General features: G+C 46.2%; 1 protein-coding gene across 2 annotated transcripts; it reads right to left on the reverse strand.

Annotated features, from left to right (window-relative positions):
* Nucleotides 1-314: 314 nt before the first annotated feature.
* Nucleotides 315-193,859, reverse strand: LOC110506519 (zinc finger homeobox protein 3-like). Of its 2 annotated transcripts, XM_021586186.3 has the most exons (12): nucleotides 190,840-193,859; nucleotides 121,754-124,243; nucleotides 120,893-121,481; nucleotides 120,574-120,600; nucleotides 116,545-117,047; nucleotides 83,231-83,462; nucleotides 40,586-40,693; nucleotides 28,503-28,642; nucleotides 27,691-27,891; nucleotides 14,121-14,247; nucleotides 8,189-13,744; nucleotides 315-7,016 (listed from the first exon to the last, which is right to left on the reverse strand). In XM_021586186.3, the coding sequence occupies exons 2-12, from the start codon at nucleotides 124,205-124,207 to the stop codon at nucleotides 5,287-5,289; spliced, it is 11,667 nt and encodes a 3,888-aa protein (XP_021441861.3). In that variant the 5' UTR covers nucleotides 124,208-124,243; nucleotides 190,840-193,859; the 3' UTR covers nucleotides 315-5,286. The 2 variants fall into 2 exon arrangements, with proteins under 2 accessions (XP_021441861.3, XP_090078440.1); XM_090222314.1 differs by lacking the exon at nucleotides 120,574-120,600.
* Nucleotides 193,860-266,663: the final 72,804 nt, after the last annotated feature.

Genomic DNA, 266,663 nt, shown 5'->3' on the forward strand with positions numbered 1-266,663 from the left:
TTATGGAGAATACTGCTACGCTATGGCTGTGTAAAGTTGCTGTATTTCAACTCTACACTGTAAATACAGAAGAAAGCATAAAGAATCAAATGTTCATGGTTGGTACAGAGAGTGCAGCTATAGTAGTATTAACGTATACAAATCACTCATGGTAGGAAAGGCATTCTGATTTGAGCTAAATGTACAAACCGCTATTTAGTGTTCAACATTCTCTCTCTGTATGTAACACTCGACTTTTGCACTCATCTGCACTTTTCATTCATACAATACAAGCGAATTCAAACAAAACACACAAGGATGAGGCACACAAGTAATGCATTTTATGCTCATCCTTTTTTAATGTATCACAATGAGCAAGAAACATACTTGATGAAATATTTTCAAAGGAGTATATTCAATTACCATCTACAATCAACTTAACTAGGACAACAAGGTTTCTGTGACAAAAGTTTCTTTAAAAGTCTGAAGTTCCATGTGGTTTTATGTATGTTAGTTTCCATGTAATTTGGTACAGTTTGGAAATCTTCATCATATAATTACAGTAACAAAAAAGCTAACAAGACTACAGTATAGAAAAGACATCAAGAACAACATTTTTGGTTTAACTTGCTCTTTTTTGTACATTGCAAGGCTGTTTTTTCTACCCTCAGTGGGCTGCCTGGAGCCACGGAGCCATGCTTGTGAGGCTCGGAGGAGGAATAATTCAAGGAAACAGAAAGAAAAAGCATTAAAAAAACATTGTGGCACCAGGAGTCACAAAAGGAACAGAGAGAGCTCCAAGTAACAGTTCATCTTTGAAGTTGGAGCAAACGGTTTTGTTTGGTTGTTTGTAAGTTTGGTTGTTAATTTTGGTTGATTCGCTTTTTTTGTGTGTATCTGCCTCTTTAGGAATGACAGCCTAGAAAACCCTTCCCCTTTCTCTCTGGCTCATTTCTCTTTTTGGTTGGTGTGATGAACAGAGAGAGGGGCGAGCCGCCATCTGACTGGAGAACTTGTCCATCAGCGAGACAAGCAGGAGGAAATGAAACAGGTAGCAACAACATGAACCGGGAGAAATGAAGCGAGCATCTCTGTCCATCCCGTCCAGAAGTGCGGAAACATGTCCTTAAAAGAGCAGAAGCCGAGGCAGAGCTGGAGAAGAGAGAGAGACAGACAGAGCAAGGAAGCAGCCGGAGCCACTATAGTTCAGCTTCTTTATCTAATATCTTTCCTCTCTGTGTCACATGTCCACTGGTTCCAGAGTCCATTCCCATCTCAGAGATGTAAGCAAATATGGTTGTGATATTAAAGCCGCCTTGAGCCTGCCTTTGGCTCCCATGCCCAGTTTTGGTGTGCCCACAGCCTCCCCTGTCCTCTCAGCAAGATCTCCAAAGTTTCCCAGAGTTCATTTCTTCTTTTCATTCCTTCTTTATCATTTCAAACAAAAAAGTTGATGTCTTGTTTTAAATATATCTATATCTGTATACATGTTCATTTTCACAGTGGGCAAAAGATGACCTCTACAGCAAAACCTTGTCTTTTTATTTCTTTGTAATTGTCCATGAAAATCAAGTATTCCAATGTGAGTGAAAGGATCTCAGTTATCTATTGTTTTGTGCCACAATAAAATATACACTTATCTGGGGCACAAATTGTAATTTTTATTTTTGTTTTTAACTGCATAAAGCTTTGGCCACATTCATATATTCAATCAAAATAAAAACTGCTCAGTGCTTCGGTATCATCGTTCTCCTCTTTTTGATTATTGTTACCTTTAAAATTCAAATTTTCTAAAACTTCACCACTTTATTCATAATCCAGCTTTCGGTTCAGTACGTTTTGGTGCGTAAATAAAGGTACAGTATAAAATAAAATGTATAAAAACTCAAAACTGATGCTGGCTCTTATGAAACACACTCACACGCACACATACAAACTCACACACACAGTCCATGCTGGCTGAATCTGTTGTGAAGAAGACCATGACCGTCTTCCACGAAAGAGCCCAAAACAAAGATTACACTTTGGAAATAAGAGATCAAACAGTGTCAAAAAAGACAAACAAATATAAGAACATTATTACACCATAAAGTGGCCAGGTCATAGAATAAAGTTGTTTTTTAAAATTCAGCAATTGAAATTAAAGCTAGTGTTAATTTATATGAGGAAAAGTAATATACAGAAACTAAAATAACATAAAATAGTTATAAGAAAATAATAGTACATGTCTGACATCTGAAAACCAAAATAAAGCAAACGCATTCAAGAATAAACTGTACAACATTAGAATTCTCAAAAAGAATCATATGAACAATATTCTAGAGAACATGATTAGAGGAGTGGCAAGCTTGCAGACCAAATCAACCCAATCTCAACAGCATGCGTAAGGAAGTATTAACACCAAATCACATTGCTCTGCAAGACGTAACACTTTTAACACACTTCCTAGATTGCAGCTTTGTATGAATTATGGCAAATACACTTGCTATACACTAGTGGCCGAAAACCAGTTATTCACAAATTTAAATATGCCTTGGTTTTGTTGTAAAGGAATTAAATAAAAGTTGTTCATCTATGAGAGAGTGTGGATAATTAAGCACATCCATTTCCACTGCAATAAGATGGAGCGAGTGAGCTCTTTGGACATGAAGGCATGACATACCTCTTAACTGCAGTATCTGAACACAAGGGACATCTTCAAAAAAACTCCTGCTTTTTCCAGACTTATAACGCTTTGGAATGAAGACGTCCCTTAGAAACCTGTAATCAACATCGTGCGTGAAAATGGTTTATTTAAAGCCCTGCAGACACCTGGGCCAAGTCACAATTGGATGTGCCAGAAAGTTGGGCCAGCACTCCAGACTTATCAAAACAGCCATTATTTCCTTCTGAGACTTGTAAGTTGAGAGGCATGATGATGTAACCTAGGAGACGCATCAGTACCAGATGTATCATATACATGTATTGGTAACCACTATTACTTGCTGATCAAGTGAGTAACAAACTTAACTGGAAGGAGGGGTTCTTATCAACTTTCCATGCCAGACACAAAATGACAGATCTAGGTAATTTTGTTTAGCAAACAGAATGTAACTTTACACAACAGCTTACAGTCACCTTAGAAATGAGAAAAATATATTATAATAATTCAAATGATTAAAATTAAATCCGTCCTTGCTTAAGAAAAAAACTACAAAAACGTTGATGTGATATTTGGAATGCACTGTTCTTTACTAATGTTATATATCATTGGCTTTAAACATTGGTCTGTTCAAAAAGAAAATCGGCAGAAATGTCCTTTGGAACATATATTCACAGTCTTCAAAGTTCCGTTTTTGCAAGAAGAAAAAAAAAAGATGTCGCAGAGGCAGGAAAATGGTTTATTGTTGTTTTTAGTTAAAGCTTAGCCAAAAAGCAAAATGAGCATGCATCTAGCTAGGTATTCTTTTTTCAAAATTCTACATTAGCAGCAAAACGTATGTCCTTGAAGACCAGACCTTATACATTTTCTTAAAAAAAAAAAAAACTTTTTGTGAGTAACAGAAAAGTTCAAACGAAGACTTATAACCTCTATCTTACAACTGCAATGGCTCTGTAACACTGCTACTCCACAAGGTTCCTTTTTTGGTTTTTGGTATTCTTGGTATTTTACGTAAAAAAGCCACCTGTCTGCTTGCAAAGAAGCAAAAACGGCAACTCTGATGCGTACTCATTTATTTTAAAACGTTGTTTTCTTTCCTCTAAAAACAGCAACAAATTCTCAAGTATAAAGAAGCCTCTTTTCTCATCTTTATGCACCAATGGTGAAAGTGTTTAGTCTTTGGATTTTCTTTTTGTTTTAAAGCGTGGAAATTATTATTATTATTATTTTTTCATTTTCTTCATCTATGACAACAACAACGTAAAGTCTAAATGAAAATAAAGCCGAAAAAAGACTGTAGCCACACTACATGAAGAACAAAAGGCCTGCTTCGTAGTGCACGAGGAGGAGTAACTATCTTCATATCTACAGATGCAGGGGAGGAGAAAAACAAAGTGAGGAGAGAGAGGAACAAGTCAAGTGAGAATTATGAGTCAGACAGTGTTAAGTGCACAAAGGTAACAGAAATAGAAGTAAATATTGTTTAACATTTCACCCCAGGTCTTTTTTTCTTTTTTGGTTGGAACCATACCAACCAAAACAGAGAGAAAAAACATTTTGAAAGAGAGGATCCTGCCTAGTGGGAGAGTGGCAGTTGGGTGAACGTTAGCCAAGAAGCCGAGAATAAGACAGAAATAAAGTTCAGGTAAATTACTGCTCCATAATCTAGTCTATCGGAATGACCAAGACAACATCAAATGAAGCGCCTTAAAGTTGGACGATACAAAAGCTAAATGTACAAAGTTTTTTTTCAATCTACCATACTGTTTAAATTCATTTCCAATGCAACAATCTACTTAACACCAAAAATGTTCATATCTATCATAAATACAGAAAGTTTTTTTTTATCAAAAAAATCTTTTTTTTTATCCCCCATCAACATGTCTCCAATGCTCTCCAGATTGCAAATTTCCCCCTTTAAGAGTATTTCAAATGTTTAAAATCAGCAGATCAGCTACCCTTTTAAATGCCCAGAAAGCTATGCCTTTATGATATTTTCACTCATTTTAAAACTTTCTGTCATTAAAATCAATTTCTGGAAAAAAAAATAATAATAATGTTTCTCCTGTTTGGAACGAAAGGTGTAAAACAATGAATTTCTGTAACAGAAAAACGTCTGTGAGCTGTTGACCTGAGAATAAAATAGACATTACATTATTCTTTTTACTTTTGCAAGCCATTGGTATTTGAATGCTTTGATAGCAGAAAATTGTTAGACTATTCTCCCATACAGTACATACTGGCTTTTTGTGACTGTGCTATTAAGTGGAAATAATTACACAAACAAGGGACAGCTTGTTGACTTTGTCAAAAGGGTTCTTGGGCCATTTAACAACTTTGAGGCAGTCCATTGCTATACAGCATTCCTCTATCATTACCCAAAACTTAATTGCAGTGATCTTTCTATTCTTATACATATAAATGTATATATTTCAGTTGAAAGAAATGAAAACCAGCATGTTGATATGGGAAAACAATCCACTAACATTTAAATTTTTGGTTACAAGCTTTGGAATTGCAGTTAGTCTTTACACATCTTTTTCTGAAATTGTTTTGTATACTTTTAAACGTATTTTAACATCGCTGCTTTTTTGTTTGTTTTTCCCATTTGTGTTTTTTTTGTGTCTTTTGCGTTTTTTAAATATTGTCCATCACCGAAAGCTCTTTTACAATCTGATGGAGTCCGTTCCTACACTAGCAAGATTACTACTACAACTACTACTGTCTTTGAGACAGCCGGGCTGTTGCGGCACCTCTGCCGTCCTGCTCAGCCTGTCTGCTGACTTCTGACTGCTGTCAGAGTCAGACTCGTCGGTAAAGACGTCTGTTGGTATCGAGGTCTGAACTCCTGAGGTGCTCAATGAACTTGAGGTAACCGTTGAAGGTGAGGATACTGGAGGAAAAGAAGAAGAAGAAGGAGGAGTGGCATTGGGCTTCCCAGCTAAAGCTCTGGAGAAAGGGGCCTGGGGCCAGGGTTTGCCGGCAGCTGTGGTGTTGAGTGGGGTGGCAGAGGAGGAGCACAAGGATGAAGAGACAGAGGAGGACGGAATGGTGGCTGATGTCGTTGGCGGGGGAGGGGGGGTGCTGATGAGATGAGTGGCAGACTGCGAGGTAGATGCGGTGTTAGGATCGGGGAAGCAGGCTGAAGAGTGAGGTAATAAACTAGTAGCGTGCTCTTTGGCATTTCTGGCTGATCGCTTGATTGTTCTGTGTTTGTGCAAAGCCGAAACCAGGTGTTGACTAAGCGCTTTGTCCCCATCCAACGTGGTGTCGCAGGCCAGGCAGTCGTAGAGGCTGCCCACCCTTGCACCTGCGCCAATGGGGACACGCAGCAACACCTCTTGCAAGTTTGCCACAGACTGACCGAAAAAGCAGATAGACTTCAGGTGATTGACGGCCGCTTCTTCCTTGCTGAAGACTGCTTGACATTTGCGACACGCCAGCCTGTACTGCGCCTTGGGGACGATGTATTGGTCTAGAAGGGGGTCTGCGACTTTGCCATCCATCTCGTTCTGCTTGGAGGGTAGGTTATTGTGAGAGGAGAAGGAGGAAGAGATCTCTCTGTGGGGGTTGCCTTTCTGCTCCTCTGTTTTCGCTGGATCTTTGGCAGATTCTTTGCGGTCCCCCGAAGGTTGAGGAGGTACTGGAGTTTGGCTCGCTTTGGGTTGCTGGATCTGCTGAAGCTGCTGCTGCTGCTGCTGTAGCGCCTCCTGCAGGCTCTGCTGATATTGCTGGTAGTGCTGAAGCAGGGACCCTGGGGACAGGCCCATCAGCGCTTGGGACAATGTTGGGTTGTAGGGGAACATGCTTTCCATGCCGTACATTGGCTGCAGATAGCCGCCTTGGAGAGTCCCAGGTATTTGCGGGGCGTAATACGGGGAAAATCCAGGCATGAAGTAGGGCAGGAACTGACTAGTCAGGAGAGCTGTAGGGTCCGATGCCAAGGCAGCCTGCAGGGCCTGGAGCTGGGCTGGGTCCACCACATACTCCATACCCGGCGTGGGCATGGAGGTGGCGGGCACAGCTGCATCTTGTTTTTCTTTCTTGGCGCTGGCAGCAGAGGTGGATGGGGCTGGGGTGCCTCCAGTGGAGGATGGCGTTGAGGGCTTCTCTGTCTTCTCCTTGTGGTGGGGCTTCTCCTTCTCTCTTGACCTCTCAGCATTACGCTCTTTGGGGTGTTCAGGGCGGGAGCCTGACTGGGTTGTTGTGGTGGTGGAGGTGGAGGTGGAAGTAGGGCTGGAGTGGGCGACAGATGTGTTGGCCTGTGCTGGGCTGGGTGATGCCAAGGAGGAGGAGGAGGGAGGCTTGTTGGGTAATCCAGATGTAGGGAGGCTGGGTGAAGGAACACTGGCGCCAGGCATGTTCAGGAGGTTTGGAGGTTTGGGAGGAGTTAAAGCTAGAGGATTTGAAACAGAGAAATGGGAGAATTCAGAGTTAGAGGGGGATTCAAGACATTAGTTATTCATAGATGCATGTATGTGTTTTTCTAAGTAAGGTGTTCTAGAGAGCTACTGTACGCACTAATTATTGGAGCTCAGTGCATTAATAACTGAGCCCTTCTTGAAGAGAAATGTTTTTCACCAGAGGTAATTCCTTAGATTGCTTTTGATGACTCAACGTTAGCCAATCAGAAACTCAGCCTTTCCAGGAAGGCCCATAGAAGAGGTCTCAATCACAATATTTACTAGAGTTAATCAATCAATAAGCAGCTGGGCAATAATAAAGAAAACAACAGACAAACTGAGGATTTAGTTACATCTTAAGATAATACAGACTCTAGTGTCTACTACTTCAAACATGTGCAAATGGTTTCTTTACATAAAGTATGACACTGACCTTTAAACAAACTTAGGAAATCTTCATCAAAACATGTAATTTAAATGATAATAAGGTCAAGTACTACTAATGTTCCCAAGGTCAAAGAGGTTTGAGAAGGAAGTGAGCTATTATTATTCATTTGAGGACTTGTTTAATGTTCTCTAACTGAATGGTAACAGTTCAAGTAGCTCATGAAGTTGACAGCAGATGTCTGGAGATGTTCATTCTGATTTTATATTGTATTTGTTTGTTGTAGTAGCGTCTCTCCAATAACGCAGGCCAACACTGTCAAATGAACGGAATGAAGGACTTTTACTAGAATGACTCATTATGAAATACAAAGTGATGTAAAACATAACCTGCTTACAGGTGCCTGGCAAATCCAGATTAAAACGGAAGGTGCCCTCACACTGTTACATTGTATTACATGTAGAGTATGTAGTCCAATGTGAATATTTCCAGATGACAGATTGATTGATGACAAGGGTATTTAATCTGAAGAAGGTCAAAACGTTGCCTACTGGAAAACGTAGGAGAAATTCAGAGCCCTATTTAATCCAGAAGTGCTTACTAGTTTTCCCAGTTAATACCTAGTTAATTGTTTTACTTGAATGAGACCCTCAGACTAGTACAGCACTTATTTTCAATTGTGGATATTACAAAATATTCAATTTGATCCAAGAGGGCTTCATTGGTTTAAGACAATTCTGATGAAACAGTGATCTATGTGACGTCTAAGCGATGACATACCTGAGTTTGATGAGTTAAAGCCAGGTAGGGAGGTGCTTCCGACACCGGGCAGAAGTCCAGGGGGCATCCCTTGCAGATTTGAATAGGCAGACTGAAGGTTCAGGGCCTGCAGGGCGGGGCTATCAAAGATCCCCTGCTGCTGCATGGCTTGCTGCTGTGCCAGTCCCAGGACCTCATTGGCTTTCTTGATGCGATCCATCTCCTGCTGGGCCATCAGCTGGCGAACAGTGGCTGGGTCAAAGTACTCCTTCTCCTTGTCCAGTTGGCTCCCAATGGTGTCCTTTACCTTGGTGATGTGTTGCGCAGAGAAGATGTGATCTCGCACAGAGAGACGGGCACTGTACTTGACACTGCACAAAGTGCACTCCGTCTTTGGCCCCTCGTAGGATGTGTGGTTGATCCCGAAGTGCTTAGCCATGCTGAGCTTAGCCTTTTTCTCCTTGGCGCGAGCATTCTGGAACCACACCTGAACCACCCTTTTTGGAAGTCCGATGTCATTGCCAAGTACTTCACACTCCAGCATGGTAGGTGTCCTGTAGTCATTGAAGCAGGACTTGAGTAGCTTCAGCTGGAGGTTAGTCATCTGAGTTCGGAAGCGCTTTTGGCCAGGACGGTCTCCACTGTCGATGCTCCTGCTGCCGGAAGCTCCGGGGCTTGGTGAACAGGGATCAGCCAGACTGGAGGTCTCACTGTAGTCGATTATATTCTCATTTTCATAGTCTCTAGCATAATAGCTTGTCGCAGGGCTCACCAGCCCTGATGACATCTGGTCGTCATTTTCAAGAGAGGGGGCTGTACCCACAGACTTAGACAGGTAATCACCACTATTTTGACCATGCTTTTGATCAGCACTGTCATTGTCAGCATTGGCCTCATCACCAGTGGTGGTATCTGTGATGGCCGTATTTACTGAAGAACAGTCATCATTATCAAGTTTGTTCTGGTCAAAGCTAAGGTTGACAGAGGACATAGATGGACTCTCAAAGTCCTCCATTCCTCCTTCAACTTTAATGGATGAAGGGCTCAAAAGGGCCCTGGGAGACAAGTCCATGTTTTTGCTCACTGGTGACAGAGAGGAGCATTGTCCATCATTGTTAGAAGGTGCAAGCTGGGAATAGCTGGAGATATCCAGAGGATCCATCTTCATTTGCATCCCTTCCTCAGTGAACATGCCAGAGAGAGCTAAGTTGTAACCGGCACGTTTGGCTTCATGCCAATGGCGGGAACGGATATGTGCCTCTAGTGCAGTTTTCGCCTTGAAGAGAGCACGACAAAAAGGGCATCGCCGGTGAGCTTGAGCAGGCCCTACAGCCCGAAACTGACCCTTCCTTTCCCTGGCTCTGGTATTTTGGAACCAAACTTGCACTACCCTCTTCTTCAGTCCCACCTCATGAGCAATGTGGTCAAGCATTTTTCGAGTAGGGTTTGAGTCCAATAGGTATTTCTGATAGAGGATCTCCAGCTGCTCAGGTGTGATGGTAGTCCTGAGGCGCTTGTCTCTTTGTGGCTCCTCCCCACTGTTGGTGCTGTCATTCTCTCCTGGGCTAGTGCCTGCTTTCTCCTCCAACTTCCTCTTCAGGGAGTTCATGGTGGAGGTGGGTGTTGATGGAGAGGTGGCAGAGCTGCTTGGGATCTGTGGCATGGCCCCAGAGAGGAGTTGACTGGCCAACAGGGGATTGCTTGGATCGAACAACATGAAGGGCATATCCATTGGGCGGTCCAAGAACTGAGGGTGGATGAATTGGTTTTGCACAGAGAGGAAGTGGAGTTGCTGGTGCTCCTGCCAGTGCTCAAATGATGGGAAGCCAAGCTTGCACTGCTCACACTGGTATTGGATCATTTGCTGTGCCAGCTGTTGCTGTGATGCAGAGCTCATGTGAGGGTTGGGGCCCATGTGGGAGCTCTGAGAAGCTCTCTCAGCCTGGGTTGTCTGAGAGACTGAGGGACCACAGTCACGTTGCTGCTGAGAGAGGGAAGGAGAAGAATGCTTGTTTGTCTTTGGGGCTGTTTGTGGCTTCTCATCTCGTGCTTCTCTTCTCTGATGTTGAGTCTCAGATTGGGGCTGATGCACAGTCTCCTGTTTGATGGTGGTCTGGTGCTCACGTGGATCTGAGGACATTTCAGCCAAATGTTTGGGCTTCTCATCATAAGAGTTTGATGTGTTAGCTGGTGAGGCTTCCTCCTTCTCAGAGGATGAGAGGTGGGAGAAAGCTGAGGTGGAGGGAGGGAGAGGGCAGAGGCTTGAGGAGGAAGGCATAGGGGTGTGACAGGAGGACCCAGAGGGGGTGTAGTATTCATGAGAAAGATCCATAGAGTCCTCGTTTTGGCTGTCGTATTGCCCGTCATCGTCTTCATCTTTGTAACACAGCTTCTTTTGGTGCTTTATGAGGTCAAATATACGCTGGAAAACCAGACTGCATTTCTTGCACTGGTAGTTCAGATTGGTGGTGCGAATGTAACGGTCATTGGACAGCTCTCTTCGTTCACCATCTTTGCTTCCATCCCCCTGGTTTTCATAATTCTTGCGTGCCTTCTGGCGAGCATTTTGGAACCACACCACAATGACACGTGTGGGGAGGCTCAGAAGGTTGGAGAGCTGTTCAAATTCATCATCTTTGGGGTAGGCGTTAGCATCAAAAAAGTCCTGAAGCACCCTCAATTGGTAGTCTGTAAACCTTGTTCTTGAGGATCTTTTACTCCCATAACACTCCTGTCTTTGAGGCTCAGGGGAAGGGGGTTTAGAGTCAATTTTGGTATCCTCCAGAGTGGTAATGGGTGGGTTGTTGAAGTTGTAGGGTGAGTCTTTGTTGCGCTGGCGCTCTTTGAAGAGGGTGTTGCGGAACCAGTGTTTGATGACTTTCTGGGGCAGCCCTGACTTATCTGCCATCTCTTTAATCTGCTCCTCATTGGGGGAGTTGTTGATGTCAAAGTACTGCCGGAGGACCCTAAGCTGGTCATCAGTGATACGTGTCCGGGGCCTCTTATTCTGCTGCTGCTGTAGCATGGCTGGTGTAAGCTGCTGTTGGTAAAGCTGGGCCAGATCGTTAGCCAGTGACTGTGACTCCACAGATGACATCTGGGATTGCATTTGAGATGGCATAGACTGTAGAGACATTGACTGCATCATGAGTGGTGAGAAGAGGGGCATATCCATTGGCATGGAAATTTGAGCCATTTGAACAGGAGGCTGTGGGGTCGACACAGTTGGGGGTGTGATGGATGGAGCAGAGACAGGAATATTTGGTGTTGGGGCTCTCTGCGGAGGGGGTGGAGGTGGAGGAGGAGGAGGAGGAGGTGGTGGAGGAGCAGGAGGAGCAGCCTCTGGTGTCTGGGGTCTGAGTGGATACAGTTTGTCATACTGCTCTCTGTATTCCTTGGCAAATCTCTCCAGGGAGCGGAATGGGAAGAAGGCCTGATGGATGTGCTCTTGATGACTCTTCAGAATCAGTATGTTTGAAAATAGTTTTCCACAGGCCTCACATTCCAGCTTCTCCAATCCCTCGATGGGGTCCACCACTCTCGTGATCCCACCAGGCGTGCTTGTTCCAGCTGGTCCAGGCCCTGCTGGCTTCTTCTGAGCTTTCTGCTTGTTTTCATTGTATTGAATCACTAGCTCAAACCCAAAGTTCTCCAGAAGAGCTTTAGTGGCATTTCCACGAGCATCTGATGCAATCCTTGGTGGAGGAAAGCCAGGATCGTGGTTGGAGTTCATTGCAGTCTGTTGCATCTCCTTTTTTTCGTTTGACTTGTTGTCAGAGCTGTCTTTTGTGACATGTTCCTCATTTTTCTCTCTTAGGTCTTTTTCTCTTTGTATTTCCCTTTCTCTCTCTTGCTTCTCATTGTGGGCGGCAGCGGCCTTCTGCTTTTTCTCAGCCTGGTGAAGGAGATTGGCACTCTGCTGAAGCAAAGCCATCTGGCCCTGGGCCTGAGAATGGGCTTGGGCCTGCTGTTGTTGGTGCTGCTGCTGAAGGTGGTGGTGCATCAGCTGCTGTTGCAGGCAGCTCTGAGCCTGAGCCTGCTGGGCAGAGTTCTTCAGGTCCTCCAACAGAGAGTTGGCAGTGGAGCTTGACAGGCCAAGTGCAGAACTGTTGAGGTTCATCTCTGGGTTCAGTTGGAATTCTGCTCCAGGGATGTAGAAAGGGAAGAGCAGCTGCTGTTGCTGCAGTGAGTGAAGAGCATCAGTTGTCATGGGAAAGTGCTGCAGAAGTGCTGGGTTGAAGAGCTGGGACTGGATGAGGGCAGCTTGCTGCTGGAGCTCTTGTTGGAGCTGGGCCTGGGCTTGGGCTTGGGCCTGAGCCAACTGCTGTTGTTGTTGCTGTTGAAGCTGCTGCTGCTGCTGCTGTCCCCTTGCAGAGAGCATGTCTGCAAATTTCTTCTTTTTCGATTCATGGTTTTCAGACGGTGACGGATGACAAGTCATCGAGGAGTTCCCAAGGCTTTCAATGCTGTGAGACTGGCTCATGTGGTTGCCTCCAAGAATACTCTGTGTAGTCTGAGCCCCAGAAGAGCTGTGGTTGCTGGAGCTGGTTGTTGAGTTAGTAGCTGGGCTTGGGCTTGGAGTTGAAGTGCTGATGGAGGATCCACCGCCACTTAATCCAGAGCCACTGCTGGAGCTGGTGTTTCCTCCTGCTGCTTCAAGCTTGGCTGCTCGGGCCTTGGTCTGGTGGAGGACAGAGCGCATGTGGATCTCTAGAGTAGAGCTCTGGCTGTAAGCAACGTTGCAAGTGTTGCACTTGAATGGTTTGTTGTCAGGGCTGCTGGTAGGCTCTGGTTGACCAGTGGTGGACTCCTGTAGGGCCCGCTTGACCTTGTGCAGGTGTGAGACAGAGTTGTAGTGAACCAGAAGGATGTTCTTCTGTGTGAATGACTCTTTGCACACCGTGCACTTGAAAGGACGAGATGGGTCCAGGAACTTCTCCATAGTAAAGTTAGGACCTTTCCTGAATGGCAGGGCACGCTTGGGCTCTGATCCAAAATCTTCTAGCAATGAGCCAGAGTCGCTGCCTGTTGGGCTTTGCTTCTCCTCTTGGTCACTGTCATCTCCCTCTTTGTCATCTTCTCCCAGTCCTCCGTGGTCCTCTCCAAGTGATGGATCTCCCATGACCAAAAGGTCTCCGTTCATCAGTAATCCTCCGTAGAGCTGTTGGATGTCAGCCTCACTCAACTCTAGGTGGCTGGTCTCCAAATGTTTCTTCAAGGCCTGCAGGGTCCTGAAGCTGCGTTGACAGAGGCAGCACATGGTGGCTGCTCTGATGACGTGGTACTGCGAGTGCAGCTGCAGTTTCTCCACCGTCTTGAAGGCCAGGCTGCACTGGTTGCAGCGGTACTTGTAGACATGCCGGTCCGAGACAGGCAGCTGAGGCCTTTTGTTGTGAACCTCGTTGAAGTGCACCTGGAGGGAATTGGAGGACTTGAAGACCTGGTTACAGCCTTTCTTCCAACACAGGAATCCTGTGTCTTCCCTTCCAGACTGCTGATCCTCCAGAGGTGACTTGCGAGCTTCAGCTATTTCTGTAGGCAGTGAGACCCCTTTCTCAGGCTCAGCATCTGATGGTTCTGTCAATAAATAAAGAGAAAGAAAAAATGGATTAAAGAGGCTCCCACCTAAGTAGAGTCTTTGTGCAAGAAAATGTCATTTCAACAGAGGACATCTTATCTCTACTTAGGAGTCCTTGACGCATGTATCATTTCAGAATCCCCAGGGAGGGGGTAGTTGCAAAACACAGAAGTAATAACTAATTCAGACTCCTGCAGATGCAGGAATCATTATTTTTCCTTGGTTGTCAATGATGGCCTTGGCATGATCCCCTGCATTTTCATTACATTTTCCAAAAGGAGACTGGGTAATGAGAACATTGCCATCGCTATCCTTCACATTTAAATGAAAGGAGGGACAATTAAAGCATAGGTAAAAACCTAGTGCTATACTGACCGGCTTGTTTCTTGATATCTTCAGAGCTGGAGTTAGCCGGGGCCTGTGGGGTGCTGCTTTGTGCCTCTCTATCTGGGCCTGGTACTGGTATGAACATGCTTTCTGGCAGAACCTCTGATGCCGTCACCTGGAAAATCAAACACAAGACACGTCCCATGTTAGTTACTGTGTGGTCCTATTATGCAACTGAGTTTCTGTAAGCTCACAAAAATATTGTGTTGTTATATATTCTTTCCATTTAAAACTGCACACATATTTTCCTAATGGAATTGATAGACATCTTAAAAAATTGTGGAAACCCTTGTACAAGGTTTCTCTCTCACATGCACTTACACACACATGCACAAATAATCATATTACTTTTGACTTTATTTGCCATTCCTGGAATTTGTACTTTGATCACTGCTGGTGTTTTGTCATTCGAATGGAAAGTTCTGCTGCAGCCAATTAGTGAGACGGCCTGAAAAGCCTACCTTGGCCAACTGAAAAGCTTATTAGGCCACCTAATTAAATAATTATTCCATGAAAAAAGCGCATCCCATTCCAATGATAAGGACCAGAACAGAAAAGATGCATTCTGGGTAATATAAGCACTATCAGTTTGGGGAAATATTCTACGCCTTCCAACCCTTGGTAATATAAGCACTATCAGTTGGGGGAAATATTCTACGCCTTCCAACCCTTGGTCGAATCCCACCGTACCTTCTCCGCTGTGCAATCTGGTTTCCGAGCCGGTCACGGGTGCACCTCAGCCACGCTCAAGGTACTAAACGATATCATAACCACCATCGATAAAAGACAGTACTGTGCAGCCGTCTTCATCGACCTTGCCAAGGCTTTCGACTCTGTCAATCACCATATTCTTATCGGCAGACTCAGTAGCCTCGGTTTTTCTGATGACTGCCTTGCCTGGTTCACCAACTACTTTGCAGACAGAGTTCAGTGTGTCAAATCGGAGGGCATGCTGTCCGGTCCTCTGGCAGTCTCTATGGGGGTGCCACAGGGTTCAATTCTCGGGCCGACTCTTTTCTCTGTATATATCAATGATATCAATGATGTTGCTCTTGCTCTAACTTCCGCGACGCATATAAGGCCCTGCCCCGCCCCCCTTTCGGAAAAGCTGACCACGACTCCATTTTGTTGATCCCTGCCTACAGACAGAAACTAAAACAAGAGGCTCCCACGCTGAGGTCTGTCCAACGCTGGTCCGACCAAGCTGACTCCACACTCCAAGACTGCTTCCATCACGTGGACTGGGAGATGTTTCGTATTGCGTCAGATAACAACATTGACGAATACGCTGATTCGGTGTGCGAGTTCATTAGAACGTGCGTTGAAGATGTCGTTCCCATAGCAACGATTAAAACATTCCCTAACCAGAAACCGTGGATTGATGGCAGCATTCGTGTGAAACTGAAAGCGCGAACCACTGCTTTTAATCAGGGCAAGGTGTCTGGTAACATGACCGAATACAAACAGTGCAGCTATTCCCTCCGCAAGGCTATCAAACAAGCTAAGCGCCAGTACAGAGACAAAGTAGAATCTCAATTCAACGGCTCAGACACAAGAGGCATGTGGCAGGGTCTACAGTCAATCACGGACTACAGGAAGAAATCCAGCCCAGTCACGGACCAGGATGTCTTGCTCCCAGGCAGACTGAATAACTTTTTTGCCCGCTTTGAGGACAATACAGTGCCACTGACACGGCCTGCAACGAAAACATGCGGTCTCTCCTTCACTGCAGCCGAGGTGAGTAAGACATTTAAACGTGTTAACCCTCGCAAGGCTGCAGGCCCAGACGGCATCCCCAGCCGCGCCCTCAGAGCATGCGCAGACCAGCTGGCCGGTGTGTTTACGGACATATTCAATCAATCCCTATACCAGTCTGCTGTTCCCACATGTTTCAAGAGGGCCACCATTGTTCCTGTTCCCAAGAAAGCTAAGGTAACTGAGCTAAACGACTACCGCCCCGTAGCACTCACATCCGTCATCATGAAGTGCTTTAGGAGACTAGTCAAGGACCATATCACCTCCACCCTACCTGACACCCTAGACCCACTCCAATTTGCTTAACGCCCAAATAGGTCCACAGACGATGCAATCTCAACCACACTGCACACTGCCCTAACCCATCTGGACAAGAGGAATACCTATGTGAGAATGCTGTTCATCGACTACAGCTCGGCATTCAACACCATAGTACCCTCCAAGCTCGTCATCAAGCTCGAGACCCTGGGTCTCGACCCCGCCCTGTGCAACTGGGTACTGGACTTCCTGACGGGCCGCCCCCAGGTGGTGAGGGTAGGCAACAACATCTCCTCCCCGCTGATCCTCAACACTGGGGCCCCACAAGGGTGCGTTCTGAGCCCTCTCCTGTACTCCCTGTTCACCCACGACTGCGTGGCCACGCACGCCTCCAACTCAATCATCAAGTTTGCGGACGACACAACAGTGGTAGGCTTGATTACCAACAACGACGAGACGGCCTACAGGGAGGAGGTGAGGGCCCTCGGAGTGTGGTGTCAGGAAAATAACCTCACACTCAACGTCAACAAAACTAAGGAGATGATTGTGGACTTCAGGAAACAGCAGAGGGAACACCCCCCTATCCACATCGATGGAACAGTAGTGGAGAGGGTAGCAAGTTTTAAGTTCCTCGGCATACACATCACAGACAAACTGAATTGGTCCACTCACACAGACAGCATCGTGAAGAAGGCGCAGCAGCGCCTCTTCAACCTTAGGAGGCTGAAGAAATTCGGCTTGTCACCAAAAGCACTCACAAACTTCTACAGATGCACAATCGAGAGCATCCTGGCGGGCTGTATCACCGCCTGGTACGGCAACTGCACCGCCCTCAACCGTAAGGCTCTCCAGAGGGTAGTGAGGTCTGCACAACGCATCACCGGGGGCAAACTACCTGCCCTCCAGGACACCTACACCACCCGATGTCACAGGAAGGCCATAAAGATCATCAAGGACATCAACCACCCGAGCCACTGCCTGTTCACCCCATTATCATCCAGAAGGCGAGGTCAGTACAGGTGCATCAAAGCTGGGACCGAGAGACTGAAAAACAGCTTCTATCTCAAGGCCATCAGACTGTTAAACAGCCACCACTAACACTGAGTGGCTGCTGCCAACACACTGACACTGACTCAACTCCAGCCACTTTAATAATGGGAATTGATGGGAAATTATGTAAATATATCACTAGCCACTTTAAACAATGCTACCTTATATAATGTTACTTACACTACATTATTCATCTCATATGCATACGTATATACTGTACTCTATATCATCGACTGTATACTTATGTAATACATGTACCACTAGCCACTTTAAACTATGCCACTTTGTTTACATACTCATCTCATTTGTACATACTGTACTCGATACCATCTACTGTATCTTGCCTATGCTGCTCTGTACCATCACTCATTCATATATCCTTATGTACATATTCTTTATCCCCTTACACTGTGTACAAGACAGTAGTTTTGGAATTGTTAGTTAGATTACTTGTTATTACTGCATTGTCGGAACTAGAAGCACAAGCATTTCGCTACACTCGCATTAACATCTGCTAACCATGTGTATGTGACAAATAAAATTTGATTTGATTTGATTTGATTTGATGATTTGATTTGCTGCGGGCGATTCCCTGTTCCACCTCTACGCAGACGACACCATTCTGTACACTTCCGGCCCGTCCTTGGACACTGTGCTATCTAACCTCCAAACGAGCTTCAATGACATACAACACTCCTTCCGTGGCCTCCAACTGCTCTTAAACGCTAGTAAAACCAAATGCATGCTTTTCAACCATTCGCTGCCTGCACCCGCACGCCCGACTAGCATCACCACCCTGGATGGTTCCGACCTAGAATATGTGGACATCTATAAGTACCTAGGTGTCTGGCTAGACTGTAAACTCTCCTTCCAGACTCATATCAAACATCTTCAATCTAAAATAAAATCTAGAGTCGGCTTTCTATTCCGCAACAAAGCCTCCTTCACTCACGCCGCCAAACTTACCCTAGTAAAACGGACTATCCTACCGATCCTCGACTTCGGCGATGTCATCTACAAAATAGCTTCCAACACTCTACTCAGCAAACTGGATGCAGTTTATAACAGTGCCATCCGTTTTGTTACTAAAGCACCTTATACCACCCACCACTGCGATCTGTATGCTCTAGTCGGCTGGCCCTCGCTACATATTCATCGCCAGACCCACTGGCTCCAGGTCATCTACAAGTCCATGCTAGGTAAAGCTCCGCCTTATCTCAGTTCACTGGTCACGATGGCAACACCCACCCGTAGCACGCGCTCCAGCAGGTGTATCTCACTGATCATCCCTAAAGCCATCACCTCATTTGGCCGCCTTTCGTTCCAGTTCTCTGCTGCCTGTGACTGGAACGAATTGCAAAAATCGCTGAAGTTGGAGACTTTTATCTCCCTCACCAATTTCAAACATCTGCTATCTGAGCAGCTAACCGTTCGCTGCAGCTGTACATAGTCTATCGGTAAATAGCCCAGCCAATTTTACCTACTTCATCCCCATACTGTTTTTATTTATTTACTTTTCTGCTCTTTTGCACACCAATATCTCTACCTGTACATGACCATCTGATCATTTATCACTCCAGTGTTAATCTGCAAAATTGTAATTATTTTCCTACCTCCTCATGCCTTTTGCACACAATGTATATAGACTATTTTTTTCTACTGTGTTATTGACTTGTTTATTGTTTACTTCATGTGTAACTCTGTGTTGTAGTCTGTTCACACTGCTATGCTTTATCTTGGCCAGGTCGCAGTTGCAAATGAGAACTTGTTCTCAACTAGCCTACCTGGTTAAATAAAGGTGAAATAAAAAAATGTAAAAAATAAAAAACGCATACGTCACAATATAGTGGTTTAATGTCAGTTACGTTAGAGTTATTTCAGGTGCATTAAGAATACAAAATTAGAGCTACTATGGATAAATCCAAACATGAACAGGTTCAATAAAGATGTATGAACAAATATGCAACAAAATGACATTTCAGGAGGAATGCTATGCATTTTTCCACTATACAATGGTTTAATTTGTTTCTACCATTTTAATTAGAACATTTCAAGGAGCAATGAATATTGATTAAAAAACTGTAGAGAAGCGGCCAGGTTTTCTTTGCTCTCAAAAGGTTGAAGTCAATCATGGGTGAATGACAGCCACCTCCCTCCGTATTATCTCCCACCACCACTCTTCCTCTCCCATATCTCCCACTCATAGCCCCTCTTTCCCCTTAAAGAAATTCAACAATTCATCAAATGCACTCATTAAGCGGGTCCTATTTAACAATAATCGGTAATTGAGATTGGAAGAGGTCGGGAGTTGAGGCACTGTCTGCGTCACCTTCCTTCAATTAACTCCCCAAATAGAATAATCATCCTCACTCCCCACGCCGCATTTCAATTCACAGTACCCCAACCTAACCCAACCCACCCCACCCCTCTCCCTACTCCCACAGTCTCTCCCCAACCCTCTCCCTACTCCCCACAGTCTCTCCCCACCCTTCTCCCTACTCCCCACCCTTCTCCCTACTCCCCACAGTCTCTCCCCACCCTTCTCCCTACTCCCCACAGTCTCTCCCCACCCTTCTCCCTACTCCCCACAGTCTCTCCCCACCCTTCTCCCTACTCCCCACAGTCTCTCCCCACCCTTCTCCCTAGTCCCCACAGTCTCTCCCCACCCTTCTCCCTACTCCCCACAGTCTCTCCCCACCCTTCTCCCTACTCCCCAGTCTCTCCCCACCCTTCTCCCTAGTCCCCACAGTCTCTCCCCACCCCTCTCCCTACTCCCCACAGTCTCTCCCCACCCTTCTCCCTAGTCCCCACAGTCTCTCCCCACCCCTCTCCCTACTCCCCACAGTCTCTCCCCACCCTTCTCCCTACTCCCCACAGTCTCTCCCCACCCTTCTCCCTACTCCCCACAGTCTCTCCCCACCCTTCTCCCTGCTCCCCACAGTCTCTCCCCACCCCTCTCCCTATTCCCCACAGTCTCTCCCCACCCTTCTCCCTACTCCCCACAGTCTCTCCCCACCCTTCTCCCTACTCCCCACAGTCTCTCCCCACCCCTCTCCCTACTCCCCACAGTCTCTCCCCACCCTTCTCCCTACTCCCCACAGTCTCTCCCCACCCTTCTCCCTACTCCCCACAGTCTCTCCCCACCCTTCTCCCTACTCCCCACAGTCTCTCCCCACCCCTCTCCCTACTCCCCACAGTCTCTCCCCACCCCTCTCCCTACTCCCCACAGTCTCTCCCCACCCTTCTCCCTACTCCCCACAGTCTCTCCCCACCCTTCTCCCTACTCCCCACAGTCTCTCCCCACCCTTCTCCCTACTCCCCACAGTCTCTCCCCACCCTTCTCCCTACTCCCCACACTCTCCCCACCCTTCTCCCTACTCCCCACCCTTCTCCCTAGTCCCCACAGTCTCTCCCCACCCCTCTCCCTACTCCCCACAGTCTCTCCCCACCCCTCTCCCTACTCCCCACAGTCTCCCCCCACCCTTCTCCCTGCTCCCCACAGTCTCTCCCCACCCCTCTCCCTACTCCCCACAGTCTCTCCCCACCCCTCTCCCTACTCCCCACAGTCTCCCCCCACCCTTCTTCCTACTCCCCACAGTCTCTCCCCACCCTTCTCCCTAGTCCCCACAGTCTCTCCCCACCCTTCTCCCTACTCCCCACAGTCTCTCCCCACCCTTCTCCCTACTCCCCACAGTCTCTCCCCACCCTTCTCCCTAGTCCCCACAGTCTCTCCCCACCCCTCTCCCTACTCCCCACAGTCTCTCCCCACCCCTCTCCCTACTCCCCACAGTCTCTCCCCACCCTTCTCCCTACTCCCCACAGTCTCTCCCCACCCCTCTCCGTGCCTCTATTAATGCTCTACCATTTCAGGTTCTCCTTACTGCAATGAACCACCCTTCTTCTCTCCTATCACCCCACAATGGTCATCCTGGCTTTGCCTCTTTACTTAAATGTGTATGTGCGGGTGATAACATCAAACGAGGCTATACAAAATGAAAAGGAATAATTTAATTCAAATAGCTGTTTTGACCTTTACTATCTAACATGATATTCATATTCTTCAAAAAGAATCAGTCAAATCTTATCAACATATATTTAACCTTAAGTCACCAGGAGTGATATATAAAGGCATAATGGATTCACCTAGTCATCTGAAACATAAAATAATCAAATGCCCCTGTCTATATTTGTGTATTTTAGCCTTTGGTCTGGCCTGTGCTTCTAAAAGGAACACACTCTCTGTCAGTCTGCAACTGGCAGTGTGTCCAGCAAATAGTGACAATGAGGACATGTCTGTGAACAAAGCATGGCACACAGCTCCAAACAGGCCCACTCTAGTCCTACACAAGGCTGAGTCCTCCTCAAGCAACAGCGGGTTTGCATAGGGCCCCGGGGTTAAGTGGAACAGTAAACATTCTCTAGTCCATCACTGTGCGATTAGTCTCATCAGAAATTCACTGGAAAATGTTCAGACATTTTCCTTCCTTTCTGTTTTCTTCTCCCTTCTCTCTCTCCTCCAAACAGAGAGTGGCAAATTAATGCAACCAGCATGGAGAATACCACAAATACAAAACACAGCAGCGATTTACATTACAAAGTGGACTGTTTCTAGACAACCTCTTCATTAGACGACGAGAGGCAAGAGCAGAGAGTATCCCAAGGTCACTTTTAATTTGGACCGCCTAATTGGCAAACATAGTTCAAAATGGCTATCATCTAGCCAGACTCAGAATTAATGAAGCACAATTATTTTCATTACCCCTATCTTAGACAGACAGAAAATGAGACATAGAATGAGAGAGGAAAGTGAGGAGAGAGAGGAAGAGAGAGGGAGCGAGAGACGGAGGGAGGGGTAATGGAAGGATAGGGCTGCAGGAGAGAGAGAGAGAGAGAGAGAGAGAGAGAGAGAGAGAGAGAGAGAGACAGAGAGAGAGAGAGAGAGAGAGAGAGAGAGAGAGCACATGGTGGATAAAAATGAAGGTTGAGAGAGTGTGTGCATCTTTATGCACGGTCGTCATGAAATAAAAGTATTCTATTTCAGAATTCATTAGGCTCGTCTGCTACACGTGAACAAAATAGAGTACCGTTCCATCTATATCCCCCAGTAGAGTACCGTTCCATCTATATCCCCCAGTAGAGTACCGTTCCATCTATATCCACCAGTAGAGTACCGTTACATCTATATCCACCAGTAGAGTACCGTTCCATCTATATCCACCAGTAGAGTACCGTTCCATCTATATCCACCAGTAGAGTACCGTTCCATCTATATCCACCAGTAGAGTACCGTTCCATCTATTCCCCCAGTAGAGTACCGTTCCATCTATATCCCCCAGTAGAGTACCGTTACATCTATCCACCAGTAGAGTACCGTTCCATCTATATCCACCAGTAGAGTACCGTTCCATCTATATCCACCAGTAGAGTACCGTTCCATCTATATCCACCAGTAGAGTACCGTTACATCTATATCCACCAGTAGAGTACCGTTCCATCTATATCCACCAGTAGAGTACCGTTACATCTATTCCCCCAGTAGAGTACCGTTCCATGTATATCCACCAGTAGAGTACCGTTACATCTATATCCCCCAGTAGAGTACCGTTCCATCTATTCCCCCAGTAGAGTACCGTTCCATCTATATCCACCAGTAGAGTACCGTTCCATGTATATCCACCAGTAGAGTACCGTTACATCTATATCCACCAGTAGAGTACCGTTCCATCTATATCCACCAGTAGAGTACCGTTACATCTATTCCCCCAGTAGAGTACCGTTCCATGTATATCCACCAGTAGAGTACCGTTACATCTATATCCCCCAGTAGAGTACCGTTCCATCTATTCCCCCAGTAGAGTACCGTTACATCTATATCCACCAGTAGAGTACCGTTACATCTATTCCCCCAGTAGAGTACCGTTACATCTATTCCCCCAGTAGAGTACCGTTCCATGTATATCCACCAGTAGAGTACCGTTACATGTATATCCACCAGTAGAGTACCGTTCCATGTATATCCACCAGTAGAGTACCGTTACATCTATTCCCCCAGTAGAGTACCGTTCCATCTATTCCCCCAGTAGAGTACCGTTCCATCTATATCCACCAGTAGAGTACCGTTCCATGTATATCCACCAGTAGAGTACCGTTCCATCTATATCCACCAGTAGAGTACCGTTACATCTATTCCCCCAGTAGAGTACCGTTACATCTATTCCCCCAGTAGAGTACCGTTCCATCTATATCCACCAGTAGAGTACCGTTACATCTATATCCCCCAGTAGAGTACCGTTCCATCTATATCCCCCAGTAGAGTACCGTTACATCTATTCCCCCAGTAGAGTACCGTTACATCTATATCCACCAGTAGAGTACCGTTACATCTATTCCCCCAGTAGAGTACCGTTACATCTATATCCCCCAGTAGAGTACCGTTACATCTATATCCCCCAGTAGAGTACCGTTCCATCTATATCCCCAGTAGAGTACCGTTCCATCTATATCCCCCAGTAGAGTACCGTTACATCTATCCACCAGTAGAGTACCGTTCCATCTATTCCCCCAGTAGAGTACCGTTCCATCTATATCCCCCAGTAGAGTACCGTTACATCTATCCACCAGTAGAGTACCGTTCCATCTATTCCCCCAGTAGAGTACCGTTCCATCTATTCCCCCAGTAGAGTACCGTTACATCTATATCCCCCAGTAGAGTACCGTTCCATCTATATCCCCCAGTAGAGTACCGTTACATCTATATCCACCAGTAGAAATAAAAAAGGTGCTGGTTTTAATGTGCATTATATTACCTATGGTTCTCTCCTTAGTCTTTTTAGGGGCTCGGTGCATTATTATCTCTATAAAAGATAAATACTGCTGCCTTCCATACTAAAGTGTTCGCCATTTGCTTTCTAGCTGGGCCAGAAAGATGGCTAGGCAGCTAGGCAAAGCACCGTTCTCCTGAATGATTGTCCAGCGAGCAATTCTGTTCCACAGGCGAGAACAAACGTCAACATTTGCACAGTAATTTACAGGAATTCAAAGGAGAGCAAATAAAACCATATTTCCTTTTGATGATGATTAAAACAAAATGAGCTCTTTTGCTGGGGTAATGTAGCAGAGGTAGACAGAGTCCATGTTGTAAATACTGATATTACATTTGTGTGAGTCTATATCTAACTATATATCTATATATCTAACTCTACAGTGCCTTGCGAAAGTATTTGGCCCCCTTGAACTTTGCGACCTTTTGCCACATTTCAGGCTTCAAACATAAAGATATAAAACTGTATTTTTTTCTGAAGAATCAACAACAAGTGGGACACAATCATGAAGTAGAACGACATTTATTGGATATTTCAAACTTTTTTAACAAATCAAAAACTGAAAAATTGGGCGTGCAAAATTATTCAGCCCCCTTAAGTTAATACTTTGTAGTGCCACCTTTTGCTGCGATTACAGCTGTAAGTCGCTTGGGGTTTGTCTCTATCAGTTTTGCACATCGAGAGACTGACATTTTTTCCCATTCCTCCTTGCAAAACAGCTCGAGCTCAGTGAGGTTGGATGGAGAGCATTTGTGAACAGCAGTTTTCAGTTCTTTCCACAGATTCTCGATTGGATTCAGGTCTGGACTTTGACTTGGCCATTCTAACGCCTGGATATGTTTATTTTTGAACCATTCCATTGTAGATTTTGCTTTATGTTTTGGATCATTGTCTTGTTGGAAGACAAATCTCCGTCCCAGTCTCAGGTCTTTTGCAGACTCCATCAGGTTTTCTTCCAGAATGGTCCTGTATTTGGCTCCATCCATCTTCCCATCAATTTTAACCATCTTCCCTGTCCCTGCTGAAGAAAAGCAGGCCCAGACCATGATGCTGCCACCACCATGTTTGACAGTGGTGATGGTGTGTTCAGGGTGATGAGCTGTGTTGCTTTTACGCCAAACATAACGTTTTGCATTGTTGCCAAAAAGTTACATTTTGGTTTCATCTGACCAGAGCACCTTCTTCCACATGTTTGGTGTGTCTCCCAGGTGGCCTGTGGCAAACTTTAAACAACACTTTTTATGGATATCTTTAAGAAATGGCTTTCTTCTTGCCACTCTTCCATAAAGGCCAGATTTGTGCAATATACAACTGATTGTTGTCCTATGGACAGAGTCTCCCACCTCAGCTGTAGATCTCTGCAGTTCATCCAGAGTGATCATGGGCCTCTTGGCTGCATCTCTGATCAGTCTTCTCCTTGTATGAGCTGAATGTTTAGAGGGACGGCCAGGTCTTGGTAGATTTGCAGTGGTCTGATACTCCTTCCATTTCAATATTATCGCTTGCACAGTGCTCCTTGGGATGTTTAAAGCTTGGGAAATCTTTTTGTATCCAAATCCGGCTTTAAACTTCTTCACAACAGTATATCGGACCTGCCTGGTGTGTTCCTTGTTCTTCATGATGCTCTCTGCGCTTTTAACGGACCTCTGAGACTATCACAGTGAAGGTGCATTTATACGGAGACTTGATTACACACAGGTGGATTGTATTTATTATCATTAGTCATTTAGGTCAACATTGGATCATTCAGAGATCCTCACTGAACTTCTAGAGAGAGTTTGCTGCACTGAAAGTAAAGGGGCTGAATAATTTTGCACGCCCAGTTTTTCAGTTTTTGATTTGTTAAAAAAGTTTGAAATATCCAATAAATGTCGTTCCACTTCATGATTGTGTCCCACTAGTTGTTGATTCTTCACAAAAAAATACAGTTTTATATCTTTATGTTTGAAGCCTGAAATGTGGCAAAAGGTCGCAAAGTTCAAGGGGGCCGAATACTTTCGCAAGGCACTGCATATATCTAACTATATCTAACAGAATGTATATTCATGCTTTAGTCTTTACGTTTTTTGTACTGGTATGTGTGGATATGTATGGGAAACGCTAGGAGTGATTGTACAGACACACAGTCTCTATTGTCTCTTTGTGAAATTGGTGCATTCATTATTCACGTGAGATTAAAGAAATAGTGAATAATAATATTTCCACTGCCTGAACTTGCATTTCATTAAAGGAAAAAAGTATTAATTACATTTAAATGAATCTTTGTCACAATAACTTGAATATATTGTTTATAAAAGCCTTTGTTTAGAACAGCACTGAGGTGATCACAGACACTGAGAGAATATCAATGTGCTGGGAGGTAAGATCTAGCAAACAACAGACTTATCTGTCTCTCTCTCCCCACCGCACTCAACTGACTACGATAACAATGAGACCAAAAAAAGGGCTCATTGACCATAGGCACATTAGACAACGGCACCTTAGAATATGGCTAAAGCATCTGATCCCCATAATACCTGACTGGCAGTGAGTCAATGGGATGCCTTGGAGCCATTTCACAATTAACAGTTTCCTTTGTATTTTTTATTTTCAAATGTCATCAATTTGGAAGAGAGAAGACTGGAGAGATATGCTCCATTACAAACAGCCAGCCAGGCAGGCAGGCAGGGGGAGTAACAGTCATCTCTGGGCTGCAGAGAAGAGGCACAGCTAAGGCTCCGTTGGTCCTTGACCTGATGGGGCCCAGCCAGCCTGCCTGCATGGCCCTTTGTGTACAGACATACGCTACATGCGCTAAGCTCACACACACAGAGAAACAAAAAGGCTGTGCGTATTCCCATGGCCTCTTCATCACTTCCCACAGAGAAAATAAATGGCTAAACAGACACAATGGTAAATATAAATGTGGTAAAGGATGTATACTGTACAGGATGGGCTGGGTACTAAGGCTAGGTGGCAGAGCAATGACATCCTGTGTTGTGCCTTCCTCTCAACGTATTCAGTGTGTTTAAAAAGGCCATTGAAAAAAAGATGTCATGAAGTCCCCATTGCAATCCAGTCGCCATGGATTAGGAGGATAACAGTAATCAATGTACACATCTCAGAGGCAGGTGCCTACCTGCAACTTCACAAACAGAAAGACCACAATGCAACAGAAGAAAGGGCAGGAAAACCCAGCGAGAGGATTACGGACTGAACTACCTTGAACATCTCAGAACCATTTACAGCTGTTTAGCTTATAAAACACCATATTTGTATTTGTACAATAGCTGATGTGAGGTGAGCCTTCTGGTATTAAATGGTTGCAGTACATCACCCAAGTGGGTGGAAGAGGTGACTTTCCCCCCTACTATGTAAAGCTCTTTGAGCACCTACTGTAGGTGGAAAGGCGCTATATAAATGCAATCAATTATTATCATTATTATTACAACAGTTGTGTTCACCCTATTTTACAGAGATGGATGTGTGCAGGAGGCTTGGCATTGATATTTTAGGATGGTTTCGTTTAGCTTGAGGGAATGTGCATTCCCTGTTTATAATTGAGCTGACTATTGGTATGTAACAGCATTGCAGGGGCCATGGTTAAATATTTCTAAAGAATACAGTGCCTACACATACTGTATCCACAGTCCACACAGACACACACACAAACACACACGAACACACAAACGTACCGTGGCGATGAGCTTTTCAACGCAGTCGGGCGCCACGCTGTGGAGGTGTGTGAGGTGGAACTGCAGATGGATCTTGTTGTTCAGCATGTCCTGGCAGAGCGGGCAGCGGAACATGGGCTGGACAGAGTGCTGCGTCATCACGTGCATTCTCAGGCGGTTCAGGTCCGTGTTGCTGAACTTGCAGTAGGGACATTGGTACATCTGGAGGAGAGGAGGAAAGGGGGGAGAGAGGAGGAGAGAGGGGAGAGAGGAGCACAGGGAGGTTAATGAGGTGAGATGGAGAGCTGTAGGTCTGCTTTGTGAGAGAGAGGAACTGGAATGGGAGGATGAATGGAGGAGTGTTGCCCCCTGTGTCTCTACCAGGCAGGTCCCTCTGATCATGGACCACTAGGCAATACGGAGAGCAGCAGTCCTGGCACACACTTCAAAGCTCTCTCATCTGTCAAATACTATATTGGTTTTCCACCTTTTGCACAATTAGCAATGCAACTGCAGCAGGAAAGCAAAACTCATTTTAAGGAGATTTGAAAAAAATCATGCATAATGCAAAAAGGCCCGGCTTTATTCAAATGTCTTTAAGAAAAATGCTTAGAAGTAGCTACGTCTTTACATTCCTTTTCTCAATTAATGTGTAAGTTTTACTGCTTATAATGAGGGCATGGTAATTGGGGATAACCTTGAGTTGATTGGCAAGTTCAAATAGTTAGAATAGTGAGTCTTAATATGACCATCCTCTATAATTTAAGAAACCAACTTCTGGAAGTGGCAGCAGGCTGTGTGTTAAAGATAGAGCAGAAGGAGTGGGCTGTTACCTGCTCCGCAGCAGCACTCTTCTCAGCCGTCCTGGGACGCTTGGAGGAGAGGGGGCTCCCTGTGGCCCCTGACCGTGAGGAGGGCCTCTTAGAGGGGTTCGGGGAGTCTGTCTGGTCCCTCTCTGACTGGCTGGATCCTGCTGCACGCACACACACGCACGCACGCACGCACACACACACACACACACACACACAGGGCAGAGAAGAGAAGAGAAGCAGACTCATCAAAGCAAGGTGAAGACTTGGCAACCAGAGAACAAGTCAATCAATAAGTGTGCATAAAGGGCTTTGAAATGTCTTTCTTCAATGTGATATAACCACGTTTAATGGGACTTGGGCAGGGAAGCAGTTGATCAGCCAACCCACAGCTCCCCATCCAAACCACCAGTCTGTATACTTCTCCTCCCATGCCAATGCAGCAACACACAGCCAAGGTACTTTGACGGCCTCTCTCTCCCCATGTTGGATCGTTAGGACACCAGACAGCGCCACATATGGCTAATCAAAACATTAGTTTGTCACATTGGGCAGCTTTAGGTTTCTCTCTACCTCAGATTTTCCATTTGAAGTGGCGCTGGAGATGAGGGATTCGCCAAACTTGAGACGAGGCAAACATCTCCTCGCACTCCAGCATTAAGGTAACGAGGTCAGTCCTCAGTTCAACTTCAAATGTGACCGTTTTCTTTACTTAGTATCTCTCAGGTACTCTTTTACATCTGCTCTTATACAGGTACCCAGCTCTGACTAACAGAGAGGTGTGTATTCATTCACACCTCTTTTTCTATGGTTCCATTTACACAGCTACGATAGAAATAACCCCATCTATAAATAGTTGCATAACATTAGCACAGATTGTTATCGTCTACAATGGTAGAATGGTCCCCATTGAGACAGTACATCCAATTAGCTAGCAAGAGGGCCTACTATAAGTGAGTGAATCTACTGCCAGACTTTCATCAAGAGATGTAAACCTCATCAATTCCCAACTGTAATTTCAATTTCACCAATTCACACAATTACCAAAACAGACTGTCATGCTAGGCAATGCCATATATACTGCTGAGGTGGCTGTGGACTGGTTGAGAAGGGAGCAAGAAATTGGATTTTCGCTTTCAAAGCACTCATGACCAATGACCACATAAGCTTGCTCCTCATCAAAATACATTTCTGTTGAAATTGCTACCAAAGAGGGGTGAGGTCCTTGGATTCCTCTGCCAGGAATGAAATAGGAACGATGTCAGAGGAAGGAGAGATGAGGTCCTTCGATTCCTCTGCCAGGAATGAAATAGGAACGATGTCAGAGGAAGAAGAGGTGAGGTCCTTGGATTCCTCTGCCAGGAATGAAATAGGAACGAAGTCAGAGGAAGGAGAGGTGCAATTTGGCTTGGCAGTTAGAGCTTTAGAAGTTGTGGACCCAATATCCTCTGAAATCCTGCTGGAAACACTGACCTATAGCTTGACCCCGCTTGGGTAAATCCTCCTGCTCTTTGTGCCTACACAGCAAGTGAGTGCCAGTGCAACTCTCGACTTAATTGGAATTTCTGTAACCAGCTAAGCCTCCTCCAGTGGTTTGTGGGTCGGGCCAAGTGGACTGTGACAAAGAGAGAGTGGATAGAGAGACTCATTCACACCCCAGGGCCTCACAGCCCAACCATGGGTTCCCCCCTTCACAAACCAACACGGGCACCAGGCTTCACAACCACAACACGCTATTCAGCTCTTAGAAAGAGCAGGAATTTTGAGTAGAAACAAAACCTTTTTCCAAAGACCCTTAGGGGGATTCAATAGGGAATTAGCCTACTGATTAGCATCCATATGCACCACAGGATGTACAAGACAGCCATGCTTTGGTACACACAGTGGGCTGAAATGTAAATAGCGGCTAATTGTCAGGTACCTGCCCATCTCAGGCAGGAATAACCCCTCTCTACTGTCACTGCAGGCTCCAGTGTGCTCAGCTCTACTAGCCAGCTGGACGTATCACACAGCTAATCCTTTTAATTCAACCTGCAGCAGCATTAACACTGCAGCCAGCTTCTCCCTCCATCCCACTCCCTGTCTCTCTCCGTCTCCACTGAGCCAGGCCCCACAACAAGAAGCTTCTGCTCAGCTAACCAGAGAGGAGAGCACTCCCTGTAAGAAACTCAAAAGAGAGAGAGAGAGGGAGAGAAAGAGAGGGAGTGGGGTAGACAAGAGAGAGAGAGAGAGAAATAAAGCCAAACAAAATGGGAGCGGCAAACAGAAAAGAATCACAGCTGAGTAAAAATACTCAGCTAAGCCGGCGCTCGTAAAGGAGCTAAATCCACACGGAGCCGGCATGGGGGAGCTAGAGCACCACAGTGCCCCGCCGCCAGCGGAAAGAATTCACTGTGAAACTTAAGGAGGTGTCTTGCCGGCCCTTAACAAGGCCATAAAGAGTTAAATTTGGCCTGATTTGTACAGTCCTGGAAGGGCAAATTGAGAACAGGGGGCATTGGGAAGGGGGCGAGGGGGGGTTAGGGGGGGTCAGGTTAAGCAGGGCTGACCACGCTCCTGCTCCAGACATTAAAATGTCAGCTCCAATCAGGCCGGGGGCAGCTGAGCTGATTACCCAGTGGGGCCCTGCCTTGGCTTTGGTCAGAGCAGCCTGCTAGATCTCCCAGAGACACTGGGATTGGCCAGGGAGGCCCTATTAGGTCCAGTCAGACACAATCCCATTAAACACATCAACCAATAAACAAAGGAAATGTTAAACAAAGGCACCTCCCCATTCCCTGATATTAACCTCTCAGTCATGAACTGTCCTCACCACTTCCTCCTCCACTTCACTACACTTCACTGCCTCTTCACTCACTGCCCCCTGTCCTCACTCCTCCTCTCACCCTATTTCTCTTTCCTGGCCCACTCACTCTCTGGTGGTAGTCCCCCCCCTCGTGTTAAAAGACTGTGAGGTAAACCCTCCTACCAGACCAGGTCCTTGCTGCCTTGCTAAGCAGCTATCAGACTCTAACTGGTCAGTATCAGGTGGAAATCCTCACACATAAAGACCATAAATGCTCATATGTGGCCAGGCCTTCAGTACAGGGCAAACAGCTGGAGAAGGGAAAGCAGCTGAAGCCTGCAGCGTTACTGGACAACAGTCTTCAATGAGGCTGATATGATCAATCAGGCCAGAGTAATGGACAACATAATGCATGGGCTATGGAGTCCCGAGGCCAACACACTTAATACATATATTAAATAATACACAAGAAACCCTGTAACAATAACCAGCAGCTGCCTGGGTCTACCAGTGTATAATGCATGTGGGTGTACATGTACAGTGTGTGTGTGTGTGTGTGTGTGTGTGTGTGTGTGTGTGTGTGTGTGTGTGTGTGTGTGTGTGTGTGTGTGTGTGCGCGTGTGTGTGTGTGTGCGCGCGCGTGTGTGTGTGTGTGTGTGTGTGTGTGTGTGTGTGTGTGTGTGTGTGTGTGTGTGTGAGAGAGAGAGACAGTCTGAGAGCGGGGTGGGAAGGCTTGTTCAGGCCACAGCCTTGCCCCGTCACGGCCTGTTAGGAGTCCATAAATCTGATCAATCGCTCTCTCCTAAGAATCCAAACCGCCCACTCCTGCCACCAGCCCTGTGACTAAAGTCCAGCTACCGTATCCTGTTTTCGTTGTCGAGTGAAGAGAAAAAAAGAGAGACCAACACAGTGCGAGCCTGGGAACATACCGGAACGAAAAGGAGGCTGATAAAAACAGAAGGTGAGGGGATTTTAGCGGTGTGTGCGGTCTGAGCGTGGCATGGTTGGGCTGGTAAGAACGTGGCCAAGCATCGGGACCGACCAGATCCATTAACAGGGGCTAGGAGCAGAACATGGGCTCTGCCTCCTCCAGGATCCACACTGTAATTCATGTGCACTGGGCTCAGCACACAGCCACATTCTGGCTATGAAAGGCATTGGGTTCAGTTGGAGGGAAAGCGTACAGTAAGGTGAACTCTATTGCTCTCTAAAGTCCCACTTCTTTTGGCCTGCCCTTGGGAGGCAATTTGAAGTTTAATATGCCGCATAAAATGGCAATCAAGGATGTCAAGTTCTTTAATATTCAAATCTCGCTGTCTCTCTTTGTCAAATTACCATTGGAGGACATTCTGTGCTTTCATATATGGAGTCCCTGTGTGACCTTGTCCTGGAACTGTCTGTGTAGCTCACCTGTGATAGGGTGTGAATCAGTTTGTCATCAGAGGGGCTGGGTTCATCTTTATGGCCTCATCCATACATGTGGATCACTGTGGGGCCTCCCCAGTGACCTCTCTGACTGAGAGGACCCTGTGTGTGACCCTGACCTCTCCTCTCCGCTCATTACACACCCGCCTCACATCCAGCCCAAACCAACTCTGACAGATACACAGAGTGGACTTTCATCTGAGAGCTCAAAAGGTATAGCAGGAGGGAAAGAACCCTTAAGAGTCAATTAGGTGATTATTAATTCATGGGCCTTTTCCGTAAACCAGGGGCTTTTGTGCTGTCGAGTCCCGTAAGTGAATTGGACTTTGGCACCTTGTCTCACCTCCCTGGGCTGGGCTGCATTACTCAGGCTGCAGCGAGGGGGCTGTCAGCACACAGCCTGGTCTCTGGAGCAATCACAGCCTTGTTGTGCTTTCAAGGGGGGAAAAAGATGGCAGCTGAAGTGAGTGACCGACACAAGCCAGGCTGAATTAACACAACAGGTCTTCTGCCATTGAAATCTTCAAGGAATGCAATCATAGCTGCTATTGTGTCATTGATCTGTCTCTACATCCTTGGGAAGGGATATTACACGAGTTGGAGCTAACAGGATGGAGCTAACAGGATGTAGCTAACAGGATGGAGCTAACAGGATGGAGAGGAGAGGAAGAAGAAAGGGGGAGAGAATGATTTCCTGTGGCGGGTGTCTGGGTCTGGGATGTTAGGCCTGGTGGTGCCCTCTTCTCTCACAACTGGCTGGAGAAGCTTGACCATCAGTATGGCCTGGGAAAAGGATGCATGTGGTCAACAGCTCCTCCCCTTCTACCGACTGGCCCTATCCTGTCTGCAGACCCAGCCCTGCCTTGGAACCCAGAAGCCTCCGGTCGTAAAAACATAAGCCACAGTTTCGGCTGCAATGGAGCCAGGCCATATGGCCCTACAGCCTGATACCCACCACTCTGCCCTAGGCCCAGGCCCAGCCGCTTCCTACCCACAACCACCCCTCTCACAATCCCTTCCCACAATGGCCTGATCATTCAGGGACACTCACAGCCATCTACTGTACTGGAACTCCCTCCATTCAGTCTCCTCCTCACCCCCTCCCCACTAACCCTCCTCCAACTACACACTTCACAGGGCCAAATTACTGAAGCTCTCTCTCTCCCCATGTCCCTCTGCTCTTCACTCGCCTCTAGTCCCTCAGCAATTTAACCATTAATATGGAGAAGCAGGTTCAACTCCCCAGTGCTACAAGTCATTCACTTTTAATGCATATGCTAACAATAACTGAATATGATCTCTCTTTTCCCCTCCCCTTTCTGCCTGTCTTTTTTAATCTACAGGCCATGTTAGAGCCCTGAGCGACAAAGGGCTATATTCCACTTCACCTCATATTTCTCAGGTAATTACTCTGTATCAATTAATTTCAAATAAAGAAAATTACAACCAAAGCCTCACGCCAAAGCGACTCTATATCGAGGCTCATCATTCTTCAGTATCCTTGGTGGATAACCCTGACTTTTATTAAATGAAAAACCAACTCCACACTGCATGGGAAAAGAAGAGTGGTTTATATAGGCCTACAGGCATGACTGCAACAAAGACACATTTAAAATGAAGAAATTAAAAGGAGACAGTAATTAGTGTCCGCGTTATTAATCTTCAGGCCACTGAGCAGGCGGCTGACATGGCGTTCACCTTTAAAGGACACTCCTCCCCGCTCACCCGGCCGGCCCAGAGGCAGTAGCAGCCTCAACACGGCTGGCCCATTACACTATAGCAGTACAACTCATAAACACTGATTTTTCAGGGAGTTGGCTCACAAACAAGGACAATTTATGGTCTATAATCTTCAAAGACAAAGGGAATTCTAATTTGAGGGATGACAAGCATTCAAAAGACATGATATGAATATGTAAACATTGTTTTGCTCTTCTCTGACTTCATGGGATAACAGTTGCACATTGTTAGAACTCAATGGGGGTAAAGCAATAGACCATTGGTATAATACATTCCTTAGGCTGAGCTGTTAAAACATATGAAAATATGAGATTTAAAAAACAATGAGCACTGTCCATTGCTAACCTTACCCTACTGGCCAGCACAGCATTTCTGACAACTACTAAAACTAGAGTTGAGAGCTACCACATCCCCATATGTGTGCGTTCCAGTGTGTGCCACACACCACTCCCAAGACCAGAGAGCACAGGCCATTATATGTTCAGCCTGCAGTATCACTCCTCTGCATCCAGGGGTTGCTAATGTTCACTTCACTGACAGATGCATCCATCGTCTAATTTCCCTTCACTCACTCACACACATACACACACACACAAATCTACACATACAAACCAACCCACACATGTGCACACACACTCACAACCATACACACACTCACAGCACCGGGCTCCTCCACACTCATCCAATCACAGAGATTCATAGGTAAAAGTAAATATTTAAGGGAAAAGAGATGGGACCAATTTGGTTGGGTGCTCTGCCGGTGACAGAATGCGGATGACCCCGCGCTGTAATATCATTTCCCCCTCCCTCGCTCCAGCTCCCATCATTTGAAAGTCAGGAAGGGGGTATGAGAGGAATTATTCATAAACCTCAATTGCAGAAGATTGCAACCCCCACTCCCTCCCCACACACACACACTGCACCCCTCCCTCCCATTTCTCCATATAGGCCACCACAATACAAACCCTTCCCATACATTTATGTTAAGCATGTCAAATCATATTGTGGCCATTCCTCCTAGCCCTTAAGTGTATTAACAATCCCTCTTTCCTCTTTCTGCCCCCCCGTCCTCTCCCCTCCTCCTCAACCTTTCTCCTACCTCCATCCCTGTGTATTCAGCTCCTGCATTAATACTGTCCTGCTCTAATCTAGGTACAGCTCCCCTTGCCTTCCGGAGCAGAACCCCTCCATTTCACTAATGCTGCCTCAACTAGGTGAACAAGGCGTGAGTAGAAGAGGAGCAAGGCTCAGAGCTGGTAATTTATAAATATTTCATTGGCCGCATTAGAAACGACCCCTGGATAGCATATTGGGGAAGTTGGCTAAATCGCAGCTTCTGCCAACATTCACTTTATTGTTTAAATAAGTAATGAATTCAATGTACAAACTAAACTTGTGGTTGTATGTCATCCCTCCCTCATGGAAAATCATTACAAAGTCTGGTGTGTGTGTTCACCTGTGTGAGCGGCATATTGAAGAAATCTTTCAGCAGGAGAAGACATGCAGAATACACATGCATTTCTAAATGGCTTTAATGAATTTTGAAGCGCTGTGGCACTAAAAAGGGAAATAAGATTGACAGTAGCTTTAAAAGGGAAGATTCCTTTCTTCTGCCTCCGCTAATGCCGCCTGCCTGATAGTGACTGTCACTTGTAAAGGGAACAACGTCTCCACACCAAGTTCCAATGGTTGTATGACAAGGATGAGACGAAACACTTCAATAGTTCTAACGACGGTCCTTGGGAGAGCGGCACGCCATCAGACAGCGGCACGCCATCAGACAGCGGGACGCCATCAGACAGCGGGACGCCATCAGACAGCGGCACGCCATCAGACAGCGGCACGCCCTCAGACAGTCCTTTAAAACACAGGTTAGCTCAGTCCCTCACAGTCTAGTCCAACAAACAGCATCGGTGTGTTGTCTGCCTTCTCAGACACCCTGAGACAATCATCAGCCACAACAAGCATGCCTCTGTTTACCAAATGCATTCTGTGTTCCTCTGTGCCGTTGTTCATACAGGGTTACAGAGGGTCTCTGTATAGGCGCTGTGTCCATCAATCATACAAAAATAGAGGAGAAAGAGCGACCTTCCATTAAACTAGCGCACCCGTCTCCTTTCTCAGCTGACAACACAGCCGTCCCCCCATCCCTCCACCCCTCCACCTTATCCACCCACCCACCTCTTCACTGACAACACAGCCGTCCCCCCATCCCTCCACCCCTCCACCTTATCCACCCACTCACCTCTTCACTGACAACACAGCCGTCCCCCCATCCCTCCACCCCTCCACCTTATCCACCCACCCACCTCTTCACTGACATCAAACAGAAACCCAGACCTGGTTTCCTAATGCACACGCTATTTTTAACTAAGCGGTTCTAATAAGCTGCTGGGAAGCTGTACATTTTTCATATGCAAGCACATCTTTCCTTTGTGAAAACACAGAAACACACTTATTTGGTGATTAGTGACTGACAGAGGGGAGGAAAGGAATTGAATATGCTTGTATCAAATGGCATGCCTTTCAAAAAGCAGGAATGCTAATGCGAGGACTCTTCCTGAGCACCACAGGTATGAGTGAATTATTAATCGCTTGGCTGATTTTAATGCTTTTTAAAGTGCTATATTTTGATGTGTTAAAATGTACTTTTAGCCATTTTTCAGGCAGGCATGCATATTATTATTTCTCCCATCAAAGAGGAGCGTCACCCTTTCAAAGAGCACAAACAACTCAGGCTCATTTAAAATAAAAGTTAGAATATCAAAGACCTTTTTACAAAGATGGGGCTTCAAGTGGTGTGATGAACTTTTTTGCAGAACTTTCTTTAAAAAAAATGTAGGTACGCAAATGGTCTGGATTGTTTTCCAGCTTTTAACCTCACTAATGTAAATAAAGACATCAGAACTCTAACCATCCCCCCGTTCCAGGGATGGAGCTGGTCTAGTTAAAATGCCATCTCTCACTCTGCCTGCTAGTCTGTGATGTTGGCTTTCATTACCACAACTCTGTCTATTGGATGGGAGGAGATTACAAGAAATCCCCCTACTCGCTTCCATCCTTGTCTGACAACATGAAACAAATAGCTAGATCAAAGCTAATTACTGATAATACTTATTCCCTTTTCTACTTCATAACAGTAAAAACTCAAAGTATAAAAAGGACCTTCCATTAACCCAGTGCTGACAAGCAGGATTCAACCCTGAACATAAGACTAGACCCCATTGTCCAGAGAACCATGCTGTATTATACTGTTCCACAGTACACCTGTATACTGTGTGCTAAATAGACAAGCATGCTTCATACATGTGGAGCAGTAGGCCACAAGCCAACAGTGTTTGGATAGATATTTACACAGTATCTGTCTCAAAAAGGTGTGTCAACGCTCCACACACCCCACCAAGAACCAATGGGAAAGCACCTCAGGCCTCAACGCTCTATACACCCCACCAAGAACCAACGGGAAAGCCCCTCAGGCCTCAACGCTCTATACACCCCACCAAGAACCAACGGGAAAGCACCTCAGGCCTCAACGCTCTATACACCCCACCAAGAACCAACGGGAAAGCACCTCAGGCCTCAACGCTCTATACACCCCACCAAGAACCAACGGGAAAGCACCTCAGGCCTCAACGCTCTATACACCCCACCAAGAACCAACGGGAAAGCACCTCAGGCCTCAACGCTCTATACACCCCACCAAGAACCAACGGGAAAGCACCTCAGGCCACAACGCTCTATACACCCCACCAAGAACCAATGGGAAAGCACCTCAGGCCACAACGCCCTATGGGCTCTCTTTTATTAACAAACCTAACACAATGGTAAACCTAAGCACAGGCGGTAGCGCTATAGGTTCAGGGCTGTATCAGAAATATCTTTGCTATTTTCACTGTCACAATTATAGGCGCACTTGCTGGCGTTGGTGCGAAAGGGCTGGGTTTTGATGAATAAACAAGTTGTGGGTGTGTCGAAGGCTTGGCCCCTCACTGGCCAATCAGAACGTGCTCCCTGGTGAAATATGTGGTTGCTTCAAGTTTTGGATTTACAGTCTTTTATGTATTGCCTTGGAATCAACTCCAATTCCAATGTTAGTCCATTATAGTTTATTAAATGGCTTACAGAAATGAAATAACAAAATGTAAGCCCTTTGCTAAGTAAAAATGTAGAACTTTGCTAAATACGTTAACTTGAACCCATTTGCAGTCCACATTGTTCTAAGTAATGGCATGGCTTCAATAGCATTCACACTGATATAGGGGCTAGGCCTACTGTACATTACATTATGACTGAGCATGGACATGCCAAACATTGTCAATAAGCAAGATTCAATTCATTATTGATTAGGCCTAAAAGAGAACAAATAATTCTAATCAAATGCTAAACAAAACTACAAACTTGTTTTAAATAGGCTATGTCACACTTACAGGCACCATCATTTCTCCCCGTGGGCATATAATATTAAAACAACACAGAATATGAAGGGTTTTATGCACTTCCAAAACAGGACCTGCATGGCTAAAATAATGTGGGCCTGTCTACAATGCTTAGATAAAAAAGTGAATGTCAGCTCACTGTTTTCCTCCTCTCCAACTTTATATTTGAATAAAGCATCGGTGATTAAGATTTATTTCCAAGCCGTCTCAGGAGGCACAAACCCTTTATCGGCAGTCTTGACTACTTCGCAATTGCATAGAGCAGACAAAAAAAGCCTAATTGAGAGGAGGGTAAGGCTATGCTTGTTTTTTAACCAAATACAACGAAATAGGAAAAAACTAAACGTTTTTTATGTTTCTAAAGGCACCAAAAGCACATTAGGCTACTCTTGTTCCATGTACATATGGGCAGTATGTGTCACGGCTGGATAGGCTGTTTCCGCTGTCAAAATTCATGCCATAAGCAACTGTGTGGTTGGTCTTAAATATCCCTATCAGCGCTGAAATTACCACTTTGGATCATGTTTTTAAGGACATGCCTCAAATACTTCCACGCTGCCCATCTGAACGCAAGCGAACTGATATAAGACAGATAAATTGCCGAACCTGGTGTTAGGGATGAAAAACAAAAACATCAGCCGAAAATAGAGCCCTATATAGTATACTGCTATTACTAATGACTATTACTGTAACTATTACTAGATTGTTACCTAACTATTATTACTATAACTTCTAACTAATTCTACCGAGTAAGTTTAGAATATTCCTGGTCTCGGACTGCTGTGATTGGATATCCAGACCAAACCCCCAACAGGGATTGACACAAACCCTAGCTATGCTCTGACGTGAACATATGGCCAGGGGGACCACGCAGTGGGGGGCAGTCACAAACACTTCCTGTCTGTGAATCTCCTCCTCACACTCATACACCCACACACGTTCAGCCTGGACCTGCTGACCTCGACTAGCAGCAGAAATCAGCTAAACCATTTCTAATGGAAATCAGCTAAACCATTTCTAATGCACTTCCTGTCTGTGATGTAAACTAATCACATTAAAAGTTGATAGGATTCACCCTAAAAACCTACAACAAACAATCATGGACTCTCACCAAAACACAGGCCTTTAATCTGCAGGTAACAGTAGGCCTCAGGTTAGAATAGCCCTAACACTAATGTCTCCCCTCAGCTCAAGCCCCACCTCTCCATGGAACTCAACACCTGCACCTGGCATCAGAAAGCCCATGGAGAGAAATATCCCTATCTGATAACATTTAACACAGGTGTGTGTTTGTGTCACACACAATCAGTGCAGTGCAGGCGGGCAGGCAGGCCTGTCACATGGGTACCCACACGTGGCTGAGCTTGAATTATGCGCCCAGGCCCCTCTCCATAAAATCCACTGACAACTGACAAAACATGAGTCACCTGACCAGATTAGCTCAATTGACAATTTGGCCTAATTCATCAGATAGGATTTGATGAGAGGAGACCTGTCTCCCTCCTACAGTAAGAAACAGAAAGGCCTCCTTTAAAAAAACACTACAAACTGATTAGTGGATTTGTAACAGAGCAATATTAAAGGGACTCTGACATTTGTGTAGAATCTGTATAATTATTTTGAGACAAAAGGCCTTCTGTTGAGAACAAATCAGGTGCAATAGCACATGATCCCTGAGGGCAGTGTTGCCTAAATGTGTGTAGTGTAAATATAGGCCTTACCTGTCCCTTTGGTGAGCTCCTTCTCCCCCCCACCTTCTCTGTCTTTGGTTTGGTCCTCCTGCTCTGTGGTGGTCTCACTGGCAGCCTCCACATCCTCGCTCAGCTCTCCTGAAGGGGGAGGAGAGGATGGGATATGTAAATCAACACGCCATCAGAATTGGTGGAAGCACTTAAAGGGACAGCAGCGTTTTTTTTCTATAGGCGCTTACAACAATTACATTCGCTGACACGCAGTTAAAAGGTTACCAGACAAAGAGGGCGGGATCTGCGTTCCGCCCTGTGCTGCTTGATCACCATGAGTGCATTTTGCCATTTATTTTCATTAAAACAATACATTTAGAGAAATAATTTTTGTTAATCAAAACAGAGATAGAGGAAATGTATTATATTTTCTCTCATATATTTTCTCTGCAGTATCCACACTAATATGAACACATTTAGAATATAATTACAGTTCATTTGAAAATATTATAATAATAATAATAATAATAATAATAATAACCATCATGATTTTTTACACAAGCCCCAAAGTTATAATTCTTAATTTATTCAAGACCATGACACACATATCTTTATGGCTTCCTCTCTTTAATGTGGACATAAAACTGCAGAAAACCACACACATGTGGTAGAGACATACACACGTGGTAGAGACATACACACATGTGGTAGAGACATACACACATGTGGTAAAGACATACACACATGTGGTAGAGACATACACACATGTGGTAGAGACATACACACATGTGGTAGAGACATACACACATGTGGTAGAGACATACACACGTGGTAGAGACATACACACATGTGGTAGAGACATACACACATTTTCCAAAGCAGTTTGAAGTATGCAGACAGGAAAAATAATTGTGTGAGGAGCGTGTTTCTAGAGAAAGACCTCTCTCTCGCTTACTCTCTCTCTCTCTCTCTCTCTCTCTCTCTCTCTCTCTCTCTCTCTCTTTCCCTTTTTCTCTCTCGCTTTCTCTCTCTCCACATGCATTACTGTCCCCAGCTGCAGTCTGCTAGGCTACTTACCAATACAGGGCTCATTTCACCTCTACTTCCTCGCTACTGCGAAATAAAACATTATAAATATTTTAAACTTTCAGACCGGCAATTCATTTGATTTTTCTGCCAAGTCAAATACAGAAATCCCTTGTAATGACCTTAAAAGCCTCAGCTCAATATATCAGCCCATTTAAAAGCATTGAACTCCAAACAATATCCGATAATGCCATCTGTAAGTAATGCAGAGAGGGAAATATGGCAAAATACTGATAATAAAAAGCGCATCAATCTTCTTTATTTCTCTCCAGTGCCCCCCGAGCAGCCCCTCGGCCTATTAAGTTTGTTTAAAAGTAGTGCGACTAGCACGCAACAGCATTGATTTGACAACAGTAAACTGGGCCGCAGTCAATAAGGCCTATCAGTTACTACACAAGTCAGCTAATTCTCAGCAAATGTACTTAAATGTTCTTTTGAAAATGCTTCCCCTCTCAGGTCTCTACTCGACAGTCTATTGATATATTGACAATACTACAACAACAGCCACTGAAATATCCTGTTCACATATTCAGCCCTGCAGTCAACACACATCTGATCTGAGCTCACCACTAGACAAGCCACTACGTACACGACTTTTATGGCCTCATATGATCTACTACAGCACTTACACTCCTATACTGTAGTTACCAACTATGTAACCTGGACCGAAACACAGACCCAAAGCCCCATCAAACTTCGCTAGCACAAATAGCCTCTAAAAAGGGTTTCTGAGTAGAACATTTTGAATCAAATGAAAGATGTACATTTCACTACCAGCACGGAATGGTTAAATGTTTTGTTTTATATTATCTCTATTCATTCATGACTGGCAATCCGTGAAGTACTTCACACATTTCAATCTCCTTCAGTTCTCATGGTAAATAGATATTTCCTGTGCTTCCATATTCACATGTAAATCCAAGAGAAATGAAAGCTATACGACGAGAGACACATGATAGCGTGTGTAAAGTGATTACACATTTAGATCAGGCTGAAATTGCGCTGATAATGTGCTATTGGAGTTCTGCTCTCCTAATCACCGATGCACCAAGAGAAACACACTCACTAAAGACAGCAATAATATATAGCTCAATACTACAATATGCAATTCCATCCTACAAAAGAACCTATGAGTTTGTCAATGTGATTTTCTCACTGACTTAACAAAAGGTTGGATTTAGAGGCCTGAAAAGTGCTTCTTACTGTGAACTGAAGATACCATACAAGCTTGCATCATAATTGCAATAACTATTATTATTCCAGTTATGATATAACTACAGCATTGAGGAGATTGTCATTGACAAAGCTTTAACTCAACAGAAAACACCTCTGTGTCATGAGGCAAGAGCAATATCCAGGCGTTCCTGACTGTTTCCCAAAGTAAGAAGCCCCTCTCCTCACAACAGAATGATTGGTGTATGGATTATGTTGTTAGACATTACTGCTAGCAGCAGACGGGGATCCTGTGTATAAATGAAGGTATTTAACAGGGATAACTGGCTCCCAGTAAAAAGCACATTTAAGTGATCCCCAGATCCCACTCGCATAAATACATTTTTTCATTATTTTATTATTGACCATGTCTCTATTATGTTTCCAAGGCAACCTGCAAGTTCCGTCCAGCGTAGCCCATCCTGTGCTGGCGAGGCGGTCCTAAACCGTTGCCTGGTAAACCAGAGGAGAGCCGCAGCCTAGCCCCAAAATCCCATCGAGCTCCAGCCTGCACAAATCCACACAACTCCGCGTGAATTAGAATACCATACAGCCGCACAGGTGCTCAGATTACAAAATAATCCCCAGGTAAATTGTACACCTTTAAAAGGGTCTGCATGTCATTCTGAGCTGCCCTACTCTTACAGCGTGTCTAATTCCACACCTCCACACTTTAACGTGCTTTTTCAGGAACATTGCAGTGATCCACAGTCCAGATTTGAACTCTATTCAACGTCACTGAATACAACAGCTGTCACCTCAGCATCCTCCAGACGGATCTCTAGTGGGATGTAGCAGAGAGAGCTCCCCCCAGCCCCCTCTCGCTCACAGCACTTCTTCATTTGAGTTTTTAATCAAGATGTATGACACTTCCGCCACACACCGCACAGTAACCCCCCATAATGAATATAGAAATGCAGACATTTAATTCCACAAGCGGCAGTACATCTTTAAGTGGCAAATGACTGTGTCTATTCCTCATCTCATCTCCAACGATATTGCACAATGATTAAAGCCGGGTCCAGCCATAATTAATGAAAGGTCACAAGTGGCCTAAGAGTAGGATGCAAATGGAAGAGCCAGTAAAATGGACTCACAGATTAGGACTGGAAATAGACGGGGAGAAACACTCAGAGCTATGGCAATAGGCCATTTCTAACCTCAATCATTCAAATGTAAAGGACAATAGCCTGGAGGTTGTCGTCTAATGAATTGTCTTCATTAACCCTCCTCATACAGTGATATTAAACTGTTCTGTTAATCTAATCAGGCAAGCTGAATAAGCCTCCGCTGCAGACACACAGATTACACCCATAAAAATATCAGCCCTCCACTGCAGACACACAGGTTACACCCATAAAAATATCAGCCCTCCGCTGCAGACACACAGATTACACCCATAAAAATATCAGCCCTCCGCTACAGACACACAGATTACACCCATTAAAATATCAGCCCTCCGCTGCAGACACACAGATTACACCCATAAAAATATCAGCCCTCCGCTACAGACACAGAGGTTACACCCATAAAAATATCAGCCCTCCGCTACAGACACAGAGGTTACACCCATAAAAATATCAGCCCTCCGCTGCAGACACACAGATTACACCCATTAAAATATCAGCCCTCCGCTGCAGACACACAGATTACACCCATAAAAATATCAGCCCTCCGCTGCAGACACACAGATTACACCCATAAAAATATCAGCCCTCCGCTGCAGACACACAGATTACACCCATAAAAATATCAGCCCTCCACTGCAGACACACAGATTACACCCATAAAAATATCAGCCCTCCACTGCAGACACACAGGTTACACCCATAAAAATATCAGCCCTCCACTGCAGACACACAGATTACACCCATAAAACTATCAGCCCTCCGCTGCAGACACACAGGTTACACCCATAAAAATATCAGCCCTCCACTGCAGACACACAGGTTACACCCATAAAAATATCAGCCCTCCACTGCAGACACACAGATTACACCCAGAAAAATATCAGCCCTCCGCTGCAGACACACAGATTACACCCAGAAAAATATCAGCCCTCCACTGCAGGTCAACAGAGACAGTCCACAGTCACTCCATCCTTCCAGCTCTCTGTCTGCAGAAGGCATCACAGACACAGCAGCCAGGTGAAATGGTGTGACATGGAGATGAAAAAGACAAACTGAAGCTATACTATTTCCCCCAGGTGCGTGCATGCACACACCACACACACACACACACACACACACACACACACACACACACACACACACACACACACACACACACACACACACACACACACACACATACACACACACACACACACACACACACACACACACACACACACACACACACACACACACACACACACACACACACACACACACACACACACAAGCGGCTGCTGCTCTCCTTCCCTCGCTCTCCCTCTGCCTGCCTGTAAGTGCAGGGGCTTAAGCAGACCCATAGGTGTCACCCTATACAAGCAAGGAGAGAGCGAGGTACTCACACACATTAATGGGGGGTGGGTGGATGAGGAGAGAGAGAGCAACAGAGACACAGGGAAGGAAAAAGGAGAAGAAATATGTGGAGATGTACAAAGCAGATGCTCTGCAGGAAGCGGCCAGTGAAGATGAGATGGTGAAGACAGTGCGATAACCTTCAGATGAGGCCGAACAGCCTTCCTTCCCCCAGAAGAACAGTGATTACACTAATACTAATCCCACTGACAGGCACAAACAGACTAATAAATAATGGATGGTAACCACTGCACTTTCCAGTACTCCTTCTGAGACTGAAATAATGATATATATAGACAGTGTACATCAGCCAGTCAAACTCCATCCTCTGTTGCAGCTGAACACATGCTAAACAAACAGCCATTCTATTAACACATAATCCAATCCTACCTGCTGCAAATGGCTCCAGTGCTCCTCACACACAAGTGAATCCCTGCTCATTTTTGCATGTCTGTCAGTCTCCCTTTCATGCTCAGCAGCAGACTCCTCTGCCTGTCCCTGTCTGTCCCGTTCTCCTCTCCCTAGTCTTAGAGTACCAGGAGCAGGGGTTGAGCTGTGCCTCTCCCTAGTCTTAGAGTACCAGGAGCAGGGGTTGAGCTGTGCCTCTCCCTAGTCTTAGAGCACCAGGAGCAGGGGTTGAGCTGTGCCTCTCCCTCTCCTCTCCCTAGTCTTAGAGTACCAGGAGCAGGGGTTGAGCTGTGCCTCTCCCTCTCCTTTCCCTAGTATTAGAGTACCAGGAGCAGGGGTTGAGCTGTGCCTCTCCCTAGTCTTAGAGTACCAGGAGCAGGGGTTGAGCTGTGCCTCTCCCTCTCCTCTCCCCAGTCTTAGAGTACCAGGAGCAGGGGTTGAGCTGTGCCTCTCCCTCTCCCCTCCCCAGTCTTAGAGTACCAGGAGCAGGGGTTGAGATGTGCCTCTCCCTCTCCTCTCCCCAGTCTTAGAGTACCAGGAGCAGGGGTTGAGATGTGCCTCTCCCTCTCCTCTCCCCAGTCTTAGAGTACCAGGAGCAGGGGTTGAGATGTGCCTCTCCCTCTCCTCTCCCCAGTCTTAGAGTACCAGGAGCAGGGGTTGAGATGTGCCTCTCCCTTTCCTCTCCCCAGTCTTAGAGTACCAGGAGCAGGGGTTGAGATATGCCTCTCCCTCTCCTCTCCCCAGTCTTAGAGTACCAGGAGCAGTGGTTGAGATGTGCCTCTCCCCAGTCTTAGAGTACCCGGAGCAGGGGTTGAGATATGCCTCTCCCTCTCCTCTCCCCAGTCTTAGAGTACCAGGAGCAGGGGTTGAGATGTGCCTCTCCCTTTCCTCTCCCCAGTCTTAGAGTACCAGGAGCAGGGGTTGAGATATGCCTCTCCCTCTCCTCTCCCCAGTCTTAGAGTACCAGGAGCAGTGGTTGAGATGTGCCTCTCCCCAGTCTTAGAGTACCCGGAGCAGGGGTTGAGATGTGCCTCTCCCCAGTCTTAGAGTACCAGGATCGGGGGTTGAGATGTGCTAGTCACTGGTGATCCTCTGTGGTGTGGAGCTGGCTGTGTGTCGGAGCTCTCATTACTCTCATTATGATTATTGAGGCTGTTGTTATCATTTTAACCAGGTGTCACAGCACTTCAACTGGAAATCAGGGGTGCACTTCCCCCACTTTATCCAGCTCTGGACAGCTTCCTTTTCTTTAATGCCGCACTGTCGGATAAAAAGCAATCTTATTTCACACCTCACGGACCATCTACTTTTTTCTTTTAAAATCCCCCCTGCTCCCCATCGTCTCTTGCACCCCATCCCCATATCAAAGCTGGCCTGACTCCGGACTGGGGGGTGTCAAATGAAAGTGACAGGAGGGTACCATGGGACAATGGGACACAGGCCCCATGCTGGGGGCTTTCATGCATTGTCCGTTCCTCATATCAGCACCTCTATGCCCCATACACAAGCCCCCCTCCTTGCTCCCTTAAACCACAACACACAGAAAAACACTCCCACCCCTCCCAAAAAGTATCCTTGCCCCGGCCCAGACCCCTCCTCATGCCCTCCCTGATGAGCTAGCTGTCAGAAAACCACGACTGAGTAAAACACGGCCCACTCCCTAACCAGAGAGGCGAGAGGTTAGAGAGGTATGGGCCATCACTTAGTAATAATAGTCAACCACAACATATGATACAACCACAGTACCACACAGCAACTACACCGCCATTCAAACAGTCCAACAAACTGCTGATATCAACATCTAATTTAAGATAGAAACAAGAAAATATATAAAAGTGATATACAAAATATAAGTGATAAAGTATAATTCATATTTTATAATATTTCATACTTAGTGGATGTTGACAGGAAACTTCCAAAGTGATTGTAAATACAAGCATAAGATACAATTAGAAATAAAGCAAGTCAAACATGTGGTGAGGATTGGGTGATTGCCCTGCTACCATAAACACATTGTCTGACTCATGCGCTCTGCGACAGAGCGTCACACCATCACACTGCACAAGCTGACCAACAGACTGCCCAACACTCTTACACACCACAACACACCCCACACATTAAAGAGGAGTGTCATGTATCTCTAATGCTCTTTCAGTCTCACACACACACACACACACACACACACACACACACACACACACACACACACACACATTTAGGAAGGAAAGAAGAGTACCTGGGTTTAAAGGGCTGTGGTGTCTCTCTGGCGGTGTGGGACTGAGTTACGTGCTAGATTCCTGACCTGTCTAAGGGAGGACATGACACTCTCTCCCCACTGGCCCTGCCGTGACCTCACCATCTAAATGTGAATGAATACTTTGTGTCTCCATGGGGCTGGGGGCAGGAGGGGGAGGTGCAGGAGGAGCAGGCGGAGGAGGAGGGGTGGGGGTCCGGGGTTAGGGCAGCTAATAGCCCCAAAAAATTTAAACAGCAAGTTAATCACAAACAGCAGGGATAGCTCACACTGCCTTAGAACAATACCAGTGGGCCCCATCCCCTCTCTCTCACTCTCTCACTCTCTCACTCCCTTTCTCTCTCTTCCAGCACTCCCCTCCTAACCCCCCCGACATGCCCGGCCAACCCCCCTAAGCCTTCCAAGCAACACTTAATTTGATCCCCCTAGCCTTTCAAAGTCACTGGCCATTTCAGTGGACATTCAGCCCTTATTCAGGTCACCAAGGGTCATGCAAACGGAATGATTTTATCTGTCCGCAACGGCAGCAGCGTCTAATAGGGGGAAATCTAATTTACACATGCCACCGGAATATCCTGTTATTCTAAATAGACATCACTTTGTTTCAATACCTGATGTGACACCGCATCGCAAACATGACATGTCTAATGCAATGGATGCTCTACATGTCCCATAAGTAGGCAGCTGTAAACATGACATGTCTAATGCAATGGATGCTCTGCATCTCCCATAAGTAGGGAGCTGTAAACATGACATGTCTAATGCAATGGATGCTCTACATGTCCCATAAGTAGGGAGCTGTAAACATGACATGTCTAATGCAATGGATGCTCTACATGTCCCATAAGTAGGGAGCTGTAAACATGACATGTCTAATGCAATGGATGCTCTACATCTCCCATAAGTAGGGAGCTGTAAACATGACATGTCTAATGCAATGGATGCTCTACATGTCCCATAAGTAGGGAACTGTAAACATGACATGTCTAATGCAATGGATGCTCTACATCTCCCATAAGTAGGGAGCTGTAAACATGACATGTCTAATGCAATGGATGCTCTGCATGTCCCATAAGTAGGGAGCTGTAAACAGGACGTCAATCGTGATGAAACAGCTCCTCTCCCTTCAAAATACAGCTCACAAAAAAAACATGACTATCTAATTGGGCAGTATAGTACACACAGCATATGCCAATTTAAAGTATTTTGTCCTGAAGTAATTATATCATAGGAAGTAATACTAATTAGTAGAATTATTGCTTGTGTTATTGATATTTAGACACATTCTAAATACATCTGTGAAGAGTGGTGTTCTATTTCTCTTCTCTTTTGTGTTTTAGTGGAGGAGAGGAGGAGAGGAGCGGGGGATGTAGGTTAATGTGCCTGCACAGGGACTGAACATTCAGGGATCACTCTCTCCAGCTAACCTCTACACACACACACACACAAACACACATACAGACAGAATACACACAGGCAAACAGCTCTGACTGGCCATAAAGCTGTGTCCTGTATGACGGTAGCCTTGCCTATACACACATTATGGACAAAGGAGGATGCAGACTGTGCTTTTCCCTGGCAGGCGATGGGCTAAAAGCCTGGGCAGGAGGCAAAGACATCACCGGACAAACTACTGCTCTCACCTCTCTCATGCCTGGGGGAGATCTGGCCTGCACAAAGACATCACCGGACACCCTACTACTCTCACCTCTCTCATGCCTGGGGGAGATCTGGCCTGCACAAAGACATCACCGGACAAACTACTGCTCTCACCACTCTCATGCCTGGGGGAGATCTGGCCTGCACAAAGACATCCCCCGACACCCTACTACTCTCACCTCTCTCATGCCTGGGGGAGATCTGGCCTGCACAAAGACATCACCGGACACCCTACTACTCTCACCACTCTCATGCCTGGGGGAGATCTGGCCTGCACAAAGACATCACCGGACACCCTACTACTCTCACCTCTCTCATGCCTGTTGGAGATCTGGCCTGCACAAAGACATCACCGGACACCCTACTGCTCTCACCTCTCTCATGCCTGGGGGAGATCTGGCCTGCACAAAGACATCACCGGACACCCTACTACTCTCACCTCTCTCATGCCTGTTGGAGATCTGGCCTGCACAAAGACATCACCGGACACCCTACTGCTCTCACCTCTCTCATGCCTGGGGGAGATCTGGCCTGCACAAAGACATCACCGGACACCCTACTACTCTCACCACTCTCATGCCTGGGGGAGATCTGGCCTGCACAAAGACATCACCGGACACCCTACTACTCTCACCACTCTCATGCCTGGGGGAGATCTGGCCTGCACAAAGACATCACCGGACACCCTACTACTCTCACCACTCTCATGCCTGGGGGAGATCTGGCCTGCACAAAGACATCACCGGACACCCTACTACTCTCACCTCTCTCATGCCTGGGGGAGATCTGGCCTGCACAAAGACATCACCGGACAAACTACTGCTCTCACCTCTCTCATGCCTGTTGGAGATCTGGCCTGCACAAAGACATCACCGGACACCCTACTGCTCTCACCTCTCTCATGCCTGTTGGAGATCTGGCCTGCACAAAGACATCACCGGACACCCTACTGCTCTCACCTCTCTCATGCCTGGGGGAGATCTGGCCTGCACAAAGACATCACCGGACAAACTACTGCTCTCACCTCTCTCATGCCTGGGGGAGATCTGGCCTGCACAAAGACACAGACACCCTCTCTCCCTCTACCCCCCCCCCCCCCCCCCCCCCCTTACACACACACACACGCTCATAAATGTATGTTAATGTTCCCCCCTTCTTGTCTTTCTTTTCAAATCAACCCTTTTCTTAATGCATCCCTCTTTTCCATCATCTCACACCACAATAGCTTCAACTATTCCTAGACTATTGAAGGGGGCTAGCTAAGCAGGATCCAGAGGGAGGGGGGTTAAGAAAAATGCATCACCGCTGTCATGAAGGGCAATCACATCAACTCTGAAGTATTCACCAGTGGGTCGGAAAATGCGATGGTACAGTTGTGACAGGCGAGTAGCCCCCCCTCATCCCCCCCTCCCTCTCCCCACTCCCCACTCCCCATCAGGGAGGAAGCATGGCGGGCACTCTGAATATGTATAACCCGGAAAAAATGTATTGATTTTTCATTTGGCAAAAAAGGGACATAAAAATCACATAACCCAAAACTGTCACAGCTCTTTTGTTCATAGCTCATCTCTCCCGATGTCTGGCTTATGCCACAAACTCCCTTTAATTACCAGGTACAGCACAGTACAGCTTAGCTTCAGAGCCTCACTCTCTGCACAGACATACACACAGCCACACAACACACTGAACAAGACAGCACCATTCTTACATTCACACATGTATTAAATATGACCTTCACCAAGTTGTTGAATATCTGACAAATAAAGCAGACTGAATGTGAATATACACACTGCATTGTTATATATACACAAATGATGTCTGCTGTAGAAATTGAATGCTAACAATATCCTTGAAGAAGCCTTTGGAAAACATATTATTTAATATACTGTGTGTGAGTATTTTTATATTTAAGTTGATGCTACTTTACATTCACATTCCGTAGCCTAGTTTACTAAGGGGCTTCGTTTCAATGTGGAATTATTGAAACAGGCTTCTTCAGTCCCACCGCACAGCAAGCTGCCAGGTATGTGTGCATACACACGTCTGTGTGTCCATTACCAGGTACTTATCTGTTTACGCCTCTTTTTAGAACTACCGACCCACCAGTACAGCGGGCCGTCTGAAAAAGATCTCTGCCTGTCGGTTTATCGAATGCTCCATTTGCATATCTTTGTAGTGCATCCATCCAGCCTGTGGATTGCTCTGTGGAGGCATCAGCTGAGAAAATCAATGTGGCCATGGTTGGATGTATGTAACACCCACCTCGATGTGTTAGGAGTCCAGCTCACAGCACACAGCCCCCACATGGCTCAGTCTACACCAGTCCTCCCGGGCCTGCCACGTACATAAACATACACAAACACACTACCCACAAGCCCTCTCTCTCCAGACTGGGCCGCTCCAGCCCTCCCGCCTGCCTGCCTCTCCGGCTCGGGGCACGCGGTCAGCAGCGGGCTTGACGGGCTGCTTGTTTATAAAAGCGTACGCCTAGCTAGATAAAACAGAATTGACTAGGCTTCTGAATACCAATATGGCTAATCAATTTGATAAAAACATATAAGATATGGGGCTATCATTGATGTGTTTTCTTTCTAATACTATCTGTCTGCAATGCCTGCTAAATCAAAATGTGTTGGAGGGAAATCTTACTGGGGAGAGGATGAAGAGGTGGTTCAGCACTGAACTGAACTGGACATGAAAGTGTTTCAGTTGGGTCAATGTGACAGGGTGTCAGCCAGGCACTGCCAGGCCAGCCCACAGTGTGACAGGAGTGTGTACTGTATGTGTGACTCACTGAGCACAGTGACAGGTCCACCTAAATGTACCATCCCTCAGGATAACACGCACACTAAAGCTCAGTCCAAACAGTAGCACTGTGGCCAGGTACTGAGGATATGATGCATTACTGTAGAGGAGAATATAGTGGATACACTGGGTACCTTCCTTTCCATTACTGGGTCTGTGTCATCAGGATTCAACCCCAGTTGGCTGCTAATAGCAATCCGCTAAAGGAATTCAATGAATACATTGTGGAGGCACTTTAAAACATCCACAAGACTGCCACCACTTATTGAGAAAAACATTCCGCTCCTTCCTCCCTCTATCAGGTCGGTTTCTAATACAAATCAAACGCGGGAGCTTACTTTCTCCATTTGTCTTTCTTTCTGGTCCTCTTTACATATCCCATCCATTACATTCACATGAAATATGAAAAGGCAATATCCTCTCTGTGTTTCTACTGAAGCGTAATGCGATTGTGTTGTCATTTATAGGAAATAATCGCAAACCTCTCTTTCATTTTCCAGTTCAAATAACCATGAAAAATTAGCCTGCAATGTCAGGGGGGACAACAAAGGGACGCGCACAGACTATCGCTTCGCCACCGCGCTTGACATTTCTCCTTAATAGGAAAACGGGCGGTTGTTTCTAGCTTTCTTTTTTAACCTCTCCTTTTCTTAATTAAAAAGTTCTGCACTTTGATCAGAATAAATCTCTCCTTGTTCGTTACTTGTTGTGAAGGAGGGGTAGGTTGGGTTTGTATGACGGGGTGCGGGTGGAGTGCGGGGATCATACTCTGGTCTCCCTCTGCCCCTCATCAGCACCTCCACCCCTATCTGCTAATTGCTGTCCATCCGTCCATCAGGTGGAGAGATGTCGCCAGACAGCCACGGTGGGGCCTTGGTCTCCGTGGCTACGGGGCTGCAGCCTGGATAAATTATTTAGCAGCTATCAGACTCCCTGGCAGCAGAGCAGAGCCAGTCCCAAAAACACACACAGACTTAGGACGTCATGTGTCACAAGGCTTTCTCCACCCATCAGCATTTAGCCCTACAAGTGATAACAATCCACCAGATCTCTAACTGCACAAACACTCACACAATTATCCCCTATCAGCAGTTAGTGGATCCTTTCTATTTAGAGAAATCTTTATTTCCAGTGTGAGAAACTATTGGTAATTGGATTGCTTTCTGTATTACTGCCATTCGAGAGCAGCTTAATAGGCATACTGTTTTTTCCACAGTAATTATGCACAACATAATCAGCCAATCTCAGTTTAACAGTGCAATTATTACAGATAGGTCTTATCAACTCCACTTATCTTGTGTTCACAGCACCTGATACAAATAATACAAAATGATATGCAACATATTGTCGCTCGTGGATAGTACTGGATAGTACTGGATAGTACTGGATAGTACTGGATAGTACTGGATAGTACTGTCAAAACAAAACTGCTGTCAGTTAAGTGAAATATCATCTACCATCTACCATATCTTCTAATGAGCCATGCACTTCTTCATCTCTGAAATCATCTGCCAAAACAAATAAATGACTCCATAAAAAGCAATTTAACAATCCTAAACCCAAATCTCAAACACAAATTTACCCACAGAATCTCAAGGTTAAGTGATTATTCTTACTCTCCACCACTGGTGGTCTGAAACACAGAGGGGTACAGGGTACAGTAGAGGACTGAACACAGGTGGACACGTTTTACTGAGTAAACAGGCATGTCTCTGCACAGCCCAAGGGACCTGGGCAGTACTCTGTGTGTACAGTGCACTACTAACTGCACAGTGTAAACAAAGAGTGTTTATGGCTGTCTCTTTGGAAACTGGGGTCGTCACTCCACTCTGGTTGGTAGTTTTGCTACCCCCTCGTGATTTCCTTCACTCAACAGAACGTTTGCTAATTTACATATTTCTAAAGCAGGATTTCATCTGGCATTATAGTTTGTGATGCATATAATGAGATTTCCCCTGAAAAAGCTCATGAAAACGACTCATCTCATGCAATTAGCTGCTGCTTGCTTTCTTCACTTCTTGTCATGTATTAATTCATTATCACATAATTCTTACACTATTTATTTATTTGATTATGCACACACCTTAAAACCTTAATTACAAAAGGGACTAGGAGCCAGAGGAAGGGATGCAATGCACCAACTCATCTATCAGTCAATCTATTTATCTGTTTAATCTCAACAGTATATCCATCCAATCTCTTATCAGCCTGTAGTAATCTGAAGCTAATCAGTTTACCAATTTGCTGTATGGGTGCAAGCTCATCTGAGAAAGAAGAGAGACTCAAAAATGCCCTGAAAAGATAATCTTGTCAAAGTAGGCAGAATTTGGCCTCCACAATTCCCTTGCCCTCCCATCCGAACCCTCTCTCTCTCTCTTTTCATCCTCCATCTCGATGCATTTCCTCTGGAAGTCCTCATAATGTAAACTGACTGCAGTTCCACAGCCGGTTCAGCTGCATTCAGCTACACCAGCTTGGGTCACATGTGTCAAGTGAAAACACTTAATTTATTTTCAATTTTACCCTTGCTCACCGTTTGGTTTTTAACAGCAGCCAGACTGCAATGGAGACTTCATTCTTAGCTAAGACCCCCAAACCCTACACATTTACAGTAGTTTAATGTTGTAATTTACTCCGGCTAAGCTACTGTCATGGCCTGCTGTCAACTAAGACAACTACTTCATGTAGTCCAAGACCAGGGTTTCCCAGACGGTCTGTGTTCATGCTAAGTGGAATTGTGTCATTGTGTATTCAGGACCCCTATGCTTCCTCATGCACATGTGTCATAACAGAGTGAAAAGGGGCTGAGATCTGGTGGTGGTACAGAGCTGGGTTGCTGACTGAGGCGATGCTCTCCTGAGGAGGGGAATTGAAGTGATTACAGTCACACACAGCTACTCAGTGAGTTATCTTTGGCTCCTCGGCTCGGCGAGGGGAGAGGAGAGGAGAGGAAGGAGCAGAGCCGTGAGTGATCACACCGACACGGCCAGAACATGGAACAGCTGCTTTAAAATAACCAAAAGCAAAAATACCTCTGACCCTGTTCATGTAGTATTTACTCCTCCACGTTACAGCCCCTCACCTCCTGACTCTGTCATGTCCATCACTGAGCCCAGGACAGCATTCCCTCAGTACAGACCAGAACAATGACTCACTATCACTGGGGATAGCTACAGGTTTAAAACTGTTACGGGAAAGGAGACATTATTAAAGAGCCATTCCCAACGCCCTTGGATACTGAAATGGAGGCCAATTAAATGGCTTGGCGGCATCCATTTTGTGCCAAGTGAACAGGTATGAGCAGCGGAGGGCAGGGGATGGAGGGGAAGGGGGAGGAGGGGACAGCGGAGTAGTACAGACAGTGTTGTGCGCTCGGCCCATCAGCGGGCTCTGCTAAATAGGCTTATTAATTTATGCAGTGTGGAGAACATTATGAGGGATGCACTGCCACATAATTGAATATTACTTTCTAACTTTCAGAGGAAACTGTTAGCCTAATGGTCTCAGGATCACATCAGCAGCATTTGTGAAATGAAAGGTTAGCCAGCGTGTTCCCTCCTCCTCGCTCCTCCATTTAGTGCTGACTGTGCACACATGCATGGAAATGAGAGGGTGGGCCAGAGCCTTCATTAGTCCCTGGTCTCTCCCAGGCATGGCCAGGGATTAACAACCCCCTGCCCTGGCCCTCTGAGACCACGGCCTGCACCGCTAAATTGGTCCTGTGGTACACTGCTTGCTTCCGCTAGGCTAGGTGCCCCCACATCTAGCCTATTTCCCTGTGCATTGGTATGCATATAGCTGTAGCTGTTAGCGCTGTTGTTGTTTGTTGTTGTTATTGTCCCCGCTGCAGAACACCCTTCTCTTTAATTAGCGAGAGGGCTCGTTGAGGAGAGTTGGGCAGGTAGGGCATAAATTATTCATCCCAGAGGCATCGTTTGGGCGATAGCTGATGAGGAGACCAGTGAAGGAACTCTTAACTAGAAGAGGCGTCTCTCCTGAGGACCGCTGAATAAACTACTGAAAAATCTTCTGAACCGTGTGTCAGTTATCAAGAGAAATTAAACACAAATCACTAAGACGAAGCAACACACCGGCAACACTAAATAAGGACCTCTGTGGGATTTGGGGTGCTTTCCCTCTTTTCCATTCCAAAATATTGTGGACTTCAGTTCAAATCTAGGCCCTGGCTTCATAAGGTCTGGGCCTCCCTCCTACTCCCTCCCTCCATCCATCGTCCAAGCCTCTCCTCTCATGGCTCCAGCCAGGACCAGCAGCCTCCTGAGAAGGCTGTGATAAGAATTCATTTCTCCCAATTATGTGCCCTTGTCTACTGCCTCAGTTCATCAGTTCAGTGCAGCCAAGTCAATGAAAAGGCCTGTAATGAAGCAATCAGATGCAGGCTGGTTCCCTGGGCCAGGCGCTCTGTTCTCCGCTCCCAGACCCCAGCTCCCACTGCAGGGGGCAGAGGGGGAAGGGGGGGGGGGGGGTGCATAAGGAGACAGGCTGCACACTGGCATTAATTCATGGCCCTGTCTTCATAGACTGAAGGATAAGCGGCTCTCATATGTGCCTCAACCTCAGGTCTCCTGTCTCCTGTGGGTTTAGAGAGTCGGCCAGTTCCACAGGCTTCCATTATTGTGGCTGAACTGGCCACTAAACCGGCCAATCGTGTTTGAGCAGGAGGATGTGTTGCTGTCACCTGTGGAGGTGGGTTGATGGAATGGCAGCAGAAGGCTGGGTTCCCTCTCGCTCTCTCTCTTGCTCTCTCCCCGTCTCACTCTCTTTCTCTCGCTCTACCCGTTTGCCTCTCTCTCTCTCCCGCCTCCCACCTCTCACGTCTTTCCTTCTCCAACATGTGGAACCCATTATGGGAAGTTTGGGAGAGGAATGCATGTGTTGAATCTTAATCGGTGCCTTAAAGTGGAGGATTCTGGTTCTCCTTTGTCTCCTAATGCTGTGAAAGTTTCATCTCAAATTAAAGAGGACCCGTTTGAACTACCTAATATTGTCCAAGTTATCTCTGATCCCACAATGTCCTGCCCCCCTCCGTCTTTCTTTCCCTGGCTCACAGGGGGGCACATGGCTGTGCTATTTTATGAGCTATTGCTGAGTTTTGAAATGCTCAGAGTTCAATGTTAGGACACAAAAAGCCTACGGTGGTATTTTCTTTTATTAACTCCACAAACAAACATAAAATACAATGATTATTTTCAAATTAGGCAGCTTAGTTCCAAACTAAGAGCACTTAAAACCGCTATGGCAACAAAAAATCCTGAATCGTTAGGGTATCGTTCGTTAGGGAGTAATGATAATAATGATAATATTTCCTTTTCAACACAATCATCTCTGGAGGAGGTAACTATGAGCAATCTTGGCGGAAGAATTTGGCGGAATAATTTATTACCAAAAAAAAGATCACAAAAGAATATTCCATAATGCCTGCTGTTTGTCAGTCATAGGGTAGAGCATGTATGTTATTCAACTCTAAACAGGAAGCACATATCAACATGATAAACAACAATACCAACACGAGAGATGACAACTTTTAAGATTTACCCAAGAGTCTATTCTTTTGGAAAAAACACATCTACCCTTCTCAGTGGGTGATGCAGCAGTGATGCTTTTACCATCCTGCAAGTAGCCTCAGTCTATTCAGGCTTCAATACAAGAGCAGAATGTAGCTCCATCTCACCTCCAAACACTGCAGAGAAGGTGCCCATACCCCCCTCACTCCTCCTCCTCTACCCTCCACCCCCGCCTGCTGCCAGGGTTGGGTTTGGCAGGGAGACCCCTGCGGCTGGATTCCACCTGACAGGAGCTCCTTAACAAGCGCCGGTCATTAACCTCCGGAGCAGGCAGCTGCCATGTGATGTAGTACGCCTGGCCCGCTGCAGAAGGCCCTATTGATCCCACACATTCTTGGTGCCTTCCTGGATGCTTATAATCAATATGCAAATGGCCCGCGGCATTGATTCAATATTAATTTTCAATTAGGGAGTTCTCGGGGGTCCTGAGTGGTCAATACAGAACCATTCAGAGCAAAGGCATGAGCAAGTTGCAGTTGCATTGACGTTCTTCTACCCAAGACAACATACTTACTGTTTATTTAGCCTGCCTTGCTGTAAGCACCGATTACGGCTCTGACTAACAGGCAGAGAGACAGATGGGTCTTTCTCCACTTCCACAACACACACTAAATAAACTGGATTCTGGTGAAAATATATTGTACAAACGAATCATCTTACACTTAGTTCAATATTTTTGTCTTTTAAAGGTGGGGTAGTTTCAGGAACAGTCTGAGTAGATTTCCTCAGTATGTTATCAGTTTCACCTGTTCATATCAGCTTTCAGTTAGGAGCTGTTTGATGAGTGAGAAAGGAGAAATGACTCACTGTCCCCTGACATTACTTAACCATGCAAGACATCACACATTTAACGTGTATCATTCAATTCCTGATAGGCCTTGCGACAGCAAACAAATGCATATTCAAGACCAGCCTCTATAATTTATGAAAAACAATTACAGAGGGCCAAGTCACCATGTTAGCACTCTCACTGAGAGAAAACCCACATTTACTCAGCTACTTACTCAGACACCAGGGCTTAGGAGCAACGGCTGACCAAGTACCATCAGTCTTCTTCCTCGCTTTCTTTTGTTTCCAAATTCAGAGTCCAAGTCTTCAATTAGATTTACCAGGTGTCACCCTATCTTCAATATCAGCTCCTGTAGTAATAACCCTGCTCTGGAATGAGGAAATAAGTACTTTCTTCACATCAATCAAGAATGTGGAGGGAGAGAGGGAGGCAGAGCGAGCGAGAGAAAACATTTTCTCTGTTGAAACGTCGTTCTCTGATAAGTGAGGTAATGGATTCCAGGCAGGACTAGTCCTGCTCTTCAACGTGAAAACAATAGTATTGATTTATAAGCGTGTTGTATTTCCTGTACAGACTGCGTGTCTATCAGAGGCCATTTTATTGAGTGCTTGGGCTTGTCGCTGCGCAGCCTTTCACTTGCTTCCAGCTGTTCAACGAGGCAGGCGCTCACAGCTGGGCTCTGTTCACTGGGGGAGACATTCTGTAAAGATAGGTACCACACTGTGACTGCACCAACCCTCCTAGCCTAGCACCCACTGCCAGCTAGGTAAGACGGTGTCATTATCAGAAAACAATGTCTGTAAAGCAACACTTCCTGCACAAAGGGATTAGTCTGGGTCGAGGACAGGAAGTAGCACTATATAAATGACAGAATGAAACACAGGAAATGGAAATGAGGCCCCTTACAATACATATAAACTGTCAGGTAGGGGAAGAAACCTAAAAATCCAATCAGTCAACAGAATAGACCAGAATGCAGTCACATCTAATCCAACAGTAACAGAGACGAAGAGAGGATTGCAGGGAGAGAAGTACAGAAAAAGAGGTAAACCGGTAGGGCCACTGGCTGTGCTCACCAGTTGCTGCACTGCCTGCTCTAATTGGTTTAGGGATAACATCAATTACCACATTGCTCATTAATGGATGAAGCCTTTATTGGTTCCATTGATCAGCAGGACTTGTTAGCCATCATCCTACGCAATGGTGGATGTAACAAGCTTACATATTGGCATATCAATTAATGCAATCAATTCCTGCCTAGCAGCTGACATTCCCCTCGCCCCTCCCCCATTCTCCTCGGCCTCTGGATGACCAAGACAAAAGGCCATGTCAAAGTAGACTTTCTAAAGAGATTATTAAATTATTGCTTAAGTTGAGAGGCACACGTTCAATCGACTGGGTGGAGGTGTGGCGAAGCAGCAAGGGAGGCAGAGCGCGGTGTAGACGTCTGGTTGAGTTCAGTAACACACCAGTGTTGGGGGTGTAGACGTCTGGTTTGAGTTCAGTAACACACCAGTGTTGGGAGTGTAGACGTCTGGTTTGAGTTCAGTAACACACTAGTGTGGGGGGTGTAGACGTCTGGTTTGAGTTCAGTAACACACCAGTGTTGGGGGTGTAGACGTCTGGTTTGAGTTCAGTAACACACCAGTGTTGGGGGTGTAGACGTCTGGTTTGAGTTCAGTAACACACCAGTGTTGGGGGTGTAGACGTCTGGTTTGAGTTCAGTAACACACCAGTGTTGGGGGCGCAGACGTCAAAAGTCTCCCTTTAACAACAGGAAGCTAGAAGATTCCAGTGGGTGAAAACAGACCGATTCAAAATGGTTAACGCTACAGGAGAGTCCACTACTCACTGACTCTCCACACTCCTCGCAGACAGCCGAGGAAGTTCAATCGGATTATCTGCCAAACACACCATGGCAAGTGGCACATCTCAAACACCCATCCCTTGATACTCCCAAGCAGATCACAGCTAACTGCACTCAGCCCCTGTTCTTTAACTGTATAAGTCTGCTCTGACTGGCTAAAACGAAGGTTTTGTTTCAAACTTCCTTTTTCAAATTGAGATCAATGTAGCTTTTTAAGACTCATTGATTAGCACTTAGAATCCTCTTCTCTGTCACGGCTGTTCCACAGGGATGGCCGACTTTAAATACTACTATGCCAGTGTAGTGTCGCCCCAGTAAAACGTGGGCAGAGTCGGGGAGAACATGAGCGATGAATGAGGGAGCAGGGTGTGATAACTGAAAGCACACCATGACAAAGTGGAGGGATTTAACGTTGGGCCCGCAGCACTTCATTTGCTTAATAACAGATCATTCTGTAAGAAAGGGGCTGCTCTGAGGGGGATATCGCCCAACGAGGATGTCTCACTCGCAGAAATCCTATTTGAAGACAACACCTTGTGAGGGCTCATCCTCCTCCACGCCTAAGACGATCAGTGCGCATGACAGGCCGTATTACTATGATGCTCCAGCCAACTTAAAAACAGGAACCAAGATGACAGCCAGAGAGGAGGAGGGGCCGTGGGTACTGACTGTGCATGTAGCAGGGTGATGGAGTGTGTGTGTGTGGGGGGGGGGGGGGGGTAATGCTCTTTTTGAAAAGATGTCTAATATTTCCTTCTCAGAGCACTGGTGGTGGTGGTAGGGGGGGGGGGGGGGGGTGTAGGACCACTGCAATCTATGATGACCACACATGGAGCGGAGGAGCGCAATCACCCCCCTTGAGTCTTGTTAAAAAACAAAGGCCTCCCTTTGTTATGGGTACAGCCAGGGCTCATTCTCTTCTGTCTGCCACACTCCTCACATCCATGACTGCCTGATCAAAACACCTCACCCCGAAATGCACACCCTGGCCTGCTTCCACATATACTCATCCAAGACACATGCATGACTGCACCCACGCACAGGCTAAACAGGCTTGACTGTTTTTTCCTGTTTAAAGTTTACTTTTTGCCTTTCCACACTAAAGGCAGAGGTTATAGTGTTTTAGGGCTTTTTCAGGGTAGAAGAAACCTTATGACCAGTTTTCACATCACTGCCTAAAACCTTGTCTTTCAAACAACCTTATAGCAACGTTAGTGAGATAACTCAACATCACTGAGGAGTATACTACTGCATATAAATGCGACAGGAACATACATTTGTACTAAACTGTTGGCTAAAACATATCTCTAGACTGTAGTACAGATATTAAAAGGTGCCTCTGGTAACTGTATTTCCACTTTATGAATGCTGTGAAGGTCAGGGAGAGAGGGGGGGGGGGGGTGGCTGTTTGTTTGACAGTGTTATTACTGTGTCCTATACTGAGGCTAGGCGTGCAGGCAGTTAGTCGGGCACCCCACACTCGCTGGATCCGAGTCCTCCTGAAGGCTCTTTCAGTCCCTGTCCCCAGAGCAACACAGAAGTGGGCTGAGCAATTAACAATTTCATGCTGATTGCCTGAAGCATGTTTTGCTATGCTATAAAGATAATAGCATGAAGGGCGCAGTAGGCCCCCTCCTCCTCCTCCCCGGTGTTCCTCCATTGCCTCCATCTCTCAATTCTCTCCTGCATGATTCACATCCCAGATAATAGTGTAATGGCTGCTCTGCCTGCCTGTCTGCTTTATTAAGGACTCTGGACGTTTCGAGGAGGGCATTTAAGGATGACTCCCTGAAGAGTAAACAGGTATGATTATTAAAGGCAGAGGCTTTCACCACTGGCTTCTTGATTTGAAAGTCTAATTTTGCAACAGCACAACAGGTGGGCAGGTAGACACAACAAACAGAATCCCTCTTCCCGAACACACTGAGCATGCTCTGTAGTGGGCGCTGGTGACAGCCCTCAACCCTCCCCCTCCCCACGTGGCGCTGGTTGGAGGACGCTGGCGTGACAGCTTTCCACACACACCACTGTGCTCACGGCTGCACAACAGGGAAAACAGGAGTGTTGGTAAACCTTTAAGCAATATTCTACATGAGCAGTTGCACATCAAAGAGTGATAAAGACTAGAGGCATGTAGCTAACATTCTTCCCAAGGTAGCATCACATGCCAAACTGACAATGAAAAGCACACATCAAAATGCTAGCTAGTGTATGTACATATATAGTTATAAATACTAGCTTGTGTATGTACATATATAGTTATAAACCACATGGGGTTCAAACAATACCTTCCACATCAGTTTATTAGGTTCTGGAAAACAAGCAGGGAAGTAGCCATCTAATTTCATTCATTTCTGATCCACTAGCTAGCCTTTTGCAGAGCTGTCCTGCGTTTTCACAGTCTCATATTTCCCATTTTCTAATGCCTCCACCTGCACAGTATGCACACTGCATACATGAACATGGGTTAACACCAGACACATGAATACACTGAGAGACAAGCAGACACCCACTCACACACACCAGGGAAGCAACCGGCCACTGCGGCGTTGCTAATGAGTGGACAACACCTTCAGTAGCACATTGTCCTCAACCCAGACAGTTCACGTGACCCACATTGCACATAGAGGGCATTGAGCTGCCTCATTTTTAAACTAAAGTGCTGCCTTCATATCACTAATGATATTTCTGTGTTAATGAATGCATGTTTTTAATGCAGCGCCTCGTCGGGCTGCATTGGCAATCTGAAGATTTATTTATTTAATGTTATGACCAGGACAGGGAAATTTATGAACTTGGGAGGTGGTTTAAAATCAGAACACAGCTCCGATGTGCATTAAACAAGGAAAGGCTTCCAAAAGCCCGTGATTGATTTCTCATGTTATTTCAGATTGTACTGACAAATCTCCCTCTGGGTGCAGACTGTGTGTGTCCCTATATTTTTCTGAATCTGCCAGCGAAAGGTAATGAGGTAAATAAATTCACATTTTGATTAAAAATATAATAATAAATGCTTGATTGCATTTCCCCCTGATGGAGTGTGAGTCCCTGATCCTCTTCAGTATTCAAATGACTACATTTTTAACAATCCCAGCTCTCGCATGATCATCATTATACCAGGAAAAACCCCCAGAGCAGATCAAGAGACAAAATAAATGTGGACTTGAGAGAGAAGTGGACAAAGCGTTGCAGCTCCAGCCCCCTCTGCCTTGCCCCCCCCCCCCCCCCCCCCCCCCGGCCCTCCCACCCCCCGGCTGTGTGTGAATGTCCAGCTGGCGTGGTGACCTCGGCTCCTCACACAGGCATTAGAGGCCACATATTGTTTATGATACGGGGCCACCATCAATTTGCACAGTGCAGTGATCATGACGGTTGGACACACACACACACCAAGATACACACACACCAAGAAAAATGAAGAAACCTGCACAACCTGAAACTACATTCCCCCCACCACTATCACACACACATACATACTTAATGCCCCCCCACCACCACCACTACCTCACACACACACACACACACACACACACACACACACACACACACACACGCACCTACTGCCCCCCCCCCCCCCCCACCAACTAAATTGCAGTCACATCCCCCCGTTCGTAGGCGATAATAATTGCGGACGGCCAATAAATGACTACTGCCTCCATATCAATTATAAGCATCAAGTCTGGCAATGAGGAAAATGAGATCTTGTGACAAATTTCATGAGGCTTCGCTGCCCAGCAGCCTTTCTTAACATGCTACAGATAGCAATCCCTTATCTAGCCTCTGTAATGGGGAGCTACGGATAGAGAGATGGAGCTGCAGCCATTTAATTAAAAAGCTAGGGGGGGGCGGTGTAATTCATTGAAGAGGCCCAGGAAGGAGACAAAGCCTTTGTCTCCAATACATATTTTGCTCTACATTGTCACTCATCAGGGACTGAGCTTTCTGTATTTCGTTTGATAGCCATTCGAAGCATTTCCCCCCTTCTTCTCTCCCTGACATTTTTCCCTCCATTTTCTCCTCCTCCTTCTCTCTCTTCTTCCTTTGCTTTTTTATTTCCCAGGAGGCCACTGGACTGTTTTCTCCACAGGGACTGCTCCAGCGTTTTTTACGAATGACTGTGGTGGACGGACAGTGACCCTGAATGAAATGGCCCCTGCACCGAATCGTATTCCCAACTGGGGAGTGAGGGCGAGGGCGCTAGCTTCAAGAGCTCGGCGATGAGGATTTATGGCGGACAGGGAGTCGGCAAAATAAAACACCAAAAGGGATGGCCCTTAAATCTCATTCCCAGCCCAATATTCATTGCAGTTGCAATCGGGTGCCCTGATAGAGCGTTGACAAAACGACTGCTGCGTTCAAATTATGGGTTTACTCTCTACTAATATTTAACATCATTAGAAAATCATTAGAAAACCATCATAAAACCTGGGATTATGACTAGAGCATTAAACACAATGATTATTCAGTGTGTTCCTTCCCCGCTTTGCCTTGGCTCTGTAGGTGAAAGCAAGACTATTTCTCATAATTACTATAACATTTGAAAAACATTGCCTTGCATGAAATATACCATTTATTTACCATTTATGCGATTGTGTTTTCTTCCCCAAAAGCAACTTTTTTCAAGATGCTTGTGATACGACAGAAGGGCAGTAATGCAATTCTACAGAAGAATTAGCAGACTAATTCAAATATCTCTCCATACCTCCACCTACAAGGCGATGGCCGATCATATATTGCTTTTCTGCATTACCAGACAGACCTAGACAACATCCCTGAATACAAAACCAGATGCTAAATAGCTCAAATGTATACACACACTGCATATCTTATTGGTTAAAAATGAATCATCATTCAAACACCATCCGTTGTCAGCAATATGGAGAAGGGAGGGGGGCATCACAGTTGTTCAGGGGGAGGGGCTGTAGAGTGTTAAGGCAGCTGACACCAGTGCTCTCGCTGTAGCCATGGCTGCCACTGCGGTCAGGCCACAAACCATTAGCAACACAGCAAGCCACAGCAAATAACATTCACAATGCTGCGTAGTGTTTTCTCCTAAAAAAAATACACCAACATATTCTCATAACCATATGGCTTGTTCAGCATGGACTAATCTGTACACGGAGGATGGATGGATGTGCTATTCCACTTATAGGAGGAGGAGGGCTGTGTGTTACTTTTTGGGGCTTTTCTCGGCAGCCCCATTATCAGCAGCAGCCATCAGCACAAAGATAAAAGATCCTAATGGAGCAGACCCCGGTGGAGATGAAAGGTGCAGAGGATGGCACACTCTGTTTTGAATCCCTAATGCAGCCCATGTTTCTAGGGGAACGGCCGTCTCTCAGGCCCCTTTCATAGGGCTCCCCGCCGGGGGCCTCGGGGATAAAGGGCTCCTCTTCCTTGTCACGGAGCGCTAAGGTACTGACCCCTTGACCCTGCCCTCAAAGGCTCTTCAAAACCTCCTTAGGAGGCACGCAGATTTCGGAGGGGAGCATATCCATGTCCTCCAAGAATCAATCTAGGCACGGACAATGGAGACACAGCGTGGTAGGGTTAAACCCAGCAAAATACACCCTGTGACATCACCAATATTAACCACACATGACCAATGACTGGTACACTGCATATGAATGGAAGGCTCAATGATCACAATGAGGATCGGCAGAGAGAGAGAACGTGACTGTGCCAGGCTATCCACCATCTAACTAAATGAGTTAACATTGCAGAAAAGTTCAGAGTAAAAAGATAATATAACTTTTCTGTACTTGGAGATAAAACATTATCTTCTTGTGTTCTTGGAGATGGGGTGGACTGCTAGCTAACTCTCCTTGCAGCTACACATTCTTTTGGGGGCAGGAGAAGTGACAGGCTAATATAAGAGCAACTCCTTGTCAAGCCTTTGAGAGTAATTCAACTGACACTGATGAGAATCAATGTTCCTTTGAATGCATTACTTGGCAGAATCCGGGGCTTTTGTCCCTTAAACTTAGCCAGCGAAAAATTATGCCCTTCGAACAATGGGGGGAGAGGTGAAAATATAGAGAGTGAGTGAGAGAGGAGGGGAGAGAGAGAGAGAGAGAGAGAGGGAGAGAGAGAGGGGGAGAGAGAGAGAGGGGGAGAGAGAGAGAGGGAGAGAGAGAGGGGGGGAGAGAGAGCAAGTCTTCTCTCCCATTCCCTTTCACAGAGCCAAATGGATTCCGAGCACTTTATGCATTAATCAATCAATATCTCTCACTGTACATCAACGGCGCGACCAAGTTATGAATGACCTTTGCAACAAAAAAAGGACACTTTAATGCACACAAGAGAGCTCGTAGCTTAGTAACTTCAGCCCGGTTTTTATCACGCATGATTACACCTTCACAAGGCACAGGGCCATTAATAGTGCACTAAATATGACGAGGTTAGTCGTTATTCAATTTGCACATGGACAGGGTTGGGGATGGTGCCACTCACCAAGCTCACATGTCTGCCTGCCCCCAGCTATGCTTTTGTATAAAGAAATATTATATTAACACAGGTTTGTATTATTATTATTTTTGCTATTAAATTTTGTTTAGTGCATTAGAATATGATAATGTCATAAAATGAAAAAGGTAGACATTCACCAATCACAGGGGATTTGTATTGGGACTCACATAAGCGTTAAGTGCACTTCTTTGTAGTGAGGCTCAAGGGCTAATTTAAAGACGGTTCCTATCTTTAGATGAAAGAAGACTAACCACCATCACACTTGAGAGAAATCACAGTAAGTGCAGGGGTGCACTCCAAACCTGCCTGTTGACAATCAGGTACAATGTCACCCAACAGTTTGGGTCAATTACACACAACAACAACTACAAATGTTTCTGCCCTCTCTTCACTACAATAGAGAAACATTCCAATTAACTATGGTCACTAATATGTTGTATTGGCAGGTAAGCTGAAGTAACAACTTCTTCTAAGTAGTAATGTATCACAAGCAACCTCTCAATCAAATGAGTCACTGCCCAGTATTCTCATGATGTTAGGAAGTGAAAGTATTTACTTATTTTTGATGAAGACACAAATCTTTCATCGTGAATTTGGTCACCCCTCATGGCAAGTACTGACTCTTAACTTACTGAGCAATCAATTCCAATCATTTCTCATTAAATGACAGAATTCTTGAAATCAGATAACATGTACCAGGAAATGTAAAGATACTTTTCCGGAGGCGGGAAACGGAAGGCAGACAAAGAAGGGAAAGAATGAGTCTTTTCTCAATTTCTTTATTTTTAATGGTCTGGAATAAGAAAACGGGGCAGGCAGGCAGGGTAAAGGCTGTGGTGGGGGTGGGGGGTATATGGGATTGGGAAAAGGGTAGTAGTGGTGGAGGGGTCTCTGTGCCCCGTCCTCAGCGCTGTTGGAGCGTGGAGGTGAAGCGTGGAGACAGAGTGGAACGGACAGGAGCTGACTGCACAGAGAGCAACAGAAAGGAAGAGCTCAGGCCAGGAGCACACATTAATACTATTGTGGGCCACTCACAATGGGGCCTGGAAAGTGACTGCGGAAGGCCCTTAAACAAAGGAGACATCGTTCTCTCTCCCCCACCCAATTAGATTTTCTCGCCCCGTTTTACATGACAAAAACACGGTCCATTTTTCCCAATTCCCCCTGCCATATCGGGCCCCGTTGACACAGGACCAGAGGAAACCAAACAAACGGCAGATTAGCGCTCCGTCTGGCTGATTGACAGTGACCTGCACCGTTCATTCAGACACCGCCACTGTAACGCCATACTGCTTCTCGCCCCCAAATATGTGCCCCGTCTCAACCTTCCCACGTGCCCGCGATATTCAACATATACACGAGAGAGACACTCATTTCCAAAACACACCCCATAATCATGCCTTTTTTCTCACCAGGTCCTCTGAAATGATATTTCACACAGCCCAACAGGAACTAAGTACATTATCTAGCTCCCAAACTGTAGCAGATGTGTACATATTATCTCCAAACAAACGGGCTGCTCTTGCTTGGGGTTAGCCCCTTCCATCTCTCTACAGCAGGGTTTCTCTAGTCTAGTTATTTTAACTGTGTGTGCTGGCTGTTTAATAGCCATTGACTTGCCTGTCATTTCCAACACAGTTCCCTATCCGTGGTTCATTAAGGGAACAGGGAAGAGTGACAAGGACCTGGATGTTAATACTACTCCCTGAGTGCCACGCCACCCTTCTCAGACACCATTAGTCCCTGTTTTAAAATTCAGATGACCACAGACCTTAGACGCTACAGTGTAATCCCCCTCCATTTCTAATAGGAGTCACACAGGGGAGCAGCACCAGCTCCGTCCCCTACAGAGGGCTGTGGGGCCTGGGGAGAGGAGAGGCCTTTAGCCTGTCTGGTGCACTGGGCTATGCTTCCTGCTGCACACTGACCTCTCTGCTGTCTCTCTCTCTCTGCATCTACATCATCATCAGCGTGTTACAGCACTGTCTAACCTGCTCCTGAATAGACAGAGGTTGCTCTCACCTGCATTGACACCGGCTGTGGGAACACTGGCTAGAGGCCCAGACTCTCTCTGGATGCTGTGGGTTTATCCTGTACCTTATGCCTCTGAATAAGGCTGTTGTTGTGCATTCTGAATCTCAGACCAAGGACTTATATAAAGGCAAATATTGTCTTTTTTGGGGCCAAGTTAATAAACTAGTTCCAAACTGGCCATCCAAGTCTACATTTATCACGGTAGGGAGAGCATTAAAACTTCAGAAACAAGTGCATGAGACCATCAGCCTGAGTGAGCGAGGCAAAAATCTTTTTATAGCAGCACTTGGTCTAACATAGCGGCACAACTCTAAAGTGGGCCTGAATTGCGTGTCCTTTCGTCTTGACTGTGCAGCGTGGCTGAATCGACTCGATACGCCGGGCTCTCCTGTATGCTTACTGAGCAGGTAGCGTGAAAATTGACCTTTGCTTGCTTTCTCAACAGTGGATTATTCATCTTAATGGTTCAAATTGGTCAGGGTGGTTTTTCTGCTGCCTTCCAACATATTTTCCTCTCTCTCTCCCGTCTTTGTGTCTTCCAAATTCATTTTTAAATGAAAGAATATGCTTTACAGAACTCTGAGGGCTCAACAAATAACCATGGCAAAAATCCCAGAACAATAAAAAAGGAAAAAGCCCGTATAAACTGCTGCAGGGATTGGAAATCAACAGGCAATGATTGCATATGCAGTAACCAACCAGGCAATGATTGCATATTGCAGTAACCATTTTATAGGCAATGTGTGAAACAAAGACAATAGGAAATTCAGAAAACAGATCTGCCCATGCTTTTATCTGAGTTATTTCTACTCATGAGCATAAATGAGGCACTATTTCACGAGGAAATGCAGAGCTTTAATCTGAAACCCATGGGTGACACAACAGAGAGAAACACACGTGTCTTCTTGGCCATATTCATTCTGGGTAGTGTTTGAGAGGCAGGCCTTTGACTCAGTGGCTGTGCCCTGCATACTGTAATGTAAACAGACACCAGGTCGAGGGGATGGCCAAGACACATAATACAACACGTTTAAGAAGCAGATATAATCCTTCAGATGGGAGTTATGTCTTTGATGCAGTGCTTCTGCTCTAATGACTGGTGAATCTCCTCTCCACCGCCCCGCCCTGTCTGAGGGGCCCGCGCCCAGACTGCACTAAAATAATACGCAATAGTCATTTTTCTGGGAGTTTCTGCACTTTAAATACCATCCATCAGTGGGCCCGGGCGGCCTCCTCTGGCCCATCTAAACAGGCTTGTGGGTGAATCTGTCTAGTAGCAGCTAATAAAATAGCAGTGACAAGGCAGCGGGCCCAACCAGACAAAGAGACAGTGTGAGGGCTATGTCTTCCACCGGATCAGGAGGGATGCCATAAATCTAGCCCAGTCAAACAGCAGGAATGTCCCAGTTTGTCAAAAACAAATACCATCTTGTCTTGGATCGTCACTGGGCAGAAAAAGGGCCTCACATCTGGTTAAATAGAGTCAGCCAGACTTCCACCAAGCCCAGGCCATGGGTACGACTGACTTCAAAATCCAGACTTCCACCCAGCCCAGGCCATGGGCACAACTGACTTCAAAATCCAGACTCCGGCCCTTCTTTAACAAACAGGCCATCACACGGAAACTGCTGTCCAATCAGCAGCCACAGAGCACCACCACATTACCCCACAACACTCTGCATCTAAACATGAATCCTCTATTAGGGCCAATGTTAACACTTTGTTTGAGGTGGGGAGGGAGATTCCCCTGCAGTATGCAGACACTGGGCCAGGAGCTGAAGATGTGCTGTGATCAATAGCCTGCCCAGTGCGGGTAGTGTATAGGTGAGGCCAGAGTGGTCCTTTGAGGCCGGGGGGACAGTGTGAGAATCCCTGTCTCTGTACTGTTGATACCCAGCCTATCCTTGTGGGGAGAAATGTGATGATGGTTGCCGGGGGTAACAGGAGACATCCCGAGCTGAGCCAAACACCTGCTCCCCCCTACGGACTGCTGATAGATCGTACTAATGTCACAACCATCACAAACCTGGACTCTCTCTCTCTCTCACCAACTCATATTTCCCCATGTATTTTTCTCCTCACTCATCCATACCCTCCCTCCCTCCTAAGAGAATAATCAGACGCAGGCTGAATCAGTGGCAGGCGTGCAGGCCCACAGGTAAAGGTTGCAGGGTTCACTATTGAATTATTCCTGCTCCTCTCTCATCACTGCCATCTGCCTGGCTGCTATTAATTGATGAAGTGGAGGGACAGACAGCACAAGGCTATGACGCCAACACACATACACGACGCTGTATGTGTGTGTTGGAGAGAGAGAGTGGGTATGGTGTGTAAATCACAAACACACAATCAGACACCACAGTGGTTCTCTCCGCCAGTCATTCGTATCTATCACGGGACATATAATGAATCATCTCTTGCTTTCAGCCAGTGTTTGTTTCATCTGCCTTTATTGTAATGGAGCCTTCAGAGTGTGAGGGCAGATTGGCTGCCGGAGAGGGCATTCTTTACTCCCTGGTTTTGTTCTGCTGTCAGGCTGGGAGAAGCTGGGAGAGTCAGGGCGGCTGAGCTGAGACTGAACTCATCCAGAGCAAAGATCATGGCCTTTGATCTACCAGTGCTCTCTGGGGGGACAAACAGGCCTTATTAAAAAATACTAAATAAAGCTTTCCCTGCCTCCATTCTAAACTTCCCAAACTTCTCCACTCTCTCATGTTGCCTATGGTCAAATTGAGCTGCCTTGATTCTGACAGTGAGTGAACTGCTTGGTCTCGCAACACCAAAACATAGCAACAAATAAAGCGATCTAACGGCGTTTAAGAATTTATTGGCTCTTGTTCCCAGAATACCTGACATAAACAAACAGCGCAATCAATAGCAAATGTATCCGAACAAGGGCCTACTGGGCGTGAGATCAAAATGTGTGTCTTGGGGGAAGTCCAAGTAAGCTACAAAGAAAACTTATCTGCTGATGTCAAATGAAAAGTTACAAGTGATCGGCAGGAGAGGTAGCCACATTACAGACGTATCGTATAGCGATCAAATGTTAGGCTGTGATAGATTTGTGCCTATGTGTTCTGTCCAGGATGGCCTAATACAGAGCTTTGATTGGATGGGATTTATATGGAACACTTGGCGTTATTGGTGTAGTGTGATTACAGAGCCAGTGAAATGAGTCACACTGGGGAACTGACTGTGATACACTTACATTACAGCATTTCCTCTAAATAAACCAAGATGGCTGCCAAGCCGCTGTCTGCACTAGTGGAACAACAGCCAGCCATGTTGCACATCTGCAAAGACGCTGCAGTAGAATCCTATAAACATTCACCTCGACTAAACTCATAATAACCTAGTCACTAAAAACTCATATATTCTTTTCACACTATCAGAAATGATACAATGAACATGAACTCACTTCTCTCACAAAGCACTTATGGCTTTTCCTCTTCTCCTCTTCTGCTTCCTGTCTGACACTGTTGCTGCTGCTGGTTTAATCAAACCCATCAGAGCCATTCTCTGTACGTCAGCGCATCTATTCTCAGTTCCCCTTTCTGCAACCACAGAGCCTGCAACCCTCTATGCCCTCAAGCCAGACTGACAGGCCCACAGGAGTGTCTGTGGTCACTCTCTCGCTGAGTGACAGGAAGGCAAGCAGGGCTACCCCCCCGCAGACCCCTCCGGAGTGTGCAACCCAGCACCCTAAACCGCTGCTCCCCACCTCTGCTCAGACATGCAGCAGCAAAGCCTCAGGGCCTGGAAATAGAACTCATTAACACGGTTAGTAAGTAAAAATGAGAAGACTGTCTCCTGATGGACTGTCTATCTTTTGGATCAGCTTTCAAGGAGAGCGTCTGGTAATGACGGGAGCGAGGGAAACCAATATTATAATGCGCCGCCTGTCTCCTCTCTGCTGACGGCGACGCACCTCGTCGGCGGCTGAAATAAAGGCCTGAAAACGGGCTCGATGACAGGGAGCGAGGGCCTCTCTCACCCACACACCCGCTAACTCTGTGTGTGTGGACACCTATGTGTGCACTCATTTATGAGTGTGTGCAACATAAAATCCAGTTCAGGTTTACACCCATGTGCCATCCCTGATGCTGAAAAGCCCACACAGAGCACAGCACACATAGTGAACAAACTCAATAGTGTATCTATGTAGAAATCTGATTATGCTAAACTTTTCATGTTAAAAGTTCAGGCTGAAAAGTAGACATTTTGTCTAAACTTTGTTTTTGAATAAAATATCTTTGTAGTTTCTGAGTTCACCCTTCACTTGGCCTCCTCTCACTATCCCTCTCTGTTCCTCTCTTCCCCCTAAAGCCTGGTGCTCTACTGCATAGGCCATCTATTGGGTTGACTGACAGACACACAGTGGGCCAGTCTGTTCACCTGCCAGGCAGAGAGAGGCTGAGGCAGTGCAGCCCGTGGTCAGTGCCATCCAGCCCAGTGCTTAGTGCTCTGGGGTACAGTCATGAAATGCAGGAAGAATGAATATGGACACAGGACGTTTTGATTCATAGTCTATCCCAAAATAGGATCGTGGCTTTCTGGTCAATTTGCTATTGCAGGATGAGCCAGCAGTAGAATATATACAGAGAACATCTATAAACCAGGGGAAAAGAAAATACTTCCTTGTGTGAGTTTGGACAGCAGGGCCATATGAGAGCGACTGTGTAATGTGCACAACTGGAAAGTCTATAAAGTCATTATTTCAGTTTTTTTTATAATAAAAGGCTAGTTTTGTTTTAAAAAAATGAAAGCTAATGTATTTATGAAATTCCTGCCACGTTCTGCGGACAGCAAACAATTTCCTCTGCTCCCTGTGCCCCCGGGTCCTGGATTAGAGGCCAGCCGTCTGACAGGAGCCAGACTGGGCACTGGGCCCCGGGCTCTACTGGGGCCCCTCCTCACCCTACTAACCCTCCTCACCCGCCCTCGCCCAGACCTCATCTCCACTCTGCATCACCGCAATAATAGCCTTTATTAAAACAGCATACAGCAAAGTCCATTTCAGATTGGACATAATATGGCGTGGAAGAAGGGGCTGGTGGTTAGGGGCTACAATATCCTGTTTCTGGGAAGGTTTACGTAGCATTTTTACAAGCATGAAAAAAGGATGACATTCCAGGGATGGCTGCTGTCCGTCTCCTGTGCTCCTCCTGTCTGTGGGAGGGAGCTGTGCTGCATGCCACACCCGCAACGCCATCGGAGCGTGGCCAGGCTCACCCCTGCTTTCCCCTGCCTTCTTCTCTCACAGCCCCGCCACAGGACCTGCTCCTTCAGGAACACTGTGGGAGCTGGAGAAGGTAAAGCTCCAAGCCCAGCTAATGTGCAGCTCTCAGGGGCAGGCAGGGGGCGAGAGGAAGGGAGAGGACCTGGCTTCTATACTGCATGAGCGTGAGATATTCCAACCCAGTTTAGGTGAGGATGGTTTTAAAGCCCACCATTCCCCCCCACTGTTGACATATCCTGTCAGCTGTCCAAGAGCCTCCGTAAGGGCTGCCAGAGAGCTAGGGGCCCCAGAAGATGAGTGAGGATCTGGTATTTGCCTTATTAGCACATTTTTTTAGGCACAAAGCTCTTTGCCAGCTTTTTTGGGACCATGGAATTATGTATGAGACGGAAAGAGAGAGAGGTGCGTGGGGATAAGAGGGATGCCTCTGTTGTCAGGACAGGGTTTGCTATTAAGTGTGTGACCCTGGAAGCGCACCCCTTTTAGTGAAACAAGCAGCGGGTTTCAAATTGGATTCCGCCAGTATGCAGTAATTCCACGCATCTTTATGCCTCATTTCCATTTGCCCATGCAAACAGCCTGCATGCTCCTCTGCCCACTTGCTAGGCCACACCCACTGGGATGTGCCAGCCAGGCTCTTGTTACTGCGCTTCCTGGTTAGAGACCTGAGTAGCAAGCTCTGCTGGTAGGGTTTTTACCATGGCTACTGCAGTGTCACTATCCAGCCCACCCGTCACCGCTCTATACCCCCCCCCTGACTAATGCTACACCCCTGACTGACCAGGCAGGCCCCTGTGTCCTGAGAGACTGGAGACAATGAGTGGAGGATGCTCTGACGGGCCCCGGCCCCAGCCTCCCTCCCAGCCACCTCACAGACAGGGATTTCCTCCTGCGATGAGAGCCAAGCCGTCACAGACCAGTGATCAAGGGCCTGCCATCTGTGACTGAGGCAGATTTACAGCAGGGGCTAATCCACACCGTCAGCCCTGTTTGTTCTCCTTCTCAGCCTCCTCCGCACACACACACACACACACACACACACACACACACACACACACACACACACACACACACACACACACACACACACAAGTGCAGGCACACACCATAGACTCCCTCTGTGAAACACACACACCCACTCACACACACACACACACACACACACACACAAGTGCAGGCACACACCACAGACTCCCTCTGTGAAACACACACTCACACCGCTTCCCTCCATATCTGTGGCCTGCTCCACTCCACCACACCTTCACTAGGACCCTAGTCATGGGCAGAAGGGCACCCACCATGCAATAACTATTTAACTTTTCCATTTTTAAAAGGCATGATCTCATTCTGTTCAGTGCTCAAAAAATAACTTTAGTCCATTAACTGTTATGAAATGAGAAACCCCAATGTGTCAGTGAGTTATATGCCCTGGTGAACATCACTCATAAGAAATAGTGTCATCCAATGCCCGAGTATCACACTAGCTATCAGTCCCCATACACACAATAAAAACCCACACACACATACCTGGAACAAGAGTTTCTCCTCTCGTCTCTTCTCCCCTCCCTCTCTCTGCTAGTGTATCCAGTGAGGTGTCGGTGTCTGGGCTGTGTGCAGTGTGTTAGTACAGGGCAACAGCAGGCTGTGCTCTGTGGCCTCTCCACCCAGGGACAGGACAGCTGTGTGGCTGGGTGTGGGTGTGGCTGGGGTCCCTCTGAGGCCTCCTTTGTCCCCCCCCGGCCAGCCAGAGAAAGGGTTAAAGAAGACAAATGGAGGCAGATCCACAGAGGAACGTGCTTAAGCAGCAAATTTTCAGAGAAGGGGCAGGAATTAAAAACAATGGCTGCTTTTTATCCCAGCGTTGGTCTAATTGGTCTAATTAATTCATCTCTGCCGCCTTAGCAGCACTCTCCATTGACAGAGGGGAGACATGGCACCAAAAACCTCTGGCCTTCAGATTCCACCCACCCAGCCGCACGCACCCCACAGCTTCCTAAAAACACAGACCTTTCCCCCAGCAAGGCTTCCTGTGTGAGTGCATGTGTGATTACACACCTTGCAAACACTGTCCTAGTCTCTGTGCTGCCTGCATCTGTTTGCAGAGACAAGCCTTCTTGTGTTGTCATCTGTGCGTTTTCCTTTATGACGTCACTCTGGTCTTTGATACAGTGGTCAGGGCTCCTAGGGCTGCTGATTGGAGGCTGCTGATTGGGGGAAGCCTAGTTCCTAGCTAGCTCCTGTGGAGACTAGTAGCCCAGCACCTAACACCAACAGAGCAGCGCTCCAAGCCCAGCAGCAGTCAGGGGAATTACTGCCTAGCTGACCCAGAAATCCAGGGTCAGCTTTGTTTTAACAAGCAGGGGAACCTTCCACCACTTTAGCAACTGTGCCTCGACCACAAGAAAGGGTCCTGCGCCTCCGAAGAGCTAGCGGGGAGGAAATTAAATATTACACCAGGAGGGAATGGTTCAGCTCTAACGGGGGTGGGGGGACTGGGTCATTCACTGGTGCTGGGACAAGGCATTAGGAGGTGAAGCGGTAGTTTGGCAGAAGGGGGGAGGAGTCTAGGAATTCACAACAGTTCATTCTCGCTGATGAAAAGGTATGTTCATTATCAGCGTAATTCGATCAAGGTGCCCGAAGGGGGAGGGGGGGGCGAGAAAAGGCTGACATTCTTTATTACACACTTCATTTCATTTAACGGACCTTTAAAAACTATATATAAAGGAAAATAAAGGGCGAAGGAGAGAGGGAAACTTTGCCCTGGCTCTTAAAGGGGAGGTGGCGTCCGTTCCAGACGCTCTTGGTCTGCGCCCAGCCTTTTCCTGGCAGAGAGTGTCCGCTGGCCTGTAAGACGGGAGCGAGCAGAGCCTGACTTTGTAACACAATCAAACAGGTCTTCAGCGCTGAGCCTCGCAGAGCTCCGTTTGGCCTCGCAGAGCTCCGTTTGGTAAACATCAAGTCACAGGCTATTAAAGGATCCTCTGGCTTTCTAAAGTCCCAGGATGCCAGACTGTTCAGGACCATGACAACAACGGCCCTTAGCATGGTGCATAGCCGCTAACAGAGTCACTAACACAGGATAGGGACTGGGAGAGACATTAGGAGATCTCTATGCTTACGGTTAAAGTACCGGATCATAATGATCTCTGGATGTCTTGATAAAACAACGTCTTGTACACATGAGCAATTCCACCCTTTGACCTTGTGATACGTTTCCAATGAACTCCCCTTGCCTTTCATCAGTGTGTTACAATCAGCCAAACCTAGTGATCTAATTCCTAACAACCCTCCCGTTCTATTTCTCAACCTCTCAGGTCAAAAGTAGCTGAATTACTTTCGGGAAAAAATGAGGTGATTAAATTAATCAACTGAAGGACCTGACAGCAAGGCAATCAAGTCATCTTAAAAGTACACACTTCATGCAGGCATTAACCTTGAACTAAACCCCACTAGCGGCCTGAACAATTATCACAGAGTAGAACGTTTTTTATCCACCATCTTGTAGTGTTTGTCGTGTGTTTACTGTGGGATAATGTGGTCTGGAAGACTGTAGTTTGATGTATCTCCGAAGGGGGGCTGGAGGGAGCACCCCCAGCGTATGTGTACAGTGTGTGTGTGTGTGTGTGTTGCTCTGCCCACACCACCCCCGTGCAGGAGCCCATTACCTAACCTATAGCTAGCCTCATTCAGTTTCTTACAAACGGGGTTATCCATTAACGCACATCGAAGGTTAGGAAAGAAGATATATAAATAAACAGAACCTCAACCAAAAAAAGAGAAAATGAGACTTGTTTGTGAACCACACCACAGCCCCCCTCCTTCCTCTAACACAAAATCCCCAACCCCCCACCCTTTTAACCTAAATGGGCTTCCTCTTGCTTTTACATGTTCACTTGTCCACTGTACTGTAGTCATTAACATATTTGGAGTGCAGTAAGCAGAAAGCTTAATTGTCCTTAATTGCTCGTCTAAATGTGTTCTCTAATGATTTGCCTCAGATCTGTGACTGCCTTTTGCGCAATTTCCCGACCGCTGGCTTCATTATCCCTGCCTCCTTGGAACAAAGCATCTTCAGAGGCCCGGTCTTTTTTTTTTACATAACAACACACAGAGTGAGTGTGAGGGAGGGAGGGCAGTGACGGCACTCTGCGGGGGTACACACAATGGAGGCCCTTTGTCAGGGTGCAGAAGTTAAAGTGATTAGAAAACCAAATCTGTGCTAAGACACAGTGTTAATTGACCACTACTCACTCCTTTTTAAATCGGCCCCTAACAAACAACCAATCCTGGCTTTTGTTTGTGCCTTCTACTGCTGCTGCTGTGGGTGTATCTGTTATTGCTGCTTTTCTCCTCCTACCTCTGGCCTGATGGCATCTCTGAATGTGTCTTTATTGGCTGAACAGCAAGGCCCTGTAGCTCCATTCACTGCAGGCAAGGCCTGATCTCAGAATTATTGGTATTATTTCTCAGAAAGCATCCAACTGAATTGTGCATATATAGGAAAAGGCTGCATTCAGAAATAATTAGTTACAGTTAATTTAGTTTTGACTAGGAAAAAAGATTTGAATATACATTTTCTGAATACATGCACTATTCTGAACTAAAAATATATAAATAAACGTAGAGTGTAGGGTTTGTGCCTGACAGAACGGGGGCACAGTAGCTACTTCCTGCCTTCTACCTGTGTGGGAGGAGTTACAGAGGGCAGGTGGCTTTCCTGTTAGATATGCACAGTGTCCCAGCAAAAGTAAAACAATCTAGAGCACGCTGTATTTTGAATCTGAGGTGAAACAGAAAATATATTGTCCACCATTTTATAATCGTTTTACCTGCTTATATCAATATCATAGCACAGACTCAGTGGCATTGGGAGCTGTTTGTCTTGTTTGAATACGATACGGCAAAGACACTTACTCACATTTCAACCACTTACTTTTTAAAATCAGTTTATCAGTATGTTTTTCATTACATTTCCCTTGAAGGGAAAATAACAACAGCAACAGCAGCACAGTCACTGTCTAAAGGTGGCTGGTTCCATGAAAGTAATCAAATTATCTTTGATAATTAACATAAGCACTGCTGCTCATATCGATACCGCAGAGGACATAAAATAAAGCCCACTTTAGTCCCTGTGTGAAGTATTATGAAGCAGTTACAGGTACAGCCAGTAGCTGGTGAGTGTGTCTGTATCCCCTTGTAAAATATAGTAGAGAGTAAGTCCTCCCATTATAGAATATAGTAGAGAGTAAGTCCTTCCATTATAGAATATAGTAGAGAGTAAGTCCTCCCATTGTAGAATATAGTAGAGAGTAAGTCCTCCCATTATAGAATATAGTAGAGTAAGTCCTCCCATTGTAAAATATAGTAGAGAGTAAGTCCTCCCATTGTAGAATATAGTAGAGAGTAAGTCCTCCCATTGTAGAATATAGTAGAGAGTAAGTCCTCCCATTATAGAATATAGTAGAGAGTAAGTCCTCCCATTGTAGAATATAGTAGAGAGTAAGTCCTCCCATTATAGAATATAGTAGAGAGTAAGTCCTCCCATTGTAGAATATAGTAGAGAGTAAGTCATCCCATTATAGAATATAGTAGAGAGTAAGTCCTCCCATTATAGAATATAGTAAAGAGTAGGTCCTCGAATTGTAAAATATAGTAGAGAGTAAGTCCTCCCATTGTAGAATATAGTAGAGTAAGTCCTCCCATTGTAAAATATAGTAGAGAGTAAGTACTCCCATTGTAGAATATAGTAGAGAGTAAGTCCTCCCATTGTAGAATATAGAAGAGAGTAAGTCCTCCCATTATAGAATATAGTAGAGAGTAAGTCCTCCCATTATAGAATTTAGTAGAGAGTAAGTCCTGCCATTGTAAAATATAGTAGAGAGTAAGTCCTCCCATTATAGAATATAGTAGAGAGTAAGACCTCCCATTATAGAATATAGTAGAGAGTAAGTCCTGTCATTGTAAAATATAGTAGAGAGTAAGTCCTCCCATTATAGAATATAGTAGAGAGTAAGTCCTCCCATTGCAGAATATAGTAGAGAGTAAGTCTTCCCATTATAGAATATAGTAGAGAGTAAGTCCTCCCATTGTAAAATATAGTAGAGAGTAAGTCCTCCCATTATAGAATATAGTAGAGAGTAAGTCCTCCCATTGTAAAATATAGTGGAGAGTAAGTCCTCCCATTGTAAAATATAGTAGAGAGTAAGTCCTCCCATTATAGAATATAGTAGAGAGTAAGTCCTCCCATTGTAGAATATAGTAGAGAGTAAGTCCTCCCATTATAGAATATAGTAGAGAGTAAGTCCTCCCATTGTAAAATATAGTAGAGAGTAAGTCCTCCCATTATATAATATAGTAGAGAGTAAGTCCTCCCATTGTAAAATATAGTGGAGAGTAAGTCCTCCCATTGTAAAATATAGTAGAGAGTAAGTCCTCCCATTATAGAATATAGTAGAGAGTAAGTCCTCCCATTGTAAAATATAGTAGAGAGTAAGTCCTCCCATTATAGAATATAGTAGAGAGTAAGTCCTCCCATTATAGAATATAGTAGAGAGTAAGTCCTGCCATTGTAAAATATAGTAGAGAGTAAGTCCTCCCATTATAGAATATAGTAGAAAGTAAGTCCTCCCATTGTAGAATATAGTAGAGAGTAAGTCCTCCCACTATAGAATATAGTAGAGAGTAAGTCCTCCCATTGTAAAATATAGTAGAGAGTAAGTCCTCCCATTATAGAATATAGTAGAGAGTAAGTCCTCCCATTGTAAAATATAGTGGAGAGTAAGTCCTCCCATTGTAAAATATAGTAGAGAGTAAGTCCTCCCATTATAGAATATAGTAGAGAGTAGGTCCTCGAATTGTAAAATATAGTAGAGAGTAAGTCCTCCCATTGTAGAATATAGTAGAGTAAGTCCTCCCATTGTAAAATATAGTAGAGAGTAAGTACTCCCATTGTAGAATATAGTAGAGAGTAAGTCCTCCCATTGTAGAATATAGTAGAGTAAGTCCTCCCATTATAGAATATAGTAGAGAGTAAGTCCTCCCATTGTAGAATATAGTAGAGAGTAAGTCCTGCCATTGTAAAATATAGAAGAGAGTAAGTCCTCCCATTATAGAATATAGTAGAGAGTAAGTCCTCCCATTATAGAATATAGTAGAGAGTAAGTCCTGCCATTGTAAAATATAGTAGAGAGTAAGTCCTCCCATTATAGAATATAGTAGAGAGTAAGTCCTCCCATTGTAGAATATAGTAGAGAGTAAGTCCTCCCACTATAGAATATAGTAGAGAGTAAGTCCTCCCATTGTAAAATATAGTAGAGAGTAAGTCCTCCCATTATAGAATATAGTAGAGAGTAAGTCCTCCCATTGTAAAATATAGTGGAGAGTAAGTCCTCCCATTGTAAAATATAGTAGAGAGTAAGTCCTCCCATTGTAGAATATAGTAGAGAGTAAGTCCTCCCATTATAGAATATAGTAGAGAGTAAGTCCTCCCATTGTAGAATATAGTAGAGAGTAAGTCCTGCCATTGTAAAATATAGAAGAGAGTAAGTCCTCCCATTATAGAATATAGTAGAGAGTAAGTCCTCCCATTATAGAATTTAGTAGAGTAAGTCCTGCCATTGTAAAATATAGTAGAGAGTAAGTCCTCCCATTATAGAATATAGTAGAGAGTAAGTCCTCCCATTATAGAATATAGTAGAGAGTAAGTCCTGCCATTGTAAAATATAGTAGAGAGTAAGTCCTCCCATTATAGAATATAGTAGAGAGTAAGTCCTCCCATTGTAGAATATAGTAGAGAGTAAGTCCTCCCATTATAGAATATAGTAGAGAGTAAGTCCTCCCATTGTAAAATATAGTAGAGAGTAAGTCCTCCCATTGTAAAATATAGTAGAGAGTAAGTCCTCCCATTGTAAAATATAGTGGAGAGTAAGTCCTCCCATTGTAGAATATAGTAGTGAGTAAGTCCTCCCATTGTAAAATATAGTAGAGAGTAAGTCCTCCCATTGTAAAATATAGTAGAGAGTAAGTCCTCCCATTGTAGAATATAGTAGAGAGTAAGTCCTCCCATTGTAAAATATAGTAGAGAGTAAGTCCTCCCATTGTAAAATATAGTAGAGAGTAAGTCCTCCCATTGTAAAATATAGTGGAGAGTAAGTCCTCCCATTGTAGAATATAGTAGAGAGTAAGTCCTCCCATTGTAAAATATAGTAGAGAGTAAGTCCTCCCATTGTAAAATATAGTAGAGAGTAAGTCCTCCCATTGTAAAATATAGTGGAGAGTAAGTCCTCCCATTGTAGAATATAGTAGAGAGTAAGTCCTCCCATTGTAAAATATAGTAGAGAGTAAGTCCTCCCATTATAGAATATAGTAGAGAGTAAGTCCTCCCATTGTAGAATATAGTAGAGAGTAAGTCCTCCCATTGTAGAATATAGTGGAGAGTAAGTCCTCCCATTGTAAAATATAGTAGAGAGTAAGTCCTCCCATTGTAAAATATAGTGGAGAGTAAGTCCTCCCATTGTAAAATATAGTGGAGAGTAAGTCCTCCCATTGTAAAATATAGTGGAGAGTAAGTCCTCCCATTGTAGAATATAGTGGAGAGTAAGTCCTCCCATTGTAAAATATAGTCGAGAGTAAGTCCTCCCATTGTAGAATATAGTGGAGAGTAAGTCCTCCCATTATAGAATATAGTAGAGAGTAAGTCCTCCCATTGTAGAATATAGTGGAGAGTAAGTCCTCCTGCTCTATATCTTACCTGTATCAGCAGACGGACACTTGCGGATGGTGAATATGGAGCTGAGCTCCTCCTCATCCTCAGGCAGGCCCTTCTGCAGGAGTTGGAGCTTCCTCAGGCTCTCGCTGCGCTGGTGCTTCATGGAGCGCACATGCTGGACCAGGTTGAGCTTGGCCTTGGTGGAGTAGTTACACAGCACACAGTGGTAGTAGCAGGCATCTCCCTCCACCGCGTTCTCCTGATGCTGCAGGTGCTATGGGAGGAGAGCGAGAGAGAGAGAGAGAGAGAGAGATAGAGAGAGAGAGACAAAGAGAGAGGAGAGGGAGAGAAAGGGCTTTTAACTGACGGCAGACAGCTAGCCAGGCACCACTGACTCACTTTCACTCACACAGTTCGCAAATGAACAAATCAATTACCAATCACAGCCCTGTTGTTTAACACCCAGCCCTCTTCCACACTGTTCTGTTTGGACTGAGCCCTGTATCTCTCTCTGTGTCTGGCTGTATCTGTCTATGGACTAACAGGACAGGAGAAGAGAGGGGTGGGAGCCGGGCTGGTCTCAGGGGCCCAGGCGCGGGGTCGAGAGACACACATCACGCACCCCTCAGAGGACCGCAGGACCACAGACCTGGCAGACGGAAGGGAGCATTGATCCCTTTCACTCAAGGGAAGCCTCTCGTCTCTGAGAAGGAAACTCCAAACATCTGCCTTTTCATGCATGGGATGCTAAATATTGATCAGGGCCAGTCAAATCCTCCCTATCACAGCAAGCACCAGGGAAAGAGAGGGAACGCGGAGAGAGAGGGGGGGCACACACACACCACATTCTGAAACTAACTAGAACATTCCTCAACAGGGCAGTGACCTTCAGGGGACAGAGACTCCACAGTATTGACCTATCAACCCCAACATTTCCTCTAAGTGCCCCACACTGACACTCCAACTCCACTGTACCCCACACCCAACACACACCCTATAATGACACACAACGTGCCCCACACAGCACAGTGACACCATCTCTCCCAACACCACACCATGGACCCACACACTAATTACCCCCTACAAGGCCCAATCAATGGCACAATGCCAACACAATATGGCCCTGACTAGGGGATCGGCAGAGGTATTGATAATTATCCTATAAAGCAGGGCCCTGATCATTTCATGTTTACAATGGAAGGGCCAGACTCAGTATGGCCACTGTTCTCACGCCTGTCATGTTCTGTTCATACGGCCCACTCTGGAGTCTAGCTGTGGATTTCTGGGGCTGCAATCAATGTCAATCATCACAAGATGTTTCTTTCTATTCTAATCTTCATGGCCTAGTCTCTTCTGAGATTCAGTGGCTGAGTGGGTGAATGGGCTGAAAACAACAAACACTTCATTTGCCAGATGAGGACTAGATCAGATAATGAATCCAAATAAATGTACTTTCTGTCCATCATTAATGCTCCATTAAAAACTGCCAGGAAAATAAATACATGTAAAAATGTTGATTTTATTTGTAACAATGGCCGGGTTTTCCATGCATGGCTTTAAAAGCTTTTGAGAATTGCATGTATATGCAACAAAAATAAGGCAATTGGAGCTTAGTGGAGATACAATTTGATAGGTAATTATTAATCCTATCCAAGACTATTGCTACTGCAATTCGTCATATCATGTGAACACTGAAAAGGCTATGATAAAAATAACTTGGATACACAATGCAAGCACAAGCAGATTATAAGAAAGATTGCTACATTTCAGTATCGTTTTATTTGAAACAGGCTTCATTTTGAATGTGTGGCTTCATACTGAGAGAGAGGAAAAAATGTCTGTTATCCTGTATCTGCCTCCCACCACGACTCTCTTAATCTCCCATACAGGCCACCCCCCACACTTAGACAAAGGTCGGGAAAAACGAATTGATTAATTAAGAGGAGCCTGAACCGGCTTGCCCTGCATTGAGGCAACATGTTTAGATGGCTGGGAAATGCAAAAGCAATGGAAACATTAGATTTTTAACCACATTACATCTGAATCAGGTGTTGACAGCCTGGGCTGAGAAAAAATAACAATATTATGTTCCCAGAAATGCTCCCATATTTTCTTCTAATGTTTAATTTTCTGGTAATATTGTAATATCGCTATGGGCTTTTCTGGGCAATTGTATTCCATTCTCCCTGGTTTTATATTTCTCACTTCTACACCTAAACGTACATTAGGACACTGCTTCCAGGAAAAGGAAGGGAGTTTTTATTTTTTGCAAGCCCCACAGCTCTGTGTAATAGAATTATTAGGTGATTCTAAAAGGGTCTGTCTCTCTCTCTGTGCTCTCCCTCCTCGCCTCGTTTGAAGCCCTCCATGATGTCATTGAATAGGTGCTGCTGGATATTCTGCTGGTGCGAGCTGTATCCCTCCTTTCTCCTCCTCTCCCCCCCCACCCCCCTTCTTTTCCGTTCCCACATATTGCATCAGAGCTCAGGTACAGAGAAATCTGACAGACAGATTTACTCGTAGATAACACCAAATCCATTGTGTGATTGCTGAGCTGAGAAATGGCACACTGTTTTAAAGTCATAGCAGATGTCGAACAAAACAAATGGAGCGAGAGGGACTTCTTACCACATTACGACTCAAGGCTGCAAAAAAGGACAGTGAGTTCACACAAAAAAAAAACAGACGACACCTGACCTAAACTTCAAAGTTGGTTTCAAGAGGTAGAAAAAAAATCCTGGGAGTTTTACAGCTTCCCATAAAAAAAGCAGGATTTATGCAGGAGTGAACCTGAGACTGCCTGGCCTAGAACAGGCTGTATATCACCTCAAACTGACTGGGCTGTAGGCAGGGCCCGACTCAGTCCAAACCAGACCTCATCCCCTCTGTATCACCACCTCTTACAGACCACAGACACCTGTAAGTGTGTTAACAACCACACGTACTCAGCACCGGGCCGTACCAAACAGAGTGTGGGGGTGATGGAGGACTGTTGATATGGGGCCTGATCAGTACAGGGCCAACACAGCAGTGCACCCCCCTCCCCGGACTGGTCCATCTGACCAGTTGTAGGTGGGAGCTCTATATGAGAGACGGGATTAAACAATACCCATGGGAACAGGGGCTCTCTGAAACACCCCCATTCATGCGCACGCTCACAAACACACGGGATCAACATTATAGATGTGAGAGAGTCTAGTGATGCTATCTAGGAGCACACACACACGTACACACAAACGTTGGATGTGAAACACAGTAATGCATTAGACAGGGCCTGTGTCTGTTTCCTATGATCCTGCAATGAAGCCCCTAGCTGATAAATCACCTCCAACTGGAGTGCAGGAATTCAGCGGTTTAATTAAAAAGTCATGTTGGGAGAGAATGCTGGGAGGAGCTGGCCTGGCCGTTCCAAAGGAGAGGAGAGGAGGCTGCCTGGGCTGCCCTGCACCGGGGCCCCTGAGCACCAAGCACCCCACTGAGGCCCTGAGAGGAGCTGAGCTACAGAGCTGGGTGGAGGCTGGAGGACGGCTGTCAGCCCCTCCTCAACAGGCCGCATGGCTTCAATTTATCTTCAGTTCCATTTAATTGGCTTCGAATTTACGACAGCCGTACAGGAGACAGGAGTTTTAGCCGAGCATGGATAAGATAATGGGAGCATGGAGTGCTGGAGAAGGATGGGGCGAGGGAGGCAGAATGTGTGTGCTGTTCTGTAGCCAGGCCTCTGTACTCTACCTCCTCTCTCTGTGGAGGTTGAAGCAGGGCTCTGTGCTCATACAGGTAGAGAGGGACTGGGGCGGTGTGGGCGCCACCACATCATCTCTCTGGCAACTTAACACTGCACCCTGGCCTCTCAGTGGGCAACATAAGGACAGATCAGTTACAACACCCACCCAGAGTGCTGCATACACCTGCATTTCCATCCACTTCAATGGGATGTAAAAATACACCTTTAACCAAAACAGTAGCTGGGAGAGGAGAAGAGAGGAGAGCCAACGTCACATGGACGTGGGTATTACTGGAAGGGTGGAAGGCAGCTAGAGTGCCAACACAAGCCGGTAATTCCACAGAATGGTCCCCAATGGAGCAGTATAATACATGCACACACATAAACACACACGTGGAAATTAAGGTGCGCACACACACACACACACACACACACACACACACACACACACACACACACACACACACACACACACACACACACACACACACACACACAGAGAGAGAGACAGGCACGCACACACTCTCCATTATGATCATACCCCAATTTCCACCATTACATTTGGCAGTGCTGTTAATACAAAATTAATGCATTAAAACAGATGACTATCCACGGGCTAAATGGCTATCAATTCAGCGAGGGCTGCCAAATTCCCTGTGTGAACGAGCCAGTGAGTGTCTGGCTGTGTATTGCTTTGTAATTATCCCAGTGATTCTCAGCACTTAAAGGTAAAGCTGGACGCTTTCCGGACGGCACTGAGTGTGTTTGTGTGTGTGTGTGAGCGCTGGTGACAGGAGGTGAACATGGGACAGAGACAGGGAGAGGACACATAACCTACAGGACACAGAACCTACAGGCCACAGTGTGCTGTCATTTAAACCTGATCCATACTCTTTACCATATCAATGAGGATACCATATCCGGTGATATCATAGCGCCATGGTTTCACCATTGACCGAGGGGCAAAATTATGAGCTGGTTCCAGGCACAAGGCATGTTGATGAATAATGTCAAGTAGCACCTATGTTATTCACACACACTGATGTCATGGCAGCAATTACATCCAACGAAGTCATTGTATTTACTGTGAAAAGACACAAAGAAGATGGTCTGAAAAACCCACTCTGAGCCGGGTGTAGAATAAAACACCACTCCTGTCTTATATCTCGGTGTGTGAGTGACTGAGCCGTGTGCTGGCACAGGTAGCCCTGGGGTTGTGTGTGTGTGTGTGTGTGACTTGGCGGGTTGTGTGGGGTGCAGGAGGCTGGGGTCTTGTAAAGAGGGGCTCTGGGATTCACCTGGAAGGAAGGTAGGCTGTTTAGCAGAGAGAAGATAGGGAGAGCGGCTGGAGTCTGAGTGATTGCAGCTTTGCCTGTGATTCCCACTCCACCGGCAGCAGCAGGAACAGCAGCCACGACCACAGAAGCCGCTGCGGGTGCCAAGTTCAGCGGCTGGTTCGAATTAGCCATTGCGAGCGGCGACAAGCCCAGACATTGCGCTGTGGCTGGGGGGACTGCATGTATCCGCACCAAACTGCATACCTACTGCTTCCTGTCCCCCTCCCCTTCCCCTCTCTCCTCTTCTCTCCTCTCGCTCCCTAATCCCTCTCTGCCCAACCCTGGGCTCTCCCCTTTTGTCTAAAAGCACACCAGACAATTAGTGACTCTCCCTACTGCCAGTGGGGCGATGATCAACTGCTACAAATGAAAAAACAACAGGCTGCATATTTGTCTGAGAGAGAGAAAGGAGGCCTCTTTGTCATCGGGGAGGGCAGCGGGGTAAAGATGGATGACAGTAGCTCTCTACAGGCTGGGCAATAGGTAAACACAGGCTGCTGGGAGCACAGTGGGAGTCGGGGGGTCACAGTGTCTTAATACAATACTGCTGCTGGCTGGGCCTCGGCTTCAGGCAGCCACTCAGCCTAACTTTAACATTAAATAAAGCAATAATTATTGAATTCCTTTTTAATAAGTAAGATGCTGGAAAGTAAACAATGGGAACATAATTGCAGAGAGAAGGCAATCAATGCAGCCAGTCATTTGGCCCATGTTGATTGTGTATGCTGTGGTAGCATGTTTCTTTGTGTGGCTGGGGAGCGAGGAGGGGTGGTGGGGTGTAGTGACAAGCAGACGAATAATACATTCTCACATACACAGGGCGAAAACAAGAGTTGGATAATCGCTTCTTCAATATTGACCCTGGGCTCAAAACAATGGCTCTCAATCAGCTGATCAATGTGTTCATATAATTCATGAGTGAGTCACTCTGCTCTAAGAGAGAAGGAGGAGGCTGAGCGGGGAGAGATCAATGCCCTGCACGGTGATAACGAGCCTGGGCCTATGCCCACCGGAGCCCCACGCCGACATCCCGGGTCCCTCTCATTAACAATATTTGGATAAGCATGGCCATACATACATAAGGTCCACTTCTAATCTCAGCCAGAGAAACACATTTCCCCCCTCTTAATGAGACGGGCCCCTACTTTTGTGACACACTGCAAATGATTCTGAGACGGGCAGGAAATGATGTCAAGCACCTGAATAATACGAAAAAAAAGTATGATAAATTAATAGCGAGCCGTCACCCTTCTCTCTGAGCAGCTAATTAACAGTTTAGCCTCCTGGTGCTTTAATGAATGCTAGTCTGGGCGAGCCGAGCAGAGAGCAGAGCCGACGCTGCAGTACATTAACTCTGCCTGCAGGAGGCGACAGCTGTGTTGCACCACGGGGGCACGAAGCAAACAGCTGTTCCAACCACTCAATGACATCTGCACCGGCTCCATGCCATCTGGAATATCAGGAGGGCAACTCTGGGCCTGCCCTTGTGCTGCTCTTCCCAGAAACCTACTGCCTCCCACTGCCTCGTCAACAACACAACCCTCCATTTTGGACAGTGGTGATGGTAATTATTTGGACAGGACTGACTGGGGAAGAATGTGTTTCTCTGGTTCTCATTACAGCTCCAAACAGGAGACAGACTCCGTCAAACCCAAGCAGCAGAGATGTTCACATGCATTTCAAAGGCCCTGATGTTGTCTCGTCTTCTCTTTGAATAAAGACTAGACGTCAGGAGGTATCAAGGGTTTACTAACACATGTCATATCTATCCTAATGAGAAATAAGGACTTTGGGATGAGGGAAAACAATAAGCTGGTCAGAGCTGAGGCCTTGTACAGTAGTCTAGGCTGGGGTGGTGTGGAGTGGTGTTATGGTATATGCCTGTTCTATCCAGTGATGAGATATTGTCTCACCAGCCACCTCCTATGAGTATAAACACCATGCAGGTCAGTTTTCACGCGAGAGAGAGAGAACAAGCAGGTCTGTGGAAAATCCACACCTGCACTTGGCAGCCACAACCCAGAACCCCCCTCCTCCCTTACATTATCTGCCCCCCTTCCCAAACAAACCCTGCTGACAGCACCCTGTAGGATTCTGACAGCAGCATGTACCCAGACCACTCAGCCTCCCAGCTAGCACTTGGCCTGTAGGCAAGGCTTAAAGCCCAGCCATGGTTAGCATGGAAAGCCGTCTACTCTGCACTGGGCTGGGGGATAGGGAGGGGTTTGGATATAGTCTCTGCGATGATATTCTCCTCCCTGCTTGAGGCAAATGTTTATTTTACAAACCTTAGAGGCACTTCCAACACACTGCTAAAACGCTACACTAAAGAGGCCTAGAGCCACGTATAAAATGAAATCCTTCGAAATATCTGCGACTTCCATGCAAGTCAGCAGGGAATCTGAGGAATGCATTACAAAACATTGTAATAGGACTAGTGCTCTTGAATGGCAATGCATTGACTAGCTGAATAGGGACGTCTAGGGTTTCTGACGTGTGTGGGTGCTAAATGAGACAGATGACGGACTTACTGTGTCTGTACATGAGAGTACTTGGTTTCATTGTGGGTTTGCCTGTTACGGAGGCAGAGGTAGAGGCAGCCCTGGCCTGGCGACCACACAGGTGACAGAGACCCTGACACCCACAGTACCCCATTTGTCACTTGCCAGCCAAACAATTGCAGCATGGCCTTGTGGGCCGGCTGGAGGTGTGGGCTACAGGCTGCTTATTAGGTGGATGGGGAGCGGGTGGGGGTAGTGGAGGGTACGGATCAGAGAAACCATAGGTGCTTGGGGGTGAGGAGAACAGACAAATGGCACTTGTGATGATTAATACAGTCAGTGGACATTTAATTCAGAGCCAGAACATGACCAAAACGCCATTAGTCTATGACAACAAACATTCTAGTCGTCCCCGCTCAGATCTGCTGTGACCCCTTTATGACTGGGACATGGGACAGATGCGTCACCAGACCCAGCGCTGCACCCCTGGGGTCAAACTGGACCTCTCAGTCAGCACCACACTGTCTGTCACAGTGTCACCAAGATGGCTGCCCTTCCTTTTCTCTACCAACCTCTCTAGCTACCATGACCCAGATGAAGCCCCTAGATGAGCCAGTGTATCTTGTCAGGGGAGAGGAGGAGAGGGAAAAGATAGAGGAGGAGAGGAGTCCATAGGGCTGGGCTGTAACTCTGACCCTATACTTTAGCCTCTGGGCTTGGTGGTGTCATTCGTTTCTCTCCTCCTGTTCCACCCAGCCTGGCTGGCTGAGATGAGAGATGCTGACGTAACGGGAGGAGCGATACAGAATACAATCTCCTCCAGGCTTGTATTATCTAGCTTTCACCTCTGGCATTCCCAGTTTGGCTGTGTAAATATTTCATTACCACATAATTGGTTGCTGCTTCGGGCTATGCAATAAGGCAGTGAGAGTGTAATGCTGTGTGTTTTCTCTCATTACTTTCCTGTTCTTCTTTATATAAAATTCACTATGAAGTAGTTGGAGTGTGGGTTTGAAGCCTCTATAGGGGAAGTGTTTCGCTCGCTCTGCGTTGCCCTAGCCTGCCCCTCTTCAGTGTCCTACCCTAGCTACATCTCTACACTGGCGAGCTAATTAAGACACCAATGATGGGACTGAGCCAGAGTCAATATTTAACCCAGTCTTAAGGGGACATCTTTCATTAGCAGCAGCAAGCTGACAAAAGGACCAAAAAGGCTGTCGAGTGGTCCCCTTACTAAAATGCAAATGAATGAATGGGGGCGGAGCAGTTAGATAAGGTGCTAGTGTAAAGAGGAAGGCTTGGACTGTGATGTTATGTATGGAGGTTTAAGTACCCTGTTGGTGGAGTGAAACTACTGTCGAGAGTTCTTCTACCAGCTCCGTACACCCACCAACTGGTCCATGCCAACATCTACTATGAGGCCAATAGAACTTCAACCCTGCACCTATTCTACACATCACAGTCCAAGACTTCCTCTTCACACTAGAACCTACTAATAGCTAAGATAAGCATACGACATTCAAAAAGGGTGTTATAGTGTTAAAAACACTATGTTGTTACCAACTGTATGCGTCTTCATACACTAAAAACAAATTATTTTCCTAATCACCTGATACTCATTCAAAGTTCATTTAATGAGTCCTGTTCTCTATCAGTAGAGATACTATCTGATGAAAAAAGCATGCCCTGAAGCCTTACTTCTTCTGCCCCCCCAACTAGACATGAATTTGAAATTAGTTATTTCTAAGACCCACAACAGCCTCTAACCCATGCCCAACGGGAGTGTGTACACTTGTGTTGAAAAGTGGTACTCTGTGAAGGTCTAACACCTCTATCCCATAATATCATTGAATACACCAGGGCCCTGCTAACACAAAAAGCCATTCTGGCTTTATAGGGTCATTCTGCTCAGCCTGCTCATTAGACATAGAAAAAATTAGAACCTCACTTTCCATAAAAAGACAAACAAAGTGCTCATTGATCAGTGTGATCAATGGAGGATCAATAACCTAAACCCTCATCATTCCCAGCGCAGCATAATTACAGCTGAGATATGGTGGTCATCACAAAAACCCAACACAGCCCGGTCTAATTGGAGGCAGCCTACTGCTTCAGTCACGCTGGCAGAAGCTTTTCCAGAGCAGAGGAGCCTAGTGCTGAAAGACCTCTGCCGGCCTGGCAGGGCATTGGAGATTCCCAAAATAACCACAGCGAGGTCGTTGGAGCTGGCTGCCCATTAAATGTTTGGGATATTTAACACAGGGCACAGCAACCTTCTGCTTCCCACCGCACAGGAAAGCTTTGTAATGTAAATTACGCACGTAGGTTGTAAGATCGTATTAAGTCCCTTTTTATAGGACAACTTGTGATTTTAATGTATTAATGTTTTGGAGGAGTGCCCTTATTATGCGATGTGTTGCTGACCTTCCTTGTTGTTGACCTCCCATAATGTTTTCCACTCCAGTGACTGTGGCGAGGAGAGATGCTAGAGGAGCAGGCACAGCTAAGCGGTGAGCTCAACGTACCGCTCAGGCATCGGGCAGGCTGGCATCACAGTCATGCTGCCCTGTCCACCTATACACCCTGCTTACTGGTGCACAAAGTCACAAACTATACCTCAAAGGCCACCACTTTCTCCCCTTCCTGTTTATTGATTAGGTAAACCTCTTGTTCAGTTATTGTGCAGTAAATCAAGCATGGTGAGCACTAATCTCAACCCCGGGAGGAAAGTGGTAAAGGTAAAACCTGCTAAAAAGCGCATAATTAAGGAGCCCGTGGTCAGCCATGAGTGAGGACATACTCCTCCTCCCTCTCAGCTTTCTGCCCTGTTCCTGCTTTACTCCGTTCCTCTCTGCTGTGCTGTTGCCTCTGCCTGCCTGTCTTCCTGCCTCTCTGCCTGACTGACTGCATGACCGTGCAACCAGAAGCTGGAGGGAGTGGGCCTGACAGAGGATCCACCGTGCAACCAGAAGCTGGAGGGAGTGGGCCTGGCAGAGGAGCCACCGTGCAACCAGAAGCTGGAGGGAGTGGGCCTGACAGAGGAGCCACCGTGCAACCAGAAGCTGGAGGGAGTGGGCCTGACAGAGGAGCCACCGTGCAACCAGAAGCTGGAGGGAGTGGGCCTGACAGAGGATCCACCGTGCAACCAGAAGCTGGAGGGAGTGGGCCTGGCAGAGGAGCCACCGTGCAACCAGAAGCTGGAGGGAGTGGGCCTGACAGAGGAGCCACCGTGCAACCAGAAGCTGGAGGGAGTGGGCCTGACAGAGGAGCCACCGTGCAACCAGAAGCTGGAGGGAGTGGGCCTGACAGAGGAGCCACCGTGCAACCAGAAGCTGGAGGGAGTGGGCCTGACAGAGGAGCCACCGTGCAACCAGAGGCTGGAGGGAGTGGGCCTGACAGAGGAGCCACCGTGCAACCAGAAGCTGGAGGGAGTGGGCCTGACAGAGGAGCCACGGGAAGTATATACAGTTTCTAACCACCTCTCCCTATCCCTTTCTCTGTCTCTCCCTCCCACTATTCTCCACCAAAGCGCCGGGGGCGCCATACTTGTAAAGTAACCACAGCCCTTTGAGTGCCTCTTGTATTTACAAACAGAGGTATGTCGGAATCAAAGGAATTACATGACATAACACAAACAGTCGGCAGATTGAGAATTTATAGCATGGATATGGTGTAGGTGGGGCTGCACCCAGGAATTCTGCCATTGTTGGATTAAGCTACACTCAGTAAGATAACTGCGTTTACCTAGAGGAGAGAGCAGGGCAAGAGTCCACTGCAACAGCACTCCGCCCTTTCCCAGACAGACAGGCAGGCAGACAGTCTGCTCCAGGTGGAGAGCAATCACTTTCCCATCTACTTCCTGGTCCTGTTGTTTCTCCTCCCTTTCTCTCTCTCTCCCGCCTCTCACTGGCTCTTGAGGTCTCTACAGTATGTTTCTGCCGTAGTTAAATCTGGCGTTTTTCCTCTCCTGGTCCCTAAAAGCCCCTTTCCCTCTCTGACTCTCCCTTTCCCTCTCTCTTTCTCCCTTTCCCTCTCTCTTTCTCCCTTTCCCTCTCTCTTTCTCCCTATCCCCCTCTCTTTCCCCTCCCCCCTCTTTCTCCCTTTCCCTCTCTCTTTCTCCCTTTCCCTCTCTCTTTCTCCCTTTCCCTCTCTCTTTCTCCCTTTCCCTCTCTCTTTCTCCCTTTCCCTCTCTCTTTCTCCCTCTCCCTCTCTCTTTCCCCTCCTCTCTCTTTCTCCCTTTCCCTCTCTCTTTCCCCTCCCCTCTCTTTCTCCTTATCCCTCTCTCTTTCCCCTCCCCTCTCTTTCTCCCTATCCCTCTCTCTTTCCCCTCCCCTCTCTTTCTCCCTTTCCCTCTCTCTTTCTCCCTTTCCATCTCTCTTTCTCCCTATCCCTCTCTCTTTCCCCTCCCCTCTCTTTCTCCCTTTCCCTCTCTCTTTCTCCCTTTCCATCTCTCTTTCTCCCTATCCCTCTCTCTTTCCCCTCCCCTCTCTTTCTCCCTTTCCCTCTCTCTTTCTCCCTTTCCCCCTCTCTTTCTCCCTTTCCCTCTCTCTTTCTCCCTTTCCCTCTCTCTTTCTCCCTTTCCCTCTCTCTTTCTCCCTTTCCCCCTCTCTTTCTCCCTTTCCCTCTCTCTTTATCCCTTTCCCTCTCTCTTTCTCCCTTTCCCTCTCTCTTTCTCCCTTTCCCTCTCTCTTTCTCCCTTTCCCTCTCGCTTTCTCCCTTTCCCTCTCGCTTTCTCCCTTTCCCTCTCCCTTTCCCCCTCTCTTTCTCCCTTTCCCCCTCTCTTTCTCCCTTTCACTCTCTCTTTCTCCCTTTCCCTTTCTCTTTCCCCTCCCCTCTCTCTTTCCCCTCCCCTCCCCTCTCTCTTTCCCCTCCCCCTCTTCCCCCAGCACTTCCCCTCCCCTCTCTCTTTCCCCTCCCCTCTCTCTTTCCCCAGCACTTCCCCTCCCCTCTCTCTTTCCCCTCCCCTCTCTCTTTCCCCTCCCCTCTCTCTTTCCCATACCCGTCTTCCCCCAGCACTTCCCCTCTGTTGCTGTTCTGCCCAATCTCACCTCAGTTTTTATTTCTCCCTCATCAGCAGGGGACTAAAAATAAATGATAAATGGAACATGATATTTTAAAGTCTTTTAAAATCTTCTTACAAAGGAATAATGGGCTAGTTAATCCTGCAGATCTCCCTCAGATTGATTAATCAGCACATGCAGACAATCAAATAAATGATTAATATTCGCCAGACCTGCGGTCAGACAGTTACCCTGAAACCATCAGTAATAATTCAGTAACCCTTCCCAGACCACGGGCTGGCTCGTCTGACTCACTCTGCCTCACTCAGCCTCATTCAGCTTCAGCCCTGTGATGTTCCAGCAGGGCTTTGAACTCAACTCTCACCATGCTGGAGTCAGACACACTGGGGAGAAGCTGTCTGCTTTCCATTCTCTCTCTCTCTCACACACACACACACACACACACACACACACACACGCACGCGCATACTGTTCACACACGCACACACCCCTATGCAGAACAGAGAACACTGGCCTACCTGGGCAGACTCACCCTGCAATACCCTCAATCTTCTGCATAAATACAAGGCGTAACTATAATATAATATTCACTCACGGGCTCTGTCCTCCATGTCCACACCAGCGCTGCTGTGGTTTTCCTATCAAACATGTCCTCGCTTGGAGGTTTCCACTAAAATAACTGGTTCCTCCAGTTTCAACTGTTGGTAGTAAACAGTTATACAACCAAACACACACATACAGTAAAAAACCCTCTCACGTCATAGTAGCTGCTATAATACACAGACAAAGCCCAGTGGGTAAAGAACATGGGCAGAGCTATTCTGTCTGTGAGTGAGTGTTCACACATGAGAGAGACAGAGAGAGATAGAGGCTAGCTGGCTGGCTGGCTGTGTGTTATGTAAGGGATAAGGTGAAGTGTGCAGTGAAAACAGTGTCACCATGTTCCCTGTGCGCCAGGGGGCCAGATGTCCTCAGACAGACAGGCTGTTTAGCAGTCACCCTCCCCATGAAGCCTATCCCCATCACCACCACTGTCACCCTGCCTGGCTGCCTGGGCACATGTCCTGGTGATGGGTCCCCTGTTTATTCAGCTATTTTTAGGACAAAGGGGGGAATCTCCGTTGAGAAAGACTTTCTTTCTCTCCCATTACCCACCCTGCTCTCCCTCCCACAGAGGTCAACTAGCAGGCGTCCCCACGGCCCTCCCTGCATCTGCCAGTCTCTGGTGTTATTATTCTGCGAGAGGGCCGGGGTCAGCAGAGAGAGAGCAGTGCCTCTCCTCTCATACCCCCACACTCCCTCACTCCCAGGGGGGCCGAGTAAGGCCAAGGAAAAGGGAGGTAAACACTGTCTGTAGGTGTGGAATGTCTGCCCTACTCCACTCTTCTCCCTGCACAGTGGGCCTAGGGGGTGTTGCTGTGTATTGATACTGCAGATCTCAAGCCCTCTCTCTCTCTCTCTGTCCAGGCTTGGACCCATAAAGCTGTCCCATGACAGAGCTGACCCCTCCCCTTTCCCCCCACCCATCCTCCCTCTTCTGGAGATGGCATGGCCTTTGTGTTGGCTGACCGGCTGGCTGCCTGAACCAGCCTGTGCAGCTGTCTACTCCCCTCTTCCATAGGACACACTGACTCCTCTTGTTAAACTGCTGTATTACACGGCAGCATATAATTTACTGGCTACAGACATTTACAAAATATCAAACGTCCGACTGAACTCAGACAGAGTTTACAGGCTGAGTGCAGGAGAGTGCTAGCAATAGCACATACAGTGGGGCAAAAAAGTGTTTAGTCAGCCACCAATTGTGCAAGTTCTCCCACTTAAAAAGATGAGGACTGTAATTTTCATCATAGGTACACTTCAACTATGACAGACAAAATGAGAAAAAAAAAAAAATTATGGTGGAAAATAAGTAATTGGTCAATAACAAAAGTTTATCTCAATACTTTGTTATATACCCTTTGTTGGCAATGACAGAGGTCAAACGTTTTCTGTAAGTGTTCACAAGGTTTTCACACACTGTTGCTGGTATTTTGGCCCATTCCTCCATGCAGATCTCCTCTAGAGCAGTGATGTTTTGGGGTTGTTGCTGGGCAACACGGACTTTCAACTCCCTCCAAAGATGTTCTATTGGGTTGAGATCTGGAGACTGGCTAGGCCACTCCAGGACCTTGAAATGCTTCTTACGAAGCCACTCCTTCGTTGCCCGGGCGGTGTGTTTGGGATCATTGTCATGCTGAAAGACCCAGCCACGTTTCATCTTCAATGCCCTTGCTGATGGAAGGAGGTTTTCACTCAAAATCTCACGATACATGGCCCCATTCATTCTTTCCTTTACACGGATCAGTCGTCCTGGTCCCTTTGCAGAAAAACAGCCCCAAAGCATGATGTTTCCACCCCCATGCTTCACAGTAGGTATGGTGTTCTTTGGATGCAACTCAGCATTCTTTGTCCTCCAAACACGACAAGTTGAGTTTTTACCAAAAAGTTATATTTTGATTTCATCTGACCATATGACATTCTCCCAATCTTCTTCTGGATCATCCAAATGCTCTCTAGCAAACTTCAGACGGGCCTGGACATGTACTGGCTTAAGCAGGGGGACACGTCTGACACTGCAGGATTTGAGTCCCTGGCGGCGTAGTGTGTTACTGATGGTAGGCTTTGTTACTTTGGTCCCAGCTCTCTGCAAGTCATTCAGTAGGTCCCCCCGTGTGGTTCTGGGATTTTTGCTCACCGTTCTTGTGGTAATTTTGACCCCACGGGGTGAGATCTTGCGTGGAGCCCCAGATCGAGGGAGATTATCAGTGGTCTTGTATGTCTTCCATTTCCTAATAATTGCTCCCACAGTTGATTTCTTCAAACCAAGCTGCTTACCTATTGCAGATTCAGTCTTCCCAGCCTGGTGCAGGTCTACAATATTGTTTTTGTGGTGTCCTTTGACAGCTCTTTGGTCTTGGCCATAGTGGAGTTTGGAGTGTGACTGTTTGAGGTTGTGGATAGGTGTCTTTTATACTGATAACAAGTTCAAACAGGTGCCATTAATACATGTAACGAGTGGAGGACAGATGAGCCTCTTATAGAAGAAGTTACAGGTCTGTGAGAGCCAGAAATCTTGCTTGTTTGTAGGTGACCAAATACTTATTTTCCACCATAATTTGCAAATAAATTCATTAAAAATCCTACAATGTGATTTTCTGGATTTTTTTCCCTCATTTTGTCTGTCATAGTTGAAGTGTACCTATGATGAAAATCACAGGCCTCTCTCATCTTTTTAAGTGGGAGAACTTGCACAAGTGGTAGCTGACTAAATACTTTTTTGCCCCACTGTACCTATAGCCTTTTAGTAGTGTGAGCAGCTTACAGTCTAGCGCTGTGAGACCTAGAGTCATAGCAGGGGCCTCACCAAGCTTTAAACTGCACGGGGCCACTCAATAGTCTTGCCAATAAGGCGTGTGATATATGGCTTTGTCTTTAATAGGTATAAGCATGGTGTGTTGTAGGGCAGTGTCGTGAAAAGCCCTAGTTTTACATAACCGTTACAGTTCACTTTGATCTTGTCTCTCGCTCCACTGTTTATAAATCAGCCACACAAATATTTATGAGCAGGACGAGGAAAATGGCTAGTCTGGTTTGTATCTCGCCCTCCCTCTTTCCCTCCCTCCCTCCCTCTCTCTCATTCTCTCTCTCCCTCCCAGGCTGATGTGTCGATGAGGCCACTACAGAGGCAGAGCGAGGGCATAGGCCCCGGGCCACATTTATCATGCCTGATGCATGGATTTGGCTATTGTATGGCCAGAGGGAAGACCACTCAAATGGGAGCGAGAAAGAGATACGAGGAAATAAATAAGAAAGAACATTGCTTAGATATTCGGGCCACTTTGAAATCTTAAGAGTACTGACGTTGGTAAGCAAAAATAACAATAAACGGTGGAAAACACTGAATGAGTGCATTATGTGGACTCCTAGTAAATACAGTGTGTGCATGCATCTCTCCTTAGTGCAGCTCCAGTTCATTTGGCTCAATACATTTATAAAGCCATGTTCAATATGCATTGCCTTTCTCTTGCTATCAGATCACCTATCAGTTGGTGCCTGCAGCACACACAATGGGACGGGCCCTGGGCTCCTGGATCCATACACTTTAATTGCTCCCCCCAGCCCTGACCTCTGCTCCCGAACACTCCCTGATACACAGCATCTCTATTAAGCTGGGAAGTAGGTAAATATTCTTCTAATGACCCTTAGTCCCAACGACACCATTGGAAATGGAGGAAAAAATCAATCCTCCCTTTTTCCCCTCTTTTGTCCTTGGCTGACTATTAGTTTTCCCTTTTTATCTGATGTCGGGCTCCAAAAATGTTGAGGGAAACGGATGAGTGGTGGAGTGTCTGCGCTCACTTAGACATGGTGGCAGAGTTGCTTTGGGGTGATTTTTAGATAGAGAGAACGCAGGGTTGTGTTTTAAATTGAAAATATCTTAAGCCGCATGACTGTTCTTCAGACAACATAGACAACAGAGCCAAGGTAAAGAGACAACCTTCTTCTTACGTGCAAGGTAGCAGCTAGATGATTTTTAGATCATTCAAAGGGTAACGCTTAAACAGAGAGCAAGAGAGAGGAGAGAAAGGCAGGGAAAGGACTGTACTTTCCTCTGATGAGTAGCCTAACCTCCACATTTCAGACTGGTCTAACCAACCAGGCAGTATGGGGGAAGTTTGTTATGTGACTGAGTGTGTGTTTGTATACAGTAAGTGCTTATATGTGTGAGTCTGTGAGTGTGGGGGGGGGGGTGATGGTAGTGGTGGACTGGCTTGTCGATCGATACAGTGATTGGCAGTTAATGGCTTTTCCTGTTGTGCCTTCGTAACCCCAGCCTGAAGGCTGTTGCCTCTGATCAGAGATGGCAGATGGTGTTTGATTTTCGTATATAAACACCTGACTTTGCGGAGATGGCTTCATCATGTTTAATGATTTAAAAGTTAAGTTGAATACGGGGAATACTCTGTTGCTGGGGCTCTTCTTTGAAAGGCACTAAACGGCCCTCCAGATGTACGGGCAGGGCGGCTCTCACACCAAACGGCACGATTTACAGGTAGTAATCTACAGTAATCTATCCCTAGAATTTATTGGTATATCCTCCAAATGAACTTAAAAACTCAGACACGCCATATTTCCATTGTCATTTACTCTACATGTGTAATATGCTGTGTATATAAGTGGCCTCTGAGGCCATGCAGCCTACAGTATATATAATATCACCTAATGGTGTTACAGCCCACTCTACCAACACACATAAAATGACCAATCAAAGAATGCCAATGATCAAAGGTGATTCTAGAGGGATGTCACAAATTGTTCCAACCTGTTCTGTGTCAGTGAGTCCACCATGATAGAGCAAACTGAAAATGAGGCCAGAAATAGCCGGAAATGGAGGAAAATTGAATGATAAGCCCCATTTGGAGTGAAAGAGACGAGGTGTGTTAAAACCCACTCTCAGGCAGGAAATCACTGTACAGACAGCAGGTCCTGAGAACGATCAGATTTTTGGAGGGTTGTTTCATGTACTGAGGGATTTGTAATAATTTGTCTTGTCACTCCTAGAATCCCGATTTGATTCAATCTGATATTCTGTTTTGATCCCATAAACTTCCGTCATCCTAACATTTCATCTTTTCGAAAGTTCAAAGGTGCCTATTGCAGCACTATGAAATGGAAGAACTGAGAAGAAACCCCGTCAGATTTGTCTAAGAAGAATAAAAAGGAGCTACATTTATTTTTCATAAAGAAGGAAAAACATCTAGTGTAGAGCGAGAGGTTCCTGTTCCCAGCCATTCAGGAACAAAGGCCGTTCCTGCAGGGACCATGGAGGCCAGTAACTGGATCCTGACTTAAAGGAGGGGGATATTAGCTGGCAATATGGAGGGAATCATCTGCAACACAGACCGGTGCTCTCATAACTCATCTGTGAAATGATGTTGGGAAGAGCAGTCTGGAGACACAGGAGGTGCATCAGAGGAACAGTGGAGAGAACAAAAGCAGGGATTGTGTTCATGGAGATCTGGGCCCATTGGGACACGCCACTGCAATAACTAATATACACTACTCTCCCGTGCAACATAGACAAATATTTAATAAAGCCTGGTTCACATAACTCATTAAACTAGACTCTCCGTTCAGTTGCTTAAATTAATATATTGATGATTTGAATAATAATTTGCAAACCAGATTTAGCAATCGACTCTCATGGCACGTAACCGTACTGGCTCCAAGAGACCCAGTTTATACAGTAGCACAGAGTCCTTATGGTTCTAATTACTCCAACAAGACCATTCCAACCGTACAAACATAAATTAAGGACATTCCTAAGTAGTGACAGAGATAGGCCATTTGAAAGAAGGATTCACGTTTGAATCATTCAGCGGGCCCTCATTTTAGGTCTAGTGTTGATTGAATGTGGTGGCGTTATAAAGTGGGGTTTGTGGGCCTGGCACGGGGACTGGTGAGGAAGGAGATGAGGAATAGTTCTCAGTGATTTGGAAACGGTCCTGGGATCTGGGAGGGAGCTGAGAGGAGAGGAGCTGAGAGGCTGTGGTGAAGACTTCCTCTGCTGTATAGAATTTCTGATCTGTGCTCACAGGGAACAGAGAGAGAGAGAGAGAGAGAGAGGCCCTCCAACAGGATAGCACAGCTCCGTAAATCACCCAGCGATTGAAAAGTGCTTTATAAAATACAAATGTGTGAAACCACTTATTTTGAACAAAGACCCAATCCCTCTCTATCGCGCTTTCACCAGCTGTGACTAGTAAAAAAAACACTCACCTCAGAAAGTTTGACCCCTAAGTTTGCCACATAAACAAAAAAGGGTGAGGTGGGGGTGACTGGTGATGATGGCAAGAGGGTGGCGCTTATGGGGAGTGAGGGACAATCCTGTTTCTACACAGTGTTCCTTATTCCAGGCATCACTTTGTTATGAGGGAATGTGAAGGCTATAAACTATCACTGTCCTTGAGAAGTTGAACAGCGTTCTTGTCCCTAACCCGTAACTCTGTGCACTCCCTCCCTCCCTCTCTCTCTCTCCCTCCCTCTCTCATTCCTTTAATGAGTTTAAAGTAGAGCACAGGTGGAAACTGAGACACCAGGAGGAAACGATAACATTTGTAAAAATTCTCTGTATTCTAATTTAATCTTTTTATTTCCTCTTACTGTTTTCTGTCTGAGAAAGTCTATGTTTACCCCCTGTGCTGCGCCCTCCCCTTCCCACCTCTGTCTCCTAAATCAATACCCAGTCATTTCCATATAGAAATTCAGATGTTATTTTCTTTCCTTTTTAAAAATCTCCTCTCTCTCTTTTATCCCTCCTTTTATACAACAATAAAGGGCATGATGAGAAAACAAGGTGCGAAATGATTTTTCCCAGAATGCCCCAATAAAAACCATATGACACCCTGGGCTGCACTGCTTAATTACAAAGGGATGAAATCTTTTGTCTACATCTGGAGAAAACATTGCCCCCATAACACTGATAGATTTACAGCTCTCAGTCCTAACGCTGGACTCCAGAACACGGCAATTAGGCCAAACATACGCCATTTGGACTGACAGTCATCGCCATGGGGGAGGGTGGGGTTTACTTTTTATCCCCACACTATGGAACTAAGGCCTTGAGGATCTCTAGGTTAGGAGTTCAAATCTCCCCAGCAATTGTGTTTGGGCTATGGGGTTGGCTCGGTGAGTTCCCATCTTTAAAGAAAAAATGCCCATAGAGAGAATAGTCTAATGTTAGACTAGTTCTGAATATTAAAGGGACACTTTGGGATGTTGGCAATAAGCCCTTTATCAACTGCCCCAGAGTAAGATGAACTCATGGATAAAATGTTTACGTCTCTGCAGCCAGTATGAAGGAAGTTAGAGGTAGTTTCAAAAGCCAATACTAACTAGCGTTAGCGCAATGACTGGAAGTTTATGGTATATACTAGCATGCTAGCTGTTACCAAAGTCTATGGCATCTACTAGCATGCTAGCAGTTAAAATATACTTCCAGTCATTGCACTAACGCTATTTAGCATTTGTGCTAACACTAGTTAGCAACTTCCTTAAAACTGCATGCAAAATCCTGAAGCGTCCCTTTAATATATCAAATAAAATGCATACCACCAGCATTAGACTTATCCCATCAAATACCCATTTAAACTCACTAGTGGGGCGTTACAAGGTAATGAGAGTGAAATTCAAACAGCTAGGTCCACATTTCCATTGCACTCCTGTTATTTATCTGTCCCCAGACTCTCCTCGGCAGCCCAAACCTAAACAGACAGGGGTCCCTGTGTGCTCATCCTGATGACTGAGATCCCCCCTGTCCCTACTCCCCCTCACCCCCCTGCCCGCCCCACAGCCCCACTGAATAGAGAGGCGAGTGGAGCAGTTTTGTGGCCCTGACCACTCGCAGGCTGTTAATCTGGTCGCTAAGCCACTGATGTATTGATGGCGGTGAGCCGGTAAGCCAGCCTGCCTCTCTCTCCATCCCCTCAGCTTAGGAGCCACACAGATCCAGAGGAGCTCCGGTCCAGGCCTCATCAAGGCAGCGTTTACCTACCCATCGACTGCACTTACTCTCCTGGTCATCCTGGCTACGGACTGGCCAGCCAGATGGCCCCAGGAGAGACTGGAGAGGAGAGGCCACGATAGACAGAGAGACACCATCCACCTGGCCTGTCATTTCACTGCACTTTGACTAGCAAATATGTGCAAAGTTAACACCAAATTATAGAGCCTGCTGATTAAATGTGGCTCTTATCTGGTCTTTTTGAAGACAAGGAAGGGGATGCAATCTCCCTGTTATCTCTGGGATGGGGAATGGTGTGTGTGTGTTTGGGGGGGTAGGACTATGGCTGATATATGAGATAGGACTATGGCTGATATGTCTGTAATATCATATTTACAAGATTGAGGCTGGCAGTGGCAGGGTAAAGCACTGATTAGATGATAGAGAAGGAGACCCTCTCGTCAGGCTCAGCACAGGAAGTTGATTCTGTAAGATGTAATTGCGCTCTCAATAATTCCTCCTCTCATCATGTTGAAAAGTACAGCTCTCAGTCTTACGGTTGGTCCGTCATGACTAGGGGAGTAGAGGGAAAGTTAGATTTGTTTGCTCTATTTTTATGGTGAGACCCTGTGTTTATCCTATATAAGCTGTTTTATGAAACCCTGTTGAGTGAATAAATTAACCAGAGCATAAACAACAAACGTCTTGCCCCAAAGTGAAGAGTGAATAAATTAACTAGAGCATAAACAACAAACGTCTTGCTCCAAAGTGAAGAGTAAATAAATTAACTAGAGCATAAACAACAAACGTCTTGCTCCAAAGGGAAGAGTGAATACATTAACTAGAGCATAAACAACAAACGTCTTGCTCCAAAGTGAAGAGTGAATAAATTAACTAGAGCATAAACAACAAACGTCTTGCTCCAAAGGGAAGAGTGAATAAATTAACTAGAGCGTAAACAACAAACGTCTTGCCCCAAAGTGAAGAGTGAATAAATTAACTACAGCATAAACAACAAACGTCTTGCTCCAAAGGGAAGAGTGAATAAATTAACTAGAGCATAAACAACAAACGTCTTGCCCCAAAGTGAAGAGTGAATAAATTAACTGGAGCATAAACAACAAACGTCTTGCTCCAAAGTGAAGAGTGAATAAATTAACTAGAGCATAAACAACAAACGTCTTGCTCCAAAGGGAAGAGTGAATAAATTAACTAGAGCGTAAACAACAAACGTCTTGCCCCAAAGTGAAGAGTGAATAAATTAACTAGAGCATAAACAACAAACGTCTTGCTCCAAAGTGAAGAGTGAATAAATTAACTAGAGCATTAACAACAAACGTCTTGCTCCAAAGGGAAGAGTGAATAAATTAACTAGAGCATAAACAACAAACGTCTTGCTCCAAAGTGAAGAGTGAATAAATTAACTAGAGCATAAACAACAAACGTCTTGCTCCAAAGTGAAGAGTGAATAAATTAACTAGAGCATAAACAACAAACGTCTTGCCCCAAAGTGAAGAGTAAATAAATTAACTAGAGCATAAACAACAAACGTATTGCTCCAAAGTGAAGAGTGAATAAATTAACTAGAGCATAAACAAACGTCTTAATGCAAAGTGAAGGGTGAATAAATTAACTAGAGCATAAACAAACGTCTTGCTCCAAAGTGAAGAGTGAATAAATTAACTAGAGCATAAACAACAAACGTCTTGCTCCAAAGTGAAGAGTGAATAAATTAACTAGAGCATAAACAACAAATGTCTTGCTCCAAAGTGAAGAGTGAATAAATTAACTAGAGCATAAACAAACGTCTTGCTCCAAAGTGAAGAGTGAATAAATTAACTAGAGCATAAACAAACGTCTTGCTCCAAAGTGAAGAGTGAATAAATTAACTAGAGCATAAACAACAAATGTCTTGCTCCAAAGTGAAGAGTGAATAAATTAACTAGAGCATAAACAACAAACGTCTTGCCCCAAAGTGAAGAGTAAATAAATTAACTAGAGCATAAACAACAAATGTCTTGCTCCAAAGGGAAGAGTGAATAAATTAACTAGAGCATAAACAACAAACGTCTTGCTCCAAAGTGAAGAGTGAATAAATGAACTAGAGCATAAACAAACGTCTTGCTCCAAAGTGAAGAGTGAATAAATTAACTAGAGCATAAACAACAAACGTCTTGCTCCAAAGGGAAGAGTGAATAAATTAACTAGAACGTAAACAACAAACGTCTTGCCCCAAAGTGAAGAGTGAATAAATTAACTAGAGCATAAACAACAAACGTCTTGCTCCAAAGGGAAGAGTGAATAAATTAACTAGAGCATAAACAACAAACGTCTTGCCCCAAAGTGAAGAGTGAATAAATTAACTAGAGCATAAACAACAAACGTCTTGCTCCAAAGGGAAGAGTGAATAAATTAACTAGAGCATAAACAAACGTCTTGCTCCAAAGTGAAGAGTGAATAAATTAACTAGAGCATAAACAACAAACGTCTTGCTCCAAAGTGAAGAGTGAATAAATTAACTAGAGCATAAACAACAAACGTCTTGCTCCAAAGTGAAGAGTGAATAAATTAACTAGAGCATAAACAACAAACGTCTTGCTCCAAAGGGAAGAGTGAATAAATTAACTAGAGCGTAAACAACAAACGTCTTGCCCCAAAGTGAAGAGTGAATAAATTAACTAGAGCATAAACAACAAACGTCTTGCTCCAAAGGGAAGAGTGAATAAATTAACTAGAGCATAAACAACAAACGTCTTGCCCCAAAGTGAAGAGTAAATAAATTAACTAGAGCATAAACAACAAACGTCTTGCCCCAAAGTGAAGAGTAAATAAATTAACTAGAGCATAAACAACAAACGTCTTGCTCCAAAGGGAAGAGTGAATAAATTAACTAGAGCATAAACAACAAACGTCATGCTCCAAAGTGAAGAGTGAATAAATTAACTAGAGCATTAACAACAAACGTCTTGCTCCAAAGGGAAGAGTGAATAAATTAACTAGAGCATAAACAACAAACATCTTGCCCCAAAGTGAAGAGTGAATAAATTAACTAGAGCATAAACAACAAACGTCTTGCCCCAAAGTGAAGAGTAAATAAATTAACTAGAGCATAAACAACAAACGTCTTGCCCCAAAGTGAAGAGTGAATAAATTAACTAGAGCATAAACAACAAATGTCTTGCTCCAAAGTGAAGAGTGAATAAATTAACTAGAGCATAAACAACAAACGTCTTGCTCCAAAGGGAAGAGTGAATAAATTAACTAGAGCATAAACAACAAACGTCTTGCCCCAAAGTGAAGAGTGAATAAATTAACTAGAGCATAAACAACAAACGTCTTGCTCCAAAGGGAAGAGTGAATAAATTAACTAGAGCATAAACAAACGTCTTGCTCCAAAGTGAAGAGTGAATAAATTAACTAGAGCATAAACAACAAACGTCTTGCCCCAAAGTGAAGAGTAAATAAATTAACTAGAGCATAAACAACAAACGTCTTGCTCCAAAGTGAAGAGTGAATAAATTAACTAGAGCATAAACAACAAACGTCTTGCTCCAAAGTGAAGAGTGAATAAATTAACTAGAGCATAAACAACAAACGTCTTGCTCCAAAGTGAAGAGTGAATAAATTAACTAGAGCATAAACAACAAACGTCTTGCTCCAAAGGGAAGAGTGAATAAATTAACTAGAGCATAAACAACAAACGTCTTGCTCCAAAGTGAAGAGTGAATAAATTAACTAGAGCATAAACAACAAACGTCTTGCTCCAAAGTGAAGAGTGAATAAATTAACTAGAGCATAAACAACAAACGTCTTGCTCCAAAGGGAAGAGTGAATAAATTAACTAGAGCGTAAACAACAAACGTCTTGCCCCAAAGTGAAGAGTGAATAAATTAACTAGAGCATAAACAACAAACGTCTTGCTCCAAAGGGAAGAGTGAATAAATTAACTAGAGCATAAACAACAAACGTCTTGCCCCAAAGTGAAGAGTAAATAAATTAACTAGAGCATAAACAACAAACGTCTTGCCCCAAAGTGAAGAGTAAATAAATTAACTAGAGCATAAACAACAAACGTCTTGCTCCAAAGGGAAGAGTGAATAAATTAACTAGAGCATAAACAACAAACGTCATGCTCCAAAGTGAAGAGTGAATAAATTAACTAGAGCATTAACAACAAACGTCTTGCTCCAAAGGGAAGAGTGAATATATTAACTAGAGCATAAACAACAAACGTCTTGCTCCAAAGTGAAGAGTGAATAAATTAACTAGAGCATAAACAACAAACGTCTTGCTCCAAAGTGAAGAGTGAATAAATTAACTAGAGCATAAACAACAAACATCTTGCCCCAAAGTGAAGAGTGAATAAATTAACTAGAGCATAAACAACAAACGTCTTGCCCCAAAGTGAAGAGTAAATAAATTAACTAGAGCATAAACAACAAACGTCTTGCCCCAAAGTGAAGAGTGAATAAATTAACTAGAGCATAAACAACAAATGTCTTGCTCCAAAGTGAAGAGTGAATAAATTAACTAGAGCATAAACAAACGTCTTGCTCCAAAGTGAAGAGTGAATAAATTAACTAGAGCATAAACAACAAATGTCTTGCTCCAAAGTGAAGAGTGAATAAATTAACTAGAGCATAAACAAACGTCTTGCTCCAAAGTGAAGAGTGAATAAATTAACTAGAGCATAAACAACAAATGTCTTGCTCCAAAGTGAAGAGCGGGCAACTATAAAGAGAGAGAAGACTAAGGGGAGAATAGAGAAAGAGATGAGGGAGGAGTATGAGGAGGGGTGGCGGTGTTGGGGAGTGCAGAAAGAGGATTTGGCTAGGGAGAATATGTAGTTTTACAGCCTGGTTGGATTAAAGATATTTAACCTTAAACAGAGCCCCATACAAGACCACCCACTGGCCTATAATCTGTATTGGTTTGTTTTGTGGGTGACGGGTATTTGCCTTGTTTATTAATTTTCAGGAGACAAAGAATGGAGAGGAATGGAAGGGGGAGGAGAGAAAGAGGGAAAAAGGAAAAAGAATGAGACAGAGGGAGAGTGAAAGAGGGATGCGGGTGTGCTGGTGAGTGATAGGGGTGTCAGTAAGTCCTGTTTGTAGGTGGAAGGGAGGGAGGAGGAGGGAGGGTTAGACCTGTAGATCTAGGTTTGGGCTTGAAACCCTCCCCAAGCCCAAATATAAAAAATTATGCTATTAAAAAAAGTGTGCAGCGCATCAACTCTTCATTTAACGAATTACATTTTGAATCGGACAGCAGCCAATCAAATTGTGCCAGCAAACATATCTCCTAAAACTCTACTAACTCCCCCTCTAGTATACACTGACAACACCAAACGTACCTCCTAAAACTCTACTAACTCCCCCTCTAGTATACACTGACAACACCAAACATACCTCCTAAAACTCTACTAACTCCCCTCTAGTATACACTGACAACACCAAACATACCTCCTAAAACGCTACTAACTCCCCCTCTAGTATACACTGACAACACCAAACATACCTGCTAAAACTCTACTAACTCTCCCTCTAGTATACACTGACAACACCAAACGTACCTCCTAAAACTCTACTAACTCCCCCTCTAGTATACACTGACAACACCAAACATACCTCCTAAAACTCTACTAACTCCCCCTCTAGTATACACTGACAACACCAAACGTACCTCCTAAAACTCTACTAACTCCCCCTCTAGTATACACTGACAACACCAAACGTACCTCCTAAAACTCTACTAACTCCCCATCTAGTATACACTGACAACACCAAACATACCTCCTAAAACTCTACTAACTCCCCCCTCTAGTATACACTGACAACACCAAACATACCTCCTAAAACTCTACTAACTCCCCCTCTAGTATACACTGACAACACCAAACATACCTCCTAAAACTCTACTAACTCCCCCTCTAGTATACACTGACAACACCAAACATACCCCCTAAAACTCTACTAACTCCCCCTCTAGTATACACTGACAACACCAAACATACCTCCTAAAACTCTACTAACTCCCCTCTAGTATACACTGACAACACCAAACATACCTCCTAAAACTCTACTAACTCCCCCTCTAGTATACACTGACAACACCAAACATACCTCCTAAAACTCTACTAACTCCCCCTCTAGTATACACTGACAACACCAAACGTACCTCCTAAAACTCTACTAACTCCCCCTCTAGTATACACTGACAACACCAAACATACCTCCTAAAACTCTACTAACTCCCCCTCTAGTATACACTGACAACACCAAACGTACCTCCTAAAACTCTACTAACTCCCCCTCTAGTATACACTGAGCACTGAGCTGCTCTAGTCCTCCTCTCCCTGAGTCCTCCCCTAACCCTCTCCTTCAGCCGCCAATCTGCCTTTTCTGCTGATCAGGCAACAGATAATAGGATCAACGGCTTCCTTGCACACCGGCAGGAGCGTGTTCAGTTGCTCTTGTCCGGCTGCCCAAAGAAAAAAACTGAAGTCAAAACAAACAACCATTAACACAAGAACCAAGAACTCCAACTCCCGACTGAACCAGAAACATAACATCCCACTCCTCCCCCCTCTGACCCTCCCTCTGTGGGCCTGCAGAGACATGACGCAGTGCTGGACACGTCCCTATCTCTAACCAGACACACAGTGAGGAGGGAGGGAGTACAGGCCAGGGCCCATTTAGCCATTCTATTCGTCAATCTAGGTAAACAGCTTGTGAAAAAGGCTCAAATAAAGCTGGGCCTACCCTGCTTGGGCGCCTCTCTCCCTCCCTCTCGCTCGCTCGCTCTGAAACACCCACGGAGGGGCAGATGCACTCCCAATCAGCAGCAGCAATGTAGCAGCTGGGCCACAGGTCAGCGCCTGGCCTTCTCCGAGGTGGGAGCTGGAGGACTTGTGAAATTCCAACACACTGCCAAACACTAAGTCCCGAACCCTCCCTCTCTGCTCTGATACCACACCCCTCACAGCCTGACTGATAGCCACTACAGCCAATCATAGACTGATCCTCTGAGCTCTATTCCTCAGAGAGAGCCCTGTGGTCACACCCACCCTCTGGAGTGATTGAGTTCTGTTTAGGCAATGCAGCCCAGAGTTCACCACCCTGCAGGCAGGCTACAGCCAGAGGGAGGTGGGAGGGGGAAGGGGGTTCTGGATCGTTGCTGTGTTGACTGGGGGAGTGTAAGGAGGCCCCACACACAATTTAAACACTTCCTCAGCTTTACATTACACCGGCTACCACCCACTTGCACCGAGCTACACAATATCATATGACCTGCACTATGTACTAACGAATGTGATCTGTACAGACGCGTGTAGCTATTCCCCCTAGCCTCTGTAAAGGTGATTGCTGTAAAGGGGGTGCGCGCGTGTGTGTGTGTGTGTGTGTGTGTGTGTGTGTGTGTGTGTGTGTGTGTGTGTGTGTGTGTGTGTGTGTGTGTGTGTGTGTGTGTGTGTGTACAGGGGAATGGGCTGTCTCCCAGGATGTGCAGCGAGCGCTTTATTAGAGCGGTAGTACCAGTAAATCCCAGCTCTTCCTGGAACCGCTGCAACCTTTCCCACTGAGCACTATTACTGAACAATCACAGGCCAGCCATGATAATTAGCAGAGTATCTCTGTCTAAACAAGCCTCTCTCTGTCTCCCTCTCCCTCTCTGTGTCTGTCTGTCTGTCTGTCCCCCCCCCCCCCCTCCTCTAACTGCTGTCTGGTGGTGGTGGTGGTGAGTGTCTGTCTGTCTGTCTGTCTGTCTGTCTGTCTGTCTGTCTCTCTGTCTGTTTCCCCCCTCCCCTCCTCTAACTGCTGTCTGGTGGTGGTGGTGAGTGTCTGTCTGTCTGTCCCCCCCCTCCCCTCCTTTAACCGCTGTCTGGTGGTGGTGGTGAGTGTCTGTCTGTCCCCCCCCTCCCCTCCTCTAACTGCTGTCTGGTGGTGGTGGTGAGTGTCTGTCTGTCTGTTTCCCCCCTCCCCTCCTCTAACTGCTGTCTGGTGGTGGTGGTGAGTGTCTGTCTGTCTGTCCCCCCCCTCCCCTCCTCTAACTGCTGTCTGGTGGTGGTGGTGAGTGTCTGTCTGTCTCCTGACAGGGCTGAGGTTGGGCTGATCGGCTGGTAGATGAAAGAGCCATGACGGATTGGATCCCAACAGCGATTAAATGCTCCCCTGTGACTTTAACTCCAAATTACTCTCTCCACTTTTATTTGATAATAAAAAACAATCCTTTCTGGAGTGAAACCATTACTTATTCGTTACGATGATGATGGTTTCCCCTCTCCTCTGATGGTCAGGAGGATTTGGAATCAATCCTGATAATTATGATCATTAATGGGAGATCAGTGTGTAGTCTGGGGCAGAGGACCAGAGTGCCTGTGCTGAGTAGGATCCTCACTGAAACACCTTAATGCATTTCCGTGTAGCAGCTAATCCCTTCATTTACATTACACACATTTTGCTCCTATTATGCTTTTCAGACATGTTCTTTCCTAACCGCTCAGTTATCCAGTTGGATCTCACTGGAGGGGAAAATAAGGAGAGGAGAGGCGTCCAAGATACAGATGGTTTGCGCTGGTTAGTGGGCCGGGCTTGGGTCCCAGTCAGCAACGCGTTAGTCTTAGCAGCTAAGACTTGAGAACATGTGATCTGCTCTGAGGGTCTGTTTTCGGGGGTAAGGTAGGCAGTCGCCGTACACAGTCTGTGTGTGTATGGGAGAGTTTGTACAGTTGTGTGTGTGTCTATGGGAGAGTTTGTACAGTTGTGTGTTTAATAGAGCAGGGCCAGGACAGAGGGAGGGGTGTCGGGGCTTTCTTGGTTAAAGATTCCCCATGTGATAGTGACGGCACTTTCTTCCTCTCTTTCCGCGGCCAAGCGGCATCTGGAGTGGATTTTGTGCGAGCAGACACCGAGGAACATGATTACATTCAGCTAACTGCGCTCTAAACTGATTATGCATGTGCCAAGCTAATGGACTACATTTGCAAGAGGAAAAATAACATCCAATCAATCTCAATTACCGCAGATCGCACCGGCCCCCGAGACAAGGAAGGTAGCCAGCTAGCCCTCCATGCTCCTCCCCTTTCCCCAAACTCCTGCATGGAAGCAGAGGCCTGGCCGGCCCAGGCTCCACCCATCCTGTGTGGGCAGAAGCAGAGTGAGGCAGAGTACAGCAGCTCAGGCCTGGGACTGGGAGAGAGCTGGCCGGCTCCCAGCCTCCTCTCCCCTCCACTCTTACGCATCCTACAGACAAGCACCTGAGGCCTACTGAGAACGTTTAATAAACCTGTGTGAGTCTCTGTCAGAGACATTTGGAGGGATGTGTTACTACTACTACCGTAAGGTAACTGTGAATAACTGTAAATCAGGAGTAGAAGTTGGATTTCTCCAGGCCAGAGTGTCTCTAGGGAGAGTGGGGGAGCTGAAGCTTCCAATAAAAGAGAGCTTAACTTTGGGGTGACCTGCATATTGTAGTGTAGGGCCATCTGCTAGCGCTTATGGTTGACCATCATGACATCACTACCGCCACTACAAAGCCGACAGTGAGTGGGGAGACGTGAAGGGAAGGTGAAAGTTCAGAGGGGTGTGTCAGGGGTGTGCCAACTGCAGCCAAAGTGATGCTCCAGTTTGAGTGTCTTCAAACCCAGCACAAGGGAGTCAGGAAGAGGCTGCAGCATCACCCCCACTGCGTGGTGGTCCATGCGGTGAGGACGCATCTCAAGTTTTCCGTGGGCTTTCGGAACATTCCAATACGTGGGGTGGTGGTGGTGGGGGGGATATTTTTAGAAAGCCCTAATATGGGCCACATACCACAGACTCTCAAATTATCCCATCCAGCTTAGCCCTCAGTTTAAACCTTCCTTTTTAATTTCAGTAATTACAGGCTCCAATTTATACGGAGCCGTGGACACAAAGGGCCTGTTTAATGCAAACCAGTTTTGATTTGGGTGAAGTGTCCCAAGGATCTCCCACATCTTACAGCCTGTTTATGCTGACTTGATGATTTATTTTCTCCCCAAAAAGGTTAAAAAATGCTGCTATTCGCATCACATTTCTTTTGGGAAGAAGAAATTATTTTCCTTTTTTTCCTTTCTTCATCCTTGCATAATCTGCCAGGCTGAGCCAAAAGCTGAGGCTGTGGCTGAGCTCAAGGGCTTGCTGTGCTGGGGTGTTCTGCCTGCCTGGCTGGTTGTCAGCCTACAAGGACTGGAAATCCAACACGTCACAAAGGCTGTGACATTGTCAAGTGGGGAGCCAACCCGTGATGCAGTGAGCTAGGCCTCAGAACCATGTACTTATCATCCACTAATCACATTTGTGGGTCGTGAAATGCAGTAATAATTCTTGTCAAGTTGTGAACATCTTTTTTTCGCCACTACACATGTCTGGAGTGATGGGAGCTGCCTGCTTCGTGAGGGCCAGCCGGGCTCTGTGTTCCGGGGGTGAGAGCTCAGGTCATTCCTGGGCAGATACTTCCCTTTCTCTGGAGATCAATTGGCTTTAAGAAGTATGGAGCCATCTTAAGAGGCTTAAGTGGTGGAAAACGATCATGCTAGGATGTGTTGTACATATTTAATCCAGTCGTATTACCACATACAGTATGTCAACTTTCTACAGTAAAGCACCATTTTGGCACATGATAAAGTGGAAGGCAGACAGATAGACAATGTAATATAAACTCTTCACTCTCCTTACAGACAAAACATTAGTTTCCACCTCAGGTGTGAGGAGGATATGCAGGATGTCAGGGCCCATCTATTTTGGTCAAGTGTGAGCAGAGTGCCCAGAGTCTGTCTCAGTGGCACAGAGAACACCCAGGGTTACCCCTGCCCCGTGAGGATGAACCCAGCCTGGGGCACTAGGAGGCCCCTCTCAGCCTCTCTGCCTTCACAGGCCAGGCCCAACGTGTCCTACAGATTGTGTTACATATTTTAATCAGTGTGGTATTTGTAAATATCCTGGCTACATGTCTGGGCATGAGTGGTGGAGACACTGCTCCAGTCCTGCTCCTCTATAACCCTGCTCTCTGTCTCTCTCCAGGCCCAGAGGCTGCTGGGATGCCGGCCGGGCCCCTACCCTGACCAAGCGTCAACACGGCCTGCCCCTCCGGCCCTCCTAATGGTCAACCTGGGAGCAGAGCCTCACACCTCCCTCTAAGTGTTGATTTTTTTTTGGTATCCGTTACTGTAGGATCTCTCACTACAAAGGCCTTGCAGACAGGAAACCTGCAATAAAAACATCAGCGGATCCCAGGAACCATTCATAAAGCAGGGGGCTTTCAGTAGGGCCAGAGAGACAGGCGTTTGGAGAGGGTTTTTGGTATATTTTACCCTAGCTTTTTTAATGTGATTAAAAACACAATAATGTCTCCTCATTTTCCCCCCTCCTATATTACACTATTTGCCAAGAGCAGTTATACTGCAAAAAGACAGAAAATAAGAGTTAAGCTCGTATAAAACCAGTAGAATATATTGTTTGTTTTGCCCATTTACTTTCCAATAGCCTAACACTTGAGAATGGAGCAGAGTCTTTGTGTAAATAAAGGCACAGTGTGTTTGGGGACAGAGCAGTGTGATGAGCTACAGTTGTGTGGGTGTGTGAATGCGTGGGTGAACGGTATGTGTTTGTTTACGTCTTAGTGTGTGTGTGTGATTGTGTTAGCCGTCTATATAGCCATGCCAGGTTGGGTTAAACACAGAGTAGCCCTAGTCTAGCCACAGACACACAGGATAGGTGCCTAAGTGGAATCAGACCTGTTAGATTTATGGCCATTTGTTCAGAGAGTGTTCATCCATTGGCTATTATGGAATGATTAGAGGAGAAGGTGAAGCTCCAAGTCCAGAGAAAATCAATACGGCTGTCGAGAACAATTCTGCCTTTCCCGCTCCGAGGAGTGTTAACACCAAACCTCTGTCTCCTCACACTTCTTCATCCCTCTCCTAGTGATTTCACCCCTTATCCTCCTTACCCGGATCCACCTGCTATGTTCTAGCCCCCCCACTCCTCTGTATGGGCCCTGTGAACATGGGCCCTGTGAACAGAAGGGTTAGACAACGGGGCCATCATTCATGACCGGTGGGAGAGGCTAGCAGCGGAGCAGAATCCAGAGATCTGCAGTGGAATACCGTGGAGGAATGTAACGTTAGGAAGGAAGAAGAGAAGAGGGACGAACGGTGGAAGGGGAGAACGGTAGGGTGAAAGGAGGGATGAGAGGTGAAGGTGAAGCACGTACCTTGTACAGCTTGAGGCTGGCCTCGTGGCGGGAGTTGATGGTATGCATGCGTAGCTTCTCCAGGCTGTTAGTGTAGTAGTCGCAGGCGTTGCACTTCAGGTGCACTGGGTTGCCGATGGCTACGCACTTCAGGCGCCACTCGTTGCCCTTGCCCCCCTCCTTGATGTGGGCCACCAGCTGGTACTTCTGCACATGCTTGTCGGTCTTGCAGTGCAGCTGGAAGTTGGCCTTCAGCTGTGTGGTGTAACGGCACAGCTTGCACTGGTGCGAGTCGCCCACCACGGCGCGCCACTCCTCCTCGGGCAGGCTGCGCTCAGCACCCATGTGCATGCCCAGCACGTCCAGGTTGTCGGTGGTGAAGCGGTTGCACACGGCACACTGGAACAGCTTGAGGGAGGGGTCACTGGTCTGCGACAAGCTCTCCCCCAGGGTCATCAGCTCCTCAGACACCAACTGACCACCAACGCTGCCCAGCCGCATGTCCATGGGGATCTCCCCACCTACTGAGCACCGGGGACAGAAAGAGAGAAAGATGGAGAGGAGGGAAGAGAGAGAGAAATTGTGTGTGTGAGAGAGAGAGAAAGAGAGAGAGAGAGAGAGAGAGAGAGAGAGAGAGAGAGAGAGAGAGAGAGAGAGAGAGAGAGAGAGAGAGAGAGAGAGAGAGAAAGTGCTTAGATGGTTATATGCACATGGTCAGTTGGTTATTTTCAAATTTCACAAACTTTGAATTCTAAGTACAGCTTTCAGGGATTATTCCTATCTAGCCATCACTCTATTTCACTTTGTGTTACATGTACTTTTCTGGACATCAGGAGTTATTTAGAGTTTCTTAGAGGGGTGGAAGCATGGGGTTTTCCAAAGGGGCTCTCAGTTCTTTGAGCCTCCTTCAGCATGGGAAAATGTCCTAGGAAATGTGAAAGGTGTACGGTTCAACTTTCAACAAAGAGCCATGTTTGTCTCTGCAGTCAAAGTGGATTTGCTCTCTAGTTCCAATACCCCTCTGAGGATAATGTGCATGTGTGTATTTATGTACCTAATTTGATTAAATCAAGATTATCCTTCCTTTGAGCCGAGAGAAAGAAAGTCTGGACTTTTTCGCAGGGTGCAGAAACGCTGCACTGCCAGAGTAAGGATATACACGTCGTCCTGTTTGGACTGGTGCACTTTCACGGCCCGGTACTAAATCAACTCCAGAGGCCGTGAGCTCCGCAGAAAAAGAAAGTTATTCTATCATTACAAGAGAACTAAAGAGTTCCCAAGCATACATTACTGTAAATCAAATCCAGAGCCCTTGTCCACAGAATAATAATACAAAAAATCCACTTTTCTCTTTGGATTCTCCTGCCTCTTTCGACTCTGCATAGCTGCTAAATCGATACAGACACCTACCAGATGAATCCTCCTCAGTACTGAGCGAAGAGGGAGAAGTAAAAGAACAACGCATCCAGATCCAACAACAGAAACAACCATATCTACAGTCTGGGGAGGAGGAGGGATAAAAATAAAAGGCGGTAAGAGTGGCTGGGGAGTTTTTTGCTCGCTGATCTTTAATCTATCACTGCCCAGACGGAGCGCACTGCCTGACCCCGCCTGGCTTTACACTAAATTAATTCCAGCAGCCTCTTTTTATTTATTGCTGCAGTATGCAGCCTGCTCTCTGACTTTTCTCCATTACCTGAGTTTTTATAGCCGGGACGGGGAGACCTCTGTGAAGCCCTCTGAAATCACTCACAGATCCACCTCTCCAGCCAGGGCCCCACTTCTCTCTCTCTCTCTCTCTCTCTCTCTCTCTCTGTCACCTCACTAGTTACTACCCCTATCTCTATCTCTTCCTCTCCATTCCTCATCCTTATTCTCTCATTCCTGTGCGGCTCTCACACTCTTTTCCACTGTAGACTCCATGCTCCGACACAGACACAGTGATTACCTCTGCCTTCACGGCTGTGTGAGAATAGGTTCAGTCTGCGGTCCCTACATGTGTTTTAGATGTAAGCAGGCCTCTGTTAAATATAACCTAGAATATTTTGACTGAGACGTTGTCAGTCCATATTAATGTTTAAGGAAAGGGAGGCAGGACGCTGTGGAAATATTTTCACTTTCAAATAACATTAAAAGGCTTGAGATAAACACACATCATTGGGAAATCTTGGAAACTCTATTCTTTGACATAAGCAGAGTCCAAGTCCAGGCTGTAAATATATTAACGTGTCTCTACAGGGCTTGGTGGAACTTCCAAAAGATTAGTGGTGGACCAGCTTGGCTGGATTTTCAGAGAGCTCTACCTAGATGCTGCAGCATTCAGGCAGTATATTGGACAACAAAGTAGAGCACATAATAACTAAGCCCCCCCCCCCATATCGCTTTCCCCCCTCTCTCTCCCCCCTCTCTCTGTATCTGCAGCAGCTCAGTCCTGGGGATAAGGATTATCAAGAGGGTGAGATCATGTGAGGTCAGGATTTGTCATCTCTCTCTCTGTCTAACAATGTCCTCAAAAGTCAGAAATACACAGTGGAAAAGAGGACTAAAGGGAAGGAGGTACAGACGGATACTATCTGTCCTCGAGCTGCACAGACAGAGTTATGACGGCAGAGTTGTGTATGTGATGGAGTGTATTGGTGTGTACAGTCAATCTAAATGTGTGTGGCTCGGGATGACACTGTGGTGGTTTTGGGGCTGAGAGTAATGCCTCGTCATTGCCTCCCTGTAACATGCTTATTAAACATTCCCTCACAGGAAAATGAACCAGATGGCAAGAGAGGGGATAAAAAATTAGTCACAGCAATCAATTCTTGTTCGTGTCTTTGAACCGGCGACAGTTGGAGACAAGTCTGTACAAACTGTGGGGTTGTAACTGGCACGCCAAACACTCAGCTATGCCGCTGAATTACCCATACTGGGCCCTCTACTCCTCCCTTCTTTGACCAAGATAAAATTTATAGCTGCAATTACAACGTTGGGGGAAAAAAGAGAGCTCCAGTGGCGGAGTTCAGTGGCAGTTTGGAAATAATGACATGAAAACGCTGATGTTCAGAGGAGGCCTGGAGGACATGGGCGAACAAGAGGAAGGCTCACTGAGCTGCTCTCTCTCTCTCTTCCTCTCTCCCTCCCGCAGCCTATTGTGAGGAAAACAAGGTATCACAGGGGGACTTTCCCAGTCAGTGTGACCCAGATAGAGTGACATAGACTGGAAATGTAAACTAAACTCCTACGTGTGTTATGAAGTTATGAAGTGTGGATGTGTGAGTTTGGGGGGCATATTTGAGGCTATTAAGGAACGTTCAGAGAAGTTCTACCTACACAGCTTAATAACTGATGGAGACAAAAAAGCTTTCATAACTCTAATGGCTAGGGTCGTTTTTTTAACCAGGGTCAGCTTTCTCTAAAATCAACCCAAAAAGTCCCTAACTGAAGCTCCACCGATAGCTTCACTAGCCTTGAGTCTAAAGGTCCACTCTTCTCAGCCGAGCCGGAGTGAAACACTATCCTAATACCAAGGCCACAGTCTGGAGAGGATCCCCTCTTTTATGGGGAAGATATCGATTCAGCTCCAACTAGACAGAACATGGCATGGAAGTCATTGTGCCTGGCACATTGGTGAGAGAGAAACTGTCATATGGTAACAACTAACAAGTCGTCTGCTACACTAAGTCAGAAAGGGACTGTTGTGAGTTAGGTCCACCCTCTAGAAATCTCGTGTTTTATACAATGCCGTTGTTTCACCTCCCCTCTTTTATCTCAATGGGGCTCTTTGCTTGGAAAAAGGGCGAATGATGTTAAGTTCAGTAGGGCAGGTGTACCTTCGGGCAACAGAAACAGAAAGAAAGAGACCGCTGCCAACATGAAAGATAGGATTGTGTGTATAGAGTGTGTGTGAGAGGGAGGGAGGGCTAATGTGTTCCCTGGTTAACCCTTTGCCTGCATGTTGGTTCAGAGAAATGGCTGCTCTGCTGTTTCTCATGGGGATTTTTTTATATTCTATATTCATCACTAAAACTAAAAATCATTGAATGTAAATATAAAATGACTTACCATTCATGCATTCATTTACTGGCCACGCTACACACATTCAGTAAATAAATTAACACAATTAGCCTATGTCTAAATGGGTTAAAAAGTTAAGCATTTTTTAAATCAAAGCTGAATCTTCCATTTAGACACATACTGTTTATAACTGTGTATTTCATGTTTAAAAATAAACAGCTGGTAGCAGTGAGAGCGATCCCACCCCTTGTGAACTCGTACTGAACTGCAGTCTGCCTTCTCTGTGGTGACCTGAGTCAGTACTGAGGGAAGAGCCAGAATGGCTCCCACTGTTCCACTGTTGCAGAGGCAGACTGAGCGAGCTCACCTAGTTGGGGGGCCAAGGTGGCCATGTTGGGGTCCAGGTGGAAGCCTCCCAGCAGGAACTGGGCCTCAGCTCCAGCCGGGTCCATCTTGAGGCCTGGGGGCAGGCTCATGTTCTGGGTCAGGTAGTACTGGTAGAGCTCGGCCTCGGAGGGAGAGGGCATGGCCCCCAGGCCCAGCCGACCATGCTGCATCTGGGTCACATTCTGTTGCAGCAGCATCATGTTGTGCATGTGTTTCTCGCTGGTCATGTGGATGCGCAGGTTCCGCGCCACGTTGGTCTCGTAGTCGCACACTTCGCAGCGCCACGTGGGCTTGCTTTTTGGCTTGGTGGGCGAGGGGGAACCGCAGGGCCCTGTCATGTGAGTGGAGGACTGGGTGGGGTGGTGGTGGTGGGGCGGGTGGTGGGTGCTGGCCTGGGTCACAGAGGGCACGGTCACCACTCCTACCCCTCCAGGGTGCTGGCCAAACACCTGCTGCTCGGCGGAGGGGATGGAGCCTCCGTTCTGCAGGGTCTGCATGTTGTTCAGATGCTTGTCCGACTGCATGTGGATGCTCAGGTTGCCCTTGGTGGTGGTCGAGTAGTTACACACCTAGAAAATAGAGAGAGGACGTTCATTTTTGCTCATGTTGTAAAGTGGAAATCTTTATTGCCTCTAACTTATAGTCCATGAAATATAAATCATATCATGACATGTTGATTGATATGTCATATCAGTCAACATGTCAACATATCAACATATTTCACATTGTGCTAAAGTTCTATTCAAAGTCCTACCACCTGTCAGTATACTAGTCATTAAGCTGAGGTCAGTACTTCAACTGACTAGGTTGGATCTTCAACTGACTAGGTTGAAGTACTGACCTCGCAGCGGAAGGGCTTGTATCCGCAGGTGTAGCTCTCTCCACGGGCCAGACGCGGGTGGCTCTGGCCACTGCTGCAGTACACACAGGAGCCACCGGAGTCTGGGTGCTTCTCCTTCATGTGGGCCTCCAGGGTCTGCTGGTACTTGTAATGCCAGTTGCACTTGGGACACTTGAGTGTCTTGCATGAGTTGCGCGAGTGCATCATGGTCATGTGTCCGCCCAGGGACCGCGAGGAGCCCAGGACGGTGTCGCATTTGGGGCATTCCACCCCACTTCCTCCAGGCCCGTGGTTCTGAGGGCACTCACCGCCACCGCCCATTTCACAGGACCCCCCTGGGTGGGGGTGTGGGTGAGAGTGGGAGTGGGCTGAGGGGTGGAGGTGGTGGTGGTGATGGTGCAGGTGGTGATGGTGCAGAAGGGCTCCGCTGTCCTCCTCTCCCTCTGTCGGGCAATCATTTGGTTCAGGAGCTGTGGCACTATCTCGATTGGCACTTTCGTCGGCGGCAGAGTTGGAGGCCAGAGGTGAGGAGGTGCCCGCGGCGACGTCCTCGCTCCCTCTGCTGGCTGCAGCTGCCATCGCCATGGGGACAGTGGGCCCCTGGCAGTTAAAGCTCAGAGGGAGCTCCGAGGTCCTCCCCCCACCGTCTGCCGCCGAGCCCTCTTCCCTGACAGAGGAAGAAGAAGTGGAAGCTGGGGGTTTGCTGTTGAGCGTGGGGCTGGCTGCAGATGGGCAGGCAGTAGGCTGGAGAGCGCTACTAGGTATTAATAAAGGAGATTTGGAAATGCTTTGGTTTGATACAGCCGGTTTCCCCACTTCTCCACCGCCACTGCTACTGTTACCAACACAGGCCAGCGCAGTTCCTTCTTCCTCCACCTCGTCTTCCTCTTCCTCTAATAACAGTTCCTCCTCTTCTTCCGAGCCCCCCTCCTGGCTAGCAAAACGTACCTTGCCTTCTCGCCCCTCCTTGTCCCCGTGCTCCCGCCTGCGGATCCCCTCTTTCCCAGCAGGCCCCTCTGTTCTCCCTCCCTGCTTGGGCAGGGCGTTGGAGTCTTTGGCAGGGCCTGGGGTTGAGGTAAGAGCAGGTGCTTTGGGGTTTCCCAGCCCCCCCAGAGAGAGGAGGGAGCCTTGCTGCTGCTGGAGGCCAGAGGAGTCAGAGTCTTTGTTCAGGAGGGCCTCGCTGCCCCCACTGCTGCTCCCTGCCTCCAGGTGGATCCCACTGAACGTGCCATAGAAGCTCTGGCCAGAGTTCATGGGGACCATGGTGGAGGGTGCCGGCATAGGAAAGCTCTTGTTTTTTGGTTCCAGGAAGCTGATGAGGGGTTCTTTGTCCTTCCCGATGCCCTGGATGATGGCAGATGCCTTATTGTCCCCCAGCAGCCGCCTCTCATCCTCACACAGGGTCATGCGGTGGTCGTGGACGGCATGAGTAGCGAAAGACCGCGGGTAGCCGAAGGACAGTTTGCAGAGAAAACACATGAGGATGGGCTTTCCCTTGCCATAGAGGGCCAGCCCATCAAATTTGGAGAAATCCACGTTGTTGGGAACATCTTTGGATACGCAGGACTTCTTGGCAGACCCGTCGCTGTTCAGGTAATCCTTGTTGCTTTTGTGCCGCACATCGAAGACGCGGAAACTGTGCAGGACAGGACTGAGGCCTGCCAGGGTGGAGGTATTGGGGAAACCTTGGTCTGAGGAACCAAACCACTTCCCGAACGACGAGGCTATGTGGAACGTGTTGATGATCTGAGGGTATACCGAGGATGAGGTCCCAGCAGGTTCCCCCGGCTTCCCCGCCACGGGGAGAGAGTTTGTGGGGAGCAGGCCGGGCACCGCACCCCCTCCACTTTGGATCAGCTGGCTGAGACTTTCAACAATGTAGGCTGAGCCGTCCGGCTGGTAGACTATCTCTCCAGCCAGGTTCTCCACATCACTGCTCTCCTCTTCTTCCTCCTCCTCTCCTTCCTCACTCCCGCTCTCCGCCACACCCCTTCGTCGGTTGGGCTGCTGGCGTAGCAGCGTGGGCATGCCCCCTCCTCCAGGAGCTATGGGTACTCCGGGGAAGGGCTGCAGACTTGGGAAACAGCTGTCGATCTCCATCTCATCCAAGTCCTCCAATTCTTCTTCTTCCTCTCCGCAGCTCACTCCCTCCTGCTCCTCGTTGAGCTCCTCTCTTCTGGGGTGCAGCTGGCCTGAGGCGGAGCTGTCGCTGTGGGCCAGGGGTGGGGTCCGGGTTGGATGCTGCTGCTGCTGTGGCTCTCTCACAGAGGGGTAGGGTGCAGAGAGAGACAGGGGCTCCAGGGAAGAGGGCTGGCTGCTGGGAGGGACCTGCGAGTTAGAGTGATCGTTCCAGGTCTGCAGAGGGTAATGCTGCTGCTGCTGTTGCTGGGAGGTGGTGGAGGAGCCGAGCCCATCGTCTGTCCCAGAAACCACGGGAGACTCACAGCTGTCCATGCTGATGCCTACATGAGGTGTTCATCGCATCCAGGCCTGAAGACACAGAGAGAGAAGAGAGAGAGAGAGATTGGTAAGAGACTATAATGGTAATGCATATATGAAAGGACCATGGTTATCAACAAGGACACATATACAGTCTCTCTTCCTAAGGTTGTATAAACTCCTTTCATAAACATAACCCATAGCATTGTTCTCATCCTAAGTACTTCCATATTTTCCCCTCCCCTAATGCTCTCATCACGTAAGTGGGGATAAAAAGCACCTTCATCAAAGGAACATCTATCTATAGAACCCAGGCGAGAAGAACACATTTAATGTATAGTGCATCGGGTGAGAGCCAAAAGTGTGCGATCTAATTAGGTAAATGACAGAGTGCTCATTATGTTAGATTAGGTACTTAAACACAATACCTGAGACGAGCACTAATAAGTCGTCCCACGATTCATCTTCCTGCCATATCAGGAAGTTACCATCTTTTATCTTCACCTTCCAAACAACACCCCTAATCTTACATTCTCCAAATCCTACATCCGTTTTTAATTAACTTCCAGTCAGAAAGAGGGAGAAACAGGCCTAACTTAATGGATAAAATAGATTCACTGTGCGATAATTAGACACAGAGAAACCACCCATCAGGACATGATACATTTACATAACTAGAGAAGAAGTGAAGGGTACTGCTGATAACTTCACAGCCATTTTACAGCCCTCTCCCTTCCTACTGAAATAAGAGAAATCATGCATAGAAAAACACATCACCCACTCCTCTCTCTCGTTGAGTGCACACAACGCAGTATGCAACGCAGGTAATTACTTGTGTCCTCGCATACACACTCTCTCAAAGAGGAGGAGAGGAAAAAAGGCAATGTTTTCAGTAAAGCCCAAAATACACCATCTGGGTTGGGTCTGAAATGCAGCTGTGTTTAGATCTGGCATCCACCTCCTCGGTCAGCCTGGTTTCAAACACTCCAGCCATCCTCTGCCTCTGAAAGAATAAATGGGAGCTGTGCTTTCAGGAGCTGGCCATGCCCTGAGCACCAGTGGCCCAGCAATACACAGGCCGCAATTTAGAGTGGCGAGGAGATAAAATGATAGCGCGAGATACTGCTGAGCTAATAATTGTATTAAAGGGATGCAGGCAGCATTGATTAGAGGGGGGCGACCGGGCTGAAACCAATAACTCTGGCCTGCCCTTTAACCCAGCCAGTACTGAATATTACATGAGCAAAGTTTCCCGGCACTATGCTCAGCCCAGCCGCCATGTCCCGGCTGATTAGCACATTCGCTGCCGCCACTTGATTTATTTACTTATTTACTTACTTAGGGATGCAAATTGTAGCTGTGATCAGACAGTGTGGCTCTACCCCCACCCCCCTATCATTTTAACTAGAGAGGGCTGGCCCACACTGGAGAGATTGATCATGTCTGCCTCGCTCTTCATTCATGTCTGATAGAAAATACCCCCCCACTCTATATGCACTTATGCTACTCAAACAACAGGGCGAGTCTTTTAGCATGCACCTTTGTATTTTGACTGGATTTGCAAATTATGACCGTCTGCCCTGACAGGAGGAGTGAATTCTAATCAGGTGTAATTAATGCACATAATTGGTTTGATAAGAAGCCCGATATTGTATGTTTAACTGCATTATCTGAGCGTAATGAAGACAAGGCGGGTGTAGTAGTTGCAGGATCTTCCACTGAAAACAGTGAAGGTAGGCAACCATTTGATGTCAGCCCATGTCCACCTGCTCTCATTGTTTGTACTCCACACAGACAGAGCCTCTCTGTTGCTTTGCATTCAGAATGAAAGATAGTAGGCTTATTAAGAGGATTACTTGATCCAGACAGACATGATTTGTAGCTGGCTGCCATATTGAGAGAGGGGATAGTAACCAGGTCAGTCTGCATTTACTATCTGCGCCATTAATAAGAGAACACTAGGCGCTCTGCCGACATTTCAACCAAATGGACTGAGGTAAACGAAACCACAGCAAATTAATTTTTTTTACAAAAAAAAATCCATGCCTAACAGAAAAATAAAATAACTCATTCATTTATTAAACAAAGGACACCTGGATCATATTTTGCAGCTAACTACAAAAAAAGGAACAAACTTTCCTGTGGGTGATTCGTCTAATGAGAAGAAGTAGCAATGAGATGAGCACCCATCCTGTCTGAACATGGATCTCCTTCACACCTTTTCCTGTAATCTGTTGTTCCATCAGCCCCTCCTCCAGATTCCACTGCCTGTCCTGACCATGCCCCGAACACTGTGCCCACATCACTGTCTGTCCTGACCATGCCCCGAACACTGTGCCCACATCACTGTCTGTCCTGACCATGCCCCGAACACTGTGCCCACATCACTGTCTGTCCTGACCATGCCCCGAACATTGTGCCCACATCACTGTCTGTCCTGACCATGCCCCGAACACTGTGCCCACATCACTGTCTGTCCTGACCATGCCCCGAACACTGTGCCCACATCACTGTCTGTCCTGACCATGCCCCGAACACTGTGCCCACATCACTGTCTGTCCTGACCATGCCCCGAACACTGTGCCCACATCACTGCCTGTCCTGACCATGCCCCCAACACTGTGCCCACATCACTGTCTGTCCTGACCATGCCCCGAACACTGTGCCCACACCACTGCCTGTCCTGACCATGCCCCGAACACTGTGCCCACATCACTGTCTGTCCTGACCATGCCCCGAACACTGTGCCCACATCACTGTCTGTCCTGACCATGCCCCGAACACTGTGCCCACATCACTACCTGTCCTGACCATGCCCCGAACACTGTGCCCACATCACTGCCTGTCCTGACCATGCCCCGAACACTGTGCCCAAATCACTGCCTGTCCTGACCATGCCCCGAACACTGTGCCCACATCACTGCCTGCTACATGGGGAGTCTAGCTAGCCCACAGAGGGGTGGGGTGGAAAAACACACAGCACACCAGCCTAAACTACTACTTTACATCCCTCATTCACTACATTTCTCCAGTCCTTTGTCCAATATCCCTTTATGGCTCCTGGAGTTTAAACAGCGGTGCTAGCATGTAGCTATTGTATAACTATATGTGTGTGCACTATGCATCTATTAGCATCACGTCCTTGTAAAGTGTCTAAAGCAATTAGAGTGGGAGAGGAGAGGAGGATGACCCCTGGTCAGTGATAGAGGCTGAGCCATGGCCTGAGCCAGCTCAGCGTGTCCACTGCTTACTAGAAAACAGGATTGCTCTTTAAAATCAAGATGGTCTAATTCAATAACCTGTGGTGGTTACTGATGTGCAATGGGATTGTCTGGAGTCGGAGAGTCGCAGGGCCGGCTGATACAAAGCTATCTCCCTGTTTGTCTTCAGGAGGTCTGCTCGCTAAGCGACACCTGTTTAGAGCAGGAAAAGCTTGAATCTTTCAAAGGCACTAAATGAGGGAGATGGACAGACTGACAGGAGCGCTGGAAGGGCAAAGAGGGAAGTATGGGGCAAAGTGTCTCTGTGCTATAATAAACACACATTAAAAGGATGAATCATGCCGGTAAAGGTAGTACTGCCTGCAGTATGTTAACATTAACGCCCAAGGTTAGGTACTGTACTATGCAAATGACTTGGACTTTTCCTTTGCATACTGGTATCTGAGCTGCTGCTAAAGGAAAACAACAGGATTCCTGCCATGGCCTGTGCTTTCCAACCCTGCACGTGTGTTCTCCCCCCCTCTCACTCTCTCTGTCTCTCTCCCTCCCTCACCGGGCCCACTGGGCTGAGAGACAAACAATAAGCAGCCAAAACAAGCCTCAACTCACAATAAGAGATAATCAGAGGGAAGAAAAGCATGGATTCCTGGACTCTGGGAGAAAGGGAGGGAGCATGTCCATACACACTACACAAGACCTGGCCATAGGGGGCAGTCCTCCCACCCATCCTCACACCTCTTCTACAGAAGTCAAATGCCAGACCCTCTTTTTACCTGTCTCTGACTTAGAGGCATAAAAAGCATTATGTTCTCCCCGCACCTTAACAGAGCAGATAAGGTTGAGCCTATTGAAAGGGCCCAGGTCCTAATGAACCCAGTCAGAGAGTGGATCTGGTTGTCATTTTGCAGAAAATGAGATAAGTTTTTATTTATGGGCCCTTTCATTATGTGGGATTTAACGGCCAAGCCAGGGAGGAATTAAAGGCTAAGGATCCATCTGATTATAAGCATGCACAATCACCTGCCTGGGGGCCAGGCCTCCAGAGGACCAGGGAGAACCAGGGTCTCCTGGGTCTCCTGGGGAATTAACTCTGGCCCAGCCCCAGCTGAGAACACCCCCATCGGGCTTGGACCTAAACCCCACCTTAACCCCCTCCATTTACACCTAGACCACAGGCTTTCTAGCTGAGGGGAGACCTTGAAAAATATAAATACCCAAAAAGCCACTATCCCCCCCCATCTCCCATTGTCCTTCAGGAGGGCTGTCTGTGTGAGTCTGAGCCATCTCACAGAGCCTCAGCCTGGCCAGCCACCGCAGGGTATGGGTGCTTATTGGAAAATCAATGGTGTAAATGCTAAGCAAGTTACAGGAAAATGTGGGAAGGAAGGCTTCTTATTGATAAATCAGGGAGGGCCTTTGATGTTGCACAGGGGACGTGCTTATCGATGGGGGAACCATTGTAGTCCTCAGGCAGAATGACCAGGGGCTCTTCTCCAAGGCTTACCCCAATTAATCAACATTGAAATGTATGCATACATCTCACTCTTTGCCTTAAGTCCATGGTAATGCCCAACATAAGGCCCCTGTATTACCCTTATCCCTAAGCCTTAGATGGTGGGATCTTCCTAAGGGACTACATTGAGGCACAGGCTGCTTCTCTCCTTCTCGCTGCCTCGGCCTTACACCGGCTGTCCCTATCACCCCTAGACCAATTTTCTCTACTATATACTGTACTAACATCTAGGCCAATTAGTTTTTACACAATTAACAAAATATGTTACAATGCTAATTAAGTATGATTCCTAACACAGTACATCAAAGTGTTTCAAATCAGGCCAGTGTTTATCTTTGTATAACACAGACACAAGGATGCTCCAGTGCTGCTCCTACTTCAGGAGGCAAAAAGTCACCTCAGGTCGATGGCAGTCTGTAAACAGGGCTTCCCGTAAAATCAATGATCTGCAGTTGGAGCTATCAGTCTGTGGAACAGAAATAGCCGTGGCTGTGTCAAGACCGAGGCTGAGGCTGGGGCTCTGGCTGGGTAGGAGAGAGGGGAGTATAGTGATGTGTGTGTGTGTGTGTGTGTAGTGTGGCTAGGAGTACTGTACATTAAGCAGCTGATAGCAGGGCTATCTGAAGCATGCTGCATCTGTCATGCCACAACCACTACACCTTCAGGTCCCAGGCTCTGAGGAGAGGATGTGGGCCAAACTACAATTCCCAGCATGTATCACTGCAGTTACAAAACATTTCCTGCCAAAATTCTGGAATGAGATGAAGATTGGGCCAAAAATGGCCCTGCTGACTACTATATGGCACAGTAAAGCACCCTGGAGGTGTACTGGTATACTGCAGGCCATTCTGTATCACAGCATTAATGCCTGTTACCATTCAGCTCTTACACTGCTTTTCTTTGGCCAGAGAAAGTATGAGCAAATTGATTTTGTAGTATCAATTGCCTCCTTTGTTCATGGACTTGAAATAGAACCTTGAAAATGCTGTTATCGTTTACGCAACATCATCAGATTCTCTTAATCCATTCCGTGTTGCACAACAGAGGTGAACTGATTTGAACAAAGTGGCAGGGCTGTGATATAGCTCCCGACAGTCTGAACAACCGCACCAATCAGAGAGCAGGTAGGTTCAAAGCCTTCCAGAACGGATTGGAACGTGGCGGTAGAGTGTCTCCTCACTTTTGGAGGGTGCGATGGAAACAGTGTGGTGTGTAATTAGAAGTAGTTCATTAGCTGTGGGTTAATTACTCAGTTGTGGAGAAAGAGCTGGTGGGGTGGCAAAGCGAAGGGAAACAGCGAACACACAGCAGGAAGCTCCCAGTCTCCCGCCAATTAGCAGGCAGCATGGGGGGGCCGTTGAGCTGTGGCAGACTGGGAGTACAAATGAGAGAAACCTCACTCACACCACAGAGAGGGAGAAGGGGAGCAGACTGAATACATTCAGATTAAAAATGCATACTGTTAGACATTGGTTTTCCTCGCTGTGTTGTTTTTGTTAAGCGATTCGTTTGCACAAAAGCCACTCTATTGTTTTAACATTGTATGCAATCACAGTCGTCTTTAATTGATCTGTGACCTTGGACTCCAGATTACGGAGGAGCATGCGAGTTTCTGCAAAGTGTCAGGTAGAAAATGAAACAGAGAAGACACTGTTTTAATAACTACAAAAATAACCTCGTTACTGCAGCCGCAAGCTATCTTTCTTTTTAACAAACCATAGTGGATGTCGGCGCTGTGTTATTTCCATGTGATGTCCCCAGTGGTTCGTTTAGATAAAGCTTTGTGTTCAGTAAATGCATAAATTATCTCTGGGATAAAGTTATGGATGTATAATCAGAGATGGGCGATCATGCTCACACCGCAAAAACCTACGTTGGCCCCCAGGCAACCTGGTGCACAGAGCAGGCACAGCATGCGCCACAACACAGCAGGGGGAGTTAGCAGGAGCATGTGTGTGTGTGTGTGTGTGTGTGTGTGTGTGTGTGTGTGTGTGTGTGTGTGTGTGTGTGTGTGTGTGTGTGTGTGTGTGTGTGTGTGTGTGTGTGTGTATGTGGGCCCTCCTTTACCTGCTAACAGAGGCTCACAAACACCTGGCTGATCAGTTAATTACACGTCCACCCTCTCTGCCCCAGTTCAGACAGACAGACAAGCAGGCTAAGTTGACTGATTACTGATGGTCTTGTATAAAAAGTACTCCTATTCCATAGCATGCTGTGAACATTTTCTCACAGGGCTGAGTGTGGAATGTACAGGGATACAGGGGGCATTGCAGAGCCCAGTGGAAAGGTTAGTCTGGTACGACAGTCTGATTGATTAGTGCCATGACTACCCATTCCTACCCATTCCTGGGAAGATCAGCTTAGAAGAGACTCCCAGAGAGAGAGAGAGAGAGAGCGAGAGAGATAAGACAACTCCCTAGTCCAAGCTTCCTCCACTCCCCACTCACAGACCCACTCACCTTTCCAACCAAAGGTCAAAGGTCAGCGGGGGAACGGGGAGATGTTTCTGATCAAAGTCATTTTTTTTCACTTTTATTCATTTTCACTAATGATCAAATCTCCCCCTGTTTAAATATGAGGGAAGCAGGCCTTCTCTCCAGAGAGGATGGAAGTTAAATGTGCTAACTACAGGGCTTTTGGAGCCTTCAACTTCTCTGTTTTCGCTCAGTCCATTTCATTTGGTTGCAACAGGATGATGGTGGAATGGGGGGAAAGAGGACTGGCCTCAAGAAGCGCAGGACTGTTTTAGTGTTATAGGCGCTTAGATGCTTGCAAATGATAGGCAGCCATGTGTAGAGCAGGACTGAATGGAATGAGAGAAGATCCCACATAGTTGTTCTATGAGGTGAGCCGCTGGTCTGAGGGTACATGCTAAACAGTCATAGCTGCAGAAAAACTGTATTGTAAAGAAAAACTGCTGCTCACAGTTTGTTGTAGTCCCCACACACACACACACACACACACACACACACACACACACACACACACACACACACACACACACACACACACACACACACACACACACACACCCACACACACACACACACACACACACACACACACACACACACACACACACACACACACACACACACACATTTTTCCTACAGGCTTGCAGTAGAGGCAAGCCAACCGCAAACACAGTTGTTAAGATGATCAATACTATTGAAATATTAAACCTTAAGAAGCCACATTATTGATTGGGAGGCCGATGATAAAACTGTTTATTATCATAATCGCAAGGCTCTATGTAAACGTTTTGGAGAGGACTTCAGCTGTCCAGCTACTGGAGACTGGGACTAGACTTCTTGACCCCCACTACCCCCAAGGCCCCTAGCCCCCTCTACCTCCCTGCCAGCTCCCCTGTCCTGTCCGGCCCATCCTAGACCCCAGGGATAGAGGGGATAGGGGCAGACAAGGAAAAGTCCTTACCACACTACCTCTCGTCCCATTAAGGACGGCTGGGTGAAAGTCTGATCAACATACCCAGCCTCTGTTGACAGGGACAGCTCCTGTCCTTCCTCCTCCACCACCCTTACAGCCAACAGTGGCCCAGGCTGGGAGGTCGGTTATTCTGGGCTGTGGCGTGACAGATCCCTAACGGCACCAGGAGCCAGGCTAGCCTAGCCTCCAGTGTGACTGGGGCAGAACACAGGCAGCCAGGCCCCACACTGGGGATCAGGGCCTGACAGACAGAGGGGGACAGGGATAACGCGCCTTTAATCCTGGGCCGCACCATGTAATCTGGAAAACAAATACCTTTGTAATGATCCAGGCCTGCACCTGGTAAAACACAGGGATCGCTGGCACCTGGAATTAGACAAATATTCTCAGAAGAGCATTCTTAAAGGGACACACTCCCTTTCTGGAACAGCCTGAAGGGGCACGGAACACACGCCAACACATCCATGCACACACACACACACACACACACACACACACACACACACACACACACACACACACACACACACACACACACACACACACACACACGCACACGCACACGCACACGCACACGCACAGGGGCTTTGAGCAAAACTAGTGGGCAAGGCCTCATACATTTTAGTATATTACATAGACACTAGTGGTTAAGTGGTTAAGCTGTGACAATAAGCCAGCTATATGAAGGCCAGGGAAGCCCAGATCTGGTCCACCCACAGGGGTATTTAGGGATATCAGGGGGACAATGAAGGGGGGAGCTGGAGGGTTACATAGAGCTTCCAGGCCTAGCAGACATTGGCTGAAGCAGTGCCACCGGACAGACTTGGGGTTCGGGTTAGGACCAGAATTTTGTTAAGAGTTTAAACCTGAGGAGGGTGATAAGATAACCATTTAGATGGCATGTTAAATCAAATCAAATTTATTTATACAGCCCATCGTACATCAGCTGATATCTCAAAGTGCTGTACAGAAACCCAGCCTAAAACCCCAAACAGCAAGCAAGGCAGGTGTAGAAGCATGTAAAGGCAAAATGACCAAGAAACCCGAGTGGGTGACAGCTGTCTGGGGGTGAGAGCTGAGACCTGGACCTAATGTGTGGAGAATGATGTCTAAGGAATGGACACTAAAAACTACGATCTCTTTCCACACATCAGAATGAAACATGGGCTGAGGCATATGAGCCTACATAATATAGTCATGCACCCTAGCACTAACACACACACGCACACACACACACACACACACACACACACACACACACACACACACACACACACACACATACACACGCATACACACACACACACACACACACAGAGAAAGCAGAGTAGGGATTAGAGGGTGTCCCAGTGAAACCATTCTGTGGAAATGATTTCTTTGCAGAAAAAAGGCATGAAAGCCAATCGTGACCCAGCCTCTAATTCTAGAGCGGGATATCCTGGATAAATAATTACAGGGTTCCTTTGAAGACCCTGGACAGCCTCTCCATTCACTCTGCACTACACATTTGCTAAAGTCATTAATGACAAAGATTTGGAAAGAAAAAACGAAAATCTTTCTGGTACACAAATACTTATTTTATGAGGCCAGGCCTGAATTCCTGTCTGCTTAGTTGAAGTTCTTATGCTGGGAAAGAGCTGTGCTCGTTTTAAACAATAAACCTCGAGGGAGAACTAATTTCTGCAGCTTTCCCCTGCTTTAAAGAATTATGGAGCGTTAATAAAGTTAAAGGAATAATGTGTCCTGTGCTTAAATAGAAGGAAGCAAAGGAGGAGTGTTGGGACACTCAACGTCCGGGCATTTGGAGAAAACAAAGACGAGAGAACAGACCTAGAGTTAGCCAGAAATGTGAAGGCCGCTCCATTTTGAAAGAATAACTCAGGAGTGGGAGTGGGAGTTGGGACTACCAGGGAGAATTAAAGAGATGCACTAGTGATCCCACTGGCGCGTAATGCCTGGCTATTCTCATTCAACACGGGACTACAGCTCCAATTAGGCACCCGTGCTCACACTTAGTGACAGGCTATTTTTACATGGAGCTATGCAGCTTCCCAGCCTAGTGAGGCTACCCAGGCTCATTCTCACTGGAGACATAAATAAAGAGGAGATGACAGCTGAATTTACAGTCGTCATATCCGGATCCCTTTCATTTTCAACTGGGACTTTTGGGCGACTACTATCTGCCATTTCTTGTCTAGTTCCATTTAAATGATGAATGTCAGGGGAGGGAGGATACTGCAGTTGGAACTATGAGAAGGTGCATTGGGACTATATGTCTCTGGAGTCAAGGCCATTCAGCACCTGTCTACCTACAGATGGTACACGTCATCGTTAACAGTGTGGCGGTTTATACACAGAACACTCATAAATCATATCTTGATGCAATCACCGTGTTAGAAAAGGTTCAGAACCTGCCCCACGGACTACAAGGACAGAAGCCAAGTTAAACTTTGAGAGGTGACGCGCATTCCTTCAGAGCAGAGCAGCGGTGAGGAACTGTCAACAGAGGAAGAGGGAAGAAAAACACAAAGAGAAAACAAGTTGTTAAGTGTGTAACAAGGTGGCCTGGAGGGCGGCGCTGAAAGAGGCCTCGACGCTCTGCGTTCAGTGTTAGAACATCAAACGACATTTTAGTCTCCGCGGAAAACTGCAGCTATGCAAAAACAATTCAAGGGGTAAAGCAGAACTGAACTCATTCACAACCGTTCCTAATGTAACCATACCAAACCATGTAGCCGGATTGTGTTAAAGATGGCTGAGGAGCGATGAGATTCCAAGACAGACAGGCCCAGCAGACCACTGCAGTCCAGGCCAGGCCAGCACTGAACCCCAGACCTCCTGAGGGACCTGACTCACTATACCCAGGGTGGGAACAACTGACTGCCAACAGCAGAGACAGAATGACCTGCTCATAAAACAAAACACTAAACAATGGACTGGTCTCATCTGGCTAATGTCCTAACGGCCTGGGATGCCTGCTCTGCTCTGGTCTGGTCCTGGGGTAATATCCATCTATGTATCAGGACCAGAGGAGAACGGACCCCTGGGACTGCTACTGGAGCCGGGAGGGAGGAATTGAGGGAGAAGGAGAGAGCGAGGGCATCTCTCAGTAGTGATCCCTCTAGAAGGGAGACAGTGGGGGGTGAGAAGGGGTGAGGAGGACACCACAGGGCTCTGATAGGAGGCTGGGGGGAAATCCGACACCGCACTGCAAAACATAAGACGATCAAAGTTGTTGGCATGTCAACTCTCACAGACAAGCCGGGCATTGTGATGGTTGCCAGGGCTCAGAGATTGATGCCTGGGCTGGAAATTCACACACAGTCCCTCAGCCTCTCTGGGTGGGGAGAGATAGAGAGAGAGAGAGAGAGAGAGAGAGAGAGAGAGAGAGAGAGAGAGAGAGAGAGAGAGAGAGAGAGAGAGAGAGAGAGAGAGAGAGAGAGGGAGAGAGAGAGAGAGAGGGAGAGAGAGGGAGAGAGAGAGGGGTGGGGGGGTACAGAGAGAGAGGGGGGGGGGGACAGAGCGAGAGGGAGGAAATGGAGAGAGAGAGGGGGAGGGAAACAGAGATAGAGAGAGGAAACAGAGAGACAGGAAGAAAAACAGTCTGATATTGTAAGAAGCATGAGAAGTGTTTGTGAGTCCCCTCTTCCTCCTCCCTCTATTCATTGGGCTTGATCTAGGCAGTGAGTGAAGTGACAACCAGCCAGGCAGGCCAAGCTGAGGGGCCGTGGACTGTGGCTGTGTTTGAGAAAGAGCAGAGTCCTGCCCCTCGTCTCCATACACACACTGTAGCCCTTGTTCCCCTTGGCTCTACCGCCTTAATGAAATGGCCACATGCCGTCCTCTCCTCTCGCTCTCCACCACTCCTCTCATCCCGCTCCCTGCACTGCCTGCCCACTGCAGCACCTGTTAGATATAAATCAGCCCTACTGAGCTGTGTTTGGGAAGTGAGGCATTAAGCATGACACAACCTGTCAAAGTTCAGATCGTACCGACCGCAACATCTAGTTGAACCGCTGCGGAGCAGACCCGAACCAGAGACCGGGCCCAGCCCTGCCTCTCTTATCTCGTGCCTTCCAGCACCACATGACATGCCTGCCACATCTGGCTCCCAGCTGGGCGGCCCGCCGAGCGCAGCTAGTCGAGCCGAGGAGAGAAATACTACAGTACCCACGCTCCACAGGGAGAACTACAGCCCCAGCACCATCTTAGAACAGTCGCTGGTCCTCCACCTATAGCCAATTCAATGCTCTTTATTTGTTCGTGGTTTGAGTCTTATCTCATTGGGGAGGGCTGTGGGCACAGTGCAGGATATTGCTACTGCTCCCGAGTGACTGGCTTCTATTTCAGACAGGCTAGATACAAGTGTGTGTGTGTGTGTTGTGTCTGTGTGTGTGTCCTGCAGCCCTCTGCAGAGCTGAAGAATCTCAGTCACGTGTCAGCCTGGGGTCTGAAGGTCAAAGGCTGGAAGAGAACCCACACATTCCTCAGAGAACAGACACACATCTTCACTGAGCCGCTGTATGTTCGTTTGTGTGTGTGTGTCCAACTAGCCTAGTTCTCTGCACTCCGCCAGTCTACCCCAGGACCTAGCAGTTAAATATTAACCAAAGATGTTTTCACTCTGAACTTCACATGCAGTGCAGGGGGTAAGCAGTTCAGATGGAGAGAGAGAGAGTGAGAAAGAGAAGGAGAGAGAGAGAGTAAAGAAAATATCATCTGCTAGGGATTTATTCCCGGGTTCCCTCAGAGAGGGGTGTATACTAAGATGTGGCTTGTTCTGTTTAGCTGGGAGCTACAGGGGAGGGTGGAGGGATGGGAGGAGAGCTGGGAGGGGAAAAGAGAGGAGAGAGGGAGCTGATGGACAGGGCCAGTAGGGGCCAGGGCTCAGCTCAGCCCTACTGTAATTTACATTGCTGAGTAATTAGCTGCAGGATCAGGGGCTACAAACCAATGAAAGATGCATCTCTCAGGGAGAGGTAGACATGGGGAGAAGCCTGAAGGCTTACTGTGTGTCTCGCTTTCTCGCGCCCTCTCTCACACACACACACACACACACACACACACACACACACACACACACACACACACACACACACACACACACACACACACACACACACACACACACTCTTTCACCACCCAGGGTCTCCCAGATCCTCCTTCATCACCCAGGGTCTCACAGGGTCTTGCTCACAGGCCAGGAGGGACTTGAGTAACACTAACACACCTATATTAAAGGAAACGACAAACATGTTTAGAACAAACAGACAAATTAGACCACACCCTCGCAGTTATCCTTGGCAGAGGTACACCAAGTAAAGTCAGAGGGAGAGAGAGACAAACTGGCCCCATTCACCAAGCTCAGATAAACAGCTGTCCATCAACTCAAACCCAGATGATGGAACAGCCCCCAGGGAAACAGGATCAGGTTGGAGTAAGCCATAGCTAGGCTAACTGTAGCGCTGCTCTAGCTAGGTTAACTGTAGCACTGCTCTAGCTAGGCTAACTGTAGCGCTGCTCTAGCTAGGGTAACTGTAGCACTGCTCTAGCTAGGCTAACTGTAGCGCTGCTCTAGCTAGGCTAACTCTATCTGTGGGGGTTGGTGACTGTTGGTTCTGTTACCAAACAGGCTCAATAATTCGCTCACTCACCCTCTCCCTCGCTCACTCACTCACTCACTCACTGGGGGTGACTGTTCTGTGTACATGCAGGCAGTTTGGCTGAAGTTCTTCTTTATTGTGCGGCCAGAGTGAGCAAACTAACGTGTTTGCAATGTTGACTTATCTCATATGTACATATGGGTACATGCACGCACACACACACACACACACACACAGACACACACACACACACACACACACACACACACACACACACACACACACACACACACACACACACACACACACAATTACGACAGACGGAGATGGGCATCAGATCAGTGACCAGAGACGCCACACAGAAGTAAGTCCATGATACCAGCAGAGATAACCCATGCTCACTTACGAACAGCATGGAGGGAGCACGGCTAAAAACTAAATTAAACTAACAAAAATACCACACAGTACTGACTACTGTTACTCACATAACTCCCCATGTAAGAAATGCAGGGCAGAAACTGGGGGAATGTGCGTGGATCAGAAGCACTGCCTAGTGGACCTTGAAAATGGCGCATTTAATACACGTTTAATTAATGATGTCATTGTTTTGACATTGAAAGAGCATGCCGGCTAACAAGATAAACAAGCTCTAGCTCTGGGGAGAGTGCTATCTGAATACTAAAGGAAACACCAGGCTGAGAGATCACAACCAAAGCACTCTGAATCTTAACCCCGGGCCTTTGGACTGCTCTACTCAATCCCCCATACGATGAGATAATACGTTACAGAGGAGAGCACAGCTGCCAGGTCTCCACTACTCACACTCTGTGTGTGTGTGTGTGTGGTCAGGGAGAGCAGCCAGATATAGTGCCATATTGTGAATGAAATCCCCCTCTGGAGCTGTGAGTTTCCACTCAGGCGAGGGTGCCAGTGTACTGGGCAGGAGACACTACAACTGCCAGCAAGAAACTGGCAAGGGGCCACGAGTATGCACATACAATACAGTGCTCACACACACACACACACACACACACACACACACACACACACACACACACACACACACACAAAACAGTGACAAATATACACATACAGAGTGTACAAAACATTAGGAACACCATCCTAATATTGAGTTGAACCCTCTTTTGCCCTCAGAACCACCTCAATTCGTCAGGCATTAACTCTACAAGGTGTTGAAAGCATTCTACAGGGATGCTGGCTTCGCCAATTTGTGTCAAGTTGGCTGGATGTCCTTTGGGTGGTGGACCATTCTTGATACACACAGGAAACTGTTGAGCATGAAAAAACGCAGCATCATTGCAGTTCTTGACACAAACTGGCTCCTACTACCATACCCTGTTCAAAAGCACTTCAATCTTTTGTCTTGCCCATTCACCCTCTGAATTGTCACACAAACACAATCCATGTCTCAATTGTCTCAAGGCTTAAAAATCCTTCTTTAACCTGTCTCTTCCCTTTCATCTACACTGATTGAAGTGAATTTAACTGGTGGCATCAATAAGGGATAATAGCCTTCACCTAGATTCACCTGGTCAGTCTATGTCATGGAAAGAGCAGGTGTTGCTCATATTTTGTAAGCTCAGTGTACATAGTCACAGAGGTGAAAAGTACTGCAAGGCCAACTGTCTTGTCCTAGAAGTTCAAGTTGAGTCTCACAACAAATTACAACTTGACAGCTTAAATTACCCAGAGTTCATTTTTTCTTCCAATATATGTGCGTGTTGGGGTTTGTCGATGGGACCTGCAGCGTGTTTCATGTTCTGTTACCTCTACACAATATGCACAGGAACAGAGAACATTCTTTCTCCTGCCGTGCAGTTAAGAACATCACCCCCACCCCCACCCCCGCTCTCTAGTAGGGTGTTCAGCTCCATCCCTGACAGATGCCCTAATATTAGCGATGTGAGGGGGGAGGGGGGCAGCGTAAGATGAGAGGGTGACTAATTGGCCCAGGACCTGTAATTGGGGAGTCCTAATTGGACTGGACTCTATAATGCCAGGTGCACCTTTAGGGGGGTGGGGTGGCGGTGCGGTTTGCCCTTTGACTGGCTATAGAGGGGTGGAGGGTTGAGGAGGGCTGGGGTCTGCACGTGGGGGGACAAAGAGTACTGCCACACTCAAGGCCCCAGTAGAAAAGAGCTAAGGAGTGGCGTGTGCCTCACGCTATTAGCCCCCTGAAACCACATGAAAGCCCCCGTACTGAGCCCTGTCACAACGACACACACACCCACGCCCAGTCTACCACCTACACACACACAACGGCTACCAGCAGCAGCAGTCGCTCCTATTGCACTTTCTCGACACTCTACTGCTAGGAAAGAAAGCTCCAGCTCAACATTTTCCATTTCTCATGGTTCACACGTCCGGTCAATGTGATCAATGTGTTCATGGCTCACCTATCCAATACTACACCCCTCCCAATCAATGTAATGGGGGCTGAGTGTTAATTGGAACAGAGGGAGTGAGGGAGTGAGAGAGGTGCTTTCTGCAGAGACATCAAAAACGATAGGCTCTTACAGAGAGCACCTTAATGCCTATTGCGTGCTTCTTTAATACATTATGCTCTGGAGTTCTGTTCTTGTACTTTGAGAGAAAGATGTGGTGGGGAGTTGGAGGGTGTTTTGACACTCAGAGCACATAGGTTACACCTGTTTGTCCTGCCACCACTATATGATTATTGGTAATTAGCAGTAGATAGCGCCTGCAGTTGCATTGCGTGGGCGTGGCAGCGGTGCATTCCCCTCCATGGGCAGGTATGTTGGGAGCGCCTGTAAAAACAAAACACCCTACCCTACCTCCTGACTCCTTCCTCCTGCCTGCTGTCTCAGGATCCAGGCTGGCCTCCACACAGACACACCACTCACACTTCCTGGGCACAGCCATTACATTACAGGGAGCTGGGCCTCCATCAACCACTTTCATTCGGAGGCTCTGCCATCATATAACGTCTGTACCATCATCTGGAAACTGATGAAAACAATAGAAGACAACAACGTGCTCCAACACGATGACAGAGAAATCTCCTTAACGATCAAAATATAGCGGTCAGTAAATAGGCCTGGTCTATATATAGCCTGAAGTGGGATTGATGAAGGCTGATGATGGACAGAGGTGATTGTTCAACCCTCTGGGGCCTTCTGGACGTTCCCATTTGGTAAAGCAGCAAAGCTGGATGAAGCAGAGCCTTTCCAGAACCCGGGCCCAGTTCTGAGGAGATCCCCCCCCCCCCTCTACAAATCTGTCTTTGAAGAGGACTAGAGGATCCACTTCAAACAGCACCCTTCTCCGCTCGCCATCCCTGCTTCCTGTTTATCAGGGAGAATGAAACAGCTAAACATTGTGATGAGAAATACAACTGCATTGTAAACAGGGGAGAGAGAAAGAGCCATGTTGCTGTTTGCAGGTACAGTAGAGGAGCTGGGATCGGATGTCTCTCAGATCGTTAAAATAAGACTCCGTAAGTCAAACATTTAAGCCTTCATCCTTCTCTCTCTCTCGACGTCTCTTTGATGGAAACCTTGGGAAGCTGCCACTGAAGAAACTAACAAATACAACAAAGATAGAGAATAAAGGTAGAGAGAGAGAGAGGGGGGAGACATGTAGCAGAAACAACTGTTTACCAAGCTTGTTTAGTGCACATTTTATCCTTCTGCTGTGCTTGTCTGGAGCCCCTTGATGAGGAGCAGGGACTGACAGCTAAACGTATGGAGTTATAGCAGGAGAACCTGTCTGTCTGTCATATAAGGGGTGAGACAGGGAAGGGGGAAAGGAGGGAGGCTGTATGTAAGCAAGAGGAGCACCCCCTGTGCAGCCTCCCCTCTTTCCTTGTATTTGGGGTGCGAGGTTAGCCACTATGGCCTCTACCTCCATAAAACTAGGCCTGCAGCTCATTTGCCTGTGGTTGAATGCAACAGAGAGGGCATGGGGTTCAGTTCTACTGGGTGTAGTGAAGCCACAGTGAAGCTGTGTCTCTATACCCCATCTCGTCCATATTTCATGATAAATGGGCTTTTTAGCACCGTGGCTTGGTGTAAGGACTATAAATCTCCTTTACTAAGAGAGCGCCCGGTCGTCTGCTTGACCATTAGGGCTGAGGTGAGGACGGGTGATGGAGATGTATTGATTATGCAGCGTTTTTGGTGTAATTTGGTGGAGATTAATGATCATTTTGTCCCTGGTCTCGATCCCTCTCCCATTCTGCTGACATGATGAACAGCGCCAGGTCATCTCTGGGGTCTGGAGGGCCTGGATTCAGGGCACATGGTCAGTCCTGTGGCAGGGCGGCTCCGGCCAACCCCCAACCTCTAAATTACCCAGCAGGCTGGCCTGACACAGAGAGAAGAGATGAGGAGTATGCAACATTAGCTGTCAACTCAGGCCAGCGTCTGGCTGGGCAGGTCAACCCCTTCCCAATCAGGGATCAGGTCAAAGCCACATAACTCTTTAGCTAAGGTGAGGGTCACTGTGGCGCTGCGACCAGGCCAGGGTTAACCAGAGGTCTCCGGCCACTGAGGTTCATGGCAATACAATAAAGCAATCAATCCTGCCACTGTACCCTGGTCAATAATATACTCCTGGGCCGCGCGGTGTCACCACCTGTTCTCTGGTCTCTCCTTGGACTGTCCTGGCCTCTGGAGGTGTGCTAGGGTTTCACTGTCACCCAGGGGTTGAGGAAGGGTGGGGGTGGGGGCTGCAAGGGTGCATTATCAAACCCTCAGCCTGCTCGGACACAGGTGCTATAAAGCATCTGATGCATTACGTAAAGGGAGGCTTCATTGGCTGGAGATGGAGCCAGTTTCTGTTTCATTACTGTAATGCGGCCTGACACAGTCAACCTTGCTGTCTTTCAGATAGAGGATGCCCATCCTGTCACAAATCTGGGATTTTCTCCACTCCCACTGACAAACATCTGATGATATAGCTAGTCTCTGTAGCTATAGCAGACGGCTGCTGGCGTCAGGCCATGATCCAGTGGTGCTCTTTCCAGACATCCTCAAAGACAAGAGGACAAAACACCTTTAAATGTTGTTTTATAACAGAGAGGTTTACATAGACAAAGCAAAAAGAGAGAGCGGTGCTAAAATGTGAAACGTTGTGTAATCGGACACCGCTCCCCAACGCCAGCCCAGCCACCCCCTCTCTCGATGAGGAAGTGCAGACGTGTTTTATCTATTTTACTTCAGAACACTGTCTTTCTTCCTGGCAGAACCTGACCAGATACACCGAGCCCCCAGACAAAGATACATAATTCCTCGCTCAACTAATCCACCTTTTCCCTCCTTTCGAGGTTTAGAGGGACTCATCAGCAGCACTGTTTCACTTTTTCTCCCCCTCCCTCCCTCCCTCCCTCCCTCCCTCCCTCCCTCCCTCCCTCCCTCCCTCCCTCCCTCCCTCCCTCCCTCCCTCCCTCCCTCCCTCCCTCCCTCCCTCCCTCCCTCTCTCCCTCTCTCCCTCCCTCTCTCCCTCTCTCCCTCTCTCCCTCTCTCCCTCTCTCTCTCCCTCTCTCCCTCTCCCTCCCTCTCTCCCTCTCTCCCTCTCTCCCTCCCTCCCTCCCCTCTCATGTTCACCATGAATGGAGGCAGACAGCATGGACGTTGGCTGCCAGGATGAAGCAGCAGTTCATTCTTGGCTGCCCTCCCTCTCTTTGTAAAGGCAGGTATAGAGTTTCTAACAGCTCTGGCTGGCTTGATACAATGGAGACCTCAGAGGTGCAGGCCGAGCTCCAAACAGGTGAACCAAACCAACCAGCCTCCCCACCCTGGCCCTACACCCCCTTACACCCACATCCACCCCTGTACACCCCAACCCTTCTGTCCCGTACAACCCCCATCTATCTCTGGCTCTGTCTGTCCTGACATTCACTGTGCTTTTCCCTGTCTGCCAGAGAAATATAAAACTCCAGCCAGATAAGATCTGATCCAGGAACTAACTTGCTAATGAAACACTGTAAGTTCAGAGGCCAAACACCACTCACATCCATTGTTTCTAGGTAGGTAAACATTTAGTCTAGAATATTGACATTGTTCAAATAGATTTCTTTGCATACTCATTCGCATCTCTGGATTTGGCACCTTGACTTCCACCCTTCTCCTTCCCCCTCTCCTCCCAGGTCTCTTCTGCCAGCAACACGAGGGCGTCATTAGGCAGCATAATCAGCATGCTGTTTGCATACATCTGCCTTATTTTATTGATCCCTCTTCATTCATTAAGATGCAGGGTATATAATTAAGCCCCCCCTGCCTCACCCCAGGGAAGGCTAATTCCCCTGCATGCCAAGGGGATTTCAGCAGAGGGCACAAGTGGGCTTGTCACGACGGGCACAGGGCCAGTTCCAGTCCCAGTCCCATCCCTGCCTCCCCTCCGGCTGTCCACAGCCCGAGCCAACTCCCCTAACAAGGACAGCCTTTTCCTGGCCGTGTTAACTAAAAGGACAATTATCTGGAGAACAATGATGCTTTTCACAGGGCCTGTGTTGTCATTAATGCACTGGATCTGGTTACAACAGCCAGCTTAAGCTAATTAAGGAATGCTATCTGTGGCCTCTCATTGCTTCTTAATTAAGTAGGATTCATTTAAAAATGGGGACAAACAGAGTCACATTTTTTTGTTTAGCTTTTCTGCTGTTCTCACCCGTTTTGGATAATGTTGGGATCTTTTCTTTCCTTTTGGCTCTCTCTTTTCACTTGATAAAAATGGACAACTATGTAAGGGAACCTACAGTACCATTCAACAGCATTCCAGTTCAGATCAAATGAACCTCAGTAATTATGAACACAGAGAAATAATACAATACGCTTTATGTGTATGTATAAATGTTTTATAAACACAGGCCCAGCCTCAGGCCCCACTCAGCCCCAACAGGGTAACAGGACACCTGGCCTGTCTGCCTGGCCTTTGTCCCTCTACAGTGGACCGTGTGGAGTGGTCCAGGCCCTTTCACCTCCTGACACAGCCTACTCACCGGCCCGGGCCCCAGCTCCATCCACCTCCAGCATCAATAACACATTCCTATTAGGCCTGACTGAGTGCTGGGCAACTCTTTATTTACTTAAAGACAGATCACTCTTTATTTCCTCTAAGACAGCTGACTTCTCAGGAGAGGCCTGTTAGACACCAGTCACTCACCACTGACTGACAACGTGGGGAAAGGTGAACGAGTGAGGGAATGTGAGGGAGGTAGAGTTGTGAGAGAGGTCTAGCAGGATTCTTCCATGGTCTTGAACTCAGTCTCTTTAAAGGGACTGACCCCTCTGAAGAGGTTAAAATGACATCCAGGCCTTTTCTAAGGGCCAGCACAGCCTCTCTAAAGGGGACTCTTCACTGCAGACCAGGGTCTAACACTCTGTGATGGGAGACAGAGGACCTAACATGACGGACAGCTAGTCAGCCAACATTGAGCCACCTTAGGACTACACAGGGCTTCAGTGCGTTAGCGCTAGCAGAATGTTAAGAGTGTGCGGTAGTTCACATTGGAGAAAGCAAACAAACACACACACACAGACACACCTGAGCAGAGAAATCTGGTTTGACAAGTATATGTCCATACATGCTAGCTAGGCATTGTACAGCAGGCTACAGCTGTTAATTGTGATTAAAATGTAAACAAAGGCAGAGTTCAGTGAGAGGCCGGGTGTGTATTCTCAGAGCTGGGGTGGATCCGGATGGAGGTCACACACACACACACTTACAAAGATACACTCACACACCTCCCATATCAGATTCCAGGAAGGTTAGCTCCAGCCCAGCTCACTCTGTTCTTCAGTGAAAGACTAGATGGATGAAGAGCTTATGACCATGTATATTTATTACTTTTCCCTTTCACCCCCACAGCTCTCCACACCCACTCAAAACACTCCAACCATTCACACAGCTTATCATGGCCTGGCAGCACCTTAAACATGCTGCAGGTACCTGACATCTTTCTTCACAACTACTAGGATCCATGTCACTGGAGACCTCTGTGTCAAACCAAAAGTGAGTGTCATTTCCCCTTTTCCCAGCTCTTAAGTATGCTAAACTTTTGAGCTCTACAAATCTTCAGATGAGCCGATGTGCAGCCATTTGGACCGTCCACTACCCATGATGCTGCTGGAGTGTTGTCTCCGCCTCGTGGCATCCTATGTCTGGAGTCACTGTGACCCCTGGTAGACTGCTCTTCTTATCAACGGCAGCACCGCTCCCTTAGTTTGCCCTGCTTTTAGCCTCTAAACAAGAAAAATGTAGTGTTTTAAGTAATCCTAGTTGGTACAGGCCATAATTGATTGGGTAATCCTGGTTTAACATGCACTAAAGCCCGTGCTTAAGAATCTATTAAGAAAGCTAGCAGCTTAAAGAGGCAGGATCTATCTCACGTTGGCTGGTTGGGATGGATCTCACACAGCATGACAGCCCATGTTACTGTCTCGAGCCCAGAAGGTGGAGGCAGCGATGTGTCATTTTCAGCCGACCCACATTTGGTGCCCAGTGGTTTAGTCCCTCTGTCTTGTTTGTTTGCCTACTCAGGCCCGCTGCTTGCTCCTTTAAAGACAATGCCAGGCTTTGCCCCCTGATCTCTGGCTGACTACAAATCCCTCCGTAAGAGGCCTTGCTCGTAAGAGGCCTTGCTCTTCCATTAATCTGGTGGCTGTTCCGGCCCGGCCCGGGCGCCGCCCCGTCTCCACAGACGTGACACCACAAGGGCCCGTCAAGTCGACATGACACACGCCACGCCGCCTGCTCATCACTGTGACAGCCCTGTCATAATCACCACAAATCTCACCACATCAGCACGGAGAGGGAGAGGAGGAGGAGGAGAGAGCAGAGAGAGGGGGGAGGAGAAGGAGAGAGGGAAAGAAAGAGGGAGGGAGGAGAGAGAGGTGGGGGATGAAGATAGTGGACACAGGGGGATCAGTCTGGGGGAGGCCCCTCTCTTCCTGGTCCTCTGCCTGGCTCTGTGGTTGTGTGACACAGGAAGAGAGGGGCTCCCTGCTGTACTACACACACATGCTCAGAGCAGAGCTACACAGCCTCATCATGACCAGGAAGTGAACAGACTATCACTGTGAGTGGAAGCTTGGAGACTGACCAGCCAGCTAGATAGATACCACAATGACACCACAGACACAAATGTGCCTGCGTACACACACACTACACTACACACTCTCACTCAAACCCACATAGACACACACAAAGGAAAGAAGAGAAGGAGCATAATCCCCCCCAAGACCTCTGCCCTAATGGGGCCCACTACTGTAATTACAAGGCACAGATTTGGGATCAGGCACTTAAGTAGCCAGCTAAAAGTGCCCAGAAAACAAAAAGCTCTGTAATTATCGTCTGCCTCCTCTCTCCCCTGTGCAACTTCGGTTACCTGTCATGCTGCCGTTTTGTCAGGACCCCGTTGTTTCCCGGATTCTCCCTAATCCGTGGCTGGAAGCGGCACTGGCAGAGCGCCTGCCTGTGTGAGATGTGGGGGCGAGTGACGACACGGAACACAAAGATAGCAGAAACCTGAGTCCTCGCAGCCCCACAAGCACATGAATGCATTTATTTTACAAGAGGAGGGAGGAGGAGGGTGGGTTCAGTTTGCACTACACAAAAGATCCATTGTGCAGTGAAACTTTATATACATATTAGAAACTCGAAACCCATAGCCTCGGCGCGCAGGATTCTTGTAAATGTGAACAAGATAACATTACCTACCATTCTTTTCCTCTGAAAAAAAAAGAGGCTTCAATCCTGTTTCTCTACACAGGTCTTATTCCTCATGATGGATTCCTCTTTTTTTGCGCTTTTCTTTTCCAGCTGGGTCATCTAATATCTATGATAAGAGATGTGGTCTTGGGGCAGTTTGGTGGCCCATTAGGTAACACATTCCCCAGGTGGAAGAGTGCAGCAGGAGACATCACGTCCACACAGATTTGCAATCAACATTCTCTTGGCCTGCAGTCACCATCTACCTCACCTCTCAGGTGTTGCGGGAGGAATTCAAGTGCCTGTATACCTCCGTTTCTTAACACCGTTCATTCACTCCGTTCAGTCACCCAGGAATGCAGTCTACCTCTTCCTCACACCGTCTGGTTCGACGACACAATTCAAACACTACCTCTTCCTCACACCAACAAGAAGAAATCAACATCTTTCCTCGCCCTTTTATATACATTTCCATCTCAACAGTGTGTAACCTGTAAACATTCCAAACTCAGAGAGGATGGTGGGAAATGATGCGGTTAACAAGACCGAGAGACACACACACTTTATTCTCCCTCTTTTTTGGCACAAGTCCATTCTTGTCAAAACAGTTGTAGAGCTCCTTATCTACTTGTTCAGCAGGGAAGTTAAATAACCACGTCCACGGAACAAATAATCACATAGGATCCCAGGCGCACACTAAACATCAGGGGGGGGGGGGGGGGGGGGGGGGCATGAGGAACACTAGGAGAGAGAGGAGGACACCTGGGGTAAGAGAGAATGGGTAGAAGGGGAAGAGGTATAGAAGGAAAGAGGTATAGAAGGGGCAGTGATATAGAAGGGGCAGTGATATAGAAGGGGCAGTGATATAGAAGGGGCAGAGGTATAGAAGGGGCAGAGGTATAGAAGGGGCAGAGGTATAGAAGGGGCAGAGGTATAGAAGGGAAAGAGGTATAGAATGGGCAGAGGTATAGAAGGGAAAGAGGTATAGAAGGGGCAGAGGTATAGAAGGGAAAGAGGTATAGAAGGGGCAGTGATATGGAAGGGGCAGAGGTATAGAAGGGGCAGAGGTATAGAAGGGAAAGAGGTATAGAAGGGAAAGAGGTATAGAAGGAGCAGAGGTATAGAAGGAAAAGAGGTATAGAAGGGGCAGTGATATAGAAGGGGCAGAGGTATAGAAGGGGCAGAGGTATAGAAGGGGCCGTGATATAGAAGGGGCAGAGGTATAGAAGGGGCAGAGGTATAGAAGGGGCAGAGGTATAGAAGGAGCAGAGGTATAGAAGGGGCAGTGATATAGAAGGGGCAGAGGTATAGAAGGGGCAGAGGTATAGAAGGGGCAGAGGTATAGAAGAGGCAGAGGTATAGAAGGATACCAGTCATTAAGACAATGGGTCTGATACAAGAGTCCCTGTAGGGCAGTTAGAGGAGGGATAGGGGTGAGACAAAATATGGGTGAGTCAAGGGTAAACCTACAGAGGCTATGAGAGGGGAGGAAGAGAGACAACTCAGCCCTGTCCATGGGCCCGAGAGTGGGGGGGGGGGGGGCATGAGGAACACTAGGAGAGAGAGGAGGACACCTGGGGTAAGAGAGAATGGGTAGAAGGGGAAGAGGTATAGAAGGAAAGAGGTATAGAAGGGGCAGTGATATAGAAGGGGCAGTGATATAGAAGGGGCAGTGATATAGAAGGGGCAGAGGTATAGAAGGGGCAGAGGTATAGAAGGGGCAGAGGTATAGAAGGGGCAGAGGTATAGAAGGGAAAGAGGTATAGAATGGGCAGAGGTATAGAAGGGAAAGAGGTATAGAAGGGGCAGAGGTATAGAAGGGAAAGAGGTATAGAAGGGGCAGTGATATGGAAGGGGCAGAGGTATAGAAGGGGCAGAGGTATAGAAGGGAAAGAGGTATAGAAGGGAAAGAGGTATAGAAGGAGCAGAGGTATAGAAGGAAAAGAGGTATAGAAGGGGCAGTGATATAGAAGGGGCAGAGGTATAGAAGGGGCAGAGGTATAGAAGGGGCCGTGATATAGAAGGGGCAGAGGTATAGAAGGGGCAGAGGTATAGAAGGGGCAGAGGTATAGAAGGAGCAGAGGTATAGAAGGGGCAGTGATATAGAAGGGGCAGAGGTATAGAAGGGGCAGAGGTATAGAAGGGGCAGAGGTATAGAAGAGGCAGAGGTATAGAAGGATACCAGTCATTAAGACAATGGGTCTGATACAAGAGTCCCTGTAGGGCAGTTAGAGGAGGGATAGGGGTGAGACAAAATATGGGTGAGTCAAGGGTAAACCTACAGAGGCTATGAGAGGGGAGGAAGAGAGACAACTCAGCCCTGTCCATGGGCCCGAGAGTGGGGGGGGGGGGGGCATGAGGAACACTAGGAGAGAGAGGAGGACACCTGGGGTAAGAGAGAATGGGTAGAAGGGGAAGAGGTATAGAAGGAAAGAGGTATAGAAGGGGCAGTGATATAGAAGGGGCAGTGATATAGAAGGGGCAGTGATATAGAAGGGGCAGAGGTATAGAAGGGGCAGAGGTATAGAAGGGGCAGAGGTATAGAAGGGGCAGAGGTATAGAAGGGAAAGAGGTATAGAATGGGCAGAGGTATAGAAGGGAAAGAGGTATAGAAGGGGCAGAGGTATAGAAGGGAAAGAGGTATAGAAGGGGCAGTGATATGGAAGGGGCAGAGGTATAGAAGGGGCAGAGGTATAGAAGGGAAAGAGGTATAGAAGGGAAAGAGGTATAGAAGGAGCAGAGGTATAGAAGGAAAAGAGGTATAGAAGGGGCAGTGATATAGAAGGGGCAGAGGTATAGAAGGGGCAGAGGTATAGAAGGGGCCGTGATATAGAAGGGGCAGAGGTATAGAAGGGGCAGAGGTATAGAAGGGGCAGAGGTATAGAAGGAGCAGAGGTATAGAAGGGGCAGAGGTATAGAAGGGGCAGAGGTATAGAAGGGGCAGAGGTATAGAAGGGAAAGTGATATAGAAGGGGCAGAGGTATAGAAGGAGCAGAGGTATAGAAGGGAAAGAGGTATAGAAGGGGCAGTGATATAGAAGGGGCAGAGGTATAGAAGGGGCAGTGATATAGAAGGGGCAGAGGTATAGAAGGAGCAGAGGTATAGAAGGGGCAGTGATATAGAAGGGGCAGAGGTATAGAAGGGGCAGAGGTATAGAAGGGGCAGAGGTATAGAAGGGAAAGTGATATAGAAGGGGCAGAGGTATAGAAGGAGCAGAGGTATAGAAGGGAAATAGGTATAGAAGGGAAAGAGGTATAGAAGGGGCAGAGGTATTGAAGGGAAAGAGGTATAGAAGGGGAAGAGGTATTGAAGGGAAAGAGGTATAGAAGGGGAAGAGGTATTGAAGGGGCAGAGGTATAGAAGGGGAATAGGTATAGAAGGGGCAGAGGTATAGAAGGGGACGAGGTATAGAAGGGAAAGAGGTATAGAAGGAGCAGAGGTATAGAAGGGAAAGAGGTATAGAATGGGAAGAGGTATAGAAGGGGAAGAGGTATAGAAGGGGCAGAGGTATAGAAGGGGCAGAGGTATAGAAGGGAAAGAGGTATAGAAGGAGCAGAGGTATAGAAGGGGAAGAGGTATAGAATGGGCAGAGGTATAGAAGAGGCAGAGGTAGAGAAGGATACCAGTCATTAAGACAATGGGTCTGATACAAGAGTCCCTGTAGGGCAGTTAGAGGAGGGATAGGGGTGAGACAAAATATGGGTGAGTCAAGGGTAAACCTACAGAGGCTATGAGAGGGGAGGAAGAGAGACAACTCAGCCCTGTCCATGGGCCCGAGAGTGTCATGAGACGCCACAGCCATGACATCATCATTATGAGATCTGTAATTAAGCGTTGAGAGCTGAGGAAGACAGTGTCAGCAGCACCGAGTCAGAGAGACAGGGAGGAGGCTGGACAGCCATGTTCATAATGACAGCTTAGCGTGGACCAGAGACACAACAGAACCTTACTGTGGCGAATAATTATTGGTGTGACATAAATATGCACGCATACACAGGACAGACATACTGTACATACAGTGCCTTGCGAAAGTATTTGGCCCCCTTGAACTTTGCGACCTTTTGCCACATTTCAGGCTTCAAACATAAAGATATAAAACTGTATTTTTTTGTGAAGAATCAACAACAAGTGGGACACAATCATGAAGTGGAACGACATTTATTGGATATTTAAAACTTTTTTAACAAATCAAAAACTGAAAAATTGGGCGTGCAAAATTATTCAGCCCCTTTACTTTCAGTGCAGCAAACTCTCTCCAGAAGTTCAGTGAGGATCTCTGAATGATCCAATGTTGACCTAAATGACTAATGATGATAAATACAATCCACCTGTGTGTAATCAAGTCTCCGTATAAATGCACCTGCACTGTGATAGTCTCAGAGGTCTGTTAAAAGCGCAGAGAGCATCATGAAGAACAAGGAACGCACCAGGCAGGTCCGAGATACTGTTGTGAAGACGTTTAAAGCCGGATTTGGATACAAAAAGATTTCCCAAGCTTTAAACATCCCAAGGAGCACTGTGCAAGCGATAATATTGAAATGGAAGGAGTATCAGACCACTGCAAATCTTCCAAGACCTGGCCGTCCCTCTAAACTTTCAGCTCATACAAGGAGAAGACTGATCAGAGATGCAGCCAAGAGGCCCATGATCACTCTGGATGAACTGCAGAGATCTACAGCTGAGGTGGGAGACTCTGTCCATAGGACAACAATCAGTCGTATATTGCACAAATCTGGCCTTTATGGAAGAGTGGCAAGAAGAAAGCCATTTCTTAAAGATATCCATAAAAAGTGTCGTTTAAAGTTTGCCACAAGCCACCTGGGAGACACACCAAACATGTGGAAGAAGGTGCTCTGGTCAGATGAAACCAAAATTGAACTTTTTGGCAACAATGCAAAACGTTATGTTTGGCGTAAAAGCAACACAGCTGAACACACCATCCCCACTGTCAAACATGGTGGTGGCAGCATCATGGTTTGGGCCTGCTTTTCTTCAGCAGGGACAGGGAAGATGGTTAAAATTGATGGGAAGATGGAGGGAGCCAAATACAGGACCATTCTGGAAGAAAACCTGATGGAGTCTGCAAAAGACCTGAGACTGGGACGGAGATTTGTCTTCCAACAAGACAATGATCCAAAACATAAAGCAAAATCTACAATGGAATGGTTCAAAAATAAACATATCCAGGTGTTAGAATGGTCAAGTCAAAGTCCAGACCTGAATCCAATCGAGAATCTGTGGAAAGAACTGAAAACTGCTGTTCACAAATGCTCTCCATCCAACCTCACTGAGCTCGAGCTGTTTTGCAAGGAGGAATGGGAAAAAATGTCAGTCTCTCGATGTGCAAAACTGATAGAGACATACCCCAAGCGACTTACAGCTGTAATCGCAGCAAAAGGTGGCGCTACAAAGTATTAACTTAAGGGGGCTGAATAATTTTGCACGCCCAATTTTTCAGTTTTTGATTTGTTAAAAAAGTTTGAAATATCCAATAAATGTTGTTCCACTTCATGATTGTGTCCCACTTGTTGTTGATTCTTCACAAAAAAATACAGTTTTATATCTTTATGTTTGAAGCCTGAAATGTGGCAAAAGGTCGCAAAGTTCAAGGGGGCCAAATACTTTCGCAAGGCACTGTAAATACTACTACACCTTAACACTTACGTCATGAAACAAGGTTTAGTGGAAATAGGTGACAAAATGGACCCATTATAATGACTAACTACCTACTGTTGTCTAAATCAAGCCAGGCTCAAAGCATGTGGTTAACTAAAAGAGTAGTAGCATAGGAATGGGTTAGTGTCCGAGATGAATGTTACACAACTCTCCCAAAGTGCACAAGAAGCAGTCTATTCCTATTTATACCCACATTAAATCTCTGCACAAATCAGCCCTGATTCAAACGATAAGCTTCACACGTCCACAACAGAGTGGGTTTCTACTAATTTGGGTGCAAAAGGAATTCATTGAGCAGTTCCACCTCTGCTGTCCCCTGGTCTTGTTTTGTTACTGATATTTATATCAGCTGCTTGTGTTCTGAGAAGGCCAAGAGGGGCGGGGGGCGGGGGGGGGGGGGGGGGGGAGAACGTGCTCTCAGTTTTAACTCTCTACAGACTGTGTGCATAATACGCCTTTAAAGTTTGCCATTTTTTTCTTCTCTGTGCTGCTGACTTTTAAGTGTTTTAGTCGGAGTGAAAATGTGCATTCCAGAATGGGCCTCTCTGAGCCCATTCTGGCCATAGCTCATCTACAGAAATAAGGCTGCAGTGTGCGAGTTATAGGCCCCTCTCTCATAGTTTACTTTACTATGTTCCCCATGCGTGATGAAGCCCAGTCGAAGGGAGGGGAGGGAGGAGGGGAAGGAGGGCTCTGATATGGCTTGGTGTTCGTATTAAAGAAGAGAAGACCATGCAGTCCACTGGGGCTGCTCAGCTCTCCAAGGGAGAGAAAGAGAAGAGGAGAGGGAGAAGAGAAGAGGGAGGAGGGGAGGACTGAGTAGTAATAATGCCATAAAGTTTGTAACTGGATGTGTTTGGATGAAATGGGGAACTATTTTAATAGGCTCCAGAAATATCAGGGTTGAAGGTGATTCAGGGCTGTTTCTGTTCACAGAAGCTCCATACCACACATTCATTCATACTGCATCACATATTCAACCTTGGTACATACCGTACACTGAAACTCCGACCATGCTTTGATTCAAATGTTACATTAAGCCACCTTCTTCCAAGTGAAATACTTTAAAACGCCTACAAAGGGCTTTACTATGGTGCCAGCAGTGAGCTAATCAGTAGTGTATAATCAGTTATGTGTGAGGCTCCATTTGCAGAGCAGTGAAGTGACCTGCTGATGAAACACAACCAGTGGGCGCGAAGGCGTCTCTGAGGTGACCTCTTTGTTAGAGCACTGCATCGTGGGAAGATCACATCCGTCGGCGAGAGAGAAGAGGGATACTGTATAGTAGGGTCAATGTGAACAGTATCTTTGTGTTGTCTCTCCTTCTTCTGCTAGACATAGTTGGGCTGGGCTGAAGGGGAGACATAGCTGGCCTGTCCGTAGTCAGATTAGCTAGGCCCAGAGAGCCACAGGAGTAAAAGGGGCTTTAAGTAAGTTTTAATAGGCACATTATTCCCCCCCCCCACCCCTCACCCCCGTTCGGGCTCCACTCTGAACGAGCGGCCTTTTGAAGTTGGTAACAGCTGTAGTGTTCCAGCCCTTATTTAAAGGTCAGCTCACTGACTTCACTTAAAAGGAGAGGGGGACTAGGGGAGAGAGAGGGAGAGAGAAGGAGAGGAGGGTGTGGGAGGAGAAATTAAGAGCGGGACTGAAGGAGAGAGAATAAGAAGAAAGAACAAGAGAGAGTTGCTAGTGTAGGGAGGGATTAGTTGAGGGAGAGGTTAAAAGTTTGTAGAGTTGCATCTGGCCTCCTGCCTACTCCCCTGTTAATTGCCGTAGGCCTGGAGATCTGGTGCCAACGGTAACCGCACCTGAAGCCGCTCCACGGCACGCTGACTGAGAAGACAGAGGAAGGAGCGCACGCGTGATTCATACGCTACAGCCCTGCACTGGCATGGCCTGCATGTCTATGTGCCAACCCAGAGGAGGTGGGTGTGTGTGTGTGTGTGTGTGTGTGTGTGTGTGTGTGTGTGTGTGTGTGTGTGTGTGTGTGTGTGTGTGTGTGTGTGTGTACTACAATCACCCTTGCCAAGTCATGACTTCTCCTTACTCGTTAATCCTTCCCCCCTTCCTTCTCCCCACACTCTTCTCTCTTCCTTTCTATCTCTCTCTCCCACTCTCTCTCCAAGCCTACCTCCCCCCTTCTCCTCCCTCCCTCCATCTTTGTGCTCAGTCACTCTTGAAAAGTGCCTGGCTGCACAGGACTGGCCAATCGCTCCGAGCCAACCCACCAACCTCCCGAGTCTGCAATGGGCTGGACAGGACTGGCCAATCGCTCCGAGCCAACCCACCAACCTCCCGAGTCTGCAATGGGCTGGACAGGACTGGCCAATCCCTCCGAGCCAACCCACCAACCTCCCGAGTCTGCAATGGGCTGCACAGGACTGGCCAATCCCTCCGAGCCAATCCACCAACCTCCCGAGTCTGCAATGGGCTGCACAGGACTGGCCAATCCCTCCGAGCCAATCCACCAACCTCCCGAGTCTGCAATGGGCTGCACAGGACTGGCCAATCCCTCCGAGCCAACCCACCAACCTCCCGAGTCTGCAATGGGCTGCACAGGACTGGCCAATCCCTCCGAGCCAACCCACCAACCTCCCGAGTCTGCAATGGGCTGCACAGGACTGGCCAATCCCTCCGAGCCAACCCACCAACCTCCCGAGTCTGCAATGGGCTGCACAGGACTGGCCAATCCTTCCGAGCCAACCCACCAACCTCCCGAGTCTGCAATGGGCTGCACAGGACTGGCCAATCCTTCCGAGCCAACCCACCAACCTCCCGAGTCTGCAATGGGCTGCACAGGACTGGCCAATCCCTCCGAGCCAACCCACCAACCTCCCGAGTCTGCAATGGGCTGCACAGGACTGGCCAATCCCTCCGAGCCAACCCACCAACCTCCCGAGTCTGCAATGGGCTGGACAGCAAGTCTCTGGCCAGCCTCTTTTACACGTCCACAACAACAAGGTCCTAACCACAGAACTAGACAACTAGAGGCAGATGGTGTTCCTGCTCCATGGAGGAGGCCTGCACGCCAGACTACAGTCCTGTACTGAGTACATGAGTTTCTAACAGACAGACTGGGCTTAGACTAGACACAGCTCTACAGGAGAATGGTATGATGTCCCCCACGGCCACGACAGGCCCAGGAGACAGACAATTCTCTGTTCACTTCACATCTCTCTTTCACTGGAATTCCCCTTAAAAACCTGCCAGCTCACATACTGACATACTGTACACACATACTGATACACACGCACTGATACACACCATCACCTTCCCATCAGCTGGGACATGGGAGGGTCAGGAGACAGAGGGAGAGGGAGGACACATGGGGGGACTCCTCTTGCCCCAGGCAGTATAGACAAGCCTGCCTGCCAGCCAATTAGTGTAAACTGGAGCCACAGCCATCGTCCCTCATCAACCCCTCCTAATATAACCCCCCCCCCCCTAGCCCCCTCCACTCCCCAGCCTGGTCCTAGCCCTCTGAACTTGGCATGGCGAGGGCTGGAATTCTGAACCTGCTTGTGTTCACATGCACATCAAAAGTGATTACACACAAGCCTCCTGGATTAAGATGAGTCTGTAGCCCCTCACATCTTGGGCTAACCTCTAGAAAGCATTCGGCTCCCTCCTGACACAACAGTATCCAAGTTCACTTTGGCTCGACTCCGGCCTCTCCCTTGCTTGTGGAAGTAATACCAGATTACAGAGCAACTGTTGTCAAACGTTTATATAATGTGTTTTTCTTGTTCTTTTCCCCCCTCTCTGTGTTTGGACAGCTGTTCTTTAACAGCGGGCCATCTTAAGATGCTGCTCTAGCATGACTTTTTTTGTGTGGAATTAACGTCTCATTTCAACTTAATAAACATAAAATACATTACGGATTTGGCAGGGAGAGGGAACCTCTGCAGGGGGGGGGGGGGGGGGTAATTATGTTCCTTCATAAATTTTTGTACCCTGCTCCGGCTCTCTGCTATGGGGTTGTCTGCCTGTGTGTTAGGAGGTGTCAGGAGTCAGCCTCAGTGTGCTGTGGCATGGCAGGGGTTAACTCTCCCCCTGTAACTCAGGTACACACGACGTGTCCTGACAGGCAGACCAAACCCCAGCGCCGAGCTACACAGATCCACACAGCCCACAAAAGAGGGGGAATTTCACCGGAGCGAGAAGTTCTACGAAAACAAAAGGAGAGGAGGAGAAGAACAACTCCTTGACAACATTCTTTTCTTTGTCGAATCAAAGTAGGGGAGCTTAAAAGAAACACCCATCAAAACACCCATTGATAAAAAAGTGCCAGCTTTAGGTGTCTGGATGGATAGAAGGAGGAATGAGGGGGAGGGGGAGGAGGGGTGGGAGCATTGGGTGCAGACAAAGGCCAACAGACATCAGAATCAAGCCCAGGGAGTGAGGAGTACCTCGAGGGGAACTCCAGACTGGAAGCAGTAGTGTGTGGAGACTGGAGGACCAGCGGGCTGGAACCTCTCCCAGAGCCCAGATGCTCTCTGTCAACATAGAGATTCCAGAGAGGAAGTAGGGCTTTACAGCAGCAGGCTGGAGACAAAGCCAGGGCCTGCAAAGACCAGGAGCTCTGACTGAGGAGACAACCTGCTTCACACTAACAGTCCAACACACACCCCTCCTCCTTCTCTTCCTCCGCTCTGAAGAGGTCCAGGTCCACTGGTTCTGGTTCCTGGGCCTGAACTGGCCTGTTTCAAAGCAGGCTGCCCCAGCAAAGAGGCCCTGAGAGAAGGGACTGAGCTGCCGAGTCTCCCTGTCCGGGCTGGGCCCCTCTCAGCCTGCCACTGTCAGGTGGTAAATAGCTATTGGCTGCTCAATAAGTGGCTTCAGTGCGTTGGAGTGAGGGGCCTTTTCCCCTGCGCTCTCCCCAGCCTTGACAAGCATGTATTGACAGAGCAGTTACACACTAACTCATTGGGGGAAATCCTCCACATTGTGCCCCAGGCAGCTGATAAATGGAACTCATACACTAGTTGTAAGCATGAACGCATGCAGACACACACACACAGACACACAGATACACAGACACACAGACACAGACACACACAAGGGTATACACTAACACAACAAAACGGTTCAATACCAAACACACACACACACACTCACACACACACACACACTCACACACACACACACACACACACACACACACGCACACACACACACACACACACACACACACACACACACACACACACACACACACACACACACACACACACACACACACACACACACACACACACAGTAAAAGGTGAGGGAGTGTGTGTGAAGTAGGGGGACTTGCTATGCTAATGTAATCTCCTAGTATATAAATCAAGCAGAAGGACATGGGAGACAAAGACACATACAGAGAAGAGAGTCAGAAATGAAGGGTAAAGAGGCCCAGGGTCCCAGGTCACCAATCTGTCTGATCAAATAGATCATGTAAAACCCCCTCTTGTGACATCCTACTCCATAACAAGATAAGTTCCATAGTTGTGTGGCCGCCTCAGGTGGTGTGAGATTACAGGGACCTCAGCTCAATATCTACAGCAATGATCAAAATACTCTATTCAAAATTCAACCATTCGATAGCTAAATAAGGGCCTTGGAAATATCTCTCCAAACCCCAAACAGAACGACTTGTATTGACACAGTAGGGGAGGGAGAGAAATGGCGAGAGAGAAAGAGGGAAATCATGTCAGTGCACAGTTTGGCCAAGCTGAGGTATCAGAGGAAGCCGTCAATGCCAATACCTCTGGCTCCATCTGGGTCATTCAGCCATCTCTCCCTCTATCCCTCTCGCCATCCATCCATCCCTCTCTCCATCTCTCCGCCATCAGGGAGCCACAGCAGCCAGCCACAGACGTGGGAGGAAGCAGGAATGAGGGAGGAGAGGAGAGGAGGGGACTGAGCCCACAGCAGCAGAGAGTGTTGTCCTCTCTACCCCCCTCTCTCCCACACCTCCACCCCATCTGATTCACAGCTGATAAATAGCTGGGGGTGCAGCACTCACTTTCACTTTGTGATATGATGTCAGTAACCTTCATTGATCTGCGGGTGGGGAGGCCTTATCGCTGCCTTTCCCCTGTGATATACTGAGATCTGGGGCCCTGACTGCTTTTTAATACACTGCACTTTGGGTAACAGTGTCACGGGTTAACCTCCCTGCCTGCTAATACCTGGGGCCATATTTTACCCTCCCAGTCTGACAGACATAGAGATTACACTGAAACTAACTCAGAGAGAAAGAGAGAGAGAAAGGAAAGGAAGAAAGGAAAGGAAGAGATTCCCAAACGTTCCATAACAAAGCCATCACCTACAGAGAGATGAACCTGGAGAAGAGTCCCCTAAGCCAGCTGGTCCTGGGGCTCTGTTCACAAACACAAACATAGAGATTACACAGAGCCCCAGGACAGCAACACAACTAGACCCAACCAAATCATGAGAAAACAAAAAGAGAATTACTTGACACATTGGAATTAAGAAAAAACTGAGCAAACTAGAATGCTATTTGGCCCTAAACAGAGAGTACACAGTGGCAGAATACCTGACACACTGTGACTGACCCAAAATTAAGGAAAGCTTTGACTATGTACAGAATCAGTGAGCATAGCCTTGCCATTGAGAAAGGCCGCCGCAGGCAGACCTGGCTCTCAAGAGAAGACGGGCTATGTGCACACTGCCCACAAAATGAGGTGGAAGCTGAGCTGCCCTTCCTAACCTCCTGCCAAATGTATGACCATATTAGAGACACATATTTCCCTCAGATTACACAGATCCACAAAGAATTTGAAAACAAACCCGATGTGGATAATCTCCCATTTCCACTGGGTGAAATACCACAGTGTGCCATCACAGCAGCAAATATTAGTGACCTGTTGCCACAAGAAAAGGGCAACCAGTGTAGAACAAACACCATTAAATACAACCCATATTTATGTTTATTTATTTTCCCTTTTGTACTTTAACCATTTGCACATCATTACAACACCGTATATATTTATTTCATATGACATCTGTAATGTCTTGATTATTTTGGAACTTCTGTGAGTGTAATGTGTATTGTTCATTTTTATTGTTTATTTCACTTTTGTATATTATCTACCTCACCTGTTTTTGCAATGTTAACATATGTTTCCCATGCCAATAAAGCCCCTTGACTTGAACTGAGCGAGAGAGAATGAGAGAGCATGGCAAAGGGTGATAACACAGCCCTATGGAGGATGTGGAAATGGGGAGGTGAAATGATCGGCCATGTTGGTTCTGGGAGAGGTCCTCACCCTGACCCCTCCAACGCCCAGGTCCTGACCTGTAACTATCTCCCATCTTAATGATCTCCTCCCCTACCTGTGTGTGTGTGTGTGTGTGTGTGTGTGTGTGTGTGTGTGTGTGTGTGTGTGTGTGTGTGTGTGTGTGTGTGTGTGTGTGTGTAAGGCTCTGGCTATGCCCTGACTGTGTAGGAGCCCAAACCAACACATGTGTCAGGGCACTGACCCTGTGTTGACAGAGAGCACAGGGTTCTTACTCGATTAGAAAAAGTGCTGACTGGGACGTCCTCCTCTCAGATGTACACACCCCTCCACCTGACCTAAGAGCTGTTCCCAGCTCCTGCTGCACCCTCCCCAGGGAGCTAGACCCAACTCATCAACCCCTTACCCCCCACCTTACCCTCCTAGTCCGTGGCTGGTCAGCTGGCACTTCTCCAGAAGCATATGGGAAACAGAGTGCAGAGAGGAGGGGAAACTGGAACACTTTAGTAAAGCCTTTAAACACATAGAGGGAAAGACAGAGATATAGGTAATTTAAAGTCAATGGAACAAGGCCAATATTGGGTGTTAGTGGACTAATGACATCAATGCCACCACCATAACCCACTATAAACGGATAGACACGGGCACACACATACATCTAAGCACACACTAGCTAACCCCTACCCTCCATGTACACAGGTTGAGGAAAGCTGAAGATAAAGGAGACCGGAGACTAGCGGCAGAATTATCCCGCCTATTGATTTTAGCTGTTGGGTATTACAGAGGGAAACAGCGGGTTTATCAGGCCAGGATCCCCCTGCACTTTCACTAACTAAACGAGTATTTTCAGGGCTTATCAGACAAGGAGCCTATTACCGACTTCCTCAGCCTCCTCCTACTCCCAGCGAGAGAGCGGCGAGAGAGAGAGGGTGGCCACGACACCTCCACCATTATCTATCCACAGACTCCATTTTGGCTCTTATAGGGCCTCTATCACTAAACCATTCACACCACACTACGCATACTGCACTAACAGAACAGATCTGTGTAGGTGTGATGGGCACCTGAGTCCTTCACTCTGAGCCTCTTCTTTGCCCTTTTCCTGCATTTCCTTCATGTCAGGTTCCATCCCTCTCTTTTTCTGTTGGTTGCCTGCTGATGGACACCAGTGGCCTTTTAAGCGAGTGTGTATCTATATCAGCGCTCTCTCTCTCAGGTTAAATATCATTCTACTGGCTGACGTATATGATGCCCATCATCAGAGAGATAATGGCAGCGTTCTAGTCCCGGACAGGAGGCTCATACTGGAACTAATCACAGAGAAACATGTATGTTTTAATGAATTAAAAAAAGATCTGGAAATCTTGATCCACGTCTCCTTAGTGAACGTGTCTTATCTGTGATGCCTGCTCTGAACAGTCACACTCCTCCTTTCTCTGTCTGGGGTCAAAAAAGGACTAGAACACTCTCGTTCTTTCCCTAGATGAAATGATACCTAGGGAGACATTTTGAATGTATACCCATTTCCCAATATTATTAATGAAGGCAGGTAGAGAGAGAACGTTTCCCTCTGCAATTACTGTAAAAGTCTATAATCTAATCAATGTGCAATCCAAAGGATTGTCTCAATACATATAAAATATAGACCACACAGCTTGTGTGTATGGGTGGGCTGGTAACGTGTCTGAAGGTGCATGAATTTACTGTTGCGCAAAATGACCTCACCAAGATGAGAACATTATTGAAGAAATAAAGACTGGTTTAATGATTTACATATTTAATATAAGACAGGAAATCTGTGTTTTAGAAAGGGAATTTGGAAAGAGAGGCAACGACTGCTAACCAGAAAAACATTGATTGTGTTTCTCTAAGTCTTTTCCTAACTTCAGAAAACACTGGCAGTTGAAATGCACATTCATTATTCCAGCATGCTAAAGATACCCTGGTGTCAACAGTCATGGAAGAAGGGAGGAGGAAGGGAGAGATGAATGTGCCACGGAAGGAGATCAAGAGAGACTTGAACTTGGTTCAATAGGCAGCGGGAGGGAGGAGCATCAGAGGGGAGTCTGTAGCCTGGCTGTTTGTCCCCAACTCTGGCACCCTCTGAGGGGGCAGTGCTCTTTGCCTGACTCCCTGTCTCCCTGACTCCCTGTCTCCCTGACTCCCTGTCTCCCTGACTCCCTGTCTCCCTGACTCCCTGTCTCCCTGACTCCCTGTCTCCCTGTCTCCCTGACTCCCTGTCTCCCTGACTCCCTGTCTCCCAGCCAGCCCTGTAATTTGCTTGGGGAGGAGATAAATCTTATCTCAGAGACCTGATTAAGTTTTTAATTTACACTCCAATCAATGGCCCAGGTCTATTGGCAATGTGTCTAAAACTCTATTTACCAAAGGATTCCCTGCTATCAATTGATCAAGGACCCGGCAGCCATAAATTATAGACATGTGTGAGTGTGTAAGAGAGAGAGAAAGATAGAGTGAGAGCCAGTGTGTGCCTAAAGGATTATTTTAGGCTAGAAAAGGGATATGAGGGGCATTTCACTGCAGACATAGTCACTGCATCCTAGTGAGCATTAACATATGAACACATTTTGAAAGCAACTGCACAATCGGTTTTGACAGTATTACTAGTGGAAACTAAAAAGCCAACTGTTGGCCCTGTCCAGTTCAGCTAATTGTGTACCATGCTCTCCATTGGCAAGGCTGGGGCTGGAATCCTATTGAACAGTGACATTAAAGCAAAAAACGCCCACTAACTAACTCCCACACAACTTTCCTAAGATTGGCACCCAGAGTGCCCCAGCTAAAGGTCTGGACTAACGAGACCTCCCACTTCCGGTCCATTCTGCTTGAGCACCGTTATCTGTTTACAGTCCCTGCTTTCCCAACGGAACTGTTAAAGATAAATCTACTGGAGTCGGGTCTCCCCACACTGTGAAGTCCTGAATGCAGTTCCTACGCCATGCCTCGGATATCGCATTCTGCCTCGGAAACAGAGGGAAGGATTGTTCCGGCACCAGTTAGCACCACCATGACATCCAGGAAACGGCCCGTCGGCTATTTTCAGCAGTTCAGATGTTTGTTTAGAATTAAAGGGGGGTCCATGCAGCTGGAGATAGTCAGTAAGAACAGTAAAGATCTCATTTATCTAAACAGGGAAAAGCTCCACCTGAATTCTGACAGCACCCTCAGATAGGACTGGGAGAGAGACACGAGTTAGAGACACTCCTTTCTTCACCATACTGAGCAGTACCTAACCCTACGCCTTACCTTACCCCTCCTTACCCTTTACCCTACCCCTTACACCTTACCCTACCCCTTACCTTACCCTACCCCTTACACCTTACCCTACCCCTTACACCTTACCCTACCCCTTACCCTAACCCTTACACCTTACCCTACCCCTTACACCTTACACCTTACCCTACCCCTTACACCTTACCCTACCCCTTACCTTACCCCTTACCCTACCTCTTACCCTAAACCCTTACTCCCTACCCTACCCCATCTCCTACCCTACCCTACCCATTACCCTAAACCCTTCACCCTACCCCTTACACCTTACCCTACCCCGTACACCCTACCCTACCCCTACCCCTTACCCTACATCTTACCCTACCCCTTACACTACCTCTTACCCTACCCCTTACACCTTGACCTACCCCTTACACCTTACCCTACCCCTTACCCTACCTCTTACCCTACCCCTTACACCTTACCCTACCCCTTACACTACCTCTTACCCTACCCCTTACACCATGACCTACCCCTTACACCTTACCCTACCCCTTACACCTTACCCTACCCCTTACACCTTGACCTACCCCTTGCACCTTACCCTACCCCTTACCCTACCCCTTGCACCTTACCCTACCCCTTACCCTACCCCTTACACCTTACCCTACCCCTTACACCTTACACTACCTCTTACCCTACCCCTTACCCTACCCCTTACACCTTACCCTACCCCTTACACCTTACCCTACCCCTTACCCTACCCCTACCCCTTACACTACCTCTTACCCTACCCCTTACACCTTACCCTACCCCTACCCCTTACACTACCTCTTACCCTACCCCTTACACCTTACCCTACCCCTTACCTTACCCCTTACCCTACCTCTTACCCTAAACCCTTACTCCCTACCCTACCCCATCTCCTACCCTACCCTACCCATTACCCTAAACCCTTCACCCTACCCCTTACACCTTACCCTACCCCGTACACCCTACCCTACCCCTACCCCTTACCCTACATCTTACCCTACCCCTTACACTACCTCTTACCCTACCCCTTACACCTTGACCTACCCCTTACACCTTACCCTACCCCTTACCCTACCTCTTACCCTACCCCTTACACCTTACCCTACCCCTTACACTACCTCTTACCCTACCCCTTACACCATGACCTACCCCTTACACCTTACCCTACCCCTTACACCTTACCCTACCCCTTACACCTTGACCTACCCCTTGCACCTTACCCTACCCCTTACCCTACCCCTTGCACCTTACCCTACCCCTTACACCTTACCCTACCCCTTACACCTTACACTACCTCTTACCCTACCCCTTACCCTACCCCTTACACCTTACCCTACCCCTTACACCTTACCCTACCCCTTACCCTACCCCTACCCCTTACACTACCTCTTACCCTACCCCTTACACCTTACCCTACCCCTACCCCTTACACTACCTCTTACCCTACCCCTTACACCTTACCCTACCCCTTACACTACCTCTTACCCTACCCCTTACACCTTACCCTATCCCTTACACCTTACCCTTACCCCTTACACCTTACCCTACCCCTTACCCTACCCCTTACACCTTACCCTACCCCTTACACCTTACCCTACCCCTTACACCTTACCCTACCCTTTATACCTTACCCTACCCCTTACCCTAAACCCTTACTCCCTACCCTACCCCATCTCTTACCCTACCCCTTACCCTAAACCCTTACTCCCTACCCTACCCCATCTCTTACCCTACCCCTTACCCTTACCCTACCCCTTACCCTACCCCTACCCTACCCCTTACACTACCCCTTACCCTACCCCTTACACCTTACCCTACCCCTTACACCTTACCTTACATCTTACCCTACCCCTTACCCCTTACACCTTACCCTACCCCTTACCCCTTACACCTTACCCTACCCCTTACACCTTACCCTACCCCTTACACCTTACCCTACCCCTTACACCTTGACCTACCCCTTACACCTTGACCTACCCCTTACACTACCTCTTACCCTACCCCTTACACCTTACCCTTACCCCTTACACCTTACCCTACCCCTCACCCTACCCCTTACACCTTAGCCTACCCCTTGCCCTACCCCTTACACCTTACCCTACCCCTTACACCTTACCCTACCCCTTACCCTACCCCTTACACCTTACCCTACCCCTTACCCTTACTCCGTACCCTACCCCATCTCTTACACTACCCCTTACCCTACCCCTTACACCTTACCCTAACCCTTACACCTTACCTTACCCCTTACACCTTACACCTTACCCTACCCCTTACCCTACCCCTTACACTACCCCTTACACCTTACCCTACACCTTACACCTTACCCTTACCCCTTACCCTACCCCTTACACCTTACCCTACCCCTTACCCTACCCCTTACACCTTACCCTACCCCTTACACTACCCATACCCCTTACCCTAAACCCTTACTCCCTACCCTACCCCATCTCTTACCCTAAACCCTTACTCCCTACCCTACCCCATCTCTAACCCTACCCCTTACCCTAAAACCTTACCCTTACCCTACCCTTTACCCTACCCCACCTCTTACCCTAAACCCTTACCCTACCCCTTACTCTACCCCTTACCATAAACCCTTATTTGAGTCCACCCCTCTCTTGTTTAGTCATGTTTTGTTTTGACAGTTGTTGTTGTTGTTTGTCTTGTCATTTCTATAATTGTAAAGCAACTTTGGGTTCTTGAAAAGCGCTAAATAAGTCCCTTGTATTATTATTATATTAAAGTCAGTAGCCTCTTTTAGCTCCTTTGTTCCCTGTGGTCCCTGTGAAAGAGTCCAGACACAGAGCAGGCTGAGGCTCTCTCCCCCTGGTCCCTGTGAAAGAGTACAGACACAGAGCAGGCTGAGGCTCTCTCCCCCCTGGTCCCTGTGAAAGGGTACAGACACAGAGCAGGCTGAAGCTCTCTCCCCCCTGGTCCCTGTGAAAGGGTACAGACACAGAGCAGGCTGAGGCTCTCTCCCCCCTGGTCCCTGTGAAAGAGTACAGACACAGAGCAGGCTGAGGCTCTCTCCCCCCTGGTCCCTGTGAAAGAGTACAGACACAGAGCAGGCTGAGGCTCTCTCCCCCTGGTCCCTGTGAAAGGGTACAGACACAGAGCAGGCTGAGGCTCTCTCCCCCCTGGTCCCTGTGAAAGAGTACAGACACAGAGCAGGCTGAGGCTCTCTCCCCCCTGGTCCCTGTGAAAGAGTACAGACACAGAGCAGGCTGAGGCTCTCTCCCACCTGGTCCCTGTGAAAGAGTACAGACACAGAGCAGGCTGAGGCTCTCTCCCCCCTGGTCCCTGTGAAAGGGTACAGACACAGAGCAGGCTGAGGCTCTCTCTCTCTCGCTCTCTCTCTCTCTGTTCCCATGAAAAGGAAGTTGAGGGGGAGGAAGGACGGCAGGCAGGCTGCGTTATCACCGTGGAGAAAGTGTCGTCATGGCGGTTCTGCTCTGACCCTGCTGACTCGCCGATTCCTTAACATGAGATCATTTTGGACAGCTGACCTCAATATCCCTGCACTCCTAGGATGAAAGGGATCCAATGGGGCTTCTTCTTATTCCCCCCACACTGTACAGCCTACTACTGACAGAGCACTGCACTCCCAACCAGCACAGGCATTTAGCTGCTATGGCCAGAAATATCCTTTATATTCGCACACCACCATTTAGAGGAATTAGAGGAATTAACAGTGGTAAAGTAAACAAGTTATTTTCCTTCTCCTCCTCCTTCCTTCATCCACAGAAATAAACGAGAGGAAACACAAGCTGGGATTTATAGACACTGTCTGTTCACAACGTTTATCCTCAAAAGATCACATTACGCTACGCTACCCTCCACCAAACTCCCTCTGTTAGACAGGACATCGTGGCATGTTCATCTAATCATCTAACTGCAAATATCACATAAATACCATTGTTTTCCCATCAAACGTTTCAGACTCTGACCTACAAAAATAAAAAAGGTCAAAAAATAATGTGGTGATAAATGTTTAGGAGGAATGCTAAGTGCTACTTAGTCATTAGGAGAGAAGTTCTCTGGCTGGGCCCAGCATAAACATGCGTCAGAATTACATGTAATTACAGCTGAAAAACTTCCGCCAGCGAGTATGAATCAGCTCAGCAGCTGGCTGGCGTGCCAGCGGAGATTATAGTGCCATGCTCGTCTCCACGTCAATACCTGGGGGGTGGGGGGCAGGAGGGACTGACACTGGGCTAGCATGGGAGACATATCAGGCCTAAAACCACAACACTGAGTCATGGGGAGGGGCACTAAAAAGGTCATCACATAGCCAATTGAAAGGTGTGCTCACTGAAACAAATAGCTTTGAGTCACGCTCTGTGCTGGACCATACCAGAGTCCATGAGAGCTTGTCCTTCCTGAGAATCACCCATGGGTCTGTGCAATCACGCCATCCTCCCTCTCTGTCTCTATCTTTCTCTCAGTCCCAGCGTCCTCCTCGCTAGCTAGCTAATGCCTCGGTCTGATTCGATTTAGGCAATTAGGCAGTAATCTATAGACCCTGGGAGTGATGGAAACATTTCCCACTGTCCTCCTCGTCTTTCTCCCAGCTGCTATAATTAGCCAACTTTGTTTCTCATTAAACATCAGAGTGTTATTTACATACCCAGATCCAATTTGGTTGCATCAAGCCCATTCCTTTTAAACCACCAAGAAAACCCTGGGATGAGAGGCTACAAACCTAGTTACTTATTTACATAGGAATTCATATATCATGTGCTGCAGAAAACCATATGGAAGATGGCGCAGCATAGACATCTAGCTACTAAAACTATCCAGAGGTGGCACCCATGTTGACTGTTCATGATAACAGTATATAACAATGTGTGATGCTGCTGTTGTTGTGAATGTGGAGGAGGTGTCTGGAGGCCTGTCGGGGCATGTGGTCTGATCCTAAAATGGAGGACATTCCTCAGGTCCCTGGTGTGAATGAGCACTGATAGGGGCTGAGGACAGCCTAGTCTGGGCTGGATACAGAAGAGAAGAGAGCACATACACAATTTATTCAAAGTCCCCTATTGTATTTTAGAGGAGTCCCCATGGCGTCTGAACACCACAAGACTGACTTCTGAAGGAATTAACATGCACAAGGACAGATCTGGGCGACTCGCTCATTTGAAAAATTCCTTTTGAGAAATGTAAGATCTAAATTAAATGAACTTTGTAATTCACATCCGAGCAACATAATCAAAAGACACATCTGATATAAAGGGAAATCATTCAAATGGAAATGGGACTTCTTAAGTACTGTGAGCACTAACACATTCATGACTTGTTTTGTCCTCTCTGCTTTAAACTAGCCGTGATCATTTGGCACCATCTTGAATATTGGGGGAGAGCTTTGTTTGAAGATTATTTGTCTGTTTCTGCCCACTAACAGGCCTGTCAGAGGAGGAGAGGAGAGGGGCTGAGAGAAGGGCCTGTTCCATGGAGCTCTCTTTAGAGCCAGGCAGGTTGGTTGCAGTTAAGGCCTCCACCTAGCTCTTGGCAACTTTTTCTGTTGATATGCAAAGCAGTGCGGATCATTTGGGTCCCCATGGTAACAGCAACTCTGCTTCGCACAAAGGTAATGATTAATCGTGGCTTTGATAAAAATGGCCAAAATAGCTCCAACATGAACGATGCATTGGTGTGTCCTCACCATAACACCTCCCTGCTATTGGCTGGTCAGCTCAAAATGGGGAGGTTGAAATGAAACATAACCTGTCATAACAGTCTAGCTAGTCATGGAGTGGTGACACACACACAACCACACCCCCCCCCCCCCTCCCCACACACACACACACACACACACACACACACCTCCCTCCCTGGACACAGCTGCAGATATTGCATTAAACCCTTACCACATTTCAAATGATTTCAATCAGGAGCAGGGTGTCCATTTCAGTTAATCTCCCATGCTGTCTGTCTGTCTATCCACGAGAAAGACCCCAATAATCTCTCCACTCACACTCACTTTCCTTCCCTTCTTTAATTATGCCGGATTCAACAACAGACAGTGTCAGTATTTTGAATGAATTCCTTCTAAATTATCACTGTAATTTCCCTCCATCTTGTGAGGCTCGTTACTAGACGCTACATTTGCATTTGCCTTCAATCTGGGAGCTCCGCCTCCTGCATGGGCCTGTAGCTCCAAGCCCAGCCCCCGGCCATTAGAGAGGCTGTGGGTTCTAGACATTGTCCATACCTGTCTATGACCCACAGAGATTCTCCTTAGACAGAGAGCAGAGCAGGGCCAGGCTCTGACAGGTCCCATATCACAGACCTATCAAAGCTATAGAGAGGACATGGATGAAGAGGGAGATGCAGAAATCTAATATGTCTGTCTGTCCATGGCATGGTGGAGTTGGAGTGCATATGGAGGAATGTGGCCAGGACTGGGACTGACTGGGGAGAAGTGTAATTCAATCAGCAGCGCTGCGGTTTGACGCAGATTCGCTTTGTCAGTTGCGCTTTACCAGTAATTCATCTTTTTGAAAACGGAGACAATCCAAACAATCATTTCTTTCAACTCAAAAACCTGGCAAAGGGGGCGGGTGAAAATCTAATAACAAGGATTTGATAGGCTAACACCCCCACCCCCCATCACATCTCATCCTATCAAATAACAGTTTGCCCTGCCTGACGTACGGACTAGGTCTGTCCATTATGTGACGTCCAATAGTGGGACACAGAGGATAAATCCTGCAATTATGCCTTAACTCACCATTAGCTATATGGACAGAGAGCTTGCAGTCTGTACACTTAAACAGATTGCCTCAACACACACACACTGTGAGTGAGTAGTGGTGCTGAGGGTGGGGTGCAGGTGGGGAGGTCTGTCCTGGGAAAGGGCTGTTCCTCCCAGGGCCATGATTGCACCCCTCCTCAGCACCATTCTGTCTCCTCTGTGAGTAGCAGGACTAGGCTACATGGGACTGGGCTGGGCTGTGCAGCAGAGGGTTAACCGCCCTGCACCGCCCAGTCACAGGCGTGAAGTGAAACAATGAAATAATGGCAGCGAGTGAGCGGCTCAAAAGGCCTGGGTGGAGGGGGGCCCTCGGCATAGGCTCCTGCAGATGTTGCTGGGCCCGGCGGGTCGCACACACATTAGCATTCCTGATGGAGGGAGCCCAGATTAGGGAGCTGAATGCCTTTCACCCTCTCTCAGAGCCTGAACACACCGGAGAGAGAGCCAGGGCCAAGGAGAGAAAGCACAGACAGGCCAGGAGAAAAGGGGGAAGACAGAGAGGAATAAAAGCACCTTCAGAGGAAGTTAAGGATAGACTAGTTGAGAGAAAGACTGAATTGTAGACGTTGGGGGAGAGGTGGGGAGAAAGGCAGATGCAGAGCTAGAGGGAAGGGGAAAGGCCCACAAATAGACTAAAACAGCAAATGAAAGAGTGGCATTAAATGGGCAATAAAGAGAAATGAAGCGTGTGAGAATGTAATGCTTTTGTATGTGTGAGAGAATATGTAGAATATAATTAAATGTATTCTAAGTCTATTTGTATTTGTGGCCATGTGAGCAAATGAATATAGACAAAAGGTTTTCTTAGTGTGTGTGTGTGTGTATGTGTGTGTGTGTGTGTGTGTGTGTGGAGACAAAAGCTTTTGTGAATGTGTGTGTCAGGCCGTCCTCTTTTCCCAGGCCAGAGGTCCGGAGAGGCCTCATATTTCTATCTGCTGTCAGGCCGGGGTGAGAGGGAGAGACAGCGAGGAGCAGCTGCTTTCTACGAGGTGCCCTGGCTCCCTCATACACGCCCTTTGATCCAGCCTGCCTTGGCCAGCCAACAGTCTCCCCCACTGTGTGCGTGTGTGTGTGTTCATGGGTGGGTGTAATTAGCGTGGTGAGGGCCACAGGTGCCGGCTACCCACGCAACATGGCGGCGAAATCCAAGTGGCAGAACAGGGGAAAAAGCAACGCCAAAACCTGATCTCTCTCTCTTCAGCTCTCCTTCTTTCTTTGTCTTAGCGTAAGCCAAATGATTCCCCAGGAATGCAGCAGTCCCGGTCTGAAATGGCTGTTTATTCAGCAGAGATTCAAGAATGTGGTGAGATACCCACACAGACTAATACATACACACACACACAATAGTTGTTTATTTGGAATAACAAAAGAGGCACCACTAGTAATTTGCTTTTAATTGCAGGAGAAACGGCTGCAGAGGGATGACCTGTACATCTGCACAGCAGAGAACTACAGCTCATCTAGCTGCTCCAACTTTGATGAGGTCAACCTTTGTCTTCAGTACCGGGGGATCTGGCCAGGCTCAAACTCCACGCTGCTAACCCATTTCGTCTCATGTCAGGATGCCTGGGACTACCTCTCTATTCAAAATGGAAGGTTTCCCTCTCTCCTTCTACCTCGCCCTCTGTAGCCTCTTTGCATCTCTAGTCCCTTTCATAATTCTATCAATGGTAATTACTGACAGCACTGCTGTCATTTCTGAGGGAGGCAAGGCGGGGGAGAGAGAGATACGTCTCCATCAACAAGGCAGCTCATTCTGTGGATTGGCTGTCACAGTGGAGTCACGCCGTAGGACAGCTGGGCGGCTGGGCCTGGTCCTGGGTGTCCAAGGGGCATGCTTCCCCTGGCCTAGCCTGGCCCTGACTCCCCTGGCCTAGCCTGGCCCTGACTCCCCTGGCCTAGCCTGGCCCTGACTCCCCTGGCCTAGCCTGGCCCTGACTCCCCTGGCCTTCTATCAGCCATCCATGCTCTTTATTCCAGAGTTCATGGGGTCATCAGGGCTTGACACTTCTCAGTGCTGCTCCACTAAGCCAAGACAGACACCATCAAAAGTACAGTGCTGTGCTGCGGCGTTCACCGAGTCTGTAATATACCATCTTTCACCTTTGCCATCTGACATACAAACACACTGTGAGATGTAGAGGAGGTCAGGAAAAGGTGTAATATCTTTACCTGTTTCAAAAATGAAAACTACAGTGAACCAGCTAGTTATGTTTTGTGAGTTTACTGGTGATAGTACACACGCAGCAATGCTATAAAGGACAGATAGACTATGGTAACAGTGTGCATAAGCATTGACAGTAGGCCTGAGGAAGCCTGGGCCTCTAGTAGGAGCCTGAGCTGCCTGTGTGCTCCCAGCTCCCCTGCTGCCCTTACTCCTCCTGCCTGCCAGCCTCTGACAACAGCTAGTGCAGGGAGACGACACCGGAGCACATTGAGGAACCCTGCCATTTGTCAGTTAATATTGGTGTACCTTTGTCCCCAGTCAATGACTGTCAGTAGCTCTACAAGTTAATATTTGCTTCCGTCTTCTCATAAATTTGCATGGCATTAAAAACCTGACCTAAATGCATGTTTAACACCCCCAGTAATTAGCAGAGCATTTCATAGTGGGAGGGAGAGAGATAACAGGCTGCTGATTCCTCCCTGTCTGACTGTGACCTGCCTGGGCTGGGAGAGAAAAGAAGAGAGGAGAACAGGGTGGGAGGCAAGGATGAAAAGAGGGAATAAACAGGGCTGGTGTACTGCCTCTTTAATCTAGTACATTAACTCCACACTACACCAAATGGGGAGGAGCCAGCATGAAGGGAAATAGCCCCTCCAACACAAAGGGGGAGTGTCAATGAGGGGGCAATAAGGAAAGACAATGAGTAAACAAGCTGGGGAAGTCCAGACCAGGCCTGGCGTGTGAGTAAAACTCCCTGCCTCTCCTCTCCTCAACCAGGCTGGCACGGACACAATAGCCCCAGTGTAATTAGCTACCCAATTGGTTGTTTATCATTTGCATATAAATGCCCTCACAGGCTAGTGCTAAACACGCTGACACAAGCTGTGCCCAAAACAGACGTTCGCCATACCTCTTCCCCTCTAGGGGGTCCCAGGGGCCCTCTTGCGCCTCGTGCCTGCTCTGGCTGCAGGCTGGTACTCATGGCATGGCAGAGAAGTGAATGGGGCGGTGCGGTAAAGGGTAGCCGGGTACTCAACTTCACTTGGTTCCTGTTTCTAGTGAGGTTGTGAAACAGTGCAGCGAGGCTTCCTGTTGAAGGCCCACACAGCCGGTCGTCATGACAAAGTACATTTTCTGACACTAGCCACAGTACTGGGGGGATAAACAAGGGGGTGCAGGTGGTGTGCACACATACACACAGGCACCACACACACACACAAGCATACACACACACTCCCTCTACAGCACACACACGTGCACCGGATTGTTCTTAGGAAACCAGAGGTCTGAGGAGTGTGAGAAAGAGTGTTCTTTGCTGATCAGGGTCAAAACACACAGGCTTGTTTAATGTGACCTGACTTACACAGAGAAGGAGAGAGAGGAGAGATAGGGGGATTTGGCAGAGCAGACCAAGCTCAGAGATTAGACTAGTCAGTCAGACCACTTTTACACGGTGCTTCACATTGAAGAGGAGATACACCAGATACGGTGTTTTAACCGTGTCTATAAATCTGGAGTTTCTATACATAATGTTGGAACAATGTCTTTGTATGAGGGCTCTTTTGTTCACCCATTTACATGTAATTTTCTGTCCACACTGTTGTTATGACAATGGTGGTTCATAAAAAAAGATAAAGAACGGAAGGAAGTGATGGGACTGGTGTCTGTGCCCTCCCCCCACCTCCCCCTCCCTCCCTCCCCTCCCCCTATCCTCGCCAATATAAACAAAGCCTGTGTCACCTACAAACTGGCCCTGCTACTGAGAGAGGACAAGAGCCAGAGCCTCTCTCCCAGGCCTGCTAATAACTAGTCTGCTCTGGCACAGAATAGAAGAGAGAACCACCGCACAGAGGGGACACTTCCTGTTTCATCCCCCAGCCCTGTGCAACCCTCCACCGGCCTCTACAGCCCCAGAGAGCAGGCCCCAGGAGCCCTGCTGGAGGCAAGTAGGAAGAGAGCTGTGTTAGCCCCAGGAGCCCTGCTGGAGGCAGGTAGGAAGAGAGCTGTGTTAGCGCCGGAGCCCTGCTGGAGGCAGGTAGGAAGAGAGCTGTGTTAGCGCCGGAGCCCTGCTGGAGGCAGGTAGGAAGAGAGCTGTGTTAGCGCCGGAGCCCTGCTGGAGGCAGGTAGGAAGAGAGCTGTGTTAGCGCCAGAGGCCTGCTGGAGGCAGGTAGGAAGAGAGCTGTGTTAGCGCCAGAGCCCTGCTGGAGGCAGGTAGGAAGAGAGCTGTGTTAGCGCCGGAGCCCTGCTGGAGGCAGGTAGGAAGAGAGCTGTGTTAGCGCCGGAGCCCTGCTGGAGGCAGGTAGGAAGAGAGCTGTGTTAGCGCCAGAGGCCTGCTGGAGGCAGGAGGAAGAGAGCTGTGTTAGCGCCAGAGCCCTGCTGGAGGCAGGTAGGAAGAGAGCTGTGTTAGCGCCGGAGCCCTGCTGGAGGCAGGTAGGAAGAGAGCTGTGTTAGCGCCGGAGCCCTGCTGGAGGTAGGTAGGAAGAGAGCTGTGTTAGCGCCAGAGGCCTGCTGGAGGCAGGTAGGAAGAGAGCTGTGTTAGCGCCAGAGCCCTGCTAGAGGCAGGTAGGAAGAGAGCTGTGTTAGCGCCGGAGCCCTGCTGGAGGCAGGTAGGAAGAGAGCTGTGTTAGCGCCGGAGCCCTGCTGGAGGCAGGTAGGAAGAGAGCTGTGTTAGCGCCAGAGGCCTGCTGGAGGCAGGTAGGAAGAGAGCTGTGTTAGCGCCGGAGCCCTGCTGGAGGCAGGTAGGAAGAGAGCTGTGTTAGTGCCGGAGCCCTGCTGGAGGCAGGTAGGAAGAGAGCTGTGTTAGTGCCGGAGCCCTGCTGGAGGCAGGTAGGAAGAGAGCTGTGTTAGCGCCAGAGGCCTGCTGGAGGCAGGTAGGAAGAGAGCTGTGTTAGCGCCGGAGCCCTGCTGGAGGCAGGTAGGAAGAGAGCTGTGTTAGCGCCGGAGCCCTGCTGGAGGCAGGTAGGAAGAGAGCTGTGTTAGCGCCGGAGCCCTGCTGGAGGCAAGTAGGAAGAGAGCTGTGTTAGTGCCGGAGCCCTGCTGGAGGCAGGTAGGAAGAGAGCTGTGTTAGTGCCGGAGCCCTGCTGGAGGCAGGTAAGAAGAGAGCTGTGTTAGCGCCGGAGCCCTGCTGGAGGCAGGTAGGAAGAGAGCTGTGTTAGCGCCGGAGCCCTGCTGGAGGCAGGTAGGAAGAGAGCTGTGTTAGCGCCGGAGCCCTGCTGGAGGCAGGTAGGAAGAGAGCTGTGTTAGCGCCAGAGCCCTGCTGGAGGCAGGTAGGAAGAGATCTGTGTTAGCGCCGGAGCCCTGCTGGAGGCAGGTAGGAAGAGAGCTGTGTTAGCGCCGGAGCCCTGCTGGAGGCAGGTAGGAAGAGAGCTGTGTTAGCGCCGGAGCCCTGCTGGAGGCAGGTAGGAAGAGAGCTGTGTTAGCGCCAGAGGCCTGCTGGAGGCAGGTAGGAAGAGAGCTGTGTTAGCGCCGGAGCCCTGCTGGAGGCAGGTAGGAAGAGAGCTGTGTTAGTGCCGGAGCCCTGCTGGAGGCAGGTAGGAAGAGAGCTGTGTTAGCGCCAGAGGCCTGCTGGAGGCAGGTAGGAAGAGAGCTGTGTTAGTGCCGGAGCCCTGCTGGAGGCAGGTAGGAAGAGAGCTGTGTTAGCGCCAGAGGCCTGGTTCTCACCTGCAATGATGCAGCCTGTTTCTCCACACCGGGACAGGACCCAACATGAGGGAACACCTGGCTTATAGAGCACAGAGGAGAAATGAGGCCAAACCTAAACCTACCACCATGCTCTCACTCTGTCCTACACAGAACACCTCACCTGATCTGCAAAAACCACATTGAGCCTCAGCAGAGATGCTACACAAATTAGCCTAAGCTCTGTGGCAATTTCTACATTTCCAGCAACCGCAGGCGATTAACAACCTACTCCAAAGGAAACCTGCTTAAACATTGCCCTGAAGTCGTTGACTACTGAGAGAGCCAGAGAGGAAGAGAGAGTGATAGTGTGTGTGTGTGGAGGGGGGGGGGGGGGCAAAAAAAGAGAGTAGCTGCAAAGAACACTGGCACCTGACAACTAAATAATGAAAGAATTCAGTCTTTGAGCTCCCAGCCCAACGCTCACCTCTGGCTGACCTGGTGAATGTGTCCAGGCTGTGTTCAGTTCCTCTGCTGCTTCACACTGCTTCACACAGCAACACTTCACTGCTATTTGTTTATGCCTGCATTCAACAAGAAGGCCAGTTTGTCCTGTCCGGTATGAAAAAGATGGAAGGGAAAAAAAGCTGCCTTTTCTTACCCAAGTATGAAATGACAGAGAGATAAACTGATACTAAGTCATTCTACCACGGGAGGATTAACTCATCATTAGATGCAGTAGCACGTCAGAGGCTGTGTTTTGTTTTCACATGCCATCTACAAATAGGCCACAGTTCTCTGCTGCTGTACACATCATTATGAATCCTATCACACAGCCATATGAAGCTAGGATCTGATCAGCCGTATGAAGCTAGGATCTGATTAAAGTATGAAGCTAGGATCTGATCAGCCGTATGAAGCTAGGATCTGATCAGCCGTATGAAGCTAGGATCTGATCAGCCGTATGAAGCTAGGATCTGATCGGCCTTATGAAGCTAGGATCTGATCAGCCTTATGAAGCTAGGATCTGATTAAAGTATGAAGCTAGGATCTGATCAGCCGTATGAAGCTAGGATCTGATCAGCCTTATGAAGCTAGGATCTGATCAGCCGCATGAAGCTAGGATCTGATCAGCCGTATGAAGCTAGGATCTGATTAAAGTATGAAGCTAGGATCTGATCAGCCGTATGAAGCTAGGATCTGATCAGCCGTATGAAGCTAGGATCTGATCAGCCGTATGAAGCTAGGATCTGATCAGCCGTATGAAGCTAGGATCTGATCAGCCGTATGAATCTTATCACACAGCCGTATGAAGCTAGGATCTGATCAGCTGTATGAAGCTAGGATCTGATCAGCAGTATGAAGCTAGGATCTGATCAGCCGCATGAAGCTAGGATCTGATCAGCCGTATGAAGCTAGGATCTGATCAGCCGTATGAAGCTAGGATCTGATCAGCCGTATGAAGCTAGGATCTGATTAAAGTATGAAGCTAGGATCTGATTAAAGTATGAAGCTAGGATCTGATCAGCCGTATGAAGCTAGGATCTGATCAGCCGTATGAAGCTAGGATCTGATCAGCCGTATGAAGCTAGGATCTGATCAGCCGTATGAATCTTATCACACAGCCGTATGAAGCTAGGATCTGATCAGCCGTATGAAGCTAGGATCTGATTAAAGTATGAAGCTAGGATCTGATTAAAGTATGAAGCTAGGATCTGATTAAAGTATGAAGCTAGGATCTGATTAAAGTATGAAGCTAGGATCTGATCAGTCGTATGAAGCTAGGATCTGATCAGCCGTATGAAGCTAGGATCTGATTAAAGTATGAAGCTAGGATCTGATTAAAGTATGAAGCTAGGATCTGATTAAAGTATGAAGCTAGGATCTGATTAAAGTATGAAGCTAGGATCTGATCAGTCGTATGAAGCTAGGATCTGATCAGCCGTATGAAGCTAGGATCTGATCAGCCGTATGAAGCTAGGATCTGATCAGCCGTATGAAGCTAGGATCTGATCAGCCGTATGAAGCTAGGATCTGATCAGCCGTATGAATCTTATCACACAGCCGTATGAAGCTAGGATCTGATCAGCTGTATGAAGCTAGGATCTGATCAGCCGTATGAAGCTAGGATCTGATCAGCCGTATGAAGCTAGGATCTGATCAGCCGTATGAAGCTAGGATCTGATCAGCCGTATGAAGCTAGGATCTGATCAGCCGTATGAAGCTAGGATCTGATCAGCCGTATGAAGCTAGGATCTGATCAGCCGTATGAAGCTAGGATCTGATCAGCCGCATGAAGCTAGGATCTGATCAGCCGTATGAAGCTAGGATCTGATCAGCCGTATGAAGCTAGGATCTGATCAGCCGTATGAAGCTAGGATCTGATTAAAGTATGAAGCTAGGATCTGATTAAAGTATGAAGCTAGGATCTGATCAGCCGTATGAAGCTAGGATCTGATCAGCCGTATGAAGCTAGGATCTGATCAGCCGTATGAAGCTAGGATCTGATCAGCCGTATGAATCTTATCACACAGCCGTATGAAGCTAGGATCTGATCAGCCGTATGAAGCTAGGATCTGATTAAAGTATGAAGCTAGGATCTGATTAAAGTATGAAGCTAGGATCTGATTAAAGTATGAAGCTAGGATCTGATTAAAGTATGAAGCTAGGATCTGATCAGTCGTATGAAGCTAGGATCTGATCAGCCGTATGAAGCTAGGATCTGATCAGCCGTATGAAGCTAGGATCTGATCAGCCGTATGAAGCTAGGATCTGATCAGCCGTATGAAGCTAGGATCTGATCAGCCGTATGAATCTTATCACACAGCCGTATGAAGCTAGGATCTGATCAGCTGTATGAAGCTAGGATCTGATCAGCCGTATGAAGCTAGGATCTGATCAGCCGTATGAAGCTAGGATCTGATCAGCCGTATGAAGCTAGGATCTGATCAGCCGTATGAAGCTAGGATCTGATCAGCCGTATGAAGCTAGGATCTGATCAGCCGTATGAAGCTAGGATCTGATCAGCCGTATGAAGCTAGGATCTGATCAGCCGTATGAAGCTAGGATCTGATCAGCCGTATGAAGCTAGGATCTGATCAGCCGTATGAAGCTAGGATCTGATCAGCCGTATGAAGCTAGGATCTGATCAGCTGTATGAAGCTAGGATCTGATTAAAGTATGAAGCTAGGATCTGATCAGCTGTATGAAGCTAGGATCTGATCAGCCGTATGAAGCTAGGATCTGATCAGCCGTATGAAGCTAGGATCTGATCAGCCGTATGAAGCTAGGATCTGATCAGCCTTATGCAGTGACCAGACGGGCTACGTGACGTCACAAAGCCAGGGTCACCAGTCTGTCACGGCCGTCTACCCTGGCGTCGGTCCCCCGAGGCCCCCAACCCCCTTACCTCGGCCCCCAACCCCCCTCTAGACTCAAGCCCCAAACCCCCAGCACAGCACAGCCCCGTGCCGAGGTAAGTGAACCTGCAAATGAAAACCAAACAGTCATGGGAGTGAGGGATGATGCGTGTTGAATATGAAAAGGCCAGGAGGACACTGTCGTCTGCCACCACCATGCCAGACACCGGCCACAATACAGTGACCAGAGCGTGGCTAGCCAAAACACACAGAAGGGGTGGGGAGAGGCAGACGGTCTGCCATTAACTTCACTAGGGTTTGTGTGTGTGTGTGTGTGTGTGTGTGTGTGTGTGTGTGTGTGTGTGTGTGTGTGTGTGTGTGTGTGTGTGTGTGTGTGTGTGCGTGCGTGCGTGTCTCCTCCTCCTCAAGCCAAACACAAACACACACAGCTCCAGTACTGGGTGCTACTGTGTGGGAGTCTGCATCTCTTTAATCAATTTATTATGAGGCTCCGAGGTCCTTGTGTTTGTTCATTTAACACAGGGAAAATGGCCAAGTAGCATTTGTTTTAGGTATAGTGAGACAGAGAGAGAGAGAGAGAGAGAGAGAGAGAGAGACAGAGAGAGACAGAGAGAGAGAGAGAGAGAGAGAGAGAGAGAGAGAGAGAGAGAGAGAGAGAGAGAGAGAGAGAGAGAGAGAGACAGACAGAGAGAGAGAGCGAGAGAGAGAGAGGGACAGAGAGCGAGACAGAGACAGAGAGAGACAGAGAGAGACAGAGAGAGAGAGTGACAGAGAGAGAGAGAGAGAGAGAGAGAGAGAGAGAGAGAGAGATGGAGCGAGGGATGGTGGGGAGGAGGAGAAGTGGAGTGGGGACACATACAGGACAGACGCCCTTCATCTGACAGTGGATGTGTAATAATGTGGCTTTGAGGAAGTGTTGATTTAATTGCAGCCTAGTGCAACGCTTCATACAGTCTGTAGGACACCTGGCATAAACAGGTTCCACCCAGGAGAGAGGGGGGAGGACAGGGGCAATTAAACCCCCCAGCCAATCAGATGGCTCTCTTGACATCTCCTGTTTGACATCTAAATGCTCATTTGATGAGAGGAGACAGACACAGACAGCGTATTTCTCCTTTTTAATTATAATGTCTGCAAGAGGACAATGTGATATAAACAATCATCAATTCCAGCACCATACGTGGAAGCCTTAGCATAATGAGGCCCCACCCTAAATAATGATATTACTGTGTGTCTCCTTATACCACTATCCCCATAGCTATTACCATTACTGACAAAACAACATCACATAAAATAACAAAACCCTGAAGAAAAACTGATCATGTTGTCTCATTGTGTATAAATATAGTATATCTCATCATAAATGAATAACAAGGTGGCAGAGAAAATGTATAATGCAACAACAGCATTATGAACAAGTCCATGTAAAAATGTCATTTTGAAACTAAAATGGAATCATTTCCTTTCCTCTGTGGTTGTGTTAATAGAGACCTCTAAAAAGGCACCAAAATGGCTGCAGCACTCGGGACAGATCTGATGTCTGAACACACATTCAGAGAGGGGGGCAGACATTGGCCTTGACATTTTCACACACACACACAGACACACACACAGACACAGACACAGACACAGACACACACACACACACACACACACACACACACACACACACACACACACACACACACACACACACACACACACACACACACACACACACACACACACACACACACACACAGTACACAGTACACAGTACAGCACTAACCCAACACAGTAGCTAAATAGATAGCTGACGTTTCAACTGAACACAATGCTATAGCATTACCTTTATGCTCATGAAATACAAGCAGGGCCATTGCATTGAAATGACTTTAATGACCAATGTAAATATGCAGCACATATGCTGAATGTCTCTAGATATTAAAACAATTATTTCATGACAATAGCTGTAAATGCTTCCGTGCTTACATTCACTGAATGTTTCTACTTGGATCAAAATAACACAACACATATTTATATTAGGAACCTGTGTAATGTCTCTCACAATGAGCAGGCTAATATAATGACTGACAGAACAGGAAAATAAAAAGTACCACAGTCAACTAATGCGTAGAAGTATCAGCTACATGCATTTCAAGCATCAGTGTGACACAATAAAAAACTTATCAAAAATATATCATTTATATTTTACTCGTTAGCGCTCGCTAAACTAGAAAACAAAAATTGCACTAAATAATAAGCTGGTCTGAGAATGCTAGAGGAAAAAAGGTAGTTAGCAACGTGTGTGTGTGTGAGCGTGAACGCGGTGAAAGCCCGGTGGACGGCTGCCATCAGAGGGCTAGGGAGGCTGCAGCACTTAGAGGCCATTTTATTGCTTTGCTGTGGTCAAGTGAGGTGCACCGAGCTCAATTCCACCGCAACAATGGCAAAGAGGGCCGCAGAGACAAAGGGGGCTATCCCCACTTCTTAACCCCTTCACTGCTGCCCGACGGCCCCCTGAACAGGGGGATAACAACAACCGACCACCTCCCGGGAACCCGGAGAGAATGGCAATATTACATAAATACTACACTGGCCACAATGGCTGTCAAATGCATGCATACACACACACACTGCGTCTCATCACGTGCATAGCGTACTCTAAGCCCAGGAGGTGAGATGCTAGGGATGTGAATAGCTCGGGAGCAGTCGTCGTTTCCTGAGCGTCAGACAAAAATAGTAGATGCTAGAGTCCTATCAGGCCTACCGTTGAGAGCAGGCCTCACACTCCAGGAGACTGGAGGTTAGGGAGCATAGCTGCTACCACCTCTCTCTCTCTCTCCATCCGTTGCTCTCCGTCCATTCTCTATTTCTCTATCCGTCTCTCTCTCTCTCTGCCCCATGGGGGATCTGGACAGGCTGCCACATTTGCAAGTGAATCACGCTTTTTGTTAGAGTTTTTTTTTTTTACACAGAAAAAGAGAAAGAGGGTGAGTGAAGGAGAGGGGGGCACCTCCAATCCCTACTTTCTTTTGTTCTCTCTCTAATCCTGAGGAGGATAAGCTGTGAGGTACACAGAGAGGAAGTGCAATGGGCCTGCTGGGGTCCAACACATCCCCACGACGCATTCCTGAAGCCCAGCCTAACCTAGACCCGGCCCAGCCATGAGACTGAGACTGGGACTTGGATAGCCCCACACGGCCACCACTATTATAGCCACTGAATCATAGTACTAACTGACTGTAAACACACAGCACTGCTAGCCTCTCAAATTAACGCTACCTCCACCTGAAAATAAAAAATAATATCCAGCAGAAATTAATATTGAGTAAAAAACCTGTATTTGCTTAAAGAAATCCTACTGACATCTCAAATATAGAATCATAAACAAAACAAGACCGTACATGGATAATATCTTGGATGGATAACACCACCTGAACAAATACACTAACACCTTTAGGCAAATATATCTGGAATCTTCAAATTGTGTCATGTGAGTTAGACATGTGGAGCTAAGGGAGCAGTGTAATGGAGGCAGGGAGGGACTGTCTGACTGTCACTGGCTCTTTCTGTGTCCTCACTCCTCCCTGGCCGGCCCACTGACCGACAAACAGAGGCCATCGCTGCAGCTGACAGGCTTGCATGCTCATACACACACACACACACACACACACACACACACACACACACACACACACACACACACACACACACACACACACGCAGCCAAAGCAAATCCTGTTGCATCCTTGAGCTAACTAGCCATAAAACAGTGAGGTCAAAATAACATCTGCTGCGGATGGACGTCTGAACAGGATCACCTGACAGAACGACAGAAAAAATAATATTCCTACTGGAACCATTTACCATAATATTAATGAATTAATAATTATAATACTCTTTATTTAAGTTGATGGAAAATCGTATTTATGCCTTTGTATATGCTGTAAAAAAATATATATATTGTTATGAAATATTAAAATGATCAAATGAGCGTAGTCACATTAGAAAAAATAATATTGTATTAATGTTGCTTGTCTCTTAAAAAAATATGACAGAATTATGCAATTAATCCAAAAATATGTATTGATGAAATGTCATAACACATGGCCTTTCTGGAACCCGGTGTACACAGCACAGCACACACACACACACACACACACTTCTTCGCTGGGGAGTCTCACTCCGTGAATTTTTAACAGCAGCGTTTCAGTTACATAATACACATTTGACCAGGACTGACAATAACATATTACTGATAGACACGGCGTAACTAACACAACAATATGTGGACAGGCATCACTGCATTGAGCACAAGTATACGCAGAGGAAGAGGAAGAAGACGACAAAGAAAGAGAGGAGGATGAAAAGAGCGTGAGCGTGTCATCAGAGTCACAGGCCAGAAGGCTCCATGCATTGTTCCATGGTTCAGTGTGGGGAGAGAAAGGCGACCTCTGTCTGTGTGTCCACCATGTTTTATGCATTCTGTCCTTTGTGATGATAAGCGTCGAGGGTGGAATGCTGGTCTCCGGGGTCCAGGAGAGGAGTGGGCTGGGCTGGGCCTGGCCGGGTGTGTGGGGGTGGGGGTACTGCGGAGATCAATTGGGCAGCCCCTGGAGGGCTCCCTGTCGCCCGGGTACGTAGCTACGTAGGCTACATACGCACGCTGCACAGCCCGCCTGCACAGCGGGGAGATACAGCCAGCCGCTGCTGTCCTGAATATGAGACACGGCCTTAGTTACTATGTTACTGCTGTCCTGGCCTCCACTAGCTGCTAACCGGCTATGCTACTGCTGTCCTAGCCCCCACTAGCTGCTAACTTGCTATGCTACTGCTGTTCTTGCCTCCGCTAACTGGCTATGCTACTGCCGTCCTAGCCTCCACTAGCTGCTAACCTGCTATGCTACTGCTGTTCTCGCCTCCGCTAACCGGCTATGCTACTGCTGTCCAAGCCTCCGCTGCCGCTAACCTGCTATGCTACTACTTCTCCGGCACTCGTCTGCATCACATCACACAGCACTCGTGGACCAGTCCCTGCCAAAATACAACATCCTAGCAGCATGCCTTAACACTGCTTTACAACCATCACACATATACTGGGGGAAATGACAGGAGCTACCAGTGCTTCTGTTTGTAAGTGTGTGTTATTGTAATAAAAATGTAATAATCAGAAATGATTTCTACAAATCATATCCCTAACATTAACGTTAGAGTGTACAATAGCAACGGTATTTTCTAATGATTAGATTGCTAATTATGCTGATTGAGAAGAGTGTCTCATTTTAAAACATACACACACATACTTCCACACGTGTACGGCATAAAACATCTGTATTTGTTTTCAGAAAAGTATAAATCGCTCTCAATAACCATGTTTGCATTTGGATGCAAATCTGAGTGTAGCGTAATGCATTCTAATAGGAGCACCAGGTGTAACTCTCAATCCGCGCGTACCAGCCAGTATTTTTACGTAATGCTATATAAATGACAACGAGGCCGGGTGGCCAACGTGGAAGGCCATCTATAGCTGCTTAAACATGGATAATATAGTGAAATAGCGTATAGGAATTCTTACCTATAAATCCGTATCTAACCCTCTTCTCTCTCTAGCACATTAATCAGGTGAGGTGTGGGTTTTTTGGTTCCTCTCGTTCTCAAGTTCAGACATATTACCAAACAAAACATGTCTGCTTTGTTTTGTATTTTGAAGATATGTCAGCGATAATACCCAACAGCTCATGTGGTGTATATACACAGACAGCAGTAATATTCACAAGGGGGTCGTCGGCATTTTATAAGGATTACTCTGAAATTCTCTCAAATTGACGACATGACATTGCACACCTCCACCTAAAAAGGAATAACGACAGAAAAAGAGAGCAGACACACACATACAGTACACACACCTTCCCAGGTGTAAATCTACCCCACAATGATTTACAGAACGTTAACACAATAACATATCGTGAAACAGCAAAGCTCAGAAATTCCTGCCAAACTTCACTTCAAGAAGATAAAAGAATGACAGCAAGAACAAGAGCTCAAAAAGAGGACAGGGAACAGGGAGGGAAATGGACTGAAAATCGGTTCGCTGCTGGCATAGAGGAGATCTCGTGGCGTTTCAGGGCTGCTGGGAGCAGAAACCAGGTAGAGCACGCACACACACACACACACACACACACACACACACACACACACACACACACACACACACACACACACACACACACACACACACACACACACACACACCTAAGAATCACTGTCATCTCCTGGCCCCCACCCCATGTCCCACCCCCAGTCCCCTCCTTAATGACACGGCTGACACGTATGCCACTGGCCTGGGCTACGGGACAACTGGAAGAACAGGTCCTGGCTGTACAAGCTTGCATATTCAAAACCGTAATCTGTAATCTGAGCCACTGCTCCTGCTAAACTCATTTACACACAGCCCTACAGCAAATGGAGGGGGGAGACGCCTCTTTCTCTCTCCAGTGCTATCAATGGAAAACTAATCTACACAAACATATTCATATTTATACTATCCTCACCCTTACAGCAGTTCAACCAAGTGTAAAAGTAATTTCTCATAAGTACAATCACAAAACAAAATCTAAGATTGTGATAAATAAACAAAAATAATCTAAAATAATTAACTGGTTTAAATTAATGTAATAATAATACAAAAAATATTATTATTAATAATAATAATAATAGTTAATTGCTATAATTAATAATAAATCATTAGTGATGTAAATTATTTCAATATCAATGTATCAGGCATCATCGCTGGTAAAAAAATATATTTTTGGGAGGAAAAAATAAGCCTTTTTGGATTTGATTAGGCAACGTGATCAACGGTTGGTGAATATATTGTGTTAGTCCATGCGTTGGCTGCCCCTTAGCGGCCTGGCGCTGGCCCAAAGAGGGCTCTCTCTGACTAGGGACATGGCAAAGAGCTTCCCTAGGGGTGCTGCCAGCCCCCAAGAGCAAGGGAGAGAGGGAGGGAATGAGAGAAAGAGAGAGAGGGAGGAGGAAGGGGGCAGTAGATGACCAGGGTAACTGTCTCTCTGCCTCACGTTACCCTGTAACCAAGGCACCACTCAGCTCTTTATTTCATCACTACTAAACCCCTTATTTCCGTTCCCCTCCAATCACATACCCAAATAAGACCTGCACACTCAGTCTCAGACACACCAGTAATCAAATATGCTCATGGAACCGGACATAGGGAGATAACACAGGTAGTATCACAGGATAGACGAATAGGGCGTCACCTACAGACTATCACTGAAACAGGAACCTCAATCAAATACCTAACGTCACCAGACTACTGACTATTCACTGCTTATGATATTATAAACAAAGATCACGATAAAGAACAACATAACTGTGATATGAATGTCCTTACTCCTAGTATATTACTACTTGTAATAACAGTAATAATGTTGATAATAAACATCATACTAATAATGATGATAATTACAATTATGGAACATTTCACATTTTATCAACAGCATCAGTTAAATGTCCACATCATGCTCCCCGGCAGAATACATACCCTATCCTACACATAGAGTAATAGAACATTCTGCCAGATGTGCTGGCATTCATATACTGCAGGCTACGCGTTCTGTCCTATTATGTGTATCCTATGGTTTAACACCATTATCTAACTTTACATGGTGATAGTGAATAGTAAAGTACAACATTTAACTATGGGTAAAGACAAATTGCAAGTGTAAAAATGTACACCAAATATATTTTTATGTAAATATATCTATAAAATAAATATTGTTCTATGTCAATATAAATAAACTGTGTGACTCACAATGAAAGACCTTAAAACAAAATATAGTCTTGAGATAAAATGCAATAAAGTCCTTGTAAATAAATGTAATAAAAATATATATGCAAATTGAGGATCATGCTTTAAGTCCCCCTCCTTCCGTCTGTCAAGGATTAACGGAACTTAATTCTTTACAAAAACACAACCCTGGTCATTACTAATGAATTGGAAATCAAAGTTGAGTATTTACAATGATATTCAGTGTGCTGTAGCTATCTATCCTAAAAACATAGTTCCTTGTGACATCTACCCAACCCACGGTCCCCTTATTAAGCAGAATACACAGCATGGTCAGACAGATACAGTGGTTTACCAAATGCACATACTACACCTAATCATAATGTCTGCTATGTGATTCTAACAGAGTACAACACAAGGAAATCAAGAACCATCTTAAACCCCTATTAAACCATACCTGAGCTGGTAAATGCAGCTGACATGAATATTATACATTGGATAATTACTTTTCAAAAATATCAGAAGGCGTCAAAATAATCCTAATCTGTAGTACACATATTGTAGTTGCTTTTCAAATGTTTCTACCAAAGGTTTTGATATCAAATCCAGGAGTCTTCTAAGAGCAAGTGAGATGACCACGAGTAGCGTTGCTATTTGTTTTGTAAAGGAGGAGGACAGAGAGATCGAGAGAGGAGGGAGATGGGCGAGGGAAAGAGAGATGGCGAGAGGAGAGGGAGTCCTGGCACAGCACATGTACTATGCTATATTTCCTTTCCTATGTCACGCCTGTAGTTATTGCCCAACCTACGTCTACGGAACAGAGATACAGGAAAACAGACTTACAGGCCCAAAATCTACTGCTCCAAGTATCCCCCCCTGAAATACATAAATAATAATATAAGCAAAAAATAAAGAGGTATTATATTTTCTCTTGAAGTAAAAAAAAAATAAAAAATGTCTCCACTGCGCCTGCTAGAATATTTGTTTTCCCTCTCTCCCACTAGTATCCTCTGAGTCCTGGACATACTGCTGGTCTGAGTTATCTATGCGGGAGCTACTGGTCCCTCTAGTTGGGGCAAGTCTGAAAGGTGTTAGGATCTGTTTTCCTGCACTCTTCCCTGATTTATTCTCCATGGCCCATGGCTATCTGACCCCTTCTATCCCTCACCTCCTACCCCCTCCCTCGCTTCCTCTCCTTCTCTTTCTGTCCCTACTCTCTGTCTGAGTCTCCAAACCCCATTATAATACTTTTCTTCATCCTACTAGAAACCCATAGAAACATTTGTATAGTGTTTCTCTCCTGTTTACCAAACTAGACGCATGCTTTTTATTTATCTTGCACTTGCTGACCCCCACAATCTCAGTGTTATGCTTCGTGTGACCCCTCAACATACCCCCCCCCACCCCTCTCCTTTCCCCCAGTCTCACTCTCCCACTGCCTTCCCTCGTTGTTTGTGTAGGGTTTTTCCTTCTTATCTCTCTTGCACTCACTCGGTGACCCCTGCTCCCCTGTTTCTTGCCGTCTGACCCCCAGCCTTTCAACCTCCCCCTCTTTCTCCCCCAAACCAGCACATCCCTGCCTTGCCTTAGCTTGCAAAACGCTTTTCTTTTCCATCCCTCTGTCGCGAAAACTCGTCGGGCTGGCTCATTCTTTCACTCTTTCTTCGAGAGTCCTCCATTTCGTCCATGTGTTCTATGTTTTCTGTACTTTTTGGGCATCTTGGCGCTGCATTCTGGGTCTTAAACGTCGGGAGGTCAATAGCATTTCCGCTTTTTACTGTCTATCCGTCCGTCTCCTGGAAGGACTAGTTATATTCTCACTCAAACCTAAACGGTCCCAGCGTCGTGTTACTAGTCGATCTATTGCTTATCAATTCAAATCTGGCCTATGTTTAGATATTTCTTGTAAAATTCTCAAGTAATATTTTTTTCAAAACAATCCGTCGTGTATGATTAATATATTTATTCTGACAGTAATGCATCCAAAGTTGGTTTAGTTTCGCGTCTGGTTGTTTTAGGAAAGAAATCGTTAGGTTTCCTTTAGAAATCAGTAATAAGGTTGTTATTATTACGCAGGGAAGCAGGTTAGGTGATAGAATAACGTAATACATTAGCTTTTGAGTTTTCATTTATAATGTTTACTTTTTGTAGGCCTATCTAGTATAATGTTTGTTATTTGTTATGAAGGTAAGCTATAGCCAGTGGGAAGGAAATGTTACATTATTGCTCTTACTTATTCCATAAAAATCCATACGAGCTGTCATCTGTCTCGTCGGACAGCCAACCTATTCTGTAAATCCCTTTCTCTGCTCGCATCAGCATTCTATTCTCTCCATGCAACCCGCAGCTCAACTCTCTGCTTCGGCTATGGGCTCTCCCGTACCCGAGGTCTTACTGATCCGCTCTTGTCATGAAACACACTAGACTTACAAAACACACACACACACATAGGCCTACCGATCGATTTGCATGTGACTCCGTCAGGGAATCAGCTAGAATCGACTTTAACATCGCTTCAAAGAAGCAAACAGGAATGAAAAATAAAAGAAAATGATGGACAAAGTGGGGGGAGAGAAAAGTAGAGGAACTGAGATGTAAAGCGGGGCGGAGGGAAATACACATGTAAGAAACGAATCGGAAAGTGATAATGTTGCTTAATATAAAGGATTTTATCAACCCGTGATGGTGCTGAAAACAGCGGACCGATCAAGTGGTATATCTGTCAAAATAAGAATGCGGACGGTGTTTCTCTTTCGCGGGACATACACGGACCCACAAGCTGGACTAATGTGCTCCTTTCCTGGCTACGCTCATGTGCAGCTCCAGCTACACTCCGTAGGCTGAATGTAACCCTTTCACATCGTAATCGTCCTCAAAATGTGTTTCTTGACACCAATAACACTTCTCTATCTTTCCTGATTCCATCGAAAAGCACAAATGTGTTTTTAAATCCATGTTTTTTGTGGTCTACTTCTTGGAGAGGAATCGCTGTCTTGACCATTTCTTTTCTTCCAGTCATGAGGAGAACAAGGACGAACGCAGATGTAAACACAGGTAATGATACGAATAAAACCGAGAATAAACAAAACTACTTGCATGAATATAACTTGTGATCGCCTGTCATTTCTCAGAATGTGAGAATAGTGAAGATCGGTGCGTATCTGGATAATAGGAGAAATCTTCGGTTAGCCCACTACTAAAAGTGAAAAGAATCGAATCGTAGAAACATCGAGAGAGGAAAAGAGAGAAACGGCAAAGTTGTAACTTACAATTTTTCGCTGCCGCTTTGTGATCCTTGCTTTTTAATCCAGTATTGAGACGATTCGGCTAAAGATCCCATCAAGGCAGTCCCTTTTGGTCAGTTTGCGTTTAGGATGGCAAAAGAAAGATCATTGTTGTTGCGGAGTGTAAAAAAACGAAGTATTAGTTGTATAGGGCAATATAAAAATAATTTGGATGCAAAGCAGGCGATGAGTCTTGTGTTAGAGGGAGCGAGGAAGAGGTGAAAGTGAGATCTGATGATTGAAAAGAAAAAAACTCTTTGGATCTTTATTCCTGCTAATTAGTTTCCTGCAAAAAATGGCTGTGATTAATTCAGTGCGCATGTGCTTCATTACACAGGCACGACGGGAAGGGCTAATTAGCCACCTTCTGGATCAATAAGATTCAGCAAAGGAGAGAGCTAGGGAGAGAGAGAGGGAGGGAGGGAGAAAGAGGAGGGAGGGAGGGATGGATGGATAGATGGAAGAAGAAAAGAGGAAAGTAATGATCAGGAATTGAAAATATGGAATTAAGTACAGCGGAAAGTAAGAGTTTGATTAGAAGGAAGACAGTGAAAGTTAATACTGGAATAGACGCCACAGCCGCAGCAAACCACGCAATACCCCGCGCTTCGCTGCATTTTGTCCGTTCTTTTTAGTTTTTTAACTTTAGGCTATATCGCATTTATATTTCTTATTATTAACATATTTATGTTAAAACACAGTAAAGGCCTATATTCATTTATTACATTTTCCTATATTGGCACTTGTGTTAGTAGTGAGACTAGATGCAATCTGAGACAGCAGTGCTGACTGCTGGAGTTTGAGATACTTTTAAAATGTATTTATACAACTTATAGACACGAGTCAATATTTTTATGATAGGCTACAGTTGGACAGTACTGGAAAACAAGCAACCAAGACATAAAGCATTATGCATAAGGAAACTTTGACAATATATGCACATTGTAAGCGACTGAATAACACCTATGACAATACTAATTAACCATTTATTTACATATTTGCAAACGTAATTCGCTATTTAAACATGATCCGTGCATTTTAAGCACAAAACGAGACGCAATGGCTCTCTTTGAATGCCTTAGAGATGCAAAAGCTTGTAACACTACTTCTAATGATGTGCAAAGTTTAAAAAGGCTTATTCCACACTATCAAGTGTAGGAATCACTACTTGTATATGTCTACACATATATCATTTGAGCTAAGATGCACCTGATAAGTCTGCCTTAGCCTCACTGTGAGTCAGACCGATACGTTCTGTAACTGTAGTTTTATGCATGTGTAATAACCGACTTCTGGATACAAACATAACTCCGTTTCGTGAGAATGTGGAATCCTTCAATGAAAAACGGGGATTTGTCTCGATTAAATATGCTTTGTCCCAGGATAGTAGTGAGAGGGAGATAGTGAGATGAGAGACCAGGGTAGTAGTGAGAGTGAGATAGGGAGATGAGAGACCTGAGGGGATTGAAGACTACAAAGTCTACTGTCAGTGTAAAACAATAGTTTACAAAACTAAATCAATTTGGTGATATGTTACAATACCTCGACAGCATATCGGCGATGTATTTAAAATAGTTACAGAATTGAAATTGAAGTTGTGAAAAGCATAGACTCCAACTTCCTGTGTGTGTATATGGTATGGATATGACCCACGTCCAGTCCACTAGTTTTGAGTAGCTAGCCTCTGTGTGTGATATTGGCCACGAAGCTAACGCACTGAATTCTGCATTTTATGATGTTTATATGTGTTTGAGTAGGCCTATGTATAGAAGATGTATACAACAAACACTCAAGCAGCAGAGGCTACTGACAGTAAGAAATGCATTGTGGGATTTTGCATTGCATGATTCTCATATCTAATATTCCTATGCAGGTCAATACAGGTAGAATATATTGGATTGAATTCAGTCATAATCAATAACATTTCCTAAGTGTCCTAATCCTATACTTTGTAGGCCTACTGATTTTCACCTGTTATTACAAATTATAACAATGTATCTAATCATCTCACTGCGCTTGATATTTCACTTCTAAGTGGTTTTTGTGAATGACTTACTTATAGTGGTTAAATGTTTAACTATGAGTGTATGGTTTCAATCAAACAGTTATCTGAAAACAAGCATAATTGGCATTACTCAAGTCATATCTGTGCATTTAGAAATTATTCCTGATAAATGGAGAAACTTCCAAACGACTGCGTTCAAAGAGGTGACAGTTGATCAATACTAACAACTGTAGTATAGATCGGTGAGGTTATCCACAGGTTTGCCTTTTTCCCCTTCACTTTCCCCCTAAAACATTTCGCCTCTTATAGAGATGGTCACTTACCACGTTTGGTTTCCCCCACGTGGAAATATTGTATTCTAGAAATCAACCTTTGAGCTTGTCCCATTGCCTTTTGTCATGATAATTCTATTGTTGATTTTCTTTAAAGAAATTGACAATCCCTCACTTTCAGTATGCACACTTTCTGTTCTGTTTTAACAGCTCCAAGCCGCCCTGATCCGCACAAATAAAACTAACCCGCTTAATTTCATTGATTAGGCTACATAATGTTTATTGGAGTAACATGAATCTGAGTCAGTCTATTTTTTGATGACGAAGTGCACGTTTAAGTTGATATAATATGTAGATTGTACAAAACACATAGGCCTATCTTATTTTTCTCCTTGACGTAATTTCTGAGATTCCAAACGCAGCTGTAATTCTAGTTTTAGGCTACTTCGATTATTTTATACGAGAATAAACACACTTAAATGTAACCTTAACTAAGAGTAATCTTAAATGAGAAGGTAATGTCTATATTTTAGCGTCTATATTTTTCTTCATGATATTAAGCTAACATATAGCCTACTTAAACGGCCACACACATGTAAGTTATTTTATAATGAACACACAATACTATTTAGATTCAAATAAGGCACGTCAAAAATAAAAATCGATGTTTTAGTCTGAATGCTCATGTTGCATGCCTATTAAAATCTTCATTTGTCTTGCTCTGAAGTAGGGTGAACCTTAGAGATGACAATCAAAATGGGGAGCCTCATGTTCAATGTGAGCTCGTGCAGGTATGTCAGATCTCAGAGCCATCTACTTATTTGGGAAAAATCCTTACTTTGCACTCCACAGCTGAGCACTGCTTGACTATTAGGACCAAAAAGAGAAAACGCCTGATGCAAACAATAGCGTGTGTGTGTGTGTGTGTGTGTGTGTGCCTCTCTGTGTGTGTGTGTATGTGCGTGCGTGCATGCATGCGTGTGCCTAAGCCAATATTTGCAATGTTACAAGATTTTGCACCCATATAAAAGCATATTTGAGGCCACATATTTGATAGACCAATCGGAATGTATCGATACAGAATCTTAGCACGGAGGCCTACTTTGCATGTTACCTGTACCAAAACCATAATGACCAAGTGTGCCAAACTGAGATGCTGATTTAGCTGTGTGAGAGGCAGACTGAAAGGATTTGCGATGTGTCTACTCTCTCGGGAAAGGGAGATTGTAAAAATGAATGGGTAGAAAATAGAGTGCGAGAGGAGTTCGAGAGCCAGTGAGCTAATAAAGAGCCTTGTGTGATTGGGGCTGGTGAGAGACATAGCCTATCAGAGCCAGTCTATCGCTCTAGCAAGCCGAACAATGACAATCTTAGTTTACAGTTTATGTTTAACTAACAAGCATTAATACCGTATATATCTGACTCGTTAGGATAACTCACGTTTCTGAATATACAGACCAATTAGTACGAGTCCCGAAAAAAATGTGACAGGCTCACGAGCTTTTGTGTTAGGTGAATTACGATAACTGTCCACGTGCTAACCTCAATAGGCCTACATCGGTGAATGGTTTAGCAAATTCACCACAACCTGTATGACAGCCCGTGGAATGCTCACTCCATTATTTGGGTCGCATTAAAATACTTGACCATCACAGAGCTGCAGGAAACAAAACAATATATTTAAACACTAATGTATGGACCCTTAATATTGTGTAACATGGTTATAGTTTGGAATAATATGTTGCTATTCTACATTTACTGACGTTAAGTGATTGTATTCATTTCTATTTCAGAATATGCATGGGTAGGCCTACTGTATGTGTGTGTGTGTGTGTGTGTGTGTGTTACTTTATCTTAACCTCATGCACCGCGCGTGCCATCCCAGGATAACAAAGCACAAAAGGGAGCACAGAGGAAATGAGAGCGGGGTGAAAGCGTTTACAGATAAAAGCTGCTGTCTGGAATAGCTCTGTAACTTTATAAAGGGATAATGAACATTTTAGTCCGGAGGATTTGGGGATTTGGGCTATTATATGAACATATGAGGCACGCAAGTCCAGGTTTCCAATATTTAGGTAAATAGAAGAGAAGAGGGCATAGCACATTCCGCAACACTTAAACAGTTTTCCAAGAAAACGTTCATCTTATAACATTATTTTCACCTCACCACTGAATGACACTAACATGCTGGAATAAACAAACATGCTGGAATAAACGAGTATGATTAACAGATTAAATAAATTGTCAAAGGAAAAATGTCACCTTTGTATAAATGTGCATTTGAAAATGTGGAGAGGCAAAGTTAAATGCTGTTGCATATGTTCCTTCTAAGACAAACGGACTATTCTTCAAGGGTTTAGTCAGTAAGCAGCAACGTGCTTTTGTCCGGCCCTGCTGCGCCTGGGATGGATGGGGCATTGCATGCTACCAGGTGCAATGGGAGCGCCCTCTTATGTTCACTCTGACCACGGGGATCAAGGAGCACATGAACCTGCCTCACCAGAGTCATGTGCCTCTCAGAAAGATAATCATCCCCGGTGCCCACCTGTGCGCCACCGCGCCAGCCCATGCTATCAGACTGCGATAGTGTCTTTAGCAATTTACATATGGGCAACATGCAAATCACCAGATACAGTCCACCGCCCAAAGGAGATGTGCAAAGAACAAGACCCATACAGGCTACTCTAGATGTGTTAGTTTAAATAAACAATATAGCTCATTCATCAGTGTTTACTGTATCTAAAGCCATCTCTGCAGTGTATTTCCATACGAGTATTCAGTGGTGGGCAAAAATATTTTTGAGAAAAAATAAATGAATCGGTGAATCGAGATATAGATGTTCAACCCATCATATCAAAAGAGGCTATAGTCTTGCTTTACAGCAGTTTTATAGTGTATATCTACTTATTTAGGCTAATATTTAACTAGTGAACTCAATGTGATTACATTGTATGTGCTAGTTAGTGATGCCATGCCATCCAATGTTAATAAAATATGAATATTAATTAATATAATTATACTTTTATTTTAGGTTATATCATAATAGGACCTCATTCGGGACCTTATACATATGTTAGAATTATGTATTTTTTAAGATTAGAGTGAAGGGTTCCCCTATCCCCTATGTATAGGGGTGTCTTACACTCAAGTGAAGATGAATATATTACAATTTAGTCATTATTTAAACATGTGTTCCTTATGAATGCACTACAGCGACCGAATCTTTACGGAAGCGTTTTAAGTAGGCCTAGAGGTTATTTTGCATTGAACTGTTAACGCTGGAGTAAGAAGATCTGCCGTAGCCTGATGTTTGCTAAACTGTGATGCATGATGAATATTTCATCCGTTAGTTCACAATCCCCTCTTCTTCTCTCCAAAGACTATTCTCTTCGTCACACGCAGCATATACATTTAAGATACACAAAATGCATCTTTTGCATGATATTTTGCATGCCCCTGCGTTCCGTTTTGTATCAAAAAGTGTCCTGTTCTAAATCATCTTATAGCAAACCCACTTCATCTATTTATTGTATCGTAACTGTGTTTGGACAAAAAAAAAATTGAGAACAGTGTTTTTCTTTGATCTAAGCAGGGCATAGAAAGGAAAAAAGTATAAAATATGAACAACATCCGGCGACCAACCTTGACCTATTGTTGTTCATTTTCTGTCCACCCATGTGTCATACGGTCTTTGTAAGAGCATTTCATTTCTACATGTGTGCATATAGGCCTATGTAATTTTACTGTTTCTAAATAAATATTATTTCCCAACCTGCGCTACTTAGATAGGGTGGACAAGTACCAGCCTAATATATGTTTATAACATGTTAATTACAAAACTCTACATTTGATTACTTAATTAGAACTTAATTTGTTTGAAAAGTAGCGAAACCTGTTTGTTTGTGTATTATGTGCATACTCCACTCTCATTTCCATTGCTGATTAATCATTCGAAATTGCAATTCAAATCGTTAATTTTTTGCAGAGAAAAACACTTCATGGTTTGATTGAAATTAAGGATTGTAATATTCACCACATATTCACAAACGAGACGATTTCGATCTCAAAAACATCCATTCTATGCATTTGTAATTGTTTTTGTCTGTTACATTAATGTATTGTGTAAACGAAAATTAAACGCAATTACAAATATATATTTTTGTCTCTAGTATTAAGTTTTGTCAAAGTAAATGAAAACAATAAACCAGCAACGTCAGAAAGTGTGGACAACACTGACATCGGTTGTGTGGATGCTAACTGAACTGGGAGCAGGACGACCTGTTTTTTGTGATAACAATGATTTAGAGATAGTGACGTTGGAGGGTAAATATGACTACCGTCCATCTGGTCACTCTGTCTCATTCACATTAAAAATAAGGAATATTCATTAATCTGGCTCTATTCTTAAACACTACTGCATCGCACTGTTGGAGCTTGGAACACAAGCATTTCGCTACACCCGCAATAACATCTGCTAAATGTGTATGTGATCAATAAAATTGGATTTGATTACTTGTGTCCATCCTCCTGCTACCAACTCACTATACCTCTTCAGAATGTAAATTATTATTTTAAATCAAATGTTGTATTCGTTGTTGGTGAGTGGATATAGGAAGCTACATGTTTTTTTGCAAATGTCGATTTTAGAAATGTGCATTTCAGAAAACGAAGGTCAGCAACGGGGTTTGCTTATGTAAATACTGTAGGCCTATGCAAAATGCAACGTGTGTGTGTGCGCGCGCAGACGCGCGTGCCAGTGCCCCCTTACCGGGTAGGTTTGCTACCACCGTATAACCCTGTTTTTTTGTAATCAACTAGTAATGTACATTAAAATATGAAACATCAGCTTGATTTCCTTCGTTTATTATTAAAGTTGGTTCTATTCTGCATGTTGTTTTGTCTGTACACGCACACAATCCTCTGTTCCAACGTCAAAATAATGTGTTGAGAAACTATAAGTGATGCAAGGGGACAATATTCGTCTCTGTGCAGTAAAGTAGTACAGATGTCTCCCCATCACCCGTGCAAAAACAAGATACAAATGTATTTCAACCTGCCTGGAGCAAGCCTCGGTCCATCCAAGCAGCCTCATCATCCCTTATCACTGTCTGTCTGCGCTTCAACCATTTCATCTCTCTTCAGGTAAGAACATTATTTTCAAAAACGACATTTTAAACCAATTCGTTTCCATAGACACTGTGATGAATACACTGGTGAGATAAACCAATTCAACCAAGAGACCGGCGCACAGTTAAACATTACGGACTTTCAATCAAAATCAAATGAACGCTCTAACAACAATTTGATTTTCTTAGTTGCCTTACAGTGTCGATATACAAAGTTGGCCAATGCTACAAAATCAAGTCAATAATTGTATAAATGCGCAGAGTACAACCAAGATTACAGTGATGGTATAATTCACAGGCCTTATGCACATCTCCATAGTTCCGGTTACGCGTCGGCTAAAACAGGCCTAGCGCATACATTTCAGGTCTACGGGGACATATCGAATAATGGACAAATCCTGAGAGCTGCTGTCAAGTGCTCATGGTGACAGACAGAGCCATGACAACATGAGCTTTACGCGCTCTAGAGAGGAGAGGGGAGAGAACCGGGCGTCTCCAAAGACCAGGGCAGAGGGCTCCCAAATCAGAGCCATGACAACATGAGCTTTACGCGCTCTAGAGAGGAGAGGGGAGAGAACCGGGCGTCTCCAAAGACCAGGGCAGAGGGCTCCCAAATCAGAGCCATATGACCACTATACTGCACTGTGAATGAGAGGGAATATAACTGCTGCAGAAAATAATAACGCATGTCCACCCTTAAATTATCAACCTAAAAGGAAACATTACATCGACGCAGAACGTTGTGCCTGGTTTGGCTTTGCGCTAACACATTCTAGGCCTAAAAGGAGAGTCATTTTCTCCGAGATGCTACCGGGGAAAGCCCCCAAATCGCACACGATGAGAGATGACAGGTGGAAGCGGACACAGAAGGGCATCCGAGATCTAGGATATCGCCAAGGGTCACCATCTAAATCCTGTGCCTCTGGACGCTTCTCTTTCAGCTGACATATATGGCTGGCTTATGTGCCAAGCTATGGTCATGAAATCATGCATGAACGCTTTCTTGAATTTGCCGTCAGGAAATCATGCCTTTTCTACAACTGAAATACCAACAAAATAACCACAAATACTTCAACTGAAATTTAAAAAAATTCTTGATAAACATTCGATATGGAAATTAAGGCTTGTTTACTAATTATATTGAACAAAGTATATGTTTTCATTCTCTTCTGATGTCATAATATCAAGGTAGAAAAAGGAATCGCATGTATAACTATTACAACTCATATTCTAACTCTTATAGCCTACTGATTATTGAGCATCAACATTTGTCCTTGAATGTGAACAAACTAACAATTTCAATAGGCTATCATAATTTGCCAGCCATCGATATGAATTCTAAATCCCCAAGTGTGTAACCTACAGGTATACCTACTGCATTCCAGGTAATAGTTATTATGCATGGTAACAACGCCCTAATAGGAACACATGCAATGACGATTGAGTCAGGTGCATCAAAGGGCACACGTTGCGAATAACCTTTGATTTCCTTATTAAGTTAGAGCTCATCAAATTAAAGTTAATCTAATTTAAATCAGAAGGACTAGGGTGAAGATAATGATGATGGTCTTAATGCAAATGACGACATTGATGATGATGTTGATAATGATGATGATGATACTAATAATTATGCTGATTAAGCCAAGGATTTGTAAATTAGTGAAACATTTGAATCTTATCCTGTTTTTTTTGTTTGTTTCCCCTGCCTGAAATATCATAGCTTCTTATTTAAATTGCTTCTTGTTCACGTATATAAAGATACAACTAAATATTCAATGATGCCACATGCATCTTCAATTGTTAAATGAAAATAAAAATGCTTATTTTCATTGTAAAAAAAACGTGTGGTAAGTGAAAGAATAGCATTTAAGGGATGTGGAATGATCATTCAATCTGAGCCTACTGTACAATTGACATTGGCATGCACTACACAAAACACACACACACACACACACACACACACACACACACACACACACACACACACACACACACACACACACACACACACACACACACACACACACACACACACACACACACACACACACACACACACACACACACACACACAGGCCTTGATCTGTATGAACCAATGGGGAAACAACTGAAACACAAACTCTGTTAGTCATAGCCTGAGCAATGGAGCCATGTGGACTGGGAGTAATTGCAGGTGACCACAGTGACTATCTCTGAATTATGGGACGCTTAACCTCCGCCAGCTCCTCTACCCCCTCGACCTCAGCCCCATGGCAGGTGATCCCACCTGTATTTGGAGAGGAGGGGGGGACTGAACGCTGAGCGCCCCTTGTTAGCGTGCTGCCTGTGGCCCTAGAGAGGCGGTGCCTAGCTGGCATTTGGGGCCCCTAGGCCAATAAAAGCAGGTGATTAGTGAGGCCATTCCCTGGCTAGGTGTGAGCTTGTTAACACAATTAAAGACAGAGGTGTTTACCTTGGCACTACATTAACACTATAGGAGGGGTGGGTTCAGACCATACCAGGGACAACACACACCTAACATGTACATTTTAGTTTAGACACTCTTATCCAGAGCAACTTACAGTAGTAGTGTGTGGATACATTTTCATACTTTTTCCATACTGGTCCCCTGTGGGATTCAAACCCACAACTCTGGCAATGCAAGCGCCATGCTCTACCAGCTGAGTCACATAGGACTCTCTAGGTAAATCAACATTTCTACAGTTTATTCAGTCAGGATTTGAAAGGGTGCTTAAGGCATCGGCCTGAATCTGGTGTCTGTATGTGACCTGCCTGATTTCTTAGTTTCATTTTAATGTGACTAAATCCACATTATTTTGATGCATATCTATACAGTAAAAATACACACACAAACAACACAAAATAATGTAAAAGGGAATCTCCTCCCTGTGGTCAACTGACAGGCAGCTTTGTGACATTCCCCTCATTGCTTAGAGGATGAAACATGTGCATTTGTTTAACTCCAATGATCACAGGATGATTACTGGCCTGTCTTGAACGTGACTTAAAAACTTGAACTTGCATGTCTACTATTTAAATGGTTTAATTCTGTGTCCTGAAATGTAATAATACTATCAGGTTCGGCTCTTGATATAATAGTGAGAAAGTGACCACCATGTTCTGTCCTAAAACTACACAGAACACAGCAGTCTGAACCATGCTGGAATCAACTGGAACATACAGATAGATTAACTCCATCTGTTCTCTTTCAACATCCACATGTAATATCAAGCATGCAAATAAAAGTGTGATAATCTGTGTTGTGTTGTTTTTTTTGTGTTATGTGTTTTATGATATGTGCAAATACATTTCCGGAAAAAATAGGAGCGACGGAGATAGAGGGGAATTGGTTTTAACATATTCTGTTTAGAATTGTAAATGTGTTGTATAGGCCCTGCTGTCCAATTACATATATCTTTCATGTATGAAATCATGCATGTCTTTTTTTTACCGCGAGGCCAAAGAGGGCCGGCACAAAGGGAGCGACCCTGACTGCAGAGCAGAGCAGTGTGGAGCAGCAGCCCACATGCAGAACAGAGCAGGGCCTGGTGTGGTGGGAGCTAGGAGCCCTGGGCTAGGAGCACAACTCCATCAGCAGCCCACAGGCCAGGGAGGAGGGGTGGTGGACGGGGGCGAGGGGGGGAGTGATCCCCCTGACTGGAGCCTTCTCCGCCTCTGACTCCTGCTGCATTATCTTTGTCCTATTGTGAACCAGCTGACCCTTCAGGCCCCGCAATGCAACGGGCTGCTCACAAAATACATTTCAGATCACGTCCTTAATTAGCTCCACAAAGATGGATATTGTCTCTCCTAATGCTTAGAAGTGTTTTATTTTCCACACACTCACACAAATTTTAAAAAAATGTCACCCTTAAAGACATAAGAAAGCTTAAAATCAGGTGTGTTAGGTTACTTATCTTTCCCTCTCATTTTCTCTCTCTTTCTATCACAATGATGGCTCGCTGCAGTGTATTTATCATTTGCGGTGACCTAAATTTAGCAAAATGACTTTGAACTTTTCAAACAAAGGCCCTCAGCTCTGCAGAGCCTGGCTGATAGTGATCCTCTCCTGCATCCTGCACGCCGCTTTGTCTGCCATGTTTTCTTTTTATTTACTTAATTCTATAAACACCATTTACTTTCAATCAGGATTATTTAGAGCAGAAAATAACCTAATTCACAGTAGCTGAAGAGCTAATATGTCTTTGCTGTTTTGTCTATTGTGTTGAAGAAACCCTTCCAGCTTTGCAATACAGGTATACAGTGTATGTGCTTCAGAAATGTGCAATGTGCCCCAGAAGCTTTGATTCAGAGACATAATAACAAAGAGTGAATGCAAAAATACCAAATGTTCTCCTAAATCATGCAGATTTCCTAATCACATAGTGATTTAACATAATCCAGGTAAAGTGGGATTTAGTGTTTACCACCGACTAGCAATGGTTGCACGATGCCACGGGAACTCATATTATGTGTAACTAACATGCTATTACAAAATAGTGCTGTGAAATATATGAGTACAAAATACTATAAGGTGATAATTAGGTTATGAATCAAGAAGAGTAAAAGTTAAATGACACCTCCTTTAGTCTGACCGTGTTCATATGGTATCAGATCCCAGTAAAGCATCACTGTATCTCCTTCATCTGTGCAGCTAGGTAGCTGTGCCAGTAGCAGATTGAAACCCAGCCCAGATCTATCTCTCCCAGAGTCACTCTGTATGGAAATACGGACCTCTGAACCTATGCGCCTCACAGCGCAAACATGCATGTCCACATTCCCTGTACACATACATACTGAAAAGCTTACACACACATGCATATGAACACCCACCCACCCACCCTGGGCTTTACTAATGACCAGAGATTACATTTTATATGCTGGAAAATGCTTTTTCGACAATAATGAATTGAAAAGCACCCGTGTCTTGGGACTGTCAATCCTCTTTACTTAAAACACCAGAAAAAAAGCTCTTGTTACAACATGAATGTGTGTATTTGTATGCCTTGAAAATAATATGCGTACGTGTGTGTATATGTTCCAACAAACGTTTATTTGTGAATATACAGTACCAGTCAAAAGTTTGGACACACCAACTCATTCAAGGGTTTTTCTTTATTTTAAATATTTTCTACATTGTAGAATAATAGTGAAGACATCAAAACTATGAAATAACACATATGGAATCATATAGTAGCCAAAAAAGTGTTAAACAAATCAAAATATATTTTATATTTGAAATTTTTCAAAGTAGCCACCCTTTGCCTTGACGACAGCTTTGCACACTCTTGGCATTATCTCAACTAGCTTAACCTGGAATGCTTTCCAACAGTCTTGAAGGAGCTCCCACATATGCTGAGTGCTTGTTGGCTGCTTTTCCTTCACTCTGCATTTCAACTCATCTCAAACCATCCCAATTGGGTTGAAGTTGGGTGATTGTAGAGGCCAGGTCATCTGATGCAGCACTATATCACTCTACTTCTTTGTCAAATAACTCTTACACAGCTTGGAGGTGTGTTGGGTCATTGTCCTGTTGAACAACAAATGGACTATCTTCTGTATACCACCCCTACCTTGTCACAACACAACTGATTGGCTCAAACGCATTAAGAAGGAAATAAATTCCTCAAATTAACTTTTAACAAGGCACACCTGTTCATTGAAATGTATTCCAGGTGACTGCCTCATGAAGCTGGTTGAGAGAATGCGAAAAGTGTGCAAAGCTGTCATCAAGGCAAAGGTAGCTACTTTGAATAATCTCAAGTATAAAATATATTTTGATTAACACTTTTTTGGTTACTACATGATTCCATATGTGTTATTTCATAGTTTCTCTATTATTCTACAAGGTAGAAAATATTAAAATAAAGAAAAACCCTTGAATGAGTAGGTGTGTCCAAACTTTTGACTGGTACTGTAGGTACGAGAGTGTGTGTATGTGTGTGATGAGCTTCCAACACCCTCCCTGTCACCCTGGCAGAGAGGCCACACATTTCCCCGCCATATGTGCAGCAGCTCTGCTCTCTGTGGTCAGTACCTGCAGGGGGTCAGTAAAGAGCTCAGGGTGAGCATCTATCAACCAAACAACGTCCATATATTCAGAGCTTCTAATCCGAGGGGAACAAACAGGAGAGCAGAGCATGAAAGCAGGCCGTTTATCAGCAGCCTTTCCTACATGCTGCCTCCTAGGGTGAGCTGGCAATGTGAGAGGACATGGGCTGGGGGGCTGCTGGGAGGTGGCTGGGGGACTGGCCAGCTTCAAAGTCCAGAAGGAGTTAAAGGGCTTAGGGCCTGGTCAGCAGGAGCAGGGGGGACTTCACAGCCTTACCTGATGGGGTGTTTGGTTGGAGTCGCCACCGCACGGCAGCCTCTCTGACTGTGTCCCGCTTTTCAAGTGTATGTTTGAAGCCGTCAAGCAGAAAGGTCACGCCCTCTCGATCACAGCAGGTTGGTTGGTGGTGCGCTGGTGGACGGATGGCCACACGCTATTGCTGACGTTCAGACTTTGTACTCTTTCTTGGTATATTCAAAAATAATAAAGCTATAATGTAAAGCTATAGGATCCGGTGCCTGGGCACCTTAATAACTTTGGTGATGTACTCCTAAAAATAATCCAGGTATTTCCAGGGTTTTCCAAAGCTATTAGGTTGGGAAAACAAGATTCCCGTGTCACAAGAGATACAAACTGCCTATCAGGAGGACAGTGATATAGACTGCGTATCAGGATGACAGTGATACAGACTGCCTATCAGGATGACAGTGATACAGACTGCCTATCAGGATGACAGTGATACAGACTGCATATCAGGATGACAGTGATACAGACTGCATATCAGGATGACAGTGATACAGACTGCCTATCAGGATGACAGTGATACAGACTGCCTATCAGGATGACAGTGATACAGACTGCCTATCAGGATGACAGTGAACAGACTGCCTATCAGGATGACAGTGATACAGACTGCCTATCAGGATGACAGTGATACAGACTGCCTATCAGGATGACAGTGAACAGACTGCCTATCAGGATGACAGTGATACAGACTGCGTATCAGGATGACAGTGATACAGACTGCCTATCAGGATGACAGTGAACAGACTGCCTATCAGGATGACAGTGATACAGACTGCCTATCAGGATGACAGTGATACAGACTGCCTATCAGGATGACAGTGATACAGACTGCCTATCAGGATGACAGTGATACAGACTGCCTATCAGGATGACAGTGATACAGACTGCCTATCAGGATGACAGTGATACAGACTGCCTATCAGGATGACAGTGATACAGACTGCCTATCAGGATGACAGTGATACAGACTGCCTATCAGGATGACAGTGGTACAGACTGCCTATCAGGATGACAGTGATACAGACTGCCTATCAGGATGACAGTGATACAGACTGCCTATCAGGATGACAGTGATACAGACTGCCTATCAGGATGACAGTGATACAGACTGCCTATCAGGATGACAGTGATACAGACTGCCTATCAGGATGACAGTGAACAGACTGCCTATCAGGATGACAGTGATACAGACTGCCTATCAGGATGACAGTGATACAGACTGCCTATCAGGATGACAGTGATACAGACTGCCTATCAGGATGACAGTGATACAGACTGCCTATCAGGATGACAGTGATACAGACTGCATATCAGGATGACAGTGATACAGACTGCCTATCAGGATGGCAGTGATACAGACTGCCTATCAGGATGACAGTGATACAGACTGCCTATCAGGATGACAGTGATACAGACTGCCTATCAGGATGACAGTGATACAGACTGCCTATCAGGATGACAGTGATACAGACTGCCTATCAGGATGACAGTGATACAGACTGCCTATCAGGATGACAGTGAACAGACTGCCTATCAGGATGACAGTGAACAGACTGCCTATCAGGATGACAGTGATACAGACTGCCTATCAGGATGACAGTGATACAGACTGCCTATCAGGATGACAGTGATACAGACTGCCTATCAGGATGACAGTGATACAGACTGCCTATCAGGATGACAGTGATACAGACTGCCTATCAGGATGACAGTGATACAGACTGCCTATCAGGATGACAGTGATACAGACTGCCTATCAGGATGACAGTGATACAGACTGCCTATCAGGATGACAGTGATACAGACTGCCTATCAGGATGACAGTGATACAGACTGCCTATCAGGATGACAGTGATACAGACTGCCTATCAGGATGACAGTGATACAGACTGCCTATCAGGATGACAGTGATACAGACTGCCTATCAGGATGACAGTGATACAGACTGCCTATCAGGATGACAGTGATACAGACTGCGTATCAGGATGACAGTGATACAGACTGCCTATCAGGATGACAGTGATACAGACTGCCTATCAGGATGACAGTGATACAGACTGCCTATCAGGATGACAGTGATACAGACTGCCTATCAGGATGACAGTGCCACCTGGAAAAAGAAGAAGAAAAAGAAGAAAAATGAACATACGAACCAAAAAGTTTAGGCCAAAGATATAACACAGTAATGTATTGTAGTGTATGTACAGTGCATTCGGAAAGTATTCAGACCCCTTGACTTTTCCCACATTTTGTTAAATTTCAAAAACCTGTTTTTGTTTTGTCATTATGGGGTATGGTGAGTAGATTGGTGAGGAAAAAAATCTATTTTATCCATTTTAGAATAAGGCTGTAAAGTAACAAATTGTGGAAAAAGTCACAGTGTCTGAATACTTTCTGAACACACTGTATGTGAGGCACTGTGTGTTCCCAACCCTGACTCACAGAAGAAAAATACATCTTTCATAAAAGGAAAAACAGGACAATATGGCTTCTATCAAGCCTCAGAAATCTTTAATAAGCTGTTTTAGAGCAAACTAAATTAATATATAATTATTTGTATTACTGCAGGACACAATCGCATGATTTCCAGATTGTATTAAGTACTAAACGTATTGCTCTGTGTCATTTCTCCTCTCGTACCACTGTAGGCTTTTAAAATCAGAAATGAAAAAGATTTCCGGAGAAACTTAATTTCCCTGTAACCAGAACAAGACATATTCCTGTAATAACGCTCATAATTGCGTGTTCTGCAGAGGATCTCTCATACACAACAACAAAGTCACTTAGACAACACATATTTATTCAACTGTCAATTCCTTAGAAATATATAAATATATAAAAATATGTACACAAGATATTTGAATTCCACATGGGCCTGGTGTGTGCGAGGCTGAGTAAATGCGCTTGTCATATGTTAGGGTTGTGACAGCTCCAGAGTGACAGAGCTTTAGTTAGGGAATAAAGTACGAGAGGAGGCAGACAGTCTGTGATATCTGAATGGTCCCTTTGGAACCCCCTCTATTTGGCAAAATTTTTACGATTATTTTTACCTCTGTGGTTAGACCTGAGTTGAAGCCCATGTTTAATTGTTCCCAAGAGCTCTTATTACGTTGTTGATGAGGAGCTCCGGGGAGCAGCGTTTAAAACTGCAACAAAAACAACCAGGCCTCAGCTCATTGGCCATGGCAATGAGAGGGCGGGGTAACTCCTGAGAGGCTCCTCCCATCAGCGAGAGAGAGAGAAAGAAAGAAGGAGAAAGAGAGAGAAAGTAAGAGAGCAGAGACAGAAAGAGCAGAAAGGGGGTGGATGGAGAGGCGCGGGGAGGCACGGGGAGGCGCGGGCGCTGTGTACTTTCAGGATCATCTAACATCTGGTGCACTCATAGCTCACAATACTGAGTTAATGAAGTTGGGCCCAGCTTTACAATGTATGGTGCTATAGCACTTCATTACATTCATACCAGAAGGAGCCTTTGAGTCTTTTCTTAGGCATAACCCTTTTTTCTTTTGCACCCTAAACAACTATGAAATGAGCATTACTTTTATCTTTGACCTTCACTTTATTTTCTTTGAAAAAAGCACATTGCATTTCAGTCCATTTTTTAAACCCTCCCTATATATTTGTCATACAGGTCTGAAGTACTCTCAGAGAATATGCTCTTATTACCTTATCATTTATTTAATCAATTGGACCATTCGTTTTCAAAGTTGTATTATTTTCATATTTATGAGACCAATAACAGCAACACTCAGACATAAATAATAGTTGTCTTTGCTCAAGTTGAGTGGCTAAAATGTGAAAGGGAAAGGGTTTTCTATGTAGGATACATGTATAGAGAAAGGGTAAGTGCAGGCATGTGTGAGCATGACTCATTGCAAACACACACACAGTGGCCATGTGTATTTGTCTTACAGGCCCTCCCTCCCTCCCTCACTCTCTTTTTTTCTCTCTCTCTCCCTCTCCCTCTCCCTTTCCCTCTCTCTATCTCTCCCTCTTTCTACCTCTCTCTCTCTCTCTCTCTCTCTGGCCATGGCTCCACGGTGAGGCAGGCAGGGCGACCTGTGGGAGTGTATGAGGGATCAATACGTCCCACCGTGGAGCACAGCAGGGCCGTGGGCCATCCCTGACCTGGCTATTGATCAGGCCTGGCTCAGCTGCCAATAGCAATGTGTGGGATGTGACACCAAGTTAAGACAAGACACGGGCTGGGGAAGGGGGAATGTGTATCGCCGGTGGCAACCCCACAGCACTCTGCAGATAAAAGTCAATTCCACTTAACCAAATCACTGATAACTAAATAGTTAGTGGACAGAGGAATGTGGAGGGTCTCAGATGGTGGCAGCTGAGCTGGGCTGACTGGTTGGGCTTACTGGGGGGATTCCCCAGCCCCTGACCTGACCTGCTCAGTGGAGACACGGGCCACGGGAGGGAGCAACACTATGACGCCTACAGCCCCTGGGTGGCCCAGTGACTGGGAACACCAGCCAGGTAATTATAGCTAACACTAGACTCTGCCCAAAACACACAGGATCTATTACATATAGTGAGTGATATTGGTGTAGCTAACTTGTTGAGCACTTCATTAGAAACAAAGTGGATGCCCGAGTGTTGAAGAAAACGATCAATTAAATAATTTGACTTCAGTCAATAACTTATCCTCAAAAGAGTGAAGTAAAATAAAGATAAAGAGCTCACATTTTGTTGGAGATTCTGTCATGACAGTCTGGAGATTATTTGTTATTTACATCTTTATAAAAAGTATATTCATCTGGGTATCAAATAAATCAGCAGATTTTGCAATGTTGAAGTTAAAAACACTCCGCATGAACAATGTTTGCCTGTGTCTGTATGTGTCTGAATGTGTCTGCATCTGAATGCGCCTGAATGCGTCTGTATCTGTCTGTATGCATCTGAATGCATCTGCATGTTTCTGTATGTGTCTGTATGTGTCTGTATGTGTCTGAATGTGTCTGAATGCGTCTGAATGAGTCTGTATGCGTCTGAATGCGCCTGTATCTGTCTGTATGCGTCTGAATGCATCTGCATGTTTCTGTATGTGTCTGTATGTCTCTGTAGGTGTCTGTATGTGTCCGAATGTGTCTGACTGTGTCTGAATGTGTCTGTGTCTGAATGCATCTGAATGCGTCTGAATGCGTCTGAATGCGTCTGAATGCGTCTGAATGCGTCTAAATGTGTCTGAATGTGTCTGACTGTGTCTGAATGTGTCTGTGTCTGAATGCATCTGAATGCGTCTGAATGCGTCTGAATGTGTCTGTATGTGTCTGTATGCGTCTGAATGCATCTGAATGCGTCTGAATGCGTCTGAATGTGTCTGTATGTGTCTGTATGCGTCTGAATGCATCTGAATGTTTCTGAATGCGTCTGAATGTGTCTGACTGTGTCTGAATGTGTCTGTGTCTGAATGCATCTGAATGCGTCTGAATGCGTCTGAATGCATCTGAATGCGTCTGAATGCGTCTGAATGTGTCTGTATGCGTCTGAATGCATCTGAATGTTTCTGAATGCGTCTGAATGTGTCTGACTGTGTCTGAATGTGTCTGTGTCTGAATGCATCTGAATGCGTCTGAATGCGTCTGAATGCGTCTGTATGTGTCTGTATGCGTCTGAATGCATCTGAATGTTTCTGTATGTGTCTGAATGTGTCTGTATGTGCCCACGAACTTGACTAGTCCCTCTCAATCCATCTTGCTCCCAGTCATTACCAGTCCATGTGAGAGTAGTTTACATGTCACTTTACTGGTCCCCTGTCTGCTCAATGCAATTTTCTGGAATCCATTTTATTGCCTTGCTCTGCATTCAGCACCTATCTATAGCTCCATATCTCTCCCTGTAATTACTGAGTGACAGAAAGGCAATAGTGGCTACTTCATTATGGGACAGGCCCACTGACAGGACCCTGAACCCCCTGCCCCGAGCTCCTAGGCCACTCTGGCCAGACTGACCTTATCTGCCCAGGGTCACCAGAGGTCAATCAGCCAGAATTTATCAGACAGGAATTGACTGGTCGTACCGGAGTGGTGGTACAGAGGGGTCAGCTGACCCTGCCAGACTGCTTACAGCAGGTATTGATCGCTTTTCGTCTACTTCAGTTAAGGCGGGACTAATCCACCAATACTCCGAGGTAAAGGCTTCAGTGGGAAGTTAAGTACGGGAAGTAATGGAGTCAAGGTGGAGAGGTTGGACACTAGAGTCACCATGAAAGGCTTAGGAGATGGAGAGCTGAGGAAGGCCACTTTTTCTGCTGATGGGGAGTGTGAGAGAATGCAGTGAAGGGTTTTGAACAGAGAAAAGTGATGGGCTTTCAGACAAACAATATTCATTCTCAAGATGGAGGACTTAAATAAGTGTAACAATCATGTCAATTAAATATGTATAGATTCATGATATCAATGAATAGACCATTTACTACTATGGAGAACCTAATGACTTGAACAACCAGATATCTATGCTACTTCAGTCCCTCAGTGGGACTCCATCCCCTCTTGTTTAACTCTACCAAACAGATACAGACAGCCACCTCACTGGGGAGAACAGATGCTCCTGTGTGTAAAAACTAGACATGTTTTCACGTTTCCACTTCTGTTTGCGTTGAAGTCCCTCACTCCCCAGCCAGTCAAGTTAAAGGGACATGGCACTGATCAATATTTGAACAAATCAGTATTAGTCACTCACTGGGTCCCATAGGGTTAATTCATTTGCAAAATCAAGTAGCTGTCACTCTGTGGTTACCCATGACATATGGTGGGGAACATGCATGTGTGTGTGCATGCGCATGTGTTTGTGTTTGTGTGTGTGTGTGTTGTAGTTAGTGTAGCAGGCTGTGTTTGTGCACTACCCTGTACTGTATGTACATACTAAAGCTTCAGTGACACTCGTCAGATGTCGTCTGGAGGTTGGTGGCTGGTGCTTGGCATCTCTCGCATTAAATGACAATAAAGGCAGCCGAGCCGCAGCGCTGGAGAGACGTACAGCCATATGAAACTATGCTTTATTACGCTTTGTTCCTTTTAATAAAAAAAACTACGGCACAAAGATAACCCGGTTTAAAAACTCCCTGATAAACAGCCACGATTGCGTCTTTAAATAATAAATGATCCCCAGCTTCATACAGACGAGAATATAACAGAAAATAATTGAAGACAACAATGTCCTCTAAGAGCCCCAATGTAGCAGTGCTGACTCAGAATCCCTCCAAACTTCAGACGCTCCGTCAGAAAGTATGGATAATCCCCTAAAAATGGTTTTTGAAAGGCATGCGTCTGTTTACAATTTCCTTCTAATTAAGGCTACAGGATAGGGTCTACCTTTCTTAAAGTTGTTGTGCGTTTGTTAGACTTCCACAGAAAACTGTACAACTGGCAAATTAGGGGGAGAATACAAAACAAAACAAACAATAACACTCTAATAGACAAGGAATAAATATTTCACCATCTGTCTACGTATGACACACTTTCACATGAGAACAAAGGATTTCTAAATAACAAATGAACCAATCTTATTGAATAACCTTTGTGACCTGCATTAATAAACAAAGCTTGGTTGAGACTTCCGCCTCAGATTTTGCGCTGCTCGTAATGTGTCCACAGTTTGTTTCGACTTGGCTCAGAAACGTGGACACTTTCTCTTCTCTTCTACTTCTACGTCCACTGGAACTTTTTTGTTGTTGCCAGTTATGGAACTAATCAAAACCGATCAAGAAAAGAACAAACAAAAGCCCAAACTAAGCCAAATGAAGAAAGAATGACAATTAGAGACAGACTCAATGACTGCAGGAGCTCAGCTCTCTCTTCCATAGCCATATCTACTGGGATCGCTAGACTTCTCTAATACTTCAAAGCAATATTAGAGTAGGGAACAAAAAGTTCCTAATAACAGTTAGAAAGTGACTATGAGCAGAGCTCAATGAAGAGTCAATGCCTGTTGTTTACAACCCTAACCACCCTGCACGCTCATGATCATGACGCTAATGCCAGTACTGTTATGTAGGAGAAGAAGGAGGGTGTTGGTTATGATAATGATTATGATACTGTCCTACTGGGCGTGAATGGAACACAGAGGTAGGAGGCCCGTCTGGTGGTGTGTAGAGTATGGATGAGGCAGTGCTGTATGATTAATCACTGGTCATAATAAACCATAGTTAAGCTGATACCCTGATATGATTGGAGCCGATTAGAAAAGAGAAATCATTCCGGAGTCTAATCATCTCTGCTGATTGGAAGCTAGCGGAGAAGATAATAGGGGTTCTTCTTCAGAATGAACTGCTAGATTACTCCTTGAAGTTCATGGAACAGGGGGCCACACCCCTGTAGGCCTGAGATTTGAGGATTAAGATAAACTGACCTTTCATATTGCCATGTATAAAAGATGAAGTTTACTGGCCCATGATCACATTAGACCTTATCAATGGACAGAGCCTCTGTGAGGCTGCTTTGAACACCACAATGGACTTTCAGGGCAACACACAAGAGGCCCCTACCCCCTACTGCAGGATTAGTGTGTGTGTGTGTTTGTGTGTGTTGTTGGGTTGCTTAATAGTGTGTCTGCGTTTGTGTGCGTGTGGAGGGGTAGGGGATATTCCCAGAAAAGGCAGTTTGTGAAAGCAGTTTGACAGGCCACTATGGATGAACTAAGCCATGAGCCACCCATTACGAAGGCCTGTGTGGGGTAGGCCCTGCGCATCAGGCTGGTACCTCAAATCAAATGTAGGCAACAGTATCCACCTCCTCCATCACTCCACTACAGCCCTGGCCCATTACACTGAACAGATGACTGTGGCTATATTACACTCTCCCTATCAAACTATCACTACATATCAAACCCTTTATCTGTCACAGAACAACATTGTCCCTGCCAGGCCCTGTAGGCCCACCCTGACATATCATAGTGTATAGAAAAGTCCCCATGACTGAGGGGCCTGCTGTCTGCCAGGTCTACATCTCCACACTGGTCTGTGAGAGGTTAGCTCTGGGGCCAGTGGGCAGGGCAGGTCTGGGGTCAGTTGGCAGGGCAGCTCTGGGATCAGGGCCAATATTCACAAAGTGTCTCAGAGGAGGATTGCTGTTCTAGATCATTATACTGTATGAAGAGGGGAGAAATGACATCCTACACTGAGATATTTTAGAAAATAGGCCCAGGTCTCTGACTGATTCTAATGTAAGACAGGGAGCCACAGTCAGACATGGACATCAACTGTTCCTCTGACGATTGAATGAGTCCAAACTCTCTCCTGTCAGTGGTCCTGTCCTGCAGCTCCACAGCCATACATGCGGCAGATTACCGCCCAACATCTCCAGGACCCGTTGATGTGGGGAGGCAGTGAGTGTTTACACCCCTTCCCTGTAAGTTACAGCTGAGCACTGGTGGGACTTCGTTTTATAACCTCCATAATTTTCTATTGTAAATATTTAAATCCAGATCTTAAATCCTCGGCTTAGTGAGGAGAATAGCCAAAAACAACATCTCTTCAGCCATACCCCCACTCTCAACCCCTTGATAAAGAAATCATTATGAAAATGAATACAGGAATCATATAGAATGATGAGAGGAGTTTGTACATCCCTGTTGCAAACAATACAGTCATAGAAAACAGCACTGAAATGTACATTTGGTCAGGGGTTCTTGTGCTTTTTTTGTTTTCTTTATTTGTTTTGAGTGTTTTGACACATTCTGCATTTCCTTCCTTTTGGCTGGAATTAATATTTGGAGGCTTGAATATTAATCCCGAATCAGGGCCGGATTAGTTTGCTATTGTCCCCTCTGAACTGAGCTCCAAATAAAGATGCTGACACGGGGAGGAAATCTATACGTCTCTGCCCTGCAAACAAAACCCCTGCACCCAGAGATAACACACACACAGCCCTCCAACACAGACCCCCTACTCCATCAGTCCACAAACACACACACAGGATGCACCCTCTCTCTCTCCTCTAACCCCCCTTCGCCTCACCACTTTCTTCCTCCCTGTCTCCCTTTCTCAAAAAAAACTTTGCCATGGTAGATTTGAAAGGCAAGTGTGCCCTTAAACCGTGTCTCTTCCCAAGCTTAGACCATGCATTTTCCAGAGTTTATCAAATAATACAATGGGGTTATGCTTGAACCATTATTCTCCAGGCAAGAACAGTAATTTAAATGCAGTAGTACTACTGAGGAAGGGAGCTGCTGGCCCGTCTCGCCGTGGAACAGAGAGAGATGAAAATGCGTTACAAAAACGCACTGCATTACTGTGTTGACCTTTCCTGTTCCCATAGTTTACAAACAGCTGTGAAGCTCCTTCCTCTGGGCTCTTTGTACATCAGAGACTAGGACTGATGGAGGCACGCCATGCTTAAATAGAAAGGCTTCTTCTAACTCGCCTTGATAGCAACTCACAAACACATCTTCACAAACACAAATTCTCCATGCCGCAAAGCAGCTACTCAGTGTGGACATAAACACCGAAACAGATATGCTAGAATCCCTCTCTCACACACACACGCACGCACGCACGCACGCACGCACGCACGCACACACACACACAATCTAGACACACTTTTCAGCAACGACTTAACAACACACACACAAACCACCACCCACACACAGACGCATGTCTAATTTTCTCCTCCACTGACATATAATGGCATGGGAAAGTCATTTGTCAAATGATGCTATTTTCTACATCCTGGAGCCTAAACAATACAGCGAGCCCTTTGAGATGCTATTTTGATCCAACCAAAATTATAGAACTTATTTAAATGTCGATCCCCGTCACAAATAAACTACATACTACTCTCCACAATGACAGCAATCAGCACATTCCTGCAAGCCACACACACACACACACACACACACACACACACACACACACACACACACACACACACACACACACACACACACACACACACACACACACTGCAGTACAGAAGTTTATCATGGCATTGTGAAACCAGATGGGAACAGAGAGTGCCTGGGTTTTAATGCTTGTCTACATGTGTGACCTAGAGGCACTATGTTACGTGTGTTATAGCAGGGAACTGAGAGGAGGAGGAGACAGAGGAGGAGAGGGAGGCTGACGACTGGGAGGAAGAAACGAGGGAGATGACGAGGGGAGGGAGCAGGAGGAGAAGTGAGGAAGAGAGTGATGGGAGGAAGAAGAAAGAGGAGAAACATTGAGCTCTGGGTCTGCTCTGGGTGACGTGACCGTCCAGCCATGGTTTACTGACATCAGTCCATCAATCACATGGGTGTCTGTGTGTCTGGGTGGGCAGACACTCCCAGTCTGGAAGGGGTTAATGGGAAATCAATAAGAAAGGGATGCGTCTATGAGCGGGATAGGGGACAGAGAGGATCGAGGGAGAGAGAGAGGGAGGGGCGGAGAGGGCTAGATAAGGACCTTGTTTCCTGTGATAGCAACAGACTTCCCAGATGTTATCTGTCATTCAGAAGACCACTGGTGGCCAGATGTTTAGTCTCAGTGTGTCTGGAGTGGGTATACATCGTACACAGGAATCAATAGAGGTCAAGTGCATGGAAATATTTATCTCTGCGCTGCACACACTGACACTCTGGCACTCTGTCTGCACCATACACATCCTGACTCTCTGTCACTCTGTCTGCACCATACACAGCCTGACACTCTGTCACTCTGTCTGCACCATACACATCCTGACTCTCTGTCACTCTGTCTGCACCATACACATCCTGACTCTCTGTCACTCTGTCTGCACCATACACATCCTGACACTCTGGCACTCTGTCTGCACCATACACATCCTGACTCTCTGGCGCTCTGTCTGCACCATTCACATCCTGACTCTCTGGCTCTCTGTCTGCACCATACACATCCTGACTCTCTGTCACTCTGTCTGCACCATACACATCCTGACACTCTGGTACTCTGTCTGCACCATACACATCCTGACTCTCTGGCACTCTGTCTGCACCATACACAGCCAGACTCTCTGTCACTCTGTCTGCACCATACACAGCCTGACTCTCTGTCACTCTGTCTGCACCATACACATCCTGACACTCTGGTACTCTGTCTGCAACATACACATCCTGACTTTCTGTCACTCTGTCTGCACCATACACAGCCTGACTTTCTGTCACTCTGTCTGCACCATACACATCCTGACTCTCTGGCTCTCTGTCTGCACCATACACATCCTGACTCTCTGGCTCTCTGTCTGCACCATACACAGCCTGACTCTCTGTCACTCTGTCTGCACCATACACATCCTGACTCTCTGTCACTCTGTCTGCACCATACACATCCTGACTCTCTGGCTCGCTGTCTGCACCATACACATCCTGACTCTCTGGCTCTCTGTCTGCACCATACACAGCCTGACTCTCTGTCACTCTGTCTGCACCATACACATCCTGACTCTCTGTCACTCTGTCTACACATCGTGAGGAGGAAGGAAGAAATCCCATCTTTGTGATATTCCCATCTATTTCAGGACCAGAGATCTGGCATGATGGGGCATTCTCATTAACATGGAGTGTGTTGGTTTGACCTGGATCAGCAGCACTATCTACACCTACTTCCATTAGGGAAACAAAGAGGAGAGCACATTTGGAAGGAAAGGCAAAATAAATGCATGGAAATGCAGCCAGAGTACTTTTCCAAAGGCGTAAGGGGGTTGGAGGGAGTTGGGGAGGGATTGATGGGGGAACCAAGAGCAAGCCCCAGCGCACTGAGGCTTTTTTGTAGTTTGTATTTTGTGAGCTAGCCAGGGCCTCACTTCAATAACCTCTAACTCTCAGGAAGGCTGTTTTGGGAAATGACATGGTGGTTTAATTAATAGAGTCAATGCAGCACTGCCTTGATTTGGATCACATTAACATATCATCAAAGATGTATTCATCAAATTCAAAGAAATACTTCCCCAGATTAGCTACTTAGGTGTATTTCTACCCTGGCTGAGAACATGTTGAGTTGTATTGGAGAAGTAGGGGTGGGCAGGCAGAATTACACTGAAAGCAGTACAGTTTTGCAGCAGTTTGAAACAATATTTCTCTGCTCTGATCTATTCTGATTCATTAACCCCTTTTATCATCACTGACAGCTCTTTATAGGGCTTCAACCAAGAGGCAGAATATGATCAATTCTTATATTTACATTTAACAATATCATCACACAAAATAAATAAACGCAGACATGATATAGCACTGAGAACACAATGCACATAATTTGTGCAAAGCTACTTTGGGCTTGATTTTCCCAACCAGCTAAGTGGATTGTGAAAAGAGTTAGCTACTTTTATCAGCAGAGGAGACGAATCAGCTTTGCCTTTGTATTTTCCCTTAAATGCATGTTCTGTTTTTCTCAGATAAGTTGTGTTGTTTAAAAGCATCCGTTCTCTCCTAACGCTTTGTTCATCAGGAGAACTTCATGCCCAGGGATTTTCTAAACACAATTCATCAAAGTGGAACGGCAGCCTTTTTCCCCCATTCCTAATCCTTTTTGCTTCAGATGAGAGATTTGCTGTTCAGACTCATTAAGATTAGAGCGTTTTGCCAGAGTTATTTAAGAATGCAAAGTTCCATGTGAGACCTCTCAGAGTTCACAACAGAGGAAAATCCCAGAGACACGCTCAGTGCACTAGGGGCTGATCTTAACCCATATTTCTATATTTGGTGTCAGTGATTGAGTGATAGCATGTGAAATGGCTTTCCCTTCTCCATTCTCCTATAGAGAGGCCAGAAACACACTGTTCACCACTGCTCTTACTTTCCTTACTTTCACAACGAGGCATTGGCTGTGGTAAGGTTTTTCACTTGGGAGATTATAGTTCTTTGGCTCTGTAGTATTATTTTGAGTGGGTTGGTGATAGTGTTTTGTGTGCAGTATTTTGGTTGGAAGTAGGAGTCTTTTGGATGGAAAGGCAGTAGTATTTTGGCTGGAAGTAGGAATCTTTTGGATGGAAAGGCAATAGTATTTTGGCTGGAAGTAGGAATATTTTGGATGGAAAGGCAGTAGTATTTTGGCTGGAAGTAGGAGTCTTTTGGATGGAAAGGCAGTAGTATTTTGGTTGGAAGTAGGAATCTTTTGGATGGAAAGGCAGTAGTATTTTGGCTGGAAGTAGGAATCTTTTGGATGGAAAGGCAGTAGTATTTTGGCTGGAAGTAGGAATCTTTTGGATGGAAAGGCAGTAGTATTTTGGCTGGAAGTAGGAATCTTTTGGATGGAAAGGCAGTAGTATTTTGGCTGGAAGTAGGAATCTTTTGGATGGAAAGGCAGTAGTATTTTGGCTGGAAGTAGGAGTCTTTTGGATGGAAATGCAGTAGTATTTTGGCTGGAAGTAGGAGTCTTTTGGATGGAAAGGCAGTAGTATTTTGGCTGGAAGTAGGAATCTTTTGGATGGAAAGGCAGTAGTATTTTGGCTGGAAGTAGGAATCTTTTGGATGGAAAGGCAGTAGTATTTTGGCTGAAAGTAGGAATCTTTTGGATGGAAAGGCAGTAGTATTTTGGCTGGAAGTAGGAATCTTTTGGATGGAAAGGCAGTAGTATTTTGGCTGGAAGTAGGAATCTTTTGGATGGAAAGGCAGTAGTATTTTGGCTGGAAGTAGGAATATTTTGGATGAAAAGGCAGTAGTATTTTGGCTGGAAGTAGGAATCTTTTGGATGGAAAGGCAGTAGTATTTTGGCTGGAAGTAGGAGTCTTTTGGATGGAAAGGCAGTAGTATTTTGGCTGGAAGTAGGAATCTTTTGGATGGAAAGGCAGTAGTATTTTGGCTGGAAGTAGGAATCTTTTGGATGGAAAGGCAGTAGTATTTTGGCTGGAAGTAGGAGTCTTTTGGATGGAAAGGCAGTAGTATTTTGGCTGGAAGTAGGAATCTTTTGGATGGAAAGGCAGTAGTATTTTGGCTGGAAGTAGGAATCTTTTGGATGGAAAGGCAGTAGTATTTTGGCTGGAAGTAGGAATCTTTTGGATGGAAAGGCAGTAGTATTTTGGCTGGAAGTAGGAATATTTTGGATGGAAAGGCAGTAGTATTTTGGCTGGAAGTAGGAATCTTTTGGATGGAAAGGCAGTAGTATTTTGGCTGGAAGTAGGAATATTTTGGATGAAAAGGCAGTAGTATTTTGCCTGAGGAGTTACACTTCTTTTGGCCAGGGAGTTAGCAGTGTTTTTGGCATGGGACGGGGTAGTCTTTTGGCCAGGGAGTTAGCAGTGTTTTTGGCAGGGGACGGGGTAGTCTTTTGGCCAGAGAGCTAGTAGTCTTTTGGCTGGGCACTTGGTAGTCTTTTAGCCAGGGAGTTAGTATTGTTTTGGCTGGGGTGTTAGTGGTGTTTTGGCTGGGGTGTTAGTAGTGTTTTGGCTGGGGTGATAGTAGTGTTTTGGCTGGGGTGTTAGTAGTGTTTTGGCTGGGGTGTTAGTAGTGTTTTGGCTGGGGTGTTAGTAGTGTTTTGGCTGGGGTGTTAGTAGTGTTTTGGCTGGGAGTAGGAATCTTTTGGATGGAAAGGCAGTAGTATTTTGGCTGGAAGTAGGAATATTTTGGATGAAAAGGCAGTAGTATTTTGGCTGGAAGTAGGAATCTTTTGGATGAAAAGGCAGTAGTATTTTGCCTGAGGAGTTACACTTCTTTTGGCCAGGAAGTTAGCAGTGTTTTTGGCATGGGACGGGGTAGTCTTTTGGCCAGGGAGTTAGCAGTGTTTTTGGCAGGGGACGGGGTAGTCTTTTGGCCAGAGAGCTAGTAGTCTTTTGGCTGGGCACTTGGTAGTCTTTTAGCCAGGGAGTTAGTATTGTTTTGGCTGGGGTGTTAGTGGTGTTTTGGCTGGGGTGTTAGTAGTGTTTTGGCTGGGGTGATAGTAGTGTTTTGGCTGGGGTGTTAGTAGTGTTTTGGCTGGGGTGTTAGTAGTGTTTTGGCTGGGGTGTTAGTAGTGTTTTGGCTGGGGTGTTAGTAGTGTTTTGGCTGGGGTGTTAGTAGTGTTTTGGCTGGGGTGTTAGTAGTAGTCTGTTGGCAGGGGAGTTAGTTTTCTTTTGGCTGCGCCCAGCTTCAGTGGAACTCAGATCCCGTTGTTGTTTGAACACACAGCTACAGTCTAGGCACCTTTCCCAAACTTTCCAGCTCCAAGTGGTTCCAATCTGGTTCTATTTTACAGCTGGCCTTGAGATTGTAACAGAGCTCCTTTCTCCCCCTCCCAAACCGCATATTTAATCCCTGTGCTTATGTCAAACTTAATTACGGGACCTTGTACGAAGAAATAACAAGTGTGCCTTGTAAGAGAAGGAGAGAGGAAGGAGGAGAGGGAGAGAGAAGAAAAGACAGGAGAGAGAAAGCCAAAAGGTGTGAGGAAGAAGAGGAGGAGTAGAGAGACATAAAATCTATAAATTCAGGGGTAAGTGTATTGAAAGAGAGAAAATGTGTTGGTGGATATGTCTAACAAAAACCGTTTTAAGACGTGGAGACTCCTACCTCAATACAAAATATTAGGTACTGTATTATTAAAATACATATTCTAATTGTGGGTGGTCCTGTTAGAACAGGAGTGGGGACTCTCCAGGTATTGTCACAGCTGACACAGAGTCAGTAGAGCAGATGACATGGGGATGTTTGTGTTAATGCTTTGAGTTCCCTGTGTTGTAAAGTGTCGCTGTCTGATAAACTTTTCAGGAAAATGAAAAAAGAATCCCATTAACCAACATTCAATTATGAATCTTTAGAAGCTGTTTTGAATACATTTTCTTGGATCTAGAGTTACAACATTTTCAGAATACATTGAAAGAAGCTACGTTTGCTCAGACAACGACGATCTGTAACCTAAAATGTCTGATTCCAGAAAGAAAGAGAGCGAGAGAAGGGGAGAACTTACGCAAACCCTTTAAGAGTCCCTCTACCCATATTTCTTAAACTGACAACACCACAAGCTCTCCATACCCCCTTCAAACCGTGAAGAAAGAATCATTAGACTAAGCCAGTCACCCACGGTGTGTATGTGTGTGTTTATATGTGTGTGTGTACGTCTGTGTGTGAGAGTAAAACTATTTACTCTGCAGAAGTGGAACAGCCAAGGAGAGAGATGTTTAGTCTGTCAGTTTAAAACTATTACCTCAAACTCTGAAAATATGAGCCAAACCCGTCTCGCACCGACACTAGGAGACAGCACTGTGAAGAACAAACCTTTGAAAAGTCTAAATCAATTTTTAGGGGGGAGTAACAAAACAAACGCCTCACCGGAGTGAAGAAAAGGGGATTTCTTTTTTAACACTTTGAAAAGCACATATTCATACAATCTTCATAAAGCAAAACAGCTTAAATGCAGTATACATGAAGTCTTTTGAACAGGGAGACGAACCACAGAGCTGAGGCAGCCATGGATGAAAGACAGGGATGCTCCTCAGAGAGACACAAGAAACAGCAACACAATTAAGAAGAGGAAGACCTTCCACTCTACCCCACCCTGTCCTGCTCTGCCCCCCTCCCATGGATACCCGCTGGCCAGAGCCTTCCCAGACTGGACCCCGGTGGCCCTAGCGCTGGGCCTGAGGAGGGAGAGAGGTTCCCATGCCACTGGCGGTGGGACCGGCGCGCCACCCTGAGGTATTTATAGCAGGTCAGCTCCAAAGGGCCGAGAGAGAGGGCACGCTTGTTTTCCTTTCCATTCCCTAGGCGCCCTCGCCAGGCCTCACACAGGGGTGTGAAATATATACCCAAATACTGGGAGCAGCGCCGCAGGGGGAGAGCGGAGGAGAGAGGAGGCAGCAGCAGACCCCACAGAGTATATACCTCTACTCAGACAGACAGAGAAAGAGAGAGAGGGGGAGAGAGACGGAGACGGAGAGAGAGAGAGAGAGGGAGAGAGAGAGAGAGACAGAGAGAGACGGAGACGGAGAGAGAGAGAGAGAGAGAGAGAGAGAGAGAGAGACACACAGAGAGAGAGAGAGACAGAGAGACAGAGAGAGACGGAGACGGAGAGAGAGAGAGAGAGAGAGAGACACACAGAGAGAGAGAGAGAGAGAGACAGAGAGACAGAGAGAGACGGAGACGGAGAGAGAGAGAGAGAGAGAGACACACAGAGAGAGAGAGAGAGAGAGAGAGACACAGAGAGAGAGAGAGATAGAGAGAGAGAGAGAGAGATAGAGAGAGAGAGAGAGAGAGAGAGAGACAGAGAGAGAGAGAGAGAGAGAGAGAGACACAGAGATAGAGAGAGAGAGAGAGAGAGAGAGATAGAGAGAGAGACACACAGAGAGACAGAGAGAGAGAGAGAGAGAGAGAGAGAGAGACAGAGAGAGAGAGAGAGAGACGGAGAGAGAGACGGAGAGAGAGACGGAGAGAGAAAAAAAGACAATGAGGAGGATATGCTCTTAAAGAAACAGAAAAAAAACAGAGGACTGATGAAAAGGATAGAAAGAACGAAAGAAGAAATTAAATGAATAAAAGGGAAAAAACAGAAAGGAGGACAGAAATAAAGAAAGTGAGACAGAGAGTGAGACGGTACAGACAGGACAGTACAGTTTGTGGGGAAAGTCTCCTGGAGGGGTCCAGGAAGCTGAAACGGGCTCAGTTCCAAAAGGCCCAGGCCTCAGTCCCAGGCCAAAGCTCAGCCCACTTCAGCCCATTAACCAGGGCCAAGCTCAGCCAGACATCAGCTCCACATGGGGGACTGGAGATGCGGGGGCATCCCTGGAGATGAACAGGGTCACTCACAGGCAAGCAGTAGACCAGGCCTGTTGGTGTGGCCTCTGCCCCAACATCAAATGATGTCTGAGAGAGTGAGTCTGGATCTAAGAACCATCCCTCCCATTCTCCCCCCTCCCTCTTTGTCTCTCTGTCTTGCTCTCTCTCTTTCTCTCTATGCATGAGAATTCCAGAGTGACATTATTACTATGATGAAAACAGACCCTATAAATACTGAACACTGTGATGAATATAACAGTGATTACGGAGGCAGAGATAATTAGATCAGCGGAAAAAAGAGAGAAAGACTCATTGAAGTTTGCTCTGTTTTTGTGTTTGGGAATTCCTTTCAAGATGGTGTCTTAATTTATGAGGAATTACAGAGGCAACAGTAGCGTGATAATCATCAGGGTGTTTGGGAGGGCCTCTGGGGGCCTCTCCAGCGATCCTTTCTCCTGTTTTCATCTCTCTGGCTTTCTCTCTCATTTTATCTCAGTAAAAGCCGCACTGCCGTCTGCTTTTTTAATGACGGCTTGGCCAACAAACAATTAATAGGCTGCCCCCGCAGATGCCTGTTAAAAAATGAAACAGCAGGAACCATGGAGCGCTCCCAAAAGGGGTCTGATGAACTTTCAGCGGCTCCGTTTGTTCCCTCACCCACCTATCCTCCTTCTCTCCTCCTCTCTTCCTGTCCTAACCACACACATCACTGTAGTCTCAACAAGCCCTCTCTTCCCCCCCTAACCACACACGTCACTGTAGTCTCAACAAGCCCTCTCTTCCTGTCCTAACCACACACGTCATTGTAGTCTCAACAAGCCCTCTCTTCCTGTCCTAACCACACACGTCACTGTAGTCTCAACAAGCCCTCTCTTCCCCCCCTAACCACACACGTCACTGTAGTCTCAACAAGCCCTCTCTTCCTGTCCTAACCACACACGTCATTGTAGTCTCAACAAGCCCTCTCTTTCTGTCCTAACCACACACGTCATTGTAGTCTCAACAAGCCCTCTCTTCCCCTCCTAACCGCACACGTCACTGTAGTCTCAACAAGCCCTCTCTTCCTGTCCTAACCACACACGTCACTGTAGTCTCAACAAGCCCTCTCTTCCTGTCCTAACCACACACGTCACTGTAGTCTCAACAAGCCCTCTCTTCCTGTCCTAACCACACACATCACTGTAGTCTCAACAAACCCTCTCTTCCTGTCCTAACCACACACGTCACTGTAGTCTCAACAAGCCCTCTCTTCCCCTCCTAACCACACACGTCACTGTAGTCTCAACAAGCCCTCTCTTCCTGTCCTAACCACACACATCACTGTAGTCTCAACAAGCCCTCTCTTCCTGTCCTAACCACACACGTCACTGTAGTCTCAACAAGCCCTCTCTTCCCCTCCTAACCACACACATCACTGTAGTCTCAACAAGCCCTCTCTTCCTGTCCTAACCACACACGTCACTGTAGTCTCAACAAGCCCTCTCTTCCTGTCCTAACCACACACGTCACTGTAGTCTCAACAAGCCCTCTCTTCCCCTCCTAACCACACACATCACTGTAGTCTCAACAAGCCCTCTCTTCCTGTCCTAACCACACACGTCACTGTAGTCTCAACAAGCCCTCTCTTCCCCTCCTAACCACACACATCACTGTAGTCTCAACAAGCCCTCTCTTCCTGTCCTAACCACACACGTCACTGTAGTCTCAACAAGCCCTCTCTTCCCCTCCTAACCACACACATCACTGTAGTCTCAACAAGCCCTCTCTTCCTGTCCTAACCACACACGTCACTGTAGTCTCAACAAGCCCTCTCTTCCTGTCCTAACCACACACGTCACTGTAGTCTCAACAAGCCCTCTCTTCCTGTCCTAACCACACACGTCACTGTAGTCTCAACAAGCCCTCTCTTCCTGTCCTAACCACACACGTCACTGTAGTCTCAACAAGCCCTCTCTTCCCCTCCTAACAACACACGTCACTGTAGTCTCAACAAACCCTCTCTTCCTGTCCTAACCACACACGTCACTGTAGTCTCAACAAGCCCTCTCTTCCTGTCCTAACCACACACGTCACTGTAGTCTCAACAAGCCCTCTCTTCCTGTCCTAACCACACACGTCACTGTAGTCTCAACAAGCCCTCTCTTCCCCTCCTAACAACACACGTCACTGTAGTCTCAACAAGCCCTCTCTTCCCCTCCTAACCACACACGTCACTGTAGTCTCAACAAGCCCTCTCTTCCTGTCCTAACCACACACGTCACTGTAGTCTCAACAAGCCCTCTCTTCCCCTCCTAACCACACACATCACTGTAGTCTCAACAAGCCCTCTCTTCCTGTCCTAACCACACACGTCATTGTAGTCTCAACAAGCCCTCTCTTCCTGTCCTAACCACACACGTCACTGTAGTCTCAACAAGCCCTCTCTTCCTGTCCTAACCACACACGTCACTGTAGTCTCAACAAGCCCTCTCTTCCTGTCCTAACCACACACGTCACTGTAGTCTCAACAAGCCCTCTCTTCCTGTCCTAACCACACACGTCACTGTAGTCTCAACAAGCCCTCTCTTCCCCTCCTAACAACACACGTCACTGTAGTCTCAACAAGCCCTCTCTTCCCCTCCTAACCGCACACGTCACTGTAGTCTCAACAAGCCCTCTCTTCCTGTCCTAACCACACACGTCACTGTAGTCTCAACAAACCCTCTCTTCCTGTCCTAACCACACACATCACTGTAGTCTCAACAAGCCCTCTCTTCCTGTCCTAACCACACACGTCACTGTAGTCTCAACAAGCCCTCTCTTCCTGTCGTAACCACACACGTCACTGTAGTCTCAACAAGCCCTCTCTTCCTGTCCTAACCACACACGTCACTGTAGTCTCAACAAGCCCTCTCTTCCCCCCCTAACCACACACGTCACTGTAGTCTCAACAAGCCCTCTCTTCCTGTCCTAACCACACACGTCACTGTAGTCTCAACAAGCCCTCTCTTCCCCCCCTAACCACACACGTCACTGTAGTCTCAACAAGCCCTCTCTTCCCCCCCTAACCACACACGTCACTGTAGTCTCAACAAGCCCTCTCTTCCTGTCCTAACCACACACGTCACTGTAGTCTCAACAAGCCCTCTCTTCCTGTCCTAACCACACACGTCACTGTAGTCTCAACAAGCCCTCTCTTCCTGTCCTAACCACACACGTCACTGTAGTCTCAACAAGCCCTCTCTTCCCCTCCTAACAACACACGTCACTGTAGTCTCAACAAACCCTCTCTTCCTGTCCTAACCACACACGTCACTGTAGTCTCAACAAGCCCTCTCTTCCTGTCCTAACCACACACGTCACTGTAGTCTCAACAAGCCCTCTCTTCCTGTCCTAACCACACACGTCACTGTAGTCTCAACAAGCCCTCTCTTCCCCTCCTAACAACACACGTCACTGTAGTCTCAACAAGCCCTCTCTTCCCCTCCTAACCACACACGTCACTGTAGTCTCAACAAGCCCTCTCTTCCTGTCCTAACCACACACGTCACTGTAGTCTCAACAAGCCCTCTCTTCCCCTCCTAACCACACACATCACTGTAGTCTCAACAAGCCCTCTCTTCCTGTCCTAACCACACACGTCATTGTAGTCTCAACAAGCCCTCTCTTCCTGTCCTAACCACACACGTCACTGTAGTCTCAACAAGCCCTCTCTTCCTGTCCTAACCACACACGTCACTGTAGTCTCAACAAGCCCTCTCTTCCTGTCCTAACCACACACGTCACTGTAGTCTCAACAAGCCCTCTCTTCCTGTCCTAACCACACACGTCACTGTAGTCTCAACAAGCCCTCTCTTCCCCTCCTAACAACACACGTCACTGTAGTCTCAACAAGCCCTCTCTTCCCCTCCTAACCGCACACGTCACTGTAGTCTCAACAAGCCCTCTCTTCCTGTCCTAACCACACACGTCACTGTAGTCTCAACAAACCCTCTCTTCCTGTCCTAACCACACACATCACTGTAGTCTCAACAAGCCCTCTCTTCCTGTCCTAACCACACACGTCACTGTAGTCTCAACAAGCCCTCTCTTCCTGTCGTAACCACACACGTCACTGTAGTCTCAACAAGCCCTCTCTTCCTGTCCTAACCACACACGTCACTGTAGTCTCAACAAGCCCTCTCTTCCCCCCCTAACCACACACGTCACTGTAGTCTCAACAAGCCCTCTCTTCCTGTCCTAACCACACACGTCACTGTAGTCTCAACAAGCCCTCTCTTCCCCCCCTAACCACACACGTCACTGTAGTCTCAACAAGCCCTCTCTTCCCCCCCTAACCACACACGTCACTGTAGTCTCAACAAGCCCTCTCTTCCTGTCCTAACCACACACGTCACTGTAGTCTCAACAAGCCCTCTCTTCCTGTCCTAACCACACACGTCACTGTAGTCTCAACAAGCCCTCTCTTCCTGTCCTAACCACACACATCACTGTAGTCTCAACAAGCCCTCTCTTCCTGTCCTAACCACACACGTCACTGTAGTCTCAACAAGCCCTCTCTTCCTGTCCTAACCACACACGTCATTGTAGTCTCAACAAGCCCTCTCTTCCTGTCCTAACCACACACGTCACTGTAGTCTCAACAAGCCCTCTCTTCCTGTCCTAACCACACACGTCACTGTAGTCTCAACAAGCCCTCTCTTCCTGTCCTAACCACACACATCACTGTAGTCTCAACAAGCCCTCTCTTCCTGTCCTAACCACACACGTCACTGTAGTCTCAACAAGCCCTCTCTTCCCCGTCCAGCCAGGGCCAAGCTGTGGCACTACATCTTTAACAACTCCCCATGTCCAAACCTCGCCGGCCAGCATCCAGCCCACTGTCTGATTGCGTCAGATGGATTCCACAGCAATAGTCTGTGTTTTTTCATGCTTGTGGGAAAATAGCAGCTCATGTTTCCTAGGATGCTTCATACATTCCTCACCCTGTCTTCACATAGCAGGGCCCCAGAGAGTAGGAGGGCCCATAGGGGGAGGGGCTTTATTATGAAGAGGCGGGACCAGATGAAAGGGAAGTGGATAGAGTCTACAAAGTTTATTTAGTAGTGGGTTGCTAGGCAATGTGAAACTCTGAAACTCTAATTGCATTTCCCTTAGTTTGATGAATAAAACAGAGAACTTGGACAGAGCCTTTCCAGCTCATTTCACCTATCTCAATCCAGCTGGGAATGATAGATAACAGAACATCTGGCCGTCACAAAAATACTGCTCTAGTATCTGATCCAAAATGACTTTTTAGTGTCCCCACATCCTGCAATAAACTCCACGTGCAAAGCTAACTGTAACAACTTCAATATTTCAAGTTTTGTTCATGTAAAAAATGTGCTTGAATTCTAGATGATATTTCTGTCCTTTGGGTCCAAGTTTCATACATTTGATATCAGCTGATTTATAGATGCTTGGTGAAATGTGTAATTAGATTGAATTTGGTGGTTAGATGTATTAGGAGTCTGCTTCTCAATCCCAAGGTCAGAACTGCTGTCTGCTGGGAGGAGGGAGGTCTCAGTGGAGGCTTGATTTTTGGCATTGACGTTCAGTAACAATAAATCACCTGTTTAGCTGTTTCATGCTAAATGCCACGCCCACTCTTCTCAGTCTGTGTGGACAAACACACACACACACACACACACACACACACACACACACACACACACAGACACACACACACACACACACACACACACACACACACACACACACACACACACACACACACACACACACACACACACACACACACACACACAGGGTTCAAGTTTTGTCCACATTCCTAGCCTCAATACATTAAGATAAAGACAGTTTGTGTTTAAATATTTAAGCCATGGCTCAAGATTAACAGCATGTGGAGTTCGGGATTTACAAAGTAATTCATTTTGATGTTGAAAACATTATTAATGGTAATGTTAAAAACATCAAAGCTGAGTTCGATGTAGACACAGCAGATCAGTAGTGACACAGTGGAACAGATGAGCTCAGTGGAGTCAGGCAAGGTGAGGAGCAGAGCAGGGGGAAATACAGTTTGTCTCTCCATTGATTTTCATTGAGATTTCTTGGAGAAGTGGTAGGGTCAGTGTGGGTTAAACTCAGTGTAGTGTCTGTCTGTGTTTGAGTGGGATTGGCCACCTGTTGAAGTGCTTCCCTCACTCTTTGAGAGGCCTGTTAGCTGTTAGCTAGCATAACGTTACAGGTTCCATCCTCTGACCTCAGCAGTGTGATGAGGGTTGGAGGGGAGGGGAGGAGGGGAGCCAGCCCCCATCATTACAGCCCAGTAAAAACACATCTCCATAGCTAAGCGCTGCAAATTCAGCGTTTTACAAGGCCTGTTCGCTTTCAATTTTTAATGAAAGGAGGTGGGTGAGGGCCAATTACGACCAACAGTCTGCTCTGAAGACCAGAGGGTTAAACCTCAAGCCCAAGCCTCTGAGCCCCCAGCCTGGACATGGGATGTAGAAGAGAGCAAGGAGGAGACTCGTGAAATTAGCGAGTATGAATCTTAAGCATGGTAATGACTGGGAGGCCCGTTGGATAGCCTCCATACAGCTGGGTGGACTGCTCTGAGTTAGCCTTGGGCAAAGTGATAACCCCCCCACTCCCACAAATTAATTTACCCCCGTCACCACGCCAATTCAACAGGGGGTCCGGGGGGAGCCGTATTGAGATTCACATCACATCTCCATCCTCACTGGAAACATTATTTCACTACATTTATTATGCATTCAGCATAAGGGAGTGGGTGAATGTGCAGTGTGTGAATAGTTGTGTGGGTGTGGGAGAGCACAAACATTTCCTTCTATGTATACACGGGCTATGACAAGCATGTGGTGAAAGCGTTTGTTTAGGGGGTGTAAAAGCGATAGAATGCTTCAGGGGGTTTATTTTAATGGGACTGAGTTTACTTTGAGAGTGTGGAGAAAATATTTATTTCAATATGTTTGCATCAAGATTATACAAGTGATTTGGATCTTCTACATGAGGAAGATGGACAAAACTTTTGTGAACACAGGGTGCATCCATTTCCTCAACTTTGGAAGTGTTTCAGCTATGTTAGCTTATCTCACTGTTTGAGTGCTGTCGTAAGCGTGTCCTCGCGGGTGAATACATTCTGTGTTGGGGGAATCTCTGGCACTTGGATGAGCATGTGAGAGAAAGCCCTTTTATTCAGCCCTTTGCTCTGAAGGCTCCAGTCCAGATGTCAGCAGAACAGTTTTTGTTAGTTCATGTGCCCTGTTTTATGAACCCTCCTCAAAGCGCCTCGCTCCCTCCCCCTGTCCCCCCTGAGTCCCTAAGTGGCTCAATTAAGACACAAGACGGCTCTTGTCTGATCCAAACTGGAATCAATTTAGAAAAGAAACCATTTCACCTCAGATTAAGCGCTCCTCTGTCTATGCTGTGGTATGCTGACCTTTAGCAGAGGTCTGTCTTGTGCTGCTGGGAGGGGCCAGCCAGATGATGCTCTAGGCTAATTAGCACTCTTGACGTCAGAGAGCCAGCGTCGGCCTAGCTGAGTGACTTAAGGTTGAACCCCTGGCCAGGCCGTTAGTCAGGACTCACAGTCCCCTCTCTGTCAGGAGCCAGGCTGGGACTGGGGAGGCCACCAACATCACACACACTGCCACACTCATCCTTATTTTAAGATGCACTATGCAGAAACGCTCCGCCATTTCCTGGATCTAATTCTAATAGTTCACCTAATTTCAGTTTATGTGACAAACCAAGCAGTCATTGTGTAGAGAATCATTGTTCCATCTAAACCGCTGTGAAATATCTTTTCAGTTACGCAAATATTGCATATTCAGCTGTTTGAAGCTGGTGTACAAAACCAAAAGTAAACGAGGCAAAAAACTTAACTTCAGAACGAGAAGCATAGAAATAGCACACATTGAACAGATCTACCTCTTATTAGACTTGCTTTCAATGGAAATGAAAGATCTATACCTCACACTTCCATGTGAATTTGGTTGGGTTGCCCCCTTTCAGAATCTTGTTCCTCCTCTCTTTCTCTGTTTTACACTAGCTAATTTTCTCTCCCTCCCTCCCTCCCTCCCTCCCTCCCTCCCTCCCTCCCTCCCTCCCTCCCTCCCTCCCTCCCTCCCTCCCTCCCTCCCTCCCTCCCTCCCTCCCTCCCTCCCCCTCCCTCCCTCCCTCCCTCCCTCCCTCCCTCAGTGCGTCACAGCCCCTTAGAAGTGAGGAAAGAGGAGGAGACCAGCAGCCCTGCACTCCAACCAGCCCTCAGCCCTGAGCTCTAAGCTTCATACGCCCAGGGGAATGTAACAGACAGAGGATGCTTGGCGAGGAGAAGAACCTGAGCAGGTCGAGCCCATTCCATTCCTCTGGTCTATTATACAGACTTGTTTGGCTGCGGAGGAAATGCGCTCCAGCCTGACCCTGGGGAACTCATCCAATCAGCTCGCTATCTCCTGAAAGGGCCTCCATAATAGTGACATTTTTTCACCTCGTCAATAAAGTGTTGAAAGCCACCCTCCACCCGCTACTTGACCGTTTAACTTCTTCCTGAAAAGGCCCTTTCTTTCTGTCTGCCTCTGTGTCTGGCTGAAATCAATAGAAGTGGAGCAAGGAATGAGGCCGATCAAGAAGGTACATTACTGGTGTTCTCCTTCACTAAGAGGCCTGGCAGGCAGCAAAAGACGGCTGCACAGCCGGCGGGCCTGGCCTGGCCCACTCATCCAGCACTGCTGTGTACATACAGGCCAGCGCTCTCACACAGGCCTCTCTCTACACATGGGCCAGCTCCTCCACAACAGTCACAGCACAACAAACAACAATGAGGCTACACATTCACAGGCATGCAGACAATGTTGTACACAATTAATATGTATATGTAGTATTCACATACACACCCACACAAACAAACACTTGAAGACAGACAGACTTAAAACAAGCAGACACATATGCCACGATGATAGATGTATAAAACAGAAAGCCAAACTATCTTCCTATGCATTCCGACTAGCCGAAGACAAAGCCTCATGCACAGCAACACAGAGACTGAGATATACATTAGTGGGTGGGAACACCCAGCTTAGTCTCTAATGATCATTGCCTGCCATGATCCATTTAGCAGCTGCGTTCACACATCATCACATGTCTGCAGTGATTGACATAATGGCGGCAGAGTGAGAACAAAATGTCTCCCAATAAAGGAGGGGGGGGGGGGGCTGAACAAGATAGGTTGCATCTACGATCCAGCTGAAATTAGCTCAGTGCTTTGTTTGGTTACGCTGCCTGAGCTGAAATTGATTTCTGTGTAACGCACTCTCTAACAGAGAGGGAGAGAAAGAGAGAGAGAGAGAGGGGGATAGGAGGGAAGAAACAAAGAAAGGGGATGTCAAAATGAAATTACAAGGAGAAAGACAGACGTAGGGAGGATAGAAAAAGGGAAGCAAATAAATGGATGGAGGATAGAACGTTACAACAGTACGATAGCATAGCATGCACTGTACTGTACAACAGTACGATAGCATAGCATGCACTGTACTGTACAACAGTACGATAGCATAGCATGCACTGTAGTGTACAACAGTACGATAGCATAGCATGCACTGTAGTGTACAACAGTAAGATAACATAGCATGCACTGTACTGTACAACAGTACGATAGCATAGCATGCACTGTACTGTACAACAGTACGATAGCATAGCATGCACTGTACTGTACAACAGTACGATAGCATAGCATGCACTGTACAACAGTAAGATAGCATAGCATGCACTGTACTGTACAACAGTACGATAGCATAGCATGCACTGTACTGTACAACAGTACGATAGCATAGCATGCACTGTACTGTACAACAGTACGATAGCATAGCATGCACTGTAGTGTACAACAGTAAGATAGCATAGCATGCACTGTAGTGTACAACAGTAAGATAGCATAGCATGCACTGTACTGTACAACAGTACGATAGCATAGCATGCACTGTACTGTACAACAGTACGATAGCATAGCATGCACTGTACTGTACAACAGTACGATAGCATAGCATGCACTGTACTGTACAACAGTACGATAGCATAGCATGCACTGTAGTGTACAACAGTAAGATAGCATAGCATGCACTGTAGTGTACAACAGTAAGATAGCATAGCATGCACTGTACTGTACAACAGTACGATAGCATAGCATGCACTGTAGTGTACAACAGTAAGATAACATAGCATGCACTGTACTGTACAACAGTACGATAGCATAGCATGCACTGTACTGTACAACAGTACGATAGCATAGCATGCACTGTACTGTACAACAGTACGATAGCATAGCATGCACTGTACAACAGTAAGATAGCATAGCATGCACTGTACTGTACAACAGTACGATAGCATAGCATGCACTGTACTGTACAACAGTACGATAGCATAGCATGCACTGTACTGTACAACAGTACGATAGCATAGCATGCACTGTAGTGTACAACAGTAAGATAGCATAGCATGCACTGTAGTGTACAACAGTAAGATAGCATAGCATGCACTGTACTGTACAACAGTACGATAGCATAGCATGCACTGTACTGTACAACAGTACGATAGCATAGCATGCACTGTACTGTACAACAGTACGATAGCATAGCATGCACTGTACTGTACAACAGTAAGATAGCATAGCATGCACTGTAGTGTGAGAGCTTAAAAGCTGTCTGGCATTAGGCTGTGAGGATCAGTCTCACACCCCTCCGAGCTGACATCACTCTCTACCACAGGGAACATGACCAGGGATTACAGTTCATTATATCTAAAAACATGTTCTGGTAATGAGTGGGATGTGGCTCGCCTTGCATGTGTTACAATAACTACTATGTTTCTCTCCAGTGTGTGAGACTCATCAGCCGTGTGTGTGTGAAAGAGAGAGATTGCGTGTGTGAGTGTTTATGAGTCTGTGCTTGTGTACATTTGTGTATAATGTGTGCGTGCTGTGCATATGTATATATGAGCATGCATATGTGTTTGTGTGTGTGTTTGCGTATGTGTGTGTGAGCTGTTAGTTTATCCCAGTCCTGATGAGGAGCAGAGCAGAGCTCAGGGCCAGTACTGTGGAGGAGACCCCAGGCTGTATGGTACTCTCTGTTACTCCTCTGTTTCTCCTCTATTTCTCCTCTGTTTCTCCTCTGTTACTCCTCTGTTACTCCTCTGTTTCTCCCCTGTTACTCCTCTGTTACTCATCTGTTACTCCTCTGTTCTCCTCTGTTACTCCTCTGTTTCTCCTCTGTTAATCCTCTGTTTCTCCTCTGTTACTCCTCTGTTTCTCCTCTGTTACTCCTCTGTTACTCCTCTGTTACTCCTCTGTTTCTCCTCTGTTACTCCTCTGTTTCTCCTCTGTTTCTCCTCTGTTACTCCTCTGTTTCTCCTCTGTTACTCCTCTGTTTCTCCTCTGTTACTCCTCTGTTTCTCCTCTGTTACTCCTCTGTTACTCCTCTGTTACTCCTCTGTTTCTCCTCTGTTACTCCTCTGTTTCTCCTCTGTTTCTCCTCTGTTACTCCTCTGTTACTCCTCTGTTTCTCCTCTGTTACCCCTCTGTTTCTTCTCTGTTACTCCTCTGTTTCTCCTCTATTACTCCTCTGTTACTCCTCTGTTACTCCTCTGTTACTCCTCTGTTTCTCCTCTGTTTCTCCTCTGTTACTCCTCTGTTTCTCCTCTGTTTCTCCTCTATTACTCCTCTGTTACTCCTCTGTTACTCCTCTGTTACTCCTCTGTTACTTCTCTGTTACTCCTCTGTTACTCCTCTCTTTCTCCTCTGTTACTCCTCTGTTTCTCCTCTGTTACTCCTCTCTTTCTCCTCTGTTACTCCTCTGTTTCTCCTCTGTTTCTCCTCTGTTACTCCTCTGTTACTCCTTTGTTTCTCCTCTGTTTCTTCTCTGTTTCTCCTCTGTTACCACTCTGTTTCTCCTCTGTTTCTCCTCTGTTACTCCTCTGTTACTCCTCAGTTTCTCCTCTATTACTCCTCTTATACTCCTCTATTTCTCCTCTGTTTCTCCTCTGTTACTCCTCTGTTACTCTGTTTCTCCTCTGTTACTCCTCTGTTACTCCTCTGTTACTCCTCCCCTCCCTACCGCCACCAGTCAGGGGACAAGAAGCTGCTTCCTGACGCAGTTAATTAAAAACACAGCATTAATTAGACAGACATCTCTCACCACCACCTCCACCCCCTCCACCCACCCCATTCTCCACAACAAGGCCTGCTGGAGCAGCTGTGTGGACCAGACTGTGTGGTTTGTGCCGGTGTCAGGGTCTGAAGCTGAAGCCAGAGAGGGAGGGGACAGGCCGAGCCACACACCCCAGAGGGAGGAGGTTGACTCTGGGTCACAGAGGCTGAGTTGGCTGGCCCTGATGGATGACAGCTGGAGTCTGGCTGTGCTCTGGAGATAGTTACACCGCACTCTGCTCATCTCTAACCTCTATGTAGATCCGACTCATACATACCCTGAACCAGTGAGATGGAGGGGAATACCGGTCATAGTAGGCCATTATGTATTTACAAGTTTCAGTGTAAAGAACATGTGATTCTCAAAACATACCTCAATAAGGCCTCTAGTAAAAATCTGAGTCAGTTACATGTATCTGGGTCTGTGAGTGACATGGTCCCTCTGTAACATTTCCAAGCACCTGTCCTGTCCAACTGTAGATACAGCAGCCTGCTGATAGTACTGCTCCCCTGTATTCCTTAGACAGTAGCAGTGACGAGCTGTGTGTGTTCCCTCAGACAGACTGTAGTGTGTGTGTGAGTCAGGAGGGAGAGGCAGAGGGAAGCCCAGGCTGTTCCAAGACTGATCTCTGGTCCCTTATGGCTGTATGACAGGGACACAGAGATCCCCATGGACAGCTGCTGCTCGCCTGCCTGACTGCCTGCCTGCCTGCGGGTCCCCTCCTGTTTGCTCATACTGAGGTGGCAGAGGAGAGAAGAGAGGCGGGAGTAGGGGCGGCGGTTCCCCGTGCCGGGGAACCCAGGGGGAGTGCTGAGGGGACACGTCAGCCAGGCCGATGCCAGTGTAGTGCTACGTTGGCCAGAAGGCGGGCATGAGGGCGGGTACAGCGGCGTCAGAGCCTCTCCCTGCCGAGGGAGGAAAGGATACGACAGCGGATCGTTAGGAGACTGGCATTGACTGTGGCGTATTAATTTATGCAAATTAAGGTCTGAGCCCGTGGGAGAGGAAGGGGTGGGGAGGCGGGTGTTGCTGTTTGGCTGGTAGCCAGCATCTAGCAGTGAAAAGGTTAAAAAAGCCGAGCTGCGCTACACTGGAGGTTAGGAAAGTTCTGCTGTGTGAGCCGGGAGCACCATGACGCGCTGGGAACAATGACAAAGGCAAACAGAGCCCCGTCCACGCCAGCCTTCTCCTTGGCAAGGCGGGCAGACAGGCGGCCAATCAGTGGGCACGCTGGCTCACCCCTACGATTGGCATGGCCCCCCTGCCGCCCCTCCTCCCCTCCCCGCTGCTCCGCAGCTGCCCAGGATGATTTTGTAAACATTTTGCCAGCAGATCAATAGCCGTATTGATCAACAATTGTGAGAGTGATCTGTCTAAAACCCAGAGCAGCCTAGAGCTCAGAGATGGGAGGAGCGAGAGAGAGAGAGGCTGCGGAGAGGATGAAGAAAGGGAAAGAGAGAAAGAGAGGGAGACAGAGGCTGCAGAGAGGATGAAGAAAGGGAAAGAGAGAAAGAGAGGGAGACAGAGGCTGCAGAGAGGATGAAGAAAGGGAAAGAGAGAAAGAGAGGGAGACAGAGGCTGCAGAGAGGATGAAGAAAGGGAAAGAGAGAAAGAGAGGGAGACAGAGGCTGCAGAGAGGATGAAGAAAGGGAAAGAGAGAAAGAGAGGGAGAGAGAGCCTGCAGAGAGGATGAAGAAAGGGAAAGAGAGAAAGAGAGGGAGACAGAGGCTGCAGAGAGGATGAAGAAAGGGAAAGAGAGAAAGAGAGGGAGACAGAGGCTGCAGAGAGGATGAAGAAAGGGAAAGAGAGAAAGAGAGGGAGACAGAGGCTGCGGAGAGGATGAAGAAAGGGACGGAGAGAAAGAGAGGGAGACAGAGGCTGCAGCCACAGAGAGTGGAAGAAGAGGTAGAGGGGAGAGAAGGGGATCTCAGAGAAAGAGGCAGACGGAGAGCTGAAGGTAGGGAGGCACATTTTGGGTGGCGCAAGGCGAGCAAGAGAGGCCATTGCGATTGTGGAGAAATGCGTTGTAATCGTTTTCTCGTTAAGGGAGGGAAGGAGGGAGGGGCGACTAACGAGCCTGGCTCTAAGTATGCAGGGTAAGTGGCAGATGGTGAGACAAGGAGAGAGATTCCCACACATGGGGTAACTGGTGCCTGCACTGGTTCGGCCTGGTGTGTGTGAAACCTACTGTGTGTGTCTGTGTGAGTGTAAGTGCATGCGAGTGTGTGTGTGCATGTGTGTGTGTGTGAGGTTGCAGGGGTATGGGGAGTGCAGTTGAGTTGTGTTGGCCTCGTTCTGAGAAAGCAATACGGCTTTATTTATCACTGATTGCTTTTTAATTTTAATTTTAATTTCTTCTCTCTAGGAAAATAAAACGCCTGGATGAGAAGCACCAGTAAATAGATTTGCAAATGTCTTCTCAATTTACCCAACGACGACTTGGGTCAGAGGAGGCCCAGAACATACAACAGTCATCAGTGACAACCAGGAGGCTTTATATTGGAACAGAAGGGAATTCCTTGATGAAGATGGTTAAAGGCCAAACTGAAGGCCCACATCCATGGAATTGCATCTTTGAGATACAGACATCAGGACAGAGGAGGACTACGCTAAATGTAGGATGCCTGTTGCCTGTTGTGCCTACACTGACTTCAGTGATGCCAGGAAAAAGTCGACATCCTTGGAATGATGGACTTTGGACTATTGGGCGTCTGGTCATGGAATTGAAAGTCCTCACTAGGGTAGAGACGGTTTCCCTCTGGAATAATGAGATATTTACCTCCTACATTAGATGGATAGGGATGGAACTTGGATTCCGTTTGTTTTTTTTATCCATTTTTGTATTTTGGGGATATATCTATTTTTTTTGGTCAGGCATGAATCCAAAAGACATGCATGTGACCAGTCTGATGCATTTTCACCTTTTTATGGAGGTGCTGGTCTGGACTGGCAGCACAATGGATGTACAGCACAACGCTCCAAGGCTTAGCACAGAGGAGGACCTGTCACATGACCCACAGGGAAATCAAGTTTTTATTGATTGATTTTAAATGTGTGTTTTTTTTTATCCCATGCATAGGAGTGGATGTTTGGGGACTGATTCACCATAATATTGAGGACAGACTTTGTATGATGCTGCCCTGAGACCTGGCCTACTCTGTGCAGGATAAATACTTGTCTTAGGCAGTATTGAATCCCTGATCTCAGACCTGTGGACATTACATGCACTCTGAATGCTGCCTTCCTGTGTTCCAGAAGGAACCCTCTCAACGTTCTGTGCTGCAGGAGCCAGAAAAACCTGCATAGAGTTCTAGTTACTTATTTGTAAAGTCAAACAGTCAAACTATAACAAAGACAAACACAATACACAACCTCCACAATAAGAAAACCTCCTATTTGTCCTTGCACTTTGAGCCTATTTGTTTCACAACATCTCAAGGACATTTTGTGAATAATATGTCTATCAGTGAAACGTGCTAACATGAGACATTAAGACTTTAACAAGCTTTACACCCTTCAGAGTAAACAGGAGAACTGTCCCCATTCCTTAAAGACCCTGTCGTGTTTCTTCAATACACGCTAAAAGTAGTAGGCGTGGAACAATGGTAAAACATTCACTGCCACAAATCTTATTCATTTGTTGACCATGCCATATTAATCTGGTTTACTTGTCCGTGCTGAGCTGTTTAGAAGTTGAACTGTTTGGATGTTGAAGTTGAACTGTTTAGATGTTGAAGTTGAACTGTTTAGATGTTGAAGTTGAACTGTTTGGATGTTGAAGTTGAAATGTTTAGATGTTGAAGTTGAACTGTTTAGATGTGGAAGTTGAACTGTTTGGATGTTGAAGTTGAACTGTTTAGATGTTGAAGTTGAACTGTTTGGATGTTGAAGTTGAACTGTTTAGATGTTGAAGTTGAACTGTTTGGATGTTGAAGTTGAACTGTTTAGATGTTGAAGTTGAACTGTTTAGATGTTGAAGTTGAACTGTTTGGATGTTGAAGTTGAACTGTTTGGATGTTGACGTTGAACTGTTTAGATGTTGAAGTTGAACTGTTTAGATGTTGAAGTTGAACTGTTTAGATGTTGAAGTTGAACTGTTTGGATGTTGAAGTTGAACTGTTTGGATGTTGAAGTTGAACTGTTTGGAAGTTGAACTGTTTGGATGTTGAAGTTGAACTGTTTGGATGTTGAAGTTGAACTGTTTAGATGTTGAAGTTGAACTGTTTGGATGTTGAAGTTGAACTGTTTGGATGTTGAAGTTGAACTGTTTAGATGTTGAAGTTGAACTGTTTAGATGTTGAAGTTGTAATGTTTAGATGTTGAAGTTGAAATGTTTGGATGTTGAAGTTGAACTGTTTGGATGTTGAAGTTGAACTGTTTGGATGTTGAAGTTGAACTGTTTAGATGTTGAAGTTGAACTGTTTAGATGTTGAAGTTGAAATGTTTAGATGTTGAAGTTGAACTGTTTAGAAGTTGAACTGTTTGGATGTTGAAGTTGAACTGTTTGGATGTTGAAGTTAAACTGTTTGGATGTTGAAGTTGAACTGTTTAGATGTTGAAGTTGAACTGTTTGGATGTTGAAGTTGAACTGTTTAGATGTTGAAGTTGAACTGTTTAGATGTTGAAGTTGAACTGTTTGGATGTTGAAGTTGAACTGTTTAGATGTTGAAGTTGAACTGTTTAGATGTTGAAGTTGAACTGTTTGGATGTTGAAGTTGAACTGTTTGGATGTTGAAGTTGAACTGTTTGGAAGTTGAACTGTTTGGATGTTGAAGTTGAACTGTTTGGATGTTGAAGTTGAACTGTTTAGATGTTGAAGTTGAACTGTTTGGATGTTGAAGTTGAACTGTTTGGATGTTGAAGTTGAACTGTTTGGATGTTGAAGTTGAACTGTTTGGAAGTTGAACTGTTTGGATGTTGAAGTTGAACTGTTTGGATGTTGAAGTTGAACTGTTTAGATGTTGAAGTTGAACTGTTTAGATGTTGAAGTTGAACTGTTTGGATGTTGAAGTTGAACTGTTTGGATGTTGAAGTTGAACTGTTTGGAAGTTGAACTGTTTGGATGTTGAAGTTGAACTGTTTGGATGTTGAAGTTGAACTGTTTAGATGTTGAAGTTGAAATGTTTGGATGTTGAAGTTGAACTGTTTAGATGTTGAAGTTGAACTGTTTGGATGTTGAAGTTGAACTGTTTAGATGTTGAAGTTGAACTGTTTGGATGTTGAAGTTGAACTGTTTAGATGTTGAAGTTGAACTGTTTGGATGTTGAAGTTGAACTGTTTAGATGTTGAAGTTGAACTGTTTGGATGTTGAAGTTGAACTGTTTGGATGTTGAAGTTGAACTGTTTGGAAGTTGAACTGTTTAGATGTTGAACTGTTTAGATGTTGAAGTTGAGCTGTTTAGATGTTGAAGTTGAACTGTTTGGATGTTGAAGTTGAACTGTTTGGATGTTGAAGTTGAACTGTTTAGATGTTGAAGTTGAACTGTTTAGATGTTGAAGTTGAACTGTTTGGATGTTGAAGTTGAACTGTTTAGATGTTGAAGTTGAACTGTTTAGATGTTGAAGTTGAACTGTTTGGATGTTGAAGTTGAACTGTTTAGATGTTGAAGTTGAACTGTTTGGATGTTGAAGTTGAACTGTTTAGATGTTGAAGTTGAGCTGTTTAGATGTTGAAGTTGAACTGTTTAGATGTTGAAGTTGAACTGTTTGGATGTTGAAGTTGAACTGTTTAGATGTTGAACTGTTTGGATGTTGAAGTTGAACTGTTTGGATGTTGAAGTTGAACTGTTTGGAAGTTGAACTGTTTAGATGTTGAACTGTTTAGATGTTGAAGTTGAGCTGTTTAGATGTTGAAGTTGAACTGTTTGGATGTTGAAGTTGAGCTGTTTAGATGTTGAAGTTGAACTGTTTAGATGTTGAAGTTGAACTGTTTGGATGTTGAAGTTGAACTGTTTAGATGTTGAACTGTTTGGATGTTGAAGTTGAACTGTTTGGAAGTTGAACTGTTTAGATGTTGAACTGTTTAGATGTTGAAGTTGAACTGTTTAGATGTTGAAGTTGAACTGTTTAGATGTTGAAGTTGAACTGTTTGGATGTTGAAGTTGAGCTGTTTAGATGTTGAAGTTGAACTGTTTAGATGTTGAAGTTGAACTGTTTGGATGTTGAACTGTTTAGATGTTGAAGTTGAACTGTTTAGATGTTGAAGTTGAACTGTTTAGATGTTGAAGTTGAACTGTTTGGATGTTGAACTGTTTAGATGTTGAAGTTGAACTGTTTAGATGTTGAAGTTGAACTGTTTAGATGTTGAAGTTGAACTGTTTGGATGTTGAAGTTGAGCTGTTTAGATGAAGAAATCACGGTGAGGCTTAACGTTGAGAGGGCACTTTCTATTCTCTGCTAGGTTTATTCTAAGGGGCATCAATGGCTGTTCACTAAGTGGAAATAATGAAGAACATACTCAATAATAAATAACAAGACTACAATCAGATAAGGCTGAATCATGCTGATTTTAATGTGGATATTACTGCCTTCACGGTCTCTGTTACATTTTAATGTGAGTACATTTATTTTTATTTGATTGATGTAATGTTGAATTTCACACAAAGAGAGTTTTCTTTCTGTTTTAATCAACTGTTTTATTCAAAGGCCTGGACAATCCAGAATGTTTCAAATCTACAGCACTGCCTTAAATCTTTGTAGATTTTGTTGTTGTAATTTAGTTTGATGTCTACCCACACAGCGTTTACATCAGATGTTAATCTGCAGGGGAGACATCAAATCTAAATTAGTATTCAATTAACAGGTCAGTCAACCCTACCTAATCAACCAATTAGACTGTTTTGTTGGGACAAAAGGCAACAAAACACAGTGGCCCCCTGGGAGAGGAGGAGAAACACATTGCAGAATAGTGACAGCGTAAAAGAGGAGATTCTGCCAGAGAAACTGAATAAAGAGTGAGGGGAGGGGTGAAAGAGAGAAAATTAAAAGAGGAGAAAGAGGGAGAGAGAGGGAGGAGGGAACATGTCTAGAAGAACAGGGGAACAGGTCTGGAGCATGGAAAGTAGTGATGACGTGAAACATAAAAGTATGTGGGTGTGTGATTTGGGGTTTGGGGTGGTGAGAGTGTCGATATCAGAGCCTCTGGCAGGGTGTGTGAAAGAGAGACACAACTGGATTATCAGTGAAACCCTGGAGCGAGTGTCTCTCCTCTCCCCATTTCATACACTCTCTCTGGGATCTCCCTCACTGGGAGTGGTGGAGGGCTGCCCTCTCCTAGAAGCACCAAAGGCCCAATCAAACCTTCCTAACCACTGCTGTCATCCTAGACTCTACACAGCACTCCTGTTGTCCTCTTTATACTGACACTATATCTCATCTGCTTCAGAAATGAAAAAGCTCTCTCCTTAGAGAGTTTCCACGGTCAGAGACTTGGACCTAACCTCAGTACAACGACCATACATGAACGTTGTGCTGAAAAGGAGAGTTTGAAGAAGCAAGAGGCAAGAACAGCAAGAGTTTCATTGTGTGTATTCTTGTGTGTTTGAGTGTGTAGATAGAGAAATACAATACTCACTTTATATACAAACTAGAAAAAAGTCAATAAAAAAGTCTGATTCACGTAATGGATAAGAAATAACCTTCAAGCAGTAGAATGATGTTCCCCCTGAACTGTATATTGTCAGTCATTTATGGCGTCTACTGTGTCAATAGTAAAGAGCTGTTTGTAGCCCCATTCAGTCAGTGAGTGTGATGTGTATTGGGAATGTTGTGTTGAAGTGGAGAAGGCAGTCCACGTACCGTCAGGCCGCAGGAGATCAGAATGTTCAAACGCCTCCCTCCTTATAAAGTGGAACTGAACCTGAGACAGACAGACATACACACACACACCCACCCACCCACACACACACACGCACACACACAGGGAAACAGAAAGAGAGAGAGAGAGAGAAGAATGTCAGTACACAGTATCCTCACTCCAGGAGTCCTCCTCAGTCAGAGCCAGTGCAACCCGACAGCGGGGGGCAGGATGTCAGCTGACGGCAGAGAGTGAAGCATGCTCCAGGACACAGCCAGCAGGAGCAGCCTGGGAGAGAACACTCTGGTTCTTTGTTCCCTTTTACGTACACTAGCTATCTTCCGTAGCCTCCATTTCCTCCTCAGCCCCATCCTGAGATCTGACAGGGAGATCCAGCACTGGCCAGAGGGGAGCAGGGCCCCAGAGAGGAGAGGAGGAGAGGAGGAGAGGAGAGAGAGAGGAGAGAGGAGATGAGTGGGAGGAGAGAGATAGGAGAGGAGAGGAACACCATTATTGTACCAGTAAATGCCAGAGCAACCCCATCTAATTGTGCCATTACTAATTCATGTTTATTAATGCAGTGATGTATGATGGCGCCTGGTGACAGATTGTGGCTGTCTGGCCCTGTTGTGGAGTGAGTGTAGTGTGAGGGAGGGAGGGACATGGAGAGCGGGTGCTGGGGGGTGGGGGGATATGTAGATGTGGCGTGTGTGGTGACAGTGCCATGTTGTATGTGACACATTTGGTGATGACGGGGCGGGTGGTGGGCAGGGGGTTGAGTAATGATGGTGCTGATGTCTTCCCCTGGCTCTGTGCCAGGCCCCTGTTCCCCAAAGCCATGGCCCCAGAGCCCCTCAGCACCCCCGGGCACACACACACACACCACAGCTATGGTTTTCACTGCCACACAATTAGCAGCACTGACGATTTGTTTAGTCGTGATAATCACCTCCGGGCTCTGACAAGCCCCACGACGACCCCATCCCTCTGTCACTCAATACCAGTGACTCAGCAGGCGAGCGTGAGGGAATGTGAGGAGGAGAGGAGGAGAGGAAGGGAGGTGAAATGCTGGAAAGGATTACAGGAGCACTAGCAGGACCCGGCTCTGTGGATCAGCACTTTTTAAGAGATCTTTGGGGGCCTGTTGGCTGAACGGTGTTCGCCTACCAGGAGGAAAGGCCAAACACAGCCCAGTTACACTTTTATAGAATGCTTTGTGGAAAAACACCCCTGACACACACCTCGGCGTGGCAGCTCGGTTTGTCATACGGCCCATGGGGCTCCGCTGCCCCTTCACATGACCAGAGCAATGACCTCAGAGGGCAGCCTCCTCCACAAGAACAGGCCACACCTAGCAGCTGCACTGCTCTCTGGGAAATGAAGTTTAGTCGGTCACTGTGATGTATTTTGGCATCAAAATGCTATAAGACAACCACCTTTGAGACATCTAGCCACAGAGAATACTAAAGAGGGATAGCAAAAAGCTGGTAAAGAATGTACTAGAGGCCTCCCGAGTGGCGCAGTGGTCTAAGGCACTGCATCACAGTGCTAGCCACCAGAGACTCTGGGTTTGAGCCCAGGCTCTGTCGCGACCGTGAGGTCCATGGGGCGACGCACAATTGGCCTAGCGTCATCCGGGTTAGGGAGGGTTTGGCCAACAGGGATATCCTTGTCTCATAGCGCACTAGCGACTCCTGTGGCGGTCCGGGCGCAGTGCACACTGACCAGGTCGCTAGGTGTACGGTGTTTCCTCCGACACATTGGTGCGGCTGGCTTCCTGTTTGGATGGGCGCTGTGTTAAGAAGCAGTGTGGCTTGGTTGGGTTATGTTTCGGAGGACGCATGGCTCTCGACCTTCGTCTCTCCCGAACCCGTATGGGAGTTGTAGCAATGAGATAAGATAGTAATTACTAACAATTGGATACCACGAAAAAGGGAAGAAAAAAAAGAAAAAAAAGAATGTACTAGAAAACATGTTAATGTTTTAATCAAATGTTGTTCCTCTCTACGTATATATATATATTTTATACTTCTATTAAAATGGGCTTGTGACTTGAGGAGAATCAACACAAGGTGCGTTGCAGATTATTTACCCAGAAAGAACACCACAGGAAATAGAACCACTTGATATTCCGTTTTTTGGAAGGGAGCAGATTTAAAACAAGATGTTGTGATGTGATGGAGGAGCGCAAAGCCTCTATCTGTGAGCAAATGAAGGTCAAAGGCCAGTTCAAACCCACGTGCATATCTTATACATATTCATAAATGAGGCCCATCAATCTCTGTAGGCTGCAGGGGCTGAGAGGAAATGTGGAGGCCCCAATAATAAAAACGGCATACGCCTTTGATAACAATGAAAATGTGCTGACATCAGAGAGGCTTTATGGGCTGTACGATGTCTGATAGACCCTCTCTGATCATTACTGAAACACAGTGCACAGTAGCAGCGTTATTCAACGACGCGCTAAAATGGTTACACAGTCCACAGGGGACGTTATAGAGATGAAATCAGGGGGGTGGTCAGAGAGATGTACGCACGCCTGCTAAATTAAGGAAAGTTGAAATCACAGAGTACTTTTTTTATTTTATTGACTCTACCGGAGTCATCTTAACCATCAACAGATTGATACGCTCCCTAGAGTTAGTGTTGATAACTGGAGTTGATTAGGACTGAGTACTTTTAACTCCACAAGTGTAAACAGAAATAGGGAGTTAAAATGGTGGATTATCCACAGATGTGCGAGGGGCGTCATTGTCATATTTCCCAGCATGCTCTGTTGTAGGTTGATTTTTAGAATTGTTTATTTTAGTATCTGTGATTTCACATGTACATTGATTGTTTTTGATCTGATGTGACACAATGATACGGTCTGTAACATACATTTTCCTAAAATAATCGAATCTCTTATTTTGAATGTAAATTGTGGGTGATGTAACATTTCTGGATATCCTCCCTCTTAAATGGATACTAATTGAGCTTGGATGTCATATTGCAAGCCTCCATAATATGACACAGTAAGAAATCTGCAAATGCAAACTATACACCTTTACTCCTCAAATGGGACCATATAAACCCCCGAAATAGTGTTGAGTTTTCTCCATGGGCGTTGAATTAACTCTTGCGATTATATTGTGAGAGTAAACATTACTGTGAATAATTAACTCTAGAATACTGAACAACACTTCAGAGAGTTGAAAAGGTAACAGAGTTATTTTCAATTAATATGGTACAGAGTGAAATGCAAAATACAACACTAAATTGAACGTTTACAACTCTGTTGCCAGAGTGTGTTTTACTCTTTTTAAACTGGGACCAAATGTTATCTGAGGCAGAGTTATATTTACTCTGTCATTGTTACTGTGCAGGAGTGTGTGAGTGTATGCGTGTGCATGTACATGTTAAAGCTGTGTGTGTGTACATCAAATCAAATCAAATTTTATTAGTCACATGCGCCGAATAGAACAGTGAAATGCTTACTTACGAGACAGTGCAGTTAAAAAGAATATGGATAAGAATAAGAGATAAAAGTAAAAAGTAATTAAAAAGGAGCAGTAGAAAATAACAATATATACAGGGGGGTGCCGGTACAGAGTCAATGTGTGGGGGCACCGGTTAGTTGAGGTAGTATGTACATGTAGGTAGAGTTAATTAAAGTGACTATGCATAGATGACAACAGAGAGTGGCAGTGGTGTGGAGAGGGGAGGGGGGCAATGTGAATAGTCTGGGAAGCCATTTGACTAGATGTTCAGGAGTCTTATGGATTGGGGGTAGAAGCTGTGTAGAAGCCTCTTGCCATGTGGTAGCAGAGAGAACAGTCTATGACTAGGGTGGCTGGAGTCTTTGATCATTTTCAGGGCCTTCCTCTAACACCGCCTGGTATAGAGGTCCTGGATGGCAGGAAGCTTGGCCCCAGGGATGTACTGGGCCATTCGCACTAGCCTCTATAGTACCAGGCAGTGACGCAACCAGGATGCTCTCGATGGTGCAGCTGTAGAACCTTTTGAGGATCTGAGGACCCATGCCAAATCTTTTCAGTCTCCTCAGGGGGAATAGGTTTTGTTGTGCCCGCTTCACGACTGTCATGGTGTGTTTGGACCATGTTAGTTTGTTGGTGATGTGGACACCAAAGGAACTCGAATCTCTCAACCTGCTCCACTGCAGCCCTGTCGATGAGAATGGGTGTGCGCTCGGTACTCTTTTTCCTGTAGTCCACAATCAAGTCCTTTGTCTTGATCACGTTGAGGGAGAGGTTGTTGTCCTGGCACCACACGGTCAGGACTACCTCCGCCCTATAAGCTGTCTCGTTGTTGTAGGTGATCAAATCAAATCAAATCAAATGTTATTTGTCACATACACATGGTTAGCAGATGTTAATGCGAGTGTAGCGAAATGCTTGTGCTTCTAGTTCCGACAATGCAGTAATAACCAACAAGTAATCTAACTAACAATTCCAAAACTACTGTCTTGTACACAGTGTGAGGGGATAAAGAATATGTACATAAGGATATATGAATGAGTGATGGTACAGAGCAGCATAGGCAAGATACAGTAGATGGTATCGAGTACAGTATATACATATGAGATGAGTATGTAAACAAAGTGGCATAGTTAAAGTGGCTAGTGATACATGTATTACATAAGGATACAGTCGATGATATAGAGTACAGTATATACGTATGCATATGAGATGAATAATGTAGGGTAAGTAACATTATATAAGGTAGCATTGTTTAAAGTGGCTAGTGATATATTTACATCATTTCCCATTATTAAAGTGGCTGGAGTTGAGTCAGTGTCAGTGTGTTGGCGACAGCCACTCAATGTTAGTGGTGGCTGTTTAACAGTCTGATGGCCTTGAGATAGAAGCTGTTTTTCAGTCTCTCGGTCCCAGCTTTGATGCACCTGTACTGACCTCGCCTTCTGGATGATAGCGGGGTGAACAGGCAGTGGCTCGGGTGGTTGATGTCCTTGATGATCTTTATGGCCTTCCTGTGACATCGGGTGGTGTAGGTGTCCTGGAGGGCAGGTAGTTTGCCCCCGGTGATGCGTTGTGCAGACCTCACTACCCTCTGGAGAGCCTTACGGTTGAGGGCGGAGCAGTTGCCGTACCAGGTGGTGATACAGCCCGCCAGGATGCTCTCGATTGTGCATCTGTAGAAGTTTGTGAGTGCATTTGGTGACAAGCCAAATTTCTTCAGCCTCCTAAGGTTGAAGAGGCGCTGCTGCGCCTTCTTCACAATGCTGTCTGTGTGAGTGGACCAATTCAGTTTGTCTGTGATGTGTATGCCGAGGAACTTAAAACTTGCTACCCTCTCCACTACTGTTCCATCGATGTGGATAGGGGGGTGTTCCCTCTGCTGTTTCCTGAAGTCCACAATCATCTCCTTAGTTTTGTTGACGTTGAGTTTGAGGTTATTTTCCTGACACCACACTCCGAGGGCCCTCACCTCCTCCCTGTAGGCCGTCTCGTCGTTGTTGGTAATCAAGCCTACCACTGTTGTGTCGTCCGCAAACTTGATGATTGAGTTGGAGGCGTGCGTGGCCACGCAGTCGTGGGTGAACAGGGAGTACAGGAGAGGGCTCAGAACGCACCCTTGTGGGGCCCCAGTGTTGAGGATCAGCGGGGAGGAGATGTTGTTGCCTACCCTCACCACCTGGGGGCGGCCCGTTAGGAAGTCCAGTACCCAGTTGAACAGGGCGGGGTCGAGACCCAGGGTCTCGAGCTTGATGACGAGCTTGGAGGGTACTATGGTGTTGAATGCCGAGCTGTAGTCAATGAACAGCATTCTCACATAGGTATTCCTCTTGTCCAGATGGGTTAGGGCAGTGTGCAGTGTGGTTGAGATTGCATCGTCTGTGGACCTATTTGGGCGGTAAGCAAATTGGAGTGGGTCTAGGGTGTCAGGTAGGGTGGAGGTGATATGGTCCTTGACTAGTCTCTCAAAGCACTTCATGATGACGGAAGTGAGTGCTACGGGGCGGTAGTCGTTTAGCTCAGTTACCTTAGCTTTCTTGGGAACAGGAACAATGGTGGCCCTCTTGAAGCATGTGGGAACAGCAGACTGGTATAGGGATTGATTGAATATGTCCGTAAACACACCGATCAGACCTACCACTGTTGTGTCATCTGCAAATGTAATGATGGTGTTGGAGTCGTGTTTGGCCATGCAGCCAAGAGTGAACAGGGAGTACAGGAGGGGACTGAGCACGCACCTCTGAGTTGCCCCTGTGTTGAGGATCAGCGTGGCGGATGTGTTGTTACCCCTGGGGGTAAGGAAGTCAGGAAGTCCAGGATTCAGTTTCAGAGGGAGGTGTTTAGTCCCAGGGTCCTTAGCTTATTGATGAGCCTTGATGGCACTATGGTGTTGAACACTGAACTGTAGTCAATGAATAGCATTCTCACATACAGTATATCACTAAAGTGAGTACACCCCTGACATTTTTGTAAATATTTGAGTATATCTTTTCATGTGACAACACTGAAGAAATTACACTTTGCTGCAATGTAAAGTAGTGAGTGTACAGCTTGTATAACAGTGTAAATTTGCTGTCCCCTCAAAATAACTCAACACACAGCCATTAATGTCTAAACCGCTGGCAACAAAAGTGAGTACACCCCTAAGTGAAAATGTCCAAATTGGGCCCAAAGTGTCAATATTTTGTGTGGCCACCATCATTTTCCAGCACTGCCTTAACCATCTTGCGCAGGGAGTTCACCAGAGCTTCACAGGTTGCCACTGGAGTCGTCTTCCACCCCTCCATGACGACATCATGGAGCTGGTGGATGTTAGAGACCTTGCACTCCTCCACCTTCCATTTGAGCATGCCCCACAGATGCTCAATAGGGTTTAGGTCTGGAGACATGCTTGGCCAGTCCATCACCTTTACCCTCAGCTTCTTTAGCAAGGCAGTGGTCGTCTTGGAGGAGTGTTTGGGGTCGTTATCATGTTGGAATACTGCCCTGCGGACCAGTCTCCGAAGGGAGGGGATCATGCTCTGCTTCAATATGTCACAGTACATGTTGGCATTCATGGTTCCCTCAATGAACTGTTAGCTACCCAGTGCCGGCAGCACTCATGCAGCCCCAGACCATGACACTCCCACCACCATGCTTGACTGTAGGCAAGACACACTTGTCTTTGTACTCCTCACCTGGTTGCCGCCACACACCCTTGACACCATCTGAACCAAATAAGTTTATCTTGGTCTCATCAGACCACAGGACATGGTTCCAGTAATCCATGTCCTTAGTCTGCTTGTCTTCAGCAAACTGTTTGCGGACTTTCTTGTGCATCATCTTTAGAAGAGGCTTCCTTCAGGGACGACAGCCATGCAGACCAATTTGATGCAGTGTACGGCGTATGGTCTGAGCACTGACAGGCAGACCCCCACCCCTTCAACCACTGCAGCAATGCTGGCAGCACTCATATGTCTATTTCCCAAAGACAACTTAAAAAAAAAAAAAAACTTTATTTAACTAGGCAAGTCAGTTAAGAACAAATTCTTATTTTCAATGACGGTCTAGGAACAGTGGGTTAACTGCCTGTTCAGGGGCAGAACGACAGATTTGAACAGGGATTTGAACTTGCAACCTTCCGGTTACTAATCCAACGCTCTGACCACTAGGCTACCCTGCCGCCTCATCATACCTTTGGATATGATGCTGAGCACGTGCACTTAACTTCTTTGGTCGACCATGGCAAGGCCTGTTCTGAGTGGAACCTGTGCAGTTAAACCGCTGTATGGTCTTGGCCACCGTGCTGCAGCTCAGTTTCAGGGTCTTGGCAATCTTCTTATAGCCCAGGCCATCTTATGTAGAGCAACAATTCTTTTTTTCAGATCCTCAGAGAGTTCTTTGCCAAGAGGTGCCATGTTGAACTTCCAGTGACCAGTCAGTATGAGGGAGTGTGAGAGCGATGACACCAGATTTAACACACCTGCTCCCCATTCACACCTGAGACCTTGTAACACTAACGAGTCACATGACACCAGGGAGGGAAAATGGCTAATTGGGCCCAATTTGGACATTTTCACTTAGGGGTGTACTCACTTTTGTTGCCAGCGGTTTAGACATTAATGGCTGTGTGTTGAGTTATTTTGAGGGGACAGCAAATTTACACTGTTATACAAGCTGTACACTCACTACTTTACATTGTAGCAAAGTGTAATTTCTTCATTGTTGTCACATGAAAAGATATACTCAAATATTTACAAAAATGTGAGGGGTGTACTCACTTTAGTGATATACTGTAGGTGTTCCTTCTGTCCAGGTGAGAAAAGGCAGTGTGGAGTGCAATAGAGACTGCATCATCTGTGGATCTGTTGGGGCAGTATGCACATTGGAGTGTGTCAAGGGTTTCTGGGATGATGGTGTTGATGTGTGCCATGACCAGCCTTTCAAAGCACTTCATGGCTACAGACGTAAGTGCTACGGGTCGGTAGTCATTTAGGCAGGTTACCTTAGTGTTCTTGGGCACAGACACTATGGTGGTCTGCTTAAAACATGTTGGTATTATAGATTCGGACAGGGAGAGGTTGAAAATGTCAGTGACGACACTTGCTAGTTGGTCAGCGTATGCTTGCAGTACACGTCTGGCTCTGCGGCCTTGTGAATGTTGACCTGTCTAAAGGTCTTACTCACATTGGCTACGGACAGCTTGATCACATAGTCTTCCGTTACAGCTAGTGCTCTCATGCATGTTTCAGTGTTATTTGCCTCGAAGCAAGCATAGAGGTAGTTTAGCTCGTCCGGTAGGCTCGTGTCACATGTGCATGTGTTTGTGCGTGTTTTTTGTTGTTGTGCATAATGGTTGATGTCTCTCTTTTTGGCTAGTTGATGGGATTGGGTAAAGGGAATCACTGTATCTGTATATGTCTGGAACAGTAAAGTGCATATGTCTGCCAGAATAGTGCATGTTCCTCAGTGAAAAAAATGTTTTCCTCATTTTCATTAAATGAGCAGCTTGAATGTTCCCAATGTTAAGCACATATCTTGAAAGAAGACAAAAATAGTAATTATTATTCCTTGCTTTTTCTACACGGGCAGCGTAGGCTATGCTGTATTTCCTGTAAACATTGGGAGGGAGAAGAATGAGAAGAAGAGAGGGAGAAGAAGAGAAGGAGAAGAAGAGAAGAAGAAGAGAAGGAGAGAGGGAGAAGAAGAGAAGGAGAAGAAGAGAAGAAGAAGAGAAGGAGAGAGGGAGAAGGAGAGAGGGAGACAGAGGGAGGGAGAAGGACAGAGGAAGAAGGAGAAGGAGAAGAATAGAAGGAGAAGAAGAGAAGGAGAAGAATAGAAGAAGAAGAGAAGGAGAATAAGAGAAGGAGGAGAGAAGGAGAGAGGGTGTAGGAGAGAAGGAGAAGAGAAGGAGAGAGGGTGAAGAAGAGAGTGAGAAGGAGAGAGTGTGTAGGAGAGAAGGAGAAGAAGAGAAGGAGGAGAGAAGGAGAGAAGGAGAAGAGAAGGAGAGAGGGTGAAGAAGAGAGGGAGAAGGAGAGAGGGTGTAGGAGAGAAGGAGAAGAAGAGAAGGAGGAGAGAAGGAGAGAGGGTGAAGAAGAGAGGGAGAAGGAGAGAGGGTGTAGGAGAGAAGGAGAAGAAGAGAAGGAGGAGAGAAGGAGAGAGGGTGTAGGAGAGAAGGAGAAGAGAAGGAGAGAGGGTGAAGAAGAGAGGGAGAAGAAGAGAATGATGAGAAGAAAAGGAGGAGAGAAGGAGAGAGGGTGTAGGTGAGAAGGAGAAGAGAAGGAGAGAGGGTGAAGGTGAGAAGGAGAAGAGAAGGAGAGAGGGTGAAGAAGAGAGGGAGAAGAGAAGGAGAGAGGGTATAGGTGAGAAGGAGAAGAGAAGGAGAGAGGGTGAAGAAGAGAGGGAGAAGGAGAGAAGGAGAAAATCCTCCTGGTAACAAAGCCATTATATGTGAATGAGGCTGATGGGGACTGGGCTGACATGACGCCATGCCGCTCTGTGTGATTGTGCTCTGCATGAGAGCATCCAGAACATTCCACACCCCTTAGCGCACACATAAACACACGCACACAGACACAGACACACACACACACAACCATTAACCTAAAAATGAAAGACTTAATGGCCAGCAGAAATATCACTATAAGTATTCATTTACATTATTCAAAAGAATATGAGCTGATAACCAATCATTTCCTTTTCCCCTCCCCTATTTATTGTGACATTTTCCAGTGAAACCTCAGTAATATGGGGGGTACTTCACATACGTATATAGCTTTTTTCAAACAATATGTCCTGCTCTCAGTGCGTCCATGCAAGATGGAGGTGTTGCTGCTCATGGTAATGCAGTGGCTCTAATGGCCTAGGAAATATTTAGCTTTTTCTGAAACGCCATAAAACAGCTGGAAATCGGCAGCTTCCATCCAACATATGTCAACAGCAGGATGTAGTTCCTAAATATATTAATACATGAATATTTCTATTTTTTCCCACCCAAAATATGAGGCCAAAATGATCCATTATGATGCATAAGGGTACAGAGAGAGACAGAGAGGTGCATGGGGCGAGGCTGCTTTAAATGATATATTTCCATGATTGGTTCATTCTTTCCACTTCCTGTCCATTGTGCCAATGCAAACGCCATTGTCTGTGCTGTGGCTCTGTTCGGCCCTCAGAAAGGCCGTCCCCTGGGAGCTCTGCATCTTTTATTAAACAGTGCTACAGCCCCGCTTATCTAATTTAGCAGCCCTACTGTCTCAGATGGAGAGGGCTGGCCTGGGTGTGGGGAGAGGGGACTGGGTAGTGGGGTGCCTCATTCAGCCCCTGGGGGGGGGGGGGGGGGATGAAGGAAGGGGGGGGGGGGCGACCTATCAGACACCTCGTCACCAAGCTTTCGGACTGAATCACAATAGAGCAAATTACCTTCTGCTGACAAGAAAAAATGAACCCGGCGCCCGTATGAAAAAAAATAGGACTGTCAGGGAGAGGTGACACATTGATTGCTTAGTATGCGCATCCTGGAGGCTCGGGTTCAGACCCTCCTCCCTATTTATATGTAGAAGAGGCGCAGCAGCGAGGGAAGATGAGAAATTGAAATGCCATGTTAGATTGGGGGGGCCCCCTCTCAAGCCAAGCTCCCCAGCCCAGCACAGCTCAGAACAGCCTCACTGTGGTCCAGAGGATGTGTTCTGGAGAACAGCTACGCTCATACTACCACACTACCGTTACCACACATACAGAACTTTACAGGATCACAATGCAAAAGACAAAAGGCGCTTATTAGCATCACCAGCTACCTGAATGAGCTCTCACACACACTAGGTTCCAACACAGATACATAAGACTCTCTAGTGAGGGCCTGTGTATCGTCACAAGACATGACACGACCTGGTCTCTAAGTTATTTTTTATTCCCTCTCTGGTTCCCTGTGTCTGTCCCCCCTCTGTCCCCTCTGCCCCCTCCTCTCTCATCTGTGTCATGGCTCAGATGAATCAGTGTCACCGGTGTTGAGAGCACTTACTGTCAACCCCAACGCCCCAGGCCATGCCACTGATGGACACAAACTATAAAATATCCCCCCCGGGGAGGCATTGCTCAACCACTGCCCCACAGCCCCGAGCTGGAGTGCTACTATGGGTTTGTGCGTACGTGTGTGTGTGTGTGTGTGTGTGTGTGTGTGTGTGTGTGTGTGTGTGTGTGTGTGTGTGTGTGTGTGTGTGTGTGTGTGTGTGTGTGTGTGTGTGTGTGTGTGTGTGTGTGTTTGTCAGAGAGTTTGTGTGTATGTGTGTTTTGACCATGTAAGTATGGTTTGTGTGTGCAGTCCTGTGTACAATAGTGTGAATTGGGGAAGAGGAATGGCTGGGGGTGTATATCAAGCTAGAAAAATGTCAGTTTGTCATGTCAGAGGATAATGCTCATCCTGGTTTTAAGGCTCTTGTTGTAAGAGGAGCCTGTCTGATCCATGCTGTGACTCCTCCACAGAACCAGCACCATGCTCCTCCCTTGGTCCCGCTCTCCTTCAGGATCCAGGCTCAGCCTCAGCTCTGCTCTGGACCTCAGTGTATGGATGCTGGACATCCTGGCTGAAACACTATGCTTGTCTCCTGGCCTCTATAGTGCATCAGAAGTTTGTCTGGCTATGCTATAGATGACAACTATCAATCATGGTGTCTGAGGACGCGGGTCATATCTGCTGATAAGTAGTGTGGAAACCCCCCTGTGTGCCGGCCTGCTGGCTATGGGCTGGATGGAGAAGGGTGTGGGAGGGCTGTGAGGGGGCTGCAGGGCTGGATGGAGAAGGGTGGGGGAGGGCTGTGAGGGGGCTGCAGGGCTGGATGGAGAAGGGTGGGGGAGGGCTGTGAGGGGGCTGCAGGGCTGGATGGAGAAGGGTGGGGGAGGGCTGTGAGGGGGCTGCAGGGCTGATGATGGAGGGGGTGGGGGGTGAGAGTCCTTGGGCATCTCAAGGAGGAGGAGCACAGGGTTGGAAATGGACAGAGTCAAATGCAGGTCACTGATTACAAATTGTCCTCCTTTTCAGGTGGAACTCAGACAAACACACAGCTCAACGTGGCTTAGCGGAACAGACGTGTGATCAGAACAGTTCTTCTGACAAAAGAAAGACGAAAACAAACAAATAAAACCAGCAAATACAACAGTGTTTAAATATATACTTTTTATTTATTTGTTAGCTCTATTGGCACTCTAGCTTCAGAGAAATACCCATTAGTCCTGAAAGTGTTAGTAAGTCTATGGTCCTCAATACAGTATAAACATCTTAACTGTCATCCTATTGTCCTGGATTGAGTATCCTGTATGTGTTTGGGACAGGTACAACAGCTTCTTATAATTTAATGGTAACTTCAAATCCCGGTGCTCAATAACCTGAGTCGTATTGTAGAACTAAATTCCATCTCTGATAGAGCTCTGAGCCAGCCAAGGTAAGATGGCGGCAGATGCCTAAGCAACGGCTTGTGCCTCAGAAGGAAATAGCCACTCTGATTCTCAGATTTGGTTTGGTTTGTACAGTGCCATTTGTTGAATGCTTGTTGCGTCTGACCAAAGCCTTTCCCTGTGGTTTCAGGGGGGGAGGGGTGGTGTGCGTAGTTCCTGTCCCTGTCGGAGGGTGCAGGGGACTGAGTGATAAAGAGGTGGAGGCCCTTGCTGTGACTCCTCCACCAGTAACCCGACCCCTGCCACTGTCCCCCAGGTCCACGGGCCTGTGCCCGCCGGGCCTGCCTAGGCGCCATAAAACTCATCTATAATTTCTGATGAGTGCAATGCCATCTCCACTTCATGATTATATGATATTCCTCACCTCAGCCGATGAGGCCAGGGGGCCGTTGTCTTAATGAGGTGCCTCAGAGTTCAGGATGGGGGATGGAGAGATGAGGAGAAGGAGGAGGGAGGGATGGAGAGCTAGGGGAGCCTGTATGCACAGGCGAATAACCAAGCGAGCCAGATTGCAAAATACCACATCAGGAGAATAATTTATCATTTGTTGCATTGTAAGACATTGCTGTCTGAGTTCACTGTGATAATGCGGCTGCAAAATGTGTAAACATAATGTACCTCAAAAGCAGTGGATGAGGAAGAGACCACAGGCCAGACAGAACAAGCCATTCCAACCACAGAGCCCACATAACAGAGAGACCAGACATTAAAACCATGCTTAGGGATATAGCCGACCACTCCTTAATACACGCATAATTAGTGATCACTACAACATCCTGGTCCTGATGAGGACCACCTACGTTAGTCAGATTCCCTGAGTGACATTCCATCTCTAGTGCATAGCTGTGCTGACGATAGTTCCTCTGGATGATATGAATAAGCAAATAACACATTTTTTCCAGTCGTTTAATCTCTGAGCAGGGCAATTAGTTAGAATGTAGTTTGTGGGGCTTTTTTCTGTCCTTATTATTGTTACTGAAATGTCAGGCTCTTATTTAGCTGTGGGATGAATAATAAATATGCTGTAATTACTGTCCTCAATGAGCTAACAGGCTGGATGTTTTAATGGTGGAGGAGGGAGACTGTTTCTTTCTTTATACCACCTTTCTCTCTCTCTCCTTTCTCTTTCTCCCTCTCTCTCTTTAATTGGATCTTGTAATTAGTTTCTCTGATGGATCTGGGAGGTCTGAGGCGTCCTCTGCAGCGTTCATTAGCGTCCATGGCGGAGGGGGCAGCTCTTTACAAGCTCTCCCTGTTTCTGTCCCTGCTCAGCCCAGCCATGACAGACACAGACCAACACACTATGAGCTTAACATACTGTAGAGGAGGGAAAGGAGAGGAGAAGAGAAGAGAGGAGAGGAGAGGAGGAAGAGGAGAAGAGAAGAGAAGAGAGGAGAGGAGAGGAGAGGAGAGGAGAGGAGAGGAGAGGAGAGGAGAGGAGAGGAGAAGAGAAGAGAGGAGAGGAGAGGAGAGGAGAGGAGAGGAGAGGAGAGGAGAGGAGAGGAGAGGAGAGGAGAGGAGAGGAGAGGAGAGGGGAGGAGAGGAGAGGAGAGGAGAGGAGATTGTCCCTTTCTGCCTATAATGTTTCAACTTCCTGCTATTAGTTTTTTTCAAATGAGCATATGTGTGTCAGTTACTAAATGATTTTGTTTTAGAACAGGCACCAAGCTAAACAAAGGCAGAAAGGAGAGAGCCAAACCAGACAGCAGGACAGGCAGATATGAAGATACAGTGACATATAAGTAGTCTGACAGCATATTGTTGTTACTCTGAGGTAACGGTTAGCAGTATAATCTCAAATCCAGCTGGAGAGATCTATCCGGTATAGAGTATGACTGTTATGTGTGTGTCAGAGTGATCTGAGCTGGTAAAAATGTCATACATGTTCTAATTATAGTCAGCAGAGCAGGTTTACACATTCTATTTAAATAGACACATATAATGTCCAGACATACACAACCCCTCCTCAAGCACCCCAATCCCTCTCCCCCCTCTTCCTCGTTCCCTCTCTCCGCTGGCCAGGCTACACGAGACATCTCTCCCTAATCAGCAGCCTCACCACGCACAGACTGGTTGCCATAGTAATATGCTGGCTGGTCGACATGGCAACCGCTCTGAGGTCCACTATTAAAATGATGAGAGAGAGAAAGGGAGGGAGGGAGGCAGACAGACTGTCCAAGATGGCGGGGGTGGGGGAAAAAAATATGGCAGAGCAAGAAATGGGAAACAGCAGAGAAAAATGAATAGGAGGAGAGAGAGGGGGAAAAGGGAGGGGGAGACGGGGAAGACGGAGGAGAGAGAGCATCTCTGGAGCTGTGTGAGCTACCTGAGGCATTGTATTCAGTGCTCCTGATATAATGTGTCGCAACAATGCCATTCACCTAATGTATGACGTCATTTACTTTATGGCTTAGTATTTATATATATGAAAATGCATGTGTAGCTCTTCCTAATCTAGAAAAAGGATTGTAAACTAATATTGTGTTTTAAGAGCTACTTAGATTATTATTGCCAATATACTTTAGACATACCTGAAATATGATATGAAAAAATTCATATTTACAAAGTATAAAAAGTTTTATGGACTGCAGGGCCATTATGAGGATCAAGAGTGACACGTGAAAACTTTATGTTAAAAAGGACAAAGGGGTTGTCATTTGTAGTCTCCTATGATGAAGTCTCCTATGATGAAGTCTCCTATGATGAAGTCTCCTGTGATGAAGTCTCCTATGATGAAGTCTCCTATGATGAAGTCTCCTATGATGAATTCTCCTGTGATGACGTCTCCTATGATGAAGTCTCCTGTGATGAAGTCTCCTATGATGAAGTCTCCTATGATGAAGTCTCCTATGATGAAGTCTCCTATGATGAAGTCTCCTGTGATGAAGTCTCCTATGATGAAGTCTCCTATGATGAAGTCTCCTATGATGAAGTCTCCTATGATGAAGTCTCCTGTGATGAAGTCACCTGTGATTAGGTCTCCTATGATTAAGTCTCCTATGATTAAGTATCCTATGATGAAGTCTCCTATGATGAAGTCTCCTATGATGAAGTCTCCTGTGATGAAGTCTCCTATGATGAAGTCTCCTATGATGAAGTCTCCTGTGATGAAGTCTCCTATGATGAAGTCTCCTATGATGAAGTCTCCTGTGATTAAGTCTCCTATGATGAAGTCTCCTGTGATTAAGTCTCCTGTGATTAAGTCTCCTATGATTAAGTCTCCTGTGATTAAGTCTCCTGTGATTAAGTCTCCTATGATTAAGTCTCCTATGATTAAGTCTCCTATGATTAAGTCTCCTGTGATTAAGTCTCCTATGATGAAGTCTCTTATGATGAAGTCTCCTATGAATAAGTATCCTGTGATTAAGTCTCCTATGATTAAGTCTCCTATGATTAAGTCTCCTATGATTAAGTCTCCTATGGAACGAAGACTAGGAGCAGTCACAGTCTTAGCACTCATTGCTTTTACAACAGTCAGGACCAACAACAATAACACAATCAGCCTTTCAAGAACATGCTAGTCTTTAACACACTAACGCTCTTGGTACCTATATGCATGCAAACATATTAGATACATTGAGTTGTCAGACTGGGGTGCGGTGTGTAAAATGCTGCTGTCATTTCACACTACTAGTGAATACACCCAGCAGTCCGGTTCATATCCCCAGCCCAGCTCTGCCACTGACTGAGCCTTAGTGCACTTTGCCTGAACTGGGGGAAATACACCAGGACACACATCTATACTGCTTTCAATCTCTCTCTCTCTTTCTCTATCTTCTTCTATCACTCTCTCCTTTCCTCCTCTCTTCATGTCTCTTTTCACTTTTTTCACCTCTATCAGTCTTTCTCTCCTTAAATTCTTCCCCTGCCTCTCCTGACCCATCTTTTGGTCTCGTACTGCATCTCTCGCTCTCATTCTCACTCTATTCTCGCTCTCTCTCTCTCTCTCTCTCTCTCTCTCTCTCTCTCTCTTTCTCTCTCTCGCTCTCTCTCGCTCTCTCTCTCTCTCTTTTTCTCTCTTTTCATTAATCTCTCCTCTCTTTCTCTTTGACTAAATCTCTGTCTTTCTTTGCCTGTATGTCTGAGTCCCTAATGAATTAAATATCATTCCATGAGGATGCTACTCCAGTAGCCAAACCCAATGGCATTTTGTAGCTTTTTTTCCTTTTGTGCGTGAAATTCCTTTATGAATCAGAGCCCTCCCCCGCCCGAGAGCCTTATGAAAGATAGCTCATTGATGTCCATATTGCGCCATCAGCCCAGGCTTCACCAGCACACCATTCACAAGCAATTAAAGTGAGCTCAAACAGAGTAAGAAAGTGCGTCATCCTCTTAATGCAATTAAGGAAGTGTGCACAAACAGACGCAGGAGAACACACACAGACCCACATAGAGCGTACTGAGGAAAGGCTAGCAGAAAAGGTTAATTTGTCAGGCAACACAAGCCCTTGGCCTGGCCTCACCCTTCACAATCCAAAACAAGAGAGGGATTCATCAGAGAGAGAAACACACTCACCATCATCAGAGTCGCTGCCTCTTTACTACTGCGCTAAAAAAACACCTCATCGTCCCTTCCCTGGCGTGGATGCCTTCCACAGCAGCAGCTGACCACTGTTCCAATGACAGGGCTGTGGTCTGACACAGATTACTTTCACTGAGAGACTCAAAGTGGTCTAACACTTTAGCCCAAGTCTCTGACATTCACAATTACAAGCACTGGCCGATCAATTAAAATCAGCACAGGCCTCATTAAAACATCCGGCCACTCTTCACTTAGACCAATTTAAGATGTGAATGGCTGCTAGCTCAGGGGCTATTTTGCCTCTGCAGATTGATGCCTTATTATTTATGGCTAGAAAGCCCTGGCTCCATCCCGCCCACCCTCCCGTGTTGGTGATGGGGGGGGGGGAGTTAATTTAGGTGTTGCGGTGAAGGCATCCCACAGCCCCACCACGTCAGACAGCTGGGAAACAGCTTCACTACTAATTTCCCTCACTTTAGCATCTCATCTGGCTACTGGAGACTGCCTCCTACTGCCTCCTCCCCTTCACAGCTTCATTAACACTCCCCGGGCCAGCCAAGCCAGGCCCAGCCAGGGGATAGGGCCAACCAGGTATAGGGCTAGGGGAATCAGAGGTATCAGAAGGTATGCTTCTACCATGCCTCACACACACGCCACATTCAGATATCCCCTTGACAGAAGCATCAGTGCGTGTGTGCACAGTGGTATCTTTTGTTGGACATAGTTAGTATTGATCTGCCCATTATGGTGTATTATGCACCAATTGGATTCATCTAAGTTTCAAGTCAAGTTCATTGGCTGGTAAGTGACTGGACATAAAGTGCCACGCTTAGCCAACACTGGAGAGTACAGCATGACATAGCTGACCCACTGGTCTGATACACACACACACACGCTCACAGACACGCAAGCACGCACACACAAACACACACACACAATTAATGACAATAGGGCACTTTACAACCAACACAGACTAAAATAGATTTTCCTAAAAGTGTCCCATAAATGGAATCACTACAGGAGTAGATAACAGAGGGAATTGAACATTGAATTGAATAAAGGAAAATCATGAGTGTGTTCAGAACAAACTGAGGAGACCAGTAATGAGCAGGCATGTGGCTTTCTGACAGGAACAGAGGGCCTAACTTTACCTTAAATAATGTACAAGAACAAGAATTAGGCAAGCTTCCTCAGTGCATTTTAGCAATGAATAAAACTTTTGTATTCAACCCTAACAAACAGTAGTCTCACTAATGGCAATAAGTAACATTCACAGGACAAAACAAGTTATGTATGTCTGTGAGGAGGCTCTTGGAGGGATACAGTAGCATGGACAGGCGCGGGCCAATAGGAACGGAGGGAGATCATGTTTGTACAGATTCAATTAGAAATTGCAAACAAAGCGGGGCCTTGATGGACCAGAGTAATACAAAAGCTCAGCAAGGCCCTGTGACAGCACCCTATTCATTAACGCTCTTAACTATTTAATCAGACCCCCGTCCCCAGAACCCTGCGATTAGGGCTACAGATACAGACAGACAGACAGACAGACAGACAGACAGACAGACAGACAGACAGACAGACAGACAGACAGACAGACAGACAGACAAGCACTGCAGCACAAGCACTGGGAAGTACTCAGAAGTAGAGAAGGTACGTCAGGCCATGTACACTGCATTATAGGTATCCTAATGTGTCTGTGTGTATCTGTGGACTGTGTATGTTGTCATGGCAATGCCCACAGTGTCTGAGCAGGGCTGGAGGTGGGTTTGTAAGGTGAACTCTCTCCTTCTTCCGTCCCCGCTAGGGGGATGTGCTACAGGGGGAAACATGTTATCTGTACAGAGTGAGAGTAGGGAACGAAAGCCAACAACAGTACCCTCTGGTGAGCACAGCCCTCCTCAACTAGTCCCCAGCTGGGTCTCCCTCCCCGAGCAGGGAGTGGCCATTTATCTACCACTTTTTAATTGGGAGAGTTTCTACCCCAGACCCCGGATCCTCCTGTCCATCCCAAAGACAGCCTACCAGACCCCCATCCCTGGGCTAGGATATCAGTCTTCATTTAAACCATCTCTGGAAGCATTAAATGGAAATCAATCATGTAAGTTTAGCAAATAGTTAATTACTGTTGGGCTTCAGATTGATATTGAGGGGTGTGCTGGCAGCTGAGCCATTTGTCTCCATCTGCCATTAAAAATGAGAAAAAAAGGGAAGAGAGGGAGAGATGGAGAGATAGTGAGAAAGACGGGGGGATCATGGATGTTAGATGTTGGAGAAGAAGAAAGGAGAAGTCGATGAAGGGTGAGGGTGTGTTAGAGGAATGGGGTGATACACACTTAGACTACACACACACACACACACACACACACACACACACACACACACACACACACACACACACACACACACACACACACACACTTAGACTACACACACACACACACTTAGACTACACACACACACACACACACACACTTAGACTACACACACACACACGTAGACTACACACACACACACAGACACACACACACACACACACACACACACACACACACACACACTTAGACTACACACACACTTTATAATTAGTCTTGATTATTTTTGTATTACTCATATTGCATTGCAGGTAAGACTCGTCATTATCCTGATTTTGCACAGAAAAGGGAGTGAAATTAAAGCTTCATTTGTAAAGATCCAATATGATTGGTGCCAGTAACAATGTAACAATGACTATTTTGTCAGTTTAAGAGCTTTGGGAAAAACACCTAATTGCCTCTGTCTATTCTCGCTCCGGTGAAATGTTCCTTTATGCATTAATTACTAGAAATGAAAGCTTTATCAAACCATCTGCAAAACTGATTGTAAAAGACAAAAGTATCTGAGTAAAGATAGCCTTGTTTAATGTCAGTTATTAGAAAACCCCATGTTAACACTATAGAAAAAGAGAAGAGCTGCTGAACACGAACCAAACCCTAGTTCATCACAATTTGTACTGTAAACAACATCCTTAAACAGCCATGAATTAAATATTTTATAAGCGTGCTGTAACAAAAACAGATAAAGATTAAAACAAGCAATTCTTTCAGTTTCTGGCTTTGCTAAGGCAGGCCCTCAGTGTGATTTAGTGAGGAGTAAATCTAAGAATACACTGATAGCATTCAGGCCCATGCTGCTGGATCTGGAAGCTGTACATCTCTCAAATGACGGAACACTGATGACTAAAGAGTTCTGGGATCCTCCTGTAATCCTGTCCTGGAAGAACCATTTCTCTTGGCTTCCAACGATATGTCACATCACTCCCAACAACAAATAGACACTACAATGAGCTTCTTCACTGCAGCACGCCAGGGCCTATCGCTGCCTCTTTAACCCTGCCCCACCCCGACACTCTGACACCAAATGTAAAGTCCAACTACCCCCCCCCCCAAATCCCTCCCAATTATAAAAGGTCCTTGAGTTGCTGTTTCCCCCCTCTCTCCAGTCTCTCTCCAGCTCCTGTCTGATTGCTGAGTGTGAGCCAAGCGACACAGGCAATGACACGCAAAGCACAGAGGACCAAGAGGGGCCTGAAAAACAATACTAATCCAAAACACAAAAAAGAAACTAAAGGGGGACTCCTGCACCACAATTACAGGCCATCCAGTCAGGCCCCTGCTCTAGTCAGCACTTAAGGGCTGCCGTGATTTCCGACAGAAAAGGTTATTCGTTTTTATTGGAGGAAATAGATGCTGGGTGGCTTTAAATGGCACAGTAATGCGTGGGTGTTGAAGGGAGGCCTGCTGACCTCGCCGTCCCCAGGGTCCCATTGCGAAGCCTGTGGGTCGGACGCGTCGAGGCCATCACGTAACCTCTCCCCCAGCCTCTGTCTCCTACTGCTCATGCTTGACCCCCAGGGAACTCTCTCTGGCCTTGAACTCAACCTGGCCTGCTCCCTCTCCCTCCGTCACTACACTCGCCCCTCCAAACCCACACCCATTCCCCCATCAAAACAGAAAAGCTGCAGCACCACAGCTTCTGATATTTCTACCACTTCACCGTCTTCCTCATCTCTGTTTTTTCATCAGAAATTATTGCTCATGGGTACCTTCACGTGGGTGTAAAATATTACTGTTCTCAGATGTTTAATTCATATACTGAACAAAAATAGAAATGCAACATGCAACAATTTCAATGATTTTACTGAGTTACAGTACAGTTCATATAAGGGAATCAATTTAAATAAATAAATTAGGCCCTAATCTATGAATTTTACATGACTGGGCAGGGACGCAGCCATGGGTGGGCCAGGGAGGGCTTAGGTCCACCCAATCAGAATGAGTTTTTCCCCACTAAAGGGCTTTATTACAGACAGAAATACTCCTCAGTTTCATCAGCTGTCCGGGTGGCTGGTCTCAGACGATCCCACAGGTGAAGAATGTGGAGGTCCTGGGCTGGCGTGGTTACACGTGGTCTGCGGTTGTGAGGCCGGTTGGACATACTGCCAAATTCTCTAAAACGACGTTGGAGGCGGCTTATGGTTGATAAATTAACATTAAATTCTCTGGCAACAGCTCTGCTGGACATTCTTGCAGTCAGCATGCCAATTGCATGTTCCCTCAGAACATGAGACATCTGTGGCACTGTGTTGTGCGACAAAACTGCACATTTTAGAGTGGCTTTTTATTGTCCCCAGTACAAGGTGCACCTGTGTAATGATCATGCTGTTTAATCAGCTTCTTGATATGCCACACCTGTCAGGTGGATGGATTATTTTAGAAAAGGAGAAATGCTCACTAACAGGAATGTAAACAAATTTGTTAAAACATTTTTGAGAAATAAGCTTTTTGTGGGTATGGAACATTTCTCGGATGTTTTATTTCAGCTCATGAAACATGGGACCAACACTTTACGTTTAGATTCTTGTTCGTTATATATTTTAGATGTGTATGAAAATTAAAATTTTGGGGGCAAAACGCTATACAGTGGGGCAAAAAAGTATTTAGTCAGCCACCAATTGTGCAAGTTCTCCCACTTAAAAAGATGAGAGAGGCCTGTAATTTTCATCATAGGTACACTTCAACTATGACAGACAAAATGAGAAAAAAAAATCCAGAAAATCACATTGTAGGATTTTTAATTAACTAAGTCGAACTCGACAAGAGCATCTGCTAAATGACTAAAATGTGGAAAGTAATTTTTTTACATACAGATCGCACATTACTGTATTGAATTCTTTAAGAAAAACTTTTTCTATCACCATCAAGTGATAGATTTTAAACAAATACAGGTATGTCATTGAACAACCCCATAATTAGATAGTTTAAAAAAAACACTAATCTCTTTCATACTTTCTTTAAACAATAAAAGTACATTTACCAACGTTTCTGAAAATGAATATACAGCAGTTTGTAATAAAACTCTTCATTTACACATTCCATATAAACAGACATGCAAAAGTCATATTTATCATTGTATCGCAGTAGAAATGTAGTAAAACATGAACATATTTTTGAGTACAGTATATACATGTGAGATCCAAACAGTATATACATGTGAGATCCAAACAGTATATACATGTGAGATCCAAACAGTACATAGTAGAGTGAGCCTAGCAGTCTGTGGCCATGGTTCCTGCTCTGGGTCCTGCCCAGGCTTGGAATCTGACCCATAAATCTCATCATTCCCAGGCATTGTGTGTGTGTGTTGGTGTGTGTCTGTCAACAGCGGCACATGTGAAAACATTTCCAGTGTGTTCGGCGGCTGCGTGTTTCCTCCGCTCTGTGTAATGACCGTCCACATATCTCCCGTCACGAGCATGTGCCTGCTCTGCAGATCCAGGGAGGAGGCGAGAAGAGAGGAGGACAGAGGACGGAGAAGTATGCGGCCATATTTGCCTTTGTGCTGTGCCGCCGGTGTGTGTACTCTGTTGGGTGTGACGTTTGTTCAGCATGTGTAAGCTATGATCTGCCTGCTCCTGATGAAGTGCTCTTTGAAAGGCCTATGTCTGAGTCCAGTGA

This window comes from Oncorhynchus mykiss, chromosome 26 (genome assembly GCF_057628025.1).
Source record: "Oncorhynchus mykiss isolate SJ-2025 chromosome 26, ASM5762802v1, whole genome shotgun sequence".
Lineage (NCBI taxonomy): Eukaryota > Metazoa > Chordata > Actinopteri > Salmoniformes > Salmonidae > Oncorhynchus > Oncorhynchus mykiss.

Coding starts and splice junctions, on each gene's coding strand:
- LOC110506519 (XM_021586186.3), bottom strand. CDS start 124,207: ATGGACAGCTGTGAGTCTCCCGTGGTTTCTGGGACAGACGATGGGCTC. Junction 121,482..121,753: donor ACAAGCCCTTCCGCTGCGAG/GTCAGTACTTCA, acceptor TCTATTTTCTAG/GTGTGTAACTACTCGACCAC. Junction 28,643..40,585: donor GGAGCTCACCAAAGGGACAG/GTAAGGCCTATA, acceptor GTGTGCGTGCAG/CAGGATCCAGCCAGTCAGAG.